Below are 288,358 nucleotides of genomic sequence, written 5' to 3' on the forward strand. Positions count from 1 at the left end.
TCAGTTACATATTCCAATATGGTTTTGCAAGTAAAACTAGGGTGTTCTTAAGCTCACCAAGGTGTTTGCTGAACTTAACTCCAAAATATATTATATTGGTTTCAAACAAAAAATTCAAACTGTTGAAATTCATGTATTTCACAAGTGATAAATTTACATGCAAAGATTTAAGTTTTCAAATTATTTTAGTACAAAATCAAGTGGTCAAAATTAGAAGGTTTATAAATTAATTTTAGTGCATTCATTTTTTAATACTTTTTGACCACTTGACTTTGAACAAAATTAATTCAAAATCTTAAAAACTTTACATATAAATTCATCACTGGTGAAGTAAATCGGTTTCAACTGTTTGGATTTATTGTTTGAAACTAATCTAATTGATTTTAGAGTTAAGTTCACCAAACTCCTTGGTGAGCTTGAACAGCCTAGTTCTAGGCTGGTTTTGCTATATGATCTATCACACAACAACAACAAAAATATATATATATATATATATATATATATAATTTTGATCACCAAGTATCCAATTTAAAAAACCTGATATGTTGTTGTTGCTAATAATTATTTTGGCATGTCATTATAATTTTTTTAACAAGTTAATACTTTATACAACTAAAAATTGTTTCTGCATCGAAAGAAAAATGCAAAACAAGTTACAAAATATGAAAAAGGATAAAAGCAAAAAAAAAAAAAATACGAAAAAAAATGAGCCTTAGATTCCATTTATTGGGAATGGTGCTTCTTCAAGCATTAAAATAACCCAAGTGGAGTTATTTTTTTGGAAATGATGTATGTTAGATGGTAATATATTTTATAAAAAACCCTTAGGCAGAGGGTTAAAATAATTCTACTACCCTGTTTGGTTCTCTCATGCGGTGGGACTGTATTAATTATTGGTGCGCTCTCACTATTTTTCTATATGTCGCGTGGATTTTTCTGTGGTTGTTATCGCACAGAGAAAAATAATAGTGGAACCGCATGAGTAGTGTTGCAGTCCGACCCAACTGTTCCATCTATTTTAAACAATGTTATAATTTTAAAACAATGTTATAAATTTAAATCAAAATTGTAATTTTAAAACAATGTTATAAATTTTAAAACAATGATATAATTTTTGTTATAATAAATTATAAATCAAAATTACTAATTATTTTAAAACAATGTTGCTTAAATCAATTACTTTAAATATAAATCAAAATTACTAATTATTTTAAAACAGTGTTGCTTAAATCAATTACTTTAAATTGATAATATATCTAAACGTTCATTTTAAATTGATAATATATTTTCTAAATGTTCATTTATTTTTAATAGGTTAAATAAAATATAAATCAAAAATCTCTTAAAGCTGTTACTTTAAAACAATAAAATATAAATAAAAAATTTCTTAAATCAATTACTTTAAAAATAAATATAAATTATTTTAAAATAATAGATTAAAAAATAAAAGTTACCCTCCTCCTTTATTCCGGTCTTAGGACCGGCTATGTAAAATAACGTAGGCGGAGTTCTAACTTTTTTTATTAGTAATTCTACTGTAAAATTAATAATTTAAAAACTAATTGAAATGTTTAGAAATTATAATTTAAAAAATAACCATAAAGATTAAAAGAGGTTAGAAATTTATACTGACACTACCTATCTAGTAGTTTGGATTCATATACCATTGTTTGCTCTCTTCCGCACCGTCTGAATCCGAATTAGCCTCGGGCCGCGGCTCGGTACCGCTTTCTTCAGTATCGATTCCGGATAATGATTCTTGATCTCGATGTTGCTTGCGCTCGTCAGCCTCAATCCAATCTTTCAAGCATACAAGTCTCTCAAAAACATGTGCACCCAACTTACTGCGTTTATCGGAGAGGATCCTGTTCACTGAACTAAAACAGCTTTCGAAAAGGATGGTTGACACGGGTACGGAAAATACGTCGCGGGCCACCACATCATGATGTCAACATCTTCATTTTTGTTGATCATCGACGTATAGCTTAATAACTCGTTTGAGGCTGTGTGCAGTTGGCTCTCTGACTGGAAATCTGCTAACAATCCACCACTACTAGTGCTCTTTGAAGTGGAACTATTAAAAAATAAAAAAATTGGTGGACAAATAATGTAGATATTATAAATAATAAAGATTAAAACACATGTATAATTATATTCATACCTAGGGGCGGCACTGGAGGAAGACGGGTTTTGGTTGTCACCTATTCTTGAGTTGTATAAGTTAAACATCTCAGCGAACTTCGAATCCACGTATGCCTCCACCCCGGTTGTGACTAAATGTAGATTCTCTTTGTACGCTTCAACCATTCTGATCGTGTAATACTTCTTGTATGCCGGGTTGAGGCAGCTTGCGATAATGGCCAAGAGGGATATATCTTCTCAATATTTTAAAAATTTTAGTTTCATGGCATTTACGATCGGCGTGAGAGATTTATTGTGGATTTATGCTTCTTCCAAGCCACGATACACCTTAGATATTCTATAGAGATGTTTGACCAACTCAAATGACGTCGGTGAGTACGAGCAGGATAATTGGACGGTTGTATCAAAAAAGGTTCCGAGGAAATCTTTAAGCCTTTCTAGTTGCTCCCATTCTCCATCGGTGAGATCCAATGACATTCCCTCAGGGGTGGAGCCTCTAAAAAACTCCCCTATGGGAGCTTTGTAAAGAAGGCATCGGTTCAACATCCTATAGGTTGAGTTCCAACGGGTATCTATATCCCAAGGTACTTTCAACTTGCTCAGTCGATAGTTGACGCACAAGGTCGCATACTGTTGTTTTCTTTCTTGGTTTGAAACAATGTGGTTGAGGGCATCTTTAAATTTAATTATCAATAGGTTTACGGCTTCTGTTTTAAGACCTGCCTTCACGACGAGGTTAAATATATGGCAAACACACTTTTGGTGAAACATTTCACCATTCATAATCGGGTTTAGTGACCGTTTAAAAATTTCAATGGAAGCAATGTTATTGCTAGCATTATCGAAAGATATAGAAAAAACCTTGTTAGTCATATCCCTCTTAAGGTTATACTCTTGTAATACCTCAATAATGGATTTGAAAATTACATTTGCGGTGTGCGGGGAATCCAACACTCGAAAACTTAATATTTTTTTTGTAATACCCACTGATCATCGATCCAATGCCCATTAACACAAGAGCACCCAAGGCCATGTTTACCGGCAGTCCATATATCGGAGGTAATTGAGACATTATTATTTTGATATGCAAATATACCTCGGAGATCATTTTTTAAGGTGGTAAACTATTTTTTTTATTTCACTAACCATCTTTCTATGATGGATCCTCTTGAACATTGGTTGAGCACAGCCCCAAATGACCAACCGGGCAAAACTCGTGCAACCACCCACACTTATTAGTTGTTCTTTGTGGGTAATGTACCGGGCCAATTCACTAAGCATTCTTAATTCATCGAATTTTGGATTGGTTCTGGTACCATCCGGGTTCATAAGTGTTTGGATTTGTCTCGGTTCAGCATTTTCACTTGGAACCTCACCCTTTCTTTCGTGCATTTTGACATGTCTTTTAAAGCTGGTTATACCACTAGTTTGTTTATACACAAAATAAGGTTTCTTGCAATTTTTTACCTTACAATAAAGGATTTGCAAAAAGCCATCCACATCTTTGGTCACATCATACCAGCTGGACCTTGTGGAGGGACATTTGTCGAAGGAGGGACAGCTTCTTGAATTTCAGATACACTTCTCGAAGGAGTACTTTCTATAGGGGGAACGAATTGACTCGATGCTACAGAAGAAGTGCCTCCATATACATACAGTGGTGTTGGTTGAAGTGTTTATTGTGGAATGTAGGCATTTGGATAGTTTGAAGTATAATACGGTGCACTCATTCGGGGGGGTTGTTGATAATTTAAATCTAGAATTTGGTCTCTTCTTTGACAATTTTGTGGATAGTTTTGTGAATAATTAGGTGGTGGCATTTGAAAGGAACTTTCAAGATAATTAGGTGGTGGCATATCGGGACCAAAAATAGAAGCCGACATTCTCGCGTGAAATTCTTCCACCGATTCTCTCAATTTTAAAAAATAAAATCTAACCTATTCAAAACAAATCAATTACTTCACATATTCACAAAATAAATCTAACCTATTTATTTAACCCATTAAAAATAATTTCAAATTAAAAAAAATAAAATCTAACCTATTCAAAACAAATCAAATCACTTCACATATTCACAAAAATGAATCTAACCTATTAAAAATAAATCCGAATTTCAAAAATAAAATCTAACATATTCAAAACAAATCTAATTACTTCACATATTCAGAAAAATAAATCTAACCTAATTTTCTAACCTATTAAAAATAAATCCGAATTTAAAAAACAGAAAAAATATGATGTTTCGGCCTCTATTCTTGGTCGGAACAGGCTGTTTTGGCCTTTGCAGAGAAGCTGTATTTTATGCAAAGACCGAAACAGCTTGTTCTGGCTAGGAACAGAGGCTGAAACAACATATTTTTTCTGTTTTTATTTCTGTTTTTTAAAAATAAATCTAACATTTAAAAAAAAAATCTAAACTATTCAAAATAAATCTAACATTTTCAAAAATAAATCTAATCTATTTAAAAATAAATCTAACATTTTCAAAAATAAATCTAACCTATTCAAAATAAATCTAACATTTTCAAAACTAAATTTAACATTTTCAAAAATAAATATAACCTATTCAAAATAAATCTAATATTTTCAAAAATAAATCTAATTTATTTAAAAATAAATCTAACATTTTCTAACATAAAATGTACCATATTCAAAATAAATCTAACTTATTTTTCTAAACTATTAAAAATAAATCTGAATTTCAAAAATAAAATCTAACATATTAAAAACAAATCTAATTACTTCACATATTCAGAAAAATGAATCTAACCTATTTTTCTAACCTATTAAAAATAAATCCGAATTTCAAAAATAAAATCTTCACATATTCAAAACAAATCTAATTACTTCACATATTCACAAAAATGAATCTAACCTATTTTTTTAACCTATTAAAAATAAATCCGAATTTTTCAAAAAATAAAATCTAACATATTCTAAAATCTAAACAAATCTAATTACTTCACATCTAAAACAAATCTAACATAAACTAAATAAATCTAACATATTCAATAAATCTAACAAATCTAATTACTTAACATTCAATAAATCTAGCATAAACTAAATTTACTCTACAAAAATAAATTAATCTAACATGAAATAAATGTAACCTTTAAATCTCGCGGAATAATCTTGCGGGAGGTGCTGAACTTCGTAATTTTGATACCTTCATAATTCCGTTTGCGTATTTGTAGAATGAATTAAATTTACAACTATATTTTTTTTAAACAATAAATTTAAAAATTGAGAATAATAAAATTTGAGAATTGAGATTGAGAGAATGAGAGATTGAGAGATTGAGAGAATGTAAAAAAATTAAGAGGAAGAGGGTGTATTTATAGAGTTTTAATTGGAGGGAGAATAAAATTTGAAATTTAATAATAATAAAAAAAACCAGCGGGTAGGGGTCCGGCCGGTCCGGGCCTGCCCGGTTTGATTTGACCAGTTGGGGGGAGATTTTAAACTTTTGAAATTAAAAAAAATGGGTACGGGTACAACGAGTGGGATACACGGGTGCGGGCACGGGTACGGATACAACGGGTATGGGTTCACGGGTTCCCAGTCTAGTCCGGGTGAGCACGGGTTCATCTTGGTCCGAGTAGAGTTGGGTTTTTGCCAAAAAAAATGTGATCCGTACGTTTCATACCCGTTTACCCGTCTATACCCGGGCTCAGACACGGGTACTCCAGGCAACAGTCACGAACGGACCGGACACGGGCAGCCCTAGGCGGGTGGTGTCAAACCTCTAGGTGTGAAACCCAGCGTGTAGCTAAAGTATGTAATGTAAATTAAAAACATGCACATCTGAAAAAGAATCATGATCAATTATTGCATATCCTCAAATACAATAAAATAAATATGGATGTATGAATATAAAATTTGTGCTCCTTTCATCACATGCGCATTTTTAGCTCCTTTCATCGCTTTAAAAAATTATTAACATGTACATATAGTAATTTTTTTTTCTAAAAATATAAAATTATGTGTTCAAGACAATTTAATGTTAAGATTATGACGTGGAATAGTTCAAATCAACCGTTTGAATTTTGAAAATGAAAAAAAAAATGTAAAACACGATTGAGGTATATGAAAGACCTAAGACATTTGAACCATACCCATTCGAAAAATTACTCTAGACCAATAATTAGAAAATATTTCAACAGTAATACTTTAAAGTGATCTCTATGATCGATCACCGTATCCATTACCAAGAGCAACAAAAACAAAGCTTTACAAAAGCATGATCAATCTCTTGAAGACGAGAAAATAATATATGGACAGGATGCTAAATTCCTTCCCTGGTAATAATCTGGAGCGAAATTTTTATATTTAACATCTAAAAAAAAGTTAAATCAAATAATTTTATTTTTTAACACGGCTTCAGATTCAAACTCATGACAAAAATTAGATGTCCGTACCTTGAAGCTGCAGACGAAATTATTTTTTTCCTTGATCAAAGCCATTCCAAGAAAATTGTGGGCCAATCCAAGAAAATCAAAGCCGTGTCAGAGTAATTGATTTGACCAAGAAAACCAAAATTTTGAGCAAACAAAAAAATGTGTCCACATTTTCAAACTGAAAATGCGGAAACTGCTGACACTCAATTTCTGTTTACGGTTCGAAACTACGGTTGTGTTAAAAATAGTATTTATTAGAATTTGTGATTATTTCATTTAACATTTTTTTTTCAAAACGGTATAAATAAAAATTTCAATAATCTGGGGATTTAAGTAATCTTGGGCCCACATACTGTTGTAAGGTCCTTGACACTTCATATGACATTTTCTTCGGCCCACACACTGTATGAGCATAGATAATTTTCTAGCCGACTCACATTATTTTTTCCATGCAATTTTACAATATACTTTTACTTATGTTAAAAATAATCGAAATATTAAATATTTATGTAATATGTTTTGGTATATGGTCTGCCAACAGGTTCTTAGAGGAGGATGTGAGTTGCATATCCCATCGCGTATTAATGATTTTAGGTGTATATGAAAAGATATATATATCACAAAATATGTACCAATCTAAGTAAAAAATAAAAATATATACACCAACAACAAATTTTCATAAAAAATATCCATTTTTATTTTTTTCAAATACAAAAAATCCGGTCTAAAATATTAAGATATTTCATCTATTTTATTTGATGATCCTTCTGGTACATTCAAATTCTAAAATACTTAATCTATTTTTCTAGAAATACTTTTATATTAAAATAAAATTTCATTTAGAAAACTAGGGTGGCTTCACTGATCGCTCCACTGAGCAATTGGTTCGGTGGAGTAAGGCACTCTCATCCTCCACCGAACCACTGATCCAGTGGAGTTGTTTTTTTTTCTAATTTTTGATCAAACTGTCCTTGTTCCATTTAAGCTTTTCTATTATTTCTATTTCAAAAGAAAAATTCAAATTGGATAAGTAAATAAAAACCTGGAAGTTTCAGAACGGTTTTTATTTGGAGACGTCAGATTTGAATTAAACAACCACAATTTTTACTTAAGAAAAGAAAACAATCACGTGTCTTACAAGTGTCTCCCGACGGTGAAATCAAAGTCAAAGACCACTACGGCATACTACAACCCCACCTATTTTAAATTTGTTTGAAAGCGCCTCATATGACATTTCCCTACCTTATTCTATTATTATTGTCATTTCTAGCCACTTGATCAGTTTACTAGGGATTTACCAGTACTATTTTGTGACAACAATTCAAAACTAGAGAAAAAATTAAGAAAATTGTTGAATTTTTGGAAACCGACCAATATCTCTAATTGAGGTCATATCATCTAGAAGAGTTTGAAAAAAGGTGCTTAACAAAGAAAGCACCCCCCCCTCCATTCCCTGCATCCACAACGGAAAAATAAAATTAAAGAAACTCTTCCTTTATTTATTCTTCTTCTGAGACTTGTTTCAACGGCTATGTTATGTAGCTTCGGGTCTCTCCTCTCCACTAACTTTACATTGATGTATTCTTCACCTAGTACATACAAACACAACCATGTAAAAATCATTAATCGAATGTTGACACCCTTCTTTAAAATAGTGGCGATAAACACAAACGATAGATTTAAATCATTAAAAATCAATTTGCTTCACTAGTGATGTGTTTATATGTAAAATTTATAAATTTTCATATTAATTTAATATTAAATGAAGTGGTCTAAAAAATAAGATTTATAAAATGAGCTTTAACTTTTAATACATTCATTTTTTTATCAATTTTTAACCCATTAATTTTATTTAAATAATTTATATTCATTATTTAAAGTCAATTCGTCAAAATTTTGAGAAACCAAATCTCTTGAACACCCTAGCTAGTTCTAAATTTTTTGTTTTTGTTTTTGCTTCTGTCTAAATACAGCGCACTATTAATTGTCCTTCATCTATTGCCACACCAACCATGTGAAGAAATCTAGCTCCAAGCCAAAATTGAGTTCAATTTTGGTGAACTGGACCCAATCGAAATACTAAAGAAAGAAGTACTGATTGAATAAGGCATTTCTGCGTGGAAATTAAGATGGCATAAAACAATGCTGCAAAAAGAATCAAATGATTCATGTAATATTTTTTGCTGAATGATCCATATTTCACACAGCAAGAAAAAAATAAATATATACATTCAACAATTAATTTTCATGATCAAATATCCAATTTTAAAAAAAAATCTGATATATTGTAGTTGTTAATAACTATTTGGTACGTGACTATATTTTTTTAACATGTTAATACTTAAAAAATAAATAAAAAATTTCACCTCACATAATCTCTGACAGGCTCAGACAAACTTTCGTTGGAGCTCTGTTGAGTTCTAACGGCACTCGACACAGCTTCAGTTGAAGTAATTTAATTCACATAAAAAGAAGTAATTATTTAAAGCATAAAAATACATAACGGCACTCGACACAGCTTCAGTTGAAGTAATTAAATTCACATAAAAAAAAGTAATTATATTAAAGAGTAAAATACATAGATCGGACATTATAACATCATTAGGTCGTTGAAAATTGTACAAGGTATGATAGGTAATTAATCATAGTATAGACAGGGGCAGATCTATGTATAATAAAGGGGTGCTCAGCTACTTCCATGATTTAAATTTTTTAATCATGTATGATTGAAATTAATTGAAGTTTTATTTCAGTACTTAAAAGTTTTTATACAAGTAATCCCCTCGTAAATTATCACATGTGTGTTTGTAATATGGTGGTTACAAATCTAATTTGTTATTATAGAGTTTTTATACAAGTAATCCCCTCATAAAATTTTTATACAAGTTATCCCCTAATACAAGTAATCCCAGCTATGAATTATGTATTTTAAATTTTAGTCTCTTATCAAAATTTTCTAGTTACATCACTGAGTATAGACAAGTTACAATAAAATGTTGATTGATTTGTCAAATTATTTAATATGAATAATGACAGTACAATAATTTCTACTGAAAAATATCCAAATAAAATGAAATAACATGTTTATTAATAGATAAATATTTAAAATAATGGGTTTGTAACAAATATAAAATTATATGTACAAGATTTGATTACCCATTTAATTTTTTAGCGATAAATATAGAAATGTTACTATGATATCGCCAAACGTGTGAAAGTTATATATATTATATACTAATAGCACATCAAGAGGACTTTCCACAAACAATCTTATTATTATTTATCATCCCACAACTACCGCCAGTGTTAAATTATGAGAGTGGTACTAATAAAAATTATTTTCTAGTCTACGACATAAGACCAACTACAATTGTACAATGTAAACGATATAACTAAAGTTAAATGACATTGCATCTATTTGTTATATAAATATATAATGATCAATCATGCCATAATACGACAAATGATTATCTTGACAAAGTGGTCAATTGCTGATTCAGTCCCCAAAACCAAACTTAAAACAGAACAATTAGCCAATGGGACTTCAACACCAGTGCCAATAACATTAAGACAGCCAAGTTAATATATACTTATTCAAAGCAAATTATACTTTCATGAAATATTGCAAATAAGACCACCAAATGACAGAATTCCAACATAGGCCCTGCTCCCATCACATGAGGAAACATGACTTAAAAAAGAATAACTTCAGAAGAAACATGACTTAAAGTCTGTTCAATTAAATAAACATACACAGTGATAATAATAAAATCTCATAAATATATGATCATTACAGGAAATAAAAAATTGATAAACTTAAAGAAGTCCTATATAAATGGTGATTGGATTGCAACTCAAAAGACAATTTTTTTCCCATATTTGACTTGGTTCTTGGTTGTGTGGGTCCATTAATAATCTAATTACAGATTGACCCTTCAGTTTGGATCCGGCCTTAGTTGTTACCACGTGGAGACTAGAGAGAACTACAAGTCCATTAAAATTAATTGTAAATAAGATGGGAGGGTAGTTTTGATCGAGGCTCATTGTCCTTTTTCTGGGAAATGTTGCCATCTTTGGGCTTAGGTTGGGCTTAAATGAGACATGTTTGGGCTGCTAAGGCATTGTTTGCACAAGTATCACTGTTTAGGAAGAAAAACACAAATTTACTGGTACTAATCGATTTTATCCAACTAGCATGTCATCAACAACTTATGAACCCAAATTTTTCTCTGTTGATATCTCATCGAAGAGCATACAAGTAAACCATAAATTTTGGATTAGATAAATCTACATTTAATACCACTTCAAGGTAATTTGCAGTTCAGCTTGGACTAATTAATCCAGCAGAACAAAACCTGGTGTTATTATAACTTTGCATGGAAAGTATTGAAGATGAATAATCAATTATATATAAATTGCATTGATAGCATATCAATTTGATATTAGAGATCAATTAGTATTAATTAACATATATATAAAACTACTAGTATCATGCCCGTGCGTTGCAACGGGACATACAATAAGAGAAAAAATTATGAAAAGAAAACATTCAATAAAATTAATAATTATTATAAAATTGGGGAACATGATCTTTGAATAGAATTATATTATTATGTATTTTTAATTACTTTGAATCGTGATCCCTTGTAATAATTTGATGATGTGATGATTATGTATTTTAAGTACCAATGATTTCAAATAATAGCTTTCTAATTTTAAATTAATTTGTACAAAATAGAATAATTGATACAGTTGATTAGATATAATAACCATGACGTAAGCAAACTGAACGAAGAAACCTGAAATTAAAAATACATTGGTATTTTAAGTATCAACGATTTTATATTTTTGGTGACCTTTCTAATTTTTTTTTTCTTTCCATTCTTCCTGTCATGTATAGAAACAAAATTGATAAATTCCTACAATTCTCACGGCAATAGCTATAGAAACATAGAAGAGCAATAAGGAATGAAATAAGGAAACATAATTATATCACTAAATTGGAGAGGGAGAAATAAAGAATGAATGAAATAATGAAACAAATTATATTGCTCAATTTCAGAGTTTATTTAATTTTAATTGTAATACATCATGTAGCAGTACGTGTGGCGAGTATGTTTTTAGTTAAATATAGACTTCTACACATTATTCAGATGCATTTAATCAACATAAGACATATTATGTAATTGAAGGGTTGAGATTAAATCCGAAATTCATTTTTCAATCATAGCCATTGGCGGATCGGACACCCAACGTGCTTAATAATGGAATGGAGATATATGTATTAAGAAAATATTTTAATGGCTCTATTATATTAAAACTACGCGCGCACCATATTATAAGAGATTGAAATAATATGAGAAATCAATAAAATTAGTTATTTTTTCTCAAAATTCAACCTGGTATCATAAGAGGATTCAATTCCGAAGGGACGAACCAAGAAGAAGAAGAAAAAAGAAAGAAAAAAAGATGTTAGACCTTAAAAAACAACTAACCAAGACATTTCTTTCTTCCTCAACACTCTCAATTTTAAAAATCTAACCGACTCAAGTAAGCAAGTGTAAAAAGGCACAAACCAGCTTAAGGAATAGTTAGAACGACCAGTCAAGCAACATTATGCACAAATACATGCTAGCTTGAAAAAAAAAAGTCGAAGATGAATTTTTGTGCAACCCTAAACTCTGCAGTCTCACCAACGAAGTCAGATTTAACGTGAGGGTATAGTGCATGTACACCTATATTACTTGGATACTTCAGATTAGGCTTCGTCTGATACGTATCAGATACCGACACGCGTCCGATACAGCACCGATACGTATTCGATACGCTATCTGATGTATTGGTTTACGTGGTATATCTTTCACCACTAGATACGGTCTCTGATACTGGTCAATACAGTGCGATACAGCAGAGATACGTTTTCCGCTTACTGATTTTGGTTCCCTGGTCCGATACGGCCGAATATTATTTTAGGAATAATGAATTTTGTTTTCTAGTCCGATAGGGCCCAAGAGATTCATTGCATTATACGGGGCGGCCCAAGATTGCTTCTTGAGTTAGGTTTCAGTTTTTTACAAATTTAGTTTAAGTTATAATTATAATTAAAATAATAAAAATTAATATATATATATTAGGTATATGGTATCTTAGATTTTTAAAAATTATCGTATTACCGTATCCATATATTGTATCTGATACGTACGATACCCATAATTGTATTTATGCAACATAAATGTACACCTATCTAGTGTGCTTAAATACAACATCAATTGGATTTGTGTCAAGATCATGTGTGCTGGATGACAATCGAAGCACATCCAATATTATTTTATTACACTAGATAAGTGCAAATTGCGGAGTGGGTATGCATGAAACCCATGGGTTTATTTAGTATGGCAGACTCCTATTAAGGAATCATGCTACAGATCGGGCACAACTATTATTATTGTGTCTGATAATTGCTCCTCAAATAAATCTCTCAGTCTATCCTCAAGTATTTAATAGATAACTTTTATCTCCAATACTCATATCCAAACAATTATAGCTCTATTTATAATCTTTTGCAATTCTACTCGGAAGTATTTAAACATTTACGTGAAAACATTTAAATTATATGGAAAATTTCTAATGTACCCATGGAAACTTTTAAAATAGCCAATTTTTCCATGAAAACATCTTAATATCCAATATCTCCATTGAAATTTAACATTCTTTCTTTTATCCCCATCTATTCCTTAAATTTAGTTTTTAGACAAATGTACCCCTTTCTTCTTAACAGAGATGCCCAAGGAAAGGTTTAGTCAGTTGTTTGAAGTACCCTTTATGAATTACTTTTTTTCTATTAACATTGTTTCATTTAAATAACTTTGGTTGAAAAAAATAGTCTTATTTTGAATAATCTCAAAGTTTGAGTTATCTCAAATACTCGATTTAAATTTGATTGCTCCGATTGAGAAGTAAAGCATAATATCATATAGATAGCGATGCAGTTCGATAGGCAATCAAGTGCTCCATGGTCAGCCTGGATTTCACCTAAGAAATATGAAGCCGCTTCCCCTCAAATTGTTTTGAGCAACTTAACTGTTTTACGGGTTCAAGTAGAACATCTGATAATTCATTGAATTTTGTCCTTTTCGTAATTACCATCTTTCTTCAAGAAAATTTCCTTGAACAAATTAGTGGTGCCGATCAGATTACAAGAAGAGGGGATAAAAGAAAAAATGGACATCTCCATTTAAAAAGAAGGGGTATATTTGTCTTAAAACTAAATTTAATGAATAGATGGGCATAAAAGAAAGAATGCTAAATTTATATGAGAATATTGGTTATTAAGTTGTTTTTATAGGAAAATTGGCTATTTTAATAGTTTGCATGGGTACACTAGAAATTTTCCCAAACTATTAAACTATAAGCAATTTGAATAGTGTCACCTGCTCCTCCTTTATAAAATTGACATCTTTCATGGTAGACAGATCATACGCCATTACAAAATTGACATCTGTACAGAGCGAAGTGCAAAACAGAAAAAGAAAAAGAAAAAGAAAAAGTTGATGGGCTGACTGAATATGCGTGGGTAATATGATTGATTGAATGGTAATTGTTTAATTCGGATTTAACAATTAAAAAAAATTTGGCCTTAATTTTAAGTGAAAGTCAAATAACTTTATTTAATAATAAATGTAGAGGGAAGACGTTAAAATTGGAATGAAATTTTGCTTTTAGAAATAAATTATATAAATTATTGGAAAGGACATAGATGAAATATTATTTCAGTACATGTCCTTTAAGCATTTAGTACAGGTGTCTAATTATCATCACGGAAAATTAATGCCTTTCTAGTGGATGTTCATTATATATAAATACCAAAAGAACCGAATTAATGCTTCTATATAGTACTTCAAATTCCGAATTTTTTAATGATTGAACACCTGAATGCTTAAAAGGAATCGAAACAATATTTCAATTCCTTAAAAAAATGGATATCGTTTTTCTTTCTGACAAAATATTTTATATATATATCTAAAAAACGAAATTACAAATTATGCATGTGCAACTCAAAGACGAATTTTATTTTGCTGTTTTTTCCTACTTATTTTAACAAAAGCATCCTCGAGGTGTAATATAATATTTTCATCAATAATTTGTTTTCATCAAGGATTAGATGGGATGCCTTTCTCAAATCGAGCAGTACGTGCTTTTAGAAATCTAGCCATGTAAAAATATTTCATTTACATAATCGATTTTGATTTCATTTCTTGATATTTTATTATAAGGTTCTCTGTGCTCGTTACAGTGATGAGGAGTATTTTCAAATAAGATGCCAAGGTAACAAAGCTCAGGTTTTCAAATTTTTTTTTTTTTTTTATTTACTGTCAAAATGGTACTAATTGATGATTCAAATAATTACATCAACAGGCAGTAAAGAAATTTATCATGAGAGATATGGCCGATACAATATCCATAAGATATGGAGAGACGACATTTTACCTTGCCGTATCTATTTAAAACACTGGTACAATTCTCCATTCAGAGAACTCTTCTTACCATTACAATTCAATGTATATCCCTCAATATTATTAAATTTATATCTAAGTTTTGCTACTATATTGTCTTTTAAAATGTTAGCAACATTAAACAAGTAGTCAGTCCAGAAAAATGACAAACAACTTGAATTGAAATATTTGCTATCAGTTAGTAAATGGATGTATGAAGTTGACAAGACTATTGTGTTAAAGACTTAAAGCAGTATTCCTTTGCAAAAATAATAAAAAGTAGGGTCTTTTCTGATATTTTATCCTCTTTGCTGGTAAAAGACTTCTGAAATTGGTTACAGTGTTTTAGCAGCCAAAAATTTGGGTGAGGAAGCATATAGTAATTTCTTGGACCATACCTATATAAGTGATCGCAAAACAACGATCCGGCAATACTTGGCGACTACTGGAGCCAGTATTATGGAAGAAGAGCCACCCGAATCGCTCAAGACCCGTTATGGAGGCTAATTCTTGGTAACTTGTTAGATTGAATAAAATTTGCATATATCGGACATATGATTTTTCAATAGATGGATGTGAGGAAGTGATGCATGGATGGTGCATTTTTTTTTTTGTAATGTGTTAATGACTTGAGCTTGTTAGAAGAATAAAATTGTTTTCTATTTGCTTAAAACCCTTGAGATTTTCATGGCAATTCGAGAAAATAAATCACGCTGTGAATCAAATTCTAAAAATATGCTAATCCAAAAAGCAAAATCACCTTTTGTTCAACATATACATGTAAAATGTACTTAATAATAGTACTGAAATTAGCAATGATAAAGCAGGCACCACCAGTGCCAAAAAAATTAATACAGTCAAGTTAATACTTATTCACAAGCAAATTACACTCATGGAAATAAGCCCACCAAATGACAGAATTTTGTCATCATGAAACAGATCCAACAGAACAAAGTAATTACGGATTAACCCTTATACCCACATGTCCTCAGATTTGGATCCAAGCTAGGTTGTTACCACAGGAAGAGAATCACAAGTCCATAAAAAATAATTGTAAATAAAATTGAGGATAGTTTTGTTGGAACTGTCATGGTCTTTTTGTTTATGAAATGTTACCACAGGAAGAGAATCACAGGCATTGTTTGTGCAAGTATTACTCTTTAGAACAAAATTACAAATATACTGGTACTGTTGATACTATCCATCTACCATGTCATCAAGAACTTGTGAATCCAAATTTCTCTATGTTAATATGGCATTGAAGACCATACAAGTAAGCCATAAATTTACATTTAATACTCTTCAAGGTGATTTGTTATTCAGCAAAACCTGGTATTATTATAACTTTGCCTTTAACAAAAATTTGAATTGCTTTGGCTTAATTTGCAACCAACGTTAAAACCTAAATCCAACAAGATAAACAAGCAAGATGCACAAACAAATTCAAAAACAAGTACAAGTTGAATTCTGTAATAGGCATTCTTGGATAGGCAAAAGCCCACATACATATGAATTTAGGCTTAATTTTCAATACCAGAAACTTGATTGTCAAATCCAGGAGTACACAACAATGTGGCTCCACCCCTGAACAATATTTAAAATATAACAATAATTGAAAGAGTATTTTCAAATTGAAGGGGCTGATCTTTTAAAACAAGAAGCAAAAACATTATGTTCTAATAATATGCACGCAAATCATCAATTTGTCTAGAAAGAGCTTATACACCTTTAGATCCGAGACAATTCTAATGATTCCGGTACCCAATATCTATTGGAGACGGTTACGGAAGAATTCAAAGAGTAATTTCGTCGAACACCGAAAAAATAGAGAAATATGAAAGATACACAAGAAGGCAATACAGCAAGCAAAATAAAATAAAAGAGAGATACAATATTTTACGTGGAAACCCTTACGGGAGAAAACCACGGGAACACGACGCAAAATCACTATATCAAAGAGTCTTACAATACAAGATGATAATCAAGCCAATAACACTTTCTTACACTCTTTTACAATTACATAAGCTAATTCACGATATTATCAGTGTATTCGGTAGATTGGTACAAGAGATCAGAAAATCTTACAAACAAACTTGGAAAAGAGGTTTAGTTCTAAGAGAGAAGAGAGCAGCTCACCACCAAATGAATCATTTTGTCTTCACATTATAACAATAGCACGCCAGACCCAATAACAGCAGTTATTATGGGTGCATTTGAGGTCGAAAAACAAAAAAAATACATTACAACTCAGCCGTTACAGGATAACAAAAGTCCATTATAAGTTCAAAAAACAAATGATCAAACCTGTTCTTATCAGCCATTGCCAGCAATCAATCATTGGTACTGTACATATCAGTTTGAAAACATAACAGCCATTGCAAGGTTAATCTCTGGTAAATAAAAAGAACATACATTATTAACAAGGTTGAACTACAGCAAATAAACTCTGGTAAATAACAGTCCTGTAATGAGAAACCAGCCATTGCAAGGGTAACCACTAACCAACCGCACCACAATTTACTCAAACTAAGAAAAAGAAAAATCAGAATCAATTCCAAGTCTTCAAATGAAGTTAAGCAACCTAGTTGGAAGCTGACAACTCATAATTAATCAAGTTTTATATAATGTGGTATATTACCAGTATCTATTGTTTGCATTCTCCAAAAGATATGTTAACGCATCCACCTCATCACCCAGCAAATCAACCTAACAAATACAGACAGAAAAACAAATAAAAATTTGTGCCTTTAATGGAATGGAAAATTTTACCCTCCAAATTTCCTGGAATGCAACTTGTTCTTTTTCACATTCTCACTCAAGAGTTAGGAAATAATTAATTTACATTCTGAATTTGGCAAGAATGGTACCTCTTTCTTAGCCAGGCAAAGATTATCACTTCACATGAAAAGAAACAACAGTGTAAAAGATGACCTACCTGAAGACAAAAGAAAAAAGAACTAATAAACATAGCATAGAAAATATTACAAATGACCAAAACACCCAGAAGGGAGGGTGAATGGTTGCCTTAACAAAAATTCAACTGTTTTGCTTAATTTGCAGCAGATGGTAAAATCAAAATCCAACAAGATAAAACAAGCAAGATGCACAAACAAATTCAAAAACAATAAAGTAAAGTTAAGAGTAAGAGTAAGAAACGCACAAACTTGTTAATGGAGTTCTGTTAGCGAGCTAGACGTACTCCTACTTCTCCGGAGATCACAACCGCTAACAGTGTTGTTTTGTATTGTCTAAAAACAAAAGGATTACAATCTAAGTTGATTCAGCACTTTCCTGTTCAGCTTCTCTATCATCTTGGGGGTTGCCAATAGGAGGATATAACTGCTAATGAAAATTAGACATGATATCCATGTAAGCTATTGTTCTAAAGGATTTGATTCTGGGCATCATTATAATTGTTGTTTGGTCATGTAACGACCAAATATATTCTAGCACTGGAAATCACCTCTTTTTACTATTCTTTATTTCATTTTTTTGTCTAATTCTGCAACTTGGGTATATTTTTAATGCTTTATTAATTGATCAAGGCTTAAGCATGGAATTCCAGAAAATTTACCCAAGATGTTGGTATGGTTGGGTCTGCTATTAAAATTTATAGTCTAGGTTCTCTAGCTTCTAACTAATATAATATAATTTATTTTTAATGTTGTATCCATACCTCATCGTAAGTGATGTTGTTTCTTTGGCACCAATCTCTCATCAGAGGACAATCACCAATGTTAATACGAGGTCTGGGGAGGCTTTCAGTAGCAAGAGAAATGCTTATGTTCCTACAGTGTCTTATGTCCAGTGTTTTCAGTTTCATCAGGCCCTGAAAATCTACCAACTCATCCAGCCTTGGGCACTTCGTTATGACAGGAACCTCGAGAGTGCTCAAATGGTTTTGAGCCGAAAGCAACGGCAAGGTGCTCAGCTTGTCACAATAATTAAGTTCCAGGAACTTGAGTGATAGTGGCAGTGTTTTATCATTCCAATTGCATAATTGTGGACAGAATGATATGCTCAAGCACTTGAGGTTGCTGAGGTTATCCAGCCCTTCCACTGATATGACCTTTGTGCATCTCATAATCTCCAGTATCACCAATGAAGCCAGATTTAGAATTACATGTTGACAGTTCACTCCAACTGATGGTGCACATGTTAATGTTTCCACTTCTCGAAAATCTTCTTTTGTAAAAAATAGTTTAAACTGATTTTCTAGTAGTGGAATCGTGGAATCTGACAGATTGATCACATTATTCCGAAATAAATTCAACCTTTTAATCGTTGTGTCTCTCTGTTGCATAAGTAAAATTAATTAGTCTAAAGAAGGTAGAGTAATGAGTAAAACATAGTGTTTAAAAATTGTAGAGTAATGAAAAAATTATAAAATGCTCATCCCATGGTGATCATGTACCTGGTAGACATATCTTTCTCCCAACTCATCCAGCCTTGGGCACTTCTTTATCACAAAAACCTCGAGAGTGCTTGAATGGTTTTGAACCAATAGCAATGGCAAGGAGCTCAGCTTGTCACAAGAAACCAGTTTCAGGAACTCGAGTGATTGTGGCAATGTTTTATCATTCCAATTGCATAATTCTGGACAGTATGATATGCTCAAGCACTTGAGGTTGCTGAGGTTATCCAGCCCTGTCACTGATATGACCTTTGTGCACCACATAATGTCCAGTATCACCAACAAAGCCAGATTTAGAATTACATGTTGACAGCTCACTCCAACTGATGGTGCACATGTTAATGATTCCACTTCTCGAAAATCTTCTTTTGTAAAAAATAGTTTAAACTGATTTTCTAGTAGTGGAATCGTGGAATCTGACAGATTCATCTCATTATTCCGAAATAAATTCAACCTTTTAATCGCTGTGTCTCTCTGTTGCATAAGTAAAATTAATTAGTGTAAAGAAGGTAGAGTAATGAGTAAAACATAGTGTTTAAAAATTGTAGAGTAGTGAAAAAATTATAAAATGCTCATCTACCTTGTAGACATATCTTTCTCCCAAATATAATCTGGGACAGTCATAAATTTCAGCACTATAGGTCAAGTGTAACACATCCTTCACAGGAACATGTTCCAATTTTGGGCAGCATTCAAAACTAACATTTCGAATGGAATTTAAGCCTCTGTCCATCCAATTTATCGAGATTAGCTCTACACAGTTTGAGATTGTTAAGCTCTCAGGTATTGACCCAATCTTGATTTCACGAAAGCCACACTCATGTATCTTCAGTTTTAAGATTCCAACTGGAATAGTTACGAGTTCCAAATTTGGACAGCACTGAAAACTAACTTCTCTAATAGAATTTAAGCTCTCATCCCTCCATTTGATCAAGTTTAGCTCTAGGCAGTTTGAGATGGATATGCTCTCATATATTGAACATAACATAATTTCACGAAAGTCACACTCATGTATCATCAGTTTTAAAGCTCGAACTGGAATAGTTATGTGTTCCAACTTTGGGCAGTTCTCAAAACTAACTTGTCTAATAGAGTTTAAGCCCCTGTAGCTCCAATTAATCGATTTTAGCTCTAAACAGTTGGAGATTGTTAGGTTCTCAGATACTGAATGAAACATAATTTCACGAATGCCACACCTCGTGATCTCCAAGTTGCTTATTACTGATGGACATGTTAGGAATTTCAATTTTGGGCAGTCTTTGATAGTAATATCCCTGACGTTCTGTGGAATTGTTGGGATTTTCCATAATTCTAGGCAATTTTCTAAAACGAGCATCTCTAGACATGGAAAGTCGCCATCATTTGCTTGCCACTCCACCAAATTGAGCATGTTCCTCAATATGAGCTGTTCAAGTGATGGGTAACTAGGTTTCTTGGGCTGCTCGGAAGAATCATATTCGACCCACAATGAATATGTTCTAGGCTCATCTCCCAGATTTCCACCTAATATCTCCAGAAATCTAAGATGTGGCAGTTGACCAAATGGTGGTAAGTAGTTAAGCTCAGTACAGAAGTGAAGAGTGAGAGTTGTCAGTTTGGGAAGTAATGGATTAAGCAACCAAGAAGGAAAATTTCGCCCTCCATAATTTAATATTCTAAGCTCTGTGAGGTTACCATGAGGTTGGAGGCTCTCAAGTACAACATTATGTATCTTTTCATCATTCTCACTCTTTGCATTGTTACTTGAATGGCAAGTTAAATGGAGATGGAGTGCTTCATATACTTCTTCTTGATCATCTCTGAAATACTCCATAACACAATCTTCCTGAAAGTTTAAAATTAACTCGTGTAAATTTGGCTTTGATGCAAGATTGGCATTCCTGCAGAGTTCCACATCAACAATGTTTTTGAGCCCTGATATGCACAATGGTCCCCTAAGCTTATTCATATCCTCAAGCTCTCTCAGACACCCATTTATTTCATGATCCATGACTTTAAAATGCCCCCATAACTGTTGGAGAGTTGGTAATTTTCCAATCCCTGATGGCACGTTGGTAAGAAACTCAGGTAAACCCAGATTGTGTAGCCTAGTTGACTGCTCTATGCCCCTTGGTAATTCTTTGATTTTGTCACAGCAACTTAACGATAATGTTTGCAGGTTAGGAAGTGGGAAGAAAGATTCAGGTAAATGCTGGATTGCACAACTGAATAGCTTAAAGCACCGAAGGTTAATAAGGTTTTTCATGTTTTCGGGTAACTCCTCAAGACAAAAAGTGTCTAGAACCAAAGTTTGGAGGTTGTATAGAAGACATAAAGTTTCAGGAAGCACTTGTATATTATCTAAAACAAAAAGGTAGCGCAAGTGCTTGAACATGCCGAATGTATTTGGCAATGAGGAATACTCCAAATGAAGAGCTCTCGCACAAGCAATCTCAGAGAAGATTGAAAAGTCAAACTCCCTTGCCATGTGGCATTTTCCTAAAGTTCTAATAGACTTGTAGGTGCTGGGCACTAAACCCAATAATTCATCTTTCTTGGTGAAGTACAGATGGCATACTTTGCATACACCATTGTATCCATGGTCATTTTCTACAACTGGCCAATATGCCTCTTGAGAAACGGATCTTGCTAAATCATGTATTAAATCATGCAAGATGTAGGAAGAAGGCCCACCATCAACAAGTGATCTGCCTTGCAATTCATCAAAATACTCGCTTCCAATCTCTTCCAATGTTTTCAAATTTCTTGTATTGCCATTAATATAGCCTTGCGCCATCCAGAGCCTAATCACCATGTCTTTTTCAAAATCATAATCTTTCGGAAACATGGATAAATAAAGAAAACATGGTTTTAGATGTTGCGGCAATTTCTGGTAACTTAACCTTAATGCTGGCATAACCTCTCCCATCTCATCTATTTCTGATATATCACTCTCCAAAATTTCCCTCCATTTCTCTTCATCCATTTCATAACGGAGAATGCCTCCAAGTGCCTTTATTGCCAAAGGTGAGCCTTTGCACTTTTTGACAATACCACAACCAATCTCATGCAAATTTGCATTTTCACTTTTCTCCCTACTATCAAAAGCAAAATGCTTAAAAAGTGACCAACAATTTTCCTCGGGTAAGGAACTCAATTGAAAATGTGATGTTGTCTGCATGATCTTAGCAACTGAGGTATTGCGAGTTGTCGTCAGAATTCTTACAAATTTAGCACCAAGAAAACCAACTCGAAAGCGCTCCCACAAATTTCTTTGTTCATTCCACACATCATCTAGCACGAGAAACAAGCCATGACCACTTATTTTTTCCTTGAGAATATCTTGGAGTATGTTCAGCTCAGAAAACTCACAAGGTTTTTCCCCTTTTTCATGCAGCGAGTTGACGAGAGCTTTGGTTAGCTGCACTAGATCAAAATTGTCAGATACAGATACCCAACATCTCTTATTAAACAACCCATGAATCCTGGAGTCATTGAAAACAAGTTGGGCAAGTGTGGTCTTGCCGAACCCGCCCATTCCTACAATGGGAAGAACCACAAAATCAGGACCGGTTGAAGGATTCATGAGGCTAATGATCTCCTCCTTCTCGTCCTCCCTACCAAAAGTAGCTCTCTCATCCATATGGGAGCTGGTTGGTGGTCGGATTTGTGGACTGCTAACCAGTCGGGTCCCATCCTCCTCCCTCAAATGAAGATTCTCACGAGCATTTGAAATCTCTTCAAACCTCTCTTTTATATCCTTGATCTTCTTAGCCATGAAATCTGGAATGGAGGCCTTGGTATTAGTAACTAAATAAGAAGCAAGGGAGGATGATGCGTACATCTCAGCAATTTTTCTCTTAGTCCCTATAAAAATGCATATCAAAATTTCTCTTAGTTATCCCCATTTTTATTTCGCAAAAATAAAAAAAAGTTGTCTTAGTCTCCTAAACTATCCTTGTGCAGTGAAGAAAAATTACCCCATGAATTTTTTACGTTATATATATATATATATATATGAGGAGGGTTCAAATGCACCCAAATTTTGTGCACCCAAATGCACCCTATCTTTCAAATCATTTTTCTCCGTTTTCAAAGTCCGAATAGTCAATCCGAACCGTTAGATACGATCTATATATTAAGATGTGCTTGGAGACCAAATTTTATATTTTTTGGAATTTTTTTACTATTTATTAAGCCACTTTGAAAATCGCTGATTTTACATTTTCTGGACCATTGGATCAGCGATTTTTCAAAGTGGCTTAATAAATAGTAAAAAAATTCCAAAAAATATAAAATTTGGTCTCCAAGCACATCTTAATATATAGATCGCATCTAACGGTTCGGATTGACTATTCGGACTTTAAAAACGGAGAAAAAGGATAGGGTGCATTTGGGTGCACAAAAATTTGGGTGCATTTGAACCCTCCTCTATATATATATATATATATATATATATATATATGAGTTAGGCTGGGGTGCTATGGATAGCATAGTGGCCTCTCGTGCTATGGCTCAATATTCAAGTTTTCAAAATCCAAACGGTCGATCCGAACCGTTCATTGTTTAATCCATATTGAAATGTGGTTGGAGACCAAATTTTACATTTTTTGGAATTTTTTTGCTATTTATTAAGATGGTTTCAAAATCGCTGTTTTTATTAAAATTCTGCACCACTGGAAAACAGCGGTTTCAAGAATGCTTAATAAATAGTAAAACAATTCCAAAAAATGTAAAATTTGGTCTCCAAGCACATTTCGATATGGATTAAACAATGAACGGTTCGGATCGACCGTTTGGATTTTGAAAACTTGAATATTGAGCCGTAGCACGGGAGGCCACTATGCTATCCATAGCACCCCAGCCTAACTCTATATATATATATAGATGGGCTACGGTGAGTTGCGAAGTAAAGCGACTATTTTACTTCCCGCTCATATTTTGCGATTTTTAAGTTCAAAACGTCGATCCGAACCGTTAATCTTGTTCTCCATATTGAAATGTGCTTGGAGACCAAATTTTACATTTTTTGGAATTTTTTTACTATTTATTAAGCAATTTTGAAAGTCGCTGATCTGATGGTCCAGAAAATTGTACTGTTCACAGCAAAATAGCAATTTTCAAAAATGCTTAATAAATAGTAAAAAAATTCCAAAAAATGTAAAATTTGGTCTCCAAGCACATTTCAATATGGATTAAACATCTAACGGTTCGGATCGGTCATTTGGACTTTCAAAATAAAAATACGGCGTGAAGTAGAAACGCGTTTTACTTCGCAACTCACCGTAGCTCACCTCTATATATATATATATATATATAGAGTAAGGCTGGGGTACTATGGATAGCATAGAGGCCTCTATGCTACGGCTCAATATTCAAGTTTTCAAAATCCAAACGGTCGATCCGAACATCTTATTCTCCATATTAATATCTGCTTGGAGACTAAATTTTATATTTTTCTGAATTTTTTTACTATTTATCAAGCTTCTAAATAGCTAGCTATAGCGAAGCTATAGCGCCGCTATAGCGGTTTTGGACCCAGAAAGCTAAGCTACGGGCTAAAACTGCGCTAATCAAGCTACGACCGCTATAGCGGTAATAGCGGTCCGCTATAGCGCGTAGCGCGTAGCGGAAATAGCGGCAATAGCGGTCCGTTATGCTACATGAGTTATGATTTTTCAATTTTTTTTTTCTGAAAACATGATTTTACAATTTTAATGGGCTTTAATGTCTAGATTGGTTTTTTTTTTTTTTTACTTTATTAAGCTATATCAATACAATGGAACATGTGCGGGCTATACCGCTATATCAATTAAATTTTGTATCATGCATTAATATATGGTAGTGGTATATTTTGAATATAAAATATATCGATAGTTTTTGAATTAGGGATATTTTGAATGACAATTTGAACTTTGTATTGGTTTAATATGAATATTAGAATTTCTTAATTAATTTGATTTTTTTTTTCTTGATGAGACATTTTTACTAGAGTAGGGTTAAAATGCACCATTGTTTTTTGCCCCAACCATGCCCCATCTCTATATCTCCGTTTACAAAGTTCAAATAGTCGATCCAAACTGTTCATCTTGTTCTACATATTAAAATGTGCTTAGAGACCAAATTTTATATTTTTTGGAATTTTTTTACTATTTTTTTAGATAGGTACAAAATCACCGTTTTTGGATGGTCCAGATGTAGTGATTTTGTACCTATCTAAAAAAATAGTAAAAAAATTCCAAAAAATATAAAATTTGGTCTCTAAGCACATTTTAATATGTAGAACAAGATGAACGGTTCGGATCGACTATTTGAACTTTGTAAACGGAGATATAGAGATGAGGCATAGTTGGGGCAAAAAACAATGGTGCATTTTAACCCTACTCTTTTTACTATTAGTAGAAATATAAAATATATTTTTTGAAATAAAAAACGCTATTTATAATAGCTTTCGCTATAGCTCCGCTATTCGCTAAAGCTTTTTTTTTTGTCTCCCCGCTATACCGCTATAAACGCTATTTAGAAGCTTGCTATTTATTAAGTATTTTACAAAATTGTTGATCCAACGGTGGCTGCACAAAACAGTAAAACCGTTGGATTAGCGATTTTCAAAGTGGCTTAATAAATAGTAAAAAAATTCAGAAAATTATAAAATTTGGTATCCAAGCAGATATTAATATGGAGAATAAGATGAACGGTTCGGATCGACCGTTTGGATTTTGAAAACTTGAATATTGAGCCGTAGCATAGAGGCCTCTATGCTATCCATAGCACCCTAGCCTTACTCTATATATATATAGAGGTTGGCTAAGATCAAAGTGGTAGTTCCTGAGTTTTGGTGCTACCAATTTGTTTTTAAATTTTTAAAGTTCAAAACGTCGATCCGAACCGTTCAAGTTGTTCTCCATATTAAATTGTGCTTGGAGACCAAATTTTACATTTTTCTCAATTTTTTTACTATTTATTAAGCCACTTTGAAAATTGCTGATTTAACGGTGGCTTCTGATTTTACTGTTTTGTTAAGCCACCGTTGGATCAGCGATTTTCAAAGTGGCTTAATAAATAGTAAAAAAATTCATAAAAATGTAAAATTTGGTCTCCAAGCACAATTTAATATGGAGAACAACTTGAACGGTTCGGATCGACGCTTTGAACTTTGGAAATTGAAAAACGAATTGGTAGCACCATCCGTTAAATTTCCATAAATATAAACTTTTTTAGGCAATGAGGATTAAAAAATGCTACATTTCAGGTAAATGTTATTATCTTACCAATTAGTCACTATGGCAATAAAGATAAATGTAGAGAAGGAAAAATCAGAATCGAAATTGGAATCGGGTGAATCGGTAGGAATTGGCTGAATTGGATTGGAAACTCGGATTATTTTGCGAGAAGGTTTTTTTGTACTAAAAAATAAGAAAAAATGATTTTTTTTTCCAAAAAAACATGTGAAGACAAATGAATATTACTAAAGTTCATTACATTTATAAGTTAGCTACATGATATCCATATTATATTTTTAACTTCAAGTTTAAAATAAATATCTGAATAAATAAAATCATAATTGAAAATAATAATAACAAAGTTCTTCAATATAATTTGTGATTTATATAATTTTTCTAGTAATTTAAAACAAAATTGATGTTAAATACACTCAGAAATGAATTCATAAAATATGATAACTATATGGCCCAAAAATAAAATCGTAAGAATAGTAAGCCTATTTAAATCAAGCTTTCCTGGGCCATGTTATTTTTTGGGCCATGATACATTAAGAAAAGCATACCCCCGTCCCTATGGTAAGCCTCCATGGCAGCATCTCCGCTCTCCACTATGGATCTCTGCACCTCGTAGTAGAACTCATCCAGCACATCCTCTGCTTGATAGGCCACACCTCTCAGCTCCGCCAGCCACAGCCGAACAGAGCAGTCGTGAATCTCCCTCTCTTCAGCATCCTGTTGAACGGCCTGAATCCTCGCAAGCATCCGACTCAGCTTCTCCAAATCCTCTATAACACTTTTCTGTTGGTCGGTAACAGGGCATGGTGGATCCTGCTTCTGGTGCGAAGTGGAAGGGGTGCCACGAATGGCCTTCAGGAGGTTGGTGGAGAGGGATTGGATGGAAGAAAACAGTGCAGACGCCATTGAATCAAATTGAATTGAATTGAAACTCTCTATGTTTTCAGTTTTAGTCTCTACTCTCTACTCTGTGGCTGGTTGCTTGACTAGAAGACCTGTGCAAATTAATTTTCATTTCTTTATTCCCTGGAGTTGCGGATCTGATATGCATGCAACCCGTGGGTTTATTTACTGTGGCACATCATGCTGCAGGTCGGGGACAGCTATTATCATGACTATTATTTTAAGTTCTTTCTTATTACAACACTCTCATTGTTCTTCTTAAGCCACAAAAAATCAAGTCCCTGTCCATATAGCATCACCACATGGCATCTCTAGTCATGTGAACCGTTTGGAGAATTGAACCCAATGAAAATAATAAAAAGGGTTGCATTGGTGGAATCATAGAATACTATACTAGTGCAGGGCAATACGGCATTAAACAATGCTACAAATTGAATCAAATATATCCTTCAACTTCTTCAATTTATCTTTCAAAACTTTTCCAATTTTCTATTTACTCTTTGTTATGTCAAATATATATCTCAACTTTAATATTCTTTCTTAAAAAAAACAAAACTTTGATATTCTTTTTCTATTTAACCATAAAGTTATTTGTACACAAACCTCATCAAAGGGCTAATGCATCCTCTAATTCAAAGAAATATAAAGATGGTACGATATTATTTATTTGAAGCAAATGTTAGAACTTCATTGCACAAATTTTGCAAAACAATCCCAATATGGTTGTGTAAATCAAATTATTTTTGGCACCCGAAGAAGGAATCACCTATTGTGGGGTATATTTGTATTATTGGTAATGCAAATTAATTCAAAACTACCTTAGTTGACAAAATACACCATAAACATATACTTATTCTTTAAAAGGAGACTTTTTTAGTAAAAAGTGGAATAGCGACCAAGAATACAAGAAAACTGCCGAAGAAGGCAGATCACCACAACAACAATCAAAGGGCGGAGTGGAAAATGGAAATCATGGGAGCATGGGAAAAAAGAGAACAATAAACTTACAAAAATAAAAACAGAACAAAATGAAAAAGAGTATTCTTGTCTTTTATTATTTTAATTAGGATTTAGCTATAAGTAACTCCATATATAGTTAGTGTATAATAGATAAAAAAGAAAGAGTTATAAAAATTAACGAATAAATTAGGTAAATTAAAATGTTTAGGGGTAAATAAGAAATTAGAAAAATCTATAAAGGTATACAACAAATTAACTCTTTATGTAGTATTTAGGTTTTGCTATATGCATTTTGTCATCAGCGCCTTAGACGAGGATGCTAGTAGCAAGAGAATTATTCATAGAAAACATTATAAAATAATATTAAAAGAGGGCGAGTACTTTGGATTTTCGTTGTATAAAAAAAGTAGAAAATATTTTGATCCAAAGTTTTTTTTTCCGGTTGCATTCAACTTCCGTAGATTGGAAAAAAAGTATAAAATATTTTTGGATCTTCAAAAATATTACCTTCAAATTTCTTATCTTGTTTGTCACAGGAGTTCCCAGACTGTTTTATTAGAAGAAAGCTTTGGATCGGTAGACATTTTTTCTGATCGAAAGTTTAGATCATTGTACCAATCCTTTGAATGTACTCTTTCTCTTTCCTATATTATTTTATAATTTTTTTATGAATAAAAAATTTTACCAGTTACATATTCCAATGTGGTTTTGCTATATGGTCTATCACAGAACAAAAATAAAATTAATATATACACCAACAACTAATTCTGATCACCAAGTCTCCAATTAAAAAAAACCTGATATGTTGTTGTTGCTAATAATTATTTTGGCATGTCATTATAATTTTCTTAACAAGTTAATACTTTATACAACTAAAAATTGTTTCTGCACGGAAAGAAAAATGCAAAACAAGTAACAAAATCTGAAAAAGGATAAAAGCCAAAAAAATACGAAAAAAAGAGAGCCATAGATTCCATTTATTGGGAATGGTGCTTCTTCAAGCTTTAAAATAACCCAAGTGGAGTTATTTTTTTGGAAATGATGTATGTTAGATGGTAATATATTTTATGAAAAGAGACCGAATCGTCTGCCCCCAGAGTCTCTGCGGGTGGGACCCATTTAAAAACAGTAACAATAATTAAACCCTTAAACAGTAACCGGTCCCACCCCGGTCCCACTGCGCAGAGACTCTGGGGGCAGGAAATTCCTGCCCCCCGGAGGGCAGATGATTTGATTTCTTATGAAAAACCCTTAGACAGAGGGTTAAAATAATTCTACTACCCCAGCTATTTGGTTCTCTCATGTGGTGGAACTGTACCAGTGTTTTAAAATGCGGTTTTGTTCATGCATGCGGAAGGCCACTGCATACCGCATATGCGGTATGCGGACGTATATGCGGATTTTCATGCGGATTTATATATGCGGATTTTAAAATAAAAATCCACGTATATATATATAGAGAGAGAGTGTGTGTGACTAATGTACATTTGTATGCATACGGTCCAAATTTAAAATTTCAAAATCCAAAACGTCGATCCGAACCGTTCATCTTGTTCTCCATATTAATATGTGCTTGGAGACCAAATTTTACATTTTTCTGAATTTTTTTACTATTTATTAAGTCACTTTGAAAATTGCTGATCCAACGGTGGCTGCTGATCCGCATGGGAGGACTGCATGGCCGCATATTCGGACCGCATGGCCGCATTTTAATCCGCATATGCATTTTTTTATTCCGCATGGCCGCATATTCGGACCGCATATGCGGCCGCATGGTCAAAACCGCATGGAATGACTGCATGGCCGTTCTGAGCGCGGCTGCCGACCGCATACGCATATGCGGCCGCATATGCGGCCCATGCGGCCGCATTTTAAAACACTGACTGTACTATTGGTGCGCTCTCACTATTTTTCTATATTTTGCGTGGATTTTTCTGTGGTTGTTATCGCAGAGAGAAAAATAATAATGAAACTGCATCAGTGTTGCAGTCCGACCCAACTGTTCCATCTATTTTTCTAACAAAAAAATTTGTCCTTTTTTCTTTTTGGCACATGAATTTTTAATTACTAATAATAATTTGTCACATAAATTTTCAAAGAAAATTACGCTACATGAAAAATTACAAATAAGCTCACAGCTCCTCCACTATCTAAAGAGACACAGCTAGAATTTTATCATGAAACAGAGCCAACATGTTGTGTTCCCAATTCCAATTAGATTAGAATTCATGAACCAATAACTTTTACTGTAGCAGTCGTTCCTCTGGAGCATTTGCAACGCCGAGATTCTCCAGTTCAGTCATAATGGGTCTATTAGTCTTTCTTTTAGAACTAGGCAGGGGTGCCATGTTAATGGGCCCATTAGTCAGTAATTGAGATGAGCCCATGACTACAGGCGATGATCGTCATAACTCATAAGTCATAACTAGGGGTGTCAATGGTACCCTTTTAGCCGTTTACCCGACCCGTATCGTATTCGATAAGGCGGGTATGGGTAAGATTTTTTTTTCGTTAGCTTATTGGGTATGGGTATGGGTAAGAATTTTTTTTCGTTAAATAAATGGGTAAGGGTATGGGTAATGACTATTTCGCACCCGTTACCCTATAAGGTAATTATAAAATTCAAATATATATTCAATTCAATTTTCAACTCACTTAAATATATATTTAATTCAATTTCTAACCCACTTAAATGTATATTTGTGTTTTTGAATTTTTATTTTTTATAAAAAAATAATTTAGTGGGAATTAATTGCAGATTTATTTTATTTTTTTATTAGAAATGCAATTATATATGTGTTAAAATGAATGAGTTTTTGATATTTAATTTATAAAATATAATAAAACTAATTATTATACTAGTATTATCCGTTATTCACCCGCTACCGTTTCGTTACCCGATAATATTAACGGGTAAGGGTAAGGTAGGGTAAGATTAATTTTTAATGGGTATGGGTAGGGTATGGGTAAGATCAATTTTAATGGATATGGGTATGAAAATGTTTCCACCCGACCCGTACTGTACCCATTGACACCCCTAGTCATAACAGAGTTGCACCTAATTATGGTGTTCTACACTATCCTATTTTAAAATAGTATAATTGTTAAAAATATTTAAATAAAGTTAAATAAATGCATGGGAACCACTAATTTACCCTAAATAATATAGTTAGAGTGTGGTCCCAAATAGTTAGATTTTGGGGGATAGGAGATTGGGGTAAATTATGATTACTCTAAATAAATAATGATATATATATCAATGAATTGTGAGCTTATTGCAGTGGCACAAATCCTCGTCTCTATTCTATGAGGACGTATATTAAATTCTCGAGAATAATGTACCAGACCTCTTTAATAAAGAATAATACATATATCAAGAGTATTAGGACCATTTCATACTTTCAAGGTTAAGAATCAAATAGTAAAGTGTTCTCTAGTGGTCTCAGGCAAGACCATTTCTTCCCTATCTTTGTTTTGGCGCTTAATAATCTAATTATTGATTGACCCTTAGTCCCAAATGTCCTCAGTTTTGGATCCGGACTTGGCTGTTACCACGTGGAGAGAACAACAAATCCTTAAAAAATAAATATAAACATAATTGAGGGTAATTTTGTTCAAGCAATCATTGTCTTCTTCTTTTGTCTGTGAAATGTTGTTACATAGGATTTATTTTAGATTACATAAATAAACCATAAATTTACTGGTACTTAATTATGAACCCAAATGTATGCATTGAGCATACAAATAAACCATAAATTTAGATTACATAAATCTTCATTTAATACCACTTCAAGGTAATTTGCAGTTCAGCTTAGACTAATCCAACAGAAAACCTGGTATTATTGTAACCTTACATGAAAAGAAACAAAAGCACAGAACACATCCTAACTGAAGACAAAAGGAAAAGAAACTAAATGATCATTCGAACTAGAGTTCTAATTTTTTACAACTATGAAACATAAAAAAGACAGTAAATGAAACTAAGAAACCGCTATTTCTGATTCAGTCCAGAACACAACACTTAATTAGCATGGTACTGCACGCACCACCAGTGCCAAAAACATCAGTTAAAACAGCCAAGTTAATACTTTTTCAGAGAACATTACACTTCATGGAAAATTACAAATAAGCCCACCAAATGACTGAATTCCAACATTAAGCCCTGCTTCCGTCACAGAGCTGGAATTTTATTAAGAAACAGAGACAACAAAACAAAATAATTATGGATTGATTATCATAATGTTGGACTTTGTTGATGCATAAAACACAATACTAACTGAGCATTCAAATAAACTAATATATAAAATAAACACAAGTGCAAACAAACAAACATAACATAATACACAACAAAATACTAACAATCCAACAATCCAACATAAAAATACTACAGGTACTGAGATGACATAAATCTATACTACAGGTACTGGGGGGCAAAATGCTATCGCCGGCATCCTCCTCCTGTATAATGTCTATGTGCATCGTGGGCGTCGGGGTCCCGAAAAATGACTATGTTGCTACATGCGCAAAGTATTGGCTATGCGATTCGCCTGAGTCATGATCATTGGCCCTCGGGGGAAACATCAGTGGTGCGATCTCCTCTTAACTGAACCATGGTATCTCTTTACAGAGATCCTCTAGGGCCTCCTGCATGACCTACATATCATATATTATTAGCTGTGATATTCGATAACTACTTATTTGAAAAAGTAAAATTTTGTTTTATGTTACCTGTGTGATTTGTGCAGGATATGTTGGATATTCCTGGTCTTGCCTCTGGTGCTCTCTCTTCGTTGTAGTATGCATTCCATCCACACATGGAGTACAACCAGCCTTGACCCGGATAAGGACCGCCATCTGCAGGGGCATCTGGCATCAGTGTGCTACGTTCCTCTCTAATGACCAGAGGAACAAGACACTACCGGCACCATGCTAGTCACCCTTCTAAGCTGGCATGCTCGACGCTGCCGGCACCATGCTTGAGTTGGGATGTCCCTACTTTCCTCCAACCCTTTGTAATGACCAGCTTAATAGCGTGAGCACACACCTGCAAATTAAAAAGGACAGATTAAAATTAAGATACATTTAACATATGAATTTGTAATTTGTACAAATTAAGGCATTTACCTAGGGTCTGGTAACTCTGAACCAAGTCTGATATTTTTAAAACCTAAATTTTGGTGTTTGGGAAGCAAAATACTAGGTCCGGTAACTCTGAACTAACTCTGGTATTTTCAAAACCTAAATTTTGATGATTGTCAGTTCACAAATGTGGAGTCGGTACTAGTAGCACTTGGTTTTAAGAAGTGCCTTTTTCCAATTGAAAGTGCCAAATCTGTTGAATTTAAACCTCTTTATGAAGCTACCTCAAAATGCAATGTACTGTTGACTGAATGAAGAGAGCCCAAGTTCAGGTCGAGAGATCTTGTTCAAGCTCTAGGTAGGATTGTCAGAGGTTCAAGCAACCCTGTTCAAGACCTTCTTTCTAATTTTGACCTCACCTTGGGTTCACTCGGGTCTCTGATTTTCTATGTTGATTTACTGGTAGATAATAGCAATTATGGGAATTATTCAATCGAGAATTACAGTTTGGATTGGAACATGAGGCTGGATTCTGCTGCTGTGCGTGCATTAAATGTATTTGAGAGCAAGACTGACCAGAACAATAATTTTAGCTTGTTCGGTCTAATGAACTGTATCTGTACTGCTGGTATGGATAACGGCTCCTGAATCGGTAGCACCTACAGTATATACCAATTGAGGCTGGATTTTTGTTTGTTAAATCAGTACAACAGTATAATACCTTACTATTGGCACCGGCAGTGTATGCCAAATTAGCGAATACTGATTTTGGATGCAAGAGGATTCATTTGGGAAGTTCACTGCTACGGTTGAGATTACCATAGACCTCTATAAAATAGATAACAGAGAGTATATGATCTCACCGAGCTATGAGACAGCTAGCTTCACTGTCACACACGATCCTTCACCTTCCCTGCACCTTCATCCTGCACGACCCTCCACTGTCACGCATGATCCTCCATCTTCATTGCACCTTCCATCTGGCTTGACCTCCGTCACACGCGCCACCCTTGTTCAGTTTTCTGGTATTCTGGTAATATGGCAAAACAGTTCAGTACCATAATAACACATGTCGGTGCATATAAACGGGTACTAGAATAACATCAAAACGAGAACATCACGTATTGGAGATATGTCAATGAGAAATTTAGACTATGAGTACATATGATAGTTGATGTACTTTCCACTTTCACTTTTTTAGTTTCTCAAATTTCCACTTACTAAAGGGAATTTAAAGTAAGGGGCAAAATTGTCAATTAGATATTTTATTAATATTAAATTGAACTTTTTAGTGAAAAAAATCAAGAATGGGTATATTAATAAAATAGTTATATTTAGATGGGGAAATAACTAATTTTCAATTTTGAATGGAGAAATATCTAATTGAACAAGTTATATTGGGCTCAATGGCATATATCTAAATTTCTCTAAACCGTAAATCCTACAAGATAAACAAGCAAGATGCACAAACAAATTGAAAAAAAGAAGAAAAGAATTAGTGAAAGGGGATCAGAACCAGTAACAAGGCAACTTCTTATTTCCCAATAACAAAAGGATTGCAATTTAAGCTGATCCAGCTCCTCTCTGTTCACCACCTTCCCGTTTAGCTTCTTTATCATCTCGAGGGCTGTCAATCAACTGCCAATGTAAATTAGATATGACATGCTGGCAATCATCTTGAGGGCTGTCAATCAATAGAAGTTGTTTGGTCCGGTAACGACCAAATGTATTATAGTATTGGAAATCACCTCTGTTTCTTTTTTTTTTATTTTTATTTTTTGTCTTATTCTGTAACTTTGGGTAATTTTTTTAGGCTTAAGCATGGAATTCCAAAAAATTTACCCAAGATAGTTGGTACTGGTTTTAGTACTGGTTGGGTCTGCTATTAATAAATATGTAATCAAATGTCTCTAGCTTCTAAATAATCTAATATTTGTATATCTTCAAGTGTTGTACCCAGACCTCATCATAAGTGATGTTGTTTCTTGGGCACCAGTCTCATCAGAGGACAATCACCAATGGTAATATGATGTCTGAATTGAACACTTTCAGCAGCAGGAGAGATGCATATGTTCCTACAGTTTTCAGTTTTATTAGGCTATGAAAACCTTCCAACACAGAAATCGTACAAACTTGTGTTTAAGCCCCTCTGACAAGAAGTATTTTCCACAATTTTGCAATTTATAAAGATAGACCCTAGATGTTTTCAAAATTTCACAATTCAGTTCATGGAGATTGTATCAGAAAATACCAAAAAATAAAAATGCTTTGTACAAACAAAATATAAAGCTGGTACAAGGTTTATTGAAAAAACAGATTTATCATTTAGAAAATCCATTACTAAAAAAATGGAAAGCTGAAACAAATCAGCAAGATTAAGCTCCTCTAATCAAAGTAAAACTGTAAAAGTTTCACCTTATTTACCATCTAATGTGTTATTCAGTATATGAACAGATTTAACAAGTCACAACATTTACATTGTAAATAATTAAAACATAGATCTGTGTTAAGTATCGTACCTTCTAATTTTAAGAATTGATGGTATTTCTACTAAACCAATACAGACTGCCAATCAGAGCTCAGTCATGAGCAGTTAATCCCCCACCTAAAAGAGTTAAAAAAAACCCAAAGAAAATTGTTATAGTGCGGGTACAGAGCGGATATTGTTATCAGCTTTCTAAGAAAATATCCAATTTTCAGAAAGTTGATATTCTTTTGTTGCAAGAAATTATTTTGACCCGTCAATAATTTTTTTTAGCAAATCAATATTTAAAATAATTTACCTCCCGAATTTTTTATGTATAGAATTTAAAAACAAAATAAAATTCAAAAGGTAGCACAAAGATGAAAAAAACCCAGAACTTAGCAGAATTGCAACCTAGGTCTGCTTTTATCTTTTATTAATTAAATATAGACAAATACAAAGTAGATGTTATTTTGTGGACTATGTTATTAAAAAAAAATGTATTTTTGCAAGATTTTATTTCACCTCTTACACACTTTTATTTAGTAATGGGTAAATAGCAAAATAGAACGATGGTGCCATCTCCTCGAAACTGAACCATGGCACCTCTCTAGGGCCTGCTGCATGACCTACATAAAAATAATATTAGCCATGATTTCCAGTAACTACTTGAAAAAAATTAAAATATTGTTGTTTGCTACCTATGTGGTGTATGCGGGATATGCTGGATGTGCTGGTCCTGCCTCTTGTGCTCATTCCTTGTTGTGGGATATGCTGGAAATGCGCATTCTATCCACACATGGAGTACAACCAGTCTTGATGCGGGTAAGAACTGCCATCTCCAGGGGCATCTGGGATCGGTGTGCTATGTTCCTCTGTGTTCTCGTTAGATGATATTTCACGCCAGTTGGGCGGGTCAGTGCCCTTCAGCATGGAGACTAGTCGCCCTTCTAAGCTCGCATACTTGACACTACTGGAACCATGCATGAGTTGGCATATCCCTACTTTTCTCCAACCCTTTGTAACGACTAGCTTAATAGCGTAAGCACATGCCCTCATAACCTGCAAATGAAAAAAAAATACAGATTAAAATTAAGAAACATTAACATATGAATTTGTAATTTGTACAAATTAAGGCATTTACCATGCGAGTAAGGCATTTGTAATTTGTAATTTGTACGAATTAAGGCAACATACCTGGGTCTGGTAACTCTGAACCAAGTCTGATATTTTTAAAACCTAAATTTGATGTTTGGAAGGCAAAATACCTAGGGTCTGGTAACTCTGGACCAAGTATGGTATTTGTAAAACCTATATTTTCGTGCCTAAATCCTAAACCCTAGATTTGTACAAATTCTAATAATTTATAATATTTAATTACTAATAAAAATGAATAAAAACATATTTGTAACACTTTGCAAAGTTGCTCAGAAATGGTTTGGGAGAGAGAGAGAAGTGGAAAGTGAAATTTTGAATTTTTTTATCCTAAAACCGCCTGTATTAATATTACCCCTTATTTGTAGAAATCCCTACTGCTGACATTGCTAGCAGTATTGACAATAAATGCTACTGCTGCCAATGCCAGCAGTAGGAGACAAATCGTATCACTGTCAATGGCAGTATGGTTATGTTTCGATATTTTCCAATGTGATGTTATGTTTGAGTTTTTGAATTTTGTTATATTATGAATAAAATTTTCGATTTTCTTGGAGCTGTCATGGTCATTTTGTCTATGAAATGTTGCTGCATTGGATTTACTTTAGATAAGTTGCACAGATACGCTTAGGTTGAGCTTAAATTTTGAAATTAGGGGGATGACTGGTTGACTATGCTAAATTTGACCATCTGATCAAACCAGAACCTTGATCCCACCAAGCTCTTCAGAGGAAGATTGACACTCTCTACCTCAAATCGATCCAATAAGCCATCAAGGAAGTTCTCAGGATCTTCACAGGCATTGTTTGTGAAAGTATTTCTCTCAAGAACAAAATTACAAATGTACTGGTACTCTCGATGCTATCCATCTACCATATCATCAAGAACCTGTGAATCCAAATTCCTTTGTTAATATGACATTGGGTTGCATACAAGTAAGCCATCAATCAAAACTTCAGCTTGGATCAATCAAACAGAAGAGAACCCGCTATTATTGTAACTTTGCCTTAACAAAAATTTGAACTGCTTTGGTTCAATTTTCAACCAACAATAAAACCTAGGAAATTTAGATATATGCCCACCATAACTTGTTCAATTAGATATTTCCCCATCCAAAATTGAAAATTACTTATTTCCCCATCTAAACATTATTATTTTATTAATATACCAAGTTTTATTTTTTTGACTAAAAAAATCATATTAATATCAATAAAATATCTAATTGACAATTTTGGACCTTACTTTAAGCTATACTGTTATTCTCAATCATTTCCAGGCTCCCATCCTTCAATATTTGTAAATTTGAGAAATTAAAATGTTGAGTCAGCAACTCAGCATAGCTAAATTTTTCAGTGATTGTCAGTTCACAGATGTGGAGTCGGTACTGCTAGCACTTGGTTGTAAGGAGTGCCTTGTTCCAATTGAAAGTGCAAAATCTGTTGAATTCAAAGATTCAAACCTCTTTATGAAGCTACCTCAAGATGCAATGTACTGTTGACTGAATGAAAAAAGTCCACGTTCAGGTCGAGAGATCTCGTTCAAGCTCTAGGCAGGATTGTAAGATGTTCAAGCGTGCCTGTTGAAGACCTTCTTTCCAATTTTGACCTTGCATTGGTTCACTCGGGTCTCTGATTTCCTAGCAGATGATAGCAATTATGGGAATTATTCAATCGAGAAGTACAGTTTGTATTGGTACATGAGGCCGGATTCTGTGGCAGTGCGTTCATTAAATGTATTTGAGAGCAGGACTGACCAGAACAAGAATTTTAGCTTGTTTGGTCTAATGAACCATACCTATACTACTGGGATGGATAAACGGCTCCTGAATCGGTGGCACCTACAGTATATTGCAATTGAAAATAAGTATGTGTTTGTTAAATCTGTACAGAAGTATAGTACCTTACTTTTGGCACCTACAGTATATACCAAATTAGTAAATACATTAGGGAAGTTCACTGCGATGGTTGAGATTGCCATAGACCTCAGTAAAATAGATAACAGAGAGTATGTGACCTCACCGAGCTATGAGATGGAGCTAGCTTCTCTCAAGAATCAACCGTCCTTCATCCCACACGACCATGCACTGTCACGCACGATCCTCAACGTGCATGTAACTGAGTACATAAATTGAGTTTTGTGTTACCTTAAGAATGCAGGAAGAAACCAATAGCTTTTAGACTTGCTAGAAGTAACTGAGTACATAAATTGAGTTTTGTGGACCCTTTACCTGATAGAAGTAGCTGTTTCCCTGTGTACCAAAATCCATCCTGCGGCAATTACGAATATCAACCATCTCCATCATGGGTTGTGACACATCACCTGTAGGGAACTGCGTCTGCAACCCTTTAATTGCTGTAAGGTTCACACACTCACTGATGATTAATCGCCGAAGTTTGGATTGTGGTAAAAGGTGGATTTCAGGAAAAAGGCAGTCAACTATCTTTAATTCTTTCAGTTGATATGGAACAGTTAAAACCTCGTTAAATTGGGGACAAGATTTAATTGCAAATTTCTCAAGTAATGGGAGATCTCCTTGCAGAAATTGAAGTGATATGAGCTCAGAACATCCCTCAAAAAAGATGTCCTTGAGAAATGGTACGTCCCCATCCATCCAATGAACCAAGGACAGCTTTCGACAACCAAAGATATGAACACTCCGCACCATAGATTGTGAGGAAAAAAAGATCTCACGAGTACCACAAGATTTTATTTGCAGTTCTTCAACTTCTTTTGGAATTTTTAGGAGTTTCAACTGCGGACAATCAACAAATTTTACTAGTGGAAGAGAAATTGTGTCCCCATCCTTCCATTGAACTGATATTAGCTCTGGACAGTTATGGATTTCTAACAGCTGACACCTTGATGGTAAAATGATTTCACGAATACCGCAGTGGGCTATCTTGAGCGTATCAAGTTCTACAGCTGGGATGGCCGAGAAAATCCTTAATTTTGGGCAATTAAATAGAGACACTCTCCCCCGTGAAACATTTTGAATCTCAGATTGAAAATCACTATTTCTTGAATCCATCTGCTTCTTTTCTTCCAGGATGGCTGAGAATATCAATAATTTGGGGCATCCAGAAAGTGAAATACTCCCAAGAAAAGATAAGTCCCCAATTTTGTAATAAATCGAGAGAAGCTCTCTACAATCAAAGATCGAAACCTTTTGAAGTTTAGATAGTGATGAGAAGTTGATTTCTTGAATGCCACAATCTGATATATGCAGCTGCTTCATTTCTTGGGGGATGGCCGAGAGCATCGACAAATTGGGGCATCCAGAAAGTGAAATACTCTCAATAAAAGGTAAGTCCCCACTTTTGTAATAAATAGTGATCAACTTTCTACAATTAATTATTGAAAGCCTTTTAAGTTCAGAGTGTGCAGAAAAGTTTATTTCTTGACAACCACATCCATCTACCTCCAACACCTCAACCTTTTGTGGAATAGTTACTTCCCATAATTTAGAGCAATTATTTATGGTGAGTTTCTTAAGGCAGGGTTCATCACCTAAATTGAGCATGTTATTGAATGACGAAAAACTAACTAGAGGTGCAGGTTGCTTGGACAAATCATTTGCAAATGAAAGCCCTGCAAGAAGTTCATCTTCTACATTTGTAACAATGTTACAACTCATGTATATTTTGAGAGATTTGAGATGTGGGAGTTGATCCAACAATGGAGGCAAGAAAGTAAGCTCCATATGGAAGTGCAGAGTTAGAGTTGTCAGCTTGGACATTAATGATCTATCAAGCAACCAATAAGGAAATCTTCTTCCTCTATAATTTAATATTTCAAGCTCTGTGAGGTTACCATGAGGTTGGAGGCTTTCAAGTACACCTTCCTGTATCTTTTCATTATTCTCAATCTTAGCATTGGTACTTGAACTGAGAGCTATGTTGAAAAATGGATATCCGTATCGCCATCTGAAAGAGATTTTGCAAGGAATATCGACTTCCTCAAAGCTTAGAATTAACTTGTGTAGATTTGACTTTGATACAAGATTGGCCTCTCTAGAGTGCTCGATATTACCAACGTTTTTGAGCCCTGAGATGGACATCAACCCACTAAGCCTATTCATATCCCTTAATTCTCCCAGCCCCCAGGTCATGTCACTTCCCATGACTTTAAATTTCCCATTTAACATTACAAGATTTGTTAATTTACCAATTCCAGATGGCAGGTTACATACAAAATCGTCAGATAGTTTTAGAACACGTAGGTTTGTTAACTGCTCTATGCTCCTAGGCAACTTTTTGAGTTTCCTAGAGAGTTCTAAGGATAATGTATCTAGATTTTGAAGTAGGTATATGGATTCAGGTAACTGCATGATTTTACTACTACACAACTGAAGAAACCGAAGGTTAATAAGGGATTTGATGTTTTCAGGTAACTCTAGAATATTATGGCAATTAATATCCAAAGTTTGAAGGTGGTAAAGAAGACATAAAGATTCTGGAAGGCTTTCTATCTTATCATCTTTAATAAAAAGGTAACGCAAGTGCTTCAATGCGCTGAGTGTGTCTGGCAGCATACAATTCCTCAACTGAAGAGCTCGCACATAAGTAATTTTAGAGAAAATGACAGAATCATCTATGTAGTTTCTTGGGCATTCCCTTACATATGTTCGAATAACCTTATTGTTGCAGGTGTTGGGATAAACTAAGCAATACTGCACTGCTTTGTGCCAGTATGCAAAGGATTGAAGAGAGAAGAATATTTTTCTGAATAGAAACAACGCTTTATTTCCTTTCTCTCTTACTCAATTACATAAAGTTATGTAGTATTTAAAGCAATACAATGTTCCTAAAATAAGCACCCACAACTTCCCTAAATTAAGCACCCACTACACAACATGCTAAAAATAACTAACCACTATGTTAACTAGTCCGAAAATAACTATGCTGAAAATAACCAATGCCCAAAATAACAAATGCAGTTTTTTATGCTGTTAAAAACTGATTTTTACATGCTTTAATCAATTTGAATTAATTTTCAACACTCCCCCTTAATTCAAAATTGATTATACCATGTTTGATTATGAATTCTTCAAACTTTTCTCTTGCAAGGCCTTGATCAGAATGTCAGCCTTCTGTCCTTGATAACTTGCACTCTTGATCTTCGTTTTGCTGCTAACAATTCTTCTTGCAATGCTTGATGCCATGTTTCATTTCCTACTGCTTCTTCAAAGATTGTGGATCTTTGTCTTCCACATGTTGTATACACCATGAAAAGCATGGGTTGCTCTTTCTTTTCTTCTTCACAGCATGCTTGCTGTTCTTCCCTTTGTTTTCTGAAACAATCGACTTGCACACAGCCGTATCTTTTGTAGTGGAAGCACTTGACATCTTCTATGTCGTGCTGAAACAAGAACTCGTCAAATCTACAAAGGCCACGTCCACCTCTGCCTTGAGAGGACTCCCCCTTTCTGTAGAATGCCCTTTCATCTCCTTTCTCCTTTGATCTGAACTTTGCTTCATGGGTCTGCAGTGATCCCATCAGTTCATGAAAGGAATAGGTTGAAAGATCCTTTAATTCTTCAATTGCTGCCACCATGTGATCAAATTTCGGTGCTACGCTTCTCAACACCTTTTCCACCATGGTTTGCTCTAAGATGTTGTCTTCATATGCTTGAATTTGGTTGACAACGAATGTGACTCTTCACTAGAAAAATCTGCATTGATTCTTCTATTTTCATATGCAACAAATCTCCGTGTAGGATTTGTCGTTTGATTGCCACAACTCGAGAACTTCCTTGAAATGCCGTCTTCAAGGTTGTCAATGCTTCTTTAGCCATTGTTGCTGCTGCAATTCTTCAAGGTTGCGCACCAATTGACTCTACCATCAATTGCAAATTGACTCTGCCTTCAATTGCTTGCCCACCGAACCATCGGCTCTAATACCATTTTGTTGGGATAAACTAAGCAATACTGCACTGCTTTGTGCCAGTATGCAAAGGATTGAAGAGAGAAGAATATTTTTCTGAATAGAAACAACGCTTTATTTCCTTTCTCTCTTACTCAATTACATAAAGTTATGCAGTATTTAAAGCAATACAATGTTCCTAAAATAAGCACCCACAACTTCCCTAAATTAAGCACCCACTACACAACATGCTAAAAATAACTAACCACTATGTTAACTAGTCCGAAAATAACTATGCTGAAAATAACCAATGCCCAAAATAACAAATGCAGTTTTTTATGCTGTTAAAAACTGATTTTTACATGCTTTAATCAATTTGAATTAATTTTCAACAGCAGGATGCTAAAAAATCTGACAATTCATGTTTCTTGGTTAAGTATAGGTGGTTTATTTTGTATGAACTATTCCATAGATTGTCATTCTCTAAAACAGGCTGGTTTATTTTTTGACAAATGGATCTTGCTAGATCATGTATTAAATCATGAACGTAGCATTTATTGTAATACCCAAAATCAATGAGTGATCTGCCTTGCAATTCATTTAAGTACTCACTTCCTATTTCTTCTAATGTTTTCTTAGTTCTTGATGAATTGCTATTAATGTAACCTTGCGCCATCCAGAGCCTAACCACATGGTCTCTATCAATCCGTTTACCTTTTGGAAACATGGCTAAATAAACAAAGCATGGTTTGAGATGTAGCGGCAATTTCTGGTAACTTAACTGTAATGGGGTAAAAATTTTGCCATTCTCATCTATTTTGAATATATCACTTTTCATAATTTCTCTCCATTTCTCTTCATCCATGTCATATCGTAGAATGCCTCCTAGTACCTTGGTAACCAAAGGGGAGCCTTTGCACTTCTTTACAATACAATGACCAATCTCAAGCAAATTTTTATTTTCACTTGGCTCTCCATTGTGGAAAGCAAAATGCTTGAACAGAGACCAACATTTTTCATCAGGTAAGCACTCCAACTGAATAGGAGATGTTGTCTGCATGATTTCAGCAACCGAGGTATTCCGGGTTGTTGTCAATATTTTTACAGTTTTACCACCTTTTAATGCAACCTGAAAGTGTTCCCACAGTTCTCTTTTTTCATTCCACATATCATCTAGCACGAGAAACAAACTAACATCGCTTATCTTTTCCTTGAGAATATCTTGCAGTATGCTTAACTCAGAAAACTCACAAGTTGTTCTGTTGATTGATTCAATTATTGCTTTAGTCAGGCGTACTAGGTCAAAATCCTCAGAGACTGATACCCAAGCTCTCTTGTCAAACAACTGCCAGAACTTGGAGTCATTGTAAACCAGTTGGGCAAGTGTGGTCTTGCCCAACCCACCAATCCCAATAATTGGAAGAACCATAAATTGTGGATCATTTATAGGGTTGAGGACACTAATGATGTTCTCCTTCTCCTTCTCTCTACCAAAAATAGCTCTCTCATCCACATGAGAGCTGGTTGGTGGCCGGATTTGTGGACCGATAACCAGCCGGGTCCCATCCTCCTCCCTCAAATGAAGATCCCTACGAGCATTTGAAATCTCTTGAAACCTTTGTGTTATACCCTTGATCTTTTCTCCCATGCCATCTGGAATCACGACCTTAGTAATACTAAATGAATAAGAAGCAATGGAAGATGATGTGTACATCTCGGCAAATTTTCTCTTAGTCCCTGTAGAATTGTATATTAAACTTTCTATTATTCCCCATGTTTAACTTAATTATTATATATATATATATATATATACATATGAAGAGGGATCCACTTACACTCTTTTTTGGTGACACTAGATTACAACCTGCATTTTCAAAGTCCAATAGTCGATCCAAACCGTTTAACATGATGGATATTTTAAAATGTGTTTGCAGATCAAATTTTACATTTTTTATTTCTTACTATTTATTAAGTATTTTACAAAAATTGTTGTTTTCAGACCATTGAATTTTGTAAAATTCTTAATAAATAGTTAGAAAAAAATTCAAAAAAATATAAAATTTGATATGCAAGCACATTTTAATATATTTATCATGTTGAATGATTTGGATCGACTGTTTGGACTTTGAAAACTTTGAAAATGTAGTTTGTAATTCGGTGTCACCAAAAAAGGGTGTAAGTGGATCCCTCATTTATGGCTAAGCTCAAATCGTTTGTTCCTAGACTCAGGAACTATTGACTCGATACTCCGATTTCCAAAATTCAAACGACCAATCCAAACCGTTAGATGTTTAATTTATATTAAAATGTTCTTGGATACAAAATTTTATATTTTTTAGAATTTTTTTACTATTTATTAAGATGGTTTGAAAATCGCAGTTTTTATTAAAATTGTGCACCATAAAAAAACAGCGACTTTCAAACCATCTTAATATATAGTAAAAAAATTTCAAAAAATATAAAATTTTGTCTCCAAGTACATTTTAATATAGATTAAACATCTAATGGTTTGGATCGGCCGTTTGAACTACATAAATTAGAGAACCGAGTTGTTTGTTCCTGAGTTTAGGAACAAACAATTTGAGCTTAGCCATTATATATATGTGTGTGTGTATATATATAGAGGTTGGCTATAATCAAAGTGGTAGTTCCTAAGCTTTGGTGCTACCAATTCGTTTTTCAATTTTCAAACTTCAAAATGTCGATCTGAACTGTTCAAGTCAATCTCTATATTAAAATATGCTTGGAGACCAAATTTTACATTTTTCTGAATTTTTTTACTATTTATTAAGCAACTTTGAAAATCGCTGATCCAACGATGGCTTAACAAAATAGTAAAATCAGAAGGCACCGTTGGATCAGCGATTTTTAAAGTGGCGTAATAAATAGTAAAAAAAATCAGAAATATGTAAAATTTGGTCTCCAAGCATATTTTAATTTAAAGATTGACTTGAACAGTTTGGATTGACGTTTTGAACTTTGAAAATTGAGAAATGAATTGGTAGCACCAAAGCTCAGGAACTACCACTTTGATCTTAGCCAACCTCTATATATATATATATATATATATATATTTGTATATATATATATTTGTATATATATATATATATATTTGTATATATATATATATATTTGTATATATATATACATATATATATATATTTGTATATATATATATATATATATATATATATATATATATATTTGTATATATTTATATTTGTATATATTTATATTTGTATATATTTATATTTGTATATATATATTTGTATATATTTATATATATTTATATATCTATATGAGGAGGATTCCAAATTCATACTAAAATATGATTGGTGAAGAAATTTTATAATTTTCAGAAATTGTTTACTACTTTTTAAAATAGGTAAAAAATCACTGTTTTTCGACTGTTCATAAACCGTGATTTTCTACCTATCTAAAAATATAGTAAATTCGATCCAAAAATTATAAATTTGATTTCCAAACATATTTTGGTATCAATATCATGTTGGGAGGTTTGGATTGACAGTTTGGACTTCGAAAACGAAGATATAAGAGAAAGGGGAGGTAGCATAGTTGGCTAGAAAAAAGTCCTAGAGTTGTTGTACCCAAATGTCGAGAGTTCGATTCCCTCTCACGACTTCGTAGCTTCTATGAAGATTTTAAAAAGAAAAAGAAAACGAAGATATAAAATGTGAACAATGATGAGGTATGGAAAAATATCTCGTAAAAATTCCATGAGAATTAAATGTGAACACAAGGGTTACTTCAAAGATTTTTTTTACGTTCTCTATTTTTTTCTTCGTGTTCGTTTGGATGGAGATTCAAAAAGTGTGACAATTTGAGCTGTATCTTGTCCAGTTACCACTTAGCCACTATGCCAGTAAAGATCAATGGAATGCAACTCGACTCACATGAGTCAGCTTACACACATGAGAGCCAGTAAAACAAAATAAGTGCGCTAAATTTTGCCAGGTTTCCGTACACTAATGAAATTATAGTCACCGGACATTTCATTAAAGTAACAAAATATTCAATTAGAAATGGGGCACACAGCGTACTATTCTAGCTAGGATCAGAAAATTTTCATTTTGAGATTTAATTAATAACTAGGTTATCAGGTTTTAGTTCAAATAGTTTCTACTTGGAGTCAAGTTGAATTGAGTTTCATGTAAAGTCAGAATTGGAATTGGAAAGTAATATACCACCGTCCCTATGGTAGGCCTCAATGGATGCATCTCCGCTGTCGACGATGGTTCTCAGCACCTCATAGTAGAAGTCATCAAGCACATCCTCTGCTTGGTAGGCCACACCTCTCAGCTCCTCCAGCCAAAGGCGAACAGATCTGTCGTGAATCTCTCTCTCTTCAGTGTCCTGTTGAACAGCCTGAATCCTGGCAAGCATCCGACTAAGCTTCTCCAAATCCTCTCTAACACTGTTGTCTTGATCGGAAACAGGGGATTGTGGATCGTGCTCGTGCAAAGTGGAAGTGGTGCCTCGAATGGCGTCCAGGAGCTTGGTGGAGAGTGATTGGATGGAAGAAAACAGTCCAGACGCCATTAAGTTCAATTGAGATGAATTGAAACTCTCTCTCTCTCTCTCTCTCTGGTTGCTAGACTAGACTTGGGCAAATTGATTTAGAACTTGTTTTCTCCAGCTGAGTCAATGGAGTTGGTAAGCAACCAGTGGGTTTATTTACTGTGGGCACACTCCCATATGGCAACTTGATAGAATACGACAATTGTGCATCGCAATATGGCATTAAACAATGCTACAAAAACAATCAAACTTGGATTTGATTGTTCCAGTCCATCGGACCTAACTTGGATTTGATGATTCCTATCGAGTCTGTCCGATTTACTTTATGATCCGTGCTTTCTTCTTAAATATTTGTACATATTTGTTTTAATATTTGTGCATATCAACTACGCACGGATTGTAAAGCGAATTGGACAGATGTTGAATCTATCAATCCCAAAATTAGGTCAGACTACTCAATCCACTTCCACCGGTTGCATATATTCCGTCACGTATAATGTAATATTACATTTATATAAAATGCTTTCTCACAAAATGATATCTACAAATATTAGGAAGATTATAACTATATACACCAACAACTAATTTCCATAACCAAATATCTAATTTTAAAAAAAGCTGATATACTCTCATTGCTAATAATATTATTTTGACCGGTCAATAGAATTTGTTAACAAGTCAATATTTTAAATAATTTATATCCCTATTTTATATTTATAACATTTAAAAAATATATATTCAGAAGGTAGCGCGCAGATGAAAAAAACTCAAAACCTACCAAAACTGCAACAATTGAATTAAAAGAAAATGTAGTTTTGCTTGATTTTATTTCGCCTCTTTCACGTTTTTATTTATTATTGGGTAAATATAAAGCATTTTGCGATTGTTGAGAAATAAGAACATTAATTGAAAGAATAATGTCGAATCACTAGTACAAAAAACGCGACCATACACAACAAATTATATGTGGATGCGACAAATTTCCACATTAATAGTATATAATGGGAGGAGACACTCGCGCGAAAAAATGCTCCAACATACACATAGGGTCTGAAAATTTTGTATTGTATCTGAAAGTCACGATTATTTGTACACGGATTAAAAATTTTGAACCGCATACGGTTATACAACTTCATACATAATCCTTTATTAAATAAGCATGTATGCTTTTGCTCAGTTTCCAAACACGGTCTTTTATTATATTATCTGATATGAATTAAAATTAAGAAATAAAGAATTATATTGTTTCAAGAATGCGCTATATATATATAACGAAGGGCAACAAAAATATATTTTATTTTGGAATATTTGTTGTGCAAATGCGTTAGTTATGTCAAAATTCATAACAGAGCTACACCTAAATATTGTGTTATGCAAATTATCTGTATCCTATTTTATAATATTATAATTGTTAATAATATTTAAATAAGAATAAATATATCAATATTATTATGACCATTTCATGCTTTTAATGGGAAGCATTAAATGGTAAATTGTTCTCTAGTGGTCTCAGGCAAGACCATTATTTCCCTATATTTGTTTTGGTGGTTGATTGTGTTGGCCCATTAATAATATAATTGCAGATTGACTCTTAGGCCCAAAATTGATCAATTTTGGACCTGGGCTTCATTTTTACCACTGGGAGAGAACCACAAGTCCATAAAAAATATTTGTAAATAAAATTGAGGATTACTTTGTTGGAGCAGTCATTGTTTTTTGGGCTGCTAAGACATTGTTTGCGCAAGGCAAGTATCACCCTTTGGAACAAAAATACAGATTTACCGGTACATGTCCATGGAATTCATATCACCTAAAGTAGCTCAAATTTTGAGCTTAGATCTGGACCATGAAATCTGTTTTGGCATGAAGTGCATTCAACCTCGAACTGGATTGACCTGGATTCTAATCGGATGATCTGAATTGGAACTCAAAATTTGAGTTACCTCTTCAATGTGATTTGCTACTCTGCTTAGACTAATCTGGCAGAGCAAACCGGTAAATTGAGAATTGAACGAGAGAATTGAATGAATGTTGCAAAAGTTTGGTGAAGAGCGATAATGGCGATAACGCGAAAACGAGAGTTAAAATTCACAAAATTGATTTACTTTATTTATAATTGGTTCCTAGTTTCTACAATAATTCCCATCAAATTTCCTAAATATTATCGCTCAATTTAATCTCGTGATGACACCTCAGACGCCACATCATCCATTGCCTATTTATTATAGTGGGACCCTTCTCGCAGTCTTAACTGTCGAATGATTAGCTTGACAAAGTGGACAAATTCTGATTCGATCCCACGACCAAACTAAAAGCAGAACAATTAGCCAATGGTACTACACCACCAGTGCCAATAACATTAATAGAGCCAAGTTAGTACTAATTCAAATCAAACTATACTGTATGGGTAATTAGAAATAAGCCCACCAAATGAATAAATTCCAAAATTAAGCCTTGCCTCCATCACAGAGCCGGAATTTTATCAAGAAACAGAGCCAACAAACAACATATAAGATTTATTACAAAAAAAAAAAAATCATGGAAACAAATAGTTTAAGATTCTATAATTATATACTTTACCATCAATTAAACACAGGGGATTGAAACTCATAATTATGTTCTTATTTTCACTTTCAGCCACCCATTTTTCCATAACAATTTAAAACTAGAGAGAAATTTTGCAAACTAACCAATATATCTAATTGAGGTCACATCTAGCATGGTTTGAGAGAGGTGTTTAACAAAGAAAGCAACCCTTCTATTCTCCGCATCCACAACCGCAAAAATACAATTAAAAAAAAATAATTTATTCATTCTTCTTCTTATACTTCTTTCAACGGCTATGTTATGTATCTTTGTCTCTCCCCTGTCTACTAACTTTACTTTCATGTCTTCTTCACCTAGTACATACAAACACTACCATGTAAAAATCATTAATTGCATGCTGAGTGCTGACACCCATTTTTTAAATACTGACGATAATGTTGTTTAATTTCTCGATTGAGTCATTGCCAAGCACTATTGTGCATTTGATCGTGGTTTCAACATCAAATATTAGATGTACAATTTTAGTGAACAAATCTGGTACAGATGCTGGATTGAGTGAGGCCTTAATCAGTAAATACGAGTTCCATTTAATAAAATTGCAATCTCAGATCATTTGCTTTAAAGTTCTTGACCCTGGATCAAAGCAAGAATGTCATGTACTCTAGATGAAAAATGTTACCAATATATAACCCCTGGCAGCACTTATTCAACACAATTGTCAAATTATTTGATATGAATAATGATAGTAGCAATAATTTCCACATGCAAATAACCAAAAAAAAAATTTTAAATCAATATTTTTTTAAAAATTTTATACTAACTAGTCATAATTTTTGTACATACCATTCACTACAAGAAATCTAACATTTAATGGCGCTAACAAACGCCAGTAAATGCTTGAGTAAACGCCGTCTATTCCAATTTCCGACATTTCATTCAATGCCGGGAATAAACGTGTCGGCAAAAGTAAATAGCGGCGTTTTTTTTCACTTTTAGAGGCGCCTCAGCAAACGCCGTCCGAAATATTTATTAGCGGCGTGTCTCCAAGCGCCATCCGAAAATTTTGACATTGTACGGCGTTTTGGACTTTTTTTTTTTCAGGCGCTATGTGAAACGCCGGTAAAAATCATTAAAATATTAAAAAAAAAATGCTGCTACAACAGCGTACTGGATGGTGCAGGATGGATCAACAACATACTGCTATTTATAAAATATTAACATACATTGACACCGCCAAATCCAATCAAAATATGTTTATACATATGAATAATTACACATATGGAAGAATGCATCACGCAAAATAAGGATCACATCTAAAAAGCTGAGTAATACTTGACTAAAATTGCTGGAAGAAAAGAAAACCATAACCTTCTTGTTGATAATTTTTTTAGAAAATCATACAAAAATTAGAAACCTCTTGCTGCTAGGATAATTCAATAGCCCTGCTCCAATCCTTCTACAGTCATCTGCAAGTAGAATAGTAATTTGAAAATCTTAGTCTTGTAACATCAACTCCTATGTAAACCGGCTTTTACTCTAGTTATTTTTTTAAGTGCCAGGATTTCTAATTGAGTTCTCATACGTATCATACGATATTAATCGCAGGGCTTGGTCTTTGTAATTGAATCATTTCATCTATGAATTCAATTATTTGGGTTCAAGGTGAACTGATGTTTCCTAAGGGAAATAAAGGTTTCATTACTGGTACTAATTTCTGATGAGTCTAACAATGTCTTCGTTACTGGTACTAATTTCAGTTCCCATTACAACCCGGATCTTAAATTGCTTTAAATTGCTTTGGTTCAGCTTCCAATACATACAAAAGACAGAACTATAAAGAAAATAAAGGGAATGGTAAACAGAATATGGCCGCACCTTTCACAATATTCCTGGAGTATTAGGGAGATGCTATTGGGCATAGCATCTGCATAAAAAAAGAATTAGTTATTGTAGACAAATGAAATCAATGCATAAAAAAATTATCCTTAAGTCACCTTATTTGACCATATAACTTCCCTGAAAATTAAAATCAATTAAAATATAAAAACTTATAACTTAAAATTAAAATCAATTAAAATACAAAATGCTATTGGGCATAGAGTCCATTTGCCGGCATTGTTTGTAACGCCGGCTTGGTTAGCACCAGCAAAGACTAGTTTTTTTTGTAGTGTATGCTAACAGTAAAAAGAAACACAAAAAATTGAAACCATAAAATGTGTGACTTATTCATTTAACAACTTGGAAAATAAAATAAAACTAAGAAAGTAATTAACTAACCAGATAGTGTAGAAGAGTGGCAGGGGCAGAGTTTCCAGTGTTGTCCATGTCCGGCTAAAGACAAATTGCCTTGTTCATAAATGTACGTACTGATTTGAATGACCACGGATGGTGTACTGGTAGTAAGTGGTCCCTACCTTCTAAACTTTTCCATGCTGGCTGATCTGTCACTCATTTCAAAGATTCCTGGAATAATTTACAGATAAAACAAATATTATTTTCATTAGGTTCTTAAGTATAATATATTACAAATTCTCCGTTTCATTCAAATACCAGAATCAAGTTGCTCAGTGAAAAGGTAATGTTGGCTGCTTTAAAACTTTAAATTATGACGTGACAAGATTGGATTGACTATGCAGTCATTTGGTACTTGCCGATTAGTGCAGTAGTCTCCAAATTCAGTTCAAATTGAAAACACAATTATGATAGTAATTCAGTGATAATTACTGATACCCAAACTAATTTACAAATTTTATTTCATCAAAATGCTTTCAATTTTAAGTAACATAATAATTAGTATAAGTTGTGATTATTTGATTATATTACGCCATGAATGTAATTTAAACCAATTTAATAATTTTGGTGAACCAAACACATGATGCAATACACAGTTTCGTTATATGGTAAAAATATAAAGACCTCAAGCCAATATTTGACACAACTTGAGCACTATGCCAATTCACTTGCAATACATGTCTTTGTTATTTTCCTTTCTTAGCTGTATTAGTCTGTACATGAAGAGAAACATAAAATACTATTAAGCGATATTAACATTTCTCTTATAATTATCAAATATAATATTTTCCTTAAAACAAGTACCTCCTTGAGTATTGTCTCAAACACCACTCCTATCTTTTGTAGAAGCTCTTGAGGCACTTGATGCTCACTTGATTCTCTTCGCATGCACCATGTAACCTAAGAAAACTAAAAATTCATACAAATGATAACTCTCGTGTAATATAATTTTAAATTTGAAATAGTTTCAGAAAGATTTCAACTCACCAAAAGGCACCTAGGTCGACAGGAAAGCCAAAAGAGAAGTCAGTACATGTTCGGCCACATATCTTATCTCTTGATTCGAGAACAACAACTTTAAGAGAGTAGAAGATCCATTAATCATTGGATTATTCATTCAGGTCCAAATACAAATTTACAATATTGTACTACTGAAAATGGCATCATGTTCTATTATTATAGATATTACCTTCTGATGTATCATTGACTCAAACAATCTCCTTTGTCTGCCATGTCAGCCATTTCAGAGCATTCTATAGGAAAAAAAAAAGATTTGATTAGTTCTGAAAACAAAACATATTGTTAAGGAAAAAAATATTTAATTAGTTTACATTGTCGGCCGGACACCTTCGGGTTTTCCGTCAGCTTTGAATTCAGCAAAGACAACCTCAACATGTGCCAACCTCCTCGAATATATTAATCAATCAACCGAATTGGAGCAGTATATCTGTGATACATGCAGGTGAGGTACCAGCTTAAATGAATTAGTAATGAAAATCTGACCTGCTATTGTTGATAAAAGACTACTGAATTGAGTAATAGTGCCATAATGGTACAATTTAGTAACAGCTTTGGAACGGTGATTACACATCTTTAAAGCCCTCTTCAAGCTACAAAAACCTGATAGACTTATAGTATAACTTGCAGACAACAAAACCCTCGGCTTGGATCAACCAAAAACAACCATTTATTAATTTAAATTCTGAGTTAAAAACACCGACTCATTTTCTGAACCATACCCAATCTAGTGTAATAAACACTAAAACCCCCAAATCCACTACACCTTTGTCCTCAAATCACTCCCAAATACTCAACAAGGAATGAACAACACCTTTGTAAACCCAATTGCGGAAGAAACTAACCCAATTGGTGATGAACATGACAAAATCAACTAAATTAAAACAATAAGGGCATAGTATAATCAAAACACCACAGGGAATGAGATTAGAATCAAATTCCCAAATGAGAATGCTGTGTAATCAGAGAAGAGGGGAAAAAAAATACCAGTTTTACGCGCACCAATATTCTAGGGCTTCGCTTGGCTGATCGAGAGAAGAGAGGAGCGACCCGGATTGACTAGCCGAGGGCGGCTGAAGCAAGAGTATCGGGTCTAAAAGAAGCGTGAGTGCAGCTGAGATCGGAGGGAAAGAGCTCCGGAGAGGCACTCTCTTAAAGAGATCGGACAGCTTCTTCTTATGAGCGCGGGGTACGGAGAGGTTTTGGGTTTGTGCGGGGATGGAGAGGCTGAGGAGGGCGCTGAGAGAGGGAAGGAGCGAGAGAGATGGGTCGTTGGATCAGGGCAGAGAGGGTATTGGGTCGATTTGGCGTCGAGAGAGCGAGAGAGACGGGTTTTGCATTGGCTTCTTTCAGAGAGATGGATCTGGCGCTGAGAGAGCGAGAGAGCAAGAATTAGCTTCTTTTTTTTTTTAACTAATAAAACCTTTGGCAAGAAAGGCTGGCGTTTCGGGTGATCCAATTCAACTATATGCGATGTACTGGCGTTTTATTTAGCGCCAGCCGAATTAACGCCGGGATAACCATATTTTGTTGTAGTGATTTATGAAATATTCCAATCCAAATTAAAGCCTAACTAGTGCTAGTTGTCTAGTCTTCGTAAAAAGTTGATATATCTAGTATGTATAAAGACTTAATATATTAGATATAAATTAAGACTTAAACACAAGTATAAAGACTTGCACATGCCAACTAGCGGCAACTCTAAGTCGTTAGTTGAGAAATATGACCGGAGATAGAGTCTGAGATGCAATTATCACCTCCCTTTAAATTAAGGGGTTTGTTACAAATATAAAGATAAAAAAATATATGTACAAGATTTGATTACCGATTTTATGTTAGCTATATATATATATATATATATATATATAGAAATATGACTGTTGCTAACGTGTGAAGTGATCTATACTAATAGTTGCACACATCGAGAGGTCTTGCCACAATCAATCTTTGTATTTATTATCCCACAACTATCATTAATGTTAAATTAGGAGAGTGGTAGTAGATAAAAAATTATTTTCTGGACTACGACATAAGACCAACTACAATTGGACATGGTAAACATTATAACTGAAGTTAAATCACATTGCATCTATTTGTTATATAAATATATATTGGTCAATCATGCCAAATACGACAAAATGAAAAAATAGACAGAAATAAAATAGTTTGAAATCGATAATGACTGCGAGACCGTGATCAAATGATTAGTTTGACAGACTGGACAATTTCTGACACAGCCCAACAAAGCGAAATAAAAACTGAACAATTAACAAATGGTATGCTGCATCACCAGTGCCAATAATATTAATATAGCCAAGTTAATACTTATTCAAAGCAAATTATACTTCATGGAAAATTGCAAATAAGCCCGCCAAATGACAGAATTCCAACATAGGCCCTGCTTTCATCACAGATCCGGAATTTTATCAAGAAACAGAGCCAACAAAACAAAATATAAGATTCATGATACAATTTTTTTTTTCATTGAAACAAACGGTTTAAGAATCTATAATTATGTATACTTTAACATCAATTAAACACATGCTGTTGCAGAGAATGTTATCTCGAATGAAACACATCATTCTATTCTTATTTTCACTCTTAGTCACTTGATCAGTTTACTAGGCATTTAACAGTACCATTTTGCCACAGCAGTTCACACCTAGAGAGAAATTTAAGAAAATTCTTGAAATTTTGGAAACCGACCAACATCTCTAATTGAGGCCATAATATCTGGCAGGGTTTGAGAGAGGTGTTTAACAAAGAAAGCACCCCCTCTATTCTCCACATCCACAACACAAAACAAAATTAATTAAATCATTCTTCTTCTGATACTTCTTTCAAATGCTATGTTATGTAGCTTTGGCTCTATCCTGATACCATCCTTTCCACTAACTTCACTTTCATGTCTTCTTCATAGTACATACAAACACAACCATGTAAAAATCATTAATTTAATGCTGAGACCCATTTTTAAAATTCTGGCGATAATGTTGTTTAATTTCTGGATTTAGTCATTTCTGAGCTCTATTGAGCATTTTAGGTGTCAACAACAAATATCAGATAGTACAATTTTAGTGAACAAATCTGGTACAAATGCTGCATTGAGTAAGACCTTAATCAGTAAATACCGGCTCCACTTAATGAAACTGCAATCTTTGGGGAGCACTGAATACATATTTATATATGACAAGTTTAGACGCCTTTATTGTAATTTCTATGTCCTTTTAAAAAAATAAAATAAATAATAATAATTACTAGCTGTAAAGAAATTCTCTAGTGGTCTCAGCACAGGCAAGACCATGTCTTCCTATCTTTGTCGTGGTGCTTGATTGTATGGGCTCATCAATTTGTGGGTCTAATCTCCAATCAATTGCTTTAAAAGAATGCTTGACCCTGCATCAAAGCAAAAATGTCATGTACTGGTCTAGTTGAGAATGTTACCCATATATCCTCTGGCAGCACTTACCCATATATACCCTTAGAAAAAGTGAATATCAGTTGACTCATTAATTTAATTCACTCAAGTGTGCAATAATATCCCCTTTAGTTTAATCCAAATAACTCAAAAAGGAGGAGGTTGTAGAAATATATATCAATATGAACAGACTGTTTGCTCAGTTGTACTATTAGCTTAGCAAATTACGTCTAATTTCAATTCAAGTTATCAAAGAGTTCTGCTACCAAAGATTATCTTAAATCATTGATGTCCGCTGAATCCACTTTGATAGTATGTAATTATGTTAAAGTGTAGGTTAAGCTGAATCTGCCTGACTAGTAACAACTATAACTGCTGATTCATCTTATGCTTTTTACTTAATTTGTTTGAAATTCTTAAAACTCCTGATTAATACATATTTGTATAATCACTGAACTATTCATTCTATAAATTTTTCAAGAATTATGAACATATTTCTATTTTATGCCATGGATTGCATAAATTAAAATAGAAAATATCATGCCCATTCCTTGCATACATTAAAATGAACAATATTTATCCAAAGTTCCAAAAGTCTTGTGCAAGGCCTTACCAGCATATTTAATATTTAGTTGTTACTCCAGCACTTTCCTGTTCTGTTTCTCTATCATCTCGGGGATTGTTAATAGGATTCAACACTGCCACTGAAAATTAGACATGACATGCAGGTAAGCCACGATTGTTCTAGAGAATTTTATGCTGGATATCAGTATTATAAAGTTTTGTGGTCCTATAACGACCATTATAGTTCTAGGAATGAAAATCACCTGTTTTTCCTATTCTATATCGCTTTTGTTTTGTCTTTTTCTGCAACTAGGGTATATTTTTGTATGCTTTATGAATTGATCAAGGCTTAAGCATGGAATTCCAGAAAATTTACCCAAGACGTTGGTACCGTGTTGAATAAATGATTCAAACTTAGATAATTTCTGTTATTAGAGAAATGAGTGAAGGGCTGTGAGTAAATTTACGTTTATTAGGGTTGTCTTTGTTTATTTAAATTGCTAATTTAGGCGCACTCTATTTTGTAACTGTTTGTTAAGTGAAGGGTTGTAACTCTTCAGGGGTTGGATCTATTCTGCTTTATATATAGCAGTTAGATAATAGACAATTTGTATCTCTTTTTAAAATACATAATATTGAACTTTGTCTGCTTCTCTTATTTCCTCTCTAAATATTCCAACATTCTGGTATCAGAGCAAGGTTAGAACCATGAATCAATCTACCATTCCTCAATTCGATGGAGAGAATTACAATTTCTGGTGTATCAAGATGAAAACGCTGCTTAAGTCTCATGGGTTATGGGACATAGTTGAGGCTGGTTTGACGGGAACTGATCAAGAAAATGTTAAGAAGGATTCAAGGGCGATGTGCTTTATTCAACAAGGTGTTAGCGATGCAGTCTTTCCCAAAATCGCAGCAGCAGAAAATGCCAAAGTAGCCTGGACGAATCTGTCTACTTCGTTTGAAGGAAACACTCGGGTAAAGGGGATGAAACTTCAGGGATTGAGAAGGGATTTTGAGACACTGCAGATGAAGCCTGAAGAGAACATCCAAACTTTTCTTACAAAGGTGCAGGATGTGGTGAATCAAATGAAGGTATATGGTGATACGGTGTCAGATCAGACGGTGGTTTCCAAAGTGTTGAGAAGTCTAAATCCTGATTTTGATCATGTTGTCGCTGCGATTGAGGAATCCAAAGATTTAGCAAATTATTCATTCATAGAACTTACAGGATCTCTACAGACACATGAATCTAGATTAAAGAAAAGGGAAGAATCGGTTGGAGAACAAGCCTTTTATGTAAGAGGAGAAGTTGTGAGAGGAAGAGGAAGAAGCAGGGGTAGTTTTGCTAGAGGGAGAAGAGGCAGGGGATCGAGTTCGAGAGGGGGAAGCACCACTGGAGAATCGAATTCCAGAGGGGGAAGGAATATTGATTCGTCAGATTGTGACTCATCCGATGAGTTTAAGAAAGGAGTTAGGTGTTATAACTGCAATAAGATGGGACATTACAAATCTGAATGTCAAGAGCCAAGTAAACGGGTGGTGCGTTGCTATTATTGTAACAAACTGGGGCATCTTCAATCTCAGTGTTACACCAAAAAAAGAGAAGAAGGTCAGGCAAGTTTCGCCCAGGAGAATGAAGAGGAGTATGAGGAGACAGATGATGCACTTTTCATGGCTTACACCAGTCACAAAATTGATCCAAGCACGATTTGGTTTCTGGACAGCGGGTGCTCAAATCACATGACAGGGCATAAGGAGCAGTTTGTTACTCTTGATGAATCCTTTAAGCATCAAGTGAAACTTGGAGATAATAAGATGATTCAAGTAGAAGGTAAAGGGACAGTATCTGTTCTTACAGCAACCGGTATGAAAAATCTTCAAAACGTGTATTTCATTCCAAAATTGTCACAAAACTTGTTGAGTATTGGGCAATTGACTGATAACGGTTATTTCGTTGTATTTGATGGTAAAACCTGTACCATAAAAGAGAAGACAAGTGACCAGTTAATTGTAAAAGTAGAAATGGCTGCAAACAAATTGTTTCCTCTAGAAATGACCACTGTGATGGATCGGGCATTAATTGCAAAAGGGACGAAGATCTCTGATCTGTGGCATCAGAGATATGGGCATTTAAATGAGTCAAGTTTGAAGTTATTGGGTCATAAAGAGATGGTCTATGGTATACCTGCGATTGATGAAGTAGAATTTTGTGAGGGATGTGTGTATGGAAAACAATCCAGAATACCATTTCCAAAGAATCAAAGTAGAAAGACTGAGAACATTCTTGAGGTTGTGCATACCGACTTATGCGGGCCAATGAAGACTACATCTTTAGGTGGCAGTAAGTATTTCTTATTGTTCATTGATGATTTTAGTAGGAGAAGTTGGATTTATTTTCTTAAGGCCAAATCTGAAACATTCAATGTGTTCAAGAAGTTTAAAGCTTTGGTTGAAAAACAATCAGGCAGCAGTATAAAAGTTCTAAGATCTGATAGGGGAGGGGAGTTTACTTCAAGAGAGTTCAATGAATTTTGTGAAGTAGAAGGGATACACCATGAGCTGACCACACCGTATACACCGCAACAAAACGGTGTAGCAGAAAGGAAGAATAGAACAGTAGTTGAAATGGGAAGGAGTTTGATGAAACACAAGAAGCTGCCTAATCAATTTTGGGCTGAAGCTGTAGGAACAGCAGTTCATATACTGAACCGATCACCAACCAAGGCAGTGAGTGAAGTTACTCCATTGGAAGCTTGGTCTGGAAAGAAACCCGATGTAAGTTATTTTAGAGTATTCGGTTGTATAGCTTATGGGTTCATTGATGATCACATGAGAAGTAAACTTGATGACAAAACTCTAAAACAAATCTTTATTGGGTACAGTGAGCAGTCAAAAGGGTACAGGTTATATGATCCTGTAAGTGGAAAGGTTACAGTGAATAGAAATGTTGTTTTTGATGAAGGGTCATGTTGGGATTTGGATGAGAAGAAAGAAGCGGTAGCTGCTGAAAAAGAAACTGTTACAGTTACTGACAGTGAATTAATAGAAGATGAAAGTGATAGGAGTGAAGAGCAGGAGATATTGGATAGAAATGAAGTTGTCGAAACTCCTCTGAAAACTTATACCAGGAGGGGGAGAGATGTGCGGCTCACAAACAGGAAGACAAAAGCACTAACAGACTTGTATGAATCAACGCAAGTAATGTTAGTGGCTGATCCGACATGTTTTGAAGAAGCAGCTATGAAGGATGAGTGGAAAGTAGCCATGAAGGATGAGATTGCAGCAATAGAGAAGAACAAAACTTGGAGATTGGTAAGATTACCGGAAGGAAAAAATGTAATTGGGGTGAAATGGGTGTACAAAACTAAAGTAGGACCAGAGGGTGAAATACTGAAGCATAAGGCTAGACTTGTGGTGCGAGGGTACACTCAAGAGCAGGGAGTTGATTTTGATGAGACATTTTCTCCTGTGGCACGATTTGAAACCATAAGAACTCTTTTGGCAATTGCAGCACATTCAAAACTGACAGTGTATCAATTTGATGTAAAATCAGCCTTTTTAAATGGGGAATTGAAGGAGGATGTTTACATAGAGCAGCCAAAGGGGTTTGAAGTTCACGGGAAAAAGGAGCATGTATACAAATTGGATAAGGCTTTGTATGGATTAAAACAGGCCCCACGAGCATGGTACAGTAAAATTGATAGTCACTTTCTTGAAACTGGTTTTGAAAGGAGCAGTAGTGAACCTAATCTTTACATAAAGAAGAATGGTGGAAATGAACTGCTGATTGTGTGTCTTTATGTAGATGACATGATCTACATGGGAACAAATCAGAGTTTAGTTGATCAGTTTAAAGAGAGTATGAAAAAGAAGTTTGAGATGACTGACTTAGGAAGGATGAAATATTTCTTGGGTTTGGAAGTGATTCAAGATGACAAGGGCATTTTTGTCTCACAAAAGAAATATGCCTGTGACCTTTTAAGAAGATTTCAGATGGAGAACTGTCAGGCAATGAGTACACCCATGAACGCAAAAGAAAAATTAGTCAAGGAGGATGGAAGTGCATCAGCTGATGGTGTGAGATATAGAAGTATGGTGGGTGGCTTAATTTATCTTACTCACACAAGACCTGATATTTCATTTTCAGTTGGAGTTGTATCAAGATTTATGCACAATCCAACAAAACACCATATGGGAGCAGCGAAAAGAATTCTGAGGTACATTTCTGGAACAACTGAGTATGGGGTGTGGTACGATAGGAAGAGTACAGGAAAGTTGTCTGGGTACAGTGACAGTGATTGGGCAGGGTGTTATGAAGATATGAAGAGTACATCTGGTTACTTGTTCTGTTTGGGGTTAAGTCCTGTCAGCTGGAAATCAAAGAAACAGCCAACAGTAGCGCTTTCCTCAACAGAAGCGGAGTATGTAGCAGTATGTACAGCAGCTTGTCAAGGGGTATGGCTCAGTAGAATTTTGAAAGATGTTGAGAAGCAACAGGAAGGATCAGTAGTGATTAAATGCGACAACAAATCAACAATAGCTATGTGCAAAAATCCGATGTATCACGGTAGATCAAAGCACATTGATATTAAACTTCATTTCATCAGGGAGTTAGTCACAAATAACACTATTGAATTGGAATATGTGCCCACTGCAGACCAGAAAGCTGATATTCTGACCAAGGCGTTACCAGCAGCTGATTTTCTAGCTATGCGCAGGAAGATAGGAGTAACCAAGTTTGAATCAAGAGGGGGTGTTGAATAAATGATTCAAACTTAGATAATTTCTGTTATTAGAGAAATGAGTGAAGGGCTGTGAGTAAATTTACGTTTATTAGGGTTGTCTTTGTTTATTTAAATTGCTAATTTAGGCGCACTCTATTTTGTAACTGTTTGTTAAGTGAAGGGTTGTAACTCTTCAGGGGTTGGATCTATTCTGCTTTATATATAGCAGTTAGATAATAGACAATTTGTATCTCTTTTTAAAATACATAATATTGAACTTTGTCTGCTTCTCTTATTTCCTCTCTAAATATTCCAACATACCGGTCGGGTCTGATATTAATAAATATAATATAATTTATTTTAAATGTTGTACCTAGGCCTCATGTAGTAAGTGATGTTGTTTCTCCGGCACCAGTCTCTCATTAGAGGACAATCAACAATGGTAAAAGAAGGCCTGAATTGAAGGCTTTCAGTAGCAGGAGAGATGCTTATATTCATACAGTGTAGTAGATTCACAGTTGTTAGTTTCATCAGGCCATGAAAACCTTCCAACACAGCCAGCCTTGGGCACTTCATTATCACAAGAACCTTTAGAGAGCTCGAATGGTTTTGAACTGATAGCAACGGCAAGGAGCTTAGCATGTCACAATAAATAAGTTGAAGGGACTCCAGTGATAGTGGCAGTGATCTATCATTCCAATTGCATAACTCTGGACAGTATGATATGCTCAAGCGCTTGAGGTTGCTGAGGTTCTCCAACCCTGTCACTGATATGACCTTTGTGAACCTCATAATCTCCAGTATCACCAACGAAGCCAAATTTAGAATTACATGTTGACAGCTTATTCCAACTGATGGTGCACATGTTAATGATTCCATTTCTCGAAAATCGTCTTTTGTTAAGAATAGTTTAAACTGATTTTCTAGAAGTGGAATTGTGGAATGTGACAGAAGGATCCCATTATTCCCAGATAAATTCAACTCTTTTATCATTGTGTCTCTCTGTTGCATAAGTAAAATAAATTAGTGTAAAGAAGGTAGAGTAATGAGTAAAACATAGTGTTTAAAAATTGTAGAGAAATGAAAAAATTATGAAATGCTCATCTACCTGGTAGACATATCTTTCTCCCAAATATAATTTGGGACAGTCATAAATATGAACCCTATGGGTCAAGTGTAACACATCCTTCAAAGGAAAGTGTTCCAATTTTGGGCAGCATGCAAAATAAACTTTTCCAACAGAATTTAAACCTCTGTCCATCCAATTTATCGAGATTAGCTCTACACAGTTTGAGATTGTTAGGTTCTCATATACTGAATGAAACATAATTTCACGAATGCCACACCTCATAATCTTCAAATTTCTTATTACTGATGGACATGTTAGGAATTTCAATTGTGGGCAGTTTTCGAAAGTACCATCCCTAACGTTTTGTGGAATTGTTGGGATTTTCCATAATTTTGGGCAATTTTCTAAAATGAGTTCCTTTAGACATGGGAAGTCGCCATCATTTGCTTGCCACTCCACCAAATTGAGCATGTTCCTCAATGAGAGCACTTCAAGTGATGGGTAACTAGGTTTCTTGGGCTGCTCGGAAGAATCATATTCAACCAACAATGAATATGTGCTAGGCTCATCTCCCAGATTTCTAAAACCATCTCTACCTGATATCTCGAGAAATCTAAGATGTTGCAGTTGACCAAATGGTGATATGCAGTTAGGCTCAGTACAGAGGTTAAGAGAGAGTTTTGTCAGTTTGGGGAGTAAGGGATTAAGCAACCAAGAAGGGAAAACTCGCCCTTGATAATTTAATATTGCAAGTTTTCTGAGGTTACCATGAGGTTGGAGGCTCTGGAGTACAACATTATGTACCTTTTCATCATTCTCACTCTTTGCATTGTGACTTGAATGGCCAGTTAAATGGAGATGGAGTTCTTCTTCTTCATCTCTGAAATCTGACATTCCACAATCTTCTTGAAAGTTCAAAATTAACTCATGTAAATTTGGCTTTGATGCAAGATTGGCGTTCCTACATAGTTCCACATCAACAATGTTTTTGAGCCCTGATATGCACAATGATCCCCTAAGCTTATTCATATCCTTAAGTACTCTCAGCCCCCCAATTGTGCCATGATCCATGACACTAAAACGCCCCCTTAACTGTTGGAGAGTTGGTAATTTTTCAATCCCAGATGGCATGTTGGTATGCGATCTAGGTAAATCTAGAATGTGTAGCCTAGTTGACTGCTCTATGCCCCTTGGTAACTCTTTGAGTTTCTCACAGTTCCTTAATGATAATGTTTGCAGGTTAGGAAGTGGGAAGATAGATTCAGGTAAATGCTGGATTACAATACTACTCAGCTCGAAGTACCAAAGATTAATAAGGTTTTTCATGTTTTCAGGTAACTTCTCAAGAAAACGACAAATCAAAACCAAAGTTTGGAGGTTGTAAAGAAGGCATAAAATTTCAGGAAGCACTTCCATTTGCATATTTTGAACAAAAAGGTAGCGCAAGTGCTTCAAAGTGTCAAGTGTATTTGGCAATGAGCAATACCACAAATGAAGAGCTCTCACACAAGCAATCTCAGAGAAGATTGGAAAGTCAGACTTCTCTGACCAGCATCCTTTTACAAAAGTTCTGATAGACCTATAGTTGCTGGGCACTAAACCCAATAATTCATCTTGCTTGGTGAAGTATAGATGGCATACTTTGGGTGCACCATTGTATTCTTGGCCATTTTCTAAAACTGGCCAGTATGCCTCTTGAGAAACGGATCTTGCTAAATCATGTATTAAATCATGCAAGATGTAGGAAGAAGGCCCACCATCAACAAGTGATCTACCTTGCAATTCATCAAAATACTCACTTCCAATCTCTTCCAATGTTTTCAAATTTCTTGTATTGCCATTAATATAGCCTTGCGCCATCCAGAGCCTAATCACCATGACTTTTTCAAAATTAAAATCTTTTGGAAACATGGATAAATAAAGAAAACATGGTTTTAGATGTTGCGGCAATTTCTGGTAACTTAACCTTAATGCTGGCATAACCTCTCCCGTCTCATCTATTTCTGATATATCACTCTCCAAAATTTCCCTCCATTTGTCTTCATCCATTTCATAACGGAGAATGCCTCCAAGTGCCTTTACCGCCAAAGGTGAGCCTTTGCACTTTTCGACAATACCACGACCAATCTCATGCAGATTTGCATTTTCACTTGTCTCCCTATTGCCAAAAGCAAAATGCTTAAAAAGTGACCAACAATTTGACTCCGGTAAGGAACTCAATTGAAAAGGTGATGTTGTCTGCATGATCTTAGCAACTGAGGTATTGCGAGTCGTTGTCAAAATTCTTACAAATTTAGCACCAAAAAAACCAACTTCAAAGCACTTCCATAAGTTGCTTTTTTCATTCCACACATCATCTAGCACAAGAAACAAACCAAGACCTCTTATCTTTTCCTTCAGAACATCTTGGAGTTTGCTTAGCTCAGAAAACTCACAAGGGCTGTCACTCACCGACTCAACAATAGCTTTGGTTAGCCGCACTGGATCAAAGTCTTCAGATACAGATACCCAGCATCTCTTATTAAACAATCCATGAATCCTAGAGTGATTGAAAACGAGTTGGGTAAGTGTGGTCTTGCCGAACCCGCCCATTCCTACAATGGGAAGAACCATAAAATCAGGACCATTTGAAGGGTCCAGGAGTCTAATGATCTCCTCCTTCTCCTCCTCCCTACCAAAAGTAGCTCTCTCATCCACATGAGAGCTGGTTGGTGGTCGCATTTGTGGGCCCATAACCAGACGGGTCCCATCCTCCTCCCTCAAATGAAGATCCCTACGAGCATTTGAAATCTCTTCAAACCTCTCTGTGATGCTCTTGATCTTCTCAGCCATGCCATCTGGAATCGAGGCCTTGGTAATAGTAACTGAACAAGAAGCAAGGGAGGATGATATGTACATCTCAGCAAATTTTCTCTTAATCCCTGTAAAATTATATATAAAAATTTCTCCTAGTGATCCCCATCTTTATTTTAGAAATAAAAAATAAAAATTGTCTTAGTCTCCAATAATATCCTTGAGCAGTGAAGAAAAATTATCACAAGGGTTAACCCCTGGAATTTTCACGTTATCTATATTTTTTTCTGTGTTGTTTTGGGTGGATTGCATAAGTGTTAAAGTGCCATATCTATAACCTATTTTTATGCAACGAGGATTAAAAAATGCGAAATTTCAGGTATATGTTATTATCATACCAGTTAATTACTATGGCAGTAAAGATATATGTAAAACAAGTCCATCACACGAGTCATCATAGACACATGAGAACCAGTAAGACGAAAGAAGTGTGCTAAATTTTGTGAGGTTTCTGTACACCAATGAAATACACACTGGACATCTTGTGTGCAATAATTAATTAAAGAACCAAAAGTTACATTAAGAAAAGCATACCACCGTCCCTATGGTAGGCCTCAATGGCAGCATCTCCGCTCTCCACGATGGATTTGAGCACCTCGTAGTAGAACTCATCGAGCACATCCTCTGCTTGGTAGGCCACACCTCTCAGCTCTGCCAGCCACAGATGAACAGAACTGTCATGAATCTCCCTCTCTTCAGCATCTTGTTGAACGGCCTGGATCCTTGCAAGCACCCAACTCAGCTTCTTCAAATCCTCTCTTATTCTTTCTTTTTGATCTGAAACAGGGGATGCTGGATCTTGGTGGTGTGAAGTGGTGCCTCGAATGGCCTCCAGGAGCTTGGTGGAGAGAGATTGGATGGAATAAAACAATCCGGATGCCATTGACTTGAATTGAATTGAACTAAACCGAAACTGATCTCTCTTCAGTGTTAGTCTCTCTGTCTGTCCCTACTCTGCCATTGACTTTGCACCTGGAATTGCAGAGTTGTTATGCAAGCCGTGGGTTCATTCACTGTGGCACGCTCCGCATTAGAAATCATGCTGCATCACGGGAAAGCCATTTCTTTTTTGGCTTCTTTGTTCTTTCTAATTACAATGCACTATTATTGTTGCTCTCTTGCCACACCAACCCATGTGGTAGTTGTTAGAAATTTATTTTAAAACTCAAAATTTAAATAATATTTATTTTAATATTAATGGTTTTTAACTTTATGAATTATGGAGCTATTTGTGAATTAGTTGTATGATCTAAAGCTCTCTATTCCACTGCCACAGAAAATCAAATCAAATAGATATGGTAGAAAGCTAGCTGTGCGTGATGCAATTAATTCTAAATCTAGGCATTTACTCATAATCAATTGAATTAATTGCACCACCTTGGACAGGAAATAAAATCCAATTTTCATTTGCGCAGGTTGTGATTAATTACCATTTATTCAAATATATATGACCGTTTCTTTGATTCACATTACACTGTTCAATTTATTTTAAAAGAAACGGTAATATATTGAATATTATTTTAATAGTCATGAATGCACAAATTAATTGATATCTATGGTTTTGCCTATAAATAGCACATACCATATGGAGAGCAATTATCCAATAATTGATATACTCTCTTCTTCCTGTTAGCTCCATATATCATAAATTCAATTTTTATTCTCCCACAAAAAAAAATATTTTCTTTATAAAAAACATATTATTCTGCTATCATTGTTGAAAGAAGCTACATCAACCTCTACCACGGTTGCGCCCGAAGGTGGAGGAATACCGGCGTAACTTGGGGCAAGCTTAACCGATTATTCCTGCGCTTAGGACGGGAAGTTGCCTTAGGTCCGCATTTTGCAGCTCCGGGTAATAAAGTTTTAATTATATTCTTGATTATATTTTTAATATAATTATTATTTATTTAATGATCAAAATTCAGATTTAAAATTAGTTGGTTAGTTCATATTTTTCCAACAATCTAAGGCAAAAACCCGTAATCTGAATTTGATCAAATTAAAATTCTGATTTTAATTATTTTATAAATTATAGAATTAATTATTTTACCAAAATGAAAGATAAAAAATCAAAATCAAATTTTGATCATAACAAAAAGTACTTCCCTTATTCGGATGATATTTTGTATGAACTATCACTGTGATTTGTGATATAAATTTAGCGGCCGTTATGATTACTATCAAATTGCATTCAATCATTATTATTTGATTTAAATTACAAATGGAGAAGTTAGGAATATAATTTGGAGTTTGAATAGATGTTGCAATTTATGAAATTAAATTAAGTCCGTTATATATGAATTAAAGTTTTATGTATTGAATGCATTAGGAAATTATATTTGTTAATTAATTTCTACGCATGAGAATGATTTCTGCTATAAAAAAATAAAATACAAGTTTGTCTAAATTTGTTTATATTATTTTTGATCCCAATCATAATCAGAAATCATCAAAATCTGATTTCATACTAGACATTCTAGATTTCTTACTAAAATATAGATTTGATTTAGTAACTGGAAATTTGAATAATAAACTAGATGATTCAAGTTGATGTAGTTGATGATCTAGAAAACATTATATAATTGAAATTGTAATAGAAAGTTACAAAAAATGAATTCAGTATTAAATTAATTAATTTGATACTTAATTTCAAAAGTGTTTTTTGTTATCAAATTGTTAGCATTTATTTGATATGACAATTATACAAAGTCCGTTAATAAGTTAATATTTGTTAAGTATATAATTCGATGTTATCAATAAAATTCAGAAATCTAATTATTATTCTTTACTCAAGTAATTAGATTTACAAATTATTTTTCTGAAAAAAAAAGAATTAAATTACTGGAATTATTTAGTAATTAGACTTATTTGTGATAAAAATAAATTTAGGATCATCAGCAAGTAAATTTTCAAGGTTATCGGTGTCAAGACAAGTAAAATTATTTTTCTAATTATATATAGATAGTTCATTGTTTTTCATTTTACAAATTGTACGAAAGGTTAGAATATTTTCAGTTTTAAATTATTTGCATTAACTTGCAATAAAATATATACCATGAATAACGTATAGGATAATATTCTAAGAAATTATAGTTGTCAGGCCTTAATTTGAAAATTATATTACTCAATATATTTCAGTTGATTTTGAAATAAATCATTTCTGTTAGAAAAATAAAACTGGTTAATTAAGATATCTATTGGATTTGAATGTAATAATGACTCTCTTAAATTCTAATATATAGTAACCGAAACAATAGTGATTAATAAAATCAATTAATATCTACTCTCTTACGGTTATAAATATATAATGAATCCAGATCCTCTTAAGCCAATTCTCTCTCTGCATTATAATAGAGGAAAATATATGTAGATACTATTTCTATAAATAAATAAAAATTGCAATATCAATTTTGCATTTAATATTAAATCTGTTGTAGATTTATTTATTAGTATCTAATAAATAATCATAAAATATCTTATACAAAATATATATTATTTTGATATTCTTTTCAAACTGATTTACAATATCAGAAATTCAAGGTGATTGGTGATAAATTACAATTAAAATAAAATCATAATAAATTATGATAGAAACACCAATTCAACCAATACCTACTCTTCCTCATACTATTTTTGATTTACCGAGAAAATAAAAGTGAAATTTTAGAAATCCTATCATAACCATTTTAATTGATTTCTTAGTTATATTATTAAATCCAATAAATTTTGTTTGATACAATAATATTAATTTAAATAATGGTATTTTTTTTTTCAATTTTTAAACGCCATAATTACATCTTTAATGTTCATAATTATCTTTAATGATATGAAAAATTAAATGAATAATACAAGCATAAGCAAATATTGATGTACGCTTAAATGCAGTAATAGTATGTATTCTCAAACTTTATCCAACGAACTACATTACTTCTTTATTAAAAATATATATATTTTTAACTATACTAATATGGGTACTGAGACTCCTCTAAGTCTTCTATATATACAAATAAGAAATATGGTTATTAAAATTTATGTCAGTGAAGCAATTAAGTCATTGTATTTGCTAAATAAGTAAATATATCCCTTTTATTTTTATATTACATTAAGATAATTGACATCTAAAATAAAACAAATAAAAACTCCATTGAAACAATTTTTCAGATTTGATTAATATTGTAGGATTCAAATTTTATAGATATAACAATAAATCAAAATATTTAATATTTTGTTGTCATATATGAGATTAAATATATATTATTATAGTCTGAAAGACTACTAAAGTAAGATTGATGATATTCAATACTTCTGAAAATAAAGAAGAAAGAGAAATGTGGGGGTATAATTTAAAAATAATATTAATTAAAATAATTGTGATTAATTTTATTCATTGAGGTTCATTTTAATCAATTAATCATGATGACTAGTTAGCATACATGATTCATAATGTTATGTTAGGAAATAATTAAATAAGATGTCAATCTTATTTTTGATATATAACAGAATAATATGAGGTTCAAATGATTATTAAAATATTTATAAATCTACCCTAAGTTATATATGGCATGAAATTATTAATGCATAAATTAAATTTTAATATTGATTATGCATTTATAGAATGCTTTAACATTATGTTATATATAGTTAATTGTGGAGATTAGAATGTTAAAGAAATATTAAATTAACCCTACGATATGTATGGTATGAATATTGAATATATGTCCTTGATTTTAATTTTATGAGGAATTATGATAAAGTTTAATAAGAAAACGAAATGTGGGGGGTGTGAAATAAAATGTACTAATTTAATTATTGATCATGATAACTAATATATATATTGATTGTGATTATAGATAATATGTATTAAATGATATTACTTTATAATTTTCTCGTATGTTGCAAACAAATGTGAGAATTTAAATTATAATATATCATGACATGAGGTGATAAAAATTCATTGAGATATTCTATGCTTAATATATCTTGATGTTTTAAATTACGTTGATTGTATTAGAATGCATGATTTTGACATTCTAAGTACTATTGTTGTTAGCTCATATATTTTATCCTAAAGTATGTGTGATTAATTTTATGTCATATGATGCTACAAAATTAATGATATGTTTTTTTTAAAGCATTATTTATGATTATAATTATTTGGTGAATATTATTTTGCAAGTCTTTTTTATCAATAAAAAGTTTACTTGCATGCTCAAGCAATAAATGATAATTCATTGACATGAAAATGTTAATGATGGACTAAAAAGTTAAAGTCCATGTGTATATAGGACGAAAGTCCTAGAGTCATCGAGGGGGATGGGATTTAGCCTAATGGGCCAATCTGGTGTGGGAACCCAACCTCTGTGATGGGCGATCCCCTGAAGGGGGTTCAATGGGTAAGAACAAGCAGATAGGTTGGCCAAGGAGCACAAGAATATTTTAGATATGGAACTTCTATTCCAAACCCATCCCTATGGTGATCAGTGCTCCTGTGTAGTGTAATAAGATGAGTGTCCCAAGTCGGTAATTCGCGAGATGTGACTCTACACACATCCCGGAGGGAACTCTTCTATACAAGAATGACCGTATATAAAAGGCCGCGGCTACTGAGTTTAGGCAACCCGTAGAATATTCTCATGAAAAAATCAAGTTAATGTGCATGGCCTCAAACGCACAACCCGCGATGTAGTTTTCTGTACTGTGTGTGTAATAATGAAAGTTCCGATCAAAGGAATCGTTGTTCAAGACCTGGTTCACTCCGATCTCCTCGGACTGAAATTATTGACACTAAGCGAAATCAAAACATTTTGCCCAATGCACAGTATAAACAATGGTAGCAGAAATATTTATATATATGTTTTAGTTTATTTTATTTTATTTTTAATTAAATTTTGAGTTTTGTGGGGGATTGTTAGAAATTTATTTTAAAACTCAAAATTTAAATAATATTTATTTTAATATTAATGGTTTTTAACTTTATGAATTATGGAGCTATTTGTGAATTAGTTGTATGATCTAAAGCTCTCTATTCCACTGCCACAGAAAATCAAATCAAATAGATATGGTAGAAAGCTAGCTGTGCGTGATGCAATTAATTCTAAATCTAGGCATTTACTCATAATCAATTGAATTAATTGCACCACCTTGGACAGGAAATAAAATCCAATTTTCATTTGCGCAGGTTGTGATTAATTACCATTTATTCAAATATATATGACCGTTTCTTTGATTCACATTACACTGTTCAATTTATTTTAAAAGAAACGGTAATATATTGAATATTATTTTAATAGTCATGAATGCACAAATTAATTGATATCTATGGTTTTGCCTATAAATAGCACATACCATATGGAGAGCAATTATCCAATAATTGATATACTCTCTTCTTCCTGTTAGCTCCATATATCATAAATTCAATTTCTATTCTCCCACAAATAAAATATTTTCTTTATAAAAAACATATTATTCTGCTATCATTGTTGAAAGAAGCTACATCAACCTCTACCACGGTTGCGCCCGAAGGTGGAGGAATACCGGCGTAACTTGGGGCAAGCTTAACCGATTATTCCTGCGCTTAGGACGGGAAGTTGCCTTAGGTCCGCATTTTGCAGCTCCGGGTAATAAAGTTTTAATTATATTCTTGATTATATTTTTAATATAATTATTATTTATTTAATGATCAAAATTCAGATTTAAAATTAGTTGGTTAGTTCATATTTTTCCAACAGTAGTATGGCAATATGCCATTAAACAATGCTACAAAAATAATCAAAAGATTTATGTGGCGACACCCTATATGTATAATATCATTTTGGTCAATAATGGTCTGTCCACTCCATTTTCTAATCCCACTCACTCTGCAAAATTAGGTTGATAAGCTTATTTAATATGCTCAATCATTGTTAAAAAAATAAAAATAAAACATTCTATGTTAAAACTTAAAAGTACTACTATTGAACTATGAGCTTAGAACAGTGCCGCACACATCGTCTCTATACGGAGAGTTAAGAGACTTAGATTTAAGGAAAAATTTGTAGTATACCCATACAAACTTTTGAAATAGTCAATTTCTCATCAAAACACCATAATATTTAAAGAGTGATGCTTCTATGGACATAAGGACCTATTTGTAAAATGAACATATTTTTATTTTCAAAGTTTAAATGATCAATCCAAACCATTCATCTTGTTCTCCATTTTAATATGTGCTTGGAGACCAAATTTTACATTTTTTGAAATTTTTTTACTATTTATTAAGATGGGTACAAAATTCAATGGTCTGAATTTGATATTTTTTGTACCCATCTTAATAAATAGTAAAACAAATTCCAAAAAATGTAAAATTTGGTCTCCAATCACATATTAATATGGAGAACAAGATGAACGGTTTGGATCGATCATTTGAACTTTGAAAATAAAAATATGTTCATTTTTACAAATAGATCCTTATGTCCATAGAAGTCTTTGCCATATTTAAAATCTCCACAAAAATCTTAACATTCTTTCTTATATCCCTTTTAATTATTTAATGTCTTATTAATTATTTTTAAAATTCATTTGCCAATATGTCTTTTAATGGAGGTGTCTTTTACTTCTAATTGTCTTCTATATTTTCTCCTTCTCTCCTTTACTTCTAAATATCAATGTTTCAAATATAAAAACAGAGAGTGGGAAATAAGGGGAGCAAGGGAGGAGAAACGAAACAGAGACGCTCCATTTATAATTTTCTGTTTCCGTCTTGTCTTAGAGAAACACTAATTCATTTTTGTCTAGTCTTACACCATTGGAGCGTCTTTTTTTCATCTTAAGATATGAATTAAGATAAAGAAATAAATTAAGAATGATATTTCTTATCACACATTTCATTCTATATGGCAAGAAAAATGTAGTCATAACTTTAATTTAGAGATTGTTCTTCTCATCTTTGACAAATAGCTGCGACAGATTCAAACCGAATTCTAAGTGTTTCTTTTATGTTAGCTATATTTATAGAAATATGACTGTTGCTAACGTGTGAAGTGATCTATACTAGAGGTCTTGCCACAAACAATCTTATTATTATTATTTATAATCCCACACTATCGTTAGTGTTAAATTATGAGGGTGGTACTAGATAGAAATTATTCTCTAGACTACGACATAAGACCAACTACAAATATTGTACAATGTAAACAATATAACTAAAGTTAAATGACATTGCATCTATTTGTTATATAAATATATAATGATCAATCATGCCATCATACGACAAATTATTAGTTTGACAAAGTGGTCAATTTCTGATTCAGTCCTAAAAACCAAACTTAAAACAGAACAATTAGCCAATGGAACTGAAACACCAGTGCCAATAACATTAAGATAGCCAAGTTATAATACTTATTTAAAGCAAATTACATTACTATCGATTGCACACGGACATAATTGGAGAAGTTACACGGATTTCCTGTCGTGCAGAGTGTGAGAGTGTAGAAATCCTTGAAATAAATACACATGAATATTTACCCGTGTGCGATTATAAGATAGCTACATGGATTATTACATAAAAAATCGTGTATAAACACTTGCCAGCGTCGCCTCAAAATAACAGAGCTCCACCTCTGCATGTCGTGTTCCTAATCCAGTTAGATTAGACCGAATTCAGGAACCACTAAGTTTGGTTGAGTAATTTGGGAGAATTTTGGTGAAGAAAGGTAACGGTAATTAATGGCGAAAAGAGTAAAAGGATAAGACAAGTTGAACAAATCATTATTTAATTTCATAATCTATTCTTAGCGTGCCTTGCCAGCTGCCATGTCAGCTGGAAACACATAGATGTATACAAGTATATAACGATTCCTTTTCCTGTAGCAGTTGATCCTCTCCAGTATTTGTAGGAGGTGTTGGTGAGATGATATCGTTAGATTAAATGTGCAAGGTAACGATACAGAAGGATATATACGACAACTCTTTGAGGAACTACTTCCACAACAATTCATGATACATAGAGCTCTAAGAAAGTGTTAACACAAGTATGTTTTTGTTAACTCATGCAGTCACCAACGAGATTAAATTTGATTTTCACGCGAGTCTTTTACTTACTAAAATTCCATTGCAATTTTTTACAAGATTTATTTAGAGGATACAAATATTAACTTAAACTATTTTAAACTTTAAAGTTTGGATGAGTTAGTTTATAAAAATAATTGCTTTTATAATAGGAAGCAGCTAACAATCTCCGTCCCTCAATCCTCCGAAAATTCCAGGACTTTTTACACTAATCCTATAAACAAGTTCATTAGATCCTGTAATACTATGACAACAATTATATAAACAAGTTCAATGGATGTTTTGCAGATGAAACCGCGTGGTCTCAGATGAAAACGCGTGACAGGTGTTGAAAATGCGTAACAGCTGTTGGGGACCACCTTCTGTGAACATACACATATTATCCTGTAAACATACACATATTATCCTGTAAACATACATATGGTACTTGAAATTATGGCAGTTGAAATTATGGAAGTTGTGGCAGTTGAAAGCGCGTCAGAACTAAGCTAAAAAGGGAAGGCTTTTTATACACGGAGATTTTCGGGAGACTATAGCCCGGGGCACGTTACATTTTCTCTTTATAATAAGGAGCGGAAGGAATAAATTTTGTGGTACTTAAATTCTATGGCACCAGTCTTTTACTTAAAAAAAAAAATTCTATGTATTATTTTTATTTTTTTAAAACCATCGTAGAAGCAAATTCTACGTATTATTAGTCATATTAATTGTACTTGAGAAATTGTACACTTGTATTTCAAATAACATATATTTACCGGCATAAAAAAATTGCAAATTTAATTATATTTAAGATGTGTTCACCATGCCTTACGTTAATGAATCCACATAGAAAAGCAAAGTTTTCCAGCAATTTATTGAATCCAGCAATACATACAAACAAACCTATGTGATCAAATTTCTTGATCCCTACAAGCAAATAATGGCCTGGCCCTTATTTTTTCTCAAAGAGAAAGAAATTAAATTTTCTCAATGCCGTGTAGAAATTAAATCTTCTATGGCAATTTAGTGAATTCAGCAAATCAAATTTCTTCCACAAATTTGGAATGCCGTGTAGAATGTAATTGCTGAGTTTTCCATAGTGAAAGCTTCCTCTTGATTGAACAATGGCCGCATAATTAAAGTGATGAATTGACTGCAGTACTTAATTTGACTAATGACAAGGCCAGATCAAAACTACACATTCTAGAAGCTTTGATTATTAAAAGATCCTATTGGGAAAGACATTGGATGTAGGGGTGTTAACGGATCGGATATTATCCGATTTTATTCGGATCCAAATCCAGAAAATTATCTAAATTATTTGATCCGTATTCATATCCGAAAAATTATAATGGATAAGGATACGGTAAGACTTTTAACTATTTATATCTGATCGTTTACACTTTTAAACCACAACAAATGTGTTATATGTTCTTAAATTGATTAATTAAATTGCATATTGTACCAATAATTTATTAAATTGCATATAGATATATATTTTATGAACAATATAACATAATGACATAATTAGTCACTAATATTTTAATAATATAATATATGTTTATTAAACCAACAAGCTAATAATGAAAAATATCTGTATCCGTCCGATGTCCGATCTGTATCCGTAACATTTAATATCCGATCCGTATCCGTATTCGAGATTATCCGTATCCGAAAAATTATAACCGATACGGATATGATAAGACCACTATCCGATCCGTATCCGACTGTTTACACCCCTAATTGGATGGCATGAGGGCCCTATCGGGTCCAGATCTCCTAAAGTAACCCAATCTTTAGATTTTGGATTGGGACCGTCCGATTCTAATCTGTTGCTCGAGATTGCTTCGCAATTTGAATTCATATCTCAGAATGTGTGCGCTCCACTTCGGATAGATTATCGCGAATTCGAATAGAACAATTCTAATTTAAATTCCAAAAATTGAGTTACTTCACTGGATCTGAATTCCTTTTCACGAGGGGCCCAAAGATAATTAATGTGTGGTCGGACTGAGTCACCTCTACCCAATTGACCAAGTAAACAAAAAACAATTGGAATGATTACAAGGACTCACTAGTCAAGCCAAAATGACAATTATTTATATACCAAAAGTAACAAATGAAGATAACAATTAAAATTAGTGTTCTAAATAGCATTTTTGGACTTTTTTATATTTAAGGTATGGAACACAAGTGCAATAATTTATCTACAATTGTTATAACACGAAATGTGTAGCGCAAATAACGCACAGTATACTATATAGGTTTTTAATAAATTTTTATTTAAAGTTTCAAACTGAAAATTTTTTAAAAACCAATTTTTTTCAAAACTCATATTACTTTTGCTTTTAATAGAAAAAAAATAGATAGTTTATTTCATAATACTTAATTATAATTCCTTAATCAATGTGGTATTACTTATTGCTTTATATATAAACTTTAAATAATGTTAATAATTAGTAGAAATATATATTATAACTTTAAAAAATAATATTATATAAAATAACTTTCTCTATAGTACACTATTTGCAATATTTTTTTTAATCTTTCTACAATTATACAATAATCACCATTTAAATAAAGTTTTGGTTGAGGTCAAGGGAAAATTCTAAATATGTAGAGTCCGGGATGAAAATAAAGGAAAACAAGGTCTTTATTTGAGTGGTTTTATAACAAAATTAACAAGACGAATAAATACTCTAACAACACTATTAAATAACTTGAAATTAAGCCATGTGAAAAGAAATGTGTAGACGTACGATGTTTAGAAGTAGGAACGAGCAACCTAATAAAAATGAAACTAAAGGTAATTAATTAACTAATTAATGAAATATATGAATGATTCCAATTCGCCGTATACAGAATTACTTGTAGAAACCCTTGGAAAATCAGAAGCAATTAGGTATAGAAATCACAATTAAATATAGTTCTATGAAATTGTCTTCTGATTTTGATGGCTGATGCTTCCTTAGCTCATATGAACAATGACTTCCTTCAAAATAGCCCAACTAGTTAAAATATATACAAACTCATTCTCCGTTGTACAAAGTTTCAGACTTTTCAGCAAGGACCTGATTAATTCCCCCTCTTAATTATCCTACTGCTCATCACAGTTTGAGTTGCATCATATATATCTGCTTTTATGATGAGTAGATGTTATTTTGTGCACTATATGTTATTAAAAAATTGAGGTTTTAGTTATAAAAAAAATTGTTTGCACGCGCGATTTTATTTTTGCCTCTTCCATGTTTATATTTAGTTACAGATAAAATTTAAAAAGTGAGAACCCATGGGTACAAGAATGCACGTGAATGTGTTAAAATGAGTGTTCGGTTGTACATTCCTGTGCATACTTGTATTCATAGGTTCTCACTTTTTCAAAAGTGGATTTCCATCTCTGTAAAATATCATCCCATGTAATCCCGTGACAAAAGAATATGCCCTAGGTGCTTGGTTACAAGTTAAAGACACAATTTCTTCCCATCTTTGTCTTGGTGCTTAATGGTGTGGGCCCATCAATAATCTAACTACAGATTGACCCTTAGGCCCAAAATTCATATATTTGGGCTCCGGGCTTGGTTAATTGTTACCACGTGGAGAGAACAAGGTCCGTAAAAATTAATTGTAAATAAGATTTGAGGTTTGTTTTGTTAGAGCTATCATTGTATATATATTTTTTTTTCCTTTTTTTTTTGTGAAATGTTGTTACATTGGATTTAATTTAGATCAATTGTACGGCATAAACTTAGGTTGGCCTTAGATGAGCCATTTTGGGCTGCTAAGGCATTGTTTGCGCAAGTATTACTCTTTGGAACAAAAACAAAGACCCTGTAAATATGTAATAAGATAGATAGCATGGTAAATTATATTACAAATGACCAAAACACCCAGCAATAACTAATGCATTGGACTGTGCGTCCAAATGTTAGTGCTCAGTAAGAAACGAGGCATTCTGTACTGATACAGGTATGATGAAAGTTCATAATATTGGTACATAATAGCAACATTCGGGGACTCGTGAAATTCCTCTCCGAATGAATAGCTGTAATATTTGAAACTAACGACTTCACTTGGCAGAACCGATTAATGCAATGTATCAATTGGACTTAGCTTAGTATTTAATACTAAAGTTAATAGCTGTAATATTTGAAACAACACTAAAACTAATGGTGGAGTGAAGGCAATTAGTTTATTCGTAATTTATAATCCAACTCAATAGATACAAAAAAATGAAATAAAATAATTAAAGAAGTAGAAATATCACTAGAGAAGAAAAAAGATAAATGCATTGCAAAGAAATTGAATAACAGCAAACGGAGAGCAAAGATATTGAAAAAGAAAAAATCATTAGATTAGCTGTATCAATTGAATTCGTAAACCTTTGGTACAGTAACTAATATGTTAAATATAATAGATGCTAAATTCTAACAACAAAGTAAGATTTATTGTAGTGGTAAAGGTTTATGTCATTTTAGCTAGAGCTCTCAAGTTCGATTCTTGCTAATTGTAAATTTTTTTCTCAAGTTGTTTAGTGTATTCAGAAAACAGCCACCTTCGGCCAAAATTTGATGGAAATTTGGCTGGAAATCAGACCGTTTCAACTGAAATTATACAAGCGTAACTCAGTCAAAAATCGGATAGGTAACGTCCGATTCCATTCCGAATTGGCCGATTCCGGTCCAAAATGACCGATTTTTCCTTCTATGATAATAAATGAATATATTTCTATATAATGACCAATCCTTGCATAATTAAAACAGAAAATATTTAACCAAAGTTCAAAAAGTCTTTTGCATTTTGCATGGCCTTACCAGCATATTTAATCTTTAGTTATTGCTCCATCACTTTCCTGTTCCGCTTCCATATCATCAAGGGAATAATCAATAGTATCAATTACATTGATACTTCTTAACATCGATCAACTAATTATTGAACCCAAAATACAATATGAAAAGTATTTAGTGCATAGTTTTATTTAATTCTGCAAGTTATTTATTCTACAACTGTGCTAATATATATACTAACGTTATCATATAGGCCAATGTACTAACGCATAAAATTTAACTTTTTTATCATGTTCGAACGGTCTATCTCAAATATTCAATAAAATTTACATATCAAAATCTTGCAAAATAAAAAAATATACTATTTTTAGAAGTTATTTTGTTATTATTTTTGTAAAAAGGTTATGTTTGATTTATAAATATTGATATTAATTTTTACATTAATTCAGCTTCAAATATTCAATCAAAAATCACAAATAATACTGATATTAAGTGGAGTGTTTAGAAAACTTCAGACTATATAAGAACAGCTTTATTTCATCATCACTGTTGTACCAGCAGTATAAACAAATGGAATCGGTTTTACTATTTCAAATTAAGTAAAATTAAATTATTTGAACCAAACATTTTTGGAAGTGTAATTTCATACACAATTTTAGATGACGGCCGGAGGAAACTTCTTCGAGAAACCAACAAGTAAAAAATATCAGAACTACGCCAACCACCAATGTGTATAAACAATAATATATTTCTTGTTCCATGTGCACAAACAATAATATATTCTTACTATAAAAGGGGTTTTGGGTGCCAAGGAATAGCATAATTGGTTGGATTAATGATTATTTTACGTTTGGGCAGAAAAATAGATATTTTTTATTTGAGTTAGCTCTGATTAACTTATTTTGCTAATTTATTGCAATTTTGGTTTAAGCGATTTCAAATTTAGAATTAGTACGCTATTCTCACTAACTTCACTCTCAAAAGATATCAATGAAGAAAACAACTTCATGTAAAAAAAGCTTACCTGGTTTGTACAAAACCAGCCGATTTTTATATTATATCCTCAATTAAAAAAATTAGACATGAAAATGCCCTTCTTATTTTTTTAAATATTCCAACCGCCATGATTCTTAGTAGTTCTGCAAGGTTCACTTCTTTTTATAACTATCAGAATTTCCAACAGTCCACTAGATTACAGAACTGTCAGGATTCCTAACAGTTGGGGTGCCTATAAATATGTCAGGTGTGGTGGGGTGCCTATTTTGGACAATTTCATTTCAAAATTTTCCAATCTCTCATCTCTTTCTCTCGTTCTTCATTAGATCTCCTACAATTTTGCAAATAAGTCCCTCTTTTTTATTTTATATATTTTGTAATCCAAATTGGTAGGATTTGTTAGAAGCAGACCAAATTAGTATATTTTTTTAGAAATTGTAATTTAAATTATTATAAATTGTTAGAAATTATTATATTTTTGATTAAATTTGTAAGAAATGTATTAACAGGTCAGAATATTTTGAGCCATATTAATAGTTTATATGGATCGAGTCTTATTGGGCTAGACACAAATTTTATGTTCTCATTTGATCTGATCTGATCTAGTTAAGCTTTCTGATTAGATGCAATGAATTGGTGTGAACTGAATAGGTGCATGGTATTATAAATATACCTTAAATCCTAATTGGTACTATCATACTGATTGACTATTGGTTTTCGACTTGTTCGTGTGGATACTGATAGAGACGTGGCTGTTGTGCTGTTGTATGGATCCGACACGAGATTGAAAAGAAAAGAAGATTGCTGCTAGGACTCGAATTCTCCACTGCGCGTTTAGTGTAAACTCTATTTGAATCTTGGAATTAGTTTTATACATGAATTATGGTTTTCGGATAGAAATTGTTATAACCTATCCGAAAACCCTTCAAAATTGTTAGAAATTGTTATAAATTATTATTTATTATTATATTTTTGTTTCTAGCAATCAACGAACATGACTGAAGGACATTGAGTCGCCTTCTAAGTACAATTGGGGTTTGGTTGTTCTTGCCCACCTGTACCGACAGCTCTGTTAATCTGTTATGCTTGCTTGGCAATATTGGTTTAGTAAATATCAGACTTGTTTTAGTAAATACTTATTTTTTCATTTTTCTATATTAATAAAAGAAAACGGATGCAATCCGGGGGGTTTTTCTTTTTTCTGTGTCACACTCCGCATAGGATCACGCTGCAGGTTCGGGAAACCTATTGTTTATTTCATTTTTTTTTCACTTCTTTCTAATTACTACGTACGGACTGTCGTTGTTTTTCTCTTGCCACACCAAACCAAGTCCCCGCACACATGGCATGACTACATAGCAACTTGAACAGTTTGGTGAATTGAAACCGATCAAAAATAATAAAAAAAGAAGTAATGATACAATACGTACGACACTTGTGCATGGCAATATGGCATAACTCAATGCTACAAAAAGAATCAAATGATTTATGTAATATGTTTTTGCTATATGGTCTATCAGACTATCACACAGGAAAATAAAATATATACACTAACAACTAATTTTCATGATCAATTATCAAAAATCCAATTTTGAAAATCTGATATGTTGTTGTTGCTAATAACTATTTTGGCATATATGTCACTATATATAATCTTTTTTCCAAGTTAATATTTTAAACAACTTACCTTTTTACCTCAAGCAACCTCCTATAGACTTAGGCAAACTTTTGATGGGCCTTTGACGAACTCCAACGGTGCTCGAAACAGCTTTAGTTCAAGTAATTAAATTGAAAAAATAAAATAAGACACATTGACTGTTACGTTAAGAAATTTTTAATAATAAAAAAATAGAATGTTTAAAATATAATCGAAAATTTTATTGGCAAACTAGGAGTCAAAAATTTAAAACAAATATAACCTTGGTCTGAATTTTTGAAACAACCAAATTTAATTGAATCTTGAAATTTATATCTCATATAAATTTGGATCAAGATACAATCTTTTATGCATGAAAATAGCTATAAAAGCTTCTTTTGTGAATATCCAAAACTTTGAGGGTCTATTTAGCAAAATTTCCAAAACAACTCAACTCTTCTCTCTCTCCCTCCCTCCATCTCTTCTTTGTTGCTGCTGCCCCCTTTTGTGTTCCCCCAAAAGAAAGAAAAAGAGAAAGGAACCCTCTCTTCTCCCATGAAAATCCTTGAGAAATTGAAGAAGAAGTTGGAAATTGTTGATTCTCTCTCTATAGTCATCTTGTTCTCTATTGGTACTCCTTTTTTCTCCTCTTCTCTCAAATCTGAAATTCATCTCTATTTTCTAGGGTTTTTGATCAAACCCGAAATTTGTGTATAAATTGTGAGTAATCTATCTCCATTAAGCTTCTATGTTATTAATTTGGTATTTCCTCTCTCAATTTCATCTTAATCTTCATTTTCTATCAAGGGTTTGGTTCAAATTCGAAAATTAGAGAAGGGTTGTGATTAATCTAGTCTAATCCAACAAATAAAGGTGTTAATTGGTAAGTTCTTCTCTCACTCTCTTAAAATCTGGAATTATTTTGATTATGATTGATTTAGGGTTTGTGTAGTTGGGAAAATTGATAAATCTGAATTTTTATGTGACATTGTCAATTTATACAATGTTCTTGATTTCATGAAGTTAATTAGTGTTGTTGTGCTTGATTCAAACCGGCCCTTGCAAATTTTATATTTTCTACTAAGGCTTGAGTGTTTTGATCGGTTGAAACTCTCGTGTTAAATTAAATTTGGTTATTGATATTTTGAATGGATTGAATCAGTTTTGATAACCTTTTATCTCAACCTACGTATGTCATTGATTAATTAAATTTCCTTTGCTTGAATGACTTGTCAACAATTGCTTGATTTTCCTTCTAAAATTCTGAATTAGTCATGATTACCCTTGAAGGGTTGATTAACCTATTTATACAACTTTGAATAACCAAAATTACCCTCCTCTCTATGCTGGTATTGATTTCCAGTTTAATAGTATTCCGTTTCAGCATTTTCTGGTATACTGGTATGCTATTCTGAGTTGCCTAAGGTCATTTCTGTAATTTTTCAGCATTCTGCACAGTTCTGCATTATTCTGCAACATTCCAGGGCCTGTTATGTAAATTTCCAGTATTCTGAACAGCTCTAGGTCAATTCTGGTAAATGACAGGGTTTGTAGTGTAAAAATTCGGGTCTGACAAGGTTTAGGGACTGATTGGTGACAGAAAATAAAATTGTTTAGAAAACAGTCCCTGGCTAGGGACCTCTTTGTGACAGGATGTAAAAAGTTGTAGGATAAGTCTTTTCTAATGGGAATTTCATAGAAATACTAGTTGCAAAATGTATTAAACTTAAGTAATATTTTCAAAATAAATTTGAATAGAAGAAATTATTATTTTGAAGTTTATTTAATAATTTGTGAGCACAGATAAATAAATAGGGGACCAAGTTGGTATAAGTTAATCTCTTTTCTTTGTTCCCTCTTTTGTGCATGTTGTTGTTTAATTGGAATTCTAAAATGTGAACTTTGCATATTCTATGATGTCCAACGTATTGAATCAAAATAGCAAGTGTTGATGAACAAACTTGATTTACCATTAAATTCGTGACTGCACAGTGGGCAGATTTTTAGGCTGATTAAGGAGCTAATTTGAATGGGCAATTCTAAATCATTCTGGACAAATGAAGAGTCTATTTGATGCGTCTCGGAGTCTAGTTTCTAGTGGTTCAAGTTTCAAGTTGTCCGGAGTTTCCTATAAAAAGTTATTGCAGTTTTAGTAACCAAGGGTCAGAATTTAGGGCTGCTGTCTATAATTCTGTTTTTCATTTATTTTGTGTTCTTGTTTACTCTTCCTCCAATAGCACTCTCTATTTATAACATCAAGAAGGTGGATACAAAGTTATATGGATTATGTTAAGGAAAGTGTAAAGAAAATAATATCACTCAAGTAAGCATAGCAATCGTCGAACAAATATTGAATTAAGTATATATATTGATATAGGTATAGGCTCGGTTGAGCAAGATTTTGCGGGACCTTTCGAGATGTCCAAACCATAGGTGCGTGATACGCTTTTCGTAATCAGGTGCGGGGTTCTTGGACTTGTTTGATGTTTCATTTTCAGAAATTAAATTATCTTTTTCAATTGTCATGTTGTGTGATTGATTGTTGCATACTTGGAATTGTCATGTTGTATGTTTGATTGTTGCATAATTAGAATTATGTGAATTGTGTGCATAATACATCTAAAACCAAATTGTTGTGGTATGGTTGATTTGCATATTTGTATGGTTGTCATTTTTATTGTTCTCTTATGAATTGACTATGGATAAAGGTCACCACAAATTGATGATGGTGAAATGATATGTGAATGAATTTGCAAAGTCTGGCTAGCTGACTTTGATCCCAGGATCCTAATGGCCTTAGGTGAACGGTCCTCGATGTTTTCCAGTACTGGTTGGGACGAGGGGTGGGTGACTATATATATATATGTTGATTGTGATTGTGGGTGACTTATGTGTGACGTCTGTGGCTCGGGGGCATTACCCTACGTGGTAATGCATTTGGACGGTCAATTAACTATGATGACATTCTGAATTATTTCATGTGAATTTTTATTTTATGACTTGGAACCAGACTTTAGTAAATGGTTAAGCCAAAGCACTACAGATGGGTGTCAGATAAAGGGTCCAGCTCGGTGGAACATCTGTAGGTGCCAGTAACCCTACAGATGAGGGTTTGATAAATGGTCCAGCTCAGTGGGACATCTGTAGGTGCTACCAGCCATAATAAAATAAGTTAGGCCAAATATGTATTTGTTTGAACTTCATCTTGGAAATTCCTTAAGTTGCTTTTCATTCGATTATTGTTGTCGAGCATATGCATTCATTTATATATATTGTTATAGAACTGCGAATGTGATTTTGTATGGATTTCATTTTTGAACATGGAGTCTGATTGCAAGTCCAATAACTCGATTGTGACAAATTCGCACTGAGAATTTTATTCTCACCCCACCCTTTTGGGTTCTTTTCAGGTTTAGGTGCGGCTGATCCTGGAGAGGCACGCGAGTAGTAGGCCTGTGGTATATGACACCAGATTACCTTAGCAGTTATTTTGTTATTTGACTAAAGAGGCATATCTTGTTTTGTTGTATGGTGCTCTCTATGTCACACCTTATGGTTGGTATCCGTACGAGATACCTTTTGTATGATCTACTTGTACCAGACATTTTGTACTTGAACTATATATGTAAACTTGTTTTATGTATTTTTAAATTATATAACGAGGCACATCGAGAGATCTCGCCATAAACAATCTTTATAGTTATTATCCCTCAACTATCATTATTTTTAAATTATGAGGGTAATTAAATTCTAGAGTCTTAGACTACTACATAACAACAACTGTACAAAGAAATGATATAATTAAAATAAAATGACATTGTGTCTATTTGTTATATAAATTAATTACCCTCATAATTTTTTTTTGGGTCTGGACGGGATTACACAATCCGTCCAGGTAATTTTTTTTTTTTTGTTTGCGTCGGGACGGGATTACACAATGCGTCCGGTTATTTTTATTTATTTTTTTTTTTTTAACCGCGAAGTCGTTTTAACCAATTAATTGTGGTTAATTAAGGATATAACCTGGACGGGATAATTAGACCCGTCCGGTGGGACGGATTTACACAACCCGTTCTACTCAGTTTTCGACAAAATCCAAAAGTTATGTTGTATTTCGATATTTTATTTATTTATTTTCTATTAATAAAAAATTCGGAGCAAAAACATTATGTTCTAATAATATGCCCGCAAATCATCAATTTGTCTAGAAAGAGCTTATACACCTTTAAATCTGATACAATTCTAACAATTCCGGTACCCAATTAATATCTATTGGAGAAGGTTACGGAAGAATTCAAAGAGTAATTTCGTTGAACACCAAAAAAATAGAGAAATATGAAAGATACACAAGAAGGCAATACAACAAGCAAAATAAAATAAAAGAGAGATACAAGATTTTACGTGGAAACCCTTACGGGAGAAAACCACGGGAACACGACGCAAAATCACTATATCAAAGAATCTTACAATACAAGATGATAATCAAGCCAATAACACTTTCTTACACTCTTTTACAATTACATACGCTAATTCACGATATTATCAGTGTATTCAGTAGATTGGTACAAGAGATCAGCAAATCTTACAAACAAACTTGGAAAAGAGGTTTATTTCTAAGAGAGAAGAGAGCAGCTCACCACCAAATGAATCATTTTGCCTTCACATTATAACAATAGCACGCCAGACCCAACAACAACAGTTATTATGGGTGCACTTGATGTCGAAAAACAAAAAAAATACATTACAACTCAGCCGTTACAGGATAACAAAAGTCCATTATAAGTTCAAAAAACAAATGATCAAACCTGTTCTTATCAGCCATTGCCAGCAATCAATCATTGGTACTGTACATATCAGCCATTGCAAGGTTAATCTCTGGTAAATAAAAAGAACATACATTATTAACAAGGTTGAACTACAGCAAATAAACTCTGGTAAATAACAGTCCTGTAATGAGAAACCAGCCATTGCAAGGGTAACCACTAACCAACCGCACCACAATTTACTCAAACTAAGAAAAAGAAAAAGCAGAATCAATTCCAAGTCTTCAAATGAAGTTAAGCAACCTAGTTGGAAGCTGACAACTCATAATTAATCAAGTTTTATATAATGTGGTATATTACTAGTATCTATTGTTTGAATTCTCCAAAAGATATGTTAACGCATCCACCTCATCACCCAGCAAATCAACCTAACAAATACAGACATAAAAACAAATAACAATTTGTGCCTTTAATGGAATGGAACATTTTACCCTCCAAATTTCCTGGAATGCAACTTGTTCTTTTTCACATTCTCACTCAAGAGTTAGGAAATAATTAATTTACATTCTGAATTTGGCAAGAATGGTACCTCTTTCTTAGCCGTGCAAAGATGATCACTTCACATGAAAAGAAACAACAGTGTAAAAAATGACCTACCTGAAGACAAAAGGGAAAAGAACTAATAAACACAGCATAGAAAATATTACAAATGACCAAAACACCCAGAAGGAAGGGTGAATGGTTGCCTTAACAAAAATTCAACTGTTTTGCTTAATTTGCAGCAGATGGTAAAATCAAAATCCAACAAGATAAAACAAGCAAGATGCACAAACAAATTCAAAAACAATAAAGTAAAGTTAAGAGTAAGAGTAAGAAACGCACAAACTTGTTAATGGAGTTCTGTTAGTGAGCTAGACGTACTCCTACTTCTCCGGACATCACAACCGCTAACGGTGTTGTTTTGTATTGTCAAAAAACAAAAGGATTACAATCTAAGTTGATTCAGCACTTCCCTGTTCAGCTTCTCTATCATCTTGGGGGTTGCCAATAGGAGGATAGAACTGCTAATGAAAATTAGACATGATATGCATGTAAGCTATTGTTCTAAAGGATTTGATGCTGGGCATCAGAATAATTGAAGTTGTTTGGTCATGTAACGACCAAATATATTCTAGTACTGGAAATCACCTCTTTTTACTATTCTTTATTTCAATTTTTGTCTAGTTCTGCAACTTGGGTATATTTTTAATCCTTTTGGAATTGATCAAGGTTTAAGCATGGAATTCCAGAAATTTTAGATGTTGGTATGGTTGGGTCTGCTATTAAAATTTATAGTCTAGGGCCTCTAGCTTGTAGCTAATATAATATAATTTATTTTTAATGTTGTATGCTGACCTCATCGTAAGTGATGTTGTTTCTTTGGCACCAGTCTCTCATCAGAGGACAATCACCAATGTTAATACGAGGTCTGGGGTGGCTTTCAGTAGCAAGAGAAATGCTTATGTTCCTACAGTGTCGTATGTCCATAGTTTTCAGTTTCATCAGGCCCTGAAAATCTACCAACTCATCCAGCCTTGGGCACTTCGTTATGACAAGAACCTCGAGAGTGCTTGAATGGTTTTGAACCGATAGCAATGGCAAGGAGCACAGCTTGTCACAATGATTCAGTTCCAGGAACTTAAGTGATAGTGGCAGTGTTTTATCATTCCAATTGCATAATTCTGGACATAATGATATGCTCAAGCACTTGAGGGTGCTGAGGTTATCCAGCCCTGTCATTGATATGACCTTTGTGCACCTCATAATCTCCAGTATCACCAACGAAGCCAGATTTAGAATTATATGTTGACAGCTCACTCCAACCGATGGTGCACATGTTAATGATTCCACTTCTCGAAAATCTTCTGCTGTTAAGAATAGTTTAAACTGATTTTCTTGAAGTGGAATTGTGGAATCTGACAGATGGATCTTATTATTCCCAGATAAATTCAACTCTTTTATCGTTGTGTCTCTCTCTGTTGCATAAGTAAAATAAATTAGTTTAAATAAGGTAGAGTAATGAGTAAAACAGAGTGTTTAAAAATTGTAGAGAAATGAAAAAAATTATAAAATGCTCATCTACCTGGTAGACATATCTTTCTCCCAAATATAATCTGGGACACTCATAAATTTCAGCACTTTCTTGTTCACCAAATTCCTCTTCACCGCTTTCATGTTCAGCACTTTCCAGTTCAGCTTCTCTATCCTCTTGGGGGTTGCCAATCAACTGCAAATGAAAATTAGACATGACATGTAAGCAAGTTAGGATTATTCTAGAGGATTTTATGCTGGACATCAGAATAATACAAGCTGTTTGATCATGTAACAACCAAATATATTCTAGCACTGGAAATCCTATTTTTTATTTTCCTTTATTTTTTTCTTCTTTTGCAACTTTGTATATTTTTTAATGCTTTATGAATCAATCAAGGCTTGAGCATGGAAATCCACAAAATTTAACCTAGATAGTTGGTACAGTTTGGGTCTGCTATTATTAAATATATAGTCAAGGATCTCTAGCTTCTAAATAATGTAATATAATTTATTTTTAATGTTGTATGCTGACCTCATTGTAAGTGATGTTGTTTCTCTGGCACCAGTCTCTCATCAGAGGACAATCACCAATGTTAATACGAGGTCTGGGGTGGCTTTCAGTAGCAAGAGAAATGCTTATGTTCCTACAGTGTCGTATGTCCACAGTTTTCAGTTTCATCAGGCCATGAAAATCTACCAACTCATCCAGCCTTGGGCACATCGTTATGACAAGAACCTCAAGAGTGCTTGAATGGTTTTGAACTGAAAGCAACGGCAAGGTGCTTAGCTTGTCACAATAATTTAGTTCCAGGAACTTGAGTGATAGTGGCAGTGTTTTATCATTCCAATTGCATAATTCTGGACAGAACGATATGCTCAAGCACTTGAGGTTGCTGAGGTTATCCAGCCCTGTCACTGATATAATGTTTGTGCACCTCATAATCTCCAGTATCACCAACGAAGCCAGATTTAGAATTACATGTTGACAGCTCACTCCAACTGATGGTGCACATGTTAATGATTCTAGTTCCCAAAAATCTTCTTTTGTTAAGAATAGTTTAAGCTGATTTTCTAGAAGTGGAATTGTGGAATCTGATAGATGGATCTCATTATTCCCAGAAAAATTCAACCTTTTAATCGTTGTGTCTCTCTGTTGCATAAGTAAAATCAATTAGTGTAAAGAAGGTAGAGTAATGAGTAAAACATAGTGTTTAAAAATTGTAGAGCAATGAAAAAATTATAAAATGCTCATCCCATGGTGATCATATACCTGGTACACATAACTTTCTCCCAACTCATCCAGCCTTGGGCACTTCTTTATCACAAGAACCTCGAGAGTGCTTGAATGGTTTTGAACCGATAGCAACGGTAAGGAGCTCAGCTTGTCACAAGAATCCAGTTTCAGGAACTCGAGTGATTGTGGCAGTGTTTTATCATTCCAATTGCATAATTCTGGACAGAATGATATGCTCAAGTACTTGAGGTTACTGAGGTTATCCAGCCCTGTCACTGATATGACTTTTGTGCACCTCATAATCTCCAGTATCACCAACGAAGCCAGATTTAGAATTACATGTTGACAGCTCACTCCAACCGATGCTGCACATGTTAATGATTCCACTTCTTGAAAATCTTTTTTTGTTAAGAATAGTTCAAACTGACTATCTAGAAGTGGAATCGTGGAATCTGACAGATGGATGTCATTATTCCCAGATAAATTCAACTCTTTAATCGTTGTGTCTCTCTGTTGCATAAGTAAAATAGATTAGTGTAAAGAAGGTAGAGTGATGAGTAAAACATAGTGTTTAAAAATTGTAGAGTAATGTAAAAATTATAAAATGCACATCCCATGGTGATCATGTACCTGGTAGACATATCTTTTTATCAACTCATCCAGCCTTGGGCACTTCCTTATCACAATAATCTTGAGAGTGCTCGAATGGTTTTGAACTGATAGCAATGGCATGGAGCTTAGCATGCCACAATAAATCAGTTGAAGGGACTCCAGTGATAGTGGCAGTGTTCTATCATTCCAATTGCATAAATTTGGACAGGATGATATGCTCAAGCGCTTGAGGTTACTGAGGTTATCCAGCCCTGTCACTGATATGACTTTTGTGCACCTCATAATCTCCAGTATCACCAACGAAGCCAGATTTAGAATTACATGTTGACAGCTCACTCCAACCGATGGTGCACATGTTAATGATTCCACTTCTCGAAAATCATCTTTTGTTAAGAATAGTTTAAACTGATTTTCTGGAAGTGGAATTGTGGAATGGATCTTATTATTCCCAGATAAATTCAACTCTTTTATCGTTGTGTCTCTCTGTTGCATAAGTAAAATAAATTAGTTTAAAGAAGGTAGAGTAATGAGTAAAACATAGTGTTTAAAAATTGTAGAGAAATGAAAAAATTATAAAATGCTCATCTACCTGGTAGACATATCCTTTTCCCAAATATAATCTGGGACAGTCATAAATTTCAACCCTACCGGTCGAGTGTAACACATCCTTCACAGGAACATGGAGTTCCAATTTTGGACAGTATTCAAAACTGACTTTTCTAAAAGAATTTAAGTCTATGTCTATCCAATTTATCGAGATAAGCTCTACACAGTTTGAGATTGTTAAGCTCTCAAGTATTGACTCAATCTTGATTTCACGACAGCCACACTCATGTATCTTCAGTTTTAAAGCTCGAACTGGAAAAGTTACAAGTTCTAATTTTGGGCAGTGTTCAAAACTAACTTCTCTAACAGAATTTAAGCCCCCATCATTCCAATTAATCGAGATTAGCTCTATGCAGTTTGAGATTGTTAGGTTCTCAGATACTGAATGAAACATAATTTCACGAAAGCCACACCTCATGATCACCAAGTTGCTTATTACTGATGGACATGTTAGGAATTTCAATTTTGGGCAGGCTTTGAAAGTAACATCCCTGACATTCTGTGGAATTGTTGGGATTTTCCATAATTCTGGGCAATTTTGTAAATCGAGCTTCTCTAGATATGGGAAGTCACCATCATTTGCTTTCCACTCCACCAAATTGAGCATGTTCCTCAAGAAGAGCATTTTAAGTGATGGGTAACTAGGTTTCTTGGTCTGCTTGGAAGAATCATATTCGACCCACAATGAATATGTTCTAGGCTCATCTCCCAGATTTCCACCAAATATCTCCAGAAATCTAAGATGTGGTAGTTGACCAAATGGTGGTAAGTAGTTAGGCTCAGTACAGAAGGTAAGAGTGAGAGTTGTCAGTTTGGGAAGTAATGGATTATGTAACCAAGAAGGAAAATTTCGCCCTCCATAATTTAATATTCCAAGCTCTGTGAGGTTACCATGAGGTTGGAGGCTCTCGAGTACAACATTATGTATCTTTTCATCATTCTCACTCTTTGCATTGTTACTTGAATGGCCAGTTACATGAAGATGGAGTTCTTCATTTCTGAATCCCTTCTTACCACAATCTTCCTGAAAGTTTAAAATTAACTTGTGTAAATTTGGCTTTGATGCAAGATTAGCATTCCTGCAGAGTTCCACATCAACAATGTTTCTGAGCCCTGATATGCACAATGGTCCCCTAAGCTTATTCATATCCTTAATCCCTCTCAGCCACCCATTTATTTCATGATCCATGACTTCAAAACCCCCCCATAACTGTTGGAGAGTTGGTAATTTTCCAATCCCTGATGGCACGTTGGTAAGAAACAAAGGTAAACCCAGAATGTGTAGCCTAGTTGACTGCTCTATGCCCCTTGGTAATTCTTTGATTAGGTCACACCAACTTAACAATAATGTTTGCAGGTTAGGAAGTGGGAAGATAGATTCAGGTAAGTGCTGGATTCTCATACTTTCCAGCCTAAAGCACCGAAGGTTAATAAGGTTTTTCATGTTTTTGGGTAACTCCTCAAGATTATCGCACTCTAGAACCAAAGTTTGGAGGTTGTATAGAAGACATAAAGTTTCAGGAAGCACTTTGATTAGCATACTTGAAACAAAAAGGTAACGCAAGTGCTTGAACGTGCCGAATGTATTTGGCAATGAGGAATCTCTCAAATGAAGAGCTCTCGCACAAGCAATCTCAGAGAAGATTGAAAAGTCAAACTCCTCTAACATGCACTCTTTTCCAAAAGTTCTAATAGATCTGTAGGTGCTGGGAACTAAACCCAATAATTCATCTTCCTTGGTGAAGTACAGATGGCATACTTTGCATACACCATTGTATCCATGGTCATTTTCTACAACTGGCCAATATGCCTCTTGAGAAACGGATCTTGCTAAATCATGTATTAAATCATGCAAGACGTAGGAAGAAGGTCCACCATCAACAAGTGATCTGCCTTGCAATTCATCAAAATACTCGCTTCCAATCTCTTCCAATGTTTTAAAATTTCTTGTATTGCCATTAATATAGCCTTGCGCCATCCAAAGCCTAATCACCATGTCTTTTTCAAAATTAAAATCTTTCGGAAACATGGATAAATAAAGAAAACATGGTTTTAGATGTTGCGGCAATTTCTGGTAACTTAACTTTAATGCTGGCATAATCTCTCCCGTCTCATCTATGTCTGATATATCACTCTCCAAAATTTCCCTCCATTTCTCTTCATCCATTTCATAACGGAGAATGCCTCCAAGTGCCTTTATTGCCAAAGGTGAGCCTTTGCACTTTTTGACAATACCACAACCAATCTCATGCAAATTTGTATTTTCACTTTTCTCCCTACTATCAAAAGCAAAATGCTTAAAAAGTGACCAACAATTTTCCTCGGGTAAGGAGCTCAATTGAAAATGTGATGTTGTCTGCATGATCTTAGCAACTGAGGTATTGCGAGTCGTCGTCAGAATTCTTACAAATTTAGCACCAAGAAAACCAACTCGAAAGCGCTCCCACAAATTTCTTTGTTCATTCCACACATCATCTAGCACGAGAAACAAGCCATGACCACTTATTTTTTCCTTGAAAATATCTTGGAGTATGTTCAGCTCAGAAAACTCACAAGGTTTTTCCCCTTTTTCATCCAGCGAGTTGACGAGAGCTTTGGTTAGCTGCACTAGATCAAAATTGTCAGATACAGATACCCAACATCTCTTATTAAACAACCCATGAATCCTGGAGTCATTGAAAACAAGCTGGGCAAGTGTGGTCTTGCCGAACCCGCCCATTCCAACAATGGGAAGAACCATAAAATCAGGACCGGTTGAAGGATTCATGAGGCTAATGATCTTCTCCTTCTCTTCCTCCCTACCAAAAGTAGCTCTCTCATCCATATGGGAGCTGGTTGGTGGTCGGATTTGTGGACTGCTAACCAGTCGGGTCCCATCCTCCTCCCTCAAATGAAGTTTCTCACGAGCATCTGAAATCTCTTCAAACCTCTCTGTTATATCCTTGATCTCCTTAGCCATGCCATCTGGAATGGAGGCCTTGGTCTTAGTAACTGAATAAGAAGCAAGGGAGGATGATGCGTACATCTCAGCAATTTTTTTCTTAGTCCCTATAAAAATGCATATCAAAATTTCTCTTAGATATCCCCATTTTCATTTTGCAAAAAAAAAAAAATATATATTGAATTAGTCTCCTAAACTATCCTTGTGGAGTGAAGAAAAATTACCCATGAATTTTTTACGTTATATATATATATATATATTTTTTTTTTCTTTGTTGTTATTCTGGAGGGTTTGCACATGCGTTAAATTTCCATAAATATAAATTTTTTTAGGCAATGAGGATTAAAAAATGCGACATTTCAGGAAAATGTTATTATCTTACCAATTAGTCACTATGACAATAAAGATAAATGTAGAGAAGGAAAAATCGGAATCGGGTGAATCGGTAGGAATTGGCTGAATTGGATTGGAAACTGGGATTATTTTGCGAGAAGGTTTTTTGTACTAAAAAAAAAGAAAAAATAATATTTTTTTCAAAAAAACATGTGAAGACAAATGAATATTACTAAAGTTCATTACATTTATAAGTTAGCTACATGATATCCATGTTATATTTTTAACTTCAAGTTTAAAAAAAATATATGAATAAATAAAATCATAATTGAAAATAATAATAATAATAAAATTCTTCAATATAATTTGTGATTTAGATAATTTTTGTAGTAATTTAAAATTAAATTGATGTTAAATACACTCAGAAATGAATTCACAAAATATGACAATTATATGGCCTAAAAATAAAATCGAAAGAATAGTAACCAAGCCTATTTAAAGCAAGCTTTCCTGGGCAATGTTATTTTTTTTGCCATGATACATTAAGAAAAGCATACCACCGCCCCTATGGTAAGCCTCAATGGCAGCATCTCCGCTCTCCACTATGGATCTCTGCACCTCGTAGTAGAACTCATCCAGCACATCCTCTGCTTTGTAGGCCACACCTCTCAGCTCTGCCAGCCACAGACGAACAGAGCAGTCATGGATCTCCCTCTCTTCAGCGTCCTGTTGAACGGCCTGAATCCTCGCAAGCATCCGACTCAGCTTCTCCAAGTCTCTGACACTTTTCTGTTGCTCACTTACAGGAGATGGTGGATCCTGCTGCTGATGCGAACTGGAAGGGGTGCCTCGAATGGCACGGAGGAGGTTGGTGGAGATGGATTGGATGGAAGAAATCAGTCCGGACGCGGTCGCCATTAAATCTGAATTGAAACTGTCTCTTCACTTTCTCTCAGTTCCTACTCTCTCTCTCTCTCACTCAATGCTTCCTTGACTAGACTTTCACTTCTGGTTTGGTGGAAATTGTGGAGTGGGTTCGTAAGGCGTGAGTTTATTAACTGTGGCACACCCCGTGCAGGAAATCATGCTGCAGGTCGGAAACAGATATAATTTTTATCCGCTTCTTTCTGACTACAACGGCTATTATTAACTGCTTGATTGGACTTAATTTCACTGCTTTCTGGGGCAAAATTGGGGAGTGGGTTCGTAAGCCGTGAGTTTATTAACTGTGGCATACCCCGCATAGTAAATCATGCTGCAGGTCGGAAACAGATATAATAATTACTCGCTTCTTTTATGATTACACATCAGACCAACAATATGATGAAATGAAACATAAAGTCCCCACCCACATGGCTATTTGTACTAAAAGCTGCACATTGAGAGGGCTTCACCACAACTTCACAGGTCAGACTTTTTTACTACAACATCATTCAGACCCGACAACAATGCTACAAATTCAATGATGTAATTACGATATAACAACCACACATTCTTATATCAAGCGTTCAATATAAATTTGATATGAAAATATATTTGTAAACAAAATTTTAAATTTTTTAGAATTTTTTTTAAACCAAATTTTTGATAGATAGAAAATTACTATTTTTAAGTGGTCTAGAATATATCTTTCAAACAACTAACTATCCACTTATTTTAGATAGAAAAATACTAACTACGTTTTTAAAAATGTAAATATTTAAAAGTAAATTTTTATATAAAGATTATGTTGAACGGTTAGATAGGCTGTTCGGACATTAAAAATAAAAATATTAATTCATAACAAGATTATGTTGAAAGGTAGTACTATAGGCTTATTCAAAGGTGGTGTTGAGTGATTTCCAATTTTTTTAATGAATAAATTTATGTATGATTTTTCATATAATTTAGAGTAAAATATTATTATATTGTGAAATTAATTTTTACTATTCATAGGAAAATTATATGTGATTAGTTCTATGTGTTTCTAACATTTATAGTTTGAAAATTTGACTATGTTTCTGACTATAATTATTATTTGTGCCACATAGAAATAAAATATTTGGAAATATTGTGAGACTGTAAAATGATTAGTATGAGAAAATGGTCGGCAACTTGAAACCCTCAAGTAATCTAGTTTAATTGCGTAGGGCCAATTTCATTAGCTTAGGTGAAACCATTATATTTTAGATAAAAAAAAAAACCAGGTAAATTCCGCTGCTCTATTTATTTTTGTGAAAGTTATTTTATATTTTTAATATTTTAATATTTTTCTAAAATAGTTTTAGAGAAATGAAAAACATTCTTAATGACACGTTCAAAATTTGAACCGAGAACAATAACTTGGATTCAAACATTTTTATTTATTTTTATATCAACACACGAAAAAACATTTTTATTTTACTTTTAGTCACAAGAAATCTGATCTGAAAAATGTTCTGTGGTCTTTCTAGTGTATCTAAATTTTAAGATATTTCATCTATTTTATTTGATGGTCATTCTAGGACATTCAAATTGTAAAATACTCAATTTATTTTTCTAGAAATATTTTTATAGTAAAATAAGTTTTCATTTAGAAAACTGGGGCGGGTCTATTGATCGCTTCACCGAGCCATTCGGTGGAGCAAGAAACTCTTATCTTTCACCAAACCACTGATTCGGTGGAGTTATTTTTTATAATTTTTGATGAAGTTGTTATTGTTCCATTTAAGCATTTCTATTTATTTATATTTAATAAAAATCCAAATTGGGTAAGTAAATAAAATCCTGGAAGTTTCAGAACGGCTTTTAATTGGAGACGTCAGATATGAATCAAACAACCACAATTTTTATCGTCCTAGTGAATCACTTATCTGATAAGTGGGTCCCCCGATGATCAAATCGAAGTCAGAGACTACTACGGCACTACAACCCCACCTATTTTAAATTTGTTTGAAATGTATGAACAGGAATACAGGATGCTAAATTCCTTCCCATGTAATAAGCTGGAAAGAGATTTTAGTCATCCTCGGCCCACATACACTTATAACTTCCTTGGCGCCTCATATCACATTTTCCTTAACTGTCCCACACACTATATGAGGATAAGAAATTTCTTTGCAATCTTACAATATACTTTTACTTGTATAAAAATCGATCTAAATATTTATGTAATATGTTTTGGCTTATGGTCTGTCAACAGGGTCTTTCCCACTAAACTTTAAAAAAAGAAATGTTGCTACATTGGATTTATTTTAGACCAGTTGCACAGAGAGGACAAGTATCAATTGAGCACATGGTCATATATATTCAACACAATTAAAAGTTTAAAACACAATGCGTCTAAAGTTGCTATGATAAACTGTCCAAATAAAAATGCCTATGTATGAGAAAGGGGAGGTAGCACAATTGGCTAGAAAAATGTCCTAGAGTTGTTATACTCAAATGTCGAGAGTTCGATTCTCCCTCACGAACCTTGGTACACTAGTGGAAAAACTGGAATCAGGATCGGTTCGTAACGATTGCAAGGTAATAGTTTCTATTGCGATATGATTATAATGACCTAGATGCACACATTTGTGAATATACATATAAGCCATTTGTATACTCGTAATACAAACATTTTATTTTTTTGAAACTTGTTATATAGTGCCCACAACAACCAGCCGGCTGGAAATGTGCATATTATACCATGTTGCTCATGCAAGACATAATAAAGCACTGTCTCGATGTTTTTCCGTAATTAAAGGTATATATGCATTTATAAAATTTTCAAAAATAAGCATTGTTGCTTCAAATATAATAAAATACACAATTTAATTGTATATATATGCTCTTCACAAATTTTAAAAATGCAAGATATTACCGCTAAATATACGGTACAACGTTTGGCCGACTTTCGCCAAATGTGGGCCCAATTTTTGTTGAAAGAAATTAAGCCGAGAAGAAGTACAACAATTTAGGGTGTTTTATCCGAATTTGCATGCATATATGAACATGAATTTTTTGTAATAAGTTAGAATGTGTATGATATATAATTAATTTAGGATGTGTTTTATTGATAATTAATTTAGGATGTGTTTTATTGATAATTAAATTAGGATGTGTTTTATTGATAATTTAGGATTTGTGATAAATTGGAATTTTGGCCAGCTAAATAAATATGGAAACTGGCCATTTAATAAAAAATAATTTTTAAAAATTCAATAAAGTATCAGGATCGGTTCTTACATAAGAACCGATCCTAATAGTTATTTTCTGAATTTAAAAAAAAATCTAATTTAAAATATACATCTGGATCGGTTCTACAGTACAACCGATCCTGATAATTGTTTTCTGAATTAAAAAAAAATCTAATTTAAAATATACATCTGTATCGGTTGTACAGTACAACCGATCCAGATAGTAACTATTAGGATCGGTTGTAATAACCGATACAGATTTGTTTGGTATTTGTATCGCCCTGATCAGGATCGGTTGTGAACCGATACTAATATCCGTATATAACCGATCCTGATTCTATTTTTTCCAATGGTGGTAGCTACTGCCAAGTTTTCTATTGGAGAGGATGTGAATTCCAGGAATACAGGATGCTAATAAATTCCTTCTCAATCCCAGGTAACAAGCTGGAAAGAGATTTTAGTCATCTTCGGCCCACATACTGTTATAAGTTCCTTTGCGCCTCATATCACATTTTCCTTAATTAGCCCACACAGTGTATGAGGATAAGAAATTTCCTAGGCGCTTCACATGAAATTTCCTTGCAATTTTACAATATACTTTTACTTGTATTAAAATCGATCTAAATATTTATGTAATATGTTTTGGCTTATGGTCTGTCAACAGGGTCTTTCCCACTAAACTTTAAAAAAAGAAATGTTGCTACATTGGATTTATTTTACACCAGTTGCACAGAGAGGACAAGTATCAATTGAGCACATGGTCATATTCAACACAATTAAAACACAATGCGTCTAAAGTCGCTATGATAAACTGTGCAAATAAAAATGCCTATGTATGAATGATCACAGATGAAGGTGGGTGTGAACAATCTCAGATCAATTGCTTCAAAAGAATATTGCAGGATTCAAATCTGAAGTGAACCTATTATACACACTTTTGTTCCTAGTTCCTCAAACATCTTTGTGAACTCAACTCTAAAATCTATTGAATTAACTTCAAATGATAAATCTGAATCGTTAAAATCTGTCTGCCATGTATACGAATAATGCATCTACATGTGAAAAAATTTAATTTTCAAATTAATTTTGTATAGAGTGATAAAAAAAGGTAAAAAATGAATGCATTAAAATTAATTTATAAACCTTCAATTTTTGACCACTTAATTTTGTACTAAAGTAATTCGAAAGTTAAAATTAATTCATAGCAAAATGATTTTCAGAAAGAGAAAGTCAATCAGAACAAATAAAACACTATTAAAACTCAAAATGCAAAAAAAGAGGGGGGCTACCCCCTAGAACTATATATGTAGATCTGTTCTTGCTTTCAGCCTCTATATAGGTTCACGTGTAAAATCTTGATTAATATTTAACATAGAGTGAGTCTATGGTACTATGCATATTACGATTTGTTACTGTGCTACAACTCTATATTCGAGTTTTCAAATTCTAACGTTCGATTCGAACCGTTCATCTTGTTCTCCATATTAATATGTGTTTGGAGACCAAATTTTACATTTTTGGAAAAAAATTTACTATTTTTTTAGATTTATTGAAAATCACTGTTTTTGGATGGTCCAGAATTTTCAGATCAAGTGATTTTCTAAATATCTAAAAAAATAGTAAATTTTTTTCAAAAAATGTAAAATTTGGTCTCCAAACACATATTAATATGGAGAACAAGATGAACGGTTCGAATCGAACGTTAGAATTTGAAAACTCGAATATAGAGCCGTAGCACGGTAACAACCCGTGATATGCATAGTACCATAGACTCACTCTTTAACATATGCAAGTCGCACGGACTTGGTAATTGCATATTTAGCACTAAATTATATATAATAATTCACATATTTATATAATATGATTTTAATATATATTAAATGAAGAACTAGCATTTGATTTAGTGACAAAGACACATGGTCTATATATGAGACGTCGTGAGTTCAAAATCCGAATGGTAGAAATTATTTGTTGTAATAACTAAGGTATTACATAGTTTGGTTGCTTGACCTCTAACATTTACTAAAAAATATATATATATCAAATATATCCAAATATTAATTATGAAAATTCAGAAAACTACAATAAATCAAGAATTAATTAAAACTATACTCACCTTGTACCTCTCTTCATCTTTATGTTATATTTTCGAATAGACTATAGTCTCAATTATCTCCTAACTAGATCTCAAGGGTTCTTCCTTCTCAGATACCATCTCCATAGTGTGGAAAAAACGTGTCGTGTCCATGTCGTGTCGTGATTAATACGCCGTGACTTTGGTCTCGTGCCGTGCCGTGATCAAGTGAACAGTGACTCGTGCCATGCCATGCCGTGACTAAAATGTCAAGGGGTGGTTACAGCACGCGAATAGTCACAACACGCGAGTCTCGCCGTGACTCGCGTGCTGTCACTATTCCCATGTTGTGTCCAAACGTAACTAGTTACGTTTCTCACGTTAAACTATTTTTTCATAATTTAAGTTAGCTTCTTCAAAATTTACCATTTGATTAATACCTAATGGGCCTAATTACACATGACTTGAGTGATTAGGTGCTATGCCGAGCCATGACCGGATCTTTCGCATGCCGTGCAGTACCATGACCAAAATGTCAAGGGGTGGTCATGGCACACGACACACGAGTCACAGCATAGAACAGTAACAGGTTCCGTGCTGTAGTCGTGCCGTTTCGTGACAGAGCCAGCTCCGTTGTGCCTTTTTCCCACACTACATCTCCAACAAGCATGATTGGAATGACATTGGAGAGTGTTAGATCGAAGCAATTAAAATGATATGTTTTAGGACAGATTCAACAAATGTGATTAGAATGATGCTAGAGAGGTTTAGACAACAGAAAGGGGAAGTGGTACAATTTTGACACTGAATAGATGAGAGAGGGATCAGAAGGGGAAGAAACATAATTACGTAATTAATTATATTTAATATAATATTAAATATATAATAAATTTCAGTCTTTAATTAATTGAGTAAATACGTAAATTTTTAAAATTTTGGATGATTAATACGTAATTATATAATTTTTTTTAGGATAGTAATTATAAAAAAAAATGTAATTTCATAATTTTTTACTATTAATATATGAATTCCCCGTTCAAATTTAAAGAAAAGAGGTATACATGTACATGCTACGTATATAGTAGCCACCACAAATAAATATGACTACTTGCTATGGGATCGGAGACTTCTCAAGTCAATCGTTCCAAATCAATAGCTTTTTAGTGTGCATATATAAAATTCCCCGTTCAAATTTAAAGAAAGGAGTTACATGTACATACTACATAGTACACCTACCAAAAATAAATATGACTACTTGGAGTAGAACTAGAGTGTTTTAAAATCTACCAAATATTTTTGTGAACTCAATTTTAAAATCTATCGGAATAGTTTTAAATGATAAACTTGAACTGTTGAAACTATCTGTCTTATATGTGAGTGATACATTTACATACAATCTTTTAAATTTACAAATTAATTTTGTATAGAGTCAAGTGGTAAAAAAAAATGTTAAAAAATGAATACATTAAAATTAATTTATAAACCTTTCAATTTGACCGCTTGACTTTAGATGAAATAAGTAAAAGTTTAAATTTTTTCCATGAAGACACATCACACATAAGATAGATGAACTGTTTGGATTCATTATTTGAAGCCAATCCGGTATATTTTAGAATTAAATTCCCTGATAAATTTGATCAACTTCAAAACACCTAGTTCTACTCGACTACTTGTTATGGGATCGGAGACTTCAAGTCAATCATTCCAAATCAGCCATGATAGCCGGCTTGTGTTGTCAATTTGTTTCCCACACGTTATTCAGTTCTTATATAAATACTTCCGTCTCATTACTCATCAACCCATCAAACAATCATTATTTAATTTAATTTCTTTTCCAGTATTCCACAATCACCAACAACTCAATATGAAATCATTCTTCTTATTCTTCTTTCTTATACTCTCAGTATTTCTCTGCTCAAACCAATCCTTCTCTTTATCACACGACAACAAAACCGATCTCACCACATTACTCTCCTTCAAAAACCACATCTATGACCCAAATGGGATTCTCAGTTCCTATTCTCTCACTGACTGCTTGCTTGACAAGACTTCCACTTCTTTCTTGGTGAAAATTGCGGGGTGGGTTCGTAAGCCGTGAGTATATTAACTGTGGCACAACCCGTGTAGGAAATTATGCTGCAGGCCGGGAACAGATATATATAATTTTTATCCGCTTCTTTCTGATTACAACATCAGACCAACAATGTGATGAAAAGGAAGCATAAATCCCCACTCACATGGCTATTTGTACTAAAAGCTGCACATTGAGAGGACTTCACAGGAATCTTTACACTTAAATTCAGACTTTTTGACTGCAACATACCGACAACAATTGTACAAATTCAATGATGTAATTACAATAAAACAACCAAACAGTCCACCTCTATTTGCAAACTAAATTTTAAATCTGATATCAAAATATCAACCGTTCAATATAAATTTAAATTTGATATGAAAATATCAACTTTCAATATAAATTTGATATGAAAATATATATGCAAACTAAACTTTAAATTTTTTAGAATTTTTTTAAACCAAATTTTAGATAAATAGAAAATTGCTATCTTTAAGTGGTCTAGAATATATCTTAACAACAACTGATTATCCACCTATCTTAAATAGAAAAATACTAATTACTTTTTTCAAAAATGTAAAATTTTATTTAGAAGTAAATTTATTATGTTGAACGGTAAGATAGACTGTTCGGACATTAAAAAATAAAAAATAAAAATCTATTACAATACTTTGTAAAGCTTAGAATAGTTATATAATAAATTAATATTTTTATTTTCAAAGTCTAAACAGTCGATACAAATTGTAATATGATATATTCATATGAAAATGTATTTAGAGGCCAAATTTTATATGTTTTTTTAGAATTGTTTTATTATTTTTTAGATAGTAAAAAATCATGTCATTTAAAATTATTCACCATTCCAAAATAGTGATTTCTTACCTAACTAAAATAATAGCAAGCAAATTTTAAATTAAATATATAAAATTTGGTCTCATTATATATTTTCATATATATGGAGATCATATTGAATAAAAATATAGATCTATAGTATGAACCGATCCATATTTTGCAAATTACCATAACCTCACTTGTCATTCATGCCATATATAATACGGTTGACATAAAAATAAAATATTTTTACATAATGACTGTGAGACTGTGAAATAATTAATTAGTCTGACAAAAATGGTCTGCCACTTGAATCCTACAAGTAATATAATTTTATTGCATATGGCCACATTAGCATTAATTAGCTTAGGTGAAACCCAACGTCGAGATAAAATAAGTAATGTAAATTAATAACATGCACATCTGAAAAAGAAACATGATCAACTGTTGTATATCCTCAAATACAATAAAATAAATATAGATGCATGAATATAAAATTTGAGCTCCTTTCATCACATGCGCATTTTTAGCTCCTTTCATCGTTCTAAAAAAATATTAACATGCACATCAATAGTAAATTTCTTTCTAAAAATATAAAATTTTGTGTCAATACAATTTAATATGAAGATCATGTTGAATGGTTCAAATTTTCAAAACCAAGAAAAATATGAAACACAATTGAGGTATATGAAAGATCTAAAATATTTGAATTCTACCCATGCAAAAAATTACTCTAGACCAGTAATTAGAAAATATTTGAACAGTAATTCTACCCATATTTGAATTCTCAGCCAATCCAAGAAAATCAAAGCCGTGTCAGAGTTGATTTGACCAAGAAAACCAAAATTTTGAACAAACAAAAAAAATGTGTCACATTTTCAAACTGAAAATGCGGAAACTGCTGACACTCAATTTCTGTTTACGGTTCAAAAATACGGCTGTGTTAAAAATAGTATTTATTAGAATTAGTGATTATTTAGTTTAACATTTTTTTTTCAAAACGGTATAAATAAAAATTTCAATAATCTGGGGATTTAAGTAATCTTGAGCAGACATACTGTTGTAAGGTCTTTCACGCCTCATATGACATTTTAGGTGTATATGAACAGATATATCACAAAATATGTACCAATATAAGCAAAAAATAAAAATATATACACCAATAACTAATTTCCTAGTACATTCAAATTCTAAAATAAATAATCTAATTTTTTAGAAATATTTTTATATTAAAATAAGTATAGATGCATGAATATAAAATATAAGCTCCTTTCATCACATGCGCATTTTTTTAGCTCCTTTTATCGCTCTAAAAAATTATTAACATGTACATCTATAGTAATTTTATTTTAAAATATAAAATTTCATGTCCAACAAAAATTTAATATGAAGATCATGTTGAACGGTTCAAAATGACCGTTTGAATTTTGAAAACGAAAAAAATTGTGAATCATGATTGAGGTATATAAAAGACCTAAGACATTTGAACCGTACCCATTAAAAAAATTACTCTAGACCAGTATAACTAGAAAATATTTCAACAGTAATACTTTAAAAAAGTGATCTCTATGATCGATCACCGCAACCGCAAGAGCAACAAAACAAAGTTTTTAGACCAAAATTTAGACAAGATTTGATCAGAATTTATACTAAATTAAATTTTTATATTTATCATCTTAAAAAAATTAAATCAAATAATTACGATTTGATCAGAATTTTAATTTTAACACGGTTTCATTTTCAAACTGCGGATAAAAATTAGGTGTCCGTAGCTTGAAGCTGCAGACGAATCTTGATCAAAGCCATTGCAAACTTTTTCTCAGCCAATCCAAGAAAACCATAGCCGTCTCAGACTTGCTTTGACCAAGAAAACCAAAAATTTTGAGAGAAAAAAAATGTCCACATTAATGTCAATTTGCAGAAACTGTATACACTCAATTTCTCTGTTTACGGTTTCAAACTATGGTTGTGTCAAAAATGAAATTTATTAAAATTCGTAATTATTTGATTTAATTTTTTTTTCAAAAAGGTACAAATTAGAATTTCAGTAATCTGAAAAGGGCTTTAAGTAATCTTGGGCCCACATACTCTTGTAAGGTCCTTGGCATCTCATATGACATTTTCCTTGGCCCACACACTGTATGAGGATAAGATATTTCCTAGGTGCCTCACATGAAATTTCCTTGCAATTTTACATTATACTTTTACTTATATTATTTGAAAAGAATCAAAATATGTATGTAATACGTTTTGGTATGTGGTCTGTCAACAGGGTCTTAGACGAGGATGTGAGTTGCATATTTTGTTGCATATTAATGATTTTACGTGTATAAAAAAAAAGATATATCACAATATGTACCAATCTAAGCCATAAAAATAAAAATATATACACAAAACAGCTAAATTTCCATAATAAAATATCCAATTTTAAGGAAGTTAATGTACTTTTGTTGCTACTAACTATTTTGACCCATCAATAATTTTTTCAACAAGTTAATAATTTAAACAATTTAGCTCCCGATTTTTTTATTTATGAAATTTAAAAATAAAATAAAATTCCGAAGGTAACACAGATAAAAAAAGTCGAAACCTAGAGGAAATGCAACCTAGGTCAGCATTTTATCTTTTATTTAAAGTAATAGACAAATACAAAGTAGATGTTATATTAATTGTTAACTATTTTATTAAAAAAATTGTATTTTTGCATGATTTTATTTCACCTCTTGCACATTTTTATTTTGTAATGGGTAAATGTATTTTGCGATTGTTGAGAACGTTAATTGAATGAATAACGTTGAATACAAAATTGATTAACTTAAAAAGAAACATGACTTAAAAAATGTTCAATTAAATAAACATACACTACAGTCATCATAATATAATCTCATAAATTTTCATTACAGGAAATGAAAAATTGATCAACTCAAAGAAGTCCTACAAAAATGGTGCTTGATTGCAACATAAAAATACCATTTTTTTTCCATCTTTGACTTGGTGGTTGATTGTGTAGGCCCATCAATAATTTCATTACAGATTAACCCTTAGGACCAAACGTCCTCAGTTTTGGATCCGGGCTTGCTTGTCACCACGTGGTAAAAATTAAATGAAAATAAAATTGATCTGAAATTTTTATTAATATTCAAAATATTTAATAAATTTCAAATTATATCCACGGCTTGGTGGGATTTCCAAAAATGACCAAACTGGCCAAAATATTACCGGTATTGATTCACCTTTCCTGTTAAAAACTCACCGGTTCATTCACTTCTACAACTAGTTAAAACCACAACTGTTTTTTTTTTACAAAACAATTTTTTTTTTGTATTGAAATATTAGAAATGTTTAATATATATATATATCTTTCAAAATAAATGGAATATAATATAATTTGATTTATTAGAAAGACTGTGATAAATAACCCGGATCAGCATTTTTTAGGTCGGATTTTTCACGGTTGTAAGAAAAATCCGGTCTGAAAAATATTGATCCAGGTTATTTGTCACAGTCATTCTAATAAATTAAATTATACTGTATTCCATCTATTTTCAAAGAAATATATTAAATATTTCTAATATTTCAATACAGAAAATAAATAAATTATAAAGTTTTCTGTTTTGTAATAAAAAAAAACCCAGTGAGGTTTAATTAATTGGTTGTAGAAGTGAATGAATCGGTGAGTTCTTAACCGGAATGGTGAGTCAATACCGGTAATATTTTGGCCGATTTGATCATTTCTGAAAATTCTATTAAACAGTGGGTATAATTTAAAATTAATTAAATATTTTAGATATTAATAAAAATTTCGGAAAATTGATGATTGTTTTGTTGGAGCTGTCATTATTTATTTTTTTTTTTCCTTTTTCTATGAACTGTTGCTACATTGGATTTATTTTTTGGAACAAACACACAAATTTAGTGGTACTTATCATCAACTTATGAACCCAAATTTATAACTAGTGATATGGCATTGAAGTGCATACAAGTTAGCAGAGATATATTCAGAATTTTCATGAGTAAGACAGGAATATTCTGATTCAACAACTAATGGATCGTACAAACTCATTTCTCTGTCTACAAAAGTGGGACAGTATCTGCGAGGATAAAAAGTGACTATCCACGGGGGTATACTGATATAAAGGTGCCTTTTCTATTAGCGACAATAATATTCGCGACGGTATACCGACAATATCCCTCGCATATACCCTCCCATTCTTGTATATAAGATATTTCGTTGGCGCCTCACATGAAATTTCCATGCAATTTTATGATATACTGTTACTTATATTAAAAGAATCAAAATATTTATGTAATATGTTCTGGTGCATGGTCTTACACCAGGATACAAGTTGCATATCTCGTCGCAAATTAATGATTTTGCGTGTATATAAAAATATATCTCAAAAAATACGTACCAATCTAAGCAATAAAATAAAAATAAATATATACACCAATAACTAATAATTTCAATAAGAATTAAAAAATCCAATTTTAACAAAGTTAATTGCTAATAATTAACTATTTACAATAATATTTTTACAAGTCAATATTTTAAACAATTTACCTCCCATTTTTTATGTATTGAATTTAAAAATAAAATAAAATTCAATAAAGTAGCCATAGTGACAAATGAATTATTCGGATTCGGTTCGATGGATCAAAAGTTCGTGATTCGGAAATAATTCCGATATAATTCAGAATTATATATTGAGTCCGGACCTATGTTGCATGGATACGGGTACTGGTGTCGTGTCGGACACGACACGGGTACGGCAATACGGTAATTCTCAAAAATCAAGGATACGACACGCCTATTATATTATATTATTAGTTTAATAATACTTGTATTATATAAATTAAATATCAAAAAATCTGGATATACATTAAATAGAAACGCTACAAGATTATACCACCAAATGTGAAGTAGTGCAGTGGTTAAACCATTTGGCGCTGTCAGCTGAAACCCGAGTTCGAATCCTCCTTGGAGCAATGAAATAAACATTTTGGCGCGGTTCACAGGATGCTGGGTGCACTGGGAGCAGCAACTAGCGGGCGGTCCACTGCAGGCGCGGTGCACAGGGGCAGTGATGGACCATGCAACGAAATGTGCAGTATTTATGGCGTATTCGGACGCGTCAGAGCAGTGTCCAGGCCGTATCCAGACGAGTCAAAGCGTGTCGGAGACCGTATCAAAGGACTAAGGATACGCCACGTAAGGCGACGCGCCAGCTGGCGTGTCTGATACGTATCGTGTCCGTGTCAGGGGCGTGTCGGTGTCGGATACGTGTCGGACACGGGTACGATGAGTTTCTAGGAGTGTCAGGGTAACATAGGTCCGGACTAAATGTAATTTATACTATTGCAATACAACGCCAATTTCCTTGATGCTAAATTAATTATTAACTTAAAGAGATTTGTTATACGGATTGTTACAACAATACAAGCAAGAAATTTCTAAGACTTTTGCCTCCTGCATGACAAAATGACATATTGACTTTGAACTACTCGCGCTGTTTAGTTTTGAATAAACTCAACAGCTTCCGAACAAAACACGTACAAAACACGAATAATTCGTAAAATTCATAAAATTCGTGAATTATTTACGAATAATTCGGTCAACCGAATAATATATTGTTTCAATCGGCTCTGGCTCAAATTCGAATTATTCACAAATAATTTAGGAATCTTATTACTATGGCACGTAAATAAAAAAAATTCCGAAGCAAGCAGAAATGCAACCTAGGTCTGCATTTTATCTTTTATTTAAGATAATAAACAAATACAAAGTAGTTGTTATTTTGTGAACTATGTTATTAAAATATTGTAGGTTTGTATGACTTTATTTCGCATCTTACATGTTTTTTAGTTAGTAATGGGTAAATTCATTTTGCGATTGTTGACAACCTTAATTGAATCCATGAATAATGTTGAATACGAAATTGAATAACTTCAGAGGAAACTGACATAAAAAGATTGTTCAATTAAATAAACATATAACATAAAGCCCTACATAAAGGGTGCTTGATTGCAACTTTAATTTGAAACATAATGACTCTTAGGCCCATTTTTCTCATGGTGCTTGATTGTGTGGGCCGATTAATAATCTAATTAAAGATTGGGCCTTAGGCCCGAAATTCATCAATTTTGGATCCGGGCTTAAATGAGACAGGCACTGTAATGAGACATCTTTCGGCTACTAAGTGTTTGCACAAGCATCAATCTTTGGTACAAAAGCACCGGTACTAGTCGATTTTACGCATCTTATGAACCCAAATTTCTCTCTGTTGATATGACATTCAAGAGCATACAAGTCAGCCATTAATTTAGATTACATAAATCTACATTTAATACATCTTGAAGGTAAAAGAAAAAATGGAATAAACCTTTTCTAACTTTCGCATCTCATCAAACATAAGCCAATTTTTGACCAGGGCCCTTCAGCACACAGCAACAATGAGACACCTAAAGAGAATGTTAGGAGTTGGTTGATGCTCTAACCCCAAGACCAACCCATTTTATTGCCTGGTTAGGAAATAAAATGGTTATTAGAAACGAAGGTGGGTGTAACCAATAACCAATCTCAGATCAATTGCTTGAAATGAATGTTTGATCCTGGATAAAAGAAAAGATGTCATATACTCTAGTTGAGAATGTTACCAATATACCCCTGGCAGTACTTACTCAACAAATAAGTTAATGTCGGTTGATTATATAATTTAATTTGATAGGGTTTAGGAAATACCATTACTCAAGTGGACAATAGTTCCCTCTAGCAAATATCAAATATAACCGGACTACATTCTTAGGTGTGCTATTAGTTGTTGCACCTTACTAGCAAAGTCATTATGTCTAATTTCAATTCAAGTGATCACATAGTTATATGCTACCGAAGATTATCTTAAGTAGTTCATGTTCGCTGAATCCACTTTGAATGTAAGTAATTATGTTAATGTGTAGGTTAAGCTGAATTCGCCTGACAAGTAACAGCTGTAACTGCTGATTCATCTTATGCTTTTTACTTAATTAGTTTGCAATTCTTACAACTCCGAACTATTACATATTTGCATAATCACTGAACTATTGCATCTCATTTTATAAATTTTTGAAGAATCATGAAATATTTTTATATTATGCACATTCCTTGCATAAATTAAAACAAAATATATTTTACCAAAGTTCAACAAGTCTTCTGCATGGCCTTATATACCAACATAATTAATCTTTGGTTGTTGCTCCAGCACTTTCCTGTTGAGTTTGTTTATCATCTTGGCGATTGTCAAATAGGATTTGCATCTGCCAATGAAAATTAGACATGATATTAGTATAATACAAGCTAGGATTGTTCTACAGCATTTTATGACATGAGTATAATACAAGATGTTTAGTCATGGGACGACAAAATATATTCTAGCACTGGAAATCACTTCTTTTTCCTATTCTCTTATTACTTTGTTTGTCTTGTTTTGCAACTTGGGTATATTTTTTATCCTTTATGAATCAATGAAGGCTTAGGCATGGAATTCCAGAAATTCACCAAAGATGTTGGTACCGATTAGGTATATATAGTCAAGGGTCTCTAGCCTCTAAATAATATAATATAATTTATTTTTCATGTGGTACCTAGACCTCGTAGGAAGTGATATTGTTTCTCTGGCACCAATGGTAATATCAAGGTTCTGAAACTCGGAATCGGAATCGGAATCGGATTTTTGACCGTCGAGTCAGAATCGGATGAATCGGCCGGAATCGGAAGAATCGGATCGGTAACTCGGGTTTTTTTGGCATAACCCTTGTTTTGTAGCCAAAAAAATAGGAAAAAATTGATAAAAATAATTTGTAAAAAAACTATGTTAATTAAGTGTTATATTCCAAAATTTTAAAACATGATTTAATTATTAAGTTGATTATTTTGTCTAATTAAATTTTTTATTAGATTAATGCACAATTAGATTTATCTGAGTAACATAAAATGAATCTAAAATTTAGAAATATAAACGAATCAAATTCGTACATTAAAAATTGGAGGTTAAAAACATAAGATAAAATATAGCACCATAAATAAAGTGTAAATATTCGGTAAATCTAAAATTCGTTACAATCGTGAAACTAAGAAAGGAAATAAATCAAATCATGTAAATAAATAAATAATTGAATTCTAACTAAGAGTAATTAAATTAGGAATTATAAATTGATTTGGTAATTATATGTATATATATACTACTTTAAATTTAATTAGTCAGATCTAAAAATCAAATTATAAACACGTAATAATACTCGTACGACATTATAAATTGTTACGAATCTTTGATTCGAAATTTGGACGAAAACAGATTTTTAATAAATTAAATGAATACATATTAAGTTCTGGATTGCTTGGACCATTGGATTTAATCCCAACACGAATCTTGAACTCATCCTACACTTTGATTTTTGAATTGATGAAAGGAAGGGATTTAAACCATAGTAGGAAAAATCGGTATCGGTATCGGGATCGGTCCCGGTCGATACCGATACGAGATCGGAGGATCGGATCGGAATCGGCTCAGGATCGGCTTAGAATCGGGTTTTTTTTTTCTTTTTTCTTTATAATTTGCTATGTGAGGATCGGCTCAGGATCGGATCGAGGCCGGCCGATACCGATACGGATCGGCCGTATCGGATCGGTATTGGCCGATTTTGCCTACTATGATTTAAACCCATTTGAATAAAAATTTCGGGTCCGGCACCGAATTCTCATCCTCTGAGATATCTCATATTTTGCGTGACTTGTTGAAAAATCAAAACCGTTCAAATAAGTTCTGCACAAATCTCAAAGCTCAAATAATACTGGCCCCCCTGCGCTATCCTTCTCTTTTTCCCTTCTCTCCCGTTCGCGCAAGAAACAAGAAGCGACTCCATGAAACTTCTCTCCAGCGATCTCAGCGATCTCCTCAGCGATCTCCATGAAACTTCTCCTCAGCCGGTCTTCAGCCTTCTCCTCCAGGGACTCATCTCCTCCTACGGCAGAGCACAATCCAGGTTAGTTGGAAATCGGAATTTTTTGAAATGAAATCGGCTCAACTCGGCTTGAATCGGTGTAACTCGGCCGGAAAATTGGAAAATCGGCCGATTCCGGCACTGTTCATCCGAGTTTTGTCGAAAAACTCGCACGGGCGCGAGAATCGGGTAAAACTCGGCCCGGACGCCGCCGATTCCGAGTCGACTTGGCCGAGTCAACTCGGAATCGGCCGATTTTCGGAACCACGTAATATATATGAAGCATGAATTGGAAGCTTTCAGTAGCAAGACAGATGCTTATGTTCCTACAATGTAGTAATTCCACATTTTCTAGTTTCATCAAGCCATGAAAACCTTCCAACAAAGCAAGCCATGGGCATTTTATTATTAAAAGAACCTTGAGAGTACTTCAAATGGTTTTGAACCCATAGCAACAGCAAGGAGCTCAGCTTGTCAGAAGAATCCAGTTCCAGGAACTAGAGTAATAGTGGCCGTGTTTTATCTTTCCAATTGCGTAACTGGGGACAATATTATATGGGTTATCAGAAGAATCCAGTTCCAGGAACTTGGGGTTGCAGTGGTTATCCAGCCTTGTCACCGATATGTCCATAGTCCCTTAAAAACAAAAAATACATTACAAGTCAACAGTTACAGGATAACCAAATTCCATTATAAGTTCAAGAAACAAATGATGAAACCTGTTCTTGTCAGGCATTACCAGAAATCATTGGTACTGTACGTACCAGTTTGAAAACATAACATCCATTGCAAGAGTAATCTCTGCTAAATAAAAAGAACATACATGAACAAGGTTGTAGTGCAGCAAATAAAGTAATAAACTCTGGTAAATAACAATCCTGAAATGAGAAACCAGCCATTGGAAAGGTAACCTACCACACCACAATTTACTAGAAAAAGAAAAAAACAAAATGAATTCCAAGTCTTCAAAAGCAGTTAAGCAACCTGGTTGGAAGCTGACAACTCATAATTAATAAAGTTTTATATAATGTTGTATATTACATTATCACCAGTATCTACTGTTTGCATATACCAACCTGGTAGTGCTGAAACACATAGGAATAGTGATTCAAAACTGCAAATACTTTCTCCTAAATATATGTCGCGCACCCACCTCATCACCCAGGAAATGAACCTAACAAAAACAAACATAAAAACAAATAAAAAACTTGTTCCTATAATGGAATGGAAAATTTTACCCTGACGAAAACTGAAAATACCCCAAGGACCCCTTTCTTCCAACTTTTCTGAAATGCTCACTGTACCTTTTCTTTTGGCAAGCATGGTACCTCTTTCTTAACCTTGCAAAGATTATCACTTTGCATGAAAAGAAATTATAGTGCAGAAAATGACATATTTGATAATCTGAAGACAAAATGGAAAAGAACTAATATTAAAAATGACCAAAACACCCAATATTGAGGTGTAGTCCCTAACGTTTACCTAGAGGTAGGGATGAATGACTCCCTTAACAAAAAATTGAACCTTTTTAGTTAAATCTGTAACCAGTGGTAAAACTAAAATTCAACAAGATAAAAAGGCAAGATGCATAAATAACTTGAAAATCAAGTAAAAGAGCAAGAGTAAGAACGTGCATGATTTGTTAACAGAGTTCAGACTAAGAAGCTAGACTCCAACTTTCTTGGAGCCACTAATGATGCACCTTTGTATTTCTCAATAACAAAAGAATTACAATTTAAGTTGACGCATCACTTTCCAGTTCAGCGCTTTCCTGTTCACCACCTTTCAGTTCAGCTTCTCTATCACTACTTTCCTGTTCATGGATTTCTAGTTCAGCTTCTCTATCATCTTGGGGGTTGCCAATCATCTGCAAATGAATATTAGACATGACATGCAAGTAAGTTAGGATTATTCTAGAAGATTTTATGTTGTATATCAGTATAATACAAGCTTTTTAGTTTTTATTGTTTTGCATCATGGTATATTGTAATTGTACTATGCTTTATGAATCAATCGAGGCTTGATCATGGAATTCCAGAAAATATACCCAAAATAGTTGGTACAGTTTGGGTTTGCTATTAATAAATATATAGTCAGAGGGTCTCTAGGATCTAAATAATTAATAATGCAATATAATTTATGTTTAATGTTGTACAATGACCTCGTAGTAAGTGATCCAATTACTCTGGCACCAGTTTCTCATCAGAGGACAGTCACCAATGATAATATGAGGCCTGAATTGGATGCTTTCAATAGCAGGAGAGATGCTTATGTTCCGACAGTGTAGTAGTTCCACTTTTTTCAGTTTCACCAGACCATGAAAACCTTCCAACACAGCCAGCCTTGGGCACTTCTTTATCACAAGAACCTTGAGAATGCTCGAATGGTTTTGAACTGATAGCAATGGCAAGGAGCTCAGCTTATCACAATAATTCAGTTCCAGGAACTTGAGTGGGAGTGGCAGTGTTTTATCATTCCAATTGCATAACTCTGGACATAATGATATGCTCAAGCACTTGAGGTTGCTAAGATTATCCAGCCCTGTCACTGATATGATGTTTGTGCACCTCCTAATCTCTAGTATCACCAACGAAGCCAGATTTAGAATTACATGTTGACAGCTCACTCCAACCGATGCTGCACATGTTAATGATTGCACTTCTCGAAACTCTTCTTTTGTTAAGAATAGTTTAAATTGATTTTCTAGTAGTGGAATTGTGGAATCTGACAGATTGATCTCATAATTCCCAGATAAATTCAACTCTTTAATCGTTGTGTCTCTCTGTTGCACAAGTAAAATATATTAGTTAAACAAGGCAGAGTAATGAGTAAAACATGGTGTTTAAAAAACGTAGAGAAATGAAAAAATTGTAAAATGCTCATCCCATGTTGATCATGTACCTGGTAGACATATCTATCTCCCAAATATAATCTGGGACAGTCATAAATTTCACAGTGCAGTAGATTCACAGTGTTCAGTTTCATCGGGCCATGAAAACTTTCGAACACAACCAGCCTTGGGCACTTCCTTATCACAAGACTCTTGAGAGTGCTCGAATGGTTTTGAACCGATAGCAATGGCACGGAGCTTAGCATGTCACAATCAATCAGTTGAAGGGACTCCAGTGATAGTGGCAGTGTTCTATCATTCCAATTGCATAACTCTGGACAGTATAATATGCTCAAGCACTTGAGGTTGCTGAGGTTATCCAGCCCTCTCACTGATATGACTTTTGTGCACATCGCAATCTCCAATCTCACCAACGAAGCCAGATTTAGAATTACATGTTGACAGCTCACTCCAACTGATGCTGCACATGTTAATGATTGCACTTCTCGAAAATCTTTTTTTGTTAATAATAGTTTAAACTGATTTTCTAGAAGTGGAATCGTGCAATATGGCAGAAGGATCATACTATTCCCATATAAATTCAATTCTTTAATCGTTGTGTCTCTCTGTTGCATAAGTAAAATAAATTAGTTAAACAAGGTAGAGTAATGAGTAAAACAGTGTTTAAAAAATTTAGAGAAATGAAAAAATTGTAAAATGCTCATCCCATGTTGATCATGTACCTGGTAGACATATCTATCTCCCAAATATAATCTGGGACAGTCATAAATTTCACAGTGCAGTAGATTCACAGTGTTCAGATTCATCGGGCCATGAAAACTTTCCAACACAACCAGCCTTGGGCACTTCCTTATCACAAGAATCTTGAGAGGGATCGAATGGTTTTGAACCGATAGCAATGGCACAGAGCTTAGCATGTCACAATCAATCAGTTGAAGGGACTCCAGTGATAGTGGCAGTGTTCTATCATTCCAATTGCATAACTCTGGACAGTATAATATGCTCAAGCGCTTGAGGTTGCTGAGGTTATACAGCCCTCTCACTGATATGACTTTTGTGCACATCGCAATATCCAATCTCACCAACGAAGCCAGATTTAGAATTACATGTTGACAGCTCACTCCAACTGATGCTGCACATGTTAATGATTGCACTTCTCGAAAATCTTTTTTTGTTAAGAATAGTTTAAACTGATTTTCAAGAAGTGGAATCGTGCAATATGGCAGAAGGATCATACTATTCCCAAATAAATTCAACTCTTTAATCGTTGTGTCTCTCTGTTGCATAAGTAAAATAAATTAGTTAAACAAGGTAGAGTAATGAGTAAAACATAGTGTTTAAAAAATGTAGAGAAATGAAAAAATTATAAAATGCTCATCTACCTGGTAGACATATCCTTCTCCCAAATATCTGGGACAGCCATAAATATGAACCCTACGGGTCGAGTGTAACACATGCTTCGCAAGAACATGTTCCAATTTTGGACAGCCTTCAAAATAAACTTTTCCAACAGAATTTAAGCCTCTGTCTGTCCAATTAATCGAGATTAGCTCTACACAGTTTGAGATTGTTAAGTTCTCAAATATTGACCTGATCTTGATTTCACGAAAGCCACAGTTGCGTATCATCAAGTTTAAAGGTCGATCTGGAATGTCAATAGAGTTTAAGCCCGTGTAGCTACAATCAATCGATTTTAGCTCTACACAGTTGCGGATTGTTAGTTCTGATGGACATCTTAGGAATGTCAATTTTGGGCAGTCTTGGAAAGTAACATCCCAGACGTTCTGTGGAATTGTTGGGATTTTCCATAATTCTGGGCAATTTTCTAAAACGAGACTCTTTAGACATGGGAAGTCGTCATCATTTGCTTGCCACTCAACCAAATTGAGCATGTTCCTCAATGAGAGGTTTTCAAGTGATGGGTAACTAGGTTTCTTGGGCTGCTCGAAAGAATCATATTCAACCAACAATGAATATGTGATAGGCTCATCTCCCAGATTTCTAAAACCATCTCTACCTGATATCTCGAGAAATCTAAGATGTTGCAGTTGACCAAATAGTGGTATGAAGTTAGGCTCAATACAGAGGTTAAGAGAGAGATTTGTCAGTTTGGGGAGTAAGGGATTAAGCAACCAAGAAGGGAAAACTCGCCCTTGATAATTTAATATTGCAAGTGTTCTGAGGTTACCATGAGGTTGAAGGCTCTCGAGTACAACATCATGTATCTTTTCATCATTCTCACTCTTTGCATTGTTACTTGAATGGCCAGTTACATGAAGATGGAGTTCTTCATTTCTGAATCCCTTCTTACCACAATCTTCTTGAAAGTTTAAAATTAACTCGTGTAAATTTGGCTTTGATGCTAGATTGACATTCCTGCTAAGTTCCACATCAACAATGTTACTGAGCCCTGATATGCACAACGATCCCCTAAGCTTATTCATATCCTTAAGTACTCTCAGCCCCTCAATTATGCCATGATCCATGACACTAAAACGCCCCCTTAACTGTTGGAGAGTTGGTAATTTTTCAATCCCTGATGGCATGTTGGTAACAGATATAGGTAAATCTAGAATGTGTAGCCTAGTTGACTTCTCTAAGCCCCTTGGTAACTCTTTGAGTTTTTTACAGTAACTTAACAATAATGTGTGCAGGTTAGGAAGTGGGAAGATAGATTCAGGTAAATGCTGGATTTCATCACTGTTCAGCTCAAAGTACTGAAGGTTAATAAGGTTTTTCATGTTTTCAGGTAACTCCTCAAGAAATCGGCAAATTAAAACCAAAGTTTGGAGGTTGTATAGAAGGCATAAAGTTTCAGGAAGCATTGAAATTTGCATATTTAAAACAAAAAGGTAGCGCAAGTGCTTCAAAGTGCCGAGTGTATTTGGCAATGAACAATACCTCAAATGAAGAGCTCTCACACAGACAATCTCAGAGAAGATTGGAAAGTCAAACTGCTCTGACCAGATGTCTTTTACAAAAGTTCTGATAGACCAGTAGTTACTGGGCACTAAACCCAATAATTCATCTTGCCAGGTGACGTATAGATGGTATACTTTACATGGATCATTGTATTCTTGGTTATTTTCTAAAACTGGCCAATATGCCTCTTGAGAAACGGATCTTGCTAAATCATGTATTAAATCATGCAAGATGTAGCCCCAAGGCACATTATCATCAACAAGTGATCTGCCTTGCAATTCATCAAAATACTCCCTTCCAATCTCTTCCAATGTTTTCAAATTTCTTGTATTGCCATTAATATAGCCTTGTGCCATCCAGAGCCTAATCACCATGCCTTTTTCAAATTGTTTACCTTTCGGAAACATGGATAAATAAAGAAAACATGGCTTTAGATGTTGTGGCAATTTCTGGTAACTTAACCTCAATGCTGGCATAACCTCTCCCATGTCATCTATTTCTGATATATCACTCTCCAAAATTTCCCTCCATTTCTCTTCATCCATTTCATAATAACGGAGAATGCCTCCAAGTGCCTTTATCGCCAAAGGTGAGCCTTTGCACTTTTTGACAATACCACGACCAATTTCATGCATATTTGCATTTTCACTTGTCTCCCTACTGCCAAAAGCAAAATGCTTAAAAAGTGACCAACAATTTTCCTCAGGCAAGGAACTCAATTGAAAAGGTGATGTTGTCTGCATGTTCTTAGCAACTGAGGTATTGCGAGTCGTTATCAGAATTCTTACAAATTTAGCACCAAGAAAACTAACTCGAAAGCACTCCCACAAATTTCTTTGTTCATTCCACACATCATCTAGCACGAGAAACAAGCCATGACCACTTATCTTTTCCTTGAGAACATCTTGGAGTTTGCTTAGCTCAGAAAACTCACAAGGGTTGTCACTCACCGACTCAACAATAGCTTTGGTTAGCCGCACCAGATCAAAGTCTTCAGATACACATACCCAACATCTCTTATTAAAGAACCCATGAATCCTGGAGTCATTGAAAACAAGTTGGGCAAGTGTGGTCTTGCCAAACCCGCCCATTCCTACAATGGGAAGAACCATAAAATCAGGACCAATTGAAGGATTCAGGAGGCTAATGATCTTCTCCTTATCCTCTTCCCGACCAAAAATAGCCCTCTCATCCACATGAGAGCTGGTTGGAGGTCGGATTTGGGGACCAATAACCAATCTGGTCCCATCTTCCTCCCTCAAATGAAGATCCCTACGAGCATTTGAAATCTCTTCAAAGTTCTCTGTTATATCCTTGATCTTCTTAACCATGCCATCTGGAATGGAGGCCTTGGTATTAGTAACTGAATAAGAAGCAAGGGAGGATGATGCGCACATCTCAGCAATTTTTCTCTTAGTCCCTATTGAAATGCATATCAAAATTTCTCTTAGTTATCCCCATTTTTATTTCAAAAAAAAAAAAATTTCTTAGTCTCCTAAACTATCCTTGAGCAGTGAAGAAAAATTACCCCATGGATTTTTTATGTTATATATATATATATATATATATATTTTGTTGTTGTTCTGGAGCAGTGATAACTATATGGCACAAAAATAAAATCGAAAGAATAGTAATCAAGCCTATTTTAAGCAAGCTTTCCTGGGCCATTTTTTTTTTTTTTGGGTCATGATACATTAAGAAAAGCATACCCCTGTCCCTATGGTAAGCCTCAATGGCAGCATCTCCGCTCTCCACTATGGATTTGAGCACCTCGTAGTAGAACTCGTCCAGCACATCCTCTGCTTGGTAGGCCACACCTCTCAGCTCCTCCAGCCACAGCCGAACAGAGCAGTCATGAATCTCCCTCTCTTCAGCATCCTGTTGAACGGCCTGGATCCTTGTAAGCATCCGACTCAGCTTCTCCAAATCAGCTCTTACACTTCTGTTTCGATCGGTATCCAGGGATGGTGGATCCTGCTGGTGGTGCGAAGTGGAAGACGTGCTACGAATGGCATGGAGGAGCTTGGTGGAGAGGTTTTGGATGGAAGAAATTAGTCCGGACGCGGTCGCCATTAAATCTGAATTAAATCTCTCTTCACTTTGAGTCTCTCAGTTCCTACTCATTTACTATCAGTCTTTCACTTCTTTCTTGGGCAAAGTTGTGCAGTGGGTATGCTAGCCGTGGATTTATTATCTGTGGCACACTCTGCATGGGAAACCATGCTGCGGGTCGGGGACAACTATAATTTTTATCCCCTTCTTTGTAATTACAAGTTTACAAACGGCTATTTACTGAAAATTTTAAGTATACCAATAAAAAAAAGTTAAAACAAATAACCTCAATTTTGGTCATAATTCCATTTTTGACACATTTCATTTTTTTTCACAAAATTTTAATTTTCAGCACTTATTGACCAAGAAAATTATTGGATTAAACTATGAAATGTGTTCCCAACGTAAAGTTGAGGACTACCAATTTATGTCTGCAATTTCACGTTGCAGTCATGTCAAAAATGAAATTTTGACCAAATCGTAGTTATTTTGGTTTAACTTTTTCTAAGATGGTAAAAAAAAAAATTTCGGAGTTATTTATTGTTTTTGTTCTGTTGCTAGACCAACCATACGGTAAATCAAACTTTAAGTCCCCACCCAAATGGTTATTTGCAATACTAATTGCACATCCGGCCAGTGGCTCCGCCATAAGGAATATTTACATAAAACATCAGACCAACGACAATTGGTCCGGAACTTAAATTATTCTTTCACAATCTATTCCATATGTTAAATTATTCTTCTACACATTTTTTGTGATTCTGAGCATGATCCTTTTTGTTGTTCCTTATTCTACTTATAATGAAGAAAAAAAAAATCTTAATCTTCATGCTTTGGTTGATTGTATTTCAGGCTCTCAAAGAACTCTCCTTCCCTTTTTCTTTCCAAAAGAAGGAAAAAAAAAGTAAAAAGAAGGAATAACAAATATTTTTTTTTTACAATTTTTTTTTTTTTTGTAAAAACTACCAGAAATGTAAAACTTCCTAATTATCGCCTGGAAAATTAATAGATCCGTACAGTTTTCAATAGACTAACCAATGTTTGAATTTTTTCATGAAACCAAATCCTCAATTGTGTACTTCTCTGAAGTTAACATTGATAATTTTACGTCTGTGCTTCGAAAATCTTATTGTCACAATTTGCTAGAACGATTCCCGCTTGAGAAGATTATTTCGAAAAGAGTTTGCAATTTCTCATCTCTACTTTATTATTTATTATCTTGGATTTTATAATATTTTAATATAGTCAAAATTAATTCGTTAAAAATCTTAACATATTAGAAATATTTCTTCTCATCATATAACAAATTATTACTTTCCAAAAACTGTATTCATTAATTAATTTCTTATTTTATCTCGTGGGACAGCCCAAGCGCACCAAGCAAACAGAAAACAAAATTATTTCCACCATAATGAAATTAATTTATATTATTTGCTAAATAACCAAAGCAAACAAAAATTCTAGGCATCCTAAGATCATATCACAATAAGAAAAGTGTTAGTGGCTAAGTGATGCTCTTGCACACACATGAACTTCTGCATCGTAACTTTTGTTAGGAATATATAAATTGATAAAATAAAGAATAATTATAACAAACCCCCCACTCCCATCCCCCCATTTTCCCCGCACTCTCTCTCTTCCTTAACTGCCATATATCCCCCCACTAATTTTCCTAAAAGTTTCATTTTATCCCCCCACTAATTTCCCTAAAAGTTTCCTTTTATCCCCCCACTAATTATAAGAACCACCCCACTCCCATCCCCGCATTAATTATGCATTCCTCTAATAACAATTCCCACGTTAATTATTGCTTTAAAAACAATCTGCGCATTAATTATACTGTTATCTAATAACAATCACTGTTAATACATGCTTATCTGTTAATTGATGTTCAAAAAAGTATTTATCATTATTTCTGAGAAGTATTTACCCTTGTAACATAGAGTTTTATCCATGTAACATAGAGTATTTATCATTATGTTTGTAAGTATTTATCATTGATGTTTTACTGTAAGTTGCAATTATGTCTGAGAAGTATTTATCTATGCAATACAAAGTATTTATCCATGTAACATAAAATATTTATCATTATGCATGAGAGTATTTATCATTGATGTTTTACTGAAAGTTGTAAGTATGCCTGAGAAATATTTATCCATGTAACATAAAGTATTTATCATTATGTCTCAGAGTATTTATCATTGGGTGAGATGATTGTTTATTTAATGGTCTCCAGTTGTGCGGGGACGATTCAAAAAAAAAGAAATTTTGTGCGGGAACAATTAATGGATTGATTTATTCTTTCATAAATAGAGATCATTGCATAGGGTTTAATACCTGATAAATTCAAGTTAAATACTTTGATGTTTCAAGTTAAATACTAACAGTTTTTTAAACGTTCATTAATGATTGAGCGGTCCCCCCATGTTTAATGGTCCCCAGTTGTGCGGGGACGATTAAAAAAAAAAGGAAATTTTGTGCGGGGACAATTAATGGATTGATTTATTCTTTCATAAATAGAGATCATTGCATAAGGTTTAATACGTGACAAATTCAAGGTAAATACTTTAATGCTTCAAGTTAAATACCCGTAGTTTTTTAAACGCTCATTAATGATTGGGCGGTCCCCCCATGTTTTTTTTGGCAGTATCTGCGAGGATAAATGCGGGGATAAACCTGCAGGGATTGTTATCACTGTCCTAAAATAAATAAACAAAAACAAACAAATACTTCCCTTTAAAGAAGGCAATAATTAAATACAACCCGTTTGATACTGTTGATTAGTCAAGTGTTTCATTAATTATGTTCACATATATTTTCTTTTCAATTGCTATCACTCTACAATCTATGTCAGTATGGGATTAAGAATTTAAAACAACAGGTTTGACTTAATGCAGCACAGAGACTATAGAATCAAAACAGCGCTACACATGGTTCATACGCTGCATAAAGCCGAAACAACTCTGTTAAATCTTCCCACTTACCAAGTAGCAAAAAATTATTTGTTGCTGATTCAAAGCAATGGCCCGCGATCAGCATCATGGGCCATCTTTCTTGCTACTTATTCAGCATGAGACAAAAACTAACAAAAAGGAATAGAAAATTATGTGGTCATTAAGAAGTATTTGATTTGAATATTCCTTTCTTAGTCAATCCAAAAAATCACAGCAAGTCACCGGTTATTGAAAGAAAATTCTATTTGGGTAATAATAACAGAGTTCTGCTAGAGGAAAAGAAATATCTACTACAGATTTTTTTTGTTTGTTAAAATGGATTATATGATTATTGTGCTCTTTTACATATTTTTTGTGTAAAGTGGCAAGTATAATATTGATGGAACTGATTTTTTTTTTTCTAATTTCCTTTTCACAAAATAAAAGCATAAAGCTGAAGAAAATGGTACAGAATTACATAATTTTGTCAAAATTACCAAGGTTTCTAATCAAACCACACGAGGCAAACAGAATAACATAATTTTGTCCACTAAAGTGAATTTTATTTAAGTTCATATCCAAATACGACAAAAAAATGTTTTTTTCTTTTTTCAAATTATGATGAAGCAGAAAATTACATAATCAAACAAACTAATTAAGGTTGTTCCATTAATTTAATTTCCCATCTTACGTGTTGATATTCATCACCTTACACAATCAGACCAAAAATTATTTGAGCTGGAGAAGAAGACAAAAATTATTTGAGCTGGCTCTGTCTTCCAATTGAGCACTAGCTAGTGGAAAATGTATAAACAATATCGCCTCATCAGGATCAGATATCATAAATGCCTAATACTAATTATAATCAGTATCGCAAATATTAAAAATCTCACTATTAGTAAAACGATGAGGAAAGGGAAACCTAAATTATATATCCAGTACACTTTGGATTATGCCACCGTATGAAAGCTTCATCTAAGCTTCAAATCGTGTTACTAGTTGGACTAATTTTTGTAACATAAAAAAAGAGTAATTTTTCTTACATAGTATGATTTGCTAAATTAAGGATCAATTTTCAAACACTACCTTATGAATTTTATATTCTCATATATATATATGAAATTCTCTTACTCGCATGAATTGCTACTTTGTTACTTCCTTGTGAAGACTGAAGAATAGTCAGTACTACTTGACTGGATAAGTCTTCCCACCATCCAACTAACAATCGCATTTAAAAAGGCAATTAATACATCAATTTAGTTATTGCATTCGCTTTCATTTCTTTTTCACAATAAATTGTGGTCCCTTCAATTAATGTTCAATAAACATTTTTTTTGGTATATTATTTAATGTTTTTGGTATATTATGCAAATAAATTTAAATTAAAAGTGAAATTTCCATGCTTTTGTTGATAGCAATTCAGGTTGCACGTGGATATGTACTTAAATTTTTGTAAAGGAGAAAGGTAAAAATAAAGAATAAGAAAAACAATCAGAATAGCTCTCTCTTTTCCTCTTGGTAGCAGTTTTGATTTTCACTTTTATTCGCCGACTTAAAGGCCAATTTTATTTTTCAGAAACAAGCCCATCACAGCAACTCTAAAATAATGAGGCTGAGCCCATCAGTGTCTTAATATTAAATGCAGATTGGGAAATGAAAATTCTAACATCCGTTTCCAATTCTTTACCCTGGATTTTGCATTAATTTTGTCCTTATTGAGCTAAGTTTCTACCCGGTCAAGCACATTTCCTCTGTTCAAAGCATGACCTTTTTTCTACGCTACCTTGACATTTAAACGCCTCACTCACACATGGTCTTCCTCCTTGATTTTTTTTCTGGCCATGGTCTATATACTGATATGCAAACTTCATCGAGACGGAATCTCTTTATGCAACTATGAACATTACTGACCCAAACGAATCGCTAAAATGTCATTTATTTTCGAATTTAACTCATGCATGGAACAACATCTACCTTTTTATTATTGTAAAGAGAACCCTTTAGTAGAGAAGGATCTAAAATTTCTATATTATTAAAAATTGTAAGTAATCAATATATTAGGACACAAGTTTTTGGGATATGTTAGACTAATTACAATGGACAACTTCATTAGAAAACATGATAATTGGTGTCCTAAGGATACACCAGTTCTGGGGAGCAATTTCAAATACATATAAATTTTTTTTTAAGAAAAAAAAAACAATTCATTCTTATATGGTAATTAACTTTTTGATTTTTTTTCTTAAAATAGTGGATGTCCACTAATATCATTTGAATCTATACATTAAAAAAAATGATACAACAAGGCAATACCAGTTGGAAAGCTATTACAATAAACGGTAAACTAAATTGTTTTAACTAGAAGCCACCAAAACACATCAAAAAAAGCAAGTATCATAATAGATAACATGAGCAAACTATAGACCCTCTTAAAAGTTAAAACTTCTTAAACCTTACAAGAATCCTCTGAAAAGCCATTCTATAATTCAAACAAAATTCCTTTCTAACTAACTCAAATAGAATACTCTGAAAAGTAATTCTATTCCTTTCAGTCCAAATAATCTGATGAATATATCTTCACTAAAAAAAAAAGGACAAATATATCTATCCATCTTCCACGAATCCTCATTTGTACTTGTATAATGTTAATATTCTCATCTTTAAATTTCTACTTACCATAATTTGCTAGATTGATTCGCTCTCGAGAGGATTCTTCGGAACAGAGCTTCCAATTTCTCATCCCTACTTTATTATTTAATATCTGATAAGAAATATATAATTTATTTTGTAACAGAAATATACTTATTTCATTTGTAATCTTAGCATCTTTGACAAAGCTGTTAAATCATCCCACTGACAACGCTATCAGTATCGTATATAGGGCCTTCTTTCGTGCTACTTATGTGATTTTCCACGAAATAAGAAAAGATAAATGGAAAGATAGTTATGTGGTCATTAAGAAGTATCTCAGTTGACTGTTCCTTTCAAGTCAATTAAAAATCAGAGTCAGTCATCTGATAACTCAGAAAGAAAAATAAGTGGTCATGAAGAAGTATTTGGGTTATGTGGTCATTAAACCACGACAGTTTATCTTGAAAAGTATAATATAATGGAAACTGATATAATGGTTTATTTAACTTTTCTTTGAAACTAATAAAAAGGAAGGAAAAAAGTACATATATAGGAAACAGAATTACCATAGTGTTCTACCAACAACCTCACCAAACAGAGAAAAACAGAATTATTGTGCTTACTCTTTTCCTTCCAGCAATGACACTCATAGAACTCCTTTCCATATCACTTATTCTCCTCTTCTCCATCAAAACCACCACTCAAACACAAGCCCACTGTCTTCCGGACCAACGTCATGCCTTGATTCAACTTAAGCAAGGTTTCAACACCAGTCAACTCCATTCATGGAATGCAAGTACCGACTGTTGCATATGGGATGGCATCACATGTTATGAGCAAACCGGTATGGTGACTGCACTTAACCTTAACGACAGGTCCATCTCGGGGAGAATCAACCCATCTTTGTTCAATCTGAGCTCTCTTAGGTACCTCAACCTCGGTATGAACAATTTCGACAATCTTATTCTTCCCCAAACCGGGTTTGAGCAACTATCTAATTTAACCCATCTGGATTTATCCGAGTCTGGGTTTGTCGGTCAAGTTCCGATGAGCATTTCTACCCTTACAAACCTTATCTCACTTGACTTATCAACCAATCCCTTGCATCTTCATGACACAAGCCTAAAAACCTTACTCAGCAACCTCACCAAGCTCGAAATTCTTCGCTTAAATGAGGTTGACATTTCACTAAACGGGTCTGAGTGGGTAAATGCAATTTTTCATGTTGGCTCTGTTGGAATTAATTTCAATTAATTACAACATATGTGGGCTTATATGTAATATAAATATATATTGAATAATAGACTGTCAAAATTAGACCCGTTATGAAGTGATCAAATTAAGTATTATTTATCGGGTTCAATATGTGTCATGAGAAGTGGGGCCTTTAATGTGTAGAATGCGTATTAATAACTTTATGATTTAGTGATGGTCTAAATTATATAAAGTTTGGTAATAATACAATTATGCTATTGGTCCCTGGGGAATACAATCAAATATGACAATGTTCCGTAAATAAGGAAATACCCAATAAGGCAAGTTCTGAATTCAGACCCGCTAAGGATCCAATAAGAAAATAGGCTACAGATTTAATAAGAGAAAAGGTTAATTAATTAATTAATTAATTGATTAATTAATTAATTATAATTAATTAATTAATTGATTAATTAATTAATTATAATTAATTGATGTTACGCCTATTCAATTGGATAAAGGGGTGCACCTATTCAGTTTTCAGGTTGCGCCTATTAATCAATCTATTTATATATGGCTTAATATAAAGGGGTCTGTATCCGATCTGATTAGAGTTACGGCTCTACTCTCTTTCTCTAATTTCTCTCTTTATAGAAGAACAAAAATAAAGATTGATATTGAGAGATTGATCTAGAGTGATTGAGAAGGGATTTTCGGTAAAGAACTTGCAATTCGGGCATCTCTCCTTGTGCAGAACAGAACGTTGTCGTTGCCGCCTCTCTCGCTCTCTCCATCGGACTTGAGAGGGATTGCTTGGAAAGGAAAGGCTTCCGGTGATCAACGGTGATTGTGCATTCCTGGAAGACCATGACTACCGATCAAGGTAACTTTAAATTTCAGATTAAAGTTCACTAGAGGATCATGACAATTTAGGGTTTATATATGCAATACGGTTCTGCATAAAATAAATCCAACAGGCTGAACTCTTCAGGTGCTATCCATGGAATACTGTGGATTAAGGGGAAATTTCCCGAATGAAATATTCCACCTTAGAAATCTAACAAAACTTGATTTAAATGACAACTCAATGTTGTCGGGGCAATTGCTAGATTTTACAAATGAAAGTTTTTTGCAATATCTATATCTAGCAAATTTAAATTTCACTGGTCGACTACCAAGTTCAATTGGAAATCTCCAATATTTATTGGAATTGGAACTTTCCGGTTGTAACTTACATGGAGAAGTTCCACCTTCAATAACAAACCTTACAAGACTCCAAGAGTTGGACTTATCGGTTAACAGAATGACAGGTATGATACCTATGTCATTGTTTTCTCACCCTTCTTTGCAATTCCTTGATCTATCATATAACCAATTGTCTGGATATCTACCTGAGTCCTTAAATGGATCATCAATTTTGAAATTTATTTACCTTGACACCAATAATCTCCAAGGACAGTTGCCAATTTCCATCTTCAAATCCCCCCACCTCAGTGAGTTATATCTTAGTTCAAATAACTTCAATGGTACATTGAGTTTGGACGTCATAAAAAACAATAAGAAACTTAAGAATCTAGATCTTTCAAACAACAAGTTGTCAATTATAGAAGAAAAAAACCATGAGTCATTCTATGCTTCATTTCCAAAAATACAACTTCTAAGGTTGGCATCATGCAATTTAACAAGGTTCCCTTCTTTCCTGAGTTACCAAAGAAATATTTACTACTTAGACCTCTCAAATAATAGTATCATGGGTGAAATTCCCCTTTCCATTTGTAATGTGACATTGCCAACAGTGCTTGATCTTTCATATAACAATTTAGCTGGTACAATTCCACCTTGCCTTCTAGAAGATGTTGAATTGGAAGTGCTTGAACTGAAAGTAACAAATTAAGCGGGCCACTACCACTAAATATTAGTCAAGCATGTGGACTTCGTACATTAAATCTGCATGGAAATGTAATAAATGGAAGTTTGCCCAAATTACTAATGTATTGTAATGCTCTCGAGGTCCTAGACCTTGGAAACAATCAGATAGTGAACAGATTTCCATATTGGTTGGGAAATCTTGAAAATTTGAATGTTCTTGTCTTAAGATCGAATATGTTCTTTGGAAAAATTTCGGACATGAAAACCAAATAAAAAAGAAACGATTCCTTTTTCCCCATGCTAAAAGTTCTTGACCTTTCTTCAAATCATTTCACTGGTACATTGCCTAAAATTTTGTTTGTGAATCTGAAGGCTATGATGGGTGCATCAAATACAAGTTCAGAATATTACTTGGACAGGAATCTAAGTTACGGTATTAATAATGTAGCCTCAGTCACATACAAAGGGTTGAGTTTTGATCTCACATCCTTAATTGACATATTCAGCTACATTGATATGTCAAATAATGATTTTTGGGGTACAATACCTGAAGAAATTGGGCAACTGAAGTCACTTGTTGCGTTTAACCTATCATATAATGCCCTGATTGGTCCAATTCCACAAAAAATTGCTAATTTACATCAACTTCAAATACTTGATCTCTCCTCCAACCAGCTTTCTGGACACATCCCACAAGAACTCACCTCTCTCACTTTTCTTTCTTCACTAAATATGTCATACAACAATTTAGTTGGAGAAATACCTAAAGCTCGTCAGTTCTCAACCTTTTCGAATGCTTCTTACTTGGGTAACCCCGGATTGTGTGGTACTCCTTTAACGATGCAATGTGGGACAACTTCTTCCAATCATGAGTTTAATACAAGTTTGCCTTCGAAGTCTTCTAATGATATAATTGGACTCTCAGTTTCTATTGGATTGGGGTTAGGTGTGGGGTTTGCCTTTGTAATTTGGGCTACAATTTCATGGGAGAATGGAAGAAAGTGGTTTAATTTCATTATAGATAAGTTTTACTTTCGATATTTTTATTGATAAAAATATCTAAAAGCTTTGTACTAATAAATGGTAATAAATCACTATGTATTTTCTTGAGTGTGTGTGCGCTTTTCTATGAAATACATTCTTTTGCCCACAAGGGACACATAATATTTATGGTAGGAATTCATTGTATGATTATCTGTTCAATTTGGATTTTGCCTAAGAGTACCATATATTGAAAATAACATTGACACAAAAAAGTGAGTATTACAATCTAGAATTTCTAATATCGAAATAAAATTATAGCAATATTTTGGCTGGATCGTTGTAAGACAGCTACTGTGCCTAAATAAGATTCAATTGTGTTTCAGAAATTGAGAGCAACTATTGAGATGAGATCAAGTTTATTTTCCCTCGAAGAGAGCTATCTGAAAAATTGGCATGGATTGTTCAGTCTATAACTTGCACGTACTGTTTGAGCCAAAATCTGCATATGTTCCGTCAATGTAGCACTCTATATGGTTAATTGAATGTTTGGTTGCTCAATCAAGCTTTTGTTAAATACTTGGAAGAAACAAATTAATGCCCAGCAAATAGCAACAGCAAGGATATATAGATCATGCAAGGTTTGTTGATACTTATTATGAGCCCATTATCCCACTAGAAAGTACAAGGCCTTTGTCCAAATATAATCTAATTGCACTTCTGGGTCCAGTATTTATATAATACCGCTCATACTATCCAAATTTTGGCCCACAAAATTTTATTCATATAATGTTTTGTTTTGAGACCCATCCAGTAGTAATTTCGCATCAAGAAGATTCAAGAAGATACATAATCCAATTTTATATGATCCTTTATTTTGACCAAGTCTTTGTCGTCCTTTTGATATTGATTTTTTTTTCTATACTATAAAGGAGTTTGGTCACAAATCTGATCTCCACTTCATTTTATTAATTGCTGGGGTAATATTTTTGTTTGGACACTCTTTGTGAATGTTAGTGACGAAATCTTTTCAAAAGACAAAAAACAATATAAAACTACTGTATCATGGTTTTAGACTTAATTACTTATAATTAAGAATTCTAACGACTCAAATCCGATATATCTTACAAATTTATAATGAAAAATTGCAACCGAAAGGGTATATATATATATACCATAAATTTTTTTTGTATCGTAATACCAACCCAATATTTATTAAATTTACTTGGCGAGACAATTACAAACTATTTTAGAAGTAAATGTAAATTACTTGAAATCTGTAAAATTGCTTACATTTAAAATAGCATACAACATTTCCCTGCAAGAGAATGATCAATAAATATAAACTTGCAGGGACTTGTAATCAAATTTTCTTAACGGATCGTAGGTCTTTATCAGAGAAAAGGCCCGATGAAAATCTTACCAGATACCATATTAGTAGCATTTTATAATTGTATGGGATCGCAAAGAAAAACTATGTGCGAGGGACCCACATAATTGTTCTCTCTGCTGATTCAATTGTGTAACATTTTTCTGTGTTGTTCTATAATCAGGATAAATGTAGAACATAACGAACAAGAAGGCCATACATTGTTTGATACATTTTATCGTGCCAAGGTTTTATTGTGGCCACATTGATGTTACCAATGCGAACAAGCTGACACAAACAAATACCAACTATAGTTTTATCCGCTACATTGTTTGATACATATTTTCTTTAATTTCTTGGAAAATTTTAAAATTCAGTATAAATTCAAGAGGAAATTCTTATATAGTTGTATGACATAAATTGTTCCCATACATATTCGCCAAAAGGGATTAACCTGAAATAAAATTGTTTCCATGCATGCGTACAAATATTAAATGCAGCAAGATTATTCCTTAAATTAAAGAAACAAACTGACTAAAATAGTCACATTTTTTCTAAAGTGTGTGATTGCAGATAGTGAAAAAGAGAATTTTGTAATTGTGATTGTAAAATAATCACATTTTTTTATTATGATGTTTTTGCAAATTGTGTGATTGTAGATAGTAAAAAAGAGAATTTTTTTATTTATAATTATTATTATTAAATAGTAAAGGGAACATAAAGAGTGCTGGAGTTTTTCGATGGTATATATGGAAAATTCGGATGCAAACTTTATAACATATTTTTTATTCCAATCCAAAGTGTCTTTTATTTATTCCTGAAAGAGTGTCAGGGTGTTTTTTTGAAACAGAAAGAGTGATAAGATTTTTTTCTGAAATAGTAGTTGAGAATTTTTTGAAATAGAAAGAGAGACTCAACTTTTTCTAAAACCGAAAACACTTTGGATCCAAAGAAATATTCGGTTCCAACATTAGGATCCGATTTTTTTTTTTTCGGATCCATCTATGCCATCGGAAAACTCTAGCACTAATTTTCTTTTTTATTTATTATTTAATTATAAGTTCTATAAATAAAAATTTCTCTGTGAAAAATGGTTTTCCTGATTTATATATGGTTAAGGTAAAGATACGAAGGTCTCTTTCATTTGGTATTCATCTGTCATCTTTGACACTGCAGAGAGATTCACAGCAATTTTATTTTCTAATCCTGTTTTTTATTTTCTTTCTTTTCTACCACTGATTCTCAAAAGCAAATAAGGTTCAAATTTGTTTCATAGGAAGCATGGATTTGTACTTAAGCCTCTTATTTCATTTTCAGAACCTTTTTTACAGAAATGACATTGATGTATTTTTGGCACTTGCAAATGTTTCCTGTTCAATAACAATGGAGTTCAAATATGAAATCTAAATGTGATATTATTCATACTAATTGTCCAAATTGATGTTTTGGAATATCTTTCTGAATTGAATATTTTGGAGGTGTGTGGATACATTATTTTAAAGATGGAAATTTATTAATAACGAATTAACTTAATAATTCTTTGATAATCGTAAAAAATTAACTCATATTTTGAAAGATAACCATTAAAAGATAATTTATATTTTATGCATATCATACACATGAAAAATGATAAATTATTGATACAAATTTTACCATTCATCATGCAAATTAAAATTTTTTAACGGTCCATATATAGACAATATATGGTGAAACATGGAATGATATTTAGCATGAAAATTAATACGCAACTAGTTTGTAAGTAAAATGAAAATACAATATTTTTTTATTTAAAACGAATTAATCTACTCTTTTTTTTTCTATATTATTTTAATATTGTTTTACCAATAAAAAAATTTCCCAGTTATATATTCCAATCTGGTTTTTAATATATGGTTTTGCAATATGGTCTATCAAACTATCACACAGCAAAAATAAAATTAATATATACAACAACAACTAATTCTGATCGTCACCAAGTATCTAATTTAAAAAAACCTGATATATTGTTGTTGGTTATAATTATTTGGCATGTCACTATATTTTTTCTTAACAAGTTAATACTTTAAACAACAAAAAATAGCAAAAAATATTTATGCACGAAAAGAAAAATGCATAACAAATTACAAAATCTTGGGAAAAAAAAAGCAAAAAAAAAAGCCTTAGATTCCATTTATTGGGAATGGTGGTTCTTGAAGCTTTAAAATAATGCAAGTGGAGTTGTTTTATTTGAAATGATGACACTTTAGAGGGTTACAATAACTGTACTAACCCTTTGGTTCTCTCATGCGGTGAAACTCTACTATATATTCGTGTGGTCCTACAATTTTTTATTTATATTTTGTGTTGATTTTTGTGTGATTGTTATGGCACAGAGAAACAAATAGTGAACTGCATCAACTGATTTTTCTATTAATAAGATAAAAGATAAATAAATATCGAAATAAGGGTAAAATTTCATAAAATTTCAGAATATAGAAAAAACATGATAGTTATCACGTCCAGCGGATATTATAAGTCATCACCTACAACTTATTTAAATCATAAACTCGCATTTACCGATTAACTAAATAAAGAAATAAAAATTTCTGACTGTGATAATCTATCACGTACATCTAGAAGCATTTTTTTTCTTTTGTGCCACAGAAGAGGTTTTCTTTTTATCTCTTTAATTGATCTCATAATCAAATATATGTTGTACATGCACTGATCTCGAATGAAGGAATATAGCATGCGTTGGAACGTTTGTTGCTATTGGCTATATATGAAACCATTTTATATACAACCACTTGGCTATGTCTAGGTATAAAAAAAAAATGTAATTATCACGCACAAAAGCAAAAACAGAAGAAAAGGTGCTTTTTTTTAGCTGGACGTGATAGTTTATTATTTTCAGAATTTTTTTTAATTAATTAGCAAGTATGATAATTTATGGTTTAAATTAGCTAGACGTAATGGTTTATAATATCCATCAGACGTAATAAATTATTATATTCTTCCTATATTATGAAATTTTATAAAATTCTACCTCTATTTCGATATTTATTTATTTATCTTTCTATTAATAAAAAAAATCAGACCGCATCAATGTTGCAGTCCGACCAAATTGTCTCATCTGTTTTTAAAAGAAAAAAATTGTCATTTCTCTTTTCCGCACATAATTAATTTTTTAAGTGCTAAAAAAAATTCCTCAAGTAATATAGTTTCCATAGGGTCATTAAGATTAGATTAGGTAAAACCCAGCATCGAGATAAAATAACTAATGTAATTTATTACCTGCATATCTGCAAAAGCAACATGATTAAATATTATGCATCCTGAAATACAATATAAAAAAAAGTATTCGATGCATGAACAAATTATTTAATTAATTCCAAATTAAAAAACTCAAGTTAGTGAAAAGTTGGATTATTTATCTCTCTGCATTGTCAATAACATAGTGCTGCACTACAATACCAATAACCTTAATAAAGCCAAGTTCATACTTATTCAAAATAAATTACGCTACATCGAAAATTATAAATAAGCCCATCAAATGAAACAATTTCAATATTAATCCCTGCTTTGATCACAGCCCCTCCATTATCTATAGAGACGGAGCTAGAATAATGACGTGAGTTTTCGGTAATCATTATACAGAGGCTCAAGATACTCGTAAACATCAGCAACAGTACCAGTAAGGCGCAAGTAAAATGCTCCAAGCACTCTTACATACCTATACACAATGTAACAAAATGCGGCCTATGCGGCCGCATATGCGTATGCGGTTCCGAACTATATAGAAAATTAATGTGCAGTCTAATATGCGGTTCCGCATATTCGGCCGCATAATTTTGACTGCATACCTCATATGATCAGCATATGATCCACATATACCGCATATGATCCGCATATGAACCACATATGATCCGCATAAAATTCTTGTTGTGGGATTTTTGAATCAGTGGATTTTAAAATATATATACTTTTATTATCTTGTTGTTGTGTATTCTTATATTCTTATATCTACAAACATGTGTATTTTTATTTCTGTTGTGAGATTATGCTTCCAAATATATATGAATTTTTATTTTAAAATTCGCATATATAAATCCGCATAAAAATTTGCATATGCGACCGTATACCGTATATGCGGTATGCAGTAGCCTTCTGCATACTGTATAGAAACCGCATTTTATAACACTGCCTATACATCACACATCAATCAATCCATCAGTACAAGTACTACAAATCTAAAAAGAAAAGTTGTAGATTCATACTTATAATCCTCGTTTTTTATGAACTCAACGACGATGTCTTAGTCAGGTTGGATCTGGAGCATTTTGAGGATGAGGCAGAGGAAAGGAGTGGATCTACGAGCGCCACCGTAGGTTCTGCCAAAGTGATCGAGCTCCATCGCCTTGTCGACTAGCATCTCCGCCATCGACCCAAAGCATTGTTCCTTCCAGTACCAGTTTTGATATATCTTCGATCACACAATCTTCTCTACTAGATTTTGAGGGTTGGTGCCGTGCACGTTCCGAGCAAGCGGGTCGGTCTGGTTCGCCATTTTTGAACCGCTCTCCTCTCCTTCTACCAAAACCCTAAAAAGAGAGATTGTTGTACTAGGATATCCTAGAAGGAACTGAGTCCGATTCTCTGAGGTAAGTTAATTTTTTAGTTTCGATTTTGACCTTCTGATTAGAATCTGGATCAATCCTGCATGAGACGAAATGCACAGGAATCCTTTAATATTTGTGTCAAAACAAATCGGACGGTTCAGATCTAAATTCAAAATTTGAGTTACAGTAGATAATATGAATTTAAATGGGCTTCCAGCGGATCAAAAATAATTTCGGAGCCTGTTTGAATTATAGGGTAAAGTTTTTAAAAGAGTAGTTTTAGCTTCATGCAGATCACTAACCATATGCAGCTATGTTTTGATTCTATCTCATCCGTATGCTGTATGAAGCTAAAGCTTCTCTGTTAAAATATTTACCCGAATTATAGGGGTCTGCTTTATAATTCGTGCCCGATTAAAAGGACGATGCAGATCTCATTCTACACGGTAGGGTACCGCACTGTATCGATTTTAAAGGGATCATTTGAGAGTTCAGGCGGATTGGGACCGTCGATTTAAATCATACGGTTCGTATAAATGATGTATCCCCAGCAAACTGGATAGATGATTATAAACGTTCGATCTAAAATCAACGGCTTAGAAAACAGGTTCAACAAGCCTTTTAAGAAGTTTACCAAGGAAAAGAAAACCAGCATCAATGCAGTGTATTACTACTAGCAGCAGCTCCTGCATTCCCCGCTGGAGCAGTAGATCGCTCGTAGCCGTCCGATTAAGATCCGACGCCGGAGCATCCTTCCTCTCCTCGCCGGTGAAAATAAAGGTCAGCTTACAACCTGACACCGTACCCCCTACTGTTCTCCGCCTTTTTCACAACCGCAAAATCATGGCTCAGGCTGATGCTTCAGGCGGTAACGTCACCGAGCTGAACAGTATCGCCGATTTCGAAGCCGTTGCCTCACCCAATGGCTACATCTCCATCTGTGGCTTCGGATCTCTCCTCTCTGGTAACCTTTTGCATACACAACCTTGTAAAATTAGTAATTGAATACTGACACTCTACTGTACTGTTCTCTTATCAGAAAGAAGTGCCAGGAGCACCTTTCCTGATCTGAAGAATTTCAGGGTTGCGCAATTGTATGGATTCCGGCGTGTCTTTGCTCACGTGGCACCTATATTTTTCGAGCGAGGGATTGCGAATGCCGAAACAGGGGTGATTCTTCTTTAAATTTAGTTATTTCATGAGGTGTATGATCGAATTTTTGGTTTTTATTCAGATTTTCTATGCTTGTTTATGGGTTTTTCATTTTTTTCAGGAGATATCAAGTTTGAGTGTGGAATCATGTGAAAGGGAATTTCTAATTGTAACTGTTTTCGAGATCAAGACAGAAGAGGTAACAAATTGTAAATTTGAATCCATATCACCTAAGGTACCTTACTTTTTGAGTTTGAATCCGGACTGTTTGTTATATACTAGCACGGATCTTAAAGAGGTCCCATGCATTACAGGCTTGAGCCGGATTTGCTCAGATTCTGATCGGACGGTCTGGATTGAAACTCAAACAGTGCAATACCTCATGGGGCATGTTGCTAATAACTTCTTATGATTCTAAATTGAATATATTTATATATGTTATATTTTGAAGGTGCCTTCTTTTCTCAAGAGGGAAGAAGAATTCAGATTTTTAGCTGTAAGATGCTTTTCTCTTACTTTCTTTCTTTCACTTTTCATTATTTTGTGTTATTCATTTGATTAACTTTTCAAAATAAACAGGTAATTCCTAAAGGATTAGACGGGATGCCTTTCTCAAATCGAGCAGTACGTGCTTTTAGAAATCTAGCCATGTAAAAATATTTCATTTACATAATCGATTTTGATTTCATTTCTTGATATTTTATTATAAGGTTCTCTGTGCTCGTTACAGTGATGAGGAGTATTTTCAAATAAGATGCCATGGTAACAAAGCTCAGGTTTTCAATTTTTATTTTTATTTTTTTTATTTACTGTCAAAATGGTACTAATTGATGATTCAAATAATTACATCAACAGGCAGTAAAGAAATTTATCATGAGAGATATGGCCGATACAATATCCATAAGATATGGAGAGACAACATTTTACCTTGCCGTATCTATTTAAGACACTGGTACAATTCTCCATTCAGAGAACTCTTCTTACCATTACAATTCAATGTATATCCCTCAATATTATTAAATTTATATCTAAGTTTTGCTACTTTATTGTCTTTTAAAATGTTAGCAACATTAAACAAGAAGTCAGTCCAGAAAAATGACAAACAACTTGAATTGAAATATTTGCTATCAGTTAGTAAATGGATGTATCAAGTTAACAAGACTATTGTGTTAAAGACTTAAAGCAGTGTTCCTTCCAGTGTTCCTTTGCAAAAATAATAAAAAGTAGGGTCTTTTCTGATATTTTATCCTCTTTGCTGGTAAAAGACTTCTGAAATTGGTTACAGTGTTTTAGCAGCCAAAAATTTGGGTGAGGAAGCATATAGTAATTTCTTGGACCATACCTATATAAGTGATCGCAAAACAACGATCCGGCAATACTTGGCGACTACTGGAGCCAGTATTATGGAAGAAGAGCCACCTGAATCGCTCAAGACCCGTTATGGAGGCTAATTCTTGGTAACTTGTTAGATTGAATAAAATTTGCATATATCGGATATATGATTTTTCAATAGATGGATGTGAGGAAGTGATGCATGGATGATGCATTTTTTTTTGTAATGTGTTAATGACTTGAGCTTGTTAGAAGAATAAAATTGTTTTCTATTTGCTTAAAACCCTAGAGATTTTCATGGCAATTCGAGAAATTAAATCACGCTGTGAATCAAATTTTAAAAATATGCTAATCCAAAAAGCAAAATCACCTTTTGTTCAACATATACATGTAAAATGTACTTAATAGTACTGAAATTAGCAATGGTAAAGCAGGCACCACCAGTGCCAAAAACATTAATACAGTCAAGTTAATACTTATTCACAAGCAAATTACACTCATGGAAATAAGCCCACCAAATGACAGAATTTTGTCATCATGAAACAGATCCAACAGAACAAAGTAATTACGGATTAACCCTTATACCCACATGTCCTCAGATTTGGATCCAAGCTAGGTTGTTACCACAGGAAGAGAATCACAAGTCCATAAAAAATAATTGTAAATAAAATTGAGGATAGTTTTGTTGGAACTGTCATGGTCTTTTTGTTTATGAAATGTTACCACAGGAAGAGAATCACAGGCATTGTTTGTGCAAGTATTACTCTTTAGAACAAAATTACAAATATACTGGTACTGTTGATACTATCCATCTACCATGTCATCAAGAACTTGTGAATCCAAATTTCTCTATGTTAATATGGCATTGAAGACTATACAAGTAAGCCATAAATTTACATTTAATACTCTTCAAGGTGATTTGTTATTCAGCAAAACCTGGTATTATTATAACTTTGCCTTTAACAAAAATTTGAATTGCTTTGGCTTAATTTGCAACCAACGTTAAAACCTAAATCCAACAAGATAAACAAGCAAGATGCACAAACAAATTCAAAAACAAGTACAAGTTGAATTCTGTAATAGGCATTCTTGGATAGGCGAAAGCCCACATACATATGAATTTAGGCTTAATTTTCAATACCAGAAACTTGATTGTCAAATCCAGGAGTACACAACAATGTGGTTCCACCCCTGAACAATATTTAAAATATAACAATAATTGAAAGAGTATTTTCAAATTGAAGGGGCTGATCTTTTAAAACAAGAAGCAAAAACATTATGTTCTAATAATATGCCCGCAAATCATCAATTTGTCTAGAAAGAGCTTATACACCTTTAGATCCGATACAATTCTAACAATTCCGGTACCCAATATCTATTGGAGACGGTTACGGAAGAATTCAAAGAGTAATTTCGTCGAACATCGAAAAAATAGAGAAATATGAAAGATACTAAAGTTACGGTGAGTTGAAAACTTCTTAGATTTCATTGATTTAGGTCTGTCTACATATACACACACAATCTTACACTTTAGTCCCTATAACTATTATATTCACACTTTTACCTAAATACCCTTATCTAACTATACAATATTCAACACTCCCCCTCAAGATGATGCATAGATATTAATCATGCTCATCTTGCCTATTACATTGGAGAAGTCCGTAACACTCAACCCTTTTGTGAAGATATCAGCGATTTGCTCCTTGGTTCGAACGAAAGGCATACATATAATGCTCTCGTCAAGTTTATCCTTGATAAAGTGTCGGTCAATCTCCACATGTTTAGTTCTATCATGTTGTACTGGGTTGTTTGCTATGTTTATAGCCGCCTTGTTGTCACAGTACAACATTATGGGTTTGTTCTCCAACAACCCCAACTCCGATAACAATCTTCGTAACCACAACCCTTCACTCACACCTTGGGCCATAGCTCTATACTCAGCCTCTGCAGTGGACCTTGCTACCACATTCTGTTTCTTGCTTCGCCAAGAAACCAGATTACCCCCAACAAATGAACAGTAGCCTGAAGTTGACTTCCTATCATCAAGACACCCTGCCCAATCGGCATCTGTATATACTTCAATCCTAGTGTGCCCATTCTTACTGAATAGCACACCTTTTCCTGGACAACTCTTGAGATACCTCAGGATCTGATACACGGCCTCATGATGTGGAACTCTAGGGTCGTGCATATATCTGCTCACTATGCTCACAGCGTATGCAATGTCGGGTCGAGTATGTGCCAAGTAGATTAGTCTGCCTACTAGGCGCTGATACTGTCCTCTATCTACTTGATCACCTATTTCTCCCTTCAGCTTATTATTAGGGTCTATGGGTGTATTGACAGGTCGACACCCAAGCATCCCAGTTTCTCTCAGCAGATCTAGAACATACTTTTGCTGTGAGAGAACTACCCCTTTTGTTGAACGAGCAACCTCAATGCCTAGAAAGTAGCGCAATTCACCCAGGTCTTTCATCTCAAACTCTGTGGCTAAGCTGGCCTTAAGCCTCTTCATCTCAACAGGATCATTACCTGTTAATACTATATCATCCACATACACAACCAGAATGCAAATCTTCTCTCCTTTCCTTTGGATGAACATAGTGTGATCAGCACTGCTTTGCTGATAGCCTAGTTTCTTCATTGCCATAGAAAACCTGTCAAACCAGGCTCGTGGTGACTGTTTCAACCCGTACAGGGAGCGCTTCAGACGACACACTTTACCCTTCAGTTGTTCATTGTCAAAACCAGGTGGGATCTCCATATATACCTCTTCCTTTAGGTCACCATGAAGCAATGCATTTTTAACATCCAGCTGACACAAATCCTACCCAAAGTTTACCGCACACGAGATGAGGGTTCTAACAGTATTCATTTTAGCCACTGGAGCAAAGGTCTCCTCATAATCCACACCATATGTCTGTGTGTAGCCCTTCGCCACCAATCTGGCCTTGAATCTGTCCACCTTTCCCTCTGGAGTATATTTTGTCGAGTATACCCACTTGCATCCTACAGTGTTCTTGTTGGACGGTCTAGGGACCATATCCCAGGTGTCATTCTTGACTAATGCTCTCATCTCCTCGAACATTGCCTTCTTCCACTTTGGGTCCTGCATTGCTTTCCTCCAATCACATGGAACAGAGTTAGAGTGTAAGGAGGTTACAAAGGCTTTGTAAGTCAGGGAAAGTGTCTCAAATGAGATATAGTGAGAGATAGGATGTGATGTTGAGGCATCTTCCCCTTTCTTTAAGACAGTTGACCGAGCTCCTTTGCGCAATGCAATAGGAAGATCGAGATCAGAGAAAAGAGGAGTACCTGAGGGTAACTGTGAGTTACCTGAAGGTTGTGGTGTGGGCGAGCCGTCGACAGGAGCAAGTAATTGGTATTGACCTTGGACCGGAGGTTGCTCAACGTTCTCATGACGAGGTTTTCGAGTGTAAACCTTGTTGATCTGCCTATTAGGAGGTGGTAGGCTTTGGTTCATGCTTGAGTCCAGATCTGTCTCTGTTGGACTCAGGCCGATCGTAGTATCATCGGCTATACTGTTGTCAGATTCATTGTTGTCAGATTCCTTACTCTCCCCCTCTCGACCAACTCGGTCTGAGGAATGGGTGACGACTACCTCAAGAAGATCATGAAATGGGACTGAAGATGTATTGGATTGTGCATCGGAGAGAGTAAAATAGGGTTCTGTTTCTCGGAATGTCACATCCATGCTTTCCAACATCCTCTTTTTCACAGAGTCATAACATTTATACCCCTTTTTCCACTGGAGTACCCAACAAACACACATTTGTGGGCCTTCGCATCAAGTTTACTAATACCTGGAGTTGTGTTATGAACAAAACACACACAACCAAACTTTTTGGGGGGTACCTTAAATGAGGTGGTCCCTGTGAGCATTTCAAGTGGTGTACTGAAGTCCACCGCTCTCAAAGGCATTCTGTTGATCAAATATGTAGCAGTCTGCGCTGCTTCTCCCCAAAGGTACCTCGGAACATTCATGGCAAAGAGAAGGCACCTTGTCACTTCCAAGATGTGCCTGTTCTTCCTTTCTGCAACACCATTTTGTTCAGGTGTATTCACACATGTAGTTTGATGTATAATACCATTACCTCGTAAGAAGTCTTGCATTGCCCTGTTGGTGTATTCTGTGCCATTATCTGAGCGTAACACCTTCACTTTCTTCTCAAATTGGGTTTCCACCATCTTGTGAAAAGTCTTGAAACACTCCAAACCTCCCTCTTTACTCTTCAACAGGTACAGCCAAGTCATTCGGCTATAACAATCAATAAAGGTGACAAACCACCTTGAACCAGATAGAGTAGTAACTCTCGAGAGCCCCCAAACATCAGAATGAACAATATCAAAGCAAGAAAAACTTCTATTACCAAAAGAGGGATACATTGTTCTGGTGTGCTTAGCAAACTCGCACGCATCACATACTAGTTTAGTCTTACTACACTTAGAGTACAACTTGGGATACAGCCTTCCAAGCACAGTAAAAGATATATGCCCTAAACGGCTATGTAACAAAACCATCTCCAACTCTGGAGTCTCTGCCAAACAGGCTCGTGGATCCAAAAACACCCCTCCTTACTTGAGTCGGTACAAGCCTTCACTCCTCTTGCCAATACCAATCACTTTTCCTGTCTTCAGCTCCTGCAACACAACATGGGTTGGAGACAGAGAAACAACACAGTTAAGATCATCCACCAGTTGACTAACTGATAGGAGGTTATTGGTGAAGTTAGGAACATGAAAGACCGACGATAGCTGGAGGTCTGGAGTACATGTTACATCCCCAACTCCTGCTATCGAACAAAGTGAGCCATCGGCTGTTTGTACCTTTTCTCTCCCAGACATGGGCTTATAGGTTTTGAACATTGTAGGGTCAGGGGTCATATGCTTAGATGCCCCAGAGTCTACGATCCAGGATCGATCAGGACCAGACTCGGCTATTAGGGCTTTTATAACAGTGCCAACAGGTCTAACTACAGTGGTAAGAAGAGAGGAGAGAGTGTAACCGTCAGCCCCAGATAGAGCAGCAGTAGATGGGGCATTGCTAGCTGGGGTAGTGGACAAGAACCGAGCTGCAAGCTGAGTCACCAGTTGAGTCACCATATCATCAGTGCCTGAACCTGGTGTACTAGTGTTGTCAGCCATATGCGCATTTTGGTATCCTCCACCACGTCCTGGTCCACGACTTCTACCTTGTCCTCTGCCACGGCCACCATCACGACCTCGACCTCTAGCTGGTCTTCCGTGTAAATCCCAGCAAGTCTCCCGAGTGTGATTCTTCCTATGACAGTGATCATAGACTTTATCACCCTGAGAGGATACTGTGTGTGGTAGGCTGAACATAGCCGAACCCTCCTGCACTGGCAAAGATACCATTGCCTTCCTCCTGCTTTCCTCTTGAACTGCTACTGCAAAGGCATCACGAAGAGCAGGTAGAGGATTCCTCTGCCAAAGACTCTGTCGGATCTGCTCGAACTCAGTGTTGAGGCCAGCAAGGAAGCGAAAGGTCCTTCTTTTCTCCAACCAGTTTGTGAAGGCTAGTGCATCTGCCGAGCATTTCATCGCCAAAGGATCAAAGAAATCCATTTGCTCCCACATATTGTTCAACTCTGAGAAATACTCAGTCACACTCATTTCTCCCTGTACCAGACTGTCTGACTTAGACTGGAGGTGATAGATCTGCCCATGATTACCCTTCTGAGAATACATCTCTGCTGCCCGATCCCACACTTGTTGAGCAGTGTTCAACATCATAAACTGATTTTGCAGTCTCACCTCCATCGAATTCACCAGCCACGACATAACTTGTCCATCGTCTGCCTTCCACTTTTGAAATTCAGTTTTTTCCTCTAACTTCTCATCTCCCACAGCTACGGGTTTCTCTGATGCACCGGTAACATACCCGGTTAGTCTCTGACCTTTCAAGTGCATAAGCACCTGCCTTGACCACAACAGATAGTTCTCAGCCCCATTCAATCTCACTGAGATGACTTGAGACGATTTAGAGAAGCTCCTGTCTTCTGCCATTTTTCTCCCTCTTTTTTTTAATTTTTTTTTTTAATTAATTTTTTTTTATTTTTTATTTTTATTTTTTTAAAACAACGATCAGTTTAACTACGAATCCAGTTTATAAAGGGGTCAAATAATGGATCGTCTACTTAAAAACAACAATCAGCGCTGTGAGAAGAGAAACACGGAGAGAGAGAGCAAGGTCGGAAGACACGGGTTTAGGGTTTAGACACACGGAGACGTCTCTGGCGCGAGATCGAGATCTGGCGGAGGCGGAGGCAGCGCGCGATCTGGCGGTAGCGTGCTGCGGACTTGCTCTGGACGAACGCACGACAGAGGCGGACGGCGCGGATGGCTCGGACGGCTCACACGACACACGCAGCGGAGACCCGCTCTGATACCATAAAGTTACGGTGAGTTGAAAACTTCTTAGATTTCATTGATTTAGGTCTGTCTACATATACACACACAATCTTACACTTTAGTCCCTATAACTATTATATTCACACTTTTACCTAAATACCCTTATCTAACTATACAATATTCAACAGATACACAAGAAGGCAATACAACAAGCAAAATAAAATAAAAGAGAGATACAAGATTTTACGTGAAAACCTTACGGGAGAAAACCACGGGAACACGACGCAAAATCACTATATTAAAGAGTCTTATAATACAAGATGATAATCAAGCCAATAACACTTTCTTACATTCTTTTACAATTACATACGCTAATTCACGATATTATCAGTGTATTCGGTAGATTGGTACAAGAGATCAGCAAATCTTACAAACAAACTTGGAAAAGAGGTTTAGTTCTAAGAGAGAAGAGGGCAGCTCACCACCAAATGAATCATTTTGTCTTCACATTATAACAATAGCACGCCAGACCCAATAACAGCAGTTATTATGGGTGCACTTGATGTCGAAAAACAAAAAAAATACATTACAACTCAGCCGTTACAGGATAACAAAAGTCCATTATAAGTTCAAAAAACAAATGATCAAACCTGTTCTTATCAGCCATTGCCAGCAATCAATCATTGGTACTGTACATATCAGTTTGAAAACATAACAGCCATTGCAAGGTTAATCTCTGGTAAATAAAAAGAACATACATTATTAACAAGGTTGAACTACAGAAAATAAACTCTGGTAAATAACAGTCCTGTAATGAGAAACCAGCCATTGCAAGGGTAACCACTAACCAACCGCACCACAATTTACTCAAACTAAGAAAAAGAAAAAGCAGAATCAATTCCAAGTCTTCAAATGAAGTTAAGCAACCTAGTTGGAAGCTGACAACTCATAATTAATCAAGTTTTATATAATGTGGTATATTACCAGTATCTATTGTTTGCATTCTCCAAAAGATATGTTAACGCATCCACCTCATCACCCAGCAAATCAACCTAACAAATACAGACAGAAAAAAAAAAAAAAAATTTGTGCCTTTAATGGAATGGAAAATTTTACCCTCCAAATTTCCTGGAATGCAACTTGTTCTTTTTCACATTCTCACTCAAGAGTTGGGAAATAATTAATTTACATTCTGAATTTGGCAAGAATGGTACCTCTTTCTTAGCCGTGCAAAGATTATCACTTCACATGAAAAGAAACAACAGTGTAAAAAATGACCTACCTGAAGACAAAAGGGAAAAGAACTAATAAACACAGCATAGAAAATATTACAAATGACCAAAACACCCAGAAGGTAGGGTGAATGGTTGCCTTAACAAAAATTCAACTGTTTTTGCTTAATTTGCAGCAGATGGTAAAATCAAAATCCAACAAGATAAAACATGCAAGATGCACAAACAAATTCAAAAACAATAAAGTAAAGTTAATAGTAAGAGTAAGAAACGCACAAACTTGTTAATGGAGTTCTGTTAGTGAGCTAGACGTACTCCTACTTCTCCGGAGATCACAACCGCTAACGGTGTTGTTTTGTATTGTCAAAAAACAAAAGGATTACAATCTAAGTTGATTCAGCACTTTCCTGTTCAGCTTCTCTATCATCTTGGGGGTTGCCAATAGGAGGATAGAACTGCTAATGAAAATTAGACATGATATGCATGTAAGCTATTGTTCTAAAGGATTTGATGCTGGGCATCAGAATAATTGAAGTTGTTTGGTCATGTAACGACCAAATGTATTCTAGCACTGGAAATCACCTCTTTTTACTATTCTTTATTTCATTTTTTGTCTAGTTCTGCAACTTGGGTATATTTTTAATCCTTTTGGAATTGATCAAGGTTTAAGCATGGAATTCCAGAAATTTTAGATGTTGGTATGGTTGGGTCTGCTATTAAAATTTATAGTCTAGGGCCTCTAGCTTGTAGCTAATATAATATAATTTATTTTTAATGTTGTATCCATACCTCATCGTAAGTGATGTTGTTTCTTTGGCACCAGTCTCTCATCAGAGGACAATCACCAATGTTAATACGAGGTCTGGGGTGGCTTTCAGTAGCAAGAGAAATGCTTATGTTCCTACAGTGTCGTATGTCCACAGTTTTCAGTTTCATCAGGCCCTGAAAATCTACCAACTCATCCAGCCTTGGGCACTTCGTTATGACAAGAACCTCTAGAGTGCTTGAATGGTTTTGAACCGATAGCAATGGCAAGGAGCACAGCTTGTCACAATGATTCAGTTCCAGGAACTTAAGTGATAGTGGCAGTGTTTTATCATTCCAATTGCATAATTCTGGACATAATGATATGCTCAAGCACTTGAGGGTGCTGAGGTTATCCAGCCCTGTCATTGATATGACCTTTGTGCACCTCATAATCTCCAGTATCACCAACGAAGCCAGATTTAGAATTACATGTTGACAGCTCACTCCAAACGATGGTGCACATGTTAATGATTCAACTTCTTGAAAATCTTCTTTTGTTAAGAATAGTTTAAACTGATTTTCTAGAAGTGGAATCGTGGAATCTGACAGATGGATCTTATTATTCCCAGATAAATTCAACTCCTTTATCGTTGTGTCTCTCTGTTGCATAAGTAAAATAAATTAGTTTAAAGAAGGTAGAGTAATGAGTAAAACAGAGTGTTTAAAAATTGTAGAGAAATGAAAAAATTGTAGAGTAATGAGTAAAACAGAGTGTTTAAATAAAATGCTCATCTACCTGGTAGACATATCTTTCTCCCAAATATAATCTGGGGTAGTCATAAATTTCAGCACTTTCTTGTTCACCAAATTCCTCTTCACCACTTTCATGTTCACCACCTCTGTGTTCAGCACTTTCCAGTTCAGCTTCTCTATCATCTTGGGGGTTGCCAATCAACTACAAATGAAAATTAGACATGACATGTAGGCAAGTTAGGATTATTCTAGAGGATTTTATGTTGGACATCAATATAATACAAGCTGTTTGGTCATGTAAAAACCAAATATATTCTAGCACTGGAAATCCTATTCTTTATTTTCTTTTATTTTTTTCTTCTTTTGCAACTTTGTATATTTTTTAATGCTTTCTGAATTAATCAAGGCTTCAGCATGGAAATCCATAAAATTTACCCGAGATAGTTGGTACAGTTTGGGTCTGCTATTATTAAATATATAGTCAAGGATCTCTAGCTTCTAAATAATCTAATATAATTTATTTTTAATGTTGTATGCTGGCCTCATTGTAAGTGATGTTGTTTCTCTGGCACCAGTCTCTCATCAGAGGACAATCACCAATATTAATACGAGGTCTGCGGAGGCTTTCAGTAGCAAGAGAAATGCTTATGTTCCTACAGTGTCGTATGTCCACAGTTTTCAGTTTCATCAGGCCCTGAAAATCTACCAACTCATCCAGCCTTGGGCACTTCGTTATGACAAGAACCTCGAGAGTGCTTGAATGGTTTTGAACCGATAGCAACGGCAAGGAGCTCAGCTTGTCACAATGATTCAGTTCCAGGAACTTGACTGATAGTGACAGTGTTTTATCATTCCAATTGCATAATTCTGGACAGAATGATATCCTCAAGCACTTGAGGTTGCTGAGGTTATCCAGCCCTGTCACTGATATGACCTTTCTGCACCACATAATCTCTAGTATCACCAGCGAAGCCAGATTTAGAATTACATGTTGACAGCTCACTCCAACTGATGGTGCACATGTTAATGATTCCACTTCTCGAAAATCTTCTTTTGTTAAGAATAGTTTAAACTGATTTTCTAGTACTGGAATCGTGGAATCTGACAGATTGATCTCATTATTCCCAGATAAATTGAACTCTTTAATCGTTGTGTCTCTCTGTTGCATAAGTAAAATAGATTAGTGTAAAGAAGGTAGAGTAATGAAAAAATTGTAGAGAAATGAAAAAATTATAAAATGCTCATCTACCTGGTAGACATATCTTTCTCCCAAATATAATCTGGGACAGTCATAAATTTCACAGTGCTGTAGATTCACAATAACCTCGAGAGTGCTTGAACGGTTTTGAACCGATAGCAACGGCAAGGAGCTCAGCTTGTCACAATAACTCAGTTTAAGGGACTCCAGTGAAAGTGGCAGTGTTTTATCCTTCCAATTGCATAACTCTAGACAGTCTGATATGCACAAGTGCTTCAGGTTGCTGAGGTTATCTAGCCCTGTCACTGATATGATCTTTGTGCACCTCATAATCTCCAGTATCACCAACGAAGTCAGATTTAGAATTACATGTTGACAGCTCACTCCAACCAATGCTGCACATGTTAATGATTCCACTTCTTGAAAATCTTTTTTTGTTAAGAAAAGTTCAAACTGACTATCTAGAAGTGGAATCGTGGAATCTGACAGATGGATGTCATTATTCCCAGATAAATTCAACTCTTTAATCGTTGTGTCTCTCTGTTGCATAAGTAAAATAGATTAGTGTAAAGAAGGTAGAGTGATGAGTAAAACATAGTGTTTAAAAATTGTAGAGTAATGTAAAAATTATAAAATGCACATCCCATGGTGATCATGTACCTGGTAGACATATCTTTTTATCAACTCATCCAGCCTTGGGCACTTCCTTATCACAATAATCTTGAGAGTGCTCGAATGGTTTTGAACTGATAGCAATGGCATGGAGCTTAGCATGCCACAATAAATCAGTTGAAGCGACTCCAGTGATAGTGGCAGTGTTCTATCATTCCAATTGCATAAATTTGGACAGGATGATATGCTTAAGCGCTTGAGGTTACTGAGGTTATCCAGCCCTGTCACTGATATGACTTTTGTGCACCTCATAATCTCCAGTATCACCAACGAAGCCAGATTTAGAATTACATGTTGACAGCTCACTCCAACCGATGGTGCACATGTTAATGATTCCACTTCTCGAAAATCTTCTTTTGTTAAGAATAGTTTAAACTGATTTTCTGGAAGTGTAATTGTGGAATCCGACAGATGGATCTTATTATTCCCAGATAAATTCAACTCTTTTATCGTTGTGTCTCTCTGTTGCATAAGTAAAATAAATTAGTTAAAAGAAGGTGGAGTAATGAGTAAAACAGAGTGTTTAAAAATTGTAGAGAAATGAAAAAATTATAAAATGCTCATCTACCTGGTAGACATATCTTTTTCCCAAATATAATCTGGGACAGTCATAAATTTCAGCCCTATCGGTCGAGTGTAACACATCCTTCATAGCAACATGGAATTCCAATTTTGGGCAGTATTCGAAACTGACTTTTCTAAAAGAATTTAAGTCTATGTCTGTCCAATTTATCGAGATAAGCTCTACACAGTTTGAGATTGTTAAGCTCTCAGGTATTGACCCAATCTTGATTTCATGAAAGCCACACTCATGTATCTTCAGTTTTAAAGCTCGAACTAGAAATGTTACAAGTTCTAATTTTGGGCAGTGTTCAAAACTAACTTCTCTAACAAAATTTAAGCCCCCATCATTCCAATTAATCGAGATTAGCTCTATGCAGTTTGAGATTGTTAGGTTCTCAGATACTGACTCAAATATGATTTCACGAAAACCACACTCATGTATCATCAGTTCTAAAGCTTGAACTGGAATAGTTATGAGTTCCAACTTTGGGCAGTTCTCAAAACTAACTTGTCTAATAGAATTGAAGCCCCTGTAGCTCCAATTAATGGATTTTAGCTCTAAACAGTTAGAGATTGTTAGGTTCTCAGATACTGAATGAAACATAATTTCACGAAAGCCACACCTCATGATCTCCAAGTTGCTTATTACTGATGGACATGTTAGGAATTTCAATTTTGGGCAGTTTTTGAAAGTAACATCCTTGATGTCTGGTGGAATTGTTGGGATTTTCCATAATTCCAGGCAATTTTCTAAAACGAGCTTCTCTAGATATGGGAAGTCACCATCATTTGCTTTCCACTCCACCAAATTGAGCATGTTCCTCAATAAGAGCTCTTTAAGTGATGGATAACTAGGTTTCTTGGGCTGCTTGGAAGAATCATATTCGACCCACAATGAATTTGTTCTAGGCTCATCTCCCAGATTTCCACCTGATATCTCCAGAAATCTAAGATGTGGCAGTTGACCAAATGGTGGTAAGTAGTTAGGCTCAGTACAGAAGTTAAGAGTGAGAGTTGTCAGTTTGGAAAGTAATGGATTATGCAACCAAGAAGGAAAATTTCGCCCTCCATAATTTAATATTCTAAGCTCTGTGAGGTTACCATGAGGTTGGAGGCTCTCGAGTACAACATTATGTATCTTTTCATCATTCTCACTCTTTGCATTGTTACTTGAACGGCAAGTTAAATGGAGATGGAGTGCTTCATATACTTCTCCATCATCTCTGAAATACTCCATAACACAATCTTCCTGAAAGTTTAAAATTAACTCGTGTAAATTTGGCTTTGATGCAAGATTAGCATTCCTGCAGAGTTCCACATCAACAATGTTTCTGAGCCCTGATATGCACAATGGTCCCCTAAGCTTATTCATATCCTTAAGCTCTCTCAGCCACCCATTTATTTCATGATCCATGAGACTAAACCCCCCCCCTAAACCTCCCCATAAATGTTGGAGAGTTGGTAATTTCCCAATCCCTGATGGCACGTTGGTAAGAAAAGCAGGTAAACCCAGAATGTGTAGCCTAGTTGACTGCTCTATGCCCCTTGGTAATTCTTTGATTTGGTAACAGCACATTAACAATAATGTTTGCAGGTTAGGAAGTGGGAAGATAGATTCAGGTAAATGCTGGATTCTCATACTGTTCAGACTAAAGCACCGAAGGTTAATAAGGTTTTTCATGTTTTCAGGTAACTCCTCAAGATCCCAAGTTTCTAGAACCAAAGTTTGGAGGTTGTATAGAAGACATAAAGTTTCAGGAAGCACTTTGATTAGCATACTTGAAACAAAAAGGCAACGCAAGTGCTTGAATGTGCCGAATGTATTTGGCAATGAGGACTCTCTCAAATGAAGAGCTCTCGCACAAGCAATCTCAGGGAAGATTGAAAAGTCAAACTCCCCTGACATGCAGTCTTTTCCAAAAGTTCTAATAGATCTGTAGGTGCTGGGCACTAAACCCAATAATTCATCTTTCTTGGTGAAGTACAGATGGCATACTTTGCATACACCATTGTATCCATGGTCATTTTCTAAAACTGGCCAATATGCCTCTTGAGAAACGGATCTTGCTAAATCATGTATTAAATCATGCAAGATGTAGGAAGAAGGCCCACCATCAACAAGTGATCTGCCTTGCAATTCATCAAAATACTCGCTTCCAATCTCTTCCAATGTTTTCAAATTTCTTGTATTGCCATTAATATAGCCTTGCGCCATCCAAAGCCTAATCACCATGTCTTTTTTAAAATTAAAATCTTTCGGAAACATGGCTAAATAAAGAAAACATGGTTTTAGATGTTGCGGCAATTTCTGGTAACTTAACCTTAAAGCTGGCATAACCTCTCCAGTCTCATCTATTTCTGATATATCACTCTCCAAAATTTCCCTCCATTTCTCTTCATCCATTTCATAACGGAGAATGCCTCCAAGTGCCTTTATTGCCAAAGGTGAGCCTTTGCACTTTTTGACAATACCACAACCAATCTCATGCAGATTTGCATTTTCACTTGTCTCCCTACAGCCAAAAGCAAAATGCTTAAAAAGTGACCAACAATTTTCCTTGGGTAAGGAACTCAATTGAAAAAGTGATGTTGTCTGCATGATCTTAGCAACTGAGGTATTGCGAGTTGTCGTCAGAATTCTTACAAATTTAGCACCAAGAAAACCAACTCGAAAGCACTCCCACAAATATCTTTGTTCATTCCACACGTCATCTAGCACAAGAAACAAACCAAGACCTCTTATCTTTTCCTTGAGAACATCTTGGAGTTTGCTTAGCTCAGAAAACTCACAAGGGTTGTCACTCACCGACTCAACAATAGCTTTGGTTAGCCGCACTAGATCAAAGTCTTCAGATACACATACCCAACATCTCTTATTAAACAACCCATGAATCCTGGAGTCATTGAAAACAAGTTGGGCAAGTGTGGTCTTGCCGAACCCGCCCATTCCTACAATGGGAAGAACCATAAAATCAGGACCGGTTGAAGGATTCATGAGGCTAATGATCTCCTCCTTCTCTTCCTCCCTACCAAAAGTAGCTCTCTCATCCATATGGGAGCTGGTTGGTGGTCGGATTTGTGGACTGCTAACCAGTCGGGTCCCATCCTCCTCCCTCAAATGAAGTTTCTCACGAGCATCTGAAATCTCTTCAAACCTCTCTGTTATATCCTTGATCTTCTCAGCCATGCCATCTGGAATGGAGGCCTTGGTATTAGTAACTGAATAAGAAGCAAGGGAGGATGATGCGTACATCTCAGCAATTTTTCTCTTAGTCCCTATAAAAATGCATATCAAAATTTCTCTTAGTTATCCCCATTTTTATTTCGCAAAAAAAAATAAAAAAATAAGAAAATTGTCTTAGTCTCCTTAATTATCCTTGTGGAGTGAAGAAAAATTACCCCATGAATTTTTTACGTTATATATATATATATATATTTTCTTTGTTGTTGTTCTGGATGGATTGCACATGCGTTAAATTTCCATAAATATAAACTTTTTTATGCAATGAGGATTAAAAAATGCAACATTTCAGGAAAATGTTATTATCTTACCAATTAGTCACTATGGCAATAAAGTTAAATGTAGAGAAGGAAAAATCAAAATCGAAATCGGAATTGGGTGAATCAGTAGGAATTGGTTGAATTGGATTGAAAACTGGGATTATTTTGCGAGAAGGTTTTTTTGTACTAAATAATAAGAAACAATATTTTTTTTTTTCAAAAAAACATGTGAAGACAAATGAATATTACTAAAGTTCATTACATTTATAAGTTAGCTACACGATATCCATGTTATATTTTTAACTTCAAGTTTAAAAAAATATACGAATAAATAAAATCATAATTGAAAATAATAATAATAATAAAATTCTTGAATATAATTTGTGTATTTATTTAAAATTAAATTGATGTTAAATACACACAGCAATGAATTCATAAAATATGATAACTATAATATGGCCCAAAAATAAAATCAAAAGAATAGTAATTAAGCCTATTTTAAGCATGCTTTCCTGGGCCATGTTTTTTTTTTGGGCCATGATACATTAAGAAAAGCATACCCCCGTCCCTTTGGTAAGCCTCAATGGCAGCATCACCGCTGTCGACGATGGATCTGAGCACCTCGTAGTGGAACTCATCCAGCACATCCTCTGCTTGGTAGGCCACACCTCTCAGCTCTGCCAGCCACAACCGAACAGATCGGTCGTAAATCTCCCTCTCTTCAGCGTCCTGTTGAACAGCCTGGATCCTCGCAAGCAGCCGACTCAGCTTCTCCAAATCGGCTCTGACACTTTTCTGTTGGTCACTAACAGGGGAAGTGGAAGTGCTGCCACGAAAGGCCTGAAGGAGGTTGGTGGAGAGGGATTGGAGGGAAGAAAACAGTCCGGACGCCATTGAATCTCTCTCTCTCTCTCTTCACTTTCAATCTCTCGCTGCTTGCTATAGACTTTTGGAAGTTGACTTTCATTTTTTCCACGGAGTTGCAGAGTTGTAAGAAAGCCGTGGGTTTGTTCACTGTGGCACACTCCACATAGGAAACCATGCTGCAGGTCGAGGCAGGTATTATTTATCTTTTTTCACTTCTTACTAATTTCTCTCGCCACACCAAACCAAGTCCCCCCGCGCGACATATTGCACCACCACAGAGCAACTTGATTGGTTTGGTCAACGGAACCCAATCGAAATAATAGAATAAAGATGTATTGACCCGTCAAATAACTTCTTTTAACAAGTCAGTATTTTTTAGTATTTAAGAAAAATAAAATTCAAAAATAGCCCTCAAATGAAAAAAAAAAATCAGAACCCAGCATAAAATGCAACTTAGGTCCGAGTTTTTTTTTTTTTTTTGGTAATTCAGAGATACTATGTTTTTATTTTATTTTATATTGTGTACTGTGTTTTTAAAAAAATGTAGGTTTGCTTGATTATATGTTGAACTTTTGCATGTTTTTATTTAGTAATGGGTAAACGCATTTTGCGATTGTTGAGAACATTAATTGAATGAATAATGTTGAATACGAAATTGCACATCTTAATTAAGAAGAAACACGGCTTAAAAATATTCAATTAAGTAAATATACACAGTAATCATAATATAATTTGATAAATGATCATGACTGAAAATGAAAAATAAGGAGGTTTCAATGTCTTATATTTTAATTTGTACCTACTTCATACCTTTATTTTGAGAAATATAATAACTTAGAATTTAAAACTTAAATGTCAAACTACTGTTATATATGATCTACATCATTTCTCTATGCACACGTAAAATATCATGTCGTTTCAATTTTATTTTGATTAGTATATCAAGAGCATGCAAAAATATACCAATATAGATAAATTATGGATGTCCTATATAAATGGTGTTTGATTGCAACATGAAAAAGATCATTTCTTGTGTGGACCCACCAATAATTTAATTGCAGATCGATTGGCCCTTGGGCCCGAAATTCATCAGTTTTGGATCCGGGCTTTGTTGTTACCACGTGGAGAAAACCGCAAGTTCATCAAAAATAATGGTAAACAAAATTGAGGATATTTTTTTTTGTCGGAGCTGTCATTGTCATTTTCTGGTACTATTTCTACGTTGGATTTGTTTTAGACCAGTTGCCCGAAAATGCTTTAGTTGGTCTTAAATAACATATCTTTGGGCTGCATGCATACACTCTTTTAAGAAGGTTACATGGAAAAGAAACTAAAAGGGTCATTTTGTAAATTTCTCATTCTAATTCTCTCATTCTAACCATAGTGACAAATGAATTATTCGGATTTGGTTCACCGAGGTCAAAAATTCATAATTCGGAAATAATTCAAATGTAATTGGAGAATGATTCGAAATTATACGGACCGGAGGTCTCAGTCCCACAAGGGCAAAAAAAATATTCACAAATTATTCGTGAATAATTAAGACAAAGCTCGGTTAATCAATGTTTCACAACCCCTAATTATTTTCTTTCTTAATCAATCTTTTAGATTTAGTAAACCAAGAAATAGAAACATTAATAAAGCATTTGCATTTGATGGATAAATATACAAATTAGTTTATTTATTTGATGGACAAATATTTAATAAAAGATAAGATATTTTCATGAACACGCACAACTTTATTTATATATGAACTAACAATAATAAAACCAAATGGATAAACGAATAAGATTCAACAGTTCGATCTCAGCCCAAACAAACCAGTACCAGGCCTGAGGCCCAGTCTACGTACGGATGGGCAATGTACAGATCTTGAAATAAAGAATTGCCTAGACAATTGAACTTATATATGAATTAAGAGCAAAGCTTATATGCCCCATTGATTTCGTACTCCAATCATACTTCACATTGTTATTTTCATTCAAATATGTAAATGGTAGAACTGAACCTCTCCACATAATCTTCATACAATTCTAGATTTTTTTTACTAATTTTTTGATACGTACAATGAGAGGAATTTCTCTTGACAATATCACCTTGTAAATTAACTATTCTACTTGAAAGAAGAAAAACAAATCTAATTCATTTGTGAAAATTCGAATGCACAATAGCAACAATTTATTTGGTTGCAGTAGTTTGTTGCTACGAATTTAGTACAACTAAAAGGTGGTTGCAAGAATTGCACGAGTTGCAACCAAAAATTAAGTTGCAATATATTATCTTATTGCTACCATATTTCGGTTGCGATAAATGTGCAATAGCAACCATATATTTGGTTGCCATAAATTATTGTTACGTATTTCATGCAACTAAAATTTGGTTGCAACAATTTCACAAGTTGCAACCATGGATTTCATTGCAATATAATTTTATTGTTACCATTGTTTGGTTGCGAATACTAGTTTATCGCTACCATTTTTTGTTGCGATAAATACGCAATAGCAACCGTTCATTTGGTTGCAAACCTTATTGCCACGTCAGTATAGCAACCAAATTATGGTTGCAATAAATATTTTTTTATTGCAACCAAAGAGTTGGTTGTCAATCTCTGCACAGCCAATGACACCCTCCTGCCAGGTCAGACTCTTTCTGGAAACCAAACCTTAGTATCCAAAGATGGTATCTATGAACTCGGCCTTTTTGCTTATTATGTCGGGTCTTATGACCACTACCTGGGAATTCGGGTTGTAAATGTTTATAATTCTTTGTTGCGGCTGTGGATTGCCAATAGAGACAATCCTATTGATGATATGTCTGAACTGCATATTTCTTCTAATGGAAATTTAGTACTGACCCAATCTCAAAAACTACTGTGGTCAACAAATCTGACAAGATCGAATGAATCAACATCTACCATTGCAGTTCTGCTTGATACCGGCAATCTTGTACTAAAAGAAGATGATAGTGTTTCTAGAATAGTATGGCAGAGTTTTGATCACCCAATGATACTTGGTTCCAGGGAGCACCACTTGGATTTAACATGGCCACCAGAAAGAATGTTTACCTCACATATGCATATTATTCTTCAAGTTCTATTTAATTTAGTTTCAAATTAGATCCAAGTAGAGCTAGGGGGTTTATTGTCAGAGTATTATCAAGTAATGCTACATATCATGGTATATTTTCGCAAGCAATTGATATAGTGGATGATGGAAATGGTTTAGTAACATTTAATGTTCCCAACAAAAATCATACATTCATACAATTAGATTACAGATTGGTTAGCATGTATTGGGTTAATGATCTTCCCAATGATCTTCCCAATTATATTACAGATTGGTTAGCAGTCCTGATACTCGGTGCTACATTGATTCATTTTGTGGTCCATCTAGCTTCTGTTCAGTTACCATGAACCCAACATGTTCTTGTCCTGATTATTTCCATCCTACAAATCCAGAAGCATGGTAGGGATACGGAAACTACAGTGACGGTTGTTCAAGAGATATATGACTCAATTGTCAAATTAATAGAAAGTCCAGTTTTGATAATGTATTCCTCCCAATAGAAATTTCATTTAAGTATCCTGATAATCACCAACTGCTTGTGCTAAAAGATGAAAACGAATGTGCCGCAACATGTCTTAGTAATTGCTCTTGTACTGCATATTCTTATTATAATAACTGTAGCCTATGGTTTGAAGAACTAAAAAATACTATCCTAAGAAGTGACTACGGGAATGGATATAAAATGAAAATTCGTCTTCAAATTCCAGCACCCAAACATAGATGGAGCACATCGATTTATCATAATGTCAGCCATGGGGGTTGCAGCCTTATTGGTTCTTGGGTTATTTATTTCTTGGAAGCGGAAAGCAATTTGCCTTATCTTCAACCAAAAGGATATAACTGGGGACCAACTGGTAGCATATTCATATGCAGAAACAAAAGCATCACCAAAAATTTATTTCACAAACTTGGAGGAGGAGGATTTGGTAGTGTTTTCAAGGGATCATTACCAAATTCAACAGTTGTGGCTTTTAAGAGAATGAAAAATGCTTGCTTCGAAGAGAAGCAGTTCAGAATGGAGGTGCAAACCATAGGAATAATTCAGCACATAAACCTTGTCAAACTTCTTGGATTTTGTTCTGAAGGCACTAAACGGTTGTTGGTGTATGAGTACATGCAAAATGGTTCTTTAAATACTCATCTCTTTACAAATAAATGTGTTGTTTTAAATTGGAACACCCGTTACGAAATAATGGTTGGAATTGTAAGAGGTTTAATTTATATGCATGAGGAATGTAGAGACTGCATAATTCATTGTGACATTAAGCCTGAGAATACACTTCTCGATGCCAACTTTTGTCCTAAAATTGCCAATTTTGGTATGGAAAAACTACTGGGCAGAGATTTTAGCAGAGTATTAACATCAATGAGAGGAACAATTGGCTATCTTGGACCCGAATGGATTTCTGGACAACCAATTACAAAAAAATCCGATGTCTATAGTTTTGGCATGATGCTTTTCGAAATCATATCAGTGAAGAGAAATACAGAGAAATTCCAAAATCTGGAATGCACTTACTTCCCTCTTTATGCTGCTATGAAAACTAGGCAAGGAGAGATTATGTGCCTGTTAGATGATAGGTTGCTGGGACATGCGGACATGAGGCAGCTAAACATAGCTTGTAAGGTTGCTTGTTGGTGCATTCAAGAGATGGAAACAGATAGACCATCGATGCGACAAGTTGTTCAAATGTTGGAGGGTGTTGTTGAAGTTTTGATGCCTCCTATTCCGAGTTTTCTCCAAAGACTTGTGGATCTTGAGAATGATTCCATGCACGATCTGTACTTGGTTGAGGTCTACACCAGAACGTTGGTGCCCGTTGAATTTTCATTATACTATTAAGTTTGTTTATATTTTTTGTTTTGTTGTTGTTGTAATTTCCTATTTCCTGTTTATGTAACTGCATTAAGTTATGAAGTACTACTTATTAAGAACCTCGTTATTCTATTGTTGAATCCAATTTGGATATTAAATTATTGTTGACCGTTAGGCATATATTGTATATCCTTTCTCATTTTAACAAGTACTATTTGCTGCGTGTCTCAAGTTCTTTTTCTTAATTAAATTGAATTTTTTTTCGGGTACAGCCATTCCTTAGATTAAGATCCACGGTCGATTGATGTTTAGAGTGTGTTTCATCATATATGCTATCACAGCCGAAATTACCAATCAAGAAAAATTTGCAGTGAACTTGGTGCATGAGTCGCGAAATGCACGATTCAAGGAAACACCACCACATGAATGCAGTTTATCAGATTTTGAGATACTTGAAGAGTGCTCCAGAAAGAATTTGTTGAGGAATAATAGTCATCTGGGCAATAATGGTCTGTCCACTCAATTTGCTAATCCCACTCACTTTGTAAAATTAGGATTGGTAAGTGTATTTATTTTCTCAGAGGTCTGTCCACTCAATGATTGTTAAAATAATCAAAATAAATAGTCTATGTTAAAAGTACGTACTACTATTGAACTACAAGCTTAGAACCAGAAATATTTATTAATAGAAAATAAATTAAAAAATGTCGACAATGGGGAAGGAATTTGGGGAAATTCGACATATAAGAAAAATGTGATAGTTTATAATGTCCAAGGGATGTTATAGACCATCATGTCATGCTTAGCAAAAAAGATTAACCACTAACTAAACAACAGAAAGAAAAAATGAGACTTCATTGTCTATCACAACCAGGAGAAAAAAAAAATTCCATAATGAAGAGGAGAGAAAGGGAGGGTTTCAATATATGCCTTAATTTTTTGTGTCTACATCATGCCTTCATTCTTAGAACTAAAATAATATAAAATTTAAAATTTAAATTTCAAAATAAAATCAATATCTCTATTCTAAAATGGATAACTTAAAATGGATAATTTAATAAATATAAGACAACATTGACCTTGATCTACTCTAAAATGGATAACTTAAAAAGTGCTACTTAAATGGTGCTTGATTGCATCTTTAAAAGACCATTCCATTCCATCCTTATCGGGTGCGTATCCTTTGAGATATCTCAACTTTTGCGTGACCAACGTGTCCAGTGTTCGGGAGTGATGTAAGGGGTCAGCATTAGTGTGCTTTCAGATTCGTGCAGAACGTATATAAACGGTTGGGATTTTCCAAAAAGTCACGCAAAGTTTGAGATATCTCAGAGGACACGAATTCATCCTTATCTTGGTGCTTGGTGCTTGATTGTATGGGCCCATCAATAATCTAATTAATGATTGAGCTTTAGGCCCAAACGTCCTCAGTTTTGGATCCTGGGTTGGTTGGTTGTTACCCCCGTGGAGCTAACTAGTACAAATAAACTCATTCTACGTTGCAAATAGAAATAAACTGAAAAAAAATAAACTCAACTGTGTACAAATAATTTATTTAACGCACTTGTATAAATGATTAATTCAGAACTGAATTATCCATACAAATATATCAGATTGAGTTTTCATATTTTAGTGGCCGAGTCTAGGTTTTCACATAATACCATAGTACTCAGACAGTTTAATTTCGAAAACAAATTCATATTCCTAAACCCAATATCCTGTTATATATGCCCTCATTATCCAACATTCACATACATTTTCCACAATTAATTTGATCAAAATGAAAAGTCAAATTATAGAAATCCGGTTAGCGACATATTTCAAAAAAATCATATCAAATGCAATTAATTATTCAAACATTATCGGCGACGTAAGTCGAAACTTCAATGGACTGATTACAAAATTTGCTTTTATTCTTGTCACATCCAAATGATAGGATTGACAACCCGCCGCACTCATTAGCGCAAGGCAATTATATTTGAATACACAACATAATTATACATACATTACCAATGACAAGTAGATAAGCCACAATACATGAAGTATTTTTTTTTTCTCAAAGTGTCATGAGTTATATGTAACAAAACAAATCGATATAAATCTGATATAGTATAATAAAATACAAATGAAATACCATAGCATATTTATCGGAAACAACATATACTTTTATTGTGACAAATTCCGCAATCTTTGAGTTTGACATCTAACTCAGCTTCTTGCGCTCCGTACCTAGAACCCACAAAGTGGAACAGTGAGAGATTGAAAATCTCCCAGTATGGTATTCAGTTTCAGTCGAGTTATCCGCAGATCCAACCAACTGAAACTAAAACAACACCGAGCACCAAAACAATATAGACTGCAACAATAATTAGGATTAAAATAACAAGCTACTACGTAAATCAGTCAAGCCACATACATAGACTGCACGAAGGAAAATAAACAAGCTATGGAAACAACTTATCAACTGAAACAATTAAAAAGTTCATAATATGCAATGCTCACGTCAAATGCAAGTTCTTTCCCATTTTACTTGGAACCTTAATTAAATCATGCTTATGCAACCATACTAGAAAAGTTATAAAGGATTGGAAAAGTACCCCATTTGAAATACTAAAAGAGCAATCAATAATTATCAAGCCAAATGAATAATTCCTAAAAATAAATGCTCATATAATAAATTAAATGCACAACTACTCAAATATGTACAATTGTTCGACTATAGTAATTCTCAAATATTTTCCTTTGTTTACCGTGTGTTACAAGTTCTTGCACCAAGCATAAATCCGGTCATGCACTATCCCAATATGGTGCCTACACAATTTTTGTTATGGCCATAACCTAAAAATTATGCGCTACCCGAATATGGCACCTACACAGCTGACGCTATGCGCTACCCGAATATGGCGCCTACACAGTTAACACTATGCGCTACCCGAATATGGCTCCTACATAGATTTCGCTATGCGCTACCCAAATATGGTGCCTACACAGCTATCACTATGCGCTACCCGAATATGGCGCCTACACAGCTCTCGCTATGCGCTACCCGAATATGGCGCCTACATGACCATAGAATTTCATGCTTACATTCCCATCAAAGTACATACAAGATATTCCATATACAAGCAAATTAATGTGGTCTATGAATGCAAATCATATTCACATTTCTATTCATGGTTCATTAATAACAAGTTCATGGTTCATAAACATCTATGTATCATGCATGCAAGTAAATCATGCAAAATTTAAGGTTCAACTCATGTCTTATGTCATTTATGCATATGCCATGCAACTTAAATCCTCAATGCAACTCATTTCTACATATGCAATGCAACTCCAACACTTCATACTTTATTTTCAGATTTTTGCTAGAAAAATATATGATCATGCATCTTGATGCTTTAGTCTAAAATATAACAATAGCATATACTACAATCTTATTTTTGCCACTAAACAGTTCAAATTTAGTCACAATTCAATTCTATAATATATGTTCATGCTCATTATGACAACCCATGCATTCAAGCTATGCAATTCTAAATAACATTCAAGAACTGAACTACAACTAATTAGCAATCAAGCAACCAAGCAAGCATCCACAATACAACCAATTAGCAACTAAACAGACAAGCAAGCAGTAACAACAAGCAACAACAACAATAAAATAAGTTAGAGGAATGAATAAAGTGTCACTGTTGTGTAGACACATTCGAAAATCTTGCTTGTTCCAGCCGTGCCAAGTTCATTCTTATGCCGAATTATTGAGATCGATTCAGTAGCTCAATAATGCCCTCTATCGATTTAGATAACCATTACTGACAGAACTTGTGAAATTACTAATTAAGCCTCAGTCAAGGACATAAAAGAGGTCAATTGCAATACAACAATTATTCACTTCCATTTCTCCAAATTAATTTGGATACACCTAAACTACTTAAATTTTCTAATGGAGCAGCAATTCTTTAATACCAATTCTATTATATTTCACAATTTTGCACAAAACCTAGATTGAATTCAAACTCAAGACTCTTCACAAACTCAAGCCTATGACTCTCAATAAGATGGTAAATAACCATTAATGGCACCAAGCTTCAATTCTAGTAAGGAGGAAGAACCAAAGAGCAAAGACGAAATAAAGGTTCTATCCTTGCATGTAACTCACATGCATGACACAAAAAAAAAATAATGAACAAGAGAGAATGCCAAATACCCAAAATTGCTCCAAATGGTTACGAGGTAGTGGATCAATCTCAGAGAGAACAATTGGTGTTGCGAGCATCTCCGTCTCGTTCGTCTCCTCTTTGTTGCTCGGCCACTGAAGCTGTCGATGTCGGTTATCCTCTTCCACGTTTTTGTGTGCAAGGTTTGGACTTTAGATTTCATTTTCTTGAAATGGGCATGTGTACTTGATAAGTTTTGAGAGGTTAATTGTTACTTGGAGGATTCGATTAAGAAGAGAGGAAAAGATAAAATTTCAAGTGGGGAGATTAATAAAAAATGAGAGAGACAAGAGTAAATCCGTGAAAAGGGGAAGATTAAAAAATCAAAGGGAATTAGTGGGATAGGTGGAATATATGCATGACATGTGTCCCAACTTCAATATTTGAGTTTTTATTTAACTCATTTAATTGAAGAGATTAATAAAAATGAGATAAGAGTAAAACCGGGAAATGACAAAAATAGAAAATGAAAGAGAATTAATGGGTTAAGTAGAAGACATGCATATATGACATGTGTCCCAACTTGCATATTTGAATAATTTTATTTATATAACATAACCTAAAAATACTGATTAAGTTTATTTATATTAAAACATGATGTTACCAATAACTTTTTAAATGGTGTCCTCATTTATTTTATGGAAGTTCGAAGCGAATCCGAATATGTTACAGTATATTCTAAATTCTTGATCTAATATATTCCAATATATTCGTAGTGCATTAATGACAAAAATTCAAAATAAATCTCAACATATTGCAACTACTTTATAATTATTCTTGAATTACGGGACATCTTCAAATATTCAAAAATTGAGACAGTAGGATTTTAAATTATAAAAGTTAGTAATAAATATACTCGAAAACCAACAATGCTATTTTAAAATCACTTACTTCAAGTTAGATAAACTTAATTTCGTGTGCCTAAAAATTAGGATGTTACAATTTGTCACACCCCGTGACAACCAGCTACGTATTTATACATAAGGTGTTAGCATACTACACACATCATCAATTAATAAAATATATATATATATATACTGCCACAAATTTATATATAAATCACACAAGTATTTCTGATACAAAAGACGTAAATGGACATGGCTAATATGTACATATCTCATAGCCATGTTCATTATATGTATTCATACAAACAAAATAAGCAAACTAAGTGGCAATATAAAAGTTATCCTCGCTTTGCATTCTTGTTCTACTCCTCACCTCGCCTAGCCTCGTTGTCTTCATCACCTGGAACCCACATAAATAAAGTGATATGGATGAGAGCTTGAACGAAACTCTCCGTGCGGATTTTTAGTTCAAATCCGGATCTTTGTGAAATTAACTTTAGATATCAAATGTAAAATTTCTCATTCATGTTTAATTAATGAAATCTATCCAATGATGCACCAATTTAGTTATTTAATCAAAAACATCTATTTTCCTTTTTAATTCACATTTGTTTTTCTTGACTAAGCAGTGCATCCAGCTTTCCGCTAAGTCTTGGTTGTCTCACTAGGTGGTACATCAAGCTTTCCGCTAGGTCTTGACTATCTCATTAGATGGTGCATCCAACTCTCCGCTAAGTTTTGACCCGTGATAGAACCGCTTTCGCCTACAGTCACGTTAACGAGGGGTCTAGTCGAACACCGGATCCAATGTATACATCCCGATATGCAAAAACATATCAGCCCTTGTTTACTGATCGTATCCTAGCCTTTCTTATTCGCGTATATCATGTTCATTTCAAAATTCCATTTCAATAACAATCATGGTATCTTTCATTAGATTTCCAAATTCACCAATCATCACATAATTATAAAAATAATCATTTAACTAAAATGGTAAAGTAATTTAACAACTATCCAGGAAATACAGTGCACCTTGAATTTCATAATCTTCTCGAATGTACTCTTCACGTTCGTCATGTTCTTCAATCACTAGACATGAATCTAAATTATTTAATTCAGACTTTAATCAACGTATCCAAATAATTAATATATTTATCATATCTTATAAATTAAATTCAGTCATGAAATTTAATAGGAATAATATAAACAAGTATAAAGATACTTTGTTTTTGTGAATATATATATATATAGGACGATGTATAAGATTGTATGTACCGGAGATAATTGTCACACTCCAAAATGCGGGTATAATAGCCTGCCGCGTATATTTATTAAAACATATACGCAAAGCGGTGGATCTTTTATATGCATTACCAATAAAACCATTATATATTAACCACATCCCAATATTTCTTACAAAATTTATCTGACAAAATACGACAAACTATATTTTAGAAATGCCACCCACATCTTGTCAGTTTCAACAACTCAAAACCCCATTTTATGTGGTTATGCTGTCAGATAGAATCCAGAACTGTCTCTCCGTATCTATGTAATAAACCTGAAAATAACCCAAAGGGTGGGGAGGGGGGGGGGGTGAGAAATAATATAAATATTATCTCCTAGTGCGAATTTGCCACAATCAGGCCACTAGACTTGCAATCAATCCATACCCAGAATTAAATCCTTGCAACTTGATATTAACAATTCAGTTTATATATATTAAATGAATGCATATGCTCAATCACAATATTCAATCGAATCCCAACTCATAGAATTTCAAATGAAGCTCAACAGAGATATATTTGGCTTAAACTCAAATTATTAGGTCTGGTAACACAAACAGGTGATCCACCAACTTGTCATGTAGGTGGCCGTGCTAAGCCCACACCTGCCAGTACTCAGTACCCTCCATTGACCCTCATTTGATGTGCTTTGTCTTATACAGTTAATTAAAGTCTGATTCATAGTCAGATGATATATTTCGTATGCAATAAACTCAGAATCGGTAATTCTCAACACATTAAACAAACCTGTCATTCCGGTCCCATACTGGATATGACATCAATTAGACGTCTCTTTATAGTCACCCATAATCACCGTTAGAATCAGAATCAGAATTAGAATCAGATTTCCTTTCCCAACCGGTACTGGGATTAGCGAGGGTCGTTCACCATATGCGCATAAGGATTCCGTAACCAAAGCCTGGTCATGACTCTAGACTTTGCAGAGCTCAATAGATTTCCATAAACATAAACTTGTGGTGACGCAACCATCATTCAGAATAGGAGATTTATATAAACGGTAAACCGTACAAAATGATAGATCAACAGTATCACACAAAATTCAGTTATAATTTGATTGGACTATGCACATGATTCACACATCTCAAATAATGCAACAATTAATTGTTCAACATGACAAACGAATAATAATTTAATTCTAAAAATGTAATATCAAATAAGTTTAGTAATCCCGCACCTGATAACGTAGGGTACAATGTGATTCTAAGCGCAATTATCATCCTGTAGGCACATCTGATAAGCCAGTTCAACTCAAATGGTTGAATTCATATTTTCGTCTAAAAGAATTTTCAATTTTAAATTACTAATTCAAAATCATCACCACATTTTTTTATACTGACAAGTAAATAAATTATATGGAACTAAATGGTACCAGTTCTAAGAAATATATAAATTATGAGAGATAAAATAAGACCCTGGCTTCAAAAGTAATTTTCATTTTAGATTAGGAAAGAATACTGTTATTGATCAACTCAACAGTTTGTGTTTAAAAAGCAACATATAGTTATAAATCATGCTTTCCATTCTTCTGTTACATTGCTAACTTTACCTCAAATTCAAGTTCTATTAACCATTTATACCTAAAATATACCAAATAAGTTTCAAAATAATATATGGTTTAACTGAAATTACTATTTCACACTACAAATATTTTATACATTCTTAGTCCAGTATTTCATGACATTCTCATGAGAAAATGGTTTTTCTTACAAATTTCTACATCCTGTTACAAAAAGGTGCCTGTCCATGGACTGTTTTCTAAATAAATTTATTTTCTATCACAGTTCAGTCCTCAAATCCTGTCAGAACCGAACTTTGCATTGTAGACCCTAGTATTTACCAGAATTTATTCAGAGTAATATAGAAAGCTAAGAATTAACATAAAAGACCCTTAAATGATGCAGACTTGCTCTAGAATTGTACAGAAACTTATAAAACAGACCCTGAACAGTTTCATAATTTAGTAAAACTCCTTGCTTTGTAACAAAATATATCAGAAAACTAGAATGCGATGTTACCAGTAAATGTTGTATTTTATCATAGTAAATACTATTTTATTAATCAGAGTACCATTAATATTCTTTAAAATAATCTTTAATTAAGTCACAATAGTCAAGTCATAAATAAACATGGACTAATTTCAGAATAACGTTGCAATTAAAATCAGTACAACAAAGCCATTTATGTACTTATGCTAATGATATACACACACATCAAACTATATTGTTATGGTCAAAGATTTAGTTATCTAATTATATATGCAGAAATTAAGAAACTAATATCAAATTACCAAGAAGGAAAATCATGTGCACTTGTACGTAGACCATAAAGTAGAGTTTGAATGATTCTTAGTACCTAGTACTCTACGTGCCCTGATACGAAGGAAGAGGAATTACACATCAGTGCAGATCCTTCTCACGTTAATTGTCTCACACAACTAAATGAGAGAGATAGAGATGAGGGTTTGAGAAACAAGTGAAGTGGAAAGGAGAGTTATTGGGCCCGGTATAGAGCAAAGCAGCTCTCTTAGTTAGTCAATGAGTAACCACGGTGGAACAAGGGAATTTTGCCACGCAAGAAGAGAGAGAATAAAGAGTAAAATAACGGGACCCACTAAATAATATTCATTCTTAACGGGGTAGTTGAAATAATCAAATTAAATTGATGGGCCGTGCATTAAATCTATTAAATCGTTTTTATTCATGCTTCATATTTTCTAGATATATCGAAATGTTCAAATTATATGAGAAGTATATTTATTTCAAATTTTTTTTTAATGATAGATTTATTGACTATTGAACCGTATTTAACTTTGAATTAATTATCTTATTAATGTATTTAGAGAATAATACTTGTTTAAAATGTTACATATTTCTGAAAATTTTCACTCGACATTTCATATTTCAATCTTAATTATTAATATTATGCTTTTATTTTACAAAATGTAACAATAATATATATAATAACTGTCGGATTTACAAGTTGTCACATTACCAGCATGGAAGGAACAAACAAGGAAGGAGATCAGAAGGAAAGGAAATTTCCAAAATTAGGATGTAAATTAGATGAGCTGTAATAGGATCTGTGATTTGTGATTGTATTGTAATTTCTAAATATGTGTAAGGAGAAAAAAAAGGATAAATATAGGTAGAGGCACAATGTACAGGATATAGAAAAAACAGAAAACAAAAACCTTGTAATACTAGTTTTTTCTGATAAATAAAATTGAGGGAGGGAAGGAATTTCTTGGGAGGCTTGTGTTCTCTAAATTGAATCAATAACTCTAATTAAATTAGTATCATGCTTTGACTATATTTCTGGGAGTAAAAAAAATTCTAGAAGACAACTGAAAGTTAAATAACGATACATGATGAAAAATAATTCAACCATACGATCAACTATTATAAACAATATATCAAACTTTTTAAATTACCTTAAATGTAGAATTCAACACAAAAGAGGAGACAACAACACGTTTCCTTTTGACAATTGTGCAGGAAAGAAAAGTGAAGGATATGTGGCAGCGATTCATTTTGGTGAGAAAGATGTGGCAGAGAAATTAAATAGAGGAAAAGAAGGACAGGCTTTAAAGATAAGGATTGAACAGGAAGGGGTGCATTATAGGATTAGGGGTGTTCAAACGGTCGGTTCGGTTTAAACCGAACTAAAATAATCAAATCGAACTTAAAACCGAAGTTTGAAAATCCAACCGAACCGACCGAACTAAAATAGCAAACCGAATTAAAACCAAACAATTTAAAGCGATTTAAACTTCGGTTTGATCGGTTGAACCGAATTTTCTCAAAAATAAAAACTCAGTATACCTATACATTCATAATTTCGGTATGATCGGTTGAACCGAGGATTAATGAACCAAAATAATACTCGAAGTCTCAACCTATCAATAAAATCGGTCGGTTCGGTTTAATCGGTTTTGAGAAATCAAAACCGAACCGAACCATTTAAACCGAACTAAGTCACAAAATCAACCGAACCGAACCAATTCAACCGAACAACCGAACCATTTAAACCGAATCTTCCCGGTTCGGTTCAAAACCAAATAAACCGAACCATTTGAACACCCCTATATAGGGTTACATACAAAAGATGATAAGAATTGATCAGAAAAGGGTGCGAATCAGTACAGGGTGGTCAGTTTTGGACTGAGATTTAATTAAAAAAATTATGGGCTTTAGAAATCAGATTAGGCTGAAGGCATATTATAAAAATAATGGATGGTAGGAAATTAATTTGACTAAGGTCTCTTTTGGTCTACTAGTGCATTTAATTAATATAATTAAATATAGTTTAAATTGTACCTTAACTTAAATTTACATGTCATTACACAATTATTCCACTTTTCTTTCTCTGTTCTCTCTTATCTTTCCTTTCTTTTCAATTTTTTTTTTTTGTTTTCGTTTTCTGTTTTCTTTTCTTCATTATGTGAGAAAATGTTTAAATAGATGGGGGTAAAAACAAGAGGGTGGTGGTTGAAATTAAGTGGGATGGTTGCCATGGGGCCACATGGCAGCCACGTTTTTGGTTCTTTTGAAGTTAATATATTTTACTTATATACTTTAACCTTTTAATTCTATAAGTAAATTTAGAAAATTATTTCGAAAATATTATTAAAATTATTGAGGAATATATATTGTCAAATATATTAAGTGTTACTAAAAAAACATGCATCCAGATTTACAATTTAAATTTGAAAAATATCTAATATTGTTAACAAATTCAAAATTTTATTTTCACATAAATTAATATAATATATTTGGAATAAATAATGACTACCAGTCTGTCAATTTCTTATTCAATCCCACAAACCAAACTAAAAATAGAACAATTAGCCAATTGTATTGCACCAAGTGCCAATAACATTACGGCAGCTAAGTTAAAACTTATTCAAAGCAAATTATACGTCGTGGAAAATTGCAAATAAACCCACCAAATGACAGAATTTCAACATTAAGCCTGCTTCCATCACAGAGCCGAAATTTTAACAAGAAACAGAGCCAACAAGTAAAAAAAAAATATAAGAATCATTACAAAAACTATTTCATTGAATCAAACGGTTTAATAATCTATAATCTATAATTAAACACAGGCACTTCATCAGTTTACTAGGCATTTACCAGTACTATTTCGCCACAACAATTCAAAATCTGGAGATAAATTTAAGAAAATTCTTGAAATATTGGAAGCCGACCAAGATCTCTAATTGAGATTTTAATATCTTGCAGGGTTTGAGAGAGGTGTTCAACAAATAATGCTCCCCGTCTATTCTCCACAACCACAACCACAAAATAAAATTATATGAACTCTTCGTTCATTCTTCTTCTGATACTTCTTTCAAATTCTATGTTATGTAGCTTCGGCTCTCTCCTGATATCCTTTCCACAAACATTACATTCATGTCTTCTTCACCTAGTACATACAAACACAACCATGTAAACATCATTAATTGAACGCTGACGATAATGCTGTTTAATTTCTGGATTTAGTCATTTCTGTGCTCTATTGAGCATTTTAGCTTTCAACATCAAATATCAGATAGTACTATTTTAGTGTACAAATGCTGCATTGATTGAGGCCTTAATCAGTAAATACCGGTTCCACTTAATGAAACTGCAATGTTTGGGGAGTACTGCATACATCTTTATTTATGACAAGTTTAGAGTCCTTTATTGTAATTTCTATATGTCAAATTAAAAAAAATATACTAGCTGCAGTAACATTCTCTAGTGGCCTCAGCTCAGGCAAGACCATGTCTTCCCATCTTTGTGGTGGTGCTTGATTGTATAGGCTCATCAGCTTGTGGGTCTAATCTCCGATCAATTGCTTTAAAAGAATGCTGGACCCTGCATAAAAGAATAAATGTCATGTACTGATCTTTTTAAAAATGTTACCCTTATATACCCTCTGGCAGTACTTATCCAACTCGATTGCCCTTAGAAAAAGTGAATATCAGTTGAATGAATCCATAATTTAATTCGGTAGGGATTTAGGAATAAGCATCACTCAAGTGTGCAATAATGTCTCCTTTTAGTTTTATCTAATTAACTCAAAAAGGAGGATGTAAATATATATATGAATATAACCTGGTAGTGCTGAAACACATAGGAGTAATGACCTACATACAAATAATATTAGCCGTGATATTCAACAACTACTTATTTGAATGAATCAAAATATTGTTGTATGTTATTTGTGTGACATGTGCGGGATATGTTGGTCCTATCTCTGGTGCTCCCTCTTCGTTGTACGCATTCTATCCACATATGGAGTACAACCAGCCTTGATCCGGGTAAGGACTGCCATCTGCAGGAGCACCTGGCATCGGCGTGCTACGTTCCTCTCTATTCTCGTCATATGAAATTTCATGCCAGTTGGTTGTAAGGATTCGGTTCACTCGGGTCTCTGATTTTCCGTGTCGATTCACTGGCATATGATAGCAATTATGGGAATTATTCACTCGAGAAGTACAGTTTGGATTGGTACATGAGGCTGGATTCTGCGGCGGTGGGTACATTAAATGTATTTGAGAGCAAAACTGATCAGAACAAGAATTTTAGCTTGTTTGGTTTAACAGCAGGAAAGATGTTTGTGAAATCCCCGGCCCGAATTGGAGGCTTTCAACAGCAGGAAAGATGCTTGTGTTCCTACAGTGTCATATACTCATATGTCCAAAGTTTTCAGTTTCATCAGCAATGAAATCCTTCCAACACAGCCAATTATACAAACTTGTGCTTAAGCCCCTCTGACAAGAAGTATTTTCCACAATTTTTCAATTTATAAAGATAGGCCTTCTAAGTTTTGAAAATTTAGCAATTCAGTTCATGGAGATTATATCAGCAAATACCAGAAATTCAAAATGCTTTGTAGCAACAAAATATGATGTTGGTAAAAGATTTATTGGAAAAACAGATTTATCATTTCGAAAACCCATTAATTAAAAACCCGTAACTAAAAAACTGGCTAGCTGAAACAATTCAGCAAGATTAAGCTCCTATAATAAAAGTAAAAGTTCCACCTTATTAATCATCTAATGTGTCAGATATCATATTGGTCATATTCACACTACATTATTCAGTATATGTACAAATTTAACATATCACCACATTTAAATGTAAATAATAAAAACATATGATCTGTGTTAAGTATCACACATTCTAATTTTAAGAATTGAGGGTATTTCTACTAAACCAATATAGACTGCCCCAATCAGACCTAGGTCATGAGCAGTAAAACACCCCCCCCCACACACACACACACACACAAAAGAGAAAAAACGCAAAGAAAAATAGTTAAAAGTAACACTCTTTTTGTATATTTCATGGTCTTAGAGGTTTATTTGATTGTTCCTACTTTTAGCGACTTTATTTTTCTTTTCTTTCACTGCATTGTAGTCTTATGTGCCAGGTAATTTTCTTGTAATTGAATACATAAATTGAATTTTGTGCTACCTTAAGAATGATGGAAGAAACCAATAGCTTATAGACTAGCTCGTGTTGCTCGCCACCCTTCCATGTGTTGCTTGTGAGTAGAGATCATTGATATCCTATGTCCTAACTATGCCAAATTAGACCTCTTAACTGTCTGTTGCAAAAAGAATTGCAATGGGATATTAATCAAATGGCCACTCTGTGTGTGTGTGTGTTTTTCTTTTTTCTTTTTTTTTTTGGGGGGGGGGTGGGGTACTGTTAAGATAGAGATCCTTTACCTGATAGAAGTAGTTGTTTCCCTGGGTACCAAATTCCATTCTGGGGCAATTACGAATATCAACCATCTCCATCATGGAGTGTGACACATCACCCGTAGGGAACTGCACATGCAGCCCTTTAATTGCAGTAAGATTTGCACACTCACTGATGATTAATCGCTGGAGTTTGGATTGTGGCAAAAGGTGGATTTCAGAAAAACAGCAGTCAACTATCTTTAATTCTTTCAGTTGATATGGAATAGTTAAAACCTCGTGAAATTGGGGACAAGATTTAATTACAAATTTCTCAAGTAACGGTTGATCTCCTTCCAGAAATTGAAGTGATATGAGCTCTGGACAGCAAGATCTGTGAACTGAAGTAATTTTGCTATGGTTTGGGAACTGGATTTCATCCAAACCACATTCAGTTATTCCCAGTTGGTGTATTTTATTTGGAACTACTGATATGGTCCGTAATGCTGGACAACCCTCCAAAAAGAGTTCCTTGAGAAATGGTATGGCCCCATCTATCCAATGAACGGAGAACAGCACTGGACAACCATAAATATCAACACTCCGAATCTTAGATTGTGAGGAAAAAAATATTTCATGAGTACCGCAAGATTTTATTTGCAGTACTTCAACTTCTTTTGGAATTTTTAGGAGTTTCAACTGCGGGCAATCAACAAATTTTACTAGCGGAAGAGAAATTGAGTCCCCATCCCTCCAATGAACTCTAATTAGCTCTGGACAGTTATGGATTTCTAGCAGCTCACATCTTGAAGGTAAACTTATTTCACGAATACCGCAGTGGATTATCTTCAACGTATCTAGTCCTACATCTGGGATGGCTGAAAAAATCCTTAATTTGGGGCAATTAGATAGCGACACTTTCCCCGTACAAGGTGGGATAAACTCTCTATAGTCAGAGATTGAAATATTTTGAATCTCAGATTGAAAAGAACTATTTCTTTTATCCATCTGCTTCATTTCTTCTAGAATGGCTGAGAATATCAATAATTTGGGGCATCCAGAAAGTGAAATACTCTCAAGAAAACGCAAGTCCACAATTTTGTAATAAATTGAGACAAGCTCTCTACAACTAAAGATTGAAATCTTTTGAAGTTTAGATACTGATGAAAAGTTGATTTCTTGAAATCCACAATCAGCTATATACAGCCACTTCATTTCTTGGGGGACATCTGAGAGCATCGACAAATTGGGGCATCCAGAAAGTGAAATACTCTTAAGAAAAGGTAAGTCCCCAATTTTGTAATAAATTGAGACAAGCTTTCTACAATCAAAGATTGCAATCTTTTGAAGTTTAGATAGTGATGAGAAGTTGATTTCTTGAAAGCCACAATCTTCTATATACAGCTGCTTAAGTTCTTGGGGGATGGCCAAGAGCATCATCAAATTGGGGCATCCAGAAAGTGAAATACTCTCAAGAAAAGGTAAGTCCCGGCCACTTTTGTAATAAATAGTGATCAACTCTCTACAATTAGAGATTGAAAGACTTTTAAGTTTAGAGTGTGAAGAGAACTTGATTTCTTGACAACCACATCCATTTACCTCTAACACCTCAACCTTTTCTGGAATAGTTATTTTCCATAATTCAGGGCATTTCTTTATGATGAGTTTCTTAAGGCCGGGTTCATGTGATGAAAAACTAACTCCAGCAGGCTGCTTGGGTGAATAATTTGCAAATAGAATCTCTGAGCCACCACTCCAGTATATTTTGAAATATTTCAGATGTAGCAGTTGACCCAAGAATGGCGGCAAGAAAAGAAACTCCCTTCGGAATTGCAGAGTTAAAGTTGTCAGCTTGGACATTGGTGATGGATCAAGCAACCAAGGAGGAACTCCACTTCCACCATAATTTAATATTACAAGCTCTGTTAGGTTACCATGAGGTTGGAGGCTCTGAAGTACCCTTTCCTCTATCTTTTCATCATTCTCATTCTTTGCATTGGTACTTGAACTGACAACTATATAGAAAAGTGGACCTTGGTATTGATTTTGCAAAAAGCTTTTGGCAGCACCATTATCTTCCTCAAAATTTAGAATTAACTCACGTAGATTTGGTTTTGATACAAGATTGGCCTTCGTAGAGTACTCGATATTACCAACATTATTTAGCCCTGAGATGGACATCAGCCCACTAAGCCTATTCATATCCCTTAATTCTCCCAGCCCCTGGGTCATGTCACTTCCCATGACTTTAAAGTGCCCACTTAAAGTTATAAGATTTGTCAATTTTCCAATTCCAGATGAAAGGTTGCAGATAAAAAACTCAGATAGTTTTAGAACACGCAGGTTTGTTAACTGCACTATGCTCCTAGGCAACTTTTTAAGTTTCCTACAGAGTTCTAAGGATAATGTATCCAGATGTTGAAGTAGGGATATGGATTCAGGTAACTGCTTGATTTTTCCGCTACACAACCGAAGAAACCGAAGGTTAATAAGATATATGATGTTTTCAGGTAACTCTAGAATATTATGGCAATTAATATCCAAAGTTTGAAGGTGGTAAAGAAGACATAAAGATTCAGGAAGGCTTTCTATCTTATCATCTTTAATAAAAAGGTAACGCAAGTGCTTCAACGCGCTGAGTGTGTCTGGCAGTATACAATTCCTCAACTCAAGAGCTCGCACATAAGTAATTTTAGAGAAAATGACAGAATCATCTTTGTAGTTTCTTGGGCATTCCCTTACATATGTTCGAATAACCTTATTGTTGCAGGATGCTAAAAAATCTGACAATTCATGTTTCTTGGTTAAGTATAGGTGGTTTATTTTGTATGAACTATTAGATAGATTGTCATTCTCTAAAACAGGCTGGTTTATTTTTTGAGAAATGGATCTTGCTAGATCATGTATTAAATCATGAACGTAGCATTTATTGTAATACCCAAAATCAAAGAGTGATCTGCCTTGCAATTCATTCAAGTACTCGCTTCCTATTTCTTCTAATGTTTTCTTAGTTCTTGATGAATTTCTATTAATGTAACCTTGCGCCATCCAGAGCCTAACGACATGGTCTTTATCAATCCGTTTACCTTTTGGAAACATGGCTAAATAAACAAAGCATGGTTTGAGATGTAGCGGCAATTTCTGGTAACTTAACTGCAATGGGGTAAATATTTTGGCACTCTCATCTATTTCGGATATATCACTTTCCAAAACTTCTCTCCATTTCTCTTCATCCATATCATACCGGAGAATGCCTCCTAGCACCTCGGTAACCAGAGGGGAGCCTCTGCACTTCTGGACAATATCATAACCAATCTCAAGCAATTTTCCATTTTCACTTGCCTCTCCATTGTTAAAAGAAAAATGCTTGAACAGAGACCAACATATTTCATTAGGTAAGTAATCCAACTGAATAGGAGATGTTGTCTACATGATTTCAGCAATAGAGGTATTCCGGGTTGTTGTCAATAATTTTACAGTTTTACCACCTTTAAAAGGAACCTGAAAGTGTTCCCACAGTTCTGTATTTTCATTCCACACATCGTCTAGCACGAGAAACAAACTAGCATGGTTTATCATCCACATGAGAGCTAATGATATTCTCCTTCTCCTTCTCTCTACCAAAAATAGCTCTCTCATCCACATGAGAGCTAGTTGGTGGCTGGATTTGTGCACCGATAACCAGCCAGGTCCCATCCTCCTCCCTCAAATGAAGATCCCTATGAGCATTGGAAATCTCTTGAAACCTTTGTGTTATACCCTTGATCTTCTCTGCCATGCCATATGGAATCACAACCTTAGTAATACTAAATGAATAAGAAGCAATGGAGGATGATGTGTACATCTCGGCAAATTTTCTCTTAGTCCCTGTAGAATTGTATATTAAACTTTCTCTTATTCCCCATGTTTAACTTCATTATATATGAGGAGGGATCCACTTACACTCTTTTTTGTTGACACTAGATTACACCCTGCATTTTCAAAGTCCAATAGTCGATCCAAACAATTTAACATAACAAATATATTAAAATGTGCTTGCAAATCAAATTTTACATTTTAATATATCCATTATGTTGAACAGTTTGGATCAACTGTTTGGACTTTGAAAACTTAGAAAATGTAATTTATAATTCGGTGTCACCAAAAAAGGGTGTAAGTGGATCCCTCATATATATATATATATATAGAGAGAGAGATAGGCTAATATCAAAACGTTTGCACCAACCCCTCCCGTGCAACCAAGTCATTTTCCGATTTGCAAAGTCCAAACGACCGATCCGAACTGTTAGATGTTTAATCCATATTGAAATGTGCTTGCAGACCAAATTTTACATTTTTTTGGAATTTTTTTGCTATTTATTAAGATGGTTTGAAATCGCTGTTTTCCAGTGGTGCAGAATTTTAATAAAAACAGCGATTTTCAAACCATCTTAATAAATAGCAAAAAAAATCCAAAAAATGTAAAATTTGGTCTCCAAGCACATTTCAATATGGATTAAACATCTAACGGTTCGGATCGGTCGTTTGGACTTTGCAAATTGGAAAATGACTTGGTTGCACGGGAGGGGTTGGTGCAAACGTTTTGATATTAGCCTATCTCTCTCTATATATATATATATATTTGTGTGTGTATATTTGTGTGTGTGTGTGTATATATATATATATATTTGTGTGTGTGTGTGTGTGTGTGTGTATATATATATTTGGAGTAGAACTAAGGTGCTCTTAAGCTCACCAAAACTTTGATGAGCTTAACTCTAAAACTCATAAAATCGATTTCAAATTACGAATCCGAACCGTTGAAACCCGCCTATCTTACGTGTGATGTATCTACATGTGAAATTTTTAAACATTTGAATTAATTTAGTATAAAGTCAAGCGGTCAAAATTAGAAGGTTAATAAATTAATTTTAGTGCATTCATTTTTTGAACGTTTTTTGACCACTTGACTTTATACTAAATTAATTCGAATGTTTAAAAATTTCACATGTAGATGCATCACACGTAAGGTAGGCGGATTTCAACGGTTCGGATTCATCATTTAAAATCGATTTTATGAGTTTTAGAGTTAAGCTCACCAAAACTTTGGTGAGCTTAAGAGCACCCTAGTTCTACTCATATATTTGTATATATTTATATATCTATATGAGGAGGATTCCAAATTCATACTAAAATATGATTGGTGAAGAAATTTTATAATTTTTCGGAAATTGTTTACTACTTTTTAAGATAGGTAAAAAATCACTGTTTTTGGACTGTTCATAAACCGTGATTTTCTACCTATCTAAAAATATAGTAAATTCTGTCCAAAAATTATAAATTTGATCTCCAAACATATTTTGGTATCGATATCATGTTGGGAGGTTTGGATTGACAGTTTGGACTTCAAAAACGAAGATATAAAATGTGAACAATGATGAGGTATGGAAAAATATCTCGTAAAAATTCCATGAGAATTATATGTTAACACAAGGGTTACCTCAAAGATTTTTTTACGTTCTCTATTTTTTTTCTTCTTGTTGGTTTGGATGGAGTGTATATGGTTAAATTCCATATATATAACCCTTTTTCGGCAATGGGGATTCAAAAAGTGTGACAATTTGAGCTGTATCTTATCCAGTTACCACTTAGGCATTATGCCAGTAAAGATAAATGGAAAACAACTCAACTCACGTGAGTCAGCTTACACACATGAGAGCCAGTAAAACAAAATAAGTGCGCTAAATTTTGCCAGGTTTCCATACACTAATGAAATAGTCACCGGACATTTCATTAAAGTAACAAAATATTCAATTAGAAATGAGGCACACAGCGTACCATTCTAGGATCAGAAAATTTTCATTTTGAGATTTAATAATTAGGTTGTCAGGTTTTAGTTCAGCTAGTTTCTACTTGGAGTCAAGTTTGAATTGAGTTTCATGTAAAGTCAGAATTGTAATTGGAAAGTAATATACCACCGTCCCTATGGTAGGCCTCAATGGATGCATCTCCGCTGTCGACGATGGTTCTGAGCACCTCATAGTAGAAGTCATCAAGCACATCCTCTGCTTGGTAGGCCACACCTCTCAGCTCCGCCAGCCAAAGGCGAACAGATCTGTCATGAATCTCTCTCTCTTCAGCGTCCTGTTGAACGGCCTGAATCCTTGCAAGCATCCGACTAAGCTTCTCCAAATCCTCTCTAACACTGTTGTGTTGATCGGAAACAGGGGATGGTGGATCATGCTCGTGCAAAGTGGAAGTGGTGCCTCGAATGGTGTCCAGGAGCTTGGTGGAGAGTGATTGGATGGAAGAAAACAGTCCAGACGCCATGAAGTTCAATTGAGCTGAATTGAAACTCTCTCTCTTTCTCTCTCTCTCTCTCTCTCTCTCTCTGGTTGCTAGACTAGACTTGGGCAAATTGATTTAGAACATATTTTCTCCAGCGGAGTCAATGGAGTTGGTAAGCAACCAGTGGGTTTATTTACTGTGGGCACACTCCCATATAGCAACTTGATAGAATACGACAATTGTGCATCGCAATATGGCATTAAACAATGCTACAAAAACAATCAAACTTGGATTTGATGGTTCCAGTCCATCGGACCTAACTTGGATTTGATGATTCCAATCGAGTGTGTCCTATTTACTTTACAATCCATGCGTTCTCCTTATGGATTCGTAAGTATTTGTTTTAATATTTGTGCATATCAACTATCCATGCGTAGAATCTATCAATCCCAAAATTAGGTCAGACTACTCAATCCACTTCCATCACGTATAATGTAATATTACATTTATATAAAATGCTTTCTCACAAAATTATATCTACAAATATTAGGAGGATTATAACTATATACACCAACAACTAATTTCCATAACCAAATATCTAATTTTAAAAAAAGCTGATATACTCTCATTGCTAATAATATTATTTTGACCGGTCAATAAAATTTGTTAACAAGTCAATATTTTAAACAATTTATCTCCCTATTTTATGTTTATAACATTTAAAAAATATATATTCAAAAGGTAGCGTGCAGATGAAAAAAACTCAAAACCTACCAAAACTGCAACAATTGAATTAAAAGAAAATGTAGTTTTGCTTGATTTTATTTCGCCTCTTGCACGTTTTTATTTATTATTGGGTAAATATAAAGCATTTTGCGATTGTTGAGAAATAAGAACATTAATTGAAAGAATAATGTCGAATCACTAGTATATAAAACGCGACCATACAGGACAAATTATATGTGGATGCGACAAATTTCCACATTAATAGTATATAATGGGAGGAGACGCTCGCGCGAAAAAATGCTCCAACATACACATAGGGTCTGAAAATTTTGTATTGTATCTGAAAGTCACGATTATTTGTACACGGATTAAAATTTTTGAACCGCGTATGGTTGTACAACTTCATACACAATCTTTTATTAAATAAGCATGTATGCTTTTGCTCAGTTTCCAAACACGGTCTTTTATTATATTAGCTGATATGAATTAAAATTAAGAAATAAAAAATATATATATATAACGAAGGGCAACAAAAAAATATCTTATTTTGGAATATTTGTTGTGCAATAATGCGTTAGTTAGAATTATGTCAAAACTCATAACAGAGCTACACCTAAATATTGTGTTATGCAAATTATCTGTATCCTATTTTATAATATTATAATTGTTAATAATATTTACATAAGAATAAATATATCAATTATATTATGACCATTTCATTTTTTTACTAGTGGTCTCAGGCAAGACCATTATTTCCCTATATTTGTTTTGGTGGCTGATTGTGTTGGCCCACAGATTGACCCTTAGGCCCAAAATTGATCAATTTTTGATCTGGGCTTGGTTTTTACCACTGGGAGAGAACCACAAGTCCATAAAAAATATTTGTAAATAAAATTGAGGATTACTTTGTGGGAGCAGTCAATTGTTTTTTGGGCTGCTAAGACATTGTTTGCGCAAGGCAAGTATCACTCTTTGGAACAAAAATACAGATTTACCGGTACATGTCCATGGAATTCATATCACCTAAAGTAGCTCAAATTTTGAGTTTAGATCAACACCATTAGTTCTGTTTTGGCATGAAGTGCATTCAAGACCATGATCTCAGCACAGGCAAAGAAAAAGAATTACTAGCTGTAGAGAAATTCTCTAGTGGTCTCAGCACAGGCAAGACCATGATCTTTGTTGTGGTGCTTGATTGTATGGACTCATCAGTTTGTGGGTCTAATCTCCAATCAATTGCTTTAAAAGAATGCTTGACCCTGCATCAAAGCAAAAATGTCATGTACTGGTCTAGTTGAGAATGTTACCCATATATCCTCTGGCAGCACTTACCCATATATACCCTTAGAAAAAGTGAATATCAGCTGACTCCTTAATTTAATTCACTCAAGTGTGCAATAATATCTTCTTTAGTTTAATCCAAATAACTCAAAAAGGAGGAGGTTGTAGAAATATATATCAATATGAACAGACTGTTTACTCAGTTGTATTATCAGCTTAGCAAATTACGTCTAATTTCAATTCAAGTTATCAAAGAGTTCCGCTACCAAAGATTATCTTAAATCATTGATGTCCGCTGAATCCACTTTGATAGTATGTAATTATGTTAAAGTGTACGTTAAGCTGAATCTGCCTGATGAGTAACAACTATAACTGCTGATTCATCTTATGCTTTTTACTTAATTTGTTTGAAATTCTTAAAACTCCTGATTAATACATATTTGTATAATCACTGAACTCTTCATTCTATAAAATTTTCAAGAATTATGAACATATTTCTATTTTATGCCATGGATTGCATAAATTAAAACAGAAAATATCATGCCCATTCCTTGCATACATTAAAATGAACAATATTTATCCAAAGTTCCAAAAGTCTTGTGCATGGCCTTACCAGCATATTTAATATTTAGTTGTTACTCCAGCACTTTCCTGTTCTGCTTCTTCTCTATCATCTTGGGGATTGTTAATAGGATTCAACACTGCCACTGAAAATTAGACATGACATGCAGGTAAGCCATGATTGTTCTAGAGAATTTTATGCTGGATATCAGTATAATAAAGTTTTGTGGTCCTATAACGACCATTATAGTTCTAGGAATGGAAATCACCTGTTTTTCCTATTATATATCGCTTTTGTTTTGTCTTTTTCTGCAACTAGGGTATATTTTTGTATGCTTTATGAATTGATCAAGGCTTAAGAATGGAATTCCAGAAAATTTACCCAAGACGTTGGTACCGGTCGAGTCTGATATTAATAAATATAATATAATTTATTTTAAATGTTGTACCTAGTCCTCATGTAGTATGTGATGCTGTTTCTCCGGCACCAGTCTCTCATTAGAGGACAATCAACAATGGTAAAAGGCGGCCTGAATTGAAGGCTTTCAGTAGCAGGAGAGATGCTTATGTTCATACAGTGCAGTAGATTCACAGTTGTCAGTTTCATCAGGCCATGAAAACCTTCCAACACAGCCAGACTTGGGCACTTCATTATCACAAGAACCTTGAGAGAGCTCGAATGGTTTCGAACTGATAGCAACGGCAAGGAGCTTAGCATGTCACAATAAATCAGTTGAAGGGACTCCAGTGATAGTGGTAGTGTTCTATCATTCCAATTGCATAACTCTGGACAATATGATATGCTCAAGCGCTTGAGGTTGCTGAGGTTCTCCAACCCTATCACTGATATGACCTTTGTGCACCTCATAATCTCCAGTATCACCAACGAAGCAAGATTTAGAATTACATGTTGACAGCTAACTCCAACCGATGGTGCACATGTTAATGATTCCATTTCTGGAAAATCTTCTTTTGTTAAGAATAGTTTAACCTGATTTTCTAGAAGTGAAATCGTGGAATCTGACAGATGGATCTCATTATTCCCACATAAATTCAACTCTTTAATCATAGTGTCTCTCTGTTGCATAAGTAAAATAAATTAGCATAAAGAAGGTAGAGTAATGAGTAAAACATAGTGTTTAAAAATTGTAGAGAAATGAAAAAATTATAAAAAGCTCATCTACCTGGTAGACACATCTTTCTCCCAAATATAATCTGGGACAGTCATAAATATCAACACTAACTTTTCCAACAGAATTTAAGCCTCTGTCCATCCAATTTATCGAGGTTAGCTCTACACAGGTTGAGATAGTTAGGATCTCACATACTCCATGTAACATGATTTCCCGAAAGCCACACCTCAAAATAATCAAATTTCTTATTACTGATGGACATGTTAGGAGTTTCAATTTTGGGCAGTCTGCGAAAGTAACATCCGTGACGTTCTGCGGAATTGTTGTGATTTTCCATAATTCTGGGCAATTTTCTAAAACGAGCTTCTTAAGACAAGGGAAGTCACCATCATGTCCCTGCCACTTCACCAAATTGAGCATGTTCCTCAATGAGAGCACTTCAAGTGATGGGTAACTAGATTTCTTGGGCTGCTTGGAAGAATCATATTCGACCAACAATGAATATGTGCTAGGCTCATCTCCCACATTTCTAACACTAGCTTTATATGATATATCCAGATACTTGAGATGTGGCAGTTGACCAAATGGTGGTGAGAAATTAGGCTCAGTACAGAAGTTAAGAGAGAGATTTGTCAATTTGGGAAGTAAAGGATTAAGCAACCAAGAAGGAAAAACTCGCCCTTCATAATTTAATATTGCAAGCTCTGTGAGGTTACCATGAGGTTGGAGGCTCTGGAGTACAACATTATGTATCTTTTCATCATTCTCACTCTTTGCATTGTTTCTTGAATGGTCTGTTAAATGGAGATGGAGTGTATCTCCAAAACCAATCTCATCCATACCACAATCTTCATGAAAGTTTAAATATAACTTGTGTAAATTTGGCTTTGATGCAAGATTGGCATTCCTGCAGAATTCCACATCAACAATGTTTCTGAGCCCTGATATGCACAATGATCCCCTAAGCTTATTCATACCCTTAAGCACTCTCAGCCCCCCAGATGGCATGTTGGTACGAGATCTAGGTAAATCTAGAATGTGTAGCCTATTTGACTGCTCTATGCCCCTTGGTAACTCTTCGAGTTCGCTAGAGTACCTTAAAGATAATGTGTGTAGGTTAGGAAGTGGGAAGATAGATTCAGGTAAATGCTGGATTTTCTTACTGTTCAACTTAAAGTACCAAAGGTTACTAAGGTTTTTCATGTTTTCAGGTAACTCCTTAAGAAAATGGCACTCCAGAACCAAAGTTTGGAGGTTGTATAGAAGGCATAAAGTTTCAGGAAGCACTTCCATTTCCATACTTTCAACAAAAAGGTAGCGCAAGTGCTTCAAAGTGCCGAGTGTATTTGGCAATGAGCAATACTGCAAATGAAGAGCTCTTGCACAAGCGATCTCAAAGAAGATTGGAAAGTCAAACTCCTCTGACCAGTATTCTTTTACAAAAGTTCTGATAGACCTGTAGTTGTCGGGCACTAAACCCAATAATACATCTTGCGTGGTGAAGTACATATGGCATACTTTGCATGGACCATTGTATTCTTGGTCATTTTCTAAAACTGGCCAATATGCCTCTTGAGAAACGGATCTTGCTAAATCATGTATTAAATCATGCAAGATGTACTCTGATAAAAGCCAATGATTAACAAGTGATCTACTTTCCAATTCATCAAAATACTCGCTTCCAATCTCTTCCAATGTTTTCAAATTTCGAGTATTGCCATTAATATAGCCTTGTGCTATCCAAAGCCTAACCACCATGCCTTTTTCAAATGGTTTATTCTTCAGAAACATGGATAAATAAAGAAAACATGGCTTTAGATGTTGCGGCAATTTCCAGTAACTTAACCTCAATGCTGGCATAACCTCTCCCGTCTCATCGATTTCTGATATATCACTCTCCAAAATTTCCTTCCATTTATCTTCATCCATTTCATAACGGAGAATGCCTCCAAGTGCCTTTATTGCCAAAGGTGAGCCTTTGCACTTTTTGACAATACCACGACCAATCTCATGCAGATTTGCATTTTCACTCGTCTCCCTATTGCCAAAAGCACAATGCTTAAAAAGTGACCAACAATTTTCCTCGGGTAAGGAACTCAATTGAAAAGGTGATGTTGTCTGCATGATCTTAGCAACTGAGGTATTGCGAGTCGTCATCATAATTCTTACAAATTTAGCACCGAGAAAACCAACTCGAAAGCACTCCCACAAATTTCTTTTTTCATTCCACACATCATCTAGCACGAGAAACAAGCCATGACCACTTATCTTTTCCTTGAGAACATCTTGGAGTTTGTTTAGCTCATAAAACTCACAAGGTTTTTCACTCACCGACTCCACAATAGCTTTGGTTAGCCGCATTAGATCAAAATCTTCAGATACAGATACCCAACATCTCTTATTAAACAACCCATGAATCCTGGAGTCATTGAAAACAAGTTGGGCAAGTGTGGTCTTGCCAAACCCGCCCATTCCTACAATGGGAAGAACCATAAATTCAGGACCATTTGAAGGATTCAAGAGACCAATGATCTTCTCCTTCTCCTCCTCCCTACCAAAAATAGCTCTCTCATCCACATGAGAGCTGGTTGGTGGTCGGATTTGTGGACCAATAACCAGTCGGGTCCCATCCTCCTCCCTTAACATAAGAGCATGGCGATCATTTGATATCTCCTCAAACCTCTCTGTAATACACTTGATTTTCTCAGCCATTCCACTCGGAATAGAGATCTTTGTAATAAAAGATGAAGGAGATGCAGGGGCTGATGATGGGTACTTCTCTACAACTTTGCTCTTATTCCCTGTAGGAGTTCAAAGAGAAATCTATAACGAATTCACTTGTAGCAAATGCCATTAGGGGTTAAAAAAAAAGAAAAAAAAAAAGAGGCATTTACCACAACAATTAATTATTAAAAAAAATTTGGATAAAATGAAAAGGGTAGTCCTATATCAATAATTATGCCAATAAGGATTGTACCCTTTACCCAGTTGAAGTTCAACTGGATAGTGATGTATGGAGATAAATGTAAAACATCTCCCATGCACTATGACAGTCTTTCGGACTGTTGATCAAACAGGTTGTGCTCAACAATAAATACAATGAGACATAATTATTAAAAGGGCATATTTTACTATTCTAGGCTTTGAAAGTTTTCCATTCAGATCAACCTAATATTTAAGGTTTTACTTTTAGGTCAGCTGGCTTCAATGATAAGTATTGTGATCCTGAGCTGTCTGACACAATATTTTGAAGAAATCAGGAATATCTTGAGGAAGGTCTGCTGGATTTTCTCAATTTTTTGAGGGATTTCAAGTGAAATTAAATTAAAGAGATAACATAGGGTAAATCTTGATTGCTGTGTGGATAATAAACATATGTACGTGTTAGTTAGTTTATCTTACAAGGTCAAAGCAGCAATGGCAGCTGTATCTCATCATCTTAACAGTTAGACACAATAGCCATTAAATTTAAATATAAAACAACTCAACTCACATGAGTTAGCATACATATATCAGAGACAGTACAACAAAAGAAGTGTGCTAAAAGTCACCGGACAATTCATCGAACAACTTGTGAGCAATAATGGAAGTACCAAATAATATCCTTAAGAAAGGGGCATAAGGTACCCAAAGATACAATTAAAAGCATACCCTCATCCCTATGGTATGCCTCAATAGCAGCATCACCGCTCTCGACGATGGATCTGAGCACCTCGTAGTAGAACCCATCCAGCACATCCTCTGCTTGGTAGGCCACACCTCTCAGCTCCTCCAGCCAAAGTCGAACAGATCTATCATGAATCTCTCTCTCTTCAGCGTCCTGTTGAATGGCCTGGATCCTCCTAAGCATCCGACTCAGCTTCTCCAAATCCTCTCTGACACTTTTGTGTTGGTCGGTAACAGGGGATGATGGATCCTGCTGGTGCGAAGTGGAAGGGGTGCCACGAATGGCCTGAAGGAGGTTGGTGGAGAGGGATTGAATGGAAGAAAACAGTGCCGACACCATTAAATTTGCGAGTTGAATTGAATTGAAACTCTCTCTTTCTCTCTTCAGTTTCAGTCTCTACTCTGTCACTAGTTTAAGAGAAAGAGTGAACACAGAGAAGAAGATAAAGAAAGAGTGGTCAAAACTAATTTGTATTCTTGTTGTTATCACCGTTTACACGCTACAGCTTTATACATATAAAATGCATACAGTGATCACGTAACTAACTAATTCAGTTAAGAAAATAATGTTTGACTTTGTCAACATCTTATTTGTCTTTTGTTAATATTATTAAGATTTATTTTATTTTATGGAATAGTTTATTTTATTTTTAAATTAGATAAATGTTAAACAAGTAAATAAGTCTGTTCAAGTTATAATGCTATAGTATATATATAAACTAGCAATTTAAAAAAAATATATTGACATGCACTTTCAATTGTCTTTAATTAAATATTTAATATTTTATTTTCATTTGCTTTTGTGCATTGTGTGATCATCCAAATTATGCTATCTGATTATGCTTACACATGATAAATTTTAAAATATGGATCTCAACATAACTAAAAAAAATACAATTAAAAAATAACTCCCTAATTTACTAGTTTCCACCTTACAGTACTACTAGAAAAATAAAAAATAATTTCTTTAACAAGTCAATACTTTTAAACAATTTCTACTGATATTTTTATTTATAGCATTTTAAAAAAAGTCAAAATGTACCACGCAGATGAATAAGATGAAATCTAGATTAATTGCAACCTAGTTCCGCATTTTATCTTATGTTTAAAGGTAATACAGAGATAGATGTTTTTGTTTTGCGCCCTATGTTACTAAAAAAATGTAGAAAAAATATCTCACAAAATATAAATGTGTAAAGGTAATACACAGATATAAATGTTTTTACCTATATATAAAAAACCAACTCACAAAATATTTACAATTCTATGAAATAATATAATATATACAACAACCACTAATTTTAATAATAAAATTTCCAATTTATAAAAACAGGTATACTCTCGTTGCTAATAACTACTTTGACCGGTACGTCAACATATCGTTTTAACAATTCAATATTTTAACCAATTTTTTTCCCTACTTTTGTGTTTATAGAATTAAAAAAATAATATTCAAAAGCTGGCATGCAGATGAAGAAAATTCGGAACCTAGCAAACTCAGGTCTTTGTTTTACCCCCCTTTTTTTTAAGCTAATAGACAAATACAAATTAAGTAGATGTTATTTTGTGCACTATGTTATTAAAAAATTATAGTTTTACTTGATTTTATTTCATCTCTAACAATTTTTCATTTAGTAATGGGTAAATGCATTTTGCAATTGTTGGGAACGTTAATTGAATGAATAATGTTGAAGACGAAATTGCATAACTTACAAAGAGACATGACTTGAAAATTGTTCAATTAAATAAAATATACAGTCATCACAATATAATATCATAAATGATCACCTAAAAGAGTCTTAGATAAATGGTGCTTGATTGCAACTTAAAAAGGACCATTTCCTCCCATCTTTATCTCGGTGCTCATTTGTGTGAGCCCATCAACAATCTAATTACAAATTGACCCTTAGGCCCAAAAATCTTCAATTTTGGATCTGGGCTTGGTGGTTAATTACCACGTGGAGAGAACAACAAGTCCGTAAAAAATAATTGTAAATAAAATTGAGGATAATTTTGTTGGAGCAATCATTGTCTTCTTCTTTTTTCTGTGAAATGTTGTTACATTGGATTTATTTTAAACCAGTTGCACGGACATGCTTTAGGTTGGGCTTAAATGAAGACATCTTTTTGGGCTGCTGAGGCCTTGTTTGCCTTAAGTATCATCACTCTTTGGAACAAAAACACATTATGCACTCTTTGCGAACCCAAAATTCTCTGTTGATATGACATTCAAGGGCTTACAACCCAGCCATAAATTTAGATTAGATAAATCTACATTTAATACATCTTCTCAGGTTTTTAAAAAAATAAAAAATTCATGTACTATACGGATCAGTGAAACTACATAATATTGATACATGATAGCAACAATTGAGACTCATAAAGCAGCTCTCACAAGGAATTGAACAAAACAGGGAAAACAACAAGCCTTTCTAGCTTTCTGATCTCTTCAACTCAAATCAGAACTAAAGCCAATATTTGACCTGTGCACTTGAGGACAGCAATGATGAGACTCCAAAAGAAAGTGTTGAAGCAGTCAAAACTTAAAACTGAAACCATATGTCTTAAAAGCGAATGTATAAACTGTCTGAGATGAGGGGAGCAAAGGGGGTCCAATGTGCATTGGAGAAAATTCAGTCCAATGCATGTTCAGGCCATTATATCAGCATTGAGATTCACACACCAGTTAAGATTCACAGGGCAGTTGGGCAATTTATAATTTTAATTGCCCTGCACGAATATTAATGCAGATTTAAATACCCTGACCACAATCATATCGAATTTGGCCCAATACCCATTGGAAACACCCCGCTCCCACGATTCAAGACCAACCCGTTTGGAGTTTTTTGGGATTTGTCATGGCTGGAATTGGGTACAGGACACATTAATCAGAGATTATCCAACCATCACACTAATTAAATGAGAAAAGTATATAGAATTCCTATGAGTTGTACTTGTATACAATTTTATTACCAGACATGCATATCATAAAATACTATCTTAAAAATCAAATGCACTATATGTATGAAAATCATAGGACAAGTATCAATCGAGCATATGGTCATATTCTGCACAAAACACCATATGTCTAAAATTGTTTTGATCAACTATCCAAATAGAAATGGCTATATGAATTATGGTTGTAAAAGAAAATTAAAACTTTACAGCATGCATTTTGGAGGCACCAAAACTGCCTCGAATTAATTTTCACCATATAAATTATCATGGTTTAGGCATATACCAGCAGCTCCGCGATGTACCTGTTTAGGCAATAAAATTATCATGGTTTTATCAATTCAAGAAAAAAATTTGTTTCTGTTGAATGGAGTTGATCATTCAATAATTGTGCGTTATGGAGAAATTTCTTTCTCTGCTGCTCTTTTGGAGGTTGGTTTTATCAATGGAGTTGGGCCTTGCACCATTATCTTTTTCCCTTTGGTGCCTTTTAAAAACTAAAGAGGTATTTGAGTAAAAAACTAAAGATAAAATGAAACAGTAGAGATGGGTCTTGCACTTTCTGGGGATCAACAACTTGTGTTCTTTCCACTTGCTGTGGTCTCAGAACAAAGTCATCGTCTGAAATATCAAGCCAGGGCCCGACCTGAAATTTAGTCCATGATAAATTTGATAGTACCTTAAAAATTATCTCCATTGCGCAAACTCTTCCTGCAAGCTTATCCCACGATTGGAATTTCTATCTCGACCCCTTCTTCACCCTCCTCTCACTATGCCACTATTATATGATCTACCTCGGTTGTTACTAATCATTTATTTGCCTACAAAGATGTCTATTTTCGCCTCCAAAATGATCTCTTCTCTTCCTCTTTTTCTTTTCTGTGGGTTTTGAGTGAATTGTGAGTGGGAGGAGAGAGAAAACAGATTTAAATAGCCCCGAGCCAATTTCCACTGAGACCACCAGGATTCCTAGCGGTCCATTTATTTTCAGGACACCCATAATTCCTGGAGGTCCTGAAAAGAAATGGACCGCCATGCAGGAATTCTGGCAGTCTGGTCAATTAAAAAAAACAGTGGACATATTTGTAATTTTTATTTTTTTTAGAATATTAAAAAAAAATTGGCTTTCGTGCTCACCACTTTCCTGTTCACCATATTTCTGTTCAGCTTCTCTATCATCTTGTGGGTTGCCAATGAACTGCAAATGTTCACCACTTTTTGGTTCAGCACTTTCTTGGTCACCATTTTCCTGTTCAGCTTCTCTATCTTATTGGGGGTTGCCAATCAACTGCAATTGAAAATTAGACATAACATGCAAGTAAGTTATGATTGTTCCAGAGGATTTTATTTTATGCTGGACATCAATATAATACAAGTTGTTTGGTCATGTATCAACCAAATATATTCTAGCTCTGGAAATCACCTTATTTTCCTATTCTTTATTTCTTTTTTGTCTAATTATATAACTTGGGCATATTTTTTTATGCTTTATGAATTGATCAAGCCTTAAGCATGGAATTCCAGAAAACTTACCCAAGATGTTGGTACTGGTTGGGTCTGCTATTAATAAATATATAGTCAATGGTTTATAGTTACTAAATTATCTAATATAATTCATTTTTGAAGTTGTACTCGACCTGGTAGTACATGATGTTGTTGCTCTGGCACCAGTCTCTCATCAGAGGACAATCACCAATGGCAATACAAGGCCCGAATTGGAGGCTTTCAGTAGAAGGAGAGATGGTTATGTTCCTACAGTGTTGTATGTCCACAGTTTTCAGTTTCAATAGGCCATGAAAACCTTCCAACACAGTCAGCCTTGGGCACTTAATTATTACAAGAACCTTGAGAATGCTTGAATGGTTTTGAACCGACAACGAGGGCAAGGAGCTCAGCTTGTCACAGGAATCCAGTTCCAGGATCTTGAGTGATAGTGACAGCGTTTTATCCCTCCAATCACACAACTCCAGACAGTATGATATGCTCAAGCACTTGAGGTTGCTGAGATTATATAGCCCTGTGACTAATACGACCTTTCTGCACTTTAAAATCTCCAGTATCACCAACGAAGGCAGATTTAGCATTATAGGTTGACAACCCACCCCAACTGATGGTGCACATGTTAATGATTCCACTTCTCGAAAATCTTCTTTTGTTAAGATTAGTGTAAAGGAATTTCCTAGAAGTGGAATTGTTGAATCGACTGATGACAGATGGATCTCGTTATTCCCAAACAAAGTCAACTCTTTAATCGCTGAATCTCTCTGCTTCATGAGTAAAATAGATTAGTGTAAACAAAGAATGTACAAGTAATGAGCAAAACAGATTGGTGTTTAAAGAATATAGATTAATGAAAAGGCTATAAATGCTCATCACATAGTGATCCTTTACCTGATAGATATTTAGTTTGCTCACATCAATTCTGGGACAGTCATTAATTTTAATCTTCGTGGTACTGGAGTGGAATACATCCTTCATAAGAAATTGCAATTTCAATTTTGGGCAGCATATAAAACTAACTTCTCGAATAGAATCTAACCTCCCATCCATACATTTTATCAAGTTAAGCTCTACGCAATTTGAGATTGTTAGTTTCTCAGATACTGACTGGAAAATGATTTCACGGAAGCCACACTTGTGTATCTTCAGTTTCAAGGTTCCAATTGGAATTGTTACGAGTTCCAATTTCAATTTTGGGCAACTTGAACAGTTTGCTCAACGGAACGCAATCAAAATACTAGAAAAAAAGATGTATTGACCCGTTCAATAACTTCTTTTAACAAGTTAATATTTTTGAACAATCTATCTCCGGATTTTGTTATTTTTAGCATTAAAAAATAAAATTTCAAAAGAAAAATAGACCGCAAGTGAAAAAAACTCAGAACCTAGCATAAAATGCAAGTACTTTGGTCGGATTTTTATTTTATTTTATAGGTAATGGGCATACTTTTTTATTTTTATTTTGTGCACTATGTTATTAAAAAATATATAATTTTGCATGATTTTATTCGCCTCTTACACGTTTTTATTTAGTAATGGGTAACTGCATTTGTGATTGTTGAGAACGTTGATTGAATGAATAATGTTCAGTTCCAAATTGAATATCTTAATTAAGAAGAAACACGACTTAAAAATTGTTCAATTAAATAAATATACGCAGTCATCATAATATAATTTTATAAATGATCATTACTGTAAATGAAAATGAGGAGAGTTGCAATGTCTTATTTTTTGTGCTTGTATTATGCTTTCATTTTCAGAAATATAATAACTTAAAATATAAAATTTAATTGTCAAAATTATATTGTTAGATAGGATCTATGTTATTTTCTCTATGCACATGTAAAATATAGTGGCATTTCAAATTTATTTTAATTATTCTCAAGAGCCTGAAAAAATATACTGATGTGAATAAATAATGAAAGTTGATTATTTTTAACTTATTGATTCATATAATATCAAAGTTGGAAAATAATAACTGGTTATATACATATAAAGAAAATAATATAGATCATATTTAATGGTTTTATTTTACCAAATAAAGTTTAACATCTTTTATTAAAAAATAAAAAAATAAAAACATGACATAGACTCAAAAAATAAAAATATTTCAATCCCGCTCGTCAAAAACTAAAATAACGTAGAAAGTCCAACATAAATGGTACTACATTATAACTTATATAAAGATCATTTCTTCCATCAATAATCTTTTTGATGGACTTGTCTTGATGCTTGATTCTGTGGACCCATCAATAATATATTTACAGATTGACCCTTGGCCCCAAAATTCATCAATTTTGAATCTGGACTTGATTGTTACCACGTGGAGAGAACCACAAGTCCATGAAAAATAATTGTAAACAACATTAGACCCGGACACGCTTAGGTTATTCTTAGATAAGACATATATCCTTGGGCTACATACATTCTTTGGACCAAAAACACAAATTTACTTTGTCCAAGTCAACCATAAAATTTTAATTAGATAAAAAAATCTACATTTAATACCTTAATTTTAAGAAGTTTACTAGGAAAAGAAACTAAAATGGTCATTTTGTAAATTTCCCATTCTAATTCTCGCATTCCAACAGCATCAATTCATGCTATTACTAATAGCAGCAGCTCCTGCATTCTCTGATGGAGCAGTAGATCGTTCCCAGCTGTCCGATTAAGATCTGCTGGTGCATCCTTCCTCTCCTCTCTGGTGAAATAAAGTTCTGCTTACCGCCTGAGACCGTACCCCTTACTGTTCATAAAAAATAATTGTAAATAAATTTGAGGCTAATTTTTTTTGCTGAAAGTTTTACCCATAACATAAAAAAAATTTAAAAATCCGAACATAACAACACATTTGAGAAATCGGAACATAGCTGTACCGTTGGCCATGACGGTACTATTTGCCTCCTATTGCTGGCATTGCTAGTAGTATTTGTTATCATATCACTGGCAATGCAGCGGTAGTGGGCAGTTTAGGTTTTTTTACATCTTTCTTGGTTTTTTTGTTATATATTTTTTCGTAGATTTTTGTCTACTAATTTAATAAACCTAGTACTGTGGCGATGTTTTTTTTTGTTATATTGTTTTCTTGATTAGCATAATGTTGGACGATGTTGATGCGTAAAACACAATATAAGCATCCAAGTGAACTAGTATATAAAATAAACACAAGTCCAAGCAAACAAACAAAACATAATACACTACAAAATACTAACAATCCAACAATCCAACATAAAAATACCACAAGTACTGAGATGACGTAAATCTATGCAGACGTCGTTGGTCCTTGGGAGACAAAGTGCAATTGCCAGCATCCTCCTCCTGTATGATGTCTTGGTGTGTCACTGGCGTCGGCATCACAAAAAGGACTATGTTGCTGCATGCACGAAGTCTTGGCAATCCGATTCGCCTGACTCTTGATCGTTGGCCCTCGGGGAAAAACATCTGTGGTGCCATCTCCTCATAACTGAACCATGGCTCCTCTGTACAGAGATCCTCTAGGGCCTCCTGCACGACCTACATACAAATAATATTAGTCGTGATATTCAATAACTACTTACTTGAAAAAGTAAAATATTGTTTTATGTTACCTGTGTGATTTGTGCAGGATATGTTGGATATTCTGGTCTTGCCTCTGGTGCTCCCTCTTCGTTGTAGTATGCATTTCATCCACACATGGAGTACAACCAGTCTTGATCCGGATAAGGACCACCATCTGCAGGGGTATCTGGCATCAGTGTGCTACGTTCCTCTGTAACGACCAGAGGAACATGACGTTACCGGCACCATTCTTGAGTTGGGATGTCCCTACTTTCCTCCAACCCTTTGTAACTACCAGTTTAATAGCGTGAGCACACGCATGCAAATTAAAATGTACAAATTAAAATGATACATTTAACATATGAATTTGTAATTTGTACGAATTAAGGCATTTACCTAGGGACTGGTAACTCTGAACCAAGTCTGATATTTTTAAAACCTAAATTTTGGTGTTCCGAAAACAACCAACTCTGGTATTTTCAAAACCTAAATTAAATGTGGAGTTGGTACTAGTAGCACTTCGTTTTAAGAAGTGCCTTTTTCCAATTGAAAGTGCAAAATCTGTTGAATTTAAATCTCTTTATGAAGCTACCTCAAGATGCAATGTACTATTGACTGAATGAAGAGAGCCCAAGTTAAGGTCGAGAGATCTTGTTCAAGCAAGCCTGTTCGAGACCTTCTTTCCAATTTTGACCTCACCTTGGGTTCAGTCGGGTCTCTGATTTTCTATGTCGATTCACTGGCAGATGATAGCAATTATGGGAATTATTCAATCAAGAAGTACAGTTTGGATTGGTACATGAGGCTGGATTCTGCGGCGGTGCGTGCATTAAATGTATTTGAGAGCAAGACTGACCAGAACAATAATTTTAGCATGCTCGGTCTAATGAACTGTATCTGTACTGCTGGTATGGATAAACAGCTCCTGAATCGGTGGCACCTACAGTATATACCAATTGAGGCTAGATTTTTGTTTGTTAAATCGGTACAACAGTATAATACCTTACTATTGGCACCGGCAGTATATACCAAATTAGCGAATACTGATTTTGAATGCAAGAGGATTCATTAGGGAAGTTCACTGCTATGGTTGAGATTACAATTGACCTCTATAAAATAGATAACAGAGAGTATATGATCTCACCGAGCTATGAAACAGCTAGCTTCACTGTCACGCACAATCCTTCACCTTCACTGTACCTTCATCCCGCACGACCCTCCGCTGTCATGCATGATCCTCCACCTTCATTGCACCTTCCGTCTGGCTTGACCTCCATCACACGCGCGACCCTAATTCAGTTTTCTGGTATTCTGGTAATATGGAAAAACTGTTCAGTACCATAATAACACAAAATGGAAAAATACGAAAGTTGAAAAACATGAGAAATGAAAAAGGTGCATGTCGGTGTATATAAAATGGGTACTAGAATAACATAAAACGAAAACATCACGTATTGGAGATATGTCCATGAGAAATTTAGACTATAAGTACATATGAAAGTTGATGTACTTTCAACTTTCGCATTTTCAGTTTCTCAAATTTCCACGTACTAAAGGGAATTTAAAGTAGGGGGCAAAATTGTCAATTAGATATTTATTAATATTAAATTGAACTTTTTATAGAAAAAAATCAAGAATGGGTATATTAATAAAATAGTTATATTTAGATGGGGAAATAACTAATTTTCAATTTTTAATGGAGAAATATCTAATTGAACAAGTTATATTGGGCTCATGGGCATATATCTAAATTTCTCTAAACCGTCAATCCTGCAAGATAAACAAGCAAGATGCACAAACAAATTGAAAAAAAAGAAAAGAATTAGAGAAAGGGGATTGGAACCACTAACAAGGCAACTTCGTATTTCCCAATAACAAAAGGATTGCAATTTAAGCTGATCCAGCCCTTCTCTGTTCACCACCTCCCGTTTAGCTTCTTTATCATCTCGAGGGCTGTCAATCAACTGCCAATGTAAATTAGATATAACATGCTGGAAATCATCTCAAGGGCTGTCAATCAATAGAAGTTGTTTGGTCCTGTAACGACCAAATGTATTATAGCATTGGAAATCATCTCTTTTTCTTATTCTTTATTTTCTTTTGTCTTATTCTGCAACTTGGGTTATTATTTTTTAAGCTTAAGCATGGAATTCAGAAAATTTACCCGAGATAGTTGGTACTGGTATTGGTACTGGTTGGGTCTGCTATTAATAAATATATATTCAAGTGTCTCTAGCTTCTAAATAATCTAATATATGTATATCTTTTAGTGTTGTACCCAGACCTCATCATAAGTGATGTTGTTTCTCGAGCACCAGTCTCATCAGAGGACAATCACCAATGGTAATATGAGGTCTGAATTGAAGACTTCAGCAGCAGGAGAGATGCGTATGTTCCTACAGTTTTCAGTTTTATCAGGCTATGAAAACCTTCCAACACAGAAATTATACAAACTTGTGCTTAAGCCCCTCTGACAAGAAGTATTTTCCACAATTTTGCAATTTATAAAGATAGACCCTCTAAGATTTCAAAATTTCACAATTCAGTTCATGGAGATTGTATCAGAAAATACAAAAAAATAAAAATGCTTTGTAGCAACAAAATATAAAGCTGGTACAAGGTTTATTGAAAAAACGGATTTATCATTTAGAAAATCCATAACTAAAAAATGGCATGCTGAAACAAATCAGCAAGATTAAGCTCCTCTAATCAAAGTAAAACTGTTAAAGTTCCACCTTATTTACCATGTAATGTGTCTGATATCATATTCATCATATTCACACTACAATATTCAGTATATGAACAAATTTAAAAAGTCACAACATTTACATTGTAAATAATTAAAACATATGATCTGTGTTAAGTATCGTACCTTCTAATTTTAAGAATTGATGGTATTTCTACTAAATCAATACGGACTGCCAATCAGACCTCAGTCATGAGCAGTCAATCCCCCACCTAAAAGAGAACAAAAAAACCCAAAGAAAATAGTTAAAAGAAATTTTACACTTATTAGCAATTGGATTGTATGTGCTAAAAAATTTTCATGTAATTGAATACATAAATTGAGTTTCATGTTACCTTAAGAATGAAGCAACTAATAGCTTTTAGACTCGCTCGTCTTGCTCGCCACCCTTTCATGTGTTGCTTATGAGATGAGATCATTGATATCCTAACTATGCCAAATTAGACCTCTGAACTCTCTGTTGCCAAAAATAATTACAATGGGATATTAATCAAATGGTCATTCTATGTGTGTTTGTGTGGTGTTGAGATGGACATCCTTTACCTAATCATAGAAGTAGCTGTTTCCGTTGGTACCAAAATCCATCATGGGGCAATTATGAATTTTAACCATCTCCATCGTGGGGTGTGACACATCACCCGGAGGGAACTGTGCCTGTAACCCTTTAATTGCAGTAAGGTTTGAACACTCACGGATGATTAATCGCTGAAGCTTGGATTGTGGCAAAATGTAGATTTCAGGAAATCGGCAGTCAATTATCGTTAATTCTTTCAGTTGATATGGAATAGTTAAAACCTCGTGAAATTGGGGACAAGATTTAATTGTAAATTTCTCAAGTAATGGGAGATCTTCTTGTAGAAATTGAAGTGATATGAGCTCAGGACAACCCTCAAAAACGAGGTCCTTGAGAAATAATACGTTCCTATTCATCCAATGAACCAAGAACAGCTCTGGACAATCATAGATATGAACACTCCGCACCTTAGATTGTAAGGAAAAAAATATTTCACGAATACTGCAGGATTTTATTTGCAGTACTTCAACTTCTTTTGGAATTTTTAGGAGTTTCAACTGCGGACAATTATGGATTACTAACAGCTTACATCTTGATGGTAAAATGATTTCACTAATTCCACAGTTGATTATCTCCATCTTATTAAGTTCTACAGCTGGGATGGCTGAGAAAATCCTTAATTTGGGGCAATTAGATAGCGATACTCTCCCCCGAGAAAGTGGCATAAATTCTCTATAGTCGAAGATATTTTGAATCTCAGATTGAAAACCACTATTTCTTTTATCCATCTGCTTCATTTCATCCAGGATGGCTGAGAATATCAATAATTTGGGGCATCCAGAAAGTGAAATATTCACAAGGGAAGGTAAGTCCCCAATTTTGTAATAAATTGAGACAAGCTCTCTACAACTAAAGATCGAAATCTTTTGAAGATTAGATAGTGATGAGAGGTTAATTTCTTGGAAGCCACAATATTTTATATCCAGCTGCTTAAGTTTTAAGGGGTTGGTCGAGAGCATAAACAAATTGGGGCATCCAGAAAGTGAAAGCCTTTTAAGTTCAGAGTGTGAAGAGAACTCGATTTCTTGACAACCACATTCATTTACCTCCAACACATCAACATTTTCTGGAATAGTTACTTTCCATACTTCAGGGCAATTATTTATGACGAGTTTCTTAAGGCAGGGTTTATCACCTGTTTTCCACTCCCCCAAATTGAGCATGTTATTGAATGAAGGTCCTTCACATAATTTTCTAGAAGTGTCACCACTCCCGCAGATTTTGAGATACTTGAGATGTAGGAGTTGACCCCACAATGGCTGCAAGAAAGGCAAAAAAGTAAGCTCCGAATGGAAGTGCAGAGTTAGAGTTATCAGATTGGACATTAATGATGGATGAAGCAACCAAGAAGGAACTCTTCTTCCTCCATAATTTAATATCACTAGCTGTGTGAGGTTACCATGAGGTTGGAGGTTCTCAAGTACACCTTCTATCTTTTTATCATTCTCATTTTTTGCATTGGTACTTGAACTGACAGCTATACAGAATAATGGATCTTTGTATTCATCTCCCAAAAACCTTTTGCAAACATCATTTTCCTCGAAGTTTAGAATTAACTTGCTTAGATTTGACTTTGATACAAGATTGGCCTTCTTAGAGCACTCGATATTACCAACGTTTTTTAGCCCTGAGATGGACATCGACCCACTAAGCCTATTCATCATATCCCTTAATTCTCCCAGCCCCCGGGTCATGTCACTTCCCATGACTTTAAAGTGCCCAGTTAAAGTTTCAAGATTTGTTAATTTTCCAATTCCGGATGACAGGTTACATATAAAATGCTCGGATAGTTTTAGAACACGTAGGTTTGTTAACTGCTCTATGGTCCTGGGCAACTTTGTGAGTTTGTGACAGATATCTATGGATAATGTATCCAGATTGTGAAGTAGGGATATGGATTCAGGTAACTGCTCGATTTTACCACTACACAACCGGAGAAACCGAAGGTTAATAAGGGATTTGATGTTTTCAGGTAACTCTAGAAGAATATGGCAACTTATATCCAAAGTTTGAAGGTGGTAAAGAAGACATAAAGATTCAGGAAGGCTTTCTATCCTATCATCTTCAATAGAAAGGTAACGCAAGTGCTTCAACATGTTGAGTGTGTCTGGCAGCATACAATTCCCCAACTCAAGAGCTCGCACATAAGTAATTTTAGAGAAAATGGCAGAATCATCTATGTAGTTTCTTGGGTATCCCATACTAATATCTTCGAAGTTTCTTGGGCATTCCCTTATATATGTTCGAATAACCTTATTGTTGCAGGATGCTAAAACACCTGACAATTCATGTTTCTTGGTTAAGTATAGGTGGTTTATTTTGTATGAACTATGCCATAGATTGTCATTTTCTAAAACAGGCTGGTTTGTCCTTTGAGAAATGGATCTTGCTAAATCATGTATTAAATCATGAACGTAGCATTTATTGTAATACCCAAAATCAATGAGTGATCTGCCTTGCAATTCATTTAAGTACTCACTTCCTATTTCTTCTAATGTTTTCTTAGTTCTTGATGAATTGCTATTAATGTAACCTTGCGCCATCCAGAGCCTAACCACATGGTCTCTATCAATCCGTTTACCTTTTGGAAACATGGCTAAATAAACAAAGCATGGTTTGAGATGTAGCGGCAATTTCTGGTAACTTAACTCTAATGGGGTAAAAATTTTGCCACTCTCATCTACTTCGGATATATCACTTTCCAAAACTTCTAGCCATTTCTCTTCATCCATATCATATCGGAGAATGCCTCCTAGCACCTTGGTCACCAGAGGGGAGCCTCTGCACTTCTTGACAATATCATAACCAATCTCAAGCAATTTTCCATTTTCACTTGCCTCTCCATTGTTAAAAGCAAAATGCTTGAACAGAGACCAACATATTCCATTAGGTAAGTAATCCAACTGAATAGGAGATGTTGTCTGCATGATTTCAGCAACAGTGGTATTCCGGGTTGTTGTCAATATTTTTACAGTTTTAACACCTTTTAAAGCAACCTGAAAGTGTTCCCACAGTTCTGTATTTTCATTCCACACATCGTCTAGCACGAGAAACAAACTAGCATGCTTTATCATTTCCTTGAGAATATCTTGCAGTGTGTTTAGCTCAGAAATCTCACAAGTTATTCTGTTGATTGATTCAATTATTGCTCTAGTCAGGCATACTAGGTCAAAATTCTCAGAGACTGACACCCAAGCTCTCTTGTCAAACAACTGCAAGAACTTGGAGTCATTGTAAACGAGTTGAGCAAGCGTGGTCTTGCCCAACCCGCCCATCCCAATAATTGGAAGAACCGTAAATTGTGGATCATTTAAAGGGTTGAGGACGCTAATGATCTTCTCCTTCTCCTTCTCTCTACCAAAAATAGCTCTCTCATCCACATGAGAGCTGGTTGGTGGCCGGATTTGTGTACCTTTAACCAGCCGGGTCCCATCATCCTCCCTCAAATGAAGATCCCTACGAGCATTTGAAATCTCTTCAAACATTTCTGTTATACCTTTGATCTTCTCTGCCATGCCATCTGGAATCACGACCTTGGTAATACTAAATGAATAAGAAGCAATGGAGGATGATGTGTCCATCTCGGCAAATTTTCTCTTAGTCCCTGTAGAATTGTATATCAAACTTTCTCTTATCCCCCATGTTTAACTCAATATATATATATATATACATATATATATATATTACAAATTCCTTGAGAATTCAATAAAAATTAACACAAGGGTTACCTCAAGGATTTTTTTAGGTTTTCTATTTTTTTTCTCATGTTGGTTTGGATGGAGTGTATGTGGTTAAATTCCATACAGATAACCTTTTTTTAGGAAATGGGGATACAAAAAGTGTGACAATTTGAGCTGTCTTATTCTGGTACCACTTCGGCAGTATGCCAGTAAAGATAAATGGAAAACAACTCAACTGACACAAGTCAGCATACACACATGAGAGCCAGTAATACAAAAGAAGTGTGCTGAATTTTGATAGGTTTCCGTAAAATGAAGAAATAATCATTGGACATTTCATTGAACATCTTGTATTCACTAATTAAAGTACCAAATTGTACAGTTAAAAAGGCAAAGGGTACCAAAAGAACAATTAAAAGCATACCCCCGTCCCTATGGTAGGCCTCAATAGCAGCATCTCCTCTCTCGACGATGGATCTGAGCACCTCGTAGTAGAACTCGTCCAGCACATCCTCTGCTTGGTAGCCCACACCTCTTAGCTCCGCCAACCACAGCTGAACAGATTCGTCATGAATCTCCCTCTCTTCAGCGTCCTTTAGAATGGCCTGGATCCTCCTAAGCATCCGACTCAGCTTCTCCAAATCCTCTCTAACACTTTTGTGTTGGTCGGTAACAGGTGGATCCCGGTGGTGCGAAGTGGAAGGGGTGCCACGAATGGCCTCAAGGAGCTGGGTGGAGAGGGATTGGATGGAAGAAAACAATCCGGACGCCATTAAACTTGTGAGTTGAATTGAATTGAACTGAAAATGATCTCTTTTCAGTGAGAGTCTCTCAGTCCATACTCTGTTGCTGGTTGATAGATAGAAAGAAGGCTAGTGGAAATTGCTTTTTCACTTTTTTTGTTTGCACCTTTGCGGAGTTAGTAAGCAAGCCATGGGTTTATTCACTGTGCCATACTTGGCTTAGGAAATCATGCTGCAGGTCGGAGACGGCTAAAAATTTTATCCGCTTCTTTCTAATTACAACGGACTATTGTCGTTATGTTGCCAGACCGAATCTGCTAGGAAACTGCATTTCGTTCAACCGTTCAAATTTTTACATAGACAAATTTCAATGAAAATCAACACTTGGACGAGAAAAAGTAGAAATATGCTTTTTAAAAGAAAAGCAAAAGATTTCATTCCCACCCATATAGTGATATAGACTATTTCCTAACGCGTGAAGGCATCTGTACTAATAGCTGCACATGCAGAGGGCTCCGCCACAAGGGAATTAGCAATTTCTGAGTTAATTCAAATTTTGAGTTTAGATACTGACCGTCTGATTTAAATCCTGAATTATGATGAGACGATCCAGAGCCAAATTCAAACGGTCCAATTTGCTGTAGTGGGATGCGGACTCAGCCAAAGGAATCTTTAATTTACACTTTAATTCAGCCTTTCATGCATGATCTAGACTAGTGATGTAAAAAAGTCACGGTGTCACTCGATATGGCATGGCATGTGTGCCTGTTACGTGTTGTGACTTGTGTGTCTCGTGCCGTGATTATTCGTGCGACGTGACAATTTTTTATAATTTGGTATGGCACGGCACGTTTAAGATCAGATCTCGGCATAGCACATCACATGGTCACATGAGTCACATGTAATTAGGGTCATTAAATCTTGATCAAATGGTGAATCTCGAATAAACTAACTTAAATTATAAGAAAAATTAGTTAAATGTGACCAAACGTGACCTGTACATTTGGGCACATCATATGTGGTCACAACGTGTCTTGGTCATGGAGTGACTACCGTGACCATTCATGTGCCGTAACCATCCTTTCGAATTTGATCACGACATGGCATGACACATAAAAATTTGACTTAATCACGATACGACACAGCACATAATCCAAATCACAATATGACTTGTCACGGCATGGCACAAAAAGCCTCATATTTAAAACCCTGATCTAGACTACCACATCAGACCGACAACAATTGTACAAAATAAATTACATATAAAATAACATTGCATCTATTTGCTATATAAATATAGAGTAGGGTTAAAATGCCCCATTGTTTTTTGCCCCAACCATGCCCCATCTCTATATCTTCGTTTACAAAGTTCAAATAGTCAATCCGAATCGTTCATCTTGTTCTACATATTAAAATGTGCTTAGAGACCAAATTTTATATTTTTTGGATTTTTTTTACTATTTTTTTAGATAGGTACAAAATCACTACATCTGGACCATCCAAAAATGGTGATTTTGTACCTATCTAAAAAAATAGTAAAAAAATTTCAAAAAATATAAAATTTGGTCTCTAAGCACATTTTAATATGTAGAACAAGATAAACGGTTCGGATCGACTATTTGAACTTTGTAAACGAAGATATAGAGATGGGACATGGTTGGAGCAAAAAATAATGGGGCATTTTAACCCTACTCATAAATATATAATGGTCAATCATTCCATAATAAGGTGGACATAAAAATGACTGTGAGACTGTCAATTGATTAGTCTGACAAAATAATTTGGTTTGCTGAGGGCCATTAGCATTAACTTGGGTGAAACCCAGACTCGAGATGAAATAAGTAATGCAAGTAATGTAATTAATAACATGCACAATTAGGAGTGTCTATGGGTATAGTATACGGGTCGGATTGAGACATTTTCATACTCATACTCGAAAATTAACTTACTCATATTCAAACTTTTACTCATTAAGAATTAGCTTACTCATACCCTACTCTTTCGGATTTTTTATTAATCGAAAATAAATAAATAAAATATCGCGAAAGGAGATTGATTAGGTGGAAATTCGATATCTAGGTAAAACAGATTGGTTTGTGAGATGAGACATTTTACCCTGTCCTATCTAATTCAACTCCGTCGTCCGCTAATCAAATTAACTTTAAACAGAAAAAATAGGGACGTTATATTTGTTCCCGTCCGCTCCTTAATGTTTTGGAATGATACTTGGTCCCTAGTTTGTTACTGAGATAAATTTTTGAGGTTTGAGGTCCCTTGCGAAATGATTTTGTAAAGATTATCTAAAACTTTGTTGTATTGATTTATAACTGGATCTATCCTTGACTTATATCTTTGTTGTATTGATTATCTATAATTTGATTTATAACTTTGTTAAGATTATCCCATCTAATTTCCGAGAAGTATCATTCCAACGCATAAACGTGCAATTAATTCGTTCCGCTTCTCGGACGGGACAATCTGCACCGTACTAGGATTTTTTTCTTCTTTTTTTGTTGTCGGACGGGAATGGATTTACCGTCTCTGGTTTTTAATTTTTTTTCATTTTCTAGCAGGACGGGTTAAAATTGCCCGTCTCGTGGGACGGGATAAAACAACCCGTTTTACTTACATACCGAATTTCCATCAAAACCATCCCGTTTTGTGACATTTTTTTTAATTTTTTTTCAATTAATAAAAAAATCGGCCCTTTTCTTACCCATACAAAACGAATAACCCAATCAACGTAATGTAGGCAATTTATAATCAACCTGTTATTTTCCAATTTCATTTGCATTTCAACCTTTGATTCTTAACAATAACAGGGACATAGTCAGCAATTGATTCAAATGTAGGCAAAAATTAAAGATTGAGATGCGAAAAAAAAAAAAAAACTGGGCTAGGCAAAGTTGAATTTTGGAATAGGCAAGCCCACATACATATGGATTTAGGCTTAATTTTTAACCGATATTTTTATTTATTGAAAATAAAAGAAAAATATATCTTAAAGGGGATTGATCCAATGGAATTTCGATATTTAGATACAACGGGACCGTTCATTCTGTCCTATAGACGGAATAATTTATCCCATCCTTTTAATTCAAAATCTAATCCGCCACTAATTAAAAAAGAGTAAAACTAGGGTGCTCTTAAGCTCACCAAAGTTTTGGTGAACTTAACTCTAAAACTCGTAAAATCGATTTCAAATGACGAATCCGAACCATTGAAATCCGCTTACCTTACGTGTGATGCATCTACATATGAAATTTTTAAACATTCGAATTAATTTAGTATAAAGTCAAGCGGTCAAAATTAGAAGTTTAATAAATTAATTTTAGTGCATTCATTTGTAAACGTTTTTTGACCGCTTGACTTTATACTAAATAAATTCGAATGTTTAAAAATTTCACATGTAGATACATCACACGTAAGGTATGCGGGTTTCAACAGTTCGGATTCGTCATTTGAAATCGATTTGATAAGTTTTAGAGTTAATCTCACCAAAACTTTGATGAGCTTAAGAGCACCTTAGTTCTACTCATTAAAAAATATGTATATGAAACGGGACAAACTATCCCGTTCGAAGGCAGTGAAAAAAAAAAAGCTGGACGGGACAATCCCACCCATCCTAATCCAGTGATTTCTTTTTTTTTTTACTAAACTAACTCTCCATTGTCTAGTGCCACACAGACGAATTCGTATCCTCCAGATATCTCAAACTTTGCATGACTTCATGAAAAATTCCAACCATTTAAAATACGTTATGCACGAATCTCAAAGCATACATAAAACTGACCCCACATCACCCCCGAATAGGCACTGGACACGTCGGTCACGCAAAAGTTGAGATATCTCACAGGTGACAGGATACGCACTCCACACAGACACACACCATTCATTGATTCAAAATAAAACAAATTTCTTGTTAGTATAGAATCTGATCTCTTGTTGCACTAACTGTGTGAGGTTGTGTATAGACACTTTCAAAACTCTTCTAAGACTATAATTACACTAATGTACAACTCTTAAGCACGCATATGAATTATTTATGAACGCAGCAGACGATCCGAATATTTCTAAAATCAATAGGAGGCTATTAGGCTAGCATGGGAGCAAGAATAGAAATTCCAAAACCAACTACAAATTTTACCAAAATATATATTTCTTAACTCAAATTTTACCAAAATAAGCCTTGGAAAGGATGACTACTAAAGAAAGTGTTTTCTCTTTGATTGAAAATTGGTCCCCTAAAAAACTTGGAAATAACGTATGCCCCCTCTAAAATTCATAATATCATATTTACTTTTGTAAACTTCAAAAACTCAGAAATATATCCATTTTCTATTAAAACTTATTTTAAATTTATGAAGTATCCATTTTATCCTTCATTAAAAACATAAAAAAATATATATGCAATATGTTTTAGAATAATTAAATTTTAATATAAATCAATCTAAATGTAATAATAAAATTATATGTATAAATACAAAAACATATAATATATAATATATAATTTCATATTTATTAATTACTAATGAATATGAAATAACTCTTACTCATATTCTTATCCAATAAGTTAACGAAATATTTTTCTTACCCATACTCATATCAGATAAGCCAACGAAAAGAAGAAAAATCTTAGCTATACTTGCCTTATCAAATACTACATACGAGTTAGATAAACGATTAAAAGGATTTAATTCACACCCTATGCACATCTGGAAAAAAAGAAATATGATTTGTATATCCTCAAATACAATAAAATAAGTGTGAATGCATGGATATTAAATTTGAGGTCCTTTCATCACATGCATATTTATTAGCTTCTTTCATCGCTCCAAAATATTAATATATAACATTCGCATCTTATCTTAAAAAAATAAGTAAAAGAATAAAGAAATAAATATAAAATTTGGTGTCCAAGTAAATTTTATTATGAATATTATGTTGAGCGGTTTGATTTAATTATTTGAATTTAAAAAAAAAATATGAAACATGATTGAAGAATGAAAAACACGAGACATTTAAACCGTGCTCATAGCAAAAACTAGTCTTCACTAGTAACTAAAAAATATTTCCACAGTAATATTTTAAAAAAAGTTCAATTACTAATATGAACTGATTTTATGATCATTTCATATTTAAGATATTTAATTTCCAAGTTTAATATGAACTGTTTTGTATCCCAAAAGTACTTCTCCGCCTAATAAACTTTACCTCAAAGTCCCCGAAACTTTCAATTTTCACTAAGGCATACTATCATATATGCTTTTCGACATTTCTTTCATTTGAATTTATGTTTCTCCCTCTGTTATTTTATATCATAATTCTTTTCCAACCCTCTCAATTCTTTCGCATTTACCATAACTATAGTTAATTTAACTATAATTTGTTTTTATTATTCTCTCTGTGTGTATTGAAATGGCCCTTGTATTTTATTTATTTGTTTTCTTTTTTGAGTGGGACATAATTTGAATTTTTACAATATTTGAAAAGTTTTTCATAGCACGGAGTGATCCGTAATTTACATTTCCTGAAATTTGTATATTCCCTGAGATTTTTATATTCCATAATCTATCTTCATACATAAATTAAACAAATTTGAGTGAGTCTATGCTACTATGCATAGCACATATTGGTTTGTAATATGGATTCATATTTTCATTTTCAAAATTCTAACAATTGATGTGAACCGTTCAACATAATTTCCATATGAATATGTATTTGTGTACCGAATTTTATATGTTTTAAAAGTTTTTACTATTTTTTTAGATAGGTAGAAAATCACAGTTTTTGCATGATTTAGAATTTTCAGATCAAGTCATTTTCTACTTTAAAAGTTATTAATTCACAATTGAAAATCATCTTTAACTGTTCAATAGTTGTTAATTCACAATGATAAATTAATTAGCAAAGGATCTGACGCAAGGGCCCTACATATCGGTTTCAGTGTGTTTCTTTTGCTTCGATATTTAGGTGAGAGTGGTGTACATGAACCATTTATGGCAGGGCTATTAGGTTTCTTGTACTCCGTGAGCAAACAATTCGGAGAAGGGGACCGTTTCGCTAGCATCGATTCCCTGTGCCTTTAAACACAAGGGCCCACTTCGTCAGACCTGGTGGAATTATTTTGCTTTCTTCTCAGGTTTTCGTGCTGGCTAGAGATGTCTGGTTTTGCGTTCTGAGGCTGTGTAGCGGGTCCACACTGTCAGGCGCTGCGGAGGCTTGTATTTGAAGCTCTGGCGTTTCTTATCTCCGCTCCGATTTAATTGGAATGGATATGTCCAGTCTAGCACCTCTGTTTCCCTATTTAATGGGTCCCACTTGTCAGGCGGCTCTCTGACCCTGCTTATGTTGGATATCCCCCACTTTTTGCACCCAAATTGATCTCCAATCTTTATAAAAGTCATATCTAATTAACCATTTGGAGATTTTCAGCGTTCTTAATATAAGAATTCGTAGTTTCTCCATCGGCTTCTTGTTTGGAGCTTGGTTTTATCAATGGAGTTGGGCATTGCACCAATTTATTTATTTATTTTTTCCTTTGCTGCCTTTCAAAAATGGAGATGAAGAGGTATTTGAGAAAATCCTTAAGAAAAATGAAACAAAAGAGATGAGTTTGTAAATAGGTCAGGTATTCCTAAATTAATTTTTTCATTTATTCAAGATGTTGGTTTTATTTTATTTTTATTTTTTTTGAATGAAAGGTTATATACCCTAGAATTATATTACATTATTACTACTAAAAATTTCATTGCAAGGCTAGAAAACCCACTGACAACCTTTCGTCAAAAAACCCTACTGGTATTAAAATGCCCTTTATTGGCTTCAGCTACTGAATTTTAGTGCCATAACAAGGTCTCAGCTACCCAAATTTGCATATCAGCCTAGGCAACCAGCAAAACTCAAACCCTAATTTTGTTCACAGGAACAGTAATTACTAGAAAGCTCAGATTGGTACCAAAAACACTGGTACACCACAATGTGAGGCAATTTTGGGTTGATTACCAAAAAAACTTTACTTGGAAATGCCTCAAAACGAGGAAGCTAATCAGAATTCTTGCTAGCGGCAGAGCAATTAAAACAGAGGAGCAGAGAAGAAAAAATAAAAAATAAACTTTCAGAAATAGGCCTGCTAATGAGTGGGTTGAGCCCAAATTCGGTTTGGATCAGTTATAAAGAGTGAAAAACCCAGATTGAACTCAGCCCTGATCATTTTAATTTAAGGCTTGTGCTTCTCATCTTTAGTATTGAAAATTCATAGTTCCGGATAAATTGGATTTAACCAATCTTTATGAACTTATTAGGATATTAATTTTGTACTTAATACTCCTAAATTTAATTCTAAATTGAGTTGTTTCATAAGGTTATTTTATTTCCCTTCTGTTTCTGAAAACAAAATGGGCAAGCATGCTCGTTCAATGTTTCTATCTAAAAGCCTTTCTCATAATTTTCATTTTTAGAAGTATAGGAACAAACCCGATCAACGAAATGTGATACTTGGTGGTTGTATTTTATTATCAACACCCGTTATTTGCCAATTTCATTTGAAGTTCCACCTTAATCTGATTCTTAATAATAACAGGGACATAGTCAAGAATTGATTTAGGAGTAGACAAAAGTCAAATAATGTAGGCAAAAATTAAAGATTGAGTTTCGCAAAAGAAAACTGGGCTACACTTTGGAATAAGCATTCTGGGATAGGCAAAGCTCACATACATATGGATTTAGGCTTAATTTTCAATACCAGGAAATTTTCAAAATCCAGGAGTAACTGCTTACCCCTGTCCCAATGTGACTCTACCCCTAAGCAATAATACAATATTTAAAATGCAACACTAATTGTAAGAGTATTATCAAATTGAAGGGGCAGATTTAAATCAAGAAGCAAAAACATTATATTCTAATCATGTTCCTGCTTTTTTTGACGTTGTCATAAAGGGCTTATACACCTTTAGATGTGATACACTGCCAGAAACATTTCCCGTACCCAATAGCTGTTGGGATTTGGGAACGGTCACAGAAGCGTTCAAAGAGTAATTTCGTCGAACACCTTGTGAGCATACTCCAATACCCGAATAATTGGAGAAATATAACAGAGACACACAAGATTTTACGTGGAAACTGTTATGGGAGAAAACTACGGGAGCAAGGCGCAAAATCACTATATGCATACAGGGTATTAACACTCTCTCACACTCTCTTACAATTACATATACCAATCTACGAGATTATCAAGTATATTCGGTGGATTAGTACAAATTAAGAAAGCAAACCTTAGAAAGAAACTTGGAAAAGAGGCTTTGTTCTAAGAAAGAAGAGAGCTGCTTATCACCAAATGATTCACAGATTGGATCTTTCGATGTCTTCAAATGTCTTCAAATGCAGTTATACAACCTGGTTGGAAGCTGACAACTCATAATTAATTGATCTAGTTTTAATAATGTTGTAGATTACCAGTATCTACTGTTTGGCATATACCAACCTGGTACTGCTGAAACACATGGGGGTAATGATTCAAAATCCTAAATACTTTCTCCAAAAGATATGTCAACACATCCACCTCATCACCCAGAAATCAACCTAACAAATACAAACATAAAACCAATAAATAACTTGTGGCTTTAATGGAATGGAAAATTTTACCCTGACAAAAACTGAAAATACCCCAAGGACCCCATTTTTTTTTCTGACTTTTCTGAAATGGTCACTGTACTAGTTCTTTTTTTACATTCTCACTACTAGATAGAAAATAATTAATTTACATTAATATTTTGAATTTGAAAATATTAATTTACATTAATATTTCTGAAATGGTCACTCTTTCTTAGCCGTGCGAAGATTATCACTTTTATTTCAGAGGCCTTCTTGTACCACTCTTTTTGAGGACTCTCCTCTTTTACAAGAAAAATAAATTCTCGAATCTCCTATTTTAACAATAATCTCGAAATAATCCACAGAAATTTTCACTTGGTTCCCTCTTCTTTTGTTTGTTTGCGTTATTAACATTCCGAAAACTCAAGAACACTCTAGGTGTATTTTTGTTTTTGTTTTGCTTGTTTGCCAATATGGCACTTAAACAATGCGAAAAAAAAAAGAATCAAATGATTTATGTGGGGCACCCATGTAATATCATTTTTATTCGGAAAACCGATACAAAAACAAATTTGTTTACTTCTCCAGTTGAGTGCACTCGGTGTTGCTCTCTTTGTGCAAATGACCAATATATATATATTAATATGGGGTCCACCATTTTTTTTTAATATGTAAATTTAGCACAGAAGAAATGGAGCCACCTCATTTTTTTTATGCAACATATTTTTTAATATGGGGTCCATCTTATTATTTTATTAAATGTCTCAATGTAGAGAAAACAGAGAGAAGGGATGGGACCCATCTCGGATTATTTATCAAGTTTGAATAAAAAACAATGCTTCCAATTATTGTATGAATCTAACAATTGAGATACACTTTCTGTTTTTCTCTATTAATTTTTAAATAATTTCTATGAATAACAAATTCTCGAAAACAAATATGGTTTTATCCATCTGAATCTGCTAATGGTTTGGATATAGATATTCGGAGCGGATAATTTTATTCGGATATTAAATTAAAGAAGAGGAAATGATCCAATATTTCTATGAATAATTTTTTTTTCGAAAACATATCCGGTTTTATCTGTCGGAATCCGAACTATTAGTTTGGATACTGATATTTGGAGTGGATAATTTTATTCAGATATTATATTAAGAAAGAAAAAAATTATCCAAATACGAATACAGATTCTATAGTTAAAACGGATAGGATATCCGAACTATTTGGAACCCATTTTCGGATCCAACACTCTCTTTCCTCTCTCTGCAGTACATGATGGCTCCAAAGTCTTTTAAGTTTTATATACTCTCCATTTCTAACCACTCCAACTCTATTAATAGAGTTGTAGAACTAAAGACTATCCGGACTTTTATTTTATTTTTTAACAAATGGTCCACATAAACCAAGTCCATTGATGTGCCATATTGCTATATTTTTTATTTTTTAACAATCGATGCGCCATATATTGCTTTAGTTGCAACAGACAATCGATGCATAGATTGTTCCCACAATGAGCTTAGATACAAGAGGAAGAGGAGGGTTCAAATGCCTCTATTTTTTTGTCTTCACCATGTCTTCATTTTTCAAAACTTTAATAACTCAAAATTTAAAATTTAAAAGTTAAAATAAAACTGTTAGATGTGATCTATATTATTTTTTCTATGTGCTCATAAAAAATTATCACATTTCAATTTTGTTTTTATGTGAATCAATAAGTTGAAAAATCAACGTCTTTAAATTATCTACATTAGTACATATTTTTACAAGCTTTTGATGACAACAGCATAACTTAAAAAAAAATAAAACATAATCGCAATGCAATATAAAAATGGATAATTTCAATTTCAATTTTTTTATTTATTCATTATGCTTACACAGTTACTGATAATAAATTTTAAAATATGAATATAAATATAACTAAAAATATTTATTACAATTATAAAAGTACTCCCTAATTTACTAGTTTTCACCAAGAACACTGCTAGAAAAATAAAAAAATTCTTTAAAACAAAACAATCAAAAGGTATCACGCAGATGAAATTTTTTTGAAATGTAGCTTAGATACAAAGTAGATGTTATTTTGTTCACTACGTTGTTACAAAATTGTAGTATTGCATATTTTATTTTGCATCTTACACGTTTTTATTTAGTAACGAGTAAATGCATTTTGCGTTTGTTGAAAACGTTAATTGAATGAATAATGTTAAATACGAAATTAATTAACTCACAAGAAGAAACACGACTTAAAAAATGTTCAATTAAATAAATGATCATAACATAAATGGTGCTTGATTGCAACTTAAAAAAGACCATTTCCTTCCATCTTTATCTTGGTTCTTGATTGTGTAGGCCTATCAGTAATCTAATTACCGATTGACCCTTAGGCCCAAAAGTCATCAATTTCTGTGAAATGTTGTTACATAGAATTTATTAAGTTAGACCAATTGGACAAGCTTTAGGGTTGGCCTTAAATGAGACATCTTTAATTGGGCTGCTAAATGTCACTATTTGAAACAAAACACAAATTAATTTAATGTTACTTGAAGAGCATACGAATAAACTATAAATTTAGATTTCATAAATCTTCATTTAATACCACTTTAAGATAATTAGCAGTTCAGCTTGGACTAATCCAATCGAACGTTTAACAGAACACATCCTAATTGAAGACAAAAGGAAAAGATACTATGAAAAAAACTGGATCAAAATTGAACCAGATTTTTTAATTTTGTACTACTATGAAACATACAAAAAAACAGTAAATAAAACTAAGAAACTGCTCTTTCTGATTCAGTCCCACAATCAGTCTAAGAACAGAACAATTAATTAGCATGGTACTGTAACACCAGTGCCAAAAACATCAATTAATTAGCATGGTACTGCGAAGTCTTGGCTATGCAATTCGTCTGACTCATGATTGTTGGCCCTTGGGGTTAACATCGGTAGTACCATCTCCTCATAACTGAACCATGGCACCTCTGTACAGAGATCCTCTAGGGCCTCCTACATGACCTACATATAAATAATATTAGCCGTGATTTTCAATAATTACTTATTTGAAAAAAATTAAAATATTGTTGTTTGTTACCTATGTGATGTGTGCGGGATATGCTGGATATGCTGGACATACGCATTCCCTCCATACATGGAGTACAACCAGTCTTGATGCGGGTAAGAACTGCCATCTGCAGGGGCATCTGGGATCAGTGTGGTATGTTCCTCTGTATTCTCGTTAGATAATATTTCACGCCAGTTGGGCGGGTCAGTGTCCTTCAGCATAGAGACTAGTCGCCTTCTAAGCTCGCATACTCGACGCTACCGGGACCATGCATGATTTGGCATATCCCTACTTTTCTCCAACCCTTTGTAACGACTAGCTTAATAGTGTAAGCACATGCCCTCATAACCTGCAAAGGAAAAAAAATACGGATTAAAATTAAGAAACATTAACATATGAATTTGTAATTTGTACAAATTAAGGCATTTACCATGTGAGTAAGGCATTTGTAATTTGTAATTTGTACGAATTAAGGCAACATACCTAGGGTCTGGTAACTCTGAACCAAGTCTGATATTTTGAAAACCTAAATTTGATGTTTTTGAAGGCAAAATACCTAGGGTCTGGTAACTCTGGACCAAGTATGGCATTTGTAAAACCTATATTTTCGGGCCTAAATCCTAAACCCTAGATTTATACAAATTCTAATAATTTATAATATTTAATTACTAATAAAATAAATAAAAACATATTTGTAACAAACTTAGGACTTCGCAAAGTTTCTCAGAAAGGGTTTGGGAGAGAGAGAAGTGGAAAATGAAATTTTGAAATGGCTTTTTCTAAAACTGCCGGTATTACCCCTTATTTATAGAAATCCGTACTGCTGACATTGCTAGCGGTACCGACAATAAATAATACCACTGGCAATGCCAGCTGTAGGAGACAAATGGTATCGCTGTCAATGGCGGTATGGTTATGTTCCGATATTTTCCAATGTGATGTTATGTTTGAGTTTTTGAATTTTGTTATATTATGAATAAAAATTTCGGTTTTCTTGGAGCTGTCATGGTCATTTTGTCTATGAAATATTGCTGCATTGGATTTACTTTAGATAAGTTGCACAGATACGCTTAGGTTGAGCTTAAATTTTGAAAATAGAGGGATGGCTAGTTGGCTATGCTAAATTCGACCATCTGATCAAACCAGAACCTTGATCCCACCAGGCTCTTCACAGGAAGATCAACACTCTCTACCTCAAATCGATCCAATAAGCCATCAAGGAAGTTCTCAGGATCTTCACAGGCATTGTTTGTGCAAGTATCACTCTTCAGAACAAAATTACAAATGTACTGGTACTGTCGATGCTATCCATCTACCATATCATCAAGAACCTGTGAATCCAAATTTCTTTGTTAATATGACACTGGGTTGCATACAAGTAAGCCATCAATCAACATTTATTACCCCTTCAGCTTGGATTAATCAAACAGAAGAAAACCTGGTATTATTGTAACTTTGCCTTAACAAAAATTTGAACTGCTTTGGTTTAATTTTCAACCAACAATAAAACCTAGGGAATTTTAGATATATGCCCATCATAACTTGTTCAATTAGATATTTCCCTATCCAAAATTGAAAATTACTTATTTCCCCATCTAATCTAAAGATTACTATTTTATTAATATACCCAGTTATATTTCTTTGACTAAAAAAAAATCATACTAATATTAATAAGATATCTAATTGACAATTTTGAGCCCTACTTTAAACTATTCTGTTATTCTCAATCATATTAATATTATGTAGAAATTTGAGAAACTAAAATGTGGACAGCATAGCTGAATTTCTCGATGATTGTCAGTTCACAAATGTGGAATCGGTACTGGTAGTACTTGGTTGTAAGGAGTGCCTTGTTCCAATTGAAAGTGCAAAATCTGTTGAATTCAAACCTCTTTATGAAGCTAACTCAAGATGCAATGTACTATTGACTGAATGAATAAAGTCCAAGTTCAGGTCGAGAGATCTCGTTCAAGCTCTAGGCAGGATTGTAAGAGGTTCAAGCGAGCCTGTTCGAGAGCTTCTTTCCAATTTTGACCTCGCCATGGGTTCACTCGGGTCTCTGATTTCCTATATCGATTTACTGGCAGATGATAGCAATTATGGGAATTATTGGATCGAGAAGTACAGTTTGGATTGGTACATGAGGCTGGATTCTGCGGCAATGCGTGCATTAAATGTATTTGAGAGCAAGACTGACCAGAACAAGAATTTTAGCTTGTTCAGTCTAAGGAACTGTACCTGTACTGCTGGTATGGATAAACGGCTCCTGAATCAGTGGCACCTGTAGTATACCAATTGAAAAAAACTATTGATTGTTAAATCGGTACAGCAGTATAATACCTTACTATTGGCACCTGCAGTATATACATTAGGGAAGTTCACTGCTACGGTTGAGATTGCCATAGACCTGATAAAATAGATAACGCAGAGTATATCATCTCACCGAGCTATGAGATAGAGCTAGCTGCTCTCAAGGATCAACCCTCCTTCATCCCGCACGACCCCCCACTGTCACACGCAATCCTCCACCTTCCCTCATTTCATTTTACCTCTGTCACACAAAACTGTTCACCGAGCTATGTCCAGATTTACCTCTGTCAGACGTGCAACCCTCATTTCAGTTTGCTGGTATTCTGGTAATATGGCAAAACTGTTCAGTTTTCTGTTCTACTCATCATTTCAGTTGATCAGAAAATGTGGAATATATGAAAATTGATTTATACTGATATAGTCATTAATGTATAATGAGTAGATATGAAAGTTCAGTACCATAATAACATCAAAATGAGAACAACACATATTGGAGATATGTCCGTTAGAAATTTAGACAATGAGTACATATGAAAGTTGATGTACTTTCAACTTTCCATATACTGATGGGAGTTCAAAGGGGCAAAATGTCGATTATATATTTTATTATATTAATTTAAACTTCGAAGTGAAAAAAAATCAAGAATGGGTATATTAATTAAATAATTATATGTAGATGGAGAAATATCTAATTGAACAAGTTATGATGGCCTCATGATATATATCCAAATTTTTCTAAAATGTAAATCCTACAAGATAAACAAGCAAGATGCACAAACAAATTGAACAAAAAGAAAAGATTAACATTAAGGGGATCATAACCACTAACAAGGCAATTTTGTATTTCCCAATAACAAAAGGATTGCAATTTAAGCTGATCCAGCCCTTCTCTGTTAACCACTTTACCGTTTAGTACTTTCTTGTTCAGCACTTTCCAGTTTAGCTTCTCTATCATCTTGGGGGCTGTTAATCAACTACCAATGAAAATTAGAAATGATATAAAGGTAAGAAAATTGTTCTAGAGGATTTTATGCTGATATATCAGTATAATACAAGTTGTTTGTTCCTGTAATTAGCTATTGGATTTCACCTCCTTTACTTATTCTTTATTATTTTATTTTTGTCTAATTCTACAGCTTGGGTTATTTTTTTCAGGCTTAAGCATGGAATTCCAGAAAATTTACCCAAGATAGTTGGTACTGGTTCGGTATGCTATTAATATATATATATATTCAAGGATCTCTAGCTTCTAAATAATCTAATATATGAATATATTTTAGTGTTGTACCCAGACCACATAGTAAGTGATGTTGTTTCTCTGGCACCAGTCTCTCATCAGAGGACAATCACCAATGGTAAAATGAGGTCTGAATTGGAGGCTTTCAGTAGCTGGAGAGATGCTTATGTTCCTACAGAGTCATATGTCCACAGTTTCAAGTTTCATCAGGCCACGAAAACCTTCCAACACAGCCAATTATACAAACTTGTGCTTAAGCCCCTCTGACAAGAAGTATTTTCCACAATTTTTGCAATTTATAAAGATAGACCTTCTAAGTTCTGAAAATTTCACAATTCATTTCCTGGAGATTGTATCAGCAAATACCAGAAATTCAAAATGCTTTGTAGCAACAAAATATAAAGATGGTACATGGTTTATTAAAAAAACAGATTTATCATTTCGAAAACCCTTAACTAAAAAAATGGCAAGCTGAAACAAATCAACAAGATTAAGCTCGTCTAATCAATGTAAGAGTGTCACCTTATTAACCATCTAATGTGTCAGATATCATATTCATCATATTCACACTACATTATTCAGTATATGAACAAATTTAACAAGTGACAACATTTACATCGTAAATAATTAAAACATATGAGCTGTGTTAAGTATTATACCTTCTAATTTTAAAAATTGAGGGTATTTCTATTAAACCAATGCAGACTGCCAATCAACCGCCCCAATCAGACCTAGGTCATGAGCAGTTACCCATAACTTGAAATAATAACTTAACAAAAAAAATACTTAAAAAATGGGGAGGTGATATCCTAACTATTCCAAATTATACCTCTGAATTACAACGGGATATTAATCAAATGGGCACTGTATTGCTGCATGCCCAGAGTCCTGGCTATACGATCTGCCTGACTCATGGTTGTTGGCCCTTGGGGGAAACATCAGTGGTGCCATCTTCTCTGTATCGAGATCCGGTGAGGCCTCCTGTGTGACCTACATACAAATAACATTCCAAATTAGATCTCTAAACTCTTTGTTGCAAAAAGAATTACAATGAGAACTTAATCAAATGGTCACTGTGTTGCTGCATGGCCAGAGTCCTGGCTATACGATCCGCCTGACTCATGGTCGTTGGCCCACGGGGGAAACATCAGTGGTGCCATCTCCTCTGTACCGAGATCTTGTGAGGCCTCCTGCTCCTGCGTGACCTACATAAAAATGATATTCCAAATTAGAACTCTAAATTCTCTGTTGCAAAAAGAATTACAATGGGATATTAATCAAATGATCACTCTGTGTGTGTGTGTGTGTGTGAGGGGGGGGGGGGGGGGGGGGGGGGGTTGTTGAGATAGAGATCCTTTACCTGATAGAAGAAGCTGTTTCCCTGGGTACCAAAATCCATTCTGGGGCAATTATGAATTTCAACCATCTCCATGATGGGGTGTGACACATCGCCCGTTTGGAACTGCGTTTGCAACCCTTTAACTGCAGTAAGGTTTGCACACTCACTGATGATTAATCGCCGAAGCTTGGATTGTGGCAAAAGGTGAATTTCAGGAAAATGGCAGTCAACTATCTTTAATTCTTTCAGTTGATTTGGAATAGTTAAAACCTCCTGAAATTGGGGACAATATTTAATTGCAAATTTCTCAAGTAACGGAAGATCTCCTTGTAGAAATTGAAGTGATATGAGCTCAGGACAGCCAGAAATGTGAACTGAAGCAATCTTGCACTGTTTTGGGAATCGGATGTCACGCAAACCACATTCAGTTATTCCCAGATGGTGTATTTTATTTGGTAGTACTGATATGCTCCCTAATGCTGGACAACCGTTAAAAAAGAGGTCCTTGAGAAATGGTACGTCCCCATCAATCCAATGAACCAAGACCAGCTCCGGACAACCATAGAAATCAACACTCCGCACCTTAGATTGTGAGGAAAAAAATATTTCACAAGTACCGCAAGAATTTATTTGCAGTTCTTCAACTTCTTTTGGAATTTTTAGGAGTCTCAACTGCGGACAATTAACAAACTTTACTTGCGGAAGAGAACTTGAGTCCCCATCCCTCCAATGAACTGAAATTAGCTCTAGACAGGTATGGATTTCTAACAGCTGACATCTTGACGGTAATATGATTTCACAAAAACCACAGCAAAATATCTCCACCGTATAAAGTTCTACAGCTGGGATGGCCGAGAAAACCCTTAATTTGGGGCAATTAAGTAGCGAGACTCTCCCCAGAAAAGGTGGAATAAGCTCTCTATAATCAGAGACCGAAATGTTTTGAATCTCAGATCCTAATGAGGATACAATTTTTTTAAAACCACAATTTTTTATATCCATCTGCTTCGTTTCTTCCTGGATGGCCGAGAATATCAATAAATTGGGGCATCTAGAAAGCATAATACTCCTAAGAACAGGTAAGTCCCCAATTTTGTAATAAATTGAGACAAGCTCTCTACAATTAAAGATCGAAATCTCTTCAAGTTTAGACAATGACGAGAAGTTCATTTCTTGAAAGCCACAATCTTTTATATCTAGTTGCCTAAGTTCTTGAGGGATGGATGTGAGCATCAACAAATTGGGGCATCCAGAAAGTGAAATACTCTCAAGAAAAGGTAAGTCCCCACTTTTGTAATAAATAGTGATCAACTCTCTGCAATTAGAGATTGAAAGCCTTTTAAGTTCAGAGGGTGAAGAGAACTTGATTTCTTGACAACCACATGCATTTATCTCCAACACCTCAACCTTTTGGGGGATGGCTGAGAGCATCGATAAATTGGGGCATCCAGAAAGTGACATACCCTTAAGAAAAGGTAAGTAGCCACTTCTGTAATAAATAGTGATCAACTCTCTACAATTAGAGATTGAAAGCCTTTTAAGTTCAGAGGGTGAAGAGAACTTGATTTCTTGACAACCACATGCATTTATCTCCAACACCTCAACCTTTTGGGGGATGGCTGAGAGCATCGATAAATTGGGGCATCCAGAAAGTGACACTTAAGAAAAGGTAAGTCCTCACTTTTGTAATAAATAGTGATCAACTCTCTACAATTAGAGATTGAAAGCCTTTTAAGTTCAGAGGGGGAAGAGAACTTGATTTCTTGACAACCACATGCATTTACCTCCAACACCTCAACCTTTTGCGGAATAGTTACTTTCCATAATTTAGGGCATTTATTTATGATGAGTTTCTTAAGGTAGGGTTCATCACCTGCTTGCCGCTCCCCCAAACTGAGCATGTTATTGAATGAAGGTTCTTCACATGACGAAAAACTAACTCCAGCAAGCTGCTTCGATGAATGATTTGCTAATAGAAACTTTGCAAGAAGTTCATCTCCTACTTGAACAGTATCACCACTCCAGCATATTTTGAGAGATTTGGGATGTAGGAGTTGATCCAAAAATGGCGGCAAGAAAGTAAGCTCTGTATGGAAGTGCAGAGCTAGAGTTGTCAGCTTGGACATTAATGATGGATCAAGCAACCAAGGAGGAACTCTTCTTCCTCCATAATTTAATATTACAAGGTCTGTGAGGTTACCATGAGGTTGGAGGCTCTCAAGTACATGTTCCTGTATCTTTTCATCATTCTCATTCTTAGCATTGGTACTTGAACTCACAGTTATATGGACATTTGGATATCGGTATCGACATTTCAAAAAGCTTCTGCATGCAACATTGTCTTCCTCAAAGTTTAGAATTAACTTGCGTAGATTTGGTTTTGATACAAGATTGGCCTTCCTGGAGTACTCGATAATACCAACATTTTTGAGCCCTGAGATGGACATCAGCCCACTAAGCCAATTCATATCCCTAAGTTCTCCCAGCCCCCAGGTCATGTCACTTCCCATGAATTTACATCGTCCACTTAAAGTTTTAAGATTTGTTAATTTACCAATTCCAGATGGAAGGTTACATATACAATACTCGGATAGTTTTAGAACACGCAGTTTGGTTAACTTCTCTATGCTCTTGGGAACCTTTTTGAGTTTGGGACAACTTTCTATCGATAATGTATCCAGATTGTGAAGGAGGGATATGGATTCCGGTAACTGCTTTATTCTACTACTACGCAACCGAAGAAACCGAAGGTTAACAAGTTTTTTGATGTTTTCAGGTAACTCTAGAATATTAGCGCAATTCATATCCAAAGTTTGAAGGTGGTAAAGAAGACATAAAGATTCAGGAAGGCTTACTATCCTATCATCATTAATAGAAAGGTAACGCAAGTGCTTCAACGTGCCGAGTGTATTTGGCAATGAGGAAAAGTACAAGTCGAGAGCTCTCACACAAGCAATCTCATATAAAATTGCAAAGTTAGAGTTCTGTATTGGGTATCTCTCTACAAAAGTTCTGATTGAGCAATAGTCGTTGGGCACTACAAATGTTATGTGTTTGGTGAAGTACAGATGGCATACTTTGCATGGACCATTGTATTATTGGTCATTTTCTAAAACTGGCCAATATGCCTCTTGAGAAACGGATCTTGCTAAATCATGTATTAAATCATGCAAGATGCCGTAAGAAGGCCCACCATCAACAAGTGATCTGCCTTGCAATTCATCAAAATACTCGCTTCCAATCTCTTCCAATGTTTTCAAATTTCTTGTATTGCCATTAATATAGCCTTGTGCCATCCAGAGCCTAACCACCATGTCTTTTCCAAATGGTGTATCTTTCGGAAACATGGATAAATAAAGAAAACATGGTTTTAAATGTTGCGGCAATTTCTGGTAGCTTAACCTTAATGCTGGCATAACCTCTCCCGTCTCATCTATTTCTGATATATCACTCTCCAAAATTTCCCTCCATTTCTCTTCATCCATTTCATAACGGAGAATGCCTCCAAGTGCCTTTATCGTCAAAGGTGAGCCTTTGCACTTTTTCACAATACTACGACCAATCTCATGCAGATTTGCATTTTCACTTGTCTCCCTATTGCCAAAAGCAAAATGCTTAAAAAGTGACCAACAATTTTCCTCGGGTAAGGAACTCAATTGAAAAGGTGATGTTGTCTGCATGATCTTAGCAACTGAGGTATTGCGAGTCGTCATCAGAATTCTTACAAATTTAGCACCAAGAAAACCAACTCGAAAGCACTCCCACAAATTTCTTTGTTCATTCCACACATCATCTAGCACGAGAAACAATCCATGACCACTTATCTTTTCCTTGAGAACATCTTGGAGTTTGTTTAGCTCAGAAAACTCACAAGGGATTTCACTCAGCGAGTCGATGATAGCTTTGGTTAGGCACACTAGATCAAAATTGTCAGATACAGATACCCAACATCTCTTATTAAATAACCCATGAATCCTGGAGTCATTGAAAACAAGTTGGGCAAGTGTGGTCTTGCCGAACCCGCCCATGCCTACAATGGGAAGAACCATAAAATCAGGACCAGTTGAAGGATTCAGGAGGCTAATGATCTTCTCCTTATCCTCCTCCCTACCAAAAATAGCCCTCTCATCCACATGAGAGCTGGTTGGCGGTCGGATTTGGGGACCAATAACCAGTCTGGTCCCATCTTCCTCCCTCAAATGAAGATCCCTACGAGCATTTGAAATCTCTTCAAAGCTCTCTGTTATACCCTGGATCTTCTCAGCCATGCCATCTGGAATGGAGGCCTTGGTCTTAGTAACTGAATAAGAAGCAAGGGAGGATGATGCGTACATCTCAGCAATTTTTCTCTTAGTCCCTATAAAAATGCATATCAAAATTTCTCTTAGTTATCCCCATTTTATTTCGCAAAAAAAAAAAAAAAATTGTCTTACTCTCCTAAACTATCCTTGTGCTGTGAAGAAAAATTACCCCATGAATTTTTTTCGTTATATATATATATATATATTTTTGCTTTGTTGCTGTTCTGGAGGGATTGCACATGCGTTAAATTTCCATAAATACAAACTTTTTTAGGCAATGAGGATTAAAAAATGCGACATTTCAGGTAAATGTTATTATCTTACCAATAAGTCACTATGGCAATAAAGATAAATGTAGAGAAGGAAAAATCGGAATCGAAATCGGAATCAGGTGAATCTGTAGGAATTGGCTGAATTGGATTGGAAACTCGGATTATTTTGCGAGAAGGCTTTTTTGTACTAAAAAAATAAGAAAAAATGTTTTTTTTTTCAAAAAAACATGTGAAGACAAATGAATATTACTAAAGTTCATTACATTTATAAGTTAGCTACATGATATCCATGTTTTATTTTTAACTTCAAGTTTAAAAAAAAATATGAATAAATAAAATCATAATTGAAAATAATAATAACAAAGTTCTTCAATATAATTTGTGATTTAGATAATTTTTCTAGTAATTTAAAACTAAATTGATGTTAAATACACTCAGAAATGAATTCATAAAATATGATAACTATATGGCCCAAAAATAAAATCGAAAGAATAGTAACCAAGCCTATTTAAAGCAAGCTTTCCTGGGCCATGATACATTAAGAAAAGCATACCCCCGTCCCTATGGTAAGCCTCCATGGCAGCATCTCCACTCTCCACGATGGATCTGAGCACCTCGTAGTTGAACTCCTCCAGCACATCCTCTGTTTTGTAGGCCGCACCTCTCAGCTCCGCCAGCCACAGCCGAACAGAGCATTCGTCAATCTCCCTCTCTTCAGCGTCCTGTTGAACGGCCTGAATCCTAGCAAGCATCCGACTCAGCTTCTCCAAATCTTCTCTGACACTTTTCTGTTGCTCAGTTACAGGGGATGGTGGATCCTGTTGCTGGTGCGAACTGGAAGGGGTGCCTCGAATGACCTTCAGGAGGTTGGTGGAGAGGGATTGGATGGAAGAAAACAGTGCCGACGCCATTAGTTGAATTGAAGCGATACTCTCTCTCTCTCTCTCTCTCTGTGTTCAGTTTCAGTCTCTACTCCGTGGCTGGTTGCTTGACTAGAAGACTTGTAAAAATTATTTTTCACATGATTCTTCTACGTAGTTGCGGAGTTGGTGCGAACTCCGAGTAGGGAATCACGCTGGAGTCCGCATGCTAAAGAAATTGGGGCCAATCCGAATCACTTTATTTATTTTTCACTTCTTTCAAAATACAACGGACTATTGTCCCCGACCATATGTGAAACCACCACATGTAAATTGAACAGAACCCAATGAAAATAATAAAAAAAGATAGTATACGACACCTGTGCAGGCCAAAATGGCATTAAACAATGCTACAAAAATAATCAAATGATTTATGTAATATATATGTTTTACTGTGTGGTCCGTCAACTGGGTATTAGACGAGAATGCTTTTATTCATAAAAAATATTATAAAATAATATAGAAAAAGAGAAATTTAAAACAAAATAAAGTTTGAATCAAGAAAATTTGTACTAATATTTCTATACATTGAAAATCAAAACTACTAAAAATTCCCGATTCTATTTTTTTTTTTTTTGTCGATCAGACAAACTTTGGATAATTTTTTTTTTTCCGATCATAAATTTAAATCAGTAAAAATTCTGCCTATCGTACTATATATCAAAAACAAAAAATACTCTCTCCCTTTTTTTCTACCAATCCAGTCACGTACGTACTAATGGTGTATGTAAAAACCAATCTCATATAATATCTAAAAAACTAAGAAAAAAAAATTATATACACCAACAACTAATGTCATATTCAAATATCCAATTTTAAAAAAAAACTGATATAGTACTCTTGATGCTAATAAGTATATAGTATCGTCAATATAAGTATTTTAACAAGTCAATATTTTAAACAATTTACCTCCTGATTCTATTATTTAGCTTTCTAAAAAATATAAAAGGTCGCACACATATGAAAAAAAAAAACTGGGAACCTAGAAAAAATGCACCTAGGTCTGTGTATTACCTTTTGTTTAAGGTAATAGGCAGATACAAAGTAGATGTTATTAAAAAATTACAGTTTTGCATGATTTTATTTCGCCGCTTCCATGTTTTTATTTAGTAATAGGTAAATGCATTTTCCGTTTGTTGAGAACGTTAATTAAATGAACAATTTTTTTTTTTTTGAAGGTCAGATGGCAAGGAGCATGCAGAGTTACATTTTGTATAATTGAATGAATAATGTTCAATACGAAATTAAATAACTTAATAAAAACCATGACTTAAAAATTATTCAAGTAAATATAATATACCGCCATTACAAATATAATATAAGATCGTAAAAGCTACTAGCGTATAAGATGAAAAATAAAAAAATAAAATCTCCCCAACCACCTCTTGCTCCTCTCTGATCAAATCAATACTAAAACATCATCTGTTTACCATGTCCTATACAAAATCTGATATAAAAATCCCCTTCCTCCTTAATTAATTCGTCTTTGAGATCTTCACAGGACAGGAAATGAAAAATGGATAACTTAAAAAGTGCTACATAAATGGTGCTTGATTGCATCTTAATTAAAAGGATCATTTCATCCCATCCTTATCTTGGTGCTTGGTGCTTGGTGCTTGATTGTATGGACCTATCAATAATCTAATTAAAGATTGAGCTTTTTAGGCCCAAATGTCCTCAGTTTTGGATCCTGGCTTGCTTGGTTGTTACCCCCGTGGAGGTAACTAGTACAAATCCGTATAAAAATATTGTAAATAAAACTGATGGCAGTTTTGTTGTATCATCCTACGTTGCAAATAAAAATAATCTGAAAAAATAATAAACTCAACTGTACAAATAATTTATTTAACGAGCTTCTATAGATGACTTATTTAGAACTGAATTAGCCATACAAATATATCAGATTGAGTTTTCATATTTTAGTGACCGGGTCTAAGTTTTCAGATAATACAACAGTACTACTCAGACATATCTATCTCGAAAACATATTCATATTCCTAGATCCAATATCCTGTTATATATGCCCTCATTATCCAACATTCACATACATTTTTCATAATTAATTTGATCAAAATGAAAACTCAAATGATAGAAATCCGATTGCCTAATAGTGACATATTCCCAAATATTACATCAAATTGCAATTAATTATTCAAACATTACCGGGTGACGTAAGATCGAAGCTTCAATGGACTGATTACTAAATTTGCTGTTATTCTTCCATTTTTCTTTCTCTCTTCTCTCTTATCTTTCCTTTTTTTTCAGATTTTTTTTTTTTTTGGTTTTCTGTTTTATGTTTTTCGTTAAGTGAGGAAGTGTTAATAAAAAAACGAGTAAAAACAATAGGGGGGTGGTTGGAATTAAGTAGGATGGATGCCATGCATGAGGCCACATGGCAGCCAATTTTTTTCTTCGCTTGAGGTTAATATATTCTTAATTAAATACTTTAACCGTTTAATTCTATAAGTAAATTCAGCAAAATAATTCCAAAAATATTATTAAAATTATTCAGCAATATTGTGAAATTTATCAAGTATTACTAAAAAAATATGCATACACATTTACAATTTAAATTTTAAAAATATCTAATATTGTTAACAAATTCAAAAATTTACCCAATTACTACTAATGTTTCAGTTTGGATTTTCACCAACTAATCATAATCTGGACCAATCCGGCATGAGATGAAATGCACGGGGACCCTTTAATATTCGTGTCAAAACAGATTGGACGGGTTGGATCTAATCTCAAAAATTGAGTTACAGTAGATTAAATGAATTTGAATGAGCCTCCAGCTGATCCAAAATAATTTCGGAGCCTATTTGAATTATAGGGTAAAGCTTTTAAAGGAATAGTTTTAGCTTCATGCAGATCACTAACCATATGCAGCTATGTTTTGATTCTATCTCATCCGTACGCTGTATGAAGCTAAAGCTTCTCTGTTAAAATATTTACCCGAATTATAGGGGTCTGCTTTATAATTCGTGCCCGATTAAAAGGACGATGCAGATCTCATTCTACACGGTAGGGTACCGCACTGTATCGATTTTAAAGGGATCATTTGAGAGTTCAGGCAGATTGGGACCATCAATTTAAATCATACGGTTCGTATAAATGATGCATCCCCAGCAAACTGGATAGCTGATCATAAACGTCAGATCTAAAATCAACGGCTTAGAAAACAGGTACAACAAGCCTTTTAAGAAGTTTACCAAAGAAAAGAAAACCAGCATCAATGCAGCCTATTACTACTAGCAGCAGCTCTTGCATTCCCCGCTGGAGCAGTAGATTGTTCACAGACATCCGATTAAGATCCAACGCTGGAGCATCCTTCCTCTCCTCGTCGGTGAGAATAAAGGTTTGCTTACCGCCTACTGTTATCTGCCTCTTTCACAACCACAAAATCATGGCTCAGGCTGATGCTTCAGGCGGTAACCTCACGGAGATTAACAGTATCGCCGATTTCGAAGCTGTTGCCTCTCCCAGCAGCTACATCTCCATCTGTGGCTTCGGATCTCTCCTCTCTGGTAACTTTTGCATACACAACCTTGCAAAACCATTAATTGAATACTGACACTCTACTGTACTGTTATCTTATCAGAAAGAAGTGCTAGGAGCACCTTTCCTTATCTGAAGAATTTCAGGGTTGCACAATTGCATGGATTTTGCCGTGTCTTTGCTCACTGGCACCTATATTTTTCGAGCGAGGGATTGTAAATGCCAAAACAGGGGTGATTCTTCTTCAAATTTAGTTATTTCACGAGGTGCATGATTGAATTTTTGGTTTTCTACTCAGATTTTGTAGGCTTGTTTATGGGTTTTTCATGTTTTCAGGAGATATCATGTTTGAGTGTGGAATCATGTGAAGGGGAATTCCTAATTGTAACTGTTTTCGAGATTAAGATAGAAGAGGTAACAAATTGTAAATTTGAATTCATATCACCTAAGGTACCTCATTTTTTATAGATTGAATCCGGGCTGTTTGTTATATACTAGCACGAATCTTAAAGAGATCCAGTGCATTATAGGATTGGGCCGCATTGGCCTCGATTCTGATTGAACGGTCCGGATTGAAGCTCAGCAGTGTATTACCTCATGGTGCATGTTGCTAATAATACCTTATGTTATATTCTATAGGTGCCTTCTTTTCTCAAGAGGGAAGAAGAATTCAGATTTTTAGCTGTAAGATGCTGTTCTCTTACTTTCTTTCACTTCCATTATTTTGTGTTATTCATTTGATTAATTTTTCAAAATAAACAGGTATATCCTGAAGGATTAGATGGGATACCTTTCTCAAATCAAGCAGTACGTGCTTTTAGAGTCTAGCCATGTAAAAATATTTCATTTACATAAGTGACTTTGATTTCATTTCTTGATCTTTTGTTCTTATAAGGTTCTATGTGCTCGTTACAGTTATGAGGAGTATTTTCAAATAAGATGCCAAGGTAACAAAGTTCAGGTTTTCTATTTTAATTTATTTGCTGTCAAAATGGTACTAATTGATAATTCAAATAATTACATAAACAGGCAGTAAAGAAATTTATCACGAGAGATATGGCCGATACAATATCCATAAGATATGGAGAGACGACATTTTACCTTGCCGTATCTATTTAAGACACTGGTATAGTTCTCTATCCAGAAAACTCTTCTTACCATTACAATTCAATGTATATCCCTCAGTATTATTAAATTTATATCTAACTTTTTATACTTTATTGTCTTTAATAATGTTAGCAACATTAAACAAACAACTTGAATTGAAATATTTGCTATCAGTTAGTAAATGGATGTATCAAATTGGCAATACTATTGTGTTAAAGCAGTGTTCTTTTGCAAAAATAATAAAAACTAGGGTCTTTTCTGATATTTTAGCCTCTTTGCTGGTAAAAGACTTCTGAGTTCTGAAATATATTTACAGTGTTTTAGCAGCCCAAAATTTGGGTGAGGAAGCATATAGTAATTGCTTGGACCATAACTATATAAGCAATCATAAAACAACAATCCGGCAATACTTGGCCACTACTGGAGCGGGTATTATGGAAGAAGAGCCACCCGAATCCCTCAAGACCCGTTATGGAGGCTAATTCTTGGTAACTTGTTATTAGATTGAATTATATTCACATGTATCGGATATGATATTTCAATAATTGGATGTGAGGAAGTGATGCATGGATGATGCATTTTTTTGTAATGTGCTGATGTTATTAGCTTGTTAGAAGAATAAAATTGCTTTCTGTTTTCTTGAAACCCTAGAGATTTTCATGCCCAATTCGAGAAAATAAATCACTCTGTGAATCAAATTCTAAAAATATGCTAATCGAAAAAGAGAAATCACCTTTTGTTCAACATATATATGTCGAATGCACTTAATAGTACTGCAATTAGCTGGTACAACATGCACCACCAGTGCCAGAAACACTAATACAGTGCCAGAAACTTATTCAAAGCAAGTTACACTTCATGGAAAATTACAAATAAGCCCTCCAAATGACAGAATTACAATATTAGGCCCTATTTCAACCACAACCCTTCCACCACTATCTACCATCTAGGGAGACGGAGATGGAATTTTATCATGAAACAGAGCTAACAAAAACAAACTAATTACGGATTGACCCTTAGACCCAAACGCCCTCAGTTTTGGATCCAAGATAGGTTGTTACTACAGAAAGAGAATCACAAAAGAAAACTCAGATGAAAAGGCACGTAGTCCATAAAAAATAATTGTAAATAAAATTGAGGGTAGTTTTGTTGGAGTTGTCATGATCTTTTGTCTATGAAATGTTACCACAGGAAGAGAATCACAGGCATACTCCAATACCCAAATAAATAGAGACACATGAAATATACACAAAAAACCAAGACAACAAGTAATTAGACACCAGAATATAAAAGAGAGACAATATTTTACGTGGAAACCCTTACGGGAGAAAACCACGGGAGCACGGCGCAAAATCACTATATGAAAGAGTCTTACAATACAAGGTGATAATCAAGACAATAACACACTCTCTTACAATTACATATGTTAATGCATTCGTGCAATAAAGAAAACCTTAGAAAGAAACTTGGAGAAAGAGGCTTAGTTCTAAGAGAGAAGAGAGCAGACAATAACAGCAGTTATTATGGGTGCACCTGATGTCGAGAAACAAAAAAATACATTACAACTCAGCCATTACATGATAACCAAACTCCATTATAAGTTCGAAAAACAAATGATCAAACTTATTCTTGACAGCCATTTCCAGCAATCATTGGTACTGTACATACCAGTTTGAAAATATAACAGCCATTGTAAGGGTAATATCTGGTAAATAAAAAAAAATACATTAACAAGGTTAGAGTGCAGCAAATAAACTCTGGTAAAGAATAGTCCTGTTATGAGAAGCCAGCCATTGAAAGGGTAACCAACCGCAGTTCTGCAATCTGGTTGGTAGCTGACAACTCGTAATTAATCTAGTTTTAAATAATGTTGTATATTACCAGTATCTACTGTTTGTCATATACCAACCTGGTAGTGCTGAAACCATAGAATAATAATTCAGAACTCCAAATACTCTTTTCCAAAAGATATGTCAATGCATCCACCTCATCACCCAGCAAATTAACCTAACAAATAAAACATAAAAAACAAATAAAAAACTTAATGGAATGGAAAATTTTACCCTGATAAGAACTGAAAATATCCCAATGACCCCCTTTTTTCGAACATTTCTGAAATGATCACAGTACTTGATCTTTTTTACATTCTCACTTAATTTTTGGAAATAATTAATTTACATTTCAACTTGGCAAGCATGGTATAACAAAAAAATTCAACTGTTTTGCCTAATTTGCAGCAAAGTCCAACAAGATAAACAAGCAAGATGCACAAACAAATTGATAAAGAAGTAGAAGAATAAGAGTAAGAAATGTGCAGACTTGTTAATGGAGTTCAGACTCCTACTTCGCTGGAGATCACAATCACTAATGGTGCACTTTTTTATTTCCCAATAAGAAAATGATTACAATTTAAGTTGATCCACCACTTTCCTATTCACCACTTTTCTGCTCACTGTTTTTTTGCTCACCACTTCCCTGTTCACCAATTTCACCACTCTTCCGTTCACCACTTTGCTGTTCAGAACTTTCTTGCTCACTATTTTCCTGTTCACAACTTTCCAATTCAGCTTCTCTATCATCTTGGGGGTTGACAATCAACTGCAAATTAAATTAGACATGACAAGCAGGGAATTGTTTTAGAGCATTTGATGCTGGACATTAGTATAATACAACCTCTGTTGTTTGGTCCTGCAAAACCAAATATATTCGAGCACTAGAAAGTTGTCTTCTACTGCAATTCCAGAAAATTTATGAATCAATCAAGACTTAAGCATGCAATTCCAGAAAATTTAACCAACATGTTGGTACCGGTTGGGTCTGATATTAATAAACATATGAAGTGAAGGGCCTCTAGCTTCTTCATAATCTAATATAATTTATTCTTAATGTTCTATGCTAACCTCATTGTAAGTGATGTTGTTTCTCTGGCACCAGTCTCTCATCAGAGGACAATCACCAATGTTAATACGAGGTCTGCAGAGGCTTTCAGTAGCAGGAGAGATTCTTATGTTCCCACAGTGTAATAGTTCCACAGTATTCAGTTTCATCAGGCCATGACATCCTTCCAACACAGCCAGCCTTGGGCACTTCTTTATCACAAGAACCTTGAGAATGCTCGAATGGTTTTGAACCGACAACATGGGCATGGAGCTCAACTTGTCACAAGAATCCAGTTCCAGGAACTTGAGTGATAGTGGCAGTGTTTTATCATTCCAATTGCACAACTTTGGACAGTATGATATGCTCAAGCGCTTGAGGTTGCTGAGGTTATCCAGCCCTGTCACTGATATGACTTTTGTGCACCTAATCTTCAGTTTCACCAACGAAGCTAGATTTAGAATTACATGTTGACAGCTCACTCCAACCGATGCTGCACATGTTAATGATTCCACTTCTCGAAAATCTTCTTTTGTAAAGAATAGTTTAAACTGATTTTCTAGTAGTGGAATCACGGAATCTGAAAGGTTGATGGCATTATTCCGAAATAAATGGAATCTTTTAATCGTTGTGTCTCTCTGTTGCATAATTAAAATAAATTAGTGTAAAAAAGGTAGAGTAATGAGTAAAACAGAGTGTTTAAAAATTGTAGAGAAATGAAATAGTTATAAAATGCTCATCTACCTTGTAGACATATCTTTCTCCCAAATATAATCTGGGACAGTCATAAATTTCAGCACTATAGGTCGAGTGTAACAAATTCTTCAGAGGAACATGGAGTTCCAATTTTGGGCAGTGTTCAAAACTAACTTTTCTAACAGAATTTAAGCTCTCAGGTATTGACCCGATCTTGATTGTTAAGCTCTCAGTGTCCATCCAATTTATCGAGATTAGTTCTACACAGTTTGAGATTGTTAAGCTCTCAGGTATTGACCCGATCTTGATTTCATGAAAGCCACACTCATGTATCTTCAGTTTGAAAGCTCGAACTGGAATAGCTATGAGTTCCAACTTTGGGCAGTACTCAAAACTAACTTGTTTAATATAGTTTAAGCCCCTGTAGCTCCAATTAATCAATTTTAGCTCTACACAATTAGAGATTGTTAGGTTCTCAGATACTGAATGAAACATGATTTCCAAAAAGCCACATCTCATAATCTTCAAATTTCTTATTACTGAAGGACATGTTGCGAATTTCAATTTTGGGCAGTCTTTGAAAGTAACATCCTTGACGTTCCGTGGAATTGTTGGGATTTTCCATAATTCTTCGCAATTTTCTAAAACAAGTTCCTTTAGACATGGGAAGTCGCCATCATTTGCTTGCCACTCCACCAAATTGAGCATGTTCCTCAATGAGAGCACTTCAAGTGATGGGTAACTAGGTTTCTTGGGCTGCTCGGAAGAATCATATTCGACCAACAATGAATATGTGCTAGGCTCATCTCCCAGATTTCTAACACCAGTACTACCTGATATTTTGAGAATTCTGAGATATGGCAGTTGACCAAATGGTGGTAAGAAGTTAGGCTCAGTACAAAACTTAAGAATGAGAGTTGTCAGTTTGGGAAGTAATGGATTAAGTAACCAAGAAGGAAAATTTCGCCCTCCAAAATGTAAAATTGCAAGCTCTGTGAGGTTACCATGAGGTTGGAGGCTCTGCAGTACAACATTATGTATCTTTTCATCATTCTCACTCTTCACATCGTTTCTTGAATGGTCAGTTAAATGGAGATGAAGTTCTTCAATACTACAATATTTTTGAAAGTTTAAAATTCTGAAACTCCACTTACTACAATATTCTTGAAAGTTTAAAATTAACTTGTGTAAATTTGGCTTTGATGCAAGATTGGCATTCCTGCAGAGTTCCCCATCAACAATGTTTCTAAGCCCTGATATGCACAACGATCCCCTAAGCTTATTCATATCCTTAAGCACTCTCAGCCCCTCAGATGGCATGTTGGTATGAATAGGTAAATCTAGAATGTGTAGCCTAGTTGATTGCTCTATGCCCCTTGGTAACTCTTTGAGTTTGTGACCGTATCTTAACGATAATGTTTGCAGGCTAGGAAGTGGGAAGATAGATTCAGGTAAATGCTGGATGTTGTCACTTGTCAGACTGAAGTACTGAAGGTTAATAAGGTTTTTGATGTTTTCAGGTAACTTCCGAAGATAAAAGGTATTCAGATCCAAGGTTTGGAGGTTGTAAAGAAGACATAAAGTTTCAGGAAGTATTTTCATCTGAGAATTAATAGAAAGGTGCCGAAGGTTAATAAGGTTTTTGATGTTTTCAGGTAACTTCCGAAGATAAGAGGTTTTTAGATCCAAGGTTTGGAGGTTGTAAAGAAGACATAAAGTTTCAGGAAGTATTTCCATCCGAGAATTACTTCCAATAGAAAGGTGCCGAAGGTTAATAAGGTTTTTTATGCTTTCAGGTAACTCCTGAAGCTCACTGCAATCAAGGTTCAATGTTTGGAGGTTGTAAAGAAGACATAAAGTTTCGGGAAGCGTCTCCATATGACTATTTCCAATAGAAAGGTAACGCAAGTGCTTCAACGTGCCCAATGTATTTGGAAACAAAGAAAACCTCAACTCAAGAGCTCTCACACAAGCAAACTCATAGGAGATTGCAAAGTCAAAGTTTTCTTCTGGCCAATATCGTTTTACGAATGTTCTGATAGAGCAATAGTCGTTGGGTACAAAAAAAGAACCCAATAATTCATCTTGTTTGGTAAAGTACAGATGGCATACTTTGCATGGGCCATTGCATTCTTGGTCATTTTCTAAAAATGGCTGATATGCCTCTTGAGAAATGGATCTTGCTAAATCATGTATTAAATCATGCAAGATGTAGTAGCCCCAACGCCCATCATCAACAAGTGACCTGCCTTGCAATTCATCAAAATACTCGCTTCCAATCTCTTCCAATGTTTTCAAATTTCTTGTATTGCCGTTAATATAGCCTTGCGCCATCCAGAGCCTAACCACCATGTTTATTCCAAATGGTCTACCTTTCGGAAACATGGATAAATAAAGAAAACATGGTTTTAGATGTTGCGGTAATTTCTGGTAACTTAACCTTAATGCTGGCATAACCTCTCCCATCTCATCTATTTCTGATATATCACTCTCCAAAATTTCCCTCCATTTTTCTTCACCCATTTCATAACGGAGAATGCCTCCAAGTGCCTTAATTGCCAAAGGTGAGCCTTTGCACTTTTTGACAATACCACGACCAATCTCATGCAGATTTGCATTTTCACTTAACTCCCTATTGCCAAAAGCAAAATGCTTAAAAAGCGACCAACAATTTTCCTCAGGTAAGGACCTCAATTGAAAACGTGATGATGTCTGCATGATCTTAGCAACTGAGGTATTGCGAGTCGTTGTCAGAATTCTTACAAATTTAGCTCCAAGAAAACCAACTCGAAAGCACTCCCACAGGTTTCTTTTTTCATTCCACACATCATCTAGCACGAGAAACAAGCCAAGACCTCTTATGTTTTCCTTGAGAACATCTTGGAGTTTGCTTAGCTCAGAAAACTCACAAGGGTTGTGACTCACCGACTCAACAATAGCTTTGGTTAGCCGCACCAAATCAAAATCATCAGATACACATACCCAACATCTCTTATTAAACAACCCATGAATCCTGGAGTCATTGAAAACAAGTTGGGCAAGTGTGGTCTTGCCAAACCCGCCCATTCCAACAATGGGAAGAACCATAAAATCTGGACCATTTGAAGCATTCAGGAGGCTAATGATCTTCTCCTTCTCCTCCTCCCTACCAAAAATAGCTCTCTTATCCACATGAGAGCTGGTTGGTGGTCGGATTTGTGGACCAATAACTAGTCGGGTCCCATCCTCCTCCCTTAACTGAAGAGCATGGCGATCATTTGATATCTCCTCAAACCTCTCTGTAATACACTTGATTTTCTCAGCCATTCCACTCGGAATAGAGATTTTTGTAATAAAAGATGAAGGAGATGCAAGGGCTGATGATGGGTACTTCTCTTCAACTTTGCTCTTATTCCCTGTAGGAGTTCAAAGAGAAATCTATAAGGAATTCACATGTACCAAATGCCATTAGAGGTTAAAAAAAAGAACATTTACCACAACAATTAATTATTAAATTTTTTTTTTGGATAAAATGAAAAGGGTAGTCCTATATCTATAATTATGCCAATAAGGATTGTACCCTTTACCCAGTTGAAGTTCAACTGGGTAGTGATGTATGGAGATAAATGTAAAACATCTCCATGCACTATGACAGTCTCTCGGACTGTTCATCAAACAGGTTGTGTTCAACAAGAAATACGATGAGACATATAATTATTAAAAGGGCATATTTCACCATTCTAGGCTTTGGAAGTTTTCCATTCAGATCAACCTAATATCTAAGGTATTACTTTTAGGTCAGCTTGTTTCAATGATAATTATTGTGATCCTGAGCTGTCTGACACAATATTTTGAAGAAATCAGGAATATCTTGAGGAAGGTCTGCTGGATTTTCTCAATTTAGGGAGGGATTTCAAGGAATATCTTGAGGAAGGTCTGCTGGATTTTCTCAATTTAGGGAGGGATTTCAAGTGAAATTAAAAATTAAAGATATAACATAGGGTAAATCTTGATTGCTGTGTGGATAATGAACATATGTACGTGTGTGTTAGTTTATCTTACAAGGTCAAAGCAGCAATGGCAGCTGTATCTCATCATCTTAACACTTAGATACTATTGCCATTAAATTTAAATATAAAACAACTCAACTCACATGAGTTAGCATACATATATGAGAGACAGTACAACAAAAGAAGTGTGCTAAAAGTCACCGGACAATTCATCGAACAACTTGTGAGCAATAATGGAAGTACCAAATAATATACTTAAGAAAGGGGGCATAAAGTACCAAAATATACAATTTAAAGCATACCCCTGTCCCTATGGTAGGCCTCAATGGCAGCATCACCGCTCTCGACGATGGATCTGAGCACCTCGTAGTTGAACTCGTCCAGTACATCCTCTGCTTGGTAGGCCACACCTCTCAGCTCCTCCAGCCACAGACGAACAGATCTGTCATAAATCTCCCTCTCTTCAGCGTCCTGTTGAACGGCCTGGATCCTCGTAAGCATCCGATTCAGCTTCTCCAAATCCTTTCTGACACTTTTGTGTTGGTCGGTAACAGGGGATGATGGATCGTGGTGGTGCGAAGTGGAAGGGGTGCCACGAATGGCCTTCAGGAGGTCGGTGGAGAGGGATTGGATGGAAGAAAACAGTGCCGACGCCATTAAATCTGATCAATTGTAACTCTCTCTTCACTTTTCAGTTCCTCTCTCTCACTCTCTCTCTCTCTCTCTCTCACACTCACTGCTTGCTTGACTAGACTTCCACTTCTTTCTTGGACAAAATTGCGGAGTGGGTTCGTAAGCCCTGAGTTTATTAACTGTAGCACACCCCGTGTTGGAAATCATGCTGCAAGTCGGGAACAGATATAATTTTTATCCGCTTCTTTCTGATCACAACATCAGACCAACAATGTGATGAAATGAAGCATTAAGCCGCCGCCCCCCCCCCCCCCCCCAAAACCAATTTTGTATTAATAGAAAAATAAATAAATAAAATACGGTATAGGATTTGATTTTTGTCGAGAAATAAATAGAACGGGTGTAATAAACCCATCCAGTGGGACGAGTCTAATTATCCCGTCCGGATTAATTACGGTTAACGCTAAACTCAGCGGAGAGAAAAAGGGAAAAAAAAAAACCAAAGTCGGACGGTATAATCTAACCCATCCGGGATAAAAAATAAAAAATAAAAAAATAAATACAGGACGCTATGCTTCAACCAGTCCAGAGTTTAAAAAAAAAATTCGGACGTATTAAGTAACTCCGTCCAGGATTTCGTTTTTCTATATATATTATATTATATTATGATTTTATATATATTATATTATGATTTTATATATATTATATTATGATTTTATATATATTATATTATGATTTTATATATATTATATAATGAATAAAACTAGTTTAATTGTGCTTAAGCTCATCAAAGTATTTGGTAAGCTTATCTCCATAACTTATCAAATCAGTTTCAAATGACGAATCTGAACTGTTAGAACTTGCCTATCTTACGAGTGATGTGTCTACATGTGAAAATTTGAAACATTTGAATTAATTTAGTATAAAGTCAATCGGTCAAAATTAAAATGTTAATAAATTAATTTTAGTTCATCCATATAGCACCACCACATGGCTTCTCTAGCCATGTGAACCGTTTGGAGAGCTTTGCCCAATAAAATAAGAGTGAGTCTATGGTACTATGCATATTACGATTTGTTACCGTGCTACAACTCTATATTCGAGTTTTCAAATCCTAACGGTTGATCCGAACCGTTCATCTTGTTCTCCATATTAATATGTGTTTGGAGACCAAATTTTACATTTTTTGAAATTTTTTTACTATTTTTTTAGATTTATTCAAAATCACTGTTTTTGGATGGTCCAGAATTTTCAGATCAAGTGATTTTCTAATTATCTAAAAAAATAGTAAAAAATTTTCAAAAAATGTAAAATTTGGTCTCCAAACACAAATTAATATGGAGAACAAGATGAACGGTTCGGATCGACCGTTAGGATTTGAAAACTCGAATATAGAGCCGTAGCACGGTAACAACATGTGATATGCATAGTACCATAGACTCACTCATAAAATAATGTATTGATAAAAATCATAGAATACAAATTCACATTCTCTCCAATACCTAATAAGGGAATCTTTTACATTTACTAGATTTGGACTGTTCTTTTTAACTTGGCACGAATCTCAAAGTTCAAAAATACTGCCCTTATGGTGATTTGAATCCCAAACCGGTTAAGATTTAATTTCAAACCATTAAGTAAGGGTGATCATCTGCAATACCTGAGAGGATACATATTCATAGAATATGACACTAATGCAGGGCAATATGAATTCGTATCCTCTGCATTAACTCAAAAAGGAATCTTTTGCGTTAATGCATCCGGACCGTCCAATTAGCTTTAAAATTTGTGTGCATTAGATCCGCACTAATATTAAAGACCCCTATGTTTTCAGCGGAGGCCGGGTGAACTCTGTTTACAATCGGACGACCGATATGTATTAACTCAAAAGTTGCTCTTTAGAGTTAATGCAGACAATGTGGACTCGGGCAATATGGCATTAAACAATGCTACAAAAAGAATAAAATAATTAATGTAAGTGTTGATTTTCTATTTATCCTTCAAAACTTCTTAGTTTTTTTAATTATCCTTCTACTCTTTGTTATATCTAATATATCCCTCAACTTGGATATTTTTTTTTCTATTTAACCATAAAGTAAATTATTCACTATTTAATATTATCTAATTTATTTGTTTTTCATTGTGCCCTTGTCCTTCCTACGATGTATTATGTAACAAAAAAACTAGTTTATGTTATATTCATAAATTATATAGAAACGAGTAATCTTATTCACAAAAAATCTAACCACTAAATACAATCTCCTTTATGTAAGTAGGTGAGCAATATGCAAGAACTTCATTGTACATATTTTGCAAAATAATCCCAATATGGCTGTGTAAATCAAATTATTTCGACACCCGAAGAAGGAAGCACCAATTGTTGGGTATTTATATGTTATTGATAATGCAAATAAATTAAAAAATACCATCGTTGACAAAAATGCTTCTCAAACAATGAGTTAGGATATTCACCATAAGCATATACTTATTTCAGAAAAAAGAGACCTTTTACTCAAAAGTTGAATTGTGATGGAGAACACAAGAAGACCGCATATCACCACAATCAAGGAAAACACAATAGCATGGGAAAAAAGAGACCAATAAACTTAAAAAAAATAAAAAATAGAACAAAATAGGAAAGAATATTCTTGTCTTTTATTATTTTAACAAGGATTTAACTATGGTTAACTCCATAGTTAATGTATAATGAATAAAAAAGAAAGGGTTTTAATAGTTAAAGAATAAATTAGATAAACTAAAGTGTTTACAGGTAAATAAGAAATTAGTAAAGTCTACAAGCATACAAAAAAAATGATGGATTTAATATGTAACAGTTAGTGTAGGACTGCGTGGAAAAATCATAAATAAGAAAAACTTCAACACTAATTGTTCACTTATAAACAACCATTAGTGAACTAACAATGACTGTTTTCTTATGCGACTATTTCTTATATCCTATACTGACTGTTCTATTAAAAACATTCAGTGTTAATGAGTTAACCAACGCTACACCGACTGTTCATTAGCGTCTTAGATGAGTATACCAATAGCAAGAGATTTATTCATAGAAACTATTATAAAATGATATAAAAGAAAAGGAAAAAGAGTGCTTTGGATTTTTTATGTACAAAAAAATCAGTAGAATTTTTTTTTATCCAAAGTATTATTTTTCTGGTTGTCTTCAAATCTCTCTACGTGGATCGGAAAAACAATAGAACTTTTTTTTTTTTATCCAAGTATTCTTTTTTCCGGTTGCCTTCAAACATCTGTGGATCGGAAAAATTTTGTAACTCCAAAAAATTACCTTCAAATTTTTTATCTTGTTTTTGTCACAGAAGATCCCGAAAGTTTTAATAGAGAAAAGCTTTGGATCGGTAAATGTTTTTCTGATTCAAAGTTTATATAATTAAAAATTCGACCAATCCTTCTATACATTGAAGACGAAAGTATTCTCTCTCTTTTTCTATACTATTTTATAATATTTTTATGAATAAAAAATTTTCCATTTACATATTTTGTCACATACTAATGAAAAAAATAAAGCCTATCTCATAGAATATCGACAAATCTAAGAAAAAAATAATATTATATACACCAATAACTAATTTCCATTATTAACAACAACAACAACAACTAAGTTTTTAGTCCCAAACAAGTTGGAATAAGCTAGAAATGAAACCCAATAATAATAATAATAACAACAATAGTCATAGTAATAATAGTATTAGTAGGCTACTAATAGTAATGCTAGTATCAATAATAATAGTACTAATACTAATACTTATATTAATTATATTATATCTAAACTATCAATCGTAGGGATTAAAGTCTTAAGCTTACGTCATTGACTTCAAATTACTAGCCCTATGATCTAAGACCTATAATACTACCTCTAAATAATTCCTAACTACTACTAGGTCATGATTCTGATATACCTATCACTAATAACTATTATGGATTGTCAATAAGTATTTTTAACAAGTCAATATTTTAAACAATTTATCTCCTGAAAAAAAAAATTAAAATATCGCACCGAGATGAAAAAACTCAATATCTAGCAAAAATGCAACTCGTTGCCATTTACCTTTTGTTTTAACTTTTAATTGTGCACTATATGTTATTAGAAAATTGGCGTGGAGGAGCTTGGTGGAGAGGGATTGAATTGAATTGAACTAAAAATGATCAGCTTTCACTGACAGACATATCTTGCTGGTTGGTTGATAGAAAGAAGACTAGTGGAGATTGCTTTTACACTCTTTTGTTTGCATATAATTCGAGTTGGTAAGCAAGTCGGTGGTTTATTCACTAAGGCACACTCCACATAGGAAACCATGCTGCTGGTTGGAACAGCTATGATTTATCACTTCTTTCTAATTACACAACGGACTATTTATTATTGTTGGTTGCTCTTGCCACACCAACACATAATGGTCGGGACAGTATATGACAATATGACATTAAAAAATGGTATAAAAAGAATCAAAAGATTTATGTGGGGGACACCCCATATATATAATATCATTTTGCTCAATAATGGTCTGTCCACGTACTCACTTTCCTAATCCCACTTACTTTGGAAAATTTGGTTGATCAGCTTATTTAATTTGCTTAGTGGTCTGTCCACTCCATCATTGTTAATAAATCAAAATAAACATTCTATGTTAAAAGTATAATTAACTATTGAACTTTGAGCTTAGAGCAGTGCCGCAGACCTCATCTCTCTACGGAGAGTTGAGAGATAGAATTAAGGGAAAATTTTCTAGTGTATCCATACAAACTTTTGAAATAGCTAATTTTCTCATTAAAACACCATAATATCCAAATTCCCTACAAAATCTTAACATTCTTTCTTATATCCCCTTTTAATTATTTAATCTCTTATTTTAATTATTTTAAAATTGTTATATTGGATGTACCCACTACTGCTAAAAATTAATGCAACAAGGACTTCTCGTTGGTTCTGAGGCTTGGGTCCTATTCTCCTCCGCTTTCTTTTTCTTTTGTTTTTTTTTGGTTTTGTTTAAGCAAAAGCCCATAGGCTGTACAACCAGCAGTTTATATATTTCAATAATACCAGTATCGAATACCAGTAACTATAACTGCCTAAAAGCAAAAACAAAATAATGTTTTAATCTCTAAAAATTAGGTATGTACACCCAATGTATTCCCATGATGGCATTCGAAATTGGAGTTCTCCTTCAAAATTTTCGAAATCTCATTCGAAATTGGAGTTCTCCAAAACCGTTTGGCTTTCTTTTTGTTGTTATCATCAATCAATCTAAATGGAGCGTCTCTGTTTGGTTTCTCTTCCCTTGGTCCCTTTATTTTCCACTCTCTGTTTTTTGGTTTGAAAACTTGACAATTACAAGTAAAAAAAGGAACGATAAAATATAGAAGAGAACATATTGGTTAAATCAATTTTTTAAATAATTAAAAAGAGATATAAAAAAGAATGTTAATATTTGGTGGGTATTTTGGATATTATGGTGTTTTGGTAGGGAAAATTGGCTATTTCAAAAATTTGTATAGACACACTAAATTTTTTTCTCTAGATTTAACTCTCGAAGATAGTATCTAAAAGATGTTGGAATGTACCGAGATCTTTTGATAAAAGAAAAAAAAATACTACTATTGAACTCAAATAATTAATTTAATGTAATTTATTAAATGCAAGTCTTCAAAATAAGCATATATTATAAAGTGTTGTATATCCTGAAATACAATAAAACACAACAATTAGCATGGTACTGCACCACCAGTGCCTATAACAGTAATACATCCAAGTTAATACTTAATCAAAGCAAATTTGAAATCATGGAAAATTACAAAAAAAAATCCACCAAATGGAATAATTACGACATTAAACCCTCCTCCAATCACAACCCCTCCACTATCTACAGAGGATCTGGAATTTTATTATGAACAGAGCCAACAAAATAAAAAATATAAGATTCATGATGCAATTTTTTCATTGAAAAAAACAGAGCAAACAACTTCGATTTTATTGCTATCAAAAGCTTGCATAAATGCACTGATGTGGATAATTTTTTAATATTGCTTTTTAAACTTTTTAATTCATATATAAAAAAATTCAAAAGTGTTTTTTTTTATATACATGTAGAGAAAATAATATAGATCATATATAGCGATTTTATTTTGGCACATTTGTTTCAAAAAAAATGTATTATAAAATTAAAATGTGAGGCAAGATGAAGATACAAAAAATGAATGCATTTGAACCTCCTCTTAAAAAAATATAATATTGAAATTTTTGTTAATTACGAAGTAGTGGGACCATCTGTTATTCATCTTAATAAAATTATCTATTATATCATCTGATATGAATTAAGAATTTAAGATAAAGAAATAAGAATTCTAAGTGTTTCTTTCACTTAAATTACTATTTTATTTTTTTGTTTTCTTTTAACAGGTCATTTTTAATTTAAGTTTTTCACATCTATTTGGTTTTACGTTCTTTTCGGCTCAAGTATTTTTGAACTTTTTATTTTAACTTTTTTTGTATAAGAAACATAATATAGTGATCTACACTTATCAGTATCCTATATGTTTTAAAATAGAGCAGGGTTCCAGTGCACCAGTATTTTCCTACTCCAAATTTTTTCCAAATCCTCAACCACATATCTCATCTAAGATTAATGGCACCTCGGCACATCTCAATATAACTTAAAAATTTAATTAGAATTAAAATGTAGTCCCTAATTTACTAGTTTTCACCCACAACACTGCTAGGAAAATAGAATATTTCTTTAACAAGTCAAGACTTTTTAAACAATTGAATGAAAAGTGTTGAATACGAAATTGAATAACTTAAGAAGAAACATGACTTAAAAATTGTTTAATTAAATAAGCATACACAGTTATCACAGTATTACATCATAAATTATCATTATAGGAAATGAAAAATTGATCAACTTAATAAGTCCTACATAAATGGTGCTTGATTTCAACTTAAAAAGACCATTTTTTCCCATACAAATTAGATTATTTAATTATGAGCCCACACCTAGCTAATTACTGATTGACTCTTAGGCCCAAAATTTATCAATTTTGGATCCGGATTTGACTGTTACAAAGAATTATTCCAGAATAAGGCAGGTTGTACAAGAGCAAGATTTCTGGAATATTACTTACACATCAATGATATGTCAAGATTTCAATTATATCTTGTATGTGTTTTAGCATTTTCTAGATAGTTTCTCTCGGTTTGTTTTGAAATTTGTCATTGTAATGCATCCATAAGTAGAGAAAAGGCATTAGTGTTTTCTTTTATTTAACATAGCTTCTATTAAATGAAGCAGGTACATAGTTTATTTTATTTAATAGTTTGTTTTATTTATTTGATAGGACCAGGTATATAGCATTTTTTATCCCCCACACAGCCTTTCAACTATTCTCTGTTCATTTTCCTTTTTAAGATTCTGATCGGACGATGCAGATCTAAACATAAATATTGTGTTACCTCAGAAGATTTGGACTAAAAAATAATAGCTGCATCTGATTACAACAATACTTATTTTATAAATTTTGCCACAATCAAACATGGGCATATATAGTATAGCTTACTCCCGTTATATTACGTGTCAACATTAGATAAGAAAAAGTAAATAAGTACAGGTACATATTCACTTATGTTGTGAAAACAACCTTCCAACTCTTTTTCAGAAAAGGCAAATACATAATCTTTTTGAAGTGCCTTTACTTAAGCCTGAAGGAAGCACCTGGTTCTTTTTTTGGGGGTTAGGAAGCATCTAATTCTTTTTTTTTTTTTTTCCACTATCAATATCCAGCACATTCAAACTGTAAATTACAAAAAGGACATCAACTAATCCTGTCAATTCTAAACTGCTAAACTTACCCAAACTAATCTTTACTAAATGAAGTTAAAAAATTACAACTAGAGCCATAAAAAAAAAAAAACTAATAACCTGTCAAATTTGCTTCAAATCGTTAACTGCATATTTGATCTAAGATTAACAGCGCATTCGACTCTCCGTTTACAAAATCGCGCACTCTTCGTTATTATGTTATGAATCCAGCTTTCAAATTTCTGGTTCAAATTATTTTTTGAATTGATATATCTGGTACCAGATTTAACCTTCGACACAATCCATGCTCCATATATATTGCTTTAGTTGCAATAGACAATCGATGCATAGATTGTTCCCACAATGAGCTTAGATACAAACAACAGAACCTAAAAAAAAAAAAAACATAATCGCAAAGCAATAATAAAAATGGATAATTTCAATTTGAATTTTTTTTATTTATTCAATATTCTTACAGAGTTACAGATGGCAAACTTCAAAATATGAATATGAATATAACTAAAAATATTAATTACAATTAAAAAAGTACTCCCTAATTTACTAGTTTCCACCAACAACGCTGCCAAAAAAATTAAAAACAAAAAATATTTAACAAGTCAATACGTTTAAACAATTTCTCCCGATTTTTTTTTTAATTTATAGCATTAAATAAAAACTATCGAAAGGTATCAAGCAGATGAAAAAAAACTAGAAATCTAGCTTAAGTGCAACCTCTTTCCTCGTATTATCTTTTGTTTAAAGGTAATAGACAGATACAAAGTAGATGTTATTTTGTGCACTATGTTACTGCAAAATTGTATTTTTGCATGATTTTATTTCATCTCTTACACCTTTTTTATTTAGTAATGAGTAAATACATTTTGCGATTGTTGAGAACGTTAATCCAATGAATAATGTTGAATACAAAATTAAATAACTTAACAAGAAACATTAAAAATGGTACTCAATTAAATAAACATATACAATCATCACAATATAAACTCATAAATAATCATTACAGGAACTGAAAAGTTGATGAACTTAAATAGTCCTACATAAATGGTTCTTGATTGTATAGGCCCATCAGTAATCTAATCACCGATTAACCCTTAGGCCCAAAAGTCATCAATTTATGTGAAATGTTGTGACATTGAATTTATTTTAGACCAATTGCACAGACACTCTTTAGGTTGGGCTTAAATGAGGCAGCAGCTAAGGCATTGTTTGCATTATGTATCACTCTTTCAAACAAAAACACAAACTAATTTACTGGTACTTGAAGAGCATACGAGTAAACTATAAATTTAGATTGCATAAATCTTCATTTAATACCACTTCAAAAAACTTAGCAGTTCAGCTTGGACTAATCCAATCAAACATTACAGAATACATCCTAACTGAAGACAAAAGGCAAAAAAATACTAAATGATCGAATAAAAAAACTGGATCGAAATCGAACCAGAGTTTCTAATTTTGTACAACTATCAAACATAAAATGACAGTAAACGAAACTAAGAAGCTGCTCTTTCTGATTCAGTCCCACACTCCCACAATCAATCTAAGAACAGAACAATTCATTAGCATGGTACTGCATCACCAGTTCCAAACAACCATATTAATACATATTCAAGCAAATTACACTTCATAGAAAATTACAAATAAGCCCACCAAATTGCACAATTCCAACATTAAGCCCTGTGACAACCCCAGCCCCTCCACTATATACTATCGATTGAGATGGAGCTGGAACTTTACCATGAAACAGAGCAAACAAAACAAAATATAAAATTGATGTTAAAAAAAAAATTCATTGAAAGAAACGGTTGAAGAATATATAACATTCTGGAATGAACCACAAAATTCTATTGTTATTTTCACTTATAGCCACTTCATCGGTTTACTAGGCATTTACGAGTACCATTTTGCCACAACAATTCAAAACTAGAGAGAAATTTAAGAAAATTCTTGAAATTTTTTACACCAACCAAGTTGAGGTCATAGCATCTACCAGGGTTTGAGAGACGTGCGGATAACATTAACAAGATAATGTAGTAATTACAAATGACCAAAACACCCAGTAGTGAGGTTAGTGAAGGGCAAATTTAACAAATGACCAATACATCAGAATATGGGTCTAACTGTTAGTATTCAGTATAAATCCAGGCACTCTGTACTGATCTAGGTATGGTGAAACTATATAATATTGGTACATAATAGCAACACGAAACACCATGTGTCTAAAGTTGGTATGATAAACCTACAAATAAAAATTGCTATATGAATCATGGTTCTAAATGAAAATTAAAGCTGTAAAGCATGCATTCCGAAGGCAACAAAACTTCCTCCAATTAATCTTGACCATATAAATTATCATGGTTTAGGCAATATACCTGCTGAAGCAACAAAATGGTTATTACAGATGAAGGTGGGTCTAAACAATCTCAGATCAATTGCTTCAAAAGAATGGTTGATCCTGCATAAAAGACAAAAAAAATCATGTTACTCTAGTTGAGAATGTTACTGATATATTAACCCCCCCCCCCCCCCCCTCCCCAATAAAGAAAAATAAATAAATAAAAAATAAAAATACTACCCTTAGAAAAAGTGAATATCAGTTGAATCCATAATTTAATTCGATAGCGTTCTAGGAAATAAGCATCACTCGAGTGTGAAATAATTTCCCCTTTTAGTTTAATCCAATTAACTCAAAATGATGGAAGGTAGAAATAAGTATCAATATAACCTGACTTCATGCTCAGCTGTCCTATTAGTTTAGCAAAATCATTAAGTCTAATTTCAATTCAAGTGATCACAGAGTTCTGTTATGGAATATTATCTTAAATAGTTGATATACACTGAATTCACTTTGATTGTATGTAATCATGTTAAGCTGAATCCGCCTAACCACTAACCAGTAACAACTATAATTGCTGGTTTCATCTTATGCTTTTTACTTGAAGTAGTTTGCAATTCTTAAAACTCGTAACTATTACATATTTGCATACTGGAGTCTTCATAATTTTATAAAATTTTCAAGAATTATGAATATATTTCTATATTATGCCTAATCCTTGCATAAATTAAGTGAGAAAATATTTGACCACAGTTCAATAAGTCTTCTGCATGGCCTTACCAGCATATTTAATCTTTCGTTGTTGCTCCACCACCTCCCTGTTCTGCTTCTTCATCATCTTGGGGATTACCAATAGGATTCATCTGCCAATGAAAATTAGACATGACTATCAGGTAACAAAAGATTAATTGTTCTAGAGGATTTTATGCTGGACATCAATATAATACGAGCTGTTTAATCATGTTCTGCAACTTGGGTATATTCTAGTACTGGAAATCACCTCTTTTCCTATTCTTTATTTTTTTTTTGTCTTCTTCTGCAACTTAGGTATACATTTTTATGCTTTATGAATCAATCAAGGCTTAAGCATGGAATTCCAGAAAATTTACCCAAGATGTTGGTATCAGTTGGATCTGATACTAATAAATATATATAGTCAAGTGTTTTTGGCCTCTAAATAATCTAATATAATTTATTTTTAATGTTGTACCTTGACCTCGTAGTAAGGGATCCAGTTTCTCTGGCACCAGTCTCTCATGAGAGGACAATTACCAATAATAATATGAGGCCTAAATTGGAGGCTCTCAGGAGAGATGCTTATGTTCCTACAGTGTAGTAGTTCCACATTTTTCAGTTTCATCAGGCCATGAAAACCTTCCAACACGGCCAGCCTTGGACACTTCTTTATCACAAGAACCTTGAGAGTGCTCGAATGGCTTTGAACCGATAGCAACGGAAAGGAGCTCAGCTTGTCACAAGAATCCAATTCCAGGAATTTGAGTGATAGTGGTAGTGTTTTATCATTCCAATTGCACAACTCTGGACAATATGATATGGTCACGCACTTTAGGTTGCTGAGGTTATCCAGCCCTGTCACTGATATGACCTTTATGCATCTATAGATCTCCAGTATCACCAACGAAGCCATATTTAGCATTATACACTGGCAGCTCATCCCAAATGATGGTGCACATGTTAATGATTCCACTTCTTGAAAATCTTCTTTTGTTAAGAATAAAGAAAAGTGATTTTTTAAAAGTGGAATTGTGGAATCTGACAGATGGATCTCATTATTCCCACACAAATTCAACTCTTGAATCCTTGGATCTCTCTGTTGCATGAGTGAAATAGATTAGTGTAAGTAAAGAACATGAGTAATGAGTGAAACAGATTAGTGTAATTAAAGAATATAGGGTAATAAAAAAGGTAATAAAGTGCTCATGGTATGGTGATCCGGTACCTGATAGACATATCTTTTGCCCAAATATAATCTGGGACAGTCACAAATTTCAGCCCTCTGGATCATGGAGTGTAACACATCATTCGCGGAATCTACTCTAGCATAATTTAAGACATCATTCGTCCAATTAATTGAATGTAGATCTATGCAGTTTGAGATTGTTAGGTTCTCATATACTGACCATAACATGATTTTTCGAAAGCCACACTCGTGTATCTTCAGTTTCAAGGTTCGAACTGGTATGGTTATGGATTCTAATTTTGGGCAGTATTCAAAAGAAATATTTCCAACAGCAGTTGAGCCACTGTTCATCCAATCAATTGAGATTAGCTCTACACATTTTGAGATTTTTAGGCACTGGGATATTGACCCAAACCTAATTTCACAAAAGCCACACTCGTGTATTGTCAGTCTTTCTATTACTGATTGACATGTTAGGAGTTTCAATTTTGGGCAGTACCTGAAAGTAACTTTCCAAACTTTCTGCGGAATTATTCCAATTTTCTCTAATTTCGGGCAATTTTCTATAGTGATTTCTGCAAGACGTGGGAAGTCACCATCATGTGCCTGCCACTCCCCCAAATTGAGCAAGTTCTTCAATTTGAGAGTTGTAAGTGATGGGTAACTAGGTTCCCAGGGCTGCTTGGAACGACCATATTCTGTTAACAGTGAATATGTGCTGAGCTCATCTCCCACATTTCTAACCTCAGTATTACCTGATATTCTGAGATCTCTGAGATATGAAAGTTGACCAAATGGTGGTATGAAGTTAGGCTCAGTACAAAACTTAAGAACAAGATGTGTCAATTTGGGAAGTAATGGAGTATGCAACCAAGAAGGAAAAATCCGCCCTCCATAATTTAATATTAAAAGTCCTCGGAGGTTACCGTGAGGTTGGAGGTTCTGGAGTACAACTTCTTGTATCTTTTCATCATTCTTATTCTTTGAATTTGTACTTGATTGCACATCTAAATGGAGTACAACTTCTTGTATCTTTTCATCATTCTTATTCTTTGAATTTGTACTTGATTGCAATTTATGTAAAAGGAGTCGGACTGATTTAGTAACGATTAGAGAGCTAGGTTCTTCCTGAAAGTTTAAAACTAAGTTGTGTAAATTTGGCTTTGATGCAAGATTGGCATTCCTGGAGTATTCTGCATCACTGATATTTTTTAGCCCTGATAAGTAAAGCCCCCTGCTGAGATCATTCATATCCTTAAGCTCTCCCAACCCCCCAATCATTCCATGATCCATGACACTAAATTTCCCAGATAGCGAACTTTCAAGAGTTGTTAATTTTCCAATCCCAGGTGGCATGTAGATAAGAGATTCAGGTAAATATAGAAAGTGCAGCCTAGTTAGCTGCTCTATGCCCCTTGGTAACTCTTTAATTTTCATACAACAATTTAAAGATAATGTACGCAAGTTGCGAAGTAGGAAAAAATATTCAGGTAACTGCTGGATTTTACTACTATTCAGCCGGAAGTACTGAAGGTTAATAAGATTTTTGATGTTTTCAGGTAACTTCCGAAGAGAAAAGGTTTTCAGATCCAAAATTTGGAGGTTGTAAAGAACACATAATGTTTCAGGAAGCGTTTCCATTTGACTATTTTCTAAAAAAAGGTACCGCAAGTGCTTCCATATGCCAAATGTATTTTGGAACAAGGAATACCTCAAATGAAGAGCTCTCATACAACCAATCTCACAGGAGAGTGCATTGTCAAAAATCTGTGTTGGGCATTCATTTACAATTGTTCTAATAGACCCGTAGTTGCCAGGTGCTAAAACAGAACCCAACAATTTATCTTGTTTGGTCAAGTACAAATGATATACTTTGCATGGACTACTGCATTGTTGGACATTTTCTGAAACAGGTCGGTATGCTTCTTGAGAAATGGATCTTGCTAGATCATGCATTAAATCATGCAAGACGTAAAAATTAGCAGGGAAGAAATCCGTACAGAAAAGCCCACCATCAACAAGTGCCCTTTCAACAAGTGATCTGCCTTGCAATTCATCGAAGTACTCGCTTCCGATCTCTTCCAATGTTTTCAAATTTCTTGTATTGCCATTAACATACCCTTGCGCCATCCAGAGATTAACCACCATGTCTTTTACAAATGGTGTACCTTTTGGAAACATGGATAAATAAAGAAAACATGGCTTAAGATGTTGTGGCAATTTATGGTAACTTAACCATAATGCTGGGATAATCTCTCCATTTTCATCTATTTCTGAAATATCACTCTCCAAAATTTCCCTCCATTTCTCTTCATCCATTTCATAACGGAGGATGCCTCCAAGTGCCTTTACGGCCAAAGGTGATCCTTTGCAATTTTTGACAATACCACGACCAATCTCGTGCAAATTTGCATCTTCACTTGTCTCCCTATTGCCAAAAGTAAAATGCTTAAAAAGTGACCAACAATTTTCCTCGGGTAAGGAACTCAATTGTAAAGGTGATGTTGTCTGCATGATATTTGCAACCGAGGTATTGCGAGTCGTTGTCAAAATTCTTACAAATTTAGCACACAAAAAAACAACTGAAAAGCACTCCCACAGGTTTCCTTTATCATTCCACACATCATCTAGCACGAGAAACAAGCTTAAACCTCTAATCTTCTCCTTGAGAACATCTTGAAGTTTGCTTAGCTCAGAAAATTCACTAGGGTTGTTACTCACTGACTCAACAATAGCTTTGGTTAGTCGCACTAAATCAAAATCTACAGATACAGATACCCAACATCTCTTATCAAACACCTGACAAATCCTAGAGTCATTGTAAATAATCTTGGCAAGTGTGGTCTTGCCGAACCCGCCCATTCCAACAATGGGAAGAACCATAAATTCTGGACCATTTGAAGGGTCCAGGAGGCTAATGATCTTCTTCTCCTCCTCCTCCCTACCAAAAATAGCTCTCTCATCCATATGAGAGCTGGTTGGCAATCGAATTTGTGGACTGACAATCCTTCGGGTCCCATCCTCCTCCCTCAAATGAAGATCCCTACGAGCATTTGAAATCTCTTCAAACCTCTCTATTATACCCTTAAACTTCTCAGCCATGCCATCTGGAATTGAGACCTTGGTAGTAAATGAATAAGAGGCAAGGCAGGACATCTCATCAAATTTTCTCTTAGTCCCTGTAGAAATGTATATCAAAATTTCTCTTAGTCATCCGATATTTATCTTTAAAAAAAAAAAAAAAAACCATCTCTTTCACAATTCCTCGAGTAGTCGAGTTACCCCAAAGATTTTTTTAGGTTTTCTACTTTTTTTTGTTTGTGTTGTATTTAATGGAGTGCTTAAGGATTAAAGTCCCATATCTATAACCATTTTTTTTAGGCAGTGAGAATTAAGAAATAGAACATTTCAGGTGTGTGTTATCATCTTATCACTTAGGCACTATGGCAGCAAAGGTAAATGTAAAACCATAGTTCTGAAACTCGGAATCGGAATCGGAATCGGATTTTTGACCGCCGAGTCAGAATCGGATGAATCGGCCGGAATCGGAGGAATCGGATCGGTAACTCGGGTTTTTTTGACAGAAGCCTTGTTTTGTAGCCAAAAAATAGGAAAAAATTGATAAAAATAATTTGAAAAAAAACTATGTTAATTAAGACAATATTACACTCACATAATCCACTAATTATATAATATATTACAAACATTACAAATATAACACACTTTTATTGCCAGAAACTATGCCGAGCTGGCTAGATCATCTCATCGTCCTTTGTTATAAATTGTCTTTCTTCTATCTTGTTTCCATATAAATTTGATTTTCTTTCTTCTATCTTGTTATGACTCGTAATTTTAATTAATGTTAAGTAAATTTGAACAAATTATTGATAATAAAATCTCGACTAATTAAAACTTTTCAAAATTCAAAAGGAAATTTTATACTAAGATTCAACGAAATAAAATTCACTAACGAATTAAATAAATGGGCAACTATAAAATTATAATTTGTAACTGAAATCAAATTTAGTGGATCGAAACATATTATGAGTTAGAAACATCTGAACAATAAATTTGATGTATATATAATTATTCTTAAACCAATTTAAAAGTTTGAAATTTATAAAATTAATTGTTATAAATACAATTGGATATTTAGAAATCCTAATTCTTCTGACATGTTAAGAATGTCAGGTTTCATTTAAATAATATGGTTATTAAAAAGAATTTTCTAAAAACTATAAATTAGAGTTATAAATTAGAATAATTAACGATTCGAAACTGAAAGTTCAACATAGATCGAACTTACATAACGAGTAAGTTTTTAACGAAGAAACAAAATAACTATGTGACCACACGAAATGCCACACATCTCCATCCTCACCATATTTCTTTTTCTTTCTCTCTTCATTTCCTTCCCAGCGGACCCCACATCTTTAAAGCACGCCTATTCTCTTCTCTCATTTCTTGGAGAAGGCATTGGCTGCCAAAAAGAACCAATTCAATTTTGGATTCAAATCCGTGCCTCTTTTTCTATTCCTCTTACAGATGGACCCCCACCTTCATTAATTCATTTATCTCTTTTGTAGTCTCTCTCACTGACCCGCGGACCCCACCCATTTAATCTCTTCTTCTCCATCTCATTTCCTTCCTGGAGAAGGAAAGTCGCACGCCCCTCTCTCGCTTCTTCCCCTAAATTTCGCTGTTTCCCCGTCAACTCAAGTCTTCTCCTCAGCAACTCGAGCCTTCTTGATGATGGGCAGCAACTCAGCAACTCAAGCCTTCTTGACGATTGTCAATTTTATTGTTTTTCTGCACATAACTCGCACAACCGAGTTAACTCGGGAAAAATCGGCTCACCTCCAGTTGAATCGGTGAGAACTCGGTTGACTCGGCCTAAAAATCGGCTAACTCGGCCGAGTCAAGCACTGTTCATCCGAGTTTTGCCGAAAAACTCGCACGAGCAAGAAACTCGGATGAAACTCGGCCCGGTCCCGTCCGATTCCGAGTCAACTCGGAATCGGCCGATTTTCAGAACCATGTGTAAAACAACCCAACTAACATGAGTTGTTATACACATGAGAGAGCTAACTCATGTGTGTATGCATATAAACTTAAAGTGTTATTATAAAAGTGCTAAAAGATAATTTTTTTAAAAAAGCCCACAATATACCAAAATATACAATTAAACTTAAAAGCATACCGCCGTCCCTATGATAGGCTTCAATGACAGCATCTCCGCTTTCAACAATGAATCTGAGCACCTCGTAGTTGAACTCGTCCAGCACATCCTCTGCTTGGTAGGCCACCCCTCTCAGCTCTGCTAGCCACAGACGAACAGAGCTATCGTGAATCTCCCTTTCTTCAGCATCCTGTTGAATGGCCTGGATCCTTGTAATCATCCGACTCAGCTTCTCCAAATCCTCTCTAACACTTTTCTGTTGGTCGGTAACAGGGGATGGTGGGTCCTGCTGGTGCGAAGTGGAAGGGAGGCCACGAATGGCCTCAAGGAGCTTGGTGGAGAGGGATTGGATGGAAGAAAACAGTGCAGACGCCATTGAATCAAATTGAATTGAATTGAAACTCTGTGTGTGTTCAGTTTCAGTCTCTACTCTGTGGCTGGTTGGTGGACTAGAAGACCTGTGCAAATTAATTTTCACTTCTTTATTCCCTGAAGTTGCGGATCTGATATGCATGCAACCCGTGGTTTATTCACTGTGGCACATTCCTACTAGAGAATCATGCTGCAGGTCGGGGACAGCTATTATCATTACTATTATTTTAAGCATAGTAGGAAATATTGGCCGATACGTATCGGTATCGGCCGTGACCGATCCGATACTGGTCCGATACTCGCGATAGTGTGTTAAGCTCCAATCTATGGTATTGGCCGATACTGGTCCGATACGTATCGGCATTGGCCGTGACCGATCCCGATACCGAATACCGATATTTCCTACTATAATTTTAAGTTCTTTCTTATTACAACACTCTCATTGTTCTTCTTAAGCCACAAAAAATCAAGTCCCCGTCCATATAGCACCACCACTTGGCATCTCTAGCCATGTGAACCGTTTGGAAAATAATAAAAAGGGTTGCATTGGTGGAATCATAGAATATGATAATAGTGCAGGGCAATATGACATTAAACAATGCTACAAAAAGAATCAAATATATCAAATATATCCCTCAAGTTCTTCAATTTATCTTTCAAAACTTTTCTAATTTTCTATTTACCCTTCTACTCTTTGTTATGTCAAATATATACCTCAACTTTAATATTCTTTCTTCAAAAAAAAAAAAAACCTTTGATATTCTTTTTCTATTTAACCATAAAGTTAATTCTTCACTATTTAATATTGTCTGATTTATTTGTACACAAACCTTCATCAAAGAGCTAATGCTGTAATGCATCCTCTAATTCAAAGAAATATAAAGATGGTACGATATTATTTATTTGAAGCAAATGTTAGAACTTCATTGCACAAATTTTGCAAAACAATCCTAATATGGCTGTGTAAATCAAATTATTTTTGGCACCCGAAGAAGGAATCACCTATTGTGGGGTATATTTGTATTATTGGTAATGCAAATTAATTCAAAACTACCATCTTGACAAAATTCACCATAAGCATATACTTATACCTGAAAAGGAGACTTTTTTACTAAAAAGTGGAATAGCGACCGAGAACACAAGAAGACTGCCGAAGAAGGCAGATCACCACAACAACAATCCGAAGGGCGGAGTGGAAAACGGAAAACATGAGTGCATGGGAAAAAAGAGAACAATAAACTTACAAAAATAAAAATAGAACAAAATAGAAAAGAGTATTCTTGTCTTTTATTAATTTAATCAGGATTTAACTATGATTAACTCCATATATATAGTTAGTGTATAATAGATAAAAAAAGAAAGAGTTATAAAAATTAACGAATAAATTAGGTAAATTAAAATATTTAGGGTTAAATAAGAAATTAGAAAAATTTATAAAGGTATACAAAAAATTAAGTCTTTATGTAGTATTTATGTTTTGCTATATGCATTTTGTCATCAGCGTCTTAGACGAGAATGCTAGTAGCAAGAGAATTATTCATAGAAAACATTATAAAATAATATAAAAGGAGAGAGAGTACTTTAGATTTTCGATGTATAAAAAAAACAGTAGAAAATATGTTGATCCTAAGTTTCCGGTTGCCTTCAACTTCCGTGGATTGGAAAAACTTTGGATCTTCAAAAATATTACCTTCAAATTTCTTATCTTGTTGTCACAGGAGTTCCCAGACTGTTTTATTAGAAGAAAGCTTTGGATCGGTAGACATTTTTTCTGATCCAAAGTTTAGACAATTGTACCAATCCTTTGAATATACTCTCTCTTTCCTATATTATTTTATAATTTTTTTTATGAATAAATTTTTTTCTCAGTTACATATTCCAATATGGTTTTGCAAGTAAAACTAGGGTGTTCTTAAGCTTGATAAGCCAAAATGATATATGTTGAAACCTAGGGTTTGTTGTGTGAATTAAGCCGAGTTTTGTTGAAATTAGAATTTAATTAGGTTACAAATGTTTAAAAGTTCAAGTTACTGCCCTAGTTGTGTTTATTTTGTAGGCAATCAAGTGCTTGGAGCTTAACGAAGGAAGACGAGCTATCTGGAGCAAGAAAGCACGAAGTCTGGCGAATTTCCACTTTTATTGCGGGCCGCAATTATTTTATTGCGGGCCGCAACCAACTAGTCATAACAGATTTGCAGAACAGAAAAATTTGTATTATTATTGCGGCCCGCAATGGAGGTTATTGCGGCCCGCAATAAACAGTTCCAGAGCGAGATTTTTGCTATTATTAGTTGTTTTTATTTCTGGAAGGGACATAACTGTTTGAGGGACGAATTTTTAGACATTAGAAAGAGAGAAAAGCACAGGAGAACAAGGAGAAAAAGGAGAGACAAAAGAAGGGAGAAGAAGATAGCGAATTCTTCGAGCGGTTACATTGATTTCTTTCTTTTAGAACTCTTTTACTTGTTATTTCTCTTGTGTGCTTCAGCCATGATTGGCTAAGGTTATTTCTAGGGTTGATTAGGGATTGAACTTGAAACTTATGTCATGGATTAGTTGATTTTATATTATATTTACTTGTTCCTTGGTATGATCTTTTCTTTATATTACTTGTTTGTGATGACTTAAGCGAAATTGCATGAAACCCTAGGATTCGGTATTTACAATTGAGAAATTGAATATTTAGTCCTGACCATAAAGAAAAGAGTATTTGATAGGCTAAATACCGAGAGGCGACGCTCATCTTATACGGGCTTAACCCGATAGGTTAGAAAATTGTACCAAGTACCGAGAGGTGACAAATAACTTTCTATACCAATTGGGACAGTTAAAGACTTAATAACTTTGGGTTAGTGTAACCAAGTACCGAGAGGTGACATTTATACTAATTTAAAGACGGTATTAACATAGAAATATCACTTTATACCGATAACATTAAACTGTGCCTTCATATTTATAAGAACAACCTTAATAAATCAATTAATCGTGACATTAGTGGATAGGAACCCGAATAGACCCTAATTTCTCATTCTTTCTTTAAAACCACATTTAGACCTAGAATTTAGTTAATTCAATTTGATCAGCAACAAACCAAACCATCATAGAAAACAAACAAATTCCTTTATTTCCTTTTACTAAATTAAATTAATTAGGTTAGGCTTAATATTCCGAATTGTCCCTGTGGAGACGATCCCTAAATACTACTTGACAAGGTTGTACACTTGCAACCGAATTGAGGGTAAATTAGGATTTATTACTTGTGTAGTAGTAAAATTCATATCAAGTTTTTGGCGCCGTTGCCGGGGACAACGGTGAATATTATTTCGGACCTAAGTAATTTAGTTAGTAATTGTTTTTAATTTTCTTTTATTTCCTTTCTCTTTTGATTTAGGTTGAAATCTGGCAGAGGAACCTCCTACTCCGGACGCCACAGATTTGGTAGAGTGGTTTTCGAGGAGAGGATCAACTCATCTTTTTTACCAGAGAAGAAACAAGCACCCGACAAGGGGACCTTTCTTTCCCTTGAATCCACGCCGGTTAGACATGTCGTCCGGCAATGATGATGCTAGGTTTCAAAACCTCCAAAGAGAAAGGGATCGGATGGCAAATGAACTCCAACGGTTGAGGGCAGCTAACCAAGAGAGAGAAAATCTTGAAGCAGCCGATGCCAACCGCCCTTTGAGGGACTTTACTGCGCCTAGGGCTGAGGAAATCCACCTGGGGTACACTGCACCTACTATCAATGCTGAGGAATACCAAATTCCTCCTGCATGGGTTAGCATGGTGCAGCGAAATCTTTTCCATGGTCTGCCTCATGAAGATGCCACGCAACACTTAGCCAACTTTGAAGAAATCTGCAGTACAATCAAGGTACAAACTGTTTCTCCTGATGACCTTAAAGTGATGGCTTTCACTTTTTCCCTTGCAGATAAGGCTAAGGGGTGGATAAGGGGACAACGGCCCGAGAACATGAACACTTGGCCTAAGGTGGCGAATGCTTTCCTCAACAAGTTCTTTCCACCATCCAAAACAAACTCCTTGCGCCATCAAATCCACAATTTCCGACAAAGAGGGGATGAAACCATGAGCGAAGCATGGGAGAGGTTCCAAGAGCTGCAGAGGTGCTGCCCTCACCATGGAATTGAAGGATGGAACCTGTTGCAAATCTTCTACAACAGTCTTCTGCCACAAGACAAGGGTATGCTAGACGCAGCCGCTGGAGGTAGTCTCATGAACAAAGGGGCTGTTGATGGATACAAATTGGTTGATGACATGGCTCTCAACCAAAGCCAATGGCACAACCCTAGGGAGACCCCGGTCATCCTGCAATGGGGAATGAAGGAGGTGAACTCGAATTCAAGCATGGCCGCAGAAATTGCCGCTTTAAATCGCAAGATTGATCAAATGAGCGTAAAATCGGTAAATTATCCTTCTTCTCTTCCTTGTTCAATTTGTGGTGGGACCGATCATTTAGCACTGAATTGTGGTATAGGTAATGAGGTTAGTCATGAGGAAGTTAATGCCATAAACCAAGGCAATTTCAAACCAAATAACAACCCTTACTCCAATACTTACAATCCCGGTTGGAGGAATCACCCAAACTTTTCGTGGAGACAAAATGACCAATCAACCCAAGGTAACTCAAACTTTAATAGACCAAATCAAGGTTATGGTAACCAAGGGTATGGTTCTAATGCACCACCAAAGTCCAATCTCAAATTAATGATGGAGACTTTCATGGCAAGTCAAAATCAAAAATTCGATGAATTGACCAAAAAGGTAGACATGTTGGCAACCCAAAACAAAATGCTTGAAAACCAAGTTGCACAACAAGCTACCCAATCCTCCCGCCAACCGGGTTCCCTTCCACCAAAACCTGAGAACAATCCCAGGGATGTCAAGGCGGTTAGGCACATGCTTCGTAGCGGTACGCAATATGAGGATCCACCCATGCCAAAGCATGCCTATGTGCAGCCGCAAAGTGAAGAGACAAGAAGCAATGATGAGCACATCTCCACACACGAGGAGTCCGCCTCAAAGGAAGCTACACCAATTGCACCATGCGACCCTGCTATTCAAGCGAATCCATCTCAAGGTGAGCCACCAAAGGTAAGTGCACAGGTACCTCTCTACATTCCTCCTCATAAATTTGCACCTTTTCCTGGTAGGCTTAAGAATGAGAGAACTGATAGGCAATTTGCTAAATTCCTTGAATTGTTGAAACAATTGCATGTAAACCTACCATTGACTGAGGTAATGACCCAAATGCCGATTTACACCAAAATTTTCAAGGATATCCTTTCGAATAGGCGTAAACTTGAAGAAGTCCAAATGGTGTCCCTAGACTCAAACGGTAGTGCCATGGTAATGAATGAATTGCCCAAAAAGTTGGATGATCCGGGTAAATTTTCCATACCATGTTCGATAGGAAATGTCCAATTCAAACGTGCACTATGTGATCTAGGAGCTAGGGTAAGTCTTATGCCAAAGTCGGTTTATGATAGGTTGGGTGTAGGGGAACTTAAGCCAACTAGAATTTCTCTCCAATTGGCCGACCAATCGGTCAAGTTACCCCTAGGAGTGGTAGAGGACTTACCAATTCAAATTGGTAAATTCTTTGTACCAATTGACTTTGTTGTGGTAGACATGGATGAGGATATCCATACACCACTTTTGTTGGGTAGACCATTTCTCAATACGGCAAGAGCTGTGATTTATGTTCATGATGGAATTATTACAATGAACATTGGTGAAGAAAAATTAACATTTGACATCAAAAGATCAATGAAATATCCATCTAATGATCAAAGTGTTTGTAGTGTTGAGATTCTTGACAGGTTGATAGATGAAGAACTCATAAACAGCTTGGAGAAGGGTTCTTTTGAATCTTGGATGGATCAGGAGTGTGAAAAATTTGACCAAACGAGTTCTGTAGATATTATTGCGGCCCGCAATGGAGATTATTGCGGACCGCAGCCAATCCAGTCAGAGCAGGAAGAAATTCGAGAAATTATTGCGGCCTGCAATGGAGGTTATTGCGGCCCGCAACCAATCCAGACAGAGACCCTGCAGAATTCAGAAATTATTGCGGCCCGCAATAACCTTATTGCGGCCCGCAATAACCCTTCCCAGATTGACAAAAAGCGTATTCTGAGCCCAATTCTTCAGGTTTCAACTACCGAAACTCTTCCCAACTTTGCTGAACCCTCGAAGGACGCACCCAAGGTTGAACTTAAGCCATTACCTTCAACCCTTCGATACGAATACCTCGGTCCAAACCAAACTTATCCCGTTATTGTCAACGCAGCCCTAAACCAAGACCAAACCTCACAACTTCTACAAATCTTGAGGATGCACCGAAAAGCCATTAGATACACCATTGATGACCTCAAAGGAATCAACCCTTCCATCTGCATGCACCGCATTCTAATGGAGGAAGGACACAAGCCAACCATTGAAGGACAGCGAAGATTGAACCCGAACCTTAGCGAGGTGGTGCGAAAGGAGATTCAGAAACTTCTTGATGCCGGCATCATCTATTCAATTTCCGACAGCAAATGGGTGAGCCCAATTCATGTGGTGCCAAAGAAGGGAGGGACAACCGTGATAGAAGGGGAGAATGGCGAACCGATTGCAACACGACTCGTGACGGGATGGCGCATGTGCATCGATTATCGAAAGCTCAACACCGGCACGCGCAAGGATCATTTCCCTCTTCCTTTCATTGATCAATTGCTTGAACGGTTAGCTAAGCACTCTTTCTTTTGTTATCTTGATGGTTATAGTGGATTCTTCCAAATACCAATTCACCCTGATGACCAAGAAAAGACCACTTTCACTTGTCCATACGGTACCTTTGCATACCGTAGGATGCCCTTTGGTTTGTGCAATGCACCTGCAACATTTCAAAGGGCTATGATAGGTATATTTTCTGACCTAATTGAGAAGTCTATGGAAGTTTTCATGGATGACTTTTCGGTTTATGGTACCACTTTTGATGGATGTTTGTTAAATCTGTCTAAAGTCCTACAAAGATGTGAAGAGGTAAACCTTGTTTTGAATTGGGAGAAATGTCATTTTATGGTACAAGAGGGGGTTGTTTTAGGTCATGTGATTTTTGCTAAGGGTTTAGAGGTTGACCGTGCAAAGATTGAGGTAATTGAAAAATTACCTCCACCAACAAATGTTAAAGGGGTTAGAAGTATTTTAGGACACGCTGGGTTTTATAGAAGGTTCATCAAGGACTTTTCTAAAATTGCCAAGCCCTTGACCAATCTTTTGTTAAAAGATGCTCCATTTGATTTTACCCAAGAGTGTCTAGATGCTTTTAATAGGTTAAAGGAAGCATTGATCTCCGCTCCCATCCTGCAACCACCAAATTGGAACGAATCTTTCGAGATCATGTGCGATGCGAGCGATTACGCCGGTGCTAGGGCAACGAATTGACAAAAAACCGTGCGCCATCTACTATGCAAGCAAAGTTCTAGATGAGGCTCAAGTCAATTACACCACTACCGAAAAGGAGCTACTTGCGGTGGTCTTCGCCATCAACAAGTTTAGACCTTACCTAGTTGGTTCCAAGGTGATAGTCTACACGGATCATGCCGCGGTTCGCTATCTCCTCACAAAAAAAGATGCCAAACCCCGTCTCATTCGTTGGATTCTCTTACTCCAAGAGTTCGACCTGGAGATTAGAGACAAGAAGGGTACCGAGAACCTTGTAGCTGACCACCTTTCGCGCATCAAACCTGAACCAAATGAAGACTTACCCATTGATGACTCTTTTGCCGATGAGCAGCTCTACCAAGTGGGTAAAATCGAATACCCATGGTTCGCGGATATTGCAAATTATCTTGCATGCAGAGTTCTACCACCCTACCTCACATACCAACAACGGAAAAAATTCTTTGCGGATACCAAGCACTATTTTTGGGATGATCCATATCTTTTCAAGCTTGGTGTTGATGGGATTCATAGGCGTTGCATTCCACAGGATGAGGTTCAATCAATTCTCCACCACTGTCATTCATCACCATATGGAGGACATGCCTCAACCAACAAGACCGCCGCCAAGGTCCTGCAAGCAGGTTTCTTTTGGCCAACTCTTTTTAAGGATACAAGGCAATTTGTTGTCTCTTGTGACAAATGCCAAAGGTTGGGAAGCATCACCAAGCGACATGAGATGCCTCAACAAAGCATCCTAGAAGTCGAATTGTTCGATGTGTGGGGGATTGATTTCATGGGGCCATTTCCGAGTTCATGCAACAACAAATACATCCTTGTAGCAGTGGATTATGTCTCCAAATGGGTAGAAGCAATACCAAGCCCAGGGGCCGATTCAAAGACCGTCAAGCGCCTCTTCCAAAAGATAATCTTCCCAAGATTTGGTGTTCCAAGGGTGGTAATTAGCGATGGGGGCTCCCACTTCATAAACCGTTCATTTCAAGCCCTCATGGAGAAATATGGTGTAAGGCACAAAGTCGCGACTCCGTATCATCCACAAACAAGTGGCCAAGTTGAAGTGTCAAACCGAGAGATCAAGCACATCCTCCAAACTGCTGTAGGATTGTCCCGAAAAGACTGGAGTATGAGGCTAAATGATGCACTTTGGGCATACCGCACGGCCTACAAGACACCAATTGGCATGACCCCTTTTAAGCTTGTCTATGGCAAGCCGTGCCATTTGCTAGTCGAATTGGAGCATAGGGCATTCTGGGCTATCAAGTCCCTCAACTTCGACATGCACCAAGCCGGTCAAAAACGCATCCTCGACTTGCATGAACTTGAGGAGATCCGTTTAAACGCGTATGAGAACGCCAAAATCTACAAGGAGAAGACAAAACAATGGCATGACAAGCACATCATACGAAGGGAGTTTAAAATTGGTGATTATGTCTTATTGTTCAATTCACGTTTTAAACTCTTTGCAGGCAAACTCAAGTCCAAATGGAGTGGCCCGTTTCAGGTGAAACGCGTGTTTGAACATGGGGCGGTAGAAATCTGGAGCGAACGAACTGGCGCATTTAAAGTAAATGGCCAGCGGCTCAAGGTGTACAATCATGGAGAACCGGTTGAAGGGAAGATTAACATCTCCCTTACCGATGCACAAATGAACTAAAAGAGGAGAATGGTCGAGCTCGAGACCCTAAAAGAGCGCTTCTTGGGAGGCAACCCAAGCAAATTTACCTTTTTGCAATTTTAAATTTCGTATTTTTAAATTTTATTTGCATTTAGATAGGTTAATTTAGGTTTTTCAGAAGATTTCAGGTTTCCTTGCGGGCCGCAATTATTTTATTGCGGGCCGCAAGGGAGCAGTCAGAGACTTCTGAAAATTAGGCTTTTTTTTAGCTAATTGCGGTCCGCAATAATGTTATTGCGGGCCGCAACCAAGCAGTCAGAGAGTCAAAAAAAAAAATATATAAAAAAAATATAAAAAAAAAAAAAAAAAAAAAAAAAGAAAAGAAAAAAAGAAGGAGTCCATTGCGGCCCGCAATGATAGTTGTTGCGGCCCGCAATGGAGGCCGAACAGACGCGAAAATTTGTGATAAAAGGGGGGTCTTTTTGCAAAATTTATTTCTCTCTCTCTGACTCCTTTCCCCCATCTCTCTCTCCCGATTTTTCCCCTTCCCCATCTCTTTCATCTCTCTCTCACCCTCCACTCTCTCTTTTTCTTTCAATCTCTTTCCCTCTCCATCTCTCTCCATCTCTTTCAATCTCTTTCTCTCTCCATCTCTTTTGCTCATCTCTCTCTCAATCCCTTTCTTAATATCTCTCTACTCTCTACTCCATCTCTCTACTCTCTCACAACCCTAAACCCGCAGCCGCCGCCGAATCGCCATCGCTGCCCCTTTTTCCGCCTCTCCGCCGCGCTTATTGCGGCCCGCAACACCAACTCATTGCGGCCCGCAAGACAGCAGCCAGCAAGGCGACGTTTCACGCAGACCCATTGCGGCCCGCAACGAAGAAGTCAGAGGCGCCTCCAGCATCCAACACACCTTATTGCGGCCCGCAACCAGGATTATTGCGGCCCGCAATAAAGCTCACAGAAAGGATTTCCTTGCTAATTCGTCTGGAATTTGGCGCATCGACTCGGCATTTGGACTTCTCGGTTGCATCTCCACTTCAAATTGGTTTGATTGCACGTTTTTGGTTCTATTTCTAACTCTATTTAATTTCAATTGTTTGAATTGAATTAAATTGGTAAAATTGTGAATTGTGATTCAACCGACCAACTTGGTAATTGAATTGACTGTGATTTGTAATTGAATTGAACCAATTAAACACCCATCATGCCACCAAAACCAAGGGGCAAGGGTAAGGCAGTAGTAGAGGATGATTTCATCCCCTCAAAACGGTCAAAACAATATCGGGGAGGGGCCAATACCAACAATGGGTCTGGTGATATTGAAATGTCTGACCAACCTGATTGGACCACACTACCTCAGGATCGGTGGCCTGAAAACCGTGACACTGATTATGGTCTTAGGTTTGTGCATCCAAAAGCACGAGAAAACTTTCAAATTCTTAAGACCAAAAAGGTTGTCCAGCCCAAGTATGTTCACATACCTACCCTTCAGCAGTTAGGCATTCTAGATGAGGTTCATTCCCTCATGTCTTCCCTTGGTATCTGGGACTACTGTACCAGACCATTTCCTGCGTACCGCACGCTGACCTATGAATTTCTGTCTACTCTGCACATGGAAGATGACACTCTATTGCAGTATTATTTGGATGGTGCAGAGTACCAGATTACGATTGAGGAACTCAACAACCTCCTGGGGTTTCCTCTCCTGGCTAATGCAGTGACGGTGCCAGATTGGGAGCCAGACTCTAGTTTCTATGAATTCTCCTGCCAACTGATTGGTGGTCCGAGGCGAACATACAAGGCCAGTCAAATCAGCCACCCGGTGTTTCGCTACATCCAGCGTGCTCTCTCCTTCACCATCTTTGCACGCGGTGAGACAGTGGGCACCTTGGGCGAGTGCGAGTCGTATTTCATCTATGCCATGATCCATGCCCTGACCAATCCCGAGAAATTACCCCACGTTGGCAGCTTCTTCATCGACAATCTCCTGAACGTGAGGACAAATGCCACTCCGGGCGATATGATCTCCTGCGAGGGCTTTGTGACCCGTCTTGCCATCTACCATGGGGTCATTCCTGCAGACGGGCCAGTTTACAAAGTCCCTGCCCATCGCCTACAAAAGCAAACCGAGTTCATTGACATGGCATATCTTCAGTCGGCTGGCATTTTCTCTCGTATCGGAAACTCCTTCTTCTTCATTTCCAGCGGTCGGCAGGTTCCTGTACCTCTGCCAATACCGATCGATAGGACAGATCCCTCCACTTGGATTCTGCCCCTTGATATGGCTCAGCCACCTGCCGCACAAGCCGCTGTTGATCCATTTGGGATCCCTGGACCTGAGCAGCCTCAGCCTCCTCCCTTTTGGGCTCCCGGTGCTGACCAAGTGACCCCGCAGCAAATGTACGAGTTGATGCAGACCATGAACACCAACATCACAAAGCTGCGTGACTATGTGGATGAGCGGTTCAACTCTGTCGATCGACAGATTGCCGATCTCCGTACTCACATAGGAGGGCAGTTTACTGAGCATCAGACCTACATGACGGGTCAGTTCAGCACTTCTCACTCTGACATGACTCGGCTCACCGATCAGATGGGGCGTATGCATGTCCAGTACACGGACCTTGCAGGGACGGTGGATGAGATAGCTGAGCAGCAGCATGCCACCTACTATAGGACGGATCGCATCTATGGGCATATGTCTGACTCTGGCTTTGTTTCTGCTGACCCGATACCACGGCGCCGCAGACCTACACGTCCAGCACCATCAGCGACTGGTACATCTTCTTCTCAGGGGACTGCTCCACCACCTCCTCCAGCCTGATTTCATTGTGAGTTTCTTTATCCCCTCTTTTTACCTTTCATTAGCCTCTTTATTGCACCGGGTCGGTGCCAATGTTTAGGCTTGGGGGGGGGGGGGTAAAATTGTAGGAATTGTATCTTAGGTTTAAGTTATTTATTTCTTTTCGTATGAAAAAAAAAAATGGTAAGTTCTGTGCTATTTAGGGTAAAAACAATTAAATTTGAATGTCTTGAGAGAATGTCACAATCTAAGTGGGGATTTCAATGGTATAACCACATGGCGCAAGTTGGTATAATAATTAGTGAATTTATGTTTTATGACACTTTAGTACCTGTGGTCTTAAATTAGAACCTCTCTACATGTTGAAAATCAAGTCTCAGACGCGCAATGCCAAGAGTTACCGAAAGGCTTGGTGCCCGTAGGAAACTTTGCGCGAGACTCAAAAATTCTTTTCTAATTGGACTTAATTGAACAAAGGTGTAGGCTGAAAAAATATATATATATATATATATATATATATATATATATATATGTATATAATAATAAAATAAAAATGAGTGGAAAAATGAGTGAGCCAAAAACAGACGGATGCATAAGTAAAAAAAAAAAAAAAAAAAAAGTCAAAGCATCAGGCACAGTCTACACCCCTAACAAAAATTAAATTTTAAAAAAAAAAAAAAAAGATTTTCTGGAATTGGTTGTCACTTGTAGAACGAGGGGGAGAAAAATTTAGGATTAACTAATTCTGAAGTGTCATATAGATATAAACTTGCTTAATTAAAATCGAAACGTGCGTTTGTGAGGTGAAGAAGATCATTGAAAGAAACCCGCATAATTGTTTGACACACTCATGCTTTGAATTAAATTGTTTGAACCTAAATTGCCTTGACTGACCAATTTTTTTTTTTTTTTTAAGTCTTTAGGATAGTTTAGATAACTTGGTTTAAAATACATTGACAAAACCCGGGAATCCCTGTGGGGGTTTAGACTTGCTTGGGACAAGCAAAGACTAGGCTTGGGGGAATTTGATAAGCCAAAATGATATATGTTGAAACCTAGGGTTTGTTGTGTGAATTAAGCCGAGTTTTGTTGAAATTAGAATTTAATTAGGTTAGAAATGTTTAAAAGTTCAAGTTACTGCCCTAGTTATGTTTATTTTGTAGGCAATCAAGTGCTTGGAGCTTAACGAAGGAAGACGAGCTATCTGGAGCAAGAAAGCACGAAGTCTGGCGAATTTCCACTTTTATTGCGGGCCGCAATTATTTTATTGCGGGCCACAACCAACTAGTCAGAACAGATTTGCAGAACAGAAAAATTTGTATTATTATTGCGGCCCGCAATGGAGGTTATTGCGGCCCGCAATAAACAGTTCCAGAGCGAGATTTTTGCTATTATTAGTTGTTTTTATTTCTGGAAGGGACATAACTGTTTGAGGGACGAATTTTTAGACATTAGAAAGAGAGAAAAGCACAGGAGAACAAGGAGAAAAAGGAGAGACAAAAGAAGGGAGAAGAAGATAGCGAATTCTTCGAGCGATTACATTGATTTCTTTCTTTTAGAACTCTTTTACTTGTTATTTCTCTTGTGTGCTTCAGCCATGATTGGCTAAGGTTATTTCTAGGGTTGATTAGGGATTGAACTTGAAACTTATGTCATGGATTAGTTGATTTTATATTATATTTACTTGTTCCTTGGTATGATCTTTTCTTTATATTACTTGTTTGTGATGACTTAAGCGAAATTGCATGAAACCCTAGGATTCGGTATTTACAATTGAGAAATTGAATATTTAGTCCTGACCATAAAGAAAAGAGTATTTGATAGGCTAAATACCGAGAGGCGACGCTCATCTTATACGGGCTTAACCCGATAGGTTAGAAAATTGTACCAAGTACCGAGAGGTGACGAATAACTTTCTATACCAATTGGGACAGTTAAAGACTTAATAACTTTGGGTTAGTGTAACCAAGTACCGAGAGGTGACATTTATACTAATTTAAAGACGGTATTAACATAGAAATATCACTTTATACCGATAACATTAAACTGTGCCTTCATATTTATAAGAACAACCTTAATAAATCAATTAATCGTGACATTAGTGGATAGGAACCCGAATAGACCCTAATTTCTCATTCTTGCTTTAAAACCACATTTAGACCTAGAATTTAGTTAATTCAATTTGATCAGCAACAAACCAAACCATCATAGAAAACAAACAAATTCCTTTATTTCCTTTTACTAAATTAAATTAATTAGGTTAGGCTTAATATTCCGAATTGTCCCTGTGGAGACGATCCCTAAATACTACTTGACAAGGTTGTACACTTGCAACCGAATTGAGGGTAAATTAGGATTTATTACTTGTGTAGTAGTAAAATTCACATCAAAGCTCACCAAGGTGTTTGCTGAGCTTAACTCCAAAATATATTATATTGGTTTCAAACAAAAAATTCAAACTGTTGAAATTCATGTATTTCACAAGTGATAAATTTACATGCAAAGATTTAAGTTTTCAAATTATTTTAGTACAAAATCAAGTGGTCAAAATTAGAAGGTTTATAAATTAATTTTAGTGCATTCATTTTTTAATACTTTTTGACCACTTGACTTTGAACAAAATTAATTCAAAATTTTAAAAACTTTACATATAAATTCATCACTGGTGAAGTAAATCGGTTTCAACTGTTTGGATTTATTGTTTGAAACTAATCTAATTGATTTTAGAGTTAAGTTCACCAAACTCCTTGGTGGGCTTGAACAGCCTAGTTCTAGGCTGGTTTTGCTATATGATCTATCACACAACTACAAAAAAAAAACAAATATATATATATATATATATATATATATATATATATAATTTTGATCACCAAGTATCCAATTTAAAAAACCTGATATGTTGTTGTTGCTAATAATTATTTTGGCATGTCATTATAATGTTTTTAACAAGTTAATACTTTATACAACTAAAAATTGTTTCTGCATCGAAAGAAAAATGCAAAACAAGTTACAAAATATGAAAAAGGATAAAAGCAAAAAAAAAAAAAATACGAAAAAAAAATGAGCCTTAGATTCCATTTATTGGGAATGGTGCTTCTTCAAGCTTTAAAATAACCCAAGTGGAGTTATTTTTTTGGAAATGATGTATGTTAGATGGTAATATATTTTATGAAAAACCCTTAGGCAGAGGGTTAAAATAATTCTACTACCCTGTTTGGTTCTCTCATGAGGTGGAACTGTATTAATTATTGGTGCGCTCTCACTATTTTTCTATATGTCGCGTGGATTTTTCTGTGGTTGTTATCGCACAAAGAAAAATAATAGTGGAACCGCATGAGTAGTGTTGCAGTCCGACCCAACTGTTTCATCTATTTTAAACAATGTTATAATTTTAAAACAATGTTATAAATTTAAAACAATGTTATAAATTTAAATCAAAATTGTAATTTTAAAACAATGTTATAAATTTTAAAACAATGATATAATTTTTGTTATAATAAATTATAAATCAAAATTACTAATTATTTTAAAACAATGTTGCTTAAATCAATTATTTTAAATATAAATCAAAATTACTAATTATTTTAAAACAGTGTTGCTTAAATCAATTACTTAAATCAATTACGTTAAATTGATAATATATCTAAACGTTCATTTTAAATTGATAATATATTTTCTAAATGTTCATTTATTTTTAATAGGTTAAATAAAATATAAATAAAAAATCTCTTCAAGCTGTTACTTTAAAACAATAAAATATAAATAAAAAAATTCTTAAATCAATTACTTGAAAAATAAATATGAATTATTTTAAAACAGTAGATTAAAAAATAAAAGTTACCCTCCTCATTTATTCTGGTCTTAGGACCGGCTATGTAAAATAACATAAGCGGACTTCTAATTTTTTTTATTAGTAATTCTACTTTAAAGTTCTAACTTTTTTATTAGTAATTCTACTTTAAAATGAATAATTTAAAAACTAATTGAAATGTTTAGAAATTATAATTTAAAAAATAACCATAAAGATTAAGAGATGTTAGAAATTTATACTGACACTACCTATCTAGTAGTTTGGATTCATATACCATTGTTCGCTCTCTTCCGCACCGTCTGAATCCGAATTAGCCTCGGTACCGCTTTCTTCAGTATCGATTCCGGATAATGATTCTTGATCTCGATGTTGCTTGCGCTCGTCAGCCTCAATCCAATATTTCAAGCATACAAGTCTCTCAAAAACATGTGCACCCAACTTACTGCGTTTATCGGAGAGGATACTGTTCACTGAACTAAAACAGCTTTCGAAAAGGACGGTTGACACTGGTACGGCAAATACGTCGCGGGCCATCATCATCAGCGTTGGATAGGACCTTTGATCCCTCTTCCACCACGTCATGATGTCAACATCTTCATTTTTGTTGATCATCGACGTATAGCTTAATAACTCGTTTGAGGCTGTGTGCAGTTGGCTCTCTGACTGGAAATCTGCTAACAATCAACCACTACTAGTGCTCTTTGAATTGGAACTATTAAAAAATAAAAAAATTAGTGGACAAATAATGTAGATATTATAAATAATAAAGATTAAAACACATGTATAATTATATTCATACCTAGGGGCGGCAGGGGACGAAGACAGGTTTTGGTTGTCACCTATTCTTGAGTTATATAAGTTAAACATCTCAGCGAACTTCGAATCAACGTATGCCTCCACCCCGATTGTGACTAAATGTAGATTCTCTTTGTACGCTTCAACCATTCTGATCGTGTAATACTTCTTGTATGCCGGGTTGAGGCAGCTTGCGATAATGGCCAAGAGGGATATATCTTCTCAATATTTTAAAATTTTTAGTTTCATGGCATTTACGATCGGCGTGAGAGATTTATTGTGGATTTATGTTTCTTCCAAGTCACGATACACCTTAGATATTCTATAGAGATGTTTGACCAACTCAAATGACGTCGGTGAGTACGAGCAGGATAATTGAACAGTTGTATCAAAAAAGGTTTCGAGGAAATCTTTAAGCCTTTCTAGTTGCTCCCATTCTCCATCGGTGAGATCCAATGCCATTTCCTCAGGGGTGGAGCCTCTAAAAAACTCCCCTATGGGAGCTTTGTAAAGAAGGCATTGGTTCAACATCCTATAGGTTGAGTTCCAACGGGTATCTATATCCCAAGGTACTTTCAACTTGCTCAGTCGATAGTTGACACACAAGGTCACATACTGTTGTTTTCTTTCTTGGTTTGAAACAATGTGGTTGAGGGCATCTTTAAATTTAATTATCAATAGGTTTACGGCTTCTGTTTTAAGACCCGCCTTCCTGACGAGGTTAAATATATGGCAAGCACACTTTTGGTGAAACATTTCACCATTCATTATTGGGTTAGTGACCGTTTAGAAATTTCAATGGAAGCAATGTTGTTGCTAGCATTATCGAAAGATATAGAAAAAACCTTGTTAGTCATATCCCTCTTAAGGTTATACTCTTGTAAAACCTCAATAATGGATTTGAAAATTACATTTGCGGTGTGCGGGGAATCCAACACTCGAAAACTTAATATTTTTTTTGTAATACCCACTGATCATCGATCCAATGCCTATTAACACAAGAGCACCCAAGGCCATGTTTACCGGCAGTCCATATATCGGAGGTAATTGAGACATTATTATTTTGATATGCAAATTACCTCGGAGATCATTTTTTATGGTGGTAAACTGTTTTTTTTTATTTCAGTAACCATCTTTCTATGATGGATCCTCTTGAACATTGGTTGAGCACAGCCCCAAATGACCAACCGGGCAAAACTCGTGCAACCACCCACACTTATTAGTTGTTCTTTGTGGGTAATGTATCGGGCCAATTCACTAAGCATTCTTAATTCATCGAATTTTGGATTGGTTCTGGTACCATCCGGGTTCATAAGTGTTTGGATTTGTCTCGATTCAGCATTTTCACTTGGAACCTCACCCTTTCTTTCGTGCATTTTGACATGTCTTTTAAAGCTGGTTATACCACTAGTTTGTTTATACACAAAATAAGGTTTCTTGCAATTTTTTACCTTACAATAAAGGATTTGCAAAAAGCCATCCACATCTTTGGTCACATCATACCAGCTGGACCTTGTGAAGGGACACTTGTCGAAGGAGGGACAGCTTCTTCTTGAATTTCAGATACACTTCTCGAATGAGTACTTTCTATAGGGGGGGTGAATTGACTCGATCTACAGAAGAAGTGCCTCCATATACATACGGTGGTGTTGGTTGAAGTGTTTATTGTGGAATGTAGGCATTTAGATAGTTTGAAGTATAATACGGTGCACTCATTCGGTGGGGTTGTTGATAATTTAAATCTAGAGTTTGGTCTCTTCTTTGACAATTTTGTGGATAGTTTTGTGGGTAATTAGGTGGTGGCATTTGAAAGAAACTTTCAAGATAATTAGGTGGTGGCATATCGGGACCAAAAATAGAAGCCGACATTCTCGCATGAAATTCTTCCATCGATTCTCTCAATTTAAAAAAATAAAATCTAACCTATTCAAAACAAATCAATTACTTCACATATTCACGAAATAAATCTAACCTATTTATTTAACCCATTAAAAATAAATTCAAATTAAAAAAAATAAAATCTAACATATTCAAAACAAATCAAATCACTTCACATATTCACAAAAATGAATCTAACATATTAAAAATAAATCCGAATTTCAAAAATAAAATCTAACATATTCAAAACAAATCTAATTACTTCACATATTCAGAAAAATAAATCTAACCTATTTTTCTAAACTATTAAAAATAAATCCGAATTTAAAAAACATAAAAAATATGCTGTTTCGGCCTCTATTCTTGGCCGGAACAGGCTGTTTCAGCCTTTGCAGAGAAGCTGTATTTTATGCAAAGACCGAAACAGCTTGTTCTGGCCAGGAACAGAGGCTGAAACAACATATTTTTTTCTGTTTTTATTTCTGTTTTTTAAAAATAAATCTAACATTTTAAAAAATAAATCTAAACTATTCAAAATAAATCTAACATTTTCAAAAATAAATCTAATCTATTTAAAAATAAATCTAACATTTTCAAAAATAAATCTAACCTATTCAAAATAAATCTAACATTTTCAAAACTAAATCTAACATTTTCAAAAATAAATATAACCTATTCAAAATAAATCTAACATTTTCAAAAATAAATCTAATCTATTTAAAAATAAATCTAACATTTTCTAACATAAAATGTACCATATTCAAAATAAATCTAACTTATTTTTCTAACCTATTAAAAATAAATCCGAATTTCAAAAATAAAATCTAACATATTAAAAACAAATCTAATTACTTCACATATTCAGAAAAATGAATCTAACCTGTTTTTCTAACCTATTAAAAATAAATCTGAATTTAAAAAATAAAATCTTCACATATTCAAAACAAATCTAATTACGTCACATATTCACAAAAATGAATCTAACCTATTTTTTTAACCTATTAAAAATACATCCGAATTTTTCAAAAAATAAAATCTTACATATTCTAAAATCTAAACAAATCTAATTACTTCACATCTAAAACAAATCTAACATAAACTAAATAAATCTAACATATTCAATAAATCTAACAAATCTAACATAAAATAAATCTAACAAATCTAATTACTTAACATTCAATAAATCTAGCATAAACTAAATTTACTCTACAAAAATAAATTAATCTAACATGAAATAAATGTAACCTTTAAATCTCGCGGAATAATCTTGCGGGAGGTGCTGAACTTCGTAATTTCGATACCTTCGTAATTCCATTTGCGTATTTGTAGAATGAACTAATTAAATTTACAACTATATTTTTTTTAAACAATAAATTTAAAAATTGAGAATAATAAAATTTGAGAATTGAGATTGAGAGAACGAGAGATTGAAAGATTGAGAGAATGTAAAAAAATTGAGAGGAAGAGGGTGTAAAAAAATTGAGAGGAAGAGGGTGTATTTATAGAGTTTTAATTGGAGGGAGAATAAAATTTGAAATTTAATAATAAGAAAAAAACCAGCGGGTAGGGGTTCGGCCGGTCTGGGTTTGATTTGACTCGTCCGGGCCTGCCCAGTTTGATTTGACCGGTTGGGGGGAGATTTTAAAATTTTGAAATTAAAAAAAAATGGGTACGGATACAACGGGCATGGGTTCACGGGTTCCCAGTCTAGTCCGGGTGAGCACGGGTTCATCTCGGTCCGAGTAGAGCTGGGTTTTTGCCAAAAAAACGTGACCTGTCCGTTTCATACCTGTTTACCCGTCTATACCCGAGCGCAAACACGGATACTCCAGGCAGCAGTCACGAACGGACCGGACACGGTGTCACACCCCCGATCCGGAGGTGCGACGATTACTACCACGTCTATTTACCATTCAATATACGTAACATATGACACAGATCTTTTTATGCATTGCCAATATCATCCATTATTTTTGCCACATCCCAATTTATTTACAATAATTATCTGACATTTTATAGTGGACGATGCTAGAGATATATTCTCTGCACCCTGTCAGATATAATAAATCCAAATCCCATACCTTTAGGTGGCCCTGCTGTCAATTACTCGAAAGCGCTCTTTATCTTTGTATAATAAACCTGTAACCCACAAGGGGAAACGAGTGAGAAATAATAAATTATTTCTCAGTGCTGATTGCCACTCAGATTATTGGATTCGAAGGAAATCCATATTCAGAATGAAATCACCGCACGAGAAACAAACAGTGTATTTCATAATGACGAATGCAAATGCTCAATAACAGTATCTAATTGAATAACAAATATTTCATAATTAAATTAGAACTCTAAGAATCTTATCCGAATAAATGGTTTGGGTCAAAATCTTTTAAAACCATAACGTCAGGTAATGTTTGAGACCTATCTTTAGAACCATTAAGTCTGGTAACATTTGGTTTCTTAACTTTACAATTTATAGTATGATAACACTAAAAGATACTATAACATGTATCTGTCGTGTCAGGGCTTATACCATTCTAACTATTCTGACATATTATTAACAGAACCAATATGGAAACAATATTACAATACTGTCATTATCGGAAAAAAAATCAATGATAAGACAGTTACCACAGTTCATTAGTTTCACAATCACAATTCACATTTATTCAATATCCCCTATCCAACTGGTACTGGATTCAGTTGGGGCCATTCACCATATGCGCATAAGGGTCCTGGAGTAAAGTTTAGTAGCTAGCTAAACTTTACAATATATTAATCATTTTTCTCCACTATATGGAGGTTCAAGGATTACATTATTTCATATTCAATCAATTCAATCACTGTGGTCTCAATCAATCATTTGCAATAAGAACAATCAATCGATAAACAATATCAATATGACAGTCAACAGATTTACCTGTAATTCAGTTTCAGTTGTATTGGGCTATGCATATGATGCAACAGTTCAATCAATGCAGTCAATCAAATATTCAAAATGTACAGCGAGTTACGATTTAATTCCTAGTTATGAATCTCAGACTAATCCAATAACCTCGCACCTGATATCGTAGGACAATATGTGAGGTCTCTAGAAATCTGTTCTTCCTGAATATTCATCTCGTCAGTTTTCTCCGTAAGTATACCTATATTAGAATTATATATTCTGATGAATACTTGTAGTCCTTTAATATAACATAATACTTTATGTGTTCCTATATATGTATTCAATTATTGTTACTAAGTGCTTTTAGTTATCCTCAATTTATTCTATTTTGTTTATAGCTCGGAAGCCCAATTCAAACACCTTAAATATCCAATTTAATTTATGAATTAATCAAGCCTAAAGGCTCACCATCCTAATTCCAGTTTATATTCTAACTTTTCTGCCGAAAGTTAACTTCTTTATTTTTCAGTTTAACCCCTCTGACAAGAGGGTTTTACCTAAGCAATATTTTTGTTTTAGCATCTCAACCCCTTGACATGGGAACTTAACCATTCATAAAAATTTAACAAATACACTTTCAACTATTAAACAAGTTTTCCTTTTATTTCAATCACTACATAAATTATAGCCATTCACGACTTGAGTTGTTTAACAAATTCTGAAACTTTAAATCAAATTAAAAAGAAACCTAACAGAGAAGGGTGCATATACCTAATAATAGCACTGGGTGCGATGAAAGAATGAGCAAGTACATATACCACCAATTAAGCAATCCGAATAAGAGACAATAATAACTGATCTATCGGGTGAGAGTAGACCCATACTCTTACAATGAATCAAGGACACTAGCACCGTTTAGGTTTTGTTTTGAATTTTCTTACTTGATAAAGGGAGAGATATAATATACCTTAATTATATGAGAGGGCAAGAATCGTATCGAGATAATTAATACAAGCACCACACTCAGCATATAGGCTGGACAGAGGAAAAACTGACACGTACACCAAGAAAGAAAAGAAAAACAAAATATACAAATGAATAAAGTTAACCATACTTTATAATATAACTATATTATTTATAATTTTCAGTTTTAATTTATCCACTTCTTATTTGGCACTATAATTTTCCAATATTAATTAAGGAAAATATAACCATTACTATGTATAAATTTTCAATTTATATAAAATTTTTCCTTTCAAATATGTATTTGTAAATATTTCCAAATTAACATTTTGCACTCTTTATTTCGATTATACATTAACAATATTTCATTGTTGTAATTTAAATTCTAAACTATTCATCTGTTCAGAAAATACTATTTACTCGTTAAATGTTATCTATTTTATTTGTATAAACACATACCAGAATTTCGTATATAACCTTCAGTTATTAATATCATATTTGTATTTTTGCATAGTGTTACACACGGGCAGCCCTAGGCGGGTGGTGTCAAACCTCTAGGTGTGAAACCCAGCGTGTAGCTAAAGTATGTAATGTAAATTAAAAACATGCAGATCTGAAAAAGAAACATGATCAATTATTGCATATCCTCAAATACAATAAAATAAATATGGATGTATGAATATAAAATTTGTGCTCCTTTCATCACATGCGCATTTTTAGCTCCTTTCATCGCTTTAAAAAATTATTAACATGTACATATAGTAATTTTTTTCTAAAAATATAAAATTATGTGTTCAAGATAATTTAATGTTAAGACTATGACGTTGAATAGTTCAAATCAACCATTTGAATTTTGAAAATGAAAAAAAAAATGTAAAACACGATTGAGGTATATGAAAGACCTAAGACATTTGAACCGTACCCATTCGAAAAATTACTCTAGACCAATAATTAGAAAATATTTCAACAGTAATACTTTAAAGTGATCTCTATGATCGATCACCGTATCCATTACCAAGAGCAACAAAAACAAAGTTTTACAAAAGCATGATCAATCTCTTGAAGACGAGAAAATAATGTACGGACAGGATGCTAAATTCCTTCCCTGGTAATAATCTGGAGCGAAATTTTTATATTTAACATCTAAAAAAATGTTAAATCAAATAATTATGATTTCATCATAATTTTATTTTTTAACACGGCTTCAGATTCAAACTCATGACAAAAATTAGATGTCCGTACCTTGAAGCTGCAGACGAAATTATTTTTTTCGTTGATTAAAGCCATTCCAAGAAAATTGTGGGCCGCAAATTTTTTCTCAGCCAATCCAAGAAAATCAAAGCCGTGTCAGAGTTGATTTGACCAAGAAAACCAAAATTTTGAGCTAACAAAAAAATGTGTCCACATTTTCAAACTGAAAATGCGGAAACTGCTGACACTCAATTTCTGTTTACGGTTCGAAACTACGGTTGTGTTAAAAATAGTATTTATTAGAATTTGTGATTATTTCATTTAACATTTTTTTTTCAAAACGGTATAAATAAAAATTTCAATAATCTGGGGATTTAAGTAATCTTGGGCCCACATTCTGTTGTAAGGTCCTTGACACCTCATATGACATTTTCTTTGGCCCACACACTGTATGAGCATAGATAATTTTCTAGCCGACTCACATTAATTTTCCTTGCAATTTTACAATATACTTTTACTTATGTTAAAAATAATCGAAATATTAAATATTTATGTAATATGTTTTGGTATATGGTCTGTCAACAGGGTCTTAGACGAGGATGTGAGTTGCATATCCCATCGCGTATTAATGATTTTAGGTGTATATGAAAAGATATATATATCACAAAATATGTACCAATCTAAGTAAAAAATAAAAATATATACACCAACAACTAATTTTCATAAAAAATATCCATTTTTATTTTTTTCAAATAGAAAAAAATCCGGTCTAAAATATTAAAATATTTCATCTATTTTATTTGATGATCCTTCTGGTACATTTAAATTCTAAAATACTTAATCTATTTTTCTAGAAATACTTTTATATTAAAAATAAAATTTCATTTAGAAACGGGGTTGGTTTCACTGAAAGCTCCACCTAGCGATTGGTTCGGTGGAGTAAGGCACTCTCATTCTCCACCGAACCACTAATCCAGTGGAGTTGTTTTTCTTTTCTAATTTTTGATCAAGCTGTCCTTGTTCCATTTAAGCTTTTCTATTATTTCTATTTAAGAAAAATCCAAATTGGGTAGGTAAATAAAAACCTGGAAGTTTCAGAACGGTTTTTAATTGGAGACGTCAGATTTGAATTAAACAACCACAATTTTTACTTAAGAAAAGAAAACAATCACGTGTCTTACAAGTGTGTCTCCCGACGGTGACATCAAAGTCAAAGACCACTACGGCATACTACAACCCCACCTATTTTAAATTTGTTTGAAAGCGCCTATCATATGACATTTCCCTAGCGCCTCACATGAAATTTCCTTGGAATTTTTACAATATACTTTTACTTGTATTCAAAACGATCTAAATATTTATGTAATATGTTTTGGTATATATATGGTCTGTCAACAGTGTCTTAGACGAGAATTTGAGTTGCATATTTTGGTATATATTTTAGACCACTCAAAATTTTACATTTAAAGTTCAGTTGGCATAAACCTCTAACCTTTCCTGAGCTCGCAGATAGTCACCTTTTACCCTCGCGGATACTGTCACATTCTTGTAGTCAAAGAGATGTCATGCTGTTTTTGCAAGGTGTGTGATTCTAGATAGTGTGAAAAAAAATATTATAGAAATTATTATAAATAATAAAAGGAAGTGCTGGGGCTTTTTGAAAAATAAAAGATGAATTAAACTCTGCATGTTGTATCGGTTCAAAACACAACTAACAAAACAAATTTGTTTTCTTTATATTGGTACTAATGTATTAAACGATATCAGAAGAACATTAAATAATTATATCGGTTATGATAGTACGTAATACAGCTCAAATGAAGCTTTCATACGGTGGCATAATCCAAAGTGTACTGGATATATAATTTTTCCTTTTGTTTTATTTATTAATTTATTGTTTATTGGAAGACAGAGCCAACTTTCAAATAATTTTTGTGTCTTTTTCTCCAGCTCAAATAATTTTTGGTCTGATTGTACTGTAAGGTGAATATCAACACGTAAGATGGGAAAATTAATGGAACAACCTTAATTTGTTTGTTTGATTATGTAATTTTCTGCTTCATCATAATTTGAAAAAAAGAAAAAAACATTTTTTTGTCATATTTGGATATGAACTTAAATAAAATTCATTTTAGTGGACAAAACTATGTTATTCTGTTTGCCTCGTGCGGTTTGGTTAAAAACCTTGGTAATTTGGACAAAATTATGTAATTATGTACTATTTTCTTCAGCTTTAAGCCTTTATTTTGTGAAAAGGAAATTAGAAAAAAGAAATATCAGTTCAGTTCTGTCTATATTGTACTTGCCACTTTACACAAAAATATGTAAAAGACCACAATAATCATATAATCCATTTTAACAAAGAAAAAAAAATCTGTAGTAGATATTTCTTTTCCTCTAGCAGAATTCTGTTTTTATTAATTACCCAAATAGAATTTTCTTTCGAATAACTGGTGACTTGCTGTGATTTTTTGGATTGACTTAGAATGGAATATTCAAATCACATACTTCCTAATGACAACATAATTTTCTTTTCCTTTTTGTTATTTTTTGTCTCATGCTGAATAAGTAGCAAGAAAGATGGTCCATGATGCTGATCGCGGGCCATGAAGCAGCAACAAAGAATATTTTGCTACTTGGTTAGTGGGAAGATTTAACAGAGTTGTTTCAGCTTTATGCAGCGCATGAACTATGTGTAGCGCTGTTTTGATACTATAGTCTGTGTGCTGCAAGAGTCAAATGTGTTGTGTTAAATTCTTAATTCCATACTGACGTAGATTGTAGAGTGATAGCAATTGAAAAGAAAATATATGTGAACATAATTAATGAAACACTTGACTAATCAACAGTATCAAACGGGTTGCATTTAATTATTGCCTTCTTTAAAGGAAAGTATTTGTTTGTTTTTGTTTATTTATTTTATCAATTTATATATTCCTAACAAAAGTTACGAGGCAGAAGTTCATGTGTGTGCAAGAGCATCACTTAGCCACTAACACTTTTCTTATTGTGATATGATCTTAAGATGCCTAGATTTTTTTTTTTTGTTTGCTTTGGATATTTAGCAAATAACATAAATTAATTTCTTTATGGTGGAAATAATTTTGTTTTTTGTTTGCTTGGTGCGCTTGCGCTGTTTCACGAGATAAAATAAGAAAATGAATACAGTTTTTGGAAAGTAATAATTTGTTATATGATGAGAAGAAATTGATATTTCTAATATGTTAAGATTTTTAACGAATTAATTTTGACTCTATTAAAATATCATAAAATCCAAGATAATAAAGTAGGGATGAGAAATTGCAAACTCCTTTCAGAATAATCTTCTCAAGAGGGAATCGTGCTAGCAAATTGTGACAATAAGATATTCGAAGCACACACATAAAATTATCAATGTTAACTTCAGCGAAGTACACAATTGAGGGTTTGGTTTCATGAAAAAAATTCAAACATTGGTTACTGATCTAATGAAAACTGTACGGATCTATCACTACTAGAATCCGATTTTATTGCATGCATCAGAAAGTGGCTTGTTGCAAGCGCCTAGCCTTGCAACAAGCCCGAAAATGCTTGTTGCATGCGCTTACCCTTGCAACAATAACCTTGCAACTACGTTCCTTACAACTACTAAGTATTTGCAAGGACACCCTTGCAACAACTATTTTCTGACTTGTTGCAAGCGCCTGGCCTTGCAATCACTACGCATGCTAATACTTTCACAGTTGACCCTGTTTCTAGTATTTGCAAGGCTAACACTCGTGGGTCCCACCTGACTATATGCAAGGCTAACTCATGTTGGTCCCACCTGACTATTGCAAGGCTAACACATGTTGGTCCCACCTTACTATTTGCAAGGCAAGGGAACGTGGGTCCCACCTAACTATTAGCATGAGAAGATGATTAGATTATTGCATGGATGATTATTTTTTAAGGATATGATTTGCATTTTTTGCATGCACAGTAATTACTATTTGCATGGATGTACCAAAGAATATATTAACAGGAAATGGATGCAAATTAGCATGCTCCAATTCTACAATCCACCCTTCCTGTACCAATCTGGTACTAGCTCAGTGCTGTTTTACAATTTTCAGTTTCCCATTAATCAAGATTTACGTAAAACACATTCAAAAATATATAGAAAGCAACTAATAAGCATTGACCAACATAGTATAATCATCTTACATTGTATCAGAATTTTAAAAATAGTAAAACAAAAGTACTATACTGCAAGTACTTGTAACTTCTATATTTTCATATTTTCATGCACTGATATTGAGTTAATTTCCACAGTCGAATTCATGGCAACAAAAGCACTTTATTGCTCTTGTACTTCACTTGAGTTTTCATCTGAAACTTTGCACATAATAAATATGAATTTTAACAACCATTACATAAGAAAACTATTAAATTTACTAACCTCAACAAATTTCTTGTAAATAACAAATTTGCTTGCTTACTCTTGTTTCAATGGTTGGTGCTTATTGTTGTTGGATCATTTGTGCTTCAGATACATAATTGATCAAATATTTATCTAACTTTGTACAAGCAATTGTTGAAATAAGAGCATGAATTGGCCACACCTAATTTCCTGACTGAGCAAAACCAACAATTATTGCTTTACAGGAGAGAAATATAGCACATAATTACTGTAAGGACCTATTATCACTTCACTTTAACCATAATCAGTCAAAGATAAAAAATAAAACAAAAAGAATATAGGAAATTGAACTTACCCCCAATTATACTGAGACTACTGCTCTTCACAATGGCAAGGCAATATCCAACCGCATCACCCTAAATGTGAAGAATGACTTGTATTAAGTTCTGAAATTTATTTATACAATGAAACATGCAAGTACAAAAATAGTACATATTAAACATAATTTTGTTTTCATGTGGCTTCAGACCTAATGGAGAGAACTATTCAAGAAACACATGATATATTTAACAGCATGGGGGCCTTTAGAGACTTATGGTGAAATTTAGGGCTCTAACTTATGGCCTTTAGGGACACTTGAAGGTCATAAATAGGTGTACCTAATTTTTTTCCTTTTACATATTATGCTGAAGTGTGTTGTTTAGCATTTCATACAGTGTTTTGTTCCTATATAGTAGCATGCATTTCAATTTTATTCTTTTATGAAAATAGAAGACATTGTAAAAATAAGACCTTTTTCTGTCAGAGGCCTCTTTGAGGGTTCATAACTCTTCCTTGTAAGTGGGAATAATATTACTACTACAAGTAATAATTCAACCACTAGGCGACCTTCATTTGAAAATGAAGCAAACAATTAGATTCATATAAAAGAATTAAAATATCAACATAGTTAATATACATGTACTGATAGCTGCACTTAGCACCATTTATCTTCAGGAAAATATTTGTTTTTTTTAGGAAAACTAGTCAAGTGCCCACGCTACGCCGTGAGGATTGAAAATCTGTTTTAATCACTTTTTTTAAATGTGATTAATTTAAAAATTGATTGACTAATTATGTATTAGTCAATAATAAAAGCAAATGAAAACTTTAGTGTTTGACCCTAAAAATATGCCAAGATTACAAATTTTGAAAACAATGGTCCTTGGGTCATTCATATAAAATAAAAATAAAGAAAATCAACAATAACTAAGTACATGATCTACCAAGCACAGCTAACAACCAACCAAGTACACAGAAAATAACAAAGATAATCTACCAAGCACAGCTAACAAATAACCAAGTACACAGAAAATAACAAAGATAATCTACCAAGCACTGCTAACACAAAGTTATCACATAAATTAAGACGAATCCCTACCAGGGACCACAACAAAACAATAGTAAGTACTAATATTCATCATAAAAACAGCCATAACTTATCATGGCTTGAAGAGCCTTATGTACACCATAGACAGAGAGACTATTCCTTGGCAAAATAACATGGAGCTCCTCACCTTCTAATGGAGGCCTCAAGAGCCTCATATACACCACAGACAGTCAGACTATTCCTTGGCAAAATAACATGGAGCTCATCACCTTCTAATGAAGGCCTCCTCACCTTCTTAGACTATTATGTTAACTTAGCAAAAGAAAATGAGCTCTTTACCTTCTCATGGAGGCGAGGCAACTCCGGCACAGGTGCACCACCCCCAGAGTGGCCATCTTGGCTTGAGGATGTGTCAGACTGATAATCATCAAACTTCATGAATTGACCCACCTAGGTCGCAGCCAGATGAGCATAGCATATTGGAGCAACTATAAAAAAAAGGTTGTGTAAGCACCACACATAAAAATGAGGGTTCCAATGCCACAAATTATTGGCGTCACAAAATGCCACAATATTTTTATTTATATTTCAAAGTTTGAAATTTTAAATATCAAATCCAAACCATTGATCTTGTTCATTTTCATGAGAGATGTGTGCTCGTAAAATTTTATGATTTTTCAAGTTCATTATTTACAAGATCAACAGTTTGAATTAGACAATTGGATTTTAAAATTTGAAATAAAAAAAAATTAGTTGGTGACTATTAACTTTGTGGCATTGGAACCCTCCATTATAGCTAGTCTGATTAAGTATATATTTCTATTCTATTTGCTACAATATAATGAAACCTCTAGCCAAGAACTGAATTCTAGAAGCAAATAATATCTATCTAATAGAGGAAGTTCACATAATAGTTATTCATACTATTTGACTTTGTGAACAACACAAGTTTTACTGGCAGCATAATTTTTTATTGCAAAAACCACCATAGTAATCCTTCAGCAAAGTTAAAATATATCTAAGAAATGAGAGTAATTTACCAACATATATGGCAGTCGTGCTCCTCTGATAGTTGTAATTTTTATTATAATTCAATAAATGGTTGGTGCAAATGCCCAAAAGTCCTTTAGAATCATACAAATTCAATTAATAACACATTTATAATTTTACTTTAACTTGAAAAATAATTTATTATTCTTATAAATTATAGAGATGTACACTATTATTAATATTATTGCAACTTTTTTTATGTTGACTTTTATTATTAGAAAGACTCTTAATTAATGTTGGTGCCACAGTAAACGAAAACAAATGTATCCATTTTGATAACCAGGAGTAAATGTGGCACATATTGAGCCTAATTGACGGTCTAATGGAATTACAGGCATGGGCTGTAATAGGGGTGTCATGATACCCTTTTAAGCACCGTCAACTGAAAAACTTACCTGTGATCAAATAATTTAAGCACCATCAACTGGAATTACAGCCTTCTCTTTCTGGAAAAACTTACCTGTGATCAAATAATTTAAGCACCATCAACTGAGAAAATACAATCCCAGACCCAATGCTGATGTCCTGCATAATAATTAAAAATAAATTTTGTAGTTAAAAAATCACCAATTTGCGAGTTCTAATTTAACAAGAACTATCCAATAAGTGTTAAAACCTCAACCTTACTGCTATATTTAACAAGAACTATCCAATTAACCTTCTCTCTTTGTTCCCATAACACAAAATTCGAACAAACAAGCAAGGCAACACTTAAACGAGCATCAACATGCTTTGATAAGCTATTGACAGTTCAATTTCGAAATAACAAGTTTGAGGTGAAAATTTTAGGGTTACCCGAATTAAACCAGAAACTATAAAACTAGTAATTTCCAAATTAATTACTACCTTGTTACCTGATTTGGAAAAAATCAGTTGGTTCACACTGTACCCGACTGGATGTTCGATCTAACCTTCCTCTAGACCTGAATCGCGCCAGAGAAAAGAGCCAGAAGCTAGGTTCTTAAGCCTAAGAGCGAAAGGTCTGAGGATGGTCTAGAGATCGATTTGATCGGGTTTTGAGGATGGTCTAGAGATCGATTTGATCGGGTTTTGAGAGGGTAGCACTTATGAGAGAGAGAGAGGCGTAAAACGAGCCACTTTGAGAGGGTAGCACTTCTGGGGTGAACAAATAAAATTGAAATAACAAGGTGGCTGGCAGGGAGGGTCATTTGCGGGAGAGGGGATAAGTTCTAGGGTTTTTTGTCTGGGTCCAATGTCTCTAAAGTAACTTGAATTGTGACTTTAGATATGGACTGTCCGATTAGGATCTGGTCCGAGGTGAATGCACAGATCTCTTTAATATTCGTGCCACAAAATATCGAATGGTCCGAATCTGCACTCACAATTTGAATTACTTTATGGATCCGAATTGCTAAGGGGTCAAAGTGGGAGGGAAATGAAAATTGTCTGGGACATAAACCAAATTTCTGGAAATCAAATTTCTAGAGATCAATCATTAACAGAGCAATTTTATGGAATGGAATTATATATGATTGGAATTATATATGGTATAATTTTATGGAATGGAATAATATATGATTGGAATTATATATGGTATAATCGTTAATAGAGCAATTTTTAGTTATTGTTGCAATTAATTGAATATGATTGGAATTATATATGGTGTAATTTGTAATTGTTTTTTTAATTATGGAATGAAATTAATTTCATTTGAAAACTTTATATGGTTTAATTTACGTAAGAATTGAAAGTTATACATTATATGATTTGGTTAGATATTTAGTATTTTTTTAGTGAACCGTGGCATCATTAAAGAATGAGTTATATTTTTATGAACAAATTTTATTTATTTGGAACAAATTATAACGAAATTAATTAAATTAATGTGGTAATAAATGGAAGAACATGTTTTGTGAATTACTGAATGATTTGTAAAAAAAATTACACAGCATACCATGCTTGTTGCACAAATAACTCACACCCTTCAAGTATCAACATAGAACATGAACTCTTGTAATGTGAGTTAATGAAGACCCATAAGTATACATTGTCCAACGGTCGATCGGAACCGTTCAAATTGAAGAATATCATATTCATTTCGTTGTAGTGAAGTTTGATGAAATTTTATGTTCATTTACTAATCTATCAAGCTAACGGAATATACAAACATCGTAGGGCTATAAATACTTCGCATTGGATCGAAGCCTCCACATATCGAAACTTCAAATTTTTTTTGTTGGTTACGTTCAATGTTTTCTCTTGATCATTTAAAAAACTAATTTGAAATTATTTAATTGCAGATCCACCATTGATTGATCATACAAAAATGAACGGTCCATAATTATTGGCTCAATTTTAAATGGCAAATACTGATGAAATTATATGAAATTCA

At 34.4% G+C, this 288,358-nt stretch overlaps 10 protein-coding genes, 7 long non-coding RNA genes and 2 pseudogenes across 31 annotated transcripts; 5 read left to right on the forward strand and 14 right to left on the reverse strand.

Annotated features, from left to right (window-relative positions):
• Positions 1 to 7,868: 7,868 nt before the first annotated feature.
• Positions 7,869 to 67,055, reverse strand: LOC144554219 (putative disease resistance RPP13-like protein 1). Of its 2 annotated transcripts, none has more exons than XM_078302537.1 (5): positions 66,646 to 67,055; positions 63,298 to 66,179; positions 62,563 to 63,191; positions 56,739 to 56,876; positions 7,869 to 8,128 (listed from the first exon to the last, which is right to left on the reverse strand). In XM_078302537.1, coding segments are annotated over exons 1-5 (3,999 nt in total). In that variant the 5' UTR covers positions 66,995 to 67,055; the 3' UTR covers positions 7,869 to 8,127. The 2 variants fall into 2 exon arrangements, 1 of the variants encoding a protein (XP_078158663.1); XR_013511568.1 differs by lacking the exon at positions 7,869 to 8,128 and adding an exon at positions 57,512 to 57,602 and having other exon boundaries at positions 56,745 to 56,876.
• LOC144554786 (uncharacterized) lies at positions 14,716 to 15,622 on the forward strand. The gene is made up of 3 exons (XR_013511748.1): positions 14,716 to 14,864; positions 14,955 to 15,051; positions 15,373 to 15,622. It is a non-coding gene; the product is annotated as an uncharacterized LOC144554786 (long non-coding RNA).
• Positions 16,962 to 17,739, reverse strand: LOC144553929 (uncharacterized). The gene is made up of 2 exons (XR_013511471.1): positions 17,670 to 17,739; positions 16,962 to 17,421 (listed from the first exon to the last, which is right to left on the reverse strand). It is a non-coding gene; the product is annotated as an uncharacterized LOC144553929 (long non-coding RNA).
• On the reverse strand, positions 39,406 to 47,645 carry LOC144554368 (uncharacterized). Its single transcript, XM_078302693.1, has 4 exons — positions 47,255 to 47,645; positions 43,479 to 44,822; positions 42,327 to 42,850; positions 39,406 to 41,892 (listed from the first exon to the last, which is right to left on the reverse strand). Exons 1-4 carry the CDS (start codon positions 47,643 to 47,645, stop codon positions 39,406 to 39,408), a joined length of 4,746 nt encoding a protein of 1,581 aa, XP_078158819.1.
• Positions 53,176 to 55,014, reverse strand: LOC144554236 (uncharacterized). Its single transcript, XR_013511581.1, has 4 exons — positions 54,468 to 55,014; positions 53,653 to 53,910; positions 53,451 to 53,538; positions 53,176 to 53,372 (listed from the first exon to the last, which is right to left on the reverse strand). It is a non-coding gene; the product is annotated as an uncharacterized LOC144554236 (long non-coding RNA).
• A 15,986-nt stretch (positions 67,056 to 83,041) lies between the features above and the next one.
• LOC144554238 (uncharacterized) lies at positions 83,042 to 86,150 on the forward strand. 2 transcript variants are annotated; one of them, XR_013511585.1, is made up of 4 exons: positions 83,042 to 83,185; positions 83,362 to 83,437; positions 84,932 to 85,013; positions 85,965 to 86,150. It is a non-coding gene; the product is annotated as an uncharacterized LOC144554238 (long non-coding RNA). The 2 variants fall into 2 exon arrangements; XR_013511584.1 differs by lacking the exon at positions 85,965 to 86,150 and having other exon boundaries at positions 84,932 to 85,062.
• An 826-nt stretch (positions 86,151 to 86,976) lies between these two features.
• On the reverse strand, positions 86,977 to 96,083 carry LOC144554499 (putative disease resistance RPP13-like protein 1). Its single transcript, XM_078302813.1, has 11 exons — positions 95,674 to 96,083; positions 91,826 to 94,890; positions 91,255 to 91,719; positions 90,661 to 91,134; positions 89,923 to 90,540; positions 89,440 to 89,583; positions 88,713 to 89,332; positions 88,200 to 88,378; positions 87,907 to 87,974; positions 87,360 to 87,429; positions 86,977 to 87,267 (listed from the first exon to the last, which is right to left on the reverse strand). The coding sequence occupies exons 1-7, from the start codon at positions 96,032 to 96,034 to the stop codon at positions 89,315 to 89,317; spliced, it is 5,145 nt and encodes a 1,714-aa protein (XP_078158939.1). The 5' UTR covers positions 96,035 to 96,083; the 3' UTR covers positions 86,977 to 87,267; positions 87,360 to 87,429; positions 87,907 to 87,974; positions 88,200 to 88,378; positions 88,713 to 89,314.
• A 14,536-nt stretch (positions 96,084 to 110,619) lies between these two features.
• LOC144554234 (uncharacterized) lies at positions 110,620 to 112,110 on the reverse strand. Its single transcript, XR_013511579.1, has 3 exons — positions 111,852 to 112,110; positions 111,439 to 111,524; positions 110,620 to 110,843 (listed from the first exon to the last, which is right to left on the reverse strand). It is a non-coding gene; the product is annotated as an uncharacterized LOC144554234 (long non-coding RNA).
• A 303-nt stretch (positions 112,111 to 112,413) lies between these two features.
• Positions 112,414 to 147,671, reverse strand: LOC144554233 (uncharacterized). The gene is made up of 5 exons (XR_013511578.1): positions 147,509 to 147,671; positions 146,996 to 147,174; positions 146,628 to 146,769; positions 114,284 to 114,511; positions 112,414 to 114,008 (listed from the first exon to the last, which is right to left on the reverse strand). It is a non-coding gene; the product is annotated as an uncharacterized LOC144554233 (long non-coding RNA).
• On the reverse strand, positions 114,812 to 121,087 carry LOC144554215 (uncharacterized). The gene is made up of 6 exons (XM_078302529.1): positions 120,690 to 121,087; positions 117,441 to 120,400; positions 116,781 to 117,335; positions 116,109 to 116,663; positions 115,369 to 115,989; positions 114,812 to 115,074 (listed from the first exon to the last, which is right to left on the reverse strand). The coding sequence occupies exons 1-6, from the start codon at positions 121,051 to 121,053 to the stop codon at positions 114,943 to 114,945; spliced, it is 5,187 nt and encodes a 1,728-aa protein (XP_078158655.1). The 5' UTR covers positions 121,054 to 121,087; the 3' UTR covers positions 114,812 to 114,942.
• On the forward strand, positions 127,120 to 130,769 carry LOC144554369 (uncharacterized; annotated as a pseudogene). Its single transcript, XR_013511607.1, has 2 exons — positions 127,120 to 127,838; positions 128,773 to 130,769. The product of XR_013511607.1 is annotated as an uncharacterized LOC144554369 (transcript).
• LOC144554229 (uncharacterized) lies at positions 127,877 to 230,597 on the forward strand. Of its 3 annotated transcripts, none has more exons than XM_078302555.1 (9): positions 127,877 to 128,673; positions 136,308 to 137,571; positions 137,647 to 137,777; positions 137,881 to 137,958; positions 229,482 to 229,526; positions 229,605 to 229,649; positions 229,738 to 229,789; positions 229,872 to 229,968; positions 230,266 to 230,597. In XM_078302555.1, the coding sequence occupies exons 2-9, from the start codon at positions 137,265 to 137,267 to the stop codon at positions 230,429 to 230,431; spliced, it is 921 nt and encodes a 306-aa protein (XP_078158681.1). In that variant the 5' UTR covers positions 127,877 to 128,673; positions 136,308 to 137,264; the 3' UTR covers positions 230,432 to 230,597. The 3 variants fall into 3 exon arrangements, with proteins under 3 accessions (XP_078158681.1, XP_078158682.1, XP_078158683.1); XM_078302556.1 differs by having other exon boundaries at positions 136,312 to 137,571; XM_078302557.1 differs by lacking the exons at positions 127,877 to 128,673; positions 229,482 to 229,526; positions 229,605 to 229,649; ... (1 more) ...; positions 229,872 to 229,968; positions 230,266 to 230,597 and adding exons at positions 138,211 to 138,255; positions 138,339 to 138,383; positions 138,470 to 138,521; positions 138,615 to 138,711; positions 139,045 to 139,374 and having other exon boundaries at positions 137,262 to 137,571.
• LOC144554227 (uncharacterized) lies at positions 148,345 to 222,297 on the reverse strand. Of its 2 annotated transcripts, XR_013511570.1 has the most exons (4): positions 219,873 to 222,297; positions 219,172 to 219,502; positions 218,570 to 218,684; positions 148,345 to 148,421 (listed from the first exon to the last, which is right to left on the reverse strand). XR_013511570.1 is itself a non-coding variant. In XM_078302553.1 (2 exons), exons 1-2 carry the CDS (start codon positions 221,478 to 221,480, stop codon positions 219,583 to 219,585), a joined length of 1,743 nt encoding a protein of 580 aa, XP_078158679.1. In that variant the 5' UTR covers positions 221,481 to 222,297; the 3' UTR covers positions 219,524 to 219,582. The 2 variants fall into 2 exon arrangements, 1 of the variants encoding a protein (XP_078158679.1); XM_078302553.1 differs by lacking the exons at positions 148,345 to 148,421; positions 218,570 to 218,684; positions 219,172 to 219,502 and adding an exon at positions 219,524 to 219,717.
• On the forward strand, positions 157,803 to 159,929 carry LOC144554370 (G-type lectin S-receptor-like serine/threonine-protein kinase At2g19130 pseudogene; annotated as a pseudogene).
• Positions 181,849 to 187,972, reverse strand: LOC144554223 (putative disease resistance RPP13-like protein 1). 2 transcript variants are annotated; one of them, XR_013511569.1, is made up of 5 exons: positions 187,566 to 187,972; positions 183,966 to 186,715; positions 183,231 to 183,859; positions 182,834 to 182,927; positions 181,849 to 182,198 (listed from the first exon to the last, which is right to left on the reverse strand). XR_013511569.1 is itself a non-coding variant. In XM_078302547.1 (4 exons), exons 1-4 carry the CDS (start codon positions 187,918 to 187,920, stop codon positions 182,906 to 182,908), a joined length of 3,756 nt encoding a protein of 1,251 aa, XP_078158673.1. In that variant the 5' UTR covers positions 187,921 to 187,972; the 3' UTR covers positions 182,618 to 182,905. The 2 variants fall into 2 exon arrangements, 1 of the variants encoding a protein (XP_078158673.1); XM_078302547.1 differs by lacking the exon at positions 181,849 to 182,198 and having other exon boundaries at positions 182,618 to 182,927.
• LOC144554221 (disease resistance protein RGA2-like) lies at positions 196,173 to 203,513 on the reverse strand. Its single transcript, XM_078302538.1, has 8 exons — positions 202,997 to 203,513; positions 198,862 to 202,496; positions 198,654 to 198,775; positions 198,445 to 198,530; positions 197,857 to 197,968; positions 197,423 to 197,536; positions 196,717 to 196,883; positions 196,173 to 196,311 (listed from the first exon to the last, which is right to left on the reverse strand). The coding sequence occupies exons 1-2, from the start codon at positions 203,343 to 203,345 to the stop codon at positions 198,862 to 198,864; spliced, it is 3,984 nt and encodes a 1,327-aa protein (XP_078158664.1). The 5' UTR covers positions 203,346 to 203,513; the 3' UTR covers positions 196,173 to 196,311; positions 196,717 to 196,883; positions 197,423 to 197,536; positions 197,857 to 197,968; positions 198,445 to 198,530; positions 198,654 to 198,775.
• Positions 230,598 to 231,159: 562 nt separating the features above from the next.
• LOC144554217 (putative disease resistance RPP13-like protein 1) lies at positions 231,160 to 238,205 on the reverse strand. 3 transcript variants are annotated; one of them, XR_013511566.1, is made up of 6 exons: positions 237,814 to 238,205; positions 233,571 to 236,917; positions 232,850 to 233,464; positions 232,269 to 232,547; positions 231,859 to 231,956; positions 231,160 to 231,654 (listed from the first exon to the last, which is right to left on the reverse strand). XR_013511566.1 is itself a non-coding variant. In XM_078302535.1 (4 exons), exons 1-4 carry the CDS (start codon positions 238,166 to 238,168, stop codon positions 232,380 to 232,382), a joined length of 4,485 nt encoding a protein of 1,494 aa, XP_078158661.1. In that variant the 5' UTR covers positions 238,169 to 238,205; the 3' UTR covers positions 231,709 to 232,379. The 3 variants fall into 3 exon arrangements, 1 of the variants encoding a protein (XP_078158661.1); XR_013511567.1 differs by having other exon boundaries at positions 231,160 to 231,482; positions 231,859 to 232,547; XM_078302535.1 differs by lacking the exon at positions 231,160 to 231,654 and having other exon boundaries at positions 231,709 to 232,547.
• A 9,209-nt stretch (positions 238,206 to 247,414) lies between these two features.
• LOC144554218 (putative disease resistance protein RGA3) lies at positions 247,415 to 255,840 on the reverse strand. The gene is made up of 6 exons (XM_078302536.1): positions 255,445 to 255,840; positions 250,284 to 253,423; positions 249,534 to 250,154; positions 249,104 to 249,186; positions 248,361 to 248,443; positions 247,415 to 247,719 (listed from the first exon to the last, which is right to left on the reverse strand). The coding sequence occupies exons 1-4, from the start codon at positions 255,797 to 255,799 to the stop codon at positions 249,112 to 249,114; spliced, it is 4,191 nt and encodes a 1,396-aa protein (XP_078158662.1). The 5' UTR covers positions 255,800 to 255,840; the 3' UTR covers positions 247,415 to 247,719; positions 248,361 to 248,443; positions 249,104 to 249,111.
• Positions 255,841 to 283,339: 27,499 nt separating this feature from the next.
• On the reverse strand, positions 283,340 to 287,148 carry LOC144554232 (uncharacterized). Of its 6 annotated transcripts, none has more exons than XR_013511575.1 (6): positions 286,860 to 287,148; positions 286,466 to 286,530; positions 285,295 to 285,443; positions 284,379 to 284,474; positions 283,942 to 284,002; positions 283,340 to 283,555 (listed from the first exon to the last, which is right to left on the reverse strand). It is a non-coding gene; the product is annotated as an uncharacterized LOC144554232 (long non-coding RNA). The 6 variants fall into 6 exon arrangements; XR_013511573.1 differs by having other exon boundaries at positions 285,295 to 286,079; XR_013511572.1 differs by having other exon boundaries at positions 286,401 to 286,530.
• Between the last annotated feature and the right edge of the window lie 1,210 nt (positions 287,149 to 288,358).

The sequence above is a fragment of the Carex rostrata genome, chromosome 5 (assembly GCF_964058835.1).
Source record: "Carex rostrata chromosome 5, lpCarRost1.2, whole genome shotgun sequence".
Taxonomy (NCBI): Eukaryota; Viridiplantae; Streptophyta; class Magnoliopsida; order Poales; family Cyperaceae; genus Carex; species Carex rostrata.

What these genes read in the sequence shown, in the direction of transcription:
- LOC144554368 (XM_078302693.1), bottom strand. Translation starts at nt 47,645, where the DNA reads ATGGCGTCTGGACTGTTTTCTTCCATCCAATCACTCTCCACCAAGCTC. An exon ending in TTCCAATTCTGACTTTACAT is followed by an intron (nt 44,823 to 47,254) that starts GAAACTCAATTC and finishes ACAATTCTACAG; the next exon opens with GGACTAAGAGAAAATTTGCC. An exon ending in AACGAAGATCAAGAGTGCAA is followed by an intron (nt 41,893 to 42,326) that starts GTTATCAAGGAC and finishes AAAGCAGTGCAG; the next exon opens with TATTGCTTAGTTTATCCCAA.
- LOC144554219 (XM_078302537.1), bottom strand. Translation starts at nt 66,994, where the DNA reads ATGGCATCCGGATTGTTTTATTCCATCCAATCTCTCTCCACCAAGCTC. An exon ending in GAGAAAGATATGTCTACCAG is followed by an intron (nt 63,192 to 63,297) that starts GTAGATGAGCAT and finishes CTTATGCAACAG; the next exon opens with AGAGACACAATGATAAAAGA. An exon ending in ACTTACTACATGAGGCCTAG is followed by an intron (nt 56,877 to 62,562) that starts GTACAACATTTA and finishes GCTTTGATGCAG; the next exon opens with GGTCAAGCATTCTTTTAAAG.
- LOC144554499 (XM_078302813.1), bottom strand. Translation starts at nt 96,034, where the DNA reads ATGGCGACCGCGTCCGGACTGATTTCTTCCATCCAATCCATCTCCACC. An exon ending in GAAAAGGATATGTCTACCAG is followed by an intron (nt 91,720 to 91,825) that starts GTAGATGAGCAT and finishes CTTATGCAACAG; the next exon opens with AGAGACACAACGATAAAAGA. An exon ending in TAAAAAGATATGTCTACCAG is followed by an intron (nt 91,135 to 91,254) that starts GTACATGATCAC and finishes CTTATGCAACAG; the next exon opens with AGAGACACAACGATTAAAGA.
- LOC144554215 (XM_078302529.1), bottom strand. Translation starts at nt 121,053, where the DNA reads ATGGCGACCGCGTCCGGACTAATTTCTTCCATCCAAAACCTCTCCACC. An exon ending in GGCTTACCATAGGGACAGGG is followed by an intron (nt 120,401 to 120,689) that starts GTATGCTTTTCT and finishes GCATTTCAATAG; the next exon opens with GGACTAAGAGAAAAATTGCT. An exon ending in GAGATAGATATGTCTACCAG is followed by an intron (nt 116,664 to 116,780) that starts GTACATGATCAA and finishes CTTATGCAACAG; the next exon opens with AGAGACACAACGATTAAAGA.
- LOC144554229 (XM_078302555.1), top strand. Translation starts at nt 137,265, where the DNA reads ATGCAGTGTATTACTACTAGCAGCAGCTCCTGCATTCCCCGCTGGAGC. An exon ending in TCGAGATCAAGACAGAAGAG is followed by an intron (nt 137,959 to 229,481) that starts GTAACAAATTGT and finishes TATATTCTATAG; the next exon opens with GTGCCTTCTTTTCTCAAGAG. An exon ending in AAGAATTCAGATTTTTAGCT is followed by an intron (nt 229,527 to 229,604) that starts GTAAGATGCTGT and finishes CAAAATAAACAG; the next exon opens with GTATATCCTGAAGGATTAGA.
- LOC144554223 (XM_078302547.1), bottom strand. Translation starts at nt 187,920, where the DNA reads ATGGTGTCGGCACTGTTTTCTTCCATTCAATCCCTCTCCACCAACCTC. An exon ending in GGCATACCATAGGGATGAGG is followed by an intron (nt 186,716 to 187,565) that starts GTATGCTTTTAA and finishes GAACTCCTACAG; the next exon opens with GGAATAAGAGCAAAGTTGTA. An exon ending in GAGAAAGATGTGTCTACCAG is followed by an intron (nt 183,860 to 183,965) that starts GTAGATGAGCTT and finishes CTTATGCAACAG; the next exon opens with AGAGACACTATGATTAAAGA.
- LOC144554221 (XM_078302538.1), bottom strand. Translation starts at nt 203,345, where the DNA reads ATGGCGTCCGGATTGTTTTCTTCCATCCAATCCCTCTCCACCCAGCTC. An exon ending in GGCCTACCATAGGGACGGGG is followed by an intron (nt 202,497 to 202,996) that starts GTATGCTTTTAA and finishes ACAATTCTACAG; the next exon opens with GGACTAAGAGAAAATTTGCC.
- LOC144554227 (XM_078302553.1), bottom strand. Translation starts at nt 221,480, where the DNA reads ATGCTCTCAGCCATCCCCCAAAAGGTTGAGGTGTTGGAGATAAATGCA. An exon ending in GAAACAGCTTCTTCTATCAG is followed by an intron (nt 219,718 to 219,872) that starts GTAAAGGATCTC and finishes ATTTTTATGTAG; the next exon opens with GTCACGCAGGAGCAGGAGGC.
- LOC144554217 (XM_078302535.1), bottom strand. Translation starts at nt 238,168, where the DNA reads ATGGCGTCGGCACTGTTTTCTTCCATCCAATCCCTCTCCACCGACCTC. An exon ending in GGCCTACCATAGGGACAGGG is followed by an intron (nt 236,918 to 237,813) that starts GTATGCTTTAAA and finishes GAACTCCTACAG; the next exon opens with GGAATAAGAGCAAAGTTGAA. An exon ending in ACAACATCACTTACAATGAG is followed by an intron (nt 232,548 to 232,849) that starts GTTAGCATAGAA and finishes TTTAATTTGCAG; the next exon opens with TTGATTGTCAACCCCCAAGA.
- LOC144554218 (XM_078302536.1), bottom strand. Translation starts at nt 255,799, where the DNA reads ATGGCGTCTGCACTGTTTTCTTCCATCCAATCCCTCTCCACCAAGCTC. An exon ending in GCAAAAGATATGTCTATCAG is followed by an intron (nt 250,155 to 250,283) that starts GTACCGGATCAC and finishes CTCATGCAACAG; the next exon opens with AGAGATCCAAGGATTCAAGA. An exon ending in TCCCTTACTACGAGGTCAAG is followed by an intron (nt 249,187 to 249,533) that starts GTACAACATTAA and finishes TTTCATTGGCAG; the next exon opens with ATGAATCCTATTGGTAATCC.